We start from the raw sequence: 285,881 nt of genomic DNA, 5'->3' as shown, positions 1-285,881 counted from the left end.
GGTCATTTGTCTCCCTCACCTCCCCAGCACGTTTGTGTCTGGCTAGTACTGTTGACCACTTCTATACAGCCTTTAATTTCTGTTATTTCTTCAAGCCAGGAATTATTTCAGATCTTCTTTTTGATTTCCAAGAGGACAGATATTTCTTGGATTGCCTTTTATTCTGTTGTCTCTCTCTCTCTTTTTTTAAAAAATTCTGTTGCACTCTAGAGAGTGAGAGATCTTACCGTTTCTGCACATTGGACAATTATAGCTTTGTGGGTGGTTAAAATCTATACATAGGGCATCACTGCATTTACATCTATTTTTTATATTCCTCACTTTGTCTTCCAAATTTATCTACCTGGTGTGAGTATACCTGATTCATTTAACTGCTGTTCAGGATTTATTTATTGGATATTACATTATTGATTCTCCCATCGATGGACATTTTGATTAATTTCTTTCTAACTTTTTTTTCCGCCAGTGGCAAGCAATGCTTCACTGAACAGATGTACTTGTATCTCCTTTTTCTACAAATGCAGATTTTCTCAGGATTGGTGCCTAATATCATAATTACTTGATCATAATTACTTGATCAGTATCTTATTTTGCTGGTACCCCCAGATTGCACCCCAGAAATGTAATAATTTATAAGTTCTCAGTGGTGGCTTGAATTTTCCCCACATCCTGGCCAACAATTGATAATTTTTATTTTTTGCCTTTATCATGGTTGTACAACAAGATCTTGTGGTTTTATTACACATCCCTGAAGAAAGATACATATCTTCAGATTGAAAGAAACTTGAGTCCTGAGCAAAATAGATAAAAATAAATCCATACTTAGTGACATTATAGTGAAGACAAAGAGAAAAATCTTTAAAAGTAACCAAAGAAAAAAATACAGTTTACTTACAATGGAAGGACAGTATATTTCTCATTGGCAATTATAGAGGTCAACAGACCACAGGACAGTATTTTCAAAATGCTGTTGAGGGAGGGAAACAAAGAACAAAAAACCTGTCAGATTAGAACTCTAAAGTATTTTCCCAGTGGTTGTGTCTGTGCATCTCAATTGACCTCCCCACCCTCTTCAGAAATAGATAACTGTTCCTTGACTGAAAGGATGGGTAGGTGTCTGAAGCTGGGCAAATTCTGGAACCTCATGCCTCTGGTCACATGATTGGCCCTTTCCTTTGTTCAGTGCCCTTTGGCTCTACCCTAGGATTGTAAATACCACTTAGCAAGGCAAAGTGCTCTGGTTATCCATGTGTTTCCTGTTCCGAAAGCCTGCCCCACCTCAAGGAACTTCGTTCACTTTGCTCAGCCCTAGGCATGCATGAGTCTAGGTCCAGAGTAGGGAACCAACGTATCCTTTTCTCAGCCCAGTATGGCTCCAGGCCTTGTTCTATATCAAAAAACAGACTGGCTAGACTCTGATCACAGCAGTCATCATAGCAGTCAAGTTCCTGGAGTTCTAGATGACTGAAAAGTGGTAAGCTGACCTCTGTCAACTAGCCTCTGAAAATAGCCTCTCCAAAAATTTATTTCCATCTTAGTGTGCTAAACCTTTTAGATTCAAAAAGTTCATCTTCCTCAGTCTGCACAGTAGCCCTGTGAGAGAGTGAAGGTAAGGTAGGCATCATCCTTTCCCTTTCACAAATAAAGAAACCACGACACCGATGGGTTGAATGACTTGACCCTAGTCATACAGCTGATGAGAAACAAAACATGTCTGAGTCAGTTCTTGTTATAAACGCCCTTTCCAGAATCCAGGTTTTTTGTCCATTTTCCTGAAACTTTCTTTGAGCCTCTACTTTCAACGCCAGCAATTGAAAAACTTACTAATTTACTGTATTTGCTCTAATGTGAAGGTATTAAAATTTTGCAAAGTAAAGATGTAGACAGCAAGATAAGAAATATCAAGAAACTGAATATATGTTTAGAAATCAGATAATTTTTTTAAAAAAATCAAGATGTATATTATACTGAGGGGTTAACATATTCAAATGAAATCTTACTTTATATTCATTGCGGATAAAGCCTAAATAGAAATATTCATAGGTATATTGCTCAGGGCAGAGGAAAAATGATTTGAAAAAATCAAAGAATTTTAGTTCAGTAGATTCTTATTTTCTGAAAGCCATAGCTTAAGTAAAATCAGGTACCTTGATCATGAGAGTTACTCTGTGGAACAGTGGCAAGGATCCACGTGTGGGGTCTGACATCATATTATCTCCTTCTAGATACTCTGACTAATGGAGACAGAGGACCCTACAACAGAGGAAGGCTCTGCCCATCTCTTGCTCTGAACTGATAACATGAGTTCATATTTGGTCTTTCCCTGGCATAGGGTCTCTGGCTAGAGCCCCTCAAGTAAAATGCCTTACTCCTCACTAGGGCCAGGGCATGGAAAATAACCACCTATTTGTCAGCATCACAGCTGTAATCCCTGAGTAAATGAGCTGGAGGATGAGGGGAGATGGTAGTATGCCCCGCTATTCTCTGAAAGAGTTGTGTGACCTTGAGCATCTCAGGTTGTCCTCTGGGCCCTCTGCCTGCCGGTTGGCATTTTCATTTCTGAATCTTTACTTACATACTACTCAATAAGCCTCTAAATAATTTTTTGAAAATATTTTCATTATTTACTCAGTCAGCAAATATTGACCTTGTTGGCCAGTGACTCTGGAGATGAGCAGAATTATCCATGAACTTGAAGACAGACCCTTTTGTTTTGATCTCTTAGGTATAAATATACAAGTGCTTACTGCTCCAGGGTCATATGTGAAAGGAGGGCTCCTAAAAATTGTGAGTGGAGAGCAAAAGTCAGGTAGTCCTCTAAAAATTTTTAATGGGGGCTTAGATTTTGAGGCAAAATGAGTTCTCCATTTAGGAAGGGAAAACACACACACATACACACACGCATCCCTGATTTGCGCCCCCATGTAAACAATGTCCTGTTTTAAACCATTTCATTGGCATAATGAATTCCCTGTATGAGAAAGTCACTGTATAAAACTGTTCTAAATCAGTTATATCCCAATGGGGGTTATAAGTGCTCACAAAACAGAGCTGCTTCAAGAAGCAGCTTTAGGAAACTTTGTTGGATGATATATGTACACTAAAGCTTTTCCGTTTTCACAGCAACATGAGTTTCACAAGTCAAGAGAGAGAGGAAATTGGAGTGACATGCCAACCAAACCTCCTTCTGTTTGGGCAAGAAGAACCACTGGGTTCACCCTTGCCAGGGAACCCTGTACGTCCCACCACCTGCATATGATTTGAACACAGGGATGACAGGGAGTCAGGGGTGGAAGGAAGGGAGCCAGCCTCCCCAGGGCACACGAAGCAGCAGAAGGAAAGAGGCCACAAAAAGGAAAGAATCTGTCTCTGTCTCCCTGTCTGTCTATCACACACACATGCACACACACACACCAGTTTGGTGCTAAATGCTCCCAGCTCTTCCTTTGGACTCCAGAGATTCTCTTACTAGGACTTCAAGAGCTCACTGAAGGGAAATGTACACCAGAAGAAAAGGGAAGTTGTCATCTGAGGAGCCGGATTCAAGTATTTGGAGGACTTTTGGAGACTTGAGAAGACACAGGTAGCAGCAAATTAAAACTGTGGGTGAAAGCAAGTTATGGAGGCAAACTCAGCAGTGACACAACCATCATGACCCAAGAGAGCCTGACATGATGGCACCTTGGCAAGGCCACTTAGGGAAGTGAAGAAAATAGGACTGGAGAGACCTGGAGCCAGAACACACCGGGGTGTGGGTCAGCACCCCTCTTGGCCTCACTCTTGGTCACTTGAGGGTGGGGACCTGCACGAAGCAAAGTGGTGCTGATTTGGGCAGAATCTCCATGAACAGCTGAGAACAGCATCTGGAGAAGGCAGCGAAGACACTGTGAAACCCAAAGCAATAAAAATGTGGAAAAATTGTTAGTAGCTCTGCTAGAAATCTAAGCACCAAGATCTTCTGTGAATTTAAACTGTAGGAAAACAGATGAGCGAGGGGAAGAGAGGAAAGGAAGGCAGGAGCTGGAAGGAGAGGAAGCTGTTGGAGGGAGCAGGGTGATCCCCTTCTGCCCCTTGCTGTTCGTACCCTCCCAGCCCTGGCCATGGGGACTGGTGAGCAAATCAGGTAAGAGTTCATGTCTCAGGAAGAAGCTGTGACTTAGAAAAATAATGACATTGAAGTTCTCAATAAATATGCTCTGCAGCTAAAACTTAGTCATGAAAGATCAGAGGAGAAAAATCATAAAGAAGGAAATGAACAGGATCATTTTAAAAATAAAGATTTGGTTGGCAGATTACCATTGTAAAAAAAAAAAAATGAAGTCAGGAAAGTAGATGATACCAAAATCCACATTAACAAGAGGGAAGAAAACAGACACTGTTTACATTCCAAGCCAAATAATGAAGCGTCAGCGAGGCATCAGCTGGAAGAAAAAGGGTTGGAAAATGATTTTCTTTTTCATTGCTTGCAGGCAAAGTTCTGGTTGAAAATAAATGCAAAATCTTGCAGCTGGCAGTAGAGGTCCTTAATGATCTCCATCAGCAGAAAACTAAGATTCTGTGAAAGGGTCTGACTCACAAAGCTTATAAGCCAGAAGAGAAAGAACAGAAGCTGTCAGCTGCAGAAGGGGATGTTCACAGAGAATTCAAGAAACGGAAGATGAATTATAGTGAAGATAGATTATGTAAAAATCTGTTGGATCACCATGTGGTGAAAAAAAAAAAACCCAAGAAACCAGACTTTTTCTTTTTGATGCATCAAGATTTCTTCCTGGAGAGAAGAGAGATGCTGCCTTGTGGAGACAGGAATTGCAGATAGCAAAGTCAAAGATGGATGTACTTCAGAGGCCTCGGAAATTAACCAAATCCAGGAAGATCACTAAGTAACTCCCATCACTGAGACATCCTGGGAGCCAGGCTGGCTCCCTGAGCACACTCCCTGGCAGTACTGGGGCACTCGACCCCACTGTGACCTTCACTTGCTTCTTACTATGGAAGAGGCATGTCTACAAGTGAGTTAGTTGTGAATGGGTGACCACCTGGGTAGAGGCACCTATCAGGTATCAGGAAAACTTTGCTTTTGATCTGTAAACCTGACTTTGATGAAAAACTGCCAGAATGTCTACTGAATCCCACACTCTGAATGGCAGACTACCCAGCCCTCCTTAATGGTGAACACAGTGGGGATTTGTCCACTTCATCGCTAATCAAACAGACTTGCTTGGTGGTCAGCAAGGGGCCATGGGCCATGGTGGGCCCATGGACCACCACCTGGGCCAAGGAGCTATTTTCAGGATCTGATAAAATATCTGCATCTAATATTGGCCCTGGTGTGGCCTCACTGACAAAGAATGGCCCCAAGAGCTCTTAACCTTCTCCAGGGCGGGCTGGCTTAGCTAATGCTTGTGCCAATAACTTCCCATCTTCACCAGGAATATCTGCCATTAACTCAACACATAAATGACTCACATTGCCATCAGCCACCTTCTCAAACATGGACCCACACATTCCCAGTCTTTCTTCCTAGTGAGCTTATATCTCTTTGCTATAGGAAATTTTAGAAACATAGACCCTCTTGCCATAAGAAAGTACCCTTTTTCTTGACCCTCCTTACTTGAGATTATCTTTCTCTCACTACAGAATACATGCAGCCTATGGGTTCTAGAAAGGAGCTTCTCCTGATATTACCATCTGCCCCCCGAGGTTTCCAGCCTCAGGTTATGTTGGGATGCTTCAAAATCCACTGTGAATGTTATTTTGGTAATTAGGCTAACACTGTCTTAGAACTCAGGCTTCCCAGATGGCTCAGTGGTAAAGAGCCCACCTGTCAATGGAGGAGACACAGCAGATGTGGGTTTGATCCCTGGGTCGGGAAAAACCCCCTGGAGGAGGAAATGGCAACCCAGTCCAGTATTCTTGCCTGGAAAATTCCATGGACAGAGGAGCCTGATGGGCTACAGTACACGGGGTCAAAAAGAGTCAGACAGGACTTAGAGACTGAGCGTATCTCAGAACTTAGTTTTATTGTTAAGAGATCTTTTTGAACCAAATGACTCAAATCTGATAGATATTTGATGTGCTATGAAGACCACCCCTTGAGCTGTCACCTTTCATTTCCTCCACTCTCCTCAAACCTGTTTTATGTACTATTAATATAGTTTATACAGTTAATGTATCTTGTGCAACAGAGATGAGTTTGAATTTGATCCATGTTGAATATAAAACTTTTATATCAATTTGCTTAAAACAAAAATAATTATCAGAACTATTGGCTAATCTATGTTGGTTTGCTTGTCCAAATGTTGGATAAACCTTGATCAAAAGTCAAAACACTCAACTTGGTGGTAGGTGAATGTTGCCTTAAAGGAAATAAGTAATCATTGAAATACCCTTCCCCATCAACTGAACCTAAATTTATAATGTCATTGCCAAAGAATACACTCTTCAAGAAATCACTTAGAAAATTACTAACATAAGTATTCTATCAATATTTGAGAATTCCCTGCTGGTCCAGTGGTTAGGACTTGGCACTTTCACTTCCAGGGCATAGGTTCAATCCCTGGTCAGGGAACTCAGATCCTGTAAGCCACATGGCAAGGCCAAAAAGATTTTTTTTCTTTCTGCTTTAGCCATGAAAGTAGAGATTTTTGACTCTTTTACCCTAGTGGGAAACTTTATCTATATAAAATTAGAAATCAACATAGACCCTAAAAGCTGCTTTAGTTGACATGGAAGTGGCCTGGACCCCTGTTGGTTCTCTTCCCTCTTAGCTCATAAGGTGGCATCTCCAAGTACCCCAGGGTTTCACCAAGCTCAGTTTGGCAATTTCCAGTTTGCAATTTAATAGCAATAAGGTCAAGGTCTTGATTCAATGGCCATGGAGGCCATAGCCAACTTCTCCTATTTATAAACATAAAACTCTATGTGGCACAGGATAGATAGTTGATACTCAACAAAAAAAATTTTATCACTATCCTTACCCAGCATTCTTGCAAGTGTGTACCTGTGTTACAAATAAGAACAGTGAGTAGGCAAAATCACTCCAAATTGCAAATAAAACACCCCACTCTTGGGCCAACAGCATCATCTTTGTCTGTTAAAAATACTTCATTTTATTTCAGTAGAGATAGTAAGTACCTGTTAGTGATGTTATTAATGGGGCTGACAGATGTGCTATGGAGTCAGGCAAGAAGCTCTCCTGGAAGAGTAAGTTTTCACATTTCTCTGGTGTCTGAACAGCAAACCAGATGGACACTCAGCAATTTACTATCCCATAGCCCAGCCCCATCTCACTGTGAAGTGTCAGCATTTTTGCAGCTTCCCATAGTGAAAGCTTCCTTGTGATTCTGTATTCTTTGGGAAGATTAAACTCTGCACTTTCTCTCCAACTCTTCCATCTTCCTCCTGAGACCACATGGGTCTCAGATTTAGATCTTAGATTCACATTTAAATGTGACATTATAGACAACAACTTAGTGTCAAGATATTGCCTTGAACTATAAATTAATTAATGAAATCCATCTGGAGAAAGGTTTAAGAAGATTTCAAAGACCTTAGATAAAGTGATATCTTTATAATCCTCTCCACTCTCCTCATATCTCTGACCACTAGCAGCACCAACATGACCCCCATTTGTGAACAGGGCACTTCACCTCCTACTCCAGTAGAAAAGCAAAGCCACGGGCAGGAATTGCCTCAGGCTCCTGTCACTGACCCTGCAAACCCACCAGAACATATGCTCTCCTTTGCTTTTTTCTGATGAGAAGGAACCCCTGCTCCACACCTGATGCCCTCACCTGTGCTCTGGCTTCCTCTCGCCAGCCTTATCAGTTCCTGTTGTTCAGTCGCTGAGTCGTGTCTGACTCTTTGCAACCCCATGGATTGCAGCATGCTAGGCTTCCCTGTCCTTCACTGTCTCCCAGAATTGTCTCCCAATTATCTCCTCCTCCTCCTTCTTACACCCACTCTGCTGCCTCCTTCCCAGCAGTATTCAACATGCCAGGTGTCAACTGGGTTCATGGAACACTCCTGCTATGGCCCCCTCCTCTGCCTCCCTTCCTGGTGGAGCTTAGTTGAGGGAGTTGCATCTCCCTTCCCCAATTTCTGTTCTCACCTCCCATGGACTCTCACAGAGGATGCCCTACAGGGTCACACCCTAGAAGGTTCCTTGCTGCTGAACACAATAGACACCTTTGACTTCTCTCTCTGAACTTTTGGAAAATTGTGCCTATTTTAAGAATAACAGACAAACGTCCATCCAGTCAACAAGCATTTATTGAGTTCTTACTAGTGTTGGGAACTTAGAATGTGGTAGTAAACAAGTGTTGGCAGTCGTGGAGTTTACATTAGGAGGAGATGGGGTCCCAAGCAATAAACAAGTAAATATATGAACAAGATGGTTCGAGAAGGTGATCACCGCTAGAGTGATGCGATAGAGCGTAACTATGGAAACCACACTGACTTCCCAGGGAAGCCTCTCTGACATGGTATTTGAGTTGAAGGCATTAGTGCAAAGATCTTGGCCCAGAACATCACAGGCAGAATGAACAGTAAGAATAGGGCCCTGAGGTTGGCACAAGCCCTAACAGATATGACAACATATCATTTACATGTACAAAAGCAGAAACCAGAAAGAGGCAAGAAAGTAAGGTCTTGCTGGGTAGCGAAAAGGTGTCTGAGTCACAAGCAAAGTGAACAATGAGCTCTGTACCCTTTGGGGTTGGGGCCTGGCTCTGCCTCCCCTCCTTGGGCCTCATGAGTAGAAGGGTTGGAGGAGTGGAGGACTGGGAGGAGGATCTGTTCCCTGTATCCTCTACCCTTCGACCCCAGCTTTAGAAACCAATAGGCACAGTGGCAAAAACAAGTTGGAATAGCCTTCTGGAGTGGACCCCACTGGAGCCTGAAGAGAGATGGAGGCCCTCAACTCTCTCCTTCCATCCCTCCTCTCTGAGCTGGTAGGGTAGCCCACGGAGGGGTGCTCCCACAAGGCCACTGCTGGGTTACACAGCAGAATCCTACATCAAGGTCAGCCCTGGAGGGAGTGTGGTCTTCTGTCATGGTCAGCTTCAGCGGTCAGGGTCCTCCAGGGCCGTGGGATCAACAGAGGACTCAGAGTGCCTCTCCAGAATTTGTGCCTGGGAGCGAAGACAAGCCCAGAGATATTCTCCCAAAGCCAAGGTTCTAAACACACACACACACACACACACACCAATCCACAGGAGCACCAGGTGGTCTGAGGGTCCTCTCGTTTACCTGGGGCACTGCCCCCCACACGTGCATATGTATAAGGAGTATAGGAGGACCAGAGATGGGTGAGGGAGTGAGTTCCTACGGCCCTGATCTAGAGCCCATCCTCAAGATCAAAGTCCTTTTCAAGAGCCTAGGGCTACGGATAGTGGGAGCAAATCAAAAAGAAGAGATGAGAAGTCAACCCCAACCCTGCTCCATGAGAACTGGCTTCAGCGCCCCACACACCATGGAATGGTTTCACACACGGGGAGGGAAGTCTTGGACTGCTCAGCTGCCCTAACTCACCCTTCCCCTGGCTTAATTCTCCTCTCCCGAAGGCCAAGTTCCTCTCCTAGTTTTCCTGATCCCTCTACAGTATATAAAGGGGTCCAGGCAGGGAGAGCGGGGATGGGGGGTGGGGGGCAGGGCTCAGCCCTCCCCCAGGAATCTGGGGCTCCGTGGCCCGAGAACAGCAGCTCTCTGAGCACCCTTTCTGGCCCTGCGAAGGTGCCCTGGGGTCTGACTGCGTCCTGAGGTGGGGAGGGGGGAAACAGCAGCGCTGCCTCCCAAGGGGCCGACTTAGCAGCCTTGTCTCTGAGCATTCGGGAGAGAGGAGGCAGGCAGGGTACTGAGCCCAGATTACTTGCCCAGGGTGACACATTTTACAGAGCAGATAGTGCTGGAGTTGAGACTGTCCAGAGGGGTTGGACTTAGATGGTTGCCTGAGAGTGTTTGCTGTCACCCAGGAGGGGGTCGGGAAGAGACACCCACAGATCCCTGTGTGAGGCTGGAGACAGGGGCCTGGGGCTGGGAGGGAGCGCCTTCCTCGTGACTTTTCTCCAGCTTCTGACCCAGCACATTGGCTGTCTCTGAAAGGCGCGTCTAGACAGCTCCTACCCTCCCTGGGAATCTCCTTGCATCTCCGGACCATTTGGCAGCCCCATGTCTTACTACAAAAGAATCTGAGTCTTGCCTCTGACTGTGAGCTAGCCCAGGGACCAGTTAAGGAGGTCAAACAAAGGAGGAGGTCGAGGATTAACCATCAGCCTAGGCAACAAGATGCCAGGCACGGAGGGTCTTGAGTTTGGAGGACAACACATGGGCTGGCAGTGGGGCCGTCCTGCTCCAGAGATCCTGGAGGCCTGTGTCCACCCTTCAGCGGACAGGACTGTGGAGCCTGGGGGTGCTGCGGGGACCCGCCGCCTGGAGCCTAACGCACACAGGTGTCTCCTCTCACCTCCAGGCAGGCTGCCCGGCGGCGCCCGCCCCGCGGGGACTGTGGGCATCGGCCGTGGCCACATCAGCAGGTGGCGGCCCCTGCATCATATTCAAAGCCGGGGGACCTGTTCCAGGGCACGTGCATCGAGAAGCAGAGAGTCCAGGAGCTGAGGCTGACCGTTCACTTGAAACTCCTCCATCACTTCTTCCGAGGGGCCGGCTTGCTCCTCTTTTTCAATCTGGTTAACAAAAAGAAACAGACAAACCTTCAGCATCGGGGCTCAGTACTAGAACTGTAGATTTATAGACTACCTTTGAGGTGATCACTTCTGGTAAACTCAGCCTTAAAAATCTCTCCTTAATTTCTCACTTTTGGAAGTATTTGGCCAAAATAATATGATAATATTTTTTATTTTATAATAATATTTTATATTTTGGGCCTGAGCCTGGGAAAGATATTCTTTAAAAGCTCTTCTGTCATTATGGACAGTGATGATTGTTTCGCTGTTAATCATTGCAAATATTTTGAAATACAGAAAAACACAAAATACCACCACTCCTAGAAAAAGCTAGTTTTACTGCCTATAGACATGCACACATGAACATACACACAGATACACATAGAGGTGTGTATGCACATTATAAAATTGTGGCCATATTGATGTGTTCCTATTTTGATGCAGAACAGACTTTTCAAGAAGGAGATAACACCCAGTTATTTCCTTATATATATGTGATCATTATAAATATGTGATCCCAAAATATTATTGCTTGAAAGTTTATTCTCCAGCTGAGGGATTAAATTATTTAGACTGCAAAAATCTATGTGACTACCTTCAAAATGAGGTCATGTCAAATAGTTTCAGAGTATCATCAAAGTTCTTAATTTAAAAAATAAATAAGAAAAAAATACCAAGACAAGTGCATCAGAAATATGCATTTTTCCACCAGAGACTAACCTTATGAGGATCACAGCTTTTCCTATAGCTTGGGGACTTTGGAAAATTCAAAATAAAATTCAAAATAAAGTGTTAACAGCATTCTCCCAAACCCCAAATTATATGGCAAGTGCTAGGGCCCTTCAGAAAGGATCCAGGACACCAGGAAAAACAATGAAGAAATACTTAGTTGAAACTTGTCTAGTGAGTTGTAGCCTGAAAGGTTAGAACACTTCTCTTGAAATTTAGGAAGAGAATCTGTTTTCTGGATCTTTTCCATGCCTTCCAGACGTGGGCCAGCCAGTTCACATTAGAATGTCCTATAGATCCCGCTGAATATAAACCCCTGGATGCTGACACTAGTGTGGATGCTCACATAGCCTGGGTACCACCCCTGCAGCTACCGCTGCACATCGACCACTTAGCATCTTAGATACCCTGAGCACCTGGTTATCTCATGGGCACTCCCCTGGCAACGGCAGCCACATTGATGCCACTGGGATGCCCAAACTGCAGCAGCAGCCCCTGAGTTCCTTCTCAACCAAGGGAAGCAACCAGCTTGGGGAGGATCTGCTAGTAGTTAGGATTGAGTGACACAGGGTATCTGTTACATAAAAGTTCTAATAAGAGCCACTTACTAGTAGTAGAAGATGATGAATTGAAGCATTTTACCATGATCACAAATGAGGTAGATAATAGCCACATGTCACAGATGGGAAAAAACAGCTTTAAAAGAATAAGTGACTTGGACAGGCAGGGGTGCTAAGCCTCAAATCTGATGCTGAGGTCTGACCTTTCCACCGGGCCGGACTGACTGCTAGGTGTATTGATAGGTCTGTTCAGTCAAGCCCTGAGTCAGGCCCTGGGGTCGTGAGTATAAGATAGAGTCCCCAGAACTTCCCTGGTGATCCAGTGGCTAAGACTCTGTGTTCCTAATGCAGGGAGCCTGGGTTCAATCCCTGGTCAGAGAACTAGATCCCACATGCCACAGCTAAAGATCCATGTGTCGTGATTAAGACCCGGTGCAGCCAAACAAATAAATAAATATTTAAAACAAAAAGATAGAGGCCCTGCTCCCGCGACTCCTGCACCCTCCAGCAAGGGAGATGAACCCTGGGGTGTCAAATGTACCAGCTGAGCTCACACTGGAGTTGGCCTCAGCTCAGGGAGGAGGCTTTGTCTAAGGGCCACTCCCAGGCTCCTTCCCACTGACAGCAGTGATGACTCTGCAGACATGGGCGTCCTCTGGCTACATGACATGCTCTGCATATCATCCCCGTTGGCCCCATTTGGCCATCGGCCAAACCAAAATAGGAAAATAACCGGCCACTATTAAGCAAGAAGTAAAGCTGTACATGTGCTGATCATCATCTTGTAGCCTAGCTCTGAAGGGTGAAAGTTGTAAAGACCTTCCTCATGGCAAAGCAGAAGAAACAAACGGCTCAGGGCCCTGTAGGACTGGGGAAAGAAGAGGCGTGAGTTTTGGCTTATACATAGACAGCCCTCGCAGGGCTGTTCTTCAGGGTCTTAGCTCTCCTTGAGAAGAGCTGGCCCTAAATGTAGATTAGAATTAAGTCCATCATGTAAACGCAACCCGAGAGCTTCATCTCTCATAAGCATCAAGGTGATGTCAGTACCTGGTGATCCTGGGGAATTGCCCAAGTTAGAGGTAATTGGAACCTCTTTGATTCTGTAAATGCAAAGCATATTCATACCCATTCTCTAGTTTGATGATAGAGGAGGTCAGTCAGTGAGCTATGAGGAAAGATAAGCCACATCCTGAAATAAGAATTTGAGGTAAAAACAGGTATGAACCTACAACTCAACCCAAGTCCAATATCTGGCTGGGCCCAGGCCTTTGGGATCTAATCCCTTTTTAATTATTCAGAAAGACCATTTGGCAAGGACTTAATCTTATTAAAATATTTTTCTAAAAATAAAATGTTCTAGGTGAAATAGCAGTTTAAACCACATACAGAAACTAGGCACAGAGAGCAAAAAGAAAAAAATGAAACTGTCTCTTTTCACAGATAACATGACTATCAATGTAGAAAATTCCAGAGTCTGCCCTCCCTCCCCCCCAAAAAAAAACTAGAATAAGTGAGTTTGGCAAGATCACAGGATACATGATCAGTATATAAAAATCAATTATATGTTTATACATTGGCAATGAAAAATTGAAATTGAAAAAGAACTATTTTAATAGTACCTAAAAGCATGAAATGCCTAAATGTAAAGAAAACAATATGTGTAAGATCTGTATACTGCAAACTACAAAACAAAAAGGAGTTAAATGAATGGGGAGATACACCATGTATGGTTCTCCCCAAGTAGACTTACAAACTTAACACCATCCCATTCAGTTTTACCAGGATGTATTGTGGAAATTCACACACTAACACTAAAATTTCTATGGAAAAGTGGAAGAATGAGAATGGCCAAAAACAATTTCAAAAATGAAAAAGAGTGTTGGAGAGTTTGCACTAGACTGATGTTAACACTTACTATAAGGCTATAGTTAATGAAGCTGGTTAAAGAAAAGATACATAAATTAATGAAACAGAATAGAAAGTCCAGAAATAAATTCACAAATGACCAACTGATTTTTGACAAAATTGCAAAAGTTAAGAGTTAAAAGATTCAGTGGAGAATCTTTTCAACAAATGATGCTGGAACAATTGAATATCTCTATGTAAAAAAACTTGAACCTCAATCCATATCTCACACCATTTACAAAAAATTAACCCTATATGGATAGTAACATAAAAGTTAAATTTTTAAATTTTGAAAAGAAAATATAAGAGAAAATCTTTGTGACCTTTGGTTAGGCAAAGAACTCTTACACACAATACAAAAAGCACACATACAATACAAAAGAAAAACATGATCTATAAAAACAAAAAATTAATAAGTTGGATTTAGCCAAGGTTTAAAACTTTGGTCCTTCACAAAGACACTGTTAAGAAAATGATAAAGTAAACCACAGACAAGGAGGAAATATTTGCAAAACATATATTTAACAAAGAGCTTGTATCCAGATATATATTTTTATATATCTGACATATATAAAATAATTATATTATAATAATGTAATTATAATATATTATATAATAATACACTATAAGACACAATAATAAGAAAATAATTTTCTTTTTAAGTGAGCAAAGGATCGAGCACACACTTCACCAGTAAATGTCTTTGGTGGATGATATATAAGTTCATTTAAAAAAGCATCATTAATCAATAGGAAAAGCAAAATTAAAACTACAGTGAGGTACAACAACTCTCATATTAGAATGCATAAACTTTTAAAGGGCTTCCCTGGTGGCTCAGTCGTAAAGAATCCGCCCACCAATGCGGAGACACAGGTTTGATCCCTAGGTCAGGAAGATCCCCTGGAGAAGGGAATGGCTACCCACTCTAGTTTTCTTGCCTAGGAAATCCCATGGACGGAGGAGCCTGGTGGGCTACAGTCCCTGGGGTCACAAAAAAGTCAGACACGACTTAGGGACTTAACAACAATAAAATGAACCCTTATGTTCACTGCGGCATTATTTATGAAAAGCCAAGATATGGAAACAATGTCCATCAGTGGATAAGTAAACTGTAGAGCATATATATATATACATATGTACATACACGCACACATACATACATGCATATAGTCGGCCAAAAAGCAAAAATTTCATTCTGATTTTTCCGTAACATCTTGCATATATATGTATATGCAATGGGCTATTATTCACCCATAAAAAGGTATGGAATCCTTCCATTTGTAGCAGCATGGGAGGACCTGGAGGGCATTATGCTAAGAAACGTAAGTCAAAGAAAGTGTGTGTGGAGTAGCATCACAGGATCTCGTCTACACATGGTATCTAAAAAAGCAAACAACCAAATGAAAAAGAAGCTCACAGACAGAATAGAGGCAGAGAGCAGGGAGGAGAAGCTAAACTGTGTTGACTTTTTTTTAGTTTAAATAAACTGGAGAACTTAATTTAAATAAACAATTAAATAATGAACACTTAAAACCATTTTAAAATCAAACTACCAGGATTTTAAAAAAAAGGAGTCTGATGGAGAGAGAAGGAAAAGCCAGAGGCGCCTGGTGAAGTTTAAGAACAGTTGCTGTGAGAACTTCAACAACGCAAGCCAGGAGAAAAGCAGACTGTGATGAGTTGGATGAGTCCACTGGTGATTTCAGAAATGGCTCTTGTTTCCATCATCGGACAATAAACGTCATGAGAACAGGTGGTTCAGACGCAGCTCCATCCAGCAGAGCTCAGCAAGCCCTCAGGACAGCCTCACAGCCTGTGTCCCTGGTGTTCCTAACCTACCCTAACCTTCCCAAACCTCTGATTCTTTCCTCCTCAGAGTATGACTTGCCTTCATCTTGGCCCATTAACGGGTCTCTCTCTGCTTTCCAAAGCCAAGGCTTTTCCTGCTCCATCACTGGCCCATCCCTCCACACACACTATGAAGGAGCCTTACTCTAGCCACGATCCCTATATCTTCTCCTCTGTTTCTAGGTTCAGTCTCACTTCTGCGTCCCTTCACATCAACTCTAAATGTACTTTAAGTTATGGTTAAAAAAAAAAAATTCCAGAAAGTAAAATTGGCAAACCTGTGTGTGTGGTGAGAGGCTGGAAGTCAGGGTGGGGCTTGGGTTTCCAGTGGGAGTGACTAGAGAGGCTGTGGCGTTATTTGCTGAGATCGTTGATAAGAGGAAGAGTGAGAATTGCTAAAGACTCAAAAGGCTTTTGTCAAAATTGTATAACCCCTAAAGGTCAGATCTCAAAAATGGCACCATTTCTAAAAGTAAGTCTGTTTCAGGAAAACTTTCTGTGACCTTCTCTTCACGTGGAATTTAGTAGCTCTGCTTTAGAGGGAATTTTTTCCCATTAACCTTCCTCCTACCACTTTGATTTAGGACAGTCAGTGTCAATAGAGTATTGTACGCATACTGCATAGTATGGTGAAGTAGTAGCCCTACTGCATTGCCTTAGGACCTTTGGGAACCCGAGAAGGGAGAATGAGTACCGTAGGGAGGGTTCAGATACGTCTGGGATGTCACTGGACATTATGATGAAGCCTGTCAGGTCCCCTGGTCCCAGGGAAGAGGCAACAACTGAGGAGGCAGTAGCCTATAGAGGTGTCTTCTCTGATACCCACCGAGAATAGCTAACTGGGGGAGTCAAAATACACCACCACTAAAATATTTAAGTAAGTAAAACCAGTGAGGCTAAATCCAGACACATCTGTGTCTCGGAGGAGATTGGCTTTCATTGTCTTCGCCCTCCTTCTGATGTCCTGGTTCAATTCCCAGCCACCCAACAGCCATCACATAACCCACTGGGGATGGTGGGCTTGAAGCCACCACTGTGGATGACTCTCCTCCACTTTCCATATTTCCTAACCACATCCATATATCAAAACCTACCTGTCATAGGACCTTAGTACTCAGGCCCCTTCAGAAGGCATAAATTAACAACCAGATTACCTGGTATACAACTTCCTATTACACTTCTAGGGATTTACCAGTCACTTACCAATCTGTTATTTCTCTTCACAAATTAACCTCACCTCATCTACGCTGGGGATGGGGTGGTTACTTGTTGAAAATGCAGCTCCCCAGACCTCACCAGTGACCCAAGGAATTAGATTCTTTGCGAGCATTTTAACATTCCCCCAGTTGATTCTTCTATCTACTACATCTGAAAACATCGTGAGACATGCACACACTATTATCTGCTGTGTAGTCTCTGAGCATCAGAGCATATACGAGAATCTCAAATACAATTAACACCCACTATTAGCTTATAAAACAGGCTCACTTTCAAATACTAAAAGGATTAAAGAATTGGCTTGCCACGCGTGTGGGCAGAGAGTATATGGGAAATCTCTAACCTTCTGTTCAGTTTTACTATGAACCTAAAACTGATCTGAAAAAGCCATCTATTTAAAAAAAAAAAAAAAAGGTTGACCTGCCCAAGGTGGAGCTGATGAGCATGTGCTGTCCGGCCCACCTATTCTGTCTACAAACATCACCCCCTTTGGTTGTTGTTCAGCCACCAAGTTGTGTCCAACTCTTCAGGACCCCATGGACTGCAACATGCCAGGCTTCCCTGTCCCTCACCATCTCCCAGAGTTTGCCCAAGTTCATGTCCATTGAATTGGTGACACCATCCAACTATCTCATCTGTCGCCCTCTTCTCTATCTCCCTGTTATCCTCTAATTATCCTCCCGCTTATCCTCTGCTTATTCTAACCTAACCTCTTTGAAGCCCCAAACAGGGAACCATTCTCCAGGTTCCCATCGCCCAATGCACATGCTGATTACGAGAGTACTGGAGCATTTAGCCCTACACTCTGGCTAACTATTCTCTCATCTGGTCCCGGTGAGTCACAAACAACCTGGTTGTTCCAGCTGCATCCCCATCCCCAACATAGTATGTGGAACTCTCTACATAGGCAATCAAGCTTGTTGAATGAGTGAATGATCTTGCCATTGAGGTTAACATCAGATGAAGTGTGTTGGGAGGAGGGATGAATGAACTGGCTGACCCTCTCCTTTAGCACACACACAGATACCCCTTAGAGTCCCCATTCCTTCTCTCTCTGAGGCACAGAAATCGAGGGCCTTTATTCAATCTGTCACTGTGGTTCACACTCGAACTTTATAAATTAATCATTTGCAGCCCTATTAGACAAAGGAAGCAACCCACACTGCCATCTGAAGTATTGTACCACCAGCATCTTTGAGCAAACCAGGAGCCACACTAGGAGTTTCCAACGAGGGGATTTGATGCAGGGAACCGATGACACAGTTTTTGCAAGGCTGAATGAAGGAGGACCATTGAGATAACCCACTGGTAGGAAATACAGGAAGCAGCTACTAACCTGAGGGCTGGGGGGAGCAAAAGGGAAGAGATGGTGTTACCAGAACCTAGAAGCTTTGCCGGGGGACCCCCCGCGGCTGGAGCCTGGCCCTCTCTGGGGGCTGCTGCGCGGCTGCGGCTTGGCCTTCTGAGGGGGGCGCTGCTTGGCTGGAGGAGGTCGGACTTCTGGGCGGGGGCGCGGCTGGCGTTCGGGCCTCGGAGGGGACCGTGGCTTGGCTGGCGCTCTGACCACCGCGGGGGGTGCAGCTGGCTGGCGCTTGGGCCTCTGAGGGGACGTGGCGCGGCGGCTGGGTCTGAGAGGGCCAAAAGAAGCTGCAGGCTGGGGCAGTGGCTCTCCTCTGCTGCCTAAGTGATGCTGACCGGAGCTGGAAACGGAGGCAGCCCTGCTCCCCCTCCCACCTTCCAGTCTCCCTCCAGTACCTTCCGACGGCAGAGCCGAGAACGGGGAGCCGACTGCCAGGGGGTTGGGGGAAGCGCAGTTTGCAGAGAGCCCCGGCCCCAGCATCGCAGAGCAGAGCAGGAAGGGGGAACTCGGAGCCAGAGACAGAGGCCAACGCAGCCCAGGTGCCGGCGGCAGCACAGACCACTCACCTGGTCTTCTGGCAGGCGCAGCAGATCCAGTCCTCCTCTTTCTTCTGGTAGAAGCAGCCACTTTTACAGATGCTGTACTTGCGGTCCACGATCTCACGTTTGGAGTTGAGGAAGGTGAACGGCGGGCAGCAATGTATGCTGAAGTGCTCGGAGAACTTCTGGTTCTTGGAGAGTCTGGGGCCCTCCTTAGCCACTTTCTGACTCATCTCACTGGAAAAAACAGTGATAGGGGCAGGGGGAGTGGGGAGACACAAAACAGCACGTTAGGCGAGGGAGGTTTCTACTCAAGGAACCCACTCCAGGCCACTCCCATGGTCCAAGCTCACATTCAGGGCTGTCTTCCATCCTGAATCTAGGTCAATTTCCTGCCCAGCTCTACGGAAAGGAGCTATTGAATAAATTGCACTTTTTAAAAAAAAAATTATTTTTAAAATTTTGAGTATAGTTGCTTTCCAATGTTGTGTTAGTTCCTACCATACAGCAAAGTGAATCAGCTATACATTTACATGTAGCCCCTCTTTTTTTGATTCCCTTCCCAATTAGGTCACCGCAGACCATTGAGCAGAGTTCCTTGTGCTGTACACGTTATCATTAGTTTCCTGTTTTATAGGAATCAATAGTGTATATATGTCATAGTATATATATATATGTCAATCCCAACCTTCCAATACATCACATCCAAAATTTAAAAAAAAATATTTATATGGTTTTTAAAGGTTGCATTCCATTTACAGTCATTACAAAATTTTGGCTGTATCCACCATGTTGTACAATACATCCTTATAGCCTATCTTATACCCAATAGTTCATACCTAGGCAGTGTAAGGGAAGAGTTGGTTAATTTTTATTTGTGTATTTTAAAATCATGTTTTCTGAAAATGGACCTTCTTTTCTCTTATGTGTTAGCCACTCATTTAGGGCAGGAAAAAAATATTGTAAAGCCAAATACATCTATGGCAAAATAATGTTAGATTTAGGAGTGACTGTTTCTCTAAAAACTCAAGAAAGATTTGTTATTAAAAGCATAATTGCCATTCATACAATAAAATACTACACCAGAGAAACAACAGACTATAGACACACATCAACTTGTTTGAATCTCACAAACATAATGTTGAACAAAAGAAGTCAGACACAAAGAAGTATAAGCTGTATGATTCAATTTACGTGAGGTTCAAAAACAGGTAAAACGAGTCAAGTGCATGGTACTAGAAATCAGAACATAGTTTTGTTTGGAGAAGGTGGGGTCTGAGAAGAGGCGGGACGGAGCCTGCTGGGGCAGAAAATGTTCTGGATCTTGATCTGGGAGATGACTACACGGGGGTATATGTGTATAAAAGTTCAGTGAGCTCTGCACTTCACGTATGTGCATTTTACCACTTACCTAAGTTAAAAGGGGAGAAGGCAAAGGCACCCCACTCCAGTACTCTTGCCTGGAAAATTCCATGGATGGAGGAGCCTGGTAGGCTGCAGTCCGTTGAGTCACTAAGAGTCGGACACGACTGAACGACTTCACTTTCACTTTTCACTTTCATGCATTGGAGAAGGAAATGGCAACCCACTCCAGTGCTCTTGCCTGGAGAATCCCAGGGACAGGCGAGCCTGGTGGGCTGCCGTCTATGGGGTCGCACAGAGCTGGACACGACTGAAGCGACTTAGCAGCAGCAGCAGCAAGTTAAAAGGGAGCTTCCCTGCTGACTTGGTCAGTAAAGACTCTGCCTGCAATGCAGGCAACCCGGATCTGATCCCTGGGTCAAGAAGACCCCCTGGAGAAGCAGATGGCAACCCCCTCCAATATTCTTGCCTGGGAACTGCCATGGGCAGAGGAGCCTGGCAGGCTACAGTCCATGGGGTTGCAAGAGTTGGACACGACTTAGTGACTAAATCACCACCTAAGTTAAAAAAGGAAGAGTAAGAGGAAGAAGACAAGAGACTAGAGAGAGAATTTTGATTCTTGGGAAATTTCTGAAAGGGTGGGTAAAATCTTAATTACTACAGCATCCTTTGAGAAATGTGACACATGCAGAAATAGTCCTACCTAACACTCCGAAACCTTGACGTACACAGGGGACTTAAATGACTGTTTATCAACAAGAGCTGACAAATAAACACTGGTACTATGCATGTATACTGGACGCTGAGCATGTGAAACACAGGTAATGTGCATGTATACTGGACGCTGAGCGTGTTCTTGCTCTCAGCAAACTCAAGGTCACGTTGCACACACAGACATGCAATATGTCATTGCAAGACAGAATGATGTCAACCAGCAGAAATAAGTACAAAGATCAAAGAGACCATGAGAAAGTGATGGATTCTTTGAAGACAGAGCAGATAATCTGGGTTGGGTTTTATTGCTGTTGTTTATTTGCCTGCTCCAAGTCTTAGTTGCGATATGTGAGATATTCCGTTAGGGCATGTGGGATCTAGTTCCCCAACCAGGAATTGAACCTGGGCCCCCTGCGTTGGAGGCACAGAATCTTAGCCACTGGACCATCGGAGAAGTCCCGGTCTGGGTTTTAAGTATGAATATGTTAAAAACAACTAAGTTACTCTGAAGGAATATTTTGATTTTTGTTTTTGGTTTCTTTTGTTTTTTATTCAAGTATAGTTGATTTATAGTGTGTAATTTTTTTTTTTGTTTTTTGATGGGGTTTTTTTTTTTTTTTTTCTGCTGTAGTTAGAAATGAGGGCTGAGGAGCAAGTTGAGTGTAGTTATAAAAAGAAAACACATTGTTTTTCACTTCGTAGACCTTGTAGAGTCCAAATTTTGTGTTACACCTGTTATATATGTTGCAAATGTTCCTTCCTGATGTTTCACCATCTTTTATCATGTCAAAAATAATTAATTTTTTAAAAAATGCATGGCTGTATGAGGTCTTAGTTGCAGTGGACAGGATCTTTCAATGCAGCGACTAGGGCTTCTCCCTACTTGCGGCACACAGGCCTAGGTGCCCTGAGACATGTGGGATCTTAGTTCCCCAACCAAGGAACAAACCCTGGTCCCCTGCATTGGCAAGTGGGTCCTTAACTACTGGACCACTAGGGAAGTCCCCAAATTCTTAATTTTTAGGTAATTAAGTTTCCTACTTCCCAGGGAGTTCAGTGGTAAAGAATCTGCCTGCCAATGCAGGAGACCCAGGTTCAGTCCCTGGGTCAGGAAGATCTGCTGGAGAAGGGAATGGCTACCCACTCCAGTATTCCTGCCTGGAGAATTCCATGGACAGAGGAGCCTGGTGGGCTACAGTCCATGGGGTTGCTGAGAGTCGGATACAACTGAGCATGCACACACACTACAGTTTCTTACTTGGGGTTTTATATTTTACTTAGGAAAGTCTTCCTCACTTCAGAAGTTCTTAGTCATAGTCATGAATATCCCATTTTGGAAGAGATTCTTCTCTGAACCTCATTTTCACGTCTCTTTCTCTCTGTAAGTCCTCACTTCTACAGAGAAGTTATCAATAAATACTCTTTCTATTTCCACATCTCCTCCCCATCCATGCTCTTTTGTCTGGCTTCTGTTCCTTTCCGCCCAAAGAGAAGTGCTTCCCATAAAGATCTCTGTGCTGCCAGACCAGCCATCTTCTTGTCTGAGCTCTCTTTCCATGTAAACACTTCCCTGTCTGGTCCCTGACAGTCTCTTAGATTCCCTCCACCATCTCTACCATTTCCATCTCAGTATCTCTCATAGGTTTATCTGCTTTGTCCAAAACTTTCAATGTTAGAATTCTTCAAGGTACAACAAATACTACATGATTAATGGGGTTGCTTCAAGCATCCAATTCAGCGTTTATTATATGTTCCAGTTGTGCCAGGCACAGCCTCTGTAAGGAACACAAAGCTGAGTCATACTGAGTCCTGTCCTCAAGAAATGTGTCCACCAGCTGGGAAGACAGGCAAGGATACACATGGCATGCTCCTGGTCACAAGACCATCTATTGAGCCCAAACATGTACACATCTCTGGATCAGATAAACAGCCTGCTGACGGCGAGCTCACAGTGTACGTGATTAATGTTGCATAGATGTCAGCAAGTGCCATTCAAGGACAGCATGCTCTGAAACAGGGGAATGTGCTGAGCAATGGCACAGGAGAGCAGGGCCATGTGTCGGGCTGGGGAAGCAGGTAGAAGATAAGTGGAAACCTTTCATCTGGCCCTGAGATTTGGACAGTCAGAGATAAGGGTTTGTGGAAGGATGGGAAGGGTTGATTCCTAAGCAAAGATACAGAAAGGTGAATTGCAGTTACCCTGAGAGCCTGCCCTGTCTGCCGGGCAGCATGGGAGAGGTGATGGTGTCAGGACACAGGTGATGAGGTAGCCCAGAGTTACCCGTCACTGTGAAGCCTCTAGCCCTTGTGGGTCATGCCATCAGCTGATCAGGAGTCTAAATACAGGAGAGGGAGAGATCATCTCATTGGTCTGGGTTATCGTAAGTTGAAGCGTGCTCACAACATCCACATGGAAATGGGCACCTGAAACTCAGGAGCTAGAGCTGTCATCTTGAGAGTCCTTGACATCAGGAAAGAGGCACCACCTTGGGAGTGGGTGTGATGGGTGTGAGCTGAGTGAGGACCCAGACCAAGCGAGGCTCCCAGGAGCAGCAGTGGGCCTACCTTCAATCCCCAGGAGGAGGGTCTGGGAAAGAAGGAGCCTCAGGGGCAGCAGGGAGGTGCGAGGAGCCTCTTGGAAGTTTCCAAATTTGCAGGAGGAGGGAATGGGTCATTAGTGTCCGAAAAACTGCTTCATACAAACAAGCATTTTTAGACCAGTGAGAAACTGAAGTTGCTTTTTAGGGTCTGATTCACTGTAATCACAACCCTGATGATCTTCCAAAGCCCTGCTGAACCCTACACATAGGCAAAGTCCAGCTCAGGTTTCTGCTCCCCTGGGAAATGATGAACTGAAACCCTCTTAAGGCTCCCAGCACACAGAGACCATGCTGCTCAGCTTTTCACAGGCAATTCAAACATCACCAGTTCCTGTAGCCTGCTCGGGTCATCTTGCCCCCTGGTGTTAGAGAGAGATTTTGGGTCTCCTGGGACTCTAAATTCCTGCTCTGACTGAATTCTCAATTGCCACCCACCTGACAAGGTGCCTGGACCCACTCTTATGACCATCTAGACCCATGCTCAGAGAGTTCTCAAAATTATTCCCTGACAGCTGTCCTCACTCGCCACCTTACCCACCATGTCCAGCAGGGGGCAGCCTCACCACTTGTTACCCATCGAGTGTGTTCCTGAAGGGAAAAGCAATTCTCTTCCCTGGAACCCTGACATTCTAGAGAAGCAGCTGAAAATTCACCCAGCTTTAACACAGCACTTCCCACCTTCCTTTAGTGAAATGTTTACAGTCGGTGGAAAGTCTCTGGCTACTATTGCCTGTGGAAGCAGAAATACTGCATTTAGTTGGGGTACATGGGTAATTGGTTATATATCCTCCCCTCCAACTCTGCCCCACACCACGCCCCAGCTGAAGAATGCTAAGGTCTATGTGCTGGTCCACAGCAACAACACACACAAGCCATCCTTTCCCACCACACCAGGCTTCCGAGTAAGGTAGTTGTGTTGTTGTCGTTCAGTCACCCAGTCATGTCTGGCTCTTGTGACCCCATAGACTGTGGCACGCCAAGCATCCCTGTCCCTCACCATCGCCCAGAGTCTGCCCAAGTTCACGTTCATTGCATCAGTGATGCCATCCAGCCATCGCATCCTCCGATGCCCTCTGAGTTGTAACTACAGGCAAATAGGGCTTCCCAGGTGGCTCAGTGGTAAAGAATTTGTCTGCCAATGCAGGAGACGTAGTTTCAATCCCTGGGTCTGGAAGATCTGCTGGAGGAGGAAATGGCAACCCACTCTAGTATTCTTGCCTGGACAATCCCATGGACGGAGGAACTTGGAGGGCTGCTGCTAGTCCATGGGGTCACAAAGAGTCAGACATGACTGAGCATGCACGCACAGGCAAATAACTAATGGTAGAGGAAATAACTCACACTTCCTGAGACCCTATTCTGTGGTGGTTGCTTTATATTCTTTATCTCATTTTTCTAATATTACATAATCATCAACAAACTAAAGATGAGATAGGCTAAGGAACATGACTAAGTTCAAAAAGCCAATGAGAGGCAAATGGGGATTTGAACCTAGGTCCCTGTAACTCCAGCTTCCGGTGCTGTCTGACCGAGCTCAACATCTGAGTTCCCTGAGCTCAGCCCTCCTCCCGGGGGAGCAGGTGTCCAGGCGATGGGACCCGCCTGGACTGTGGGGGCCTGGAGGTGGGCCCGAGGATGGGATGAGGGCACAGAGATGCGTGGGCCTGTGTCCCAGGGTGAAAACCACCTGAAGCTGGGGAAACAGCTCCCGGAAGAAAGGAAAGGTAGAGGGTGGAGTTTGGAGACATCACGACCACCTGCCAGAGCCCAGGGTGGAATGTAAACTCAGGCAGGGTTCTGAGGGGAGTATGACCCATGGGTGCTTATTCCGTCCTTCTCCCACCAGCCCTCAGGCAGTTTTAAGACCTATGTTAACTGTTGAGAATTAGAAAGCCTGGATAAAAAGAAAAAAGCCTGAAAAAAAAAAGAAAAAAGCCTGGATAAAGGAAAAGAATGAAAATTCCAAAATTACTATCTCATAGTTAACCACTTATAAAATATTTGAACATTTTTTTGCCTTGAGAATTTTACATGTAAATAAATAGTTAATAAAAGAAACTCACACCATACCTTATATACTTTTCAAATTATATGTTTGAAAAATCAGTCATTTTTTAAGTTTTATAGATACAGACATAATATTACTTGTAGCATTTTCTTACACCTTTTAAAATCTATAATAAATTTATAGTCACAGTCCCCTTTATGGTTTATAACATATATTTGCATATTCTCTCATTTTCTTGATTAATCCTGACAGAACTTATCCCCTTTGTGACTTAAAAAAAAAAAAAAAACTCTTGGTTTTCTTGCTTGTCTTTGCTCTTTTTTCCTAGTCCATTAATTTCTGAGTGCATTTATTATTTTTTTTTCAGTTTTCTTTAGGTTTATGTTCTTGTGCTTTTTCTCTATTCTTGAGTCATACTCTTCTTACATGTGCATTTATGACTATAACATTTACATACAACTTCGGCTGCATACCACAATATTAACATAAGTTTTTCAGTTTCTCTTCATTTTGAATATGAATGAGTTCTTCGATTCATCAATTATTTTTTAAAAATCTGTTGTAAAATTTCCAAGTGTATGAAGCTATTTTTATTACATTGACTTCTGACTTTAAGGCATTCTAGACAGAGTAGTCTGAATGACAGTGACTCTTTGAACTTGGTTGAGTTTCATGTATTCACAGTCAACGTTTTTAAATGTTCCATGTGTGCTTTGAAAAGCTATGCATTTCCAGAAACAATTTGGAATTATCTAGGGAGGATAGGAATGTGAACAAGCTACAGTCTAGCAATTTATTCTGGGCACAGACTACAATCTAGCAATTTATTTTTGGATCATAGCTCAACCTTGCTGATAGAGCCCCTTGGTGGAGCACAAACCTGGAGGAGCCTGAATCATTGATGAGAGTCATCCTAGCCCTGGACCCCTGAGTACTGATCACCTTTTATGGGAGAGACGAACCAACTGCCACCTTGTTTAAACCACCATTTCAGCTACATGTGGTGAAATACAATTCTGACTTAGTACACTCAGTTTTCTCACCTTAAAAAGTGTGTCTTAGTCAATTTGGGTGTTACAACAAAAATAGCATAAACTGAGCAGCTTATGAACAATATAGATTTATTTCTCATAGACTAGAGGCTGGGGAGTCTGAGATGAAGGTGCTGGCAGATTCTGGGTCTGGTGAGAGCCCACTTCCTGGCTCACAGTTGGTGGAATGCGTAAGGGAGTCTCTGGGGTCTCTATAATAAGGGCACTAATTCCATCCGTGAGGTCTCCACCCTCATTACTTCCCTAAGGGCCGACCTCCAAGTACCATCACACTGGGGGGTTAGATTTCAAAATATGAATTTTGGGAGACACAAGCAGTCAGTCCATAATAGAAATAACAAATAATATTTAGCTCAGAGGGCCTTTGATAGTATTAAATAAAATAAATAGGATAAGAACCTAGCACTACCAAATATAAGTAACTTGCTTCATAAATTCCATTTTCCTTTCACTAAGAATTCATTCAAATGACACGTCTAATTCCACTGACTTCTTCAGGCACTCTCTTTATGTATCTCACATGACATTTAATTCAAGCATTAATTAAATGCTTAATAAAGTAAACTCATCTTTATTTACTTTTGTAATTAAAAGCAGATCGTTATAAACACTACATGTGTTTTCACAAACCGTACCACCTAATTGCAGAGAAAATATAAACTGTCTGGCAGGATGAAGAGAAAAAAATGACTGAATTTGAAACTGTAAAATTATAATTTCTTCCAGGCTTTCCAGATATCTCCATATACTCTAAAACTAAAGAGGAAGGGAAAGTGAGGCAGGTATTTGAAGAAGAACAAAAAGTAAGTGAAGGAAAGGAACCAAAGGGAGAACAAGAACCTCCTCTCACTATTTACTGAGTACCTACTATGCCCAGATGCTTTCTGTCACTCCTATTCTTGCTCTTAGCCAAAAGGCCGAGAAACGATCTGTCATTTCTAAATCCCAATATAACCCTCCAGGTATTCTCTACTGTTCCCATGTTAGAGATGAGGAAATTGAGACCTGAAGAAGTTACATAAACTCTCCAAAGTCATATAGTAATGATAACAATAAAAATGATTGAAAACTCATAATGTCCAGTATGACTGCTGACTACCAAATATCTGCACTGCCCTTCTATAACAAACCTTGCTGATATGCCCTGTTAAATATACATAACTCCCTATGTGACTAAACTCTGGCCAAGAAGATGGAGGCAAAAGTCTATGGCTACTTGACCTTTTCCTTCAGTAATAAGGCTTTTATTCAGTAAGGACTCTCCCCTGGTGAGGGCATTCAGCCCAGCCCAGCTCTTCCTGCCCCTTGCAGGATTATTTCAAGCCTTTGAACCTTGAGCCTTAGGGCTCCTTCCCCTACTTCCTTCCCCCTCAACAGTTAACACAGCAAATGCTTCTAACACCTTGGGGCTCAGCCCAAAGTCAAGTCACTTCCCAAGGAGGTTTTCCAGAACCTTCCTTTCCCCCAAGGAGAAGTGATCACTGCTTCCTCTCTTGTGCCCTAGCCCTGTAAGTGAAAAGTGAAGTCGCTCAGTCATGTCCGACTCTTTGCGACCCCATGGACTGTAGCCTACCAGGCTTCTCCATCCATGGGATTTTCCAGGCAAGAGTACTGGAGTGGGGTGCCATTGCCTTCTCCAGGGGATCTTTCCCACCCAGGGATCAAACCTGGGTCTCGCACATTGTAGGCAGACAGTACTCTCTGAGCCACCAGGGAAGTGGGCCCTGAATGTTGTATATATTCTAGGAGAGCATCTGGAACCTGGAAGGGTGCCCTTGTTCGGTGCCTTGTTCAGAGCAGATGCTCCATAGATGCTGAATATTAAGAGCTTGAACACAGGGTAGCTCTCACGGCTTCTGCGGGGGCCCTCAGGCTGTCACTGCCTGTCCCCAGATGCTCTTTCGTGGTCCCCACGTCCCTCGGGGACCTCTGCTCTGATTGAGACAGCAGGTCTGCTCAGGGAAAAGGCAACACACACACAGAAAACGGCAACACAGTAAGGAACCTTTCCCACTGATCTTGAAAATTATAGCACTGGGCTCTTAAGGAAAAAATAAAAGACTTTGTGAACCCACTACACTTTTGCCTTTCTTTCTTTTTTAAAAAATGTTATTGAAGTACAGTTGATTTACAATGTTGTGTTAATTTATGCTGTACAGTGAAGTGACTCAGGTATATATTCTTTATCATATTCTTTTCCATTATGATTTATCATGGGGTATTGAATATAGCTTCCTACACTATACAATAGGGCCTTCTTGTTTATCTGTCCTATATACCATAGTTTGCATCTGCTAATCCCAAACTCCCAACCCTCCTTCCCCTAATCCCCTCTCCCCCTTGGCACCAACAAATCTGTTCTCTATGTCTGTTTCATAGATAAGTTCATTTGTGTCCTATTTTAGATTCCTCATAGAAGTAAGATCACATGGAACTTGTCTTCTCTTTCTGACTGACTTTGCTTAGTTTGATCATCTCTAGGTTCATCCGTGTTGCTGCAAATGGCATTATTTCATTATTTTTTATGGCTGAGTGATATTCCATTGTATATATGTACAAAGTCTTCTTTATCCCTTCATCTGTTGATGGCCATTTAGGTTTTCTCCATGTCCTGGCTATTGTAAATAGTACTGCTCTGAACATGAGGATGCATGTATCTTTTTGAATTTTAGTTTTGTCTGGGTATATGCCTATGTTTGGCTGAGTGCTGAAGAATTGATGCTTTTGAACTGTGGTGTTAGAGAAGATTCTTGAGAGTCCCTTGGACTGCAAGGAGATCCAACCAGTCAATCCTAAAGGAAATCAGTCCTGAATATTCATCGAAAGGCCTGATGCTGAAGCTGAAGCTCCAATACTTTGGCCACCTGATGTGAAGAACTGACTCATTGGAAAAGACCCTGATGCTGGGAAAGATTGAAGGCGGGAGGAGAAGGGGACAACAGAGAATGAAATGGTTGGATGGCATCACCGACTCAGTGGACATTAGTTTGAGTAAACTCCAGGAGTTGGTGATGGACAGGGAGGCCTCGCATGCTGCAGTCCATGGGGTTGCAAAGAGTTTGACATGACTGAGCAACTGAACTGAACTGACTGATGCCTAAGAGTGGAATTGCTGGATCCTACGGTTATTCTATTTTTAGTTTTCTGAGGCACCTCCATGCTGTTTTCCAAAGTGGCTGCACCATATTACATTCCCACTAACAGAGTAAGAGGGTTTCCTTTTCTCTGTACCCTCTTCAGCATTTATTACATGTAGTTTTTAATGATGGCTATTTTTACCAATTGTGAGCATATTATACCTTTTTTTAATCCCTGGTGGGTTACACAGTCCATGGGGCTGCAAAGAGTTGGACAGGACTGAAGTTACTTAGCACGCAGAGATGGCACGAACATATCCGTGTTCCCACCAGTGTCCTGGGTATCTTTAAACACACTTTCATTATTCCCTAAGACACTGCAGGTGAAAATTAGAATCATGAAAAAAAATAAAATGGATTTTCTTCCTTCTGTTCATCCTTCCTAACATCTTTTTGAAAAGGCCGTTGGGGTGTGGGTAATTGTTTAATAAAAGCTGTATGTGGCCTTAGTTGTGGATGGTCCTCTGGAAAGGAAGACCGTGCAAGTTGTAAGTTGCCATGCTATATTTCCATGGGATCACAGGAAGTCAGACATGGAAATGAGTAAAGGTTCTACCGAGTGAAGGGTGGGTGCAGGTTAGTATTTGGAAAACAGTACACTTCTCCAATTCTTGTCAATCAGATCCCTGAGCACCGTGAGCAAGGGCCTGCCCTTGTCTTGTGATTAGAGAACTCGGCGTGGGAAGGACAGGAGGCAAGCCTTTACCCTGACTACCCAGAGCCTGAGCCCTCTGAGAGAACAGTATTCTGGCTTCAGATATCAAAACTCTAAAGGAGGAAAATGGTCAGTCCCAAGACCTCTTAATATGTTACATGGATTAAGGAGAAGAAAGTTTTATATATACTTGGTAAACAATTTTAAGTTAATAAAGCAAGAAGTTTCGGATGTATTAAAAGTAAGCTCAGTTGTACCTATATATATATATATATATATATACACACACGATTTTTTCATCACTCTATATTTGCACAAGTGATACAATACCACAAGAAAGGATAAGGGAAAGGGAATGAGAACTTTTGAACTCATACCGCCTCGATTATTTCCAGCAAGAATTGTCTCTTGCTAATAAGTAGTCAAAGTTCAGCTCCTTATCAGGACTATTCCTTGCCTCCCTCTATTCCTTCTCAAGGTAGATAAGAGTATGGGGAAGCTGAGAGTCCTTGGGGCAATGAGGGAAGGGGTGGCTGGTCCTGGGGGCATCCTCCCCTCCTGGACTCTGTCATAGGTACCTCATGTGGTCTCACCTAGCCCCTTGCCATGAATGACACGTTGCTGCTGGCTACTTGACCCATCAAAGTCACTGGCCATCAGGACCCCAACTCAGCAGCCTCCTATCCCAGTCTAGGCATCCTCTCAACTACTCAAAATTGCTAAAGGTAGGAGTAGGGGCTGAGCAGGAAAGGAAGCCCAGCAATGAACAGGACATGCAGATAGACTGAACATAGGCATGAAGGAGGGACAAACAGGAATTCCCCAAGACATATTAAGCTAGGTGATGAATCATTTTGCTAAGGTTTAGGGATGAGAAGGAATAGTCAAAAATTTAGTCTGAGGCAGGTTAAGTTGAAGAAACTTAGGAAGCCTCCAAGCAGGTATGAAAGAAAGTAATTTGGCCACATGGGTCAGATCTTGAGAGAGAGAGAAAGGATGAGAAATAAATTTAAGAGTATTTGATGCTGGATGAGATTTATAGCCAATGGAACACAGAACACCCTGGGAGAAAGGGAGTATAAGAAAGGGGAGAAAAACTGGAGAACATTTTATTCACAATAGAACAAGAATCTTCAGATACCTAGAAGTAAAGCAGAAATTAAAATGTGTAAATCCTTGTGGGGAAAACTTCAGTATCCATTCTTGATAAATATCCTTAGTGGAAAGGGAACAGGAAGTCCTTAACATTATAAAGGACTAGCTACTAAAATATCCAGAGAAACAGCTTACTGCTGGTGAAATCTTAGAAACATTTTCATACAAATCAGACACCCCAAGGAGGATGCTGTCAGCACTACTATTCAACATGGCCCCTGAAATCCCAACTAGTACAAAATACAAAATAAAAAACTGTGAGACTCCGCAAATGGTTAGAACTTAAATCCGGTGAGATTTCTGGACCCAAGATCATTATGCAGCTGCTGCTGCTCAGCCACTGAGTCGTGTCCAGCTCTTTGTGGCCACTATGGACTGTAGTCCACTGGGCTCCTCTGTCCATGGGATTCTCCAGGCAAGAATCCTGGAGTGGGTTGCCATTTCTTTCTCCAGGGGATCTCCCTGACCCAGGGATCGAACCTGCATCTCCTGCATGGCAGGAGGATTCTTTACCACTGAGCCACCTGGGAATACACCAAAATCAAAATCATTTCTATAGGTCAGGAAGAGCCAATTTGAAAATGTAAAATAAAAGGAGCCATTCACACTGACTACAAAACCATAGGACAGCGACTGGTAGATGTATATCTGATAGAAGAAATGCAAGACTTCCATGAAGGAATTTGCAAAGCTACAATAGAAATAAGTATGCTGAATATCTCCTAATAAACTTATAAACTTAATACAATTACAATAAAAAGCAGATTTTCATGGAATTAATAAGATAATTTTATGGTTCTTATAAAAGCCCAAGATGAGCCAAGACAATTTTGAATGAGAACAGGGTCTTGCCCTACCAAGTATTAGCACTAATCATAAAATATACTAATTAAAGCAATAGAGTAGTGATTTGGGAATAGACCAACAGATCAGTGGTACAGAATACAGCATCTGAAAACAGACTCACATATGTATAGAAGCATGGTCATAACAGAGGAGGCATTTTTTAAACTATTCAAAAGGGAGACAAAATGGAAGTAAACAAAAGATCCCAACAAGAAAAATGATAGCAAACACTTGTCATGAGAGGGTAGCCAGGTCCTATTTAAAAAGGCTTTATGTGTTTAACTCACTTAATCCTCATGACCTCACAATAGCCCCACTTTGCAAATGAGCAAGCCAAGGTACAGAGAAGTCAAATAACCCACTGGAGGACACAGAACTAGAACTTGGGAGCCCCAAGATCCCAACCAAAGTAGACTCGTCTCTATTGCTAGTCTTCGCAGCATACAACTTCTAATACAGCAGATGTGAAGTGGAGGGAAGCAAGTCAAAGATTATGATTTTTATAGAATAAAACATACCATGCAGTTACAAGTTTAACATCCTATGCCACTAGAGAAGAAAATACACAAACACATAAAAGTGTAAAGTTTTAATAATCAGAATATTTAAGAAAAAACAATACATTTTTTTTAAACGGGCAACTAATAGAGAAGACTCTTTAAAGCCAGTAATCATATACAAACATGTTTAACTCTGCAGGACTCTAGGAAAGAGATAGTAACAGCAAGGGAATGTCAATTCACACCCCTTGTGATTGGCCTAAAAATGGGATTGGAGGATGACGCTGTGGAAGGAAGGGGGAGAGGCGGTCAGTCAGAGCATGGGGCACAGAGGCTGGCACCTTCCGTGGTCAAGGCACTGTCCCAGGCTGCCAGAGCCCAGGCTTCCTTCAGGAGAGGAACGCACCTGGGTGCTTTGTCCAGGAGCTGTTTCCGGAATAAAAGCTGCAACTTCAAAAGTTCCACTGCAGGCCTGGGCTTCTTTCACCTAGCCTTACCACAGCCTTCCGAAGACTGCCCAGACTCAAATCCTCTGCTGTGAAAACCATTACCGCTGAGCAGCAAATTCATTCCACATTCACCACCTCCCTTAGAGATCTTGAATGTTTCTTAAACCTTGCTAATTCTCAGGTCAGGGGCTAATGCTTGCCTCTGAGAGCAGCTTTACATACTAAAAGACAGTGCCTTCCGTGTTTGTCCACAGCAGCATAAGCACAATGAGGGAAAAGAACTTGGCTTGTAACTACTAAAGGCTGTCTCTAAGGATGGCTTTATCCATTTGTCCTTGTTTATTCATCTGTCGCCTTAGCAACCAAAATGTTTACTAATTAGTACACTGAATGTTGAACAGTAGATTCTTGTTGGGAAACCAATGCCCCAGTAATGGAAACTTCATCCAGATATTTATTTTGAATCAGAGTGCTTTTCCACAAAGAGCAACATCCTGCCAAAATCCAACCCTGATCTGAGGAGCTGCTGAGGCTTGAAAACATAACAGTAATAGGAGGATGCTGCTGTCCTGAAGTTGGCAGCTCATTTTTGAAGACAAAGCCCTCACTGTTTTACTTTGTTTCTAAGCTACAAAGACAAATTAAAGTGACCCGAGGACCACACTGCCCACAGACCACTATCTCACAGATTCATGCAAAAGCCCTTTCTGATTGAACAAACTGTACCTAATCCCAACTGGGATACCAACCCAAGGTTGGTCTCCTTAGCACAAAGATAATATATTTAGCAGTTTGAGGGAGAATGGCTACATGTATGTGTATGGCTGAGTGGCTCTGCTATGCCACTGAAACTATCTCAGCACTGTTAATGGGCTATGTTCCAATATAAAATAAAAAGGTTTTTAAAAGATTGGATGTTTAGCAAATGTTTTAGGAGTCAAAACCTTCCTTATTATAGTGGAGCTAAATAAACATGTAAGAAATACAGTCATTTTCTGAAAGTAGTTTTAGTAACACAATGTTCATTTTTTTTTAACATCTAAAATTACAGAGTACATTGTTTTAGTTTATCATGGGAATTTACACTAGAACTGAATGTGAATGAATAATCTCATACTTTTCTATAGACAAGGGCAAGCAAATCCAGGAGGAGGAACCAAAAGCATAAGCCTGTCTCCTCATTTATCCATTCCCTTACTCAAAACCACAGAGACTCTTCCCAGTTACAGAGCGAAGTCCTTGCTTCTTAGTTAATGTGGCACATAAGACTCTTCGTCATCTGGCCCCTTTCCAGCTTTCCCCCTTCTCTCCCCTCCCCACACCCACACACTTCTGTAGGTCAGAAACGTCATCCTATGATCAAAAGGTGTGCCTTTGAACAAACTGTTTCCTTTTCCTGGAATGCCTTTTCCCCATGGTGGCTGTGAAGTAAACTCCTATTCACTCTAAACAACCCGCGCGGTTGGTTGGTCGGGGTGGGCTGGTGGGGTCGGCAGGGGACCACCCACCGCTGGCGACCTGGGTCTTCCCCAAGTCGGGTTGCTTGGGAATGCAGCCCAAAGTGGGTGGTAAACTCCATCTAAGGCTAAATAACAGCAACAAGTACCGTAAGGGAAAGCTGAAAAGAACCAAACAACCCAGCTGAGGTCTCAGCCCAGCAAAGGATCCTCTCTCCTCTGGGAGGTAATGTGTACGTGCTTCTGTTGGTGAGCACATCACACTGTGTTACGATAGTGTGGCTGTGTGTCTGGATCTCCGCTTGAACTCTGTGAGGGAAGGGTATGCTCCCTGTCTGAATCCTCAGGATTCTGCCACTGCTTCTTCTGCTCAATGAATGAGTATTAACTGGGATCGAATTACAAGTGACCCCTGGGATGTCCTGTAGGACTCAAGTGGCTTTTGTCAGATTCTCAGCAAGGCTATTTTAAGAATTAAGACCTTAACATAAAATGGTTATTTTATTATTACTTCATTTTTTCAAGGTATAAAAAATTGTCTTTCTTAATCCGGTGTTTGTGATATAACAAATAAGGATAATATGTTTCTCTTTCTCTGTGAAAATGATGGGGTTCTAGATGCACACAAACATAGGTAACACAAATCCTCTCTCTTGTAATTCTTTCCAAAATGATGGAGAAGGAAACCAATCTTCCAGATTTGCGTTGTCTTATTTAAAACCCTAAATGTTGATTTGGCCTATGGTCATAGTGGGGTGGTGGAAGTGCTGAAGAAGAGAACCTAAATTAGCTGACTGACAGACTTATTGCTCCACTGAGACCCTTTAACATGCTTTGGGTTCTGCCTTGGGTTTTCAAAGGGCATTAGTCTCAGGGAGTGCAAGAGACCAGGCCAGAGATAACCCGATTGTCAACCACACCTTTTCCCATATTTTGTGTCCAAGGTCACCATCTGACCAATAGCAGTGAATACTTGTGGACTTTCCTCAGTTTGATGAAATGCCACTTATCTTTATTCCATTTTGCAATTTGTATTTACCATATTTTATTGAATTCATTCACCTCTTCCAAGAGAAGCAAGAGCTGTGGAGCGTAACTCCAAGGTATATAGTTTGAGCGGCTAGGTCAGTGGTAGAAGCCTCTACTGGAGAAGTTTTGGGAGGAGAGGCTGAATCATGAGTTCAGTTCTAGGTGCATTCAAGTTGAAGTGTTTGAGGGGCATCTAGATGGAGATGTCAAGTGGAGAGTTCCGAGAAATCTCAGCAGGAGATGGAGTTGGAAAGTTGCTAGAGCGCAGGTGGTGACTAAAGCCACGGGATGAATAGACTTGCCGAGGCGGCAGGTGGTGGGCTGAGAGGAGAGCGCGGCCGTGTGCCGGGGCACTCCCACACTTGCAGGTCAGGTGGAGGGGCAGAGTGATTGACAAAGGAAGAAGAGAAGAGTTAGAGAGCAAGGCGGGAACCCAGAGCGTGTGGTATCGTGGGAGCCAGAGGAAGGAGTGTTCAAACAGAGGGAGTGGTCAGAGCTGTATGCAGAGTGATTCTGAGATGTGGTGAGACAGAAGACTGTAAAGAGTACATTAGCTTAAGTGATAGGGAGATATTTGGTGAATTTAACAGGAGCTGTCTCCACAGAGTGGTTGAAACAAGTTACATTGATGGCCCAGTCGAGTTCACTGAGCCTCATTGTGTTTTTGTCCAAATGTTCTCAGCAGCCTGGGTGGAGACACGGAGAAGACACATGGGTTCCTCCAGGGTTGGGGTTTGCTGGAGAATTTGCAGAATGATTGAAGTGATAAACCCTAGAATCTATTGATAATAGAAAGAAAGGTAGAAATGAGTGATTGTTGAATGGATGGGTGAATGAATTGATTAAGGAGTAAGTAACTGGCTTCATAAGTGGATGGGGAGATGAAGGAGCAAGTCAATCCAAAGCACCTGGTGAAAGAATAGTTGTAGTGGGGCCCTTAGCAAAGTTGAAAGAAAGGAAGGTTGTGAATCAGATGCTAGATGTTTGCATGATTTGATTCAGAGAGGGTTGTTTCCAGTGTTGCTAAGTTCCAGCATGGCAGTGGGTGGATGCGGCAGAGTGGATAATTCACTGGAGTGGTGAAGAGTTGATTCACACAGACACTAACGTCATCTAAGTGGGCGCAACTGAAATGGACAGGCAGTGGGGGAGTACGGAATCTGGTAACAAAACCATCAGGGAAAGACAAGGAATGACTAGTAAGTCAGATGAAGACTGACATGGGGAATGCAGCACAGCTTCAGGTTATGGAGCAATGAGGAGAGAGTGAAGGGGCAGTGGATGTGGCGGTGGGGAGGTGGGGAGGACGCTGCCTTGCTCTCAAGTCTGGAGCTTCTTGGAGTGTAAAATGGTCCTCACTCGACAGGCTGACAGATGAGGCATTGTTCTCAGAAGACTGGCTGGATTCAGTTAAGACAATGAGATGGACAGAATCTCCCGAGGAGAGTCCAAGGCTGTAGGGGGTGAAGTCTCTTTTTCCACTTCGCTATGCACTGTGGCACGTGGGTTTGTCAGAGGTGAACAAATGGTGGCTTGGGTCACAGTGCCTCTGACTGATACAGGGAAGTGTTTTATCATGTTTCTATTCCCCAAACCCAGAATACTGTAAGACACCTGGAATCATTTTCTAAAGCATGTAACTCTTATTCAAAGTTTGATTGTCCCATTTTTCGCTACATTCCACTTTGACATTCTGAATACTAGTAATCATTATACTGTAATTTAGTTGCTGATCCAAAAGAGTGTAAGAGATTCGTTTGTACCTGTATTTTCATCCGTGCACATCTGGTGAATAGATCTCTGTTATGGGCTTCTCTTGGTATCATTTGCTTCTTTTTTTCCTAAAAAATGAAGCAGTAGAATGTATTCTGGTTAATTTAGGGTTTTGCTGACTGAAGTTGTAGTTAACTCAAGTGTCTTAATCACAGAGCTTCACACACACAGCCCCAGGAAGGATCATGATATTTCATCTAGATACTGTCTGCCAGATAGAGGATGGGCTAGGAGGGGATATAATGACAAAATTACATGCAAACTTTTTAAAGTCCACCTTATCATCAAAGAGGGAAAATGCCATATATCCAGTTAATTCACCATCACTAGGTAAAAAATAGTCATTTCTCTTAATACATCTGGGCTCTACAAACCTGATTTTTGCTTATAAAACTAATAAAATTCCAGAGTCCTGCTCTAAAAATGCTAATCTTCATAATTAAGTAAAGCACCTCAAGAAAAGATTTGAAGGAATGTCCTCCTCCCTTACAGCTCTGGAAAGAGATGTGGTTTTTGCATTGTAAACTCAGTGAAGTATCCTTTGACAAGGTAGCAAATTAAGAACTTCTAGAAAATATCAATGTAGTTTTCTCATGCACTACAGAGATTTATGTGACTATTCATGTCATTTGTCCTTAATACAGCTCAGATCTTGGAAGTGTTCAAAGGGGTCTTATAAAATTGTGAAGATTCTCGACACAAAAATAACCTCCAGGAAAAAATTTGTAATTCTAACTGGTTGTCTTAGTTGATACTTTTTCTAGTGATAATGATGTAATTGGCAACTTCTGTCTAACTGTATAAATCTTTGTAAGATTTTTCTGTCAAATCAGATGAAGATCACTAAAACGTTCCTCTTCTCCCAACTCCTTGACAGAATAATTGAAATCATATGACTCTACAAGCTTTCTTACTTAAAAAATTAATCATGATCTACTAACAAGTATTGAACTTACACTCCCACTGAGAACAACCACAAAAGCTGAACAAAATATGCAAAAAAATTGTTTGCATTGGAGAGCAAATATTGCAGGGCTTTGATCTTTGAGAGAAAGGAAGCAAGAGAAGATTTCCCCTGGTTTTCTGCCTAAAGATAGTTTTGAAACTGTCCTACAGGGGAAAAGAGCCTAAGCTTGGGGAAGAAACGGAGATCAGAGTCAGGGGTTGCTAAGACTGCAGGGGTCCAGAAGGGGTTTGGATGCAAGCAACAGATAGTAGGGACCTGCTAAGAAGATACATATAGCTTTTCTCAGATCCTTGGCCAGTTCCAAAATTGTACAATTACGGGGTGAAACCAATTGCAAGTGGGAAGCCAAGGGAAAATAAATAACAGTTACAAAGAGGTTGAAAACTAAGTAGAAACATCAGGGCTTACACATCACTGGGGCAATTGTGAGACCCTGGTGAACACCCGAGACTTTCAGTTGAAGCCCCAGAAAGATCTCACCCTAGGGCAGGGGGCATGCCTAGGAGAAAGGACAAAGATAAATAAGCCCCAACAAGGCCTAAAACCAAACCTGGACAGGACCAAGGTGATCCTCCAGTAATTTAGCATGATCTAGAACCTCTGCCACCTACTATCACTGCTACTACTGTGTTCAGCACGCAATAAACTTACAGGATTGGAAGATGCAGGAAAATGTTCATCATGGAAACACGTAATCCTTTAAGTCAAAATACTTCCTCAAACTCCAGGGTGACTTTGGTGGCCCAGATAAAGCAGTCATAATAGGTGAATAGGTAATGCTACATTTTCTCCAAAGCTTAGTTCCTCAACATTAAATAGCACCACGTGCAGAACCCCAAACCTGAAAGTAACTACCTAATCCAGGCAACAGTTCTGTTAAAGCCATAATATATTCACTTGACCAAAGGGATTGTAATCAAGTTAATCAGTTGCCCCATACTCAGATTTATGATGACTTCAAAGTTTTTCTCGGGGGGGGGGCGGAGGACAATTTTTATCTGCATATCTAAAGACTCCAGTTTAGTAATACTCCCTAAACAAAGGATGTTTGTTGGGAAATTCTGGGATGGTAACTGCCAAATACTTCCGAAAGAAAGTTTTCCCACTTACAAACAAGAGGAAAGTTCTTTCTCTACGAGGCACCATGTCAACATGCTAAAGGCCAGTGAACCTGGACTTGCTCCTCAGGACAATACTTTATTGAACTCTGTTTTCAGCAGATGATTTTGCTTAGAAAAGAAGGGTCACATTGATGAAATGAATACTCAGAGCAGTAGGCATGTATCCAACACACACAAAGAAACTTGATAAAAACTTCACTACATGCCTATCAAGTTCTTGTACATATCACTGTAATTACCACTTATAATTCAAGGACAGCACTTACACACCTCAGTTGAATACTTGAGAATTGCATATAAAAGCTCTGGATTTTAAGTTTTTTGTATTTTCTTGTAAGATTTTAGGTACTCATTTAAAATCCTGGGTACCACTAGATGAATAAGACCTCGAATTAAAAGTGTGTACAATTCAAGTATGAATGTGGATATGTATGATCTAAAATACAAGTCTATCCCTACAAAACTGCCTAATTATGACCTAATCATGAGAAGACATCAGACCAAATCCAAATTGAGGACATTTAACAAAATAAGAGGCCAGTGCTGTTCAGAACTGTAGAGATCATGAGAGAATAACTGTCTGAGGACCCTTCCAGATTAAGGAGGTTAAAGAGACATGATAACTAAAGGTGATGGCTGATCCTCGATCGACTCCAAGGATGGTTGGTGAAATCTAGATGTCTGTTGATTAGATGAGAGCATTTCCTCAGTGTCATTTTCTGATTTGGATCACATCTGTAATTTAATCTCAAAAGGCTTAGAAAAAAATATATAAGTGCATATACAGAGAGAGAGTGGTAAAGCAAATATGATATGATGTCAACATTCAAGATGGAGGTACATCTGAAATTTTCCTACTGTTGGCAGTTTTTTGGTTTTTTTTTTTTTTTTTGTAAATCTGAAACAATTATTAAAATCCACCCACCGAGGCATTCTCCTGTGTTTCTAAATGAACACAGAATGGCATAGCTGCCTATCTGGTGGCCGTCTGTTCTCTGCCTCCCTGTTTTACTCAAAGAGCATTCAAAATTCTTTCCCCCATTTTCCTCCTAGTATGCTAGCCAAGTTCAGTCGTTTTATTCCCCTGATACACATAATCTTTTCATTCCTTTTTCTATCAACCACAACACTGAAAATGGCTATTTTTAGGAGATCCTGTATGAGACAAAGCTTTAGCATCTTTTCATTGAAAGTTGCTAGTCTACAGGGAGCAAAATTCTAACAAGATGTGGGCTTTGTTGTTCCGCGAGTATTCCCCACACGTAAACCCAGCTGTATGAGGACAGAGGCTGATCCTAAATAAGAAGAGAAACTCGTTTTCAAATTATGACAAGCAGTAAAAGAACCGGGGAGAAAAGAAGCCAATGACTGCTGTTGATCTAGCCCCAGTAACATGGGACTTCACACCCAGGAGAACCTGGGTTAAGATTTGGAGACTCTCCCGAGGCTCAGACAATCGCAGACACTAACCAGAGCCTTCCAGGGAGGCCCACTGCCCGCAGCGGAATCCCCTTGGGGTCCTCTGTGCTCATTTCCTCCCTTCTGTCTCCTCCCGACCTTGACTGCAATCACCTTGTCTCCCTTTGGAGACACTGAAATTGACCCACACAAAAACGTGCGCTTGCCACCAGAAAGTGAAGCGCAACATGAAACGAGATGAAAGCCAGTGGAATCCCCTTACCTTCAGGCGGCAGCTCCTTGAAACAGGTTCCACGTCTGCACCAGGTCCGGGGTGGGGTTGGGGCCGCCTCAATGCATGCAGAATATATAGGGGCAGATTATATATCCGGGTTTTTCATTACACAAGGTGTTTTTGATGGGTTCTCAGCCAAGATCCACTTAAAAACAAAAGCTACACAAAGACTACAAAAAGGCCACACAAAGTTTAAACAAAAGGCTAAAGAAAGACCAAACAAAAGCCAAAGAAAGTTTAAACAAAGAGTGAAACAAAGGCAAAACAAAGGCCTAACAAAGACAAAAACAAAGACCAAAACAAAGGGCAAAAGAAAATCTAAACAAAAGCTAAGCTAAGCCACAGCCGTATCACTCCCGCACACACACACCGTATTACCCGCTATCCCCACACACGCACTAACTCTGGCCTTCCACCTCCCATGTCATCAACACCCCATGCCAGACTCCTCACTACGGCTCACTCCACACCAACTGTACCCCATCAAACCACATACCAGGTCCAACCACACCACACACCCTTCCACTGCGCCACCCCACCTCAGCAAGCACGTCACCCCACCGCGCTAAACACCACACCACACACCACAAGCCAAACCCGCAAACCACGAAAGGAGTTGGAGTCACACTGATACATCTCTATTTTTAGGCTTCTGTTTCCATACTGTATGCAGATTAAATACACGTACACGCTGCCCTCCCTAACACACCTACCCACACAGGCCCAAGATAACATTTACACACACATGCCCTCATACACTAAACTTAACAAGAGCTCCTTGGTCTAGTCACAACTGGGCTTGGATTTGGAAGATTCTGTGACAATTACCCACTGCATTCAAATTTATGCAAACTTTTGGAAAAAATCATCTCTTTGGTACCTGATTTCTGTAACTGATGAATCTCATGCAACTAACATGGTAATATTGACTTCAGTCTGAGACATTTGCATTTTCTTATCATTGTCCTGTAACTCCTGGGTCATACCATTGAGTCCTATAGCTCTGTGCCTCTGTTAAATTTCATGGTTCCTATAAGCCTGTGCTTCTGCAAAAGTTCATTTTATGTACTTAGAACTACACACAAATGATTTGAAAGAGGAAAGATCACTTCTGAAACTAATCCAACCAATAGCAGCCTTGCCTCTTAAATTCCCAGAGCTCCCTGCATAACGCGTGATGGTGAGGTATAAAGGCCAACATTGCCATCAAATCTCCTTTTAGACTCTTGTCTGTTGTATGCAAAAAAGAATCACCCAGGGAACCTTGAAAAGGCAACCTGTTGGACTGCAAGCATCCAATAGAAATCTCCTTGTACACTAACTTCATGACTAGTTAAACATGTGTCTCTGAGTAAGGAGTTATAAATGTATGCTGACTGGCTCCTGCTCTGAGGCCAGGGCTCTGCCAGTGCTGCATTGGGTGTGTTTGAGGGCTAGGTAGAGTGGGGTGGTTAAGAGCATGGGCTCTGAGCCCTGGGATGGTCACAGGACTCTGACTCCAAGTCCAAGCCCAGGGCTTGTTGACAAGCAGTGGAATGGGCAGACATGCTGGCCTTCGCATGGGCAGACCTCAGAATCCAAGTAGCTGGAAGGTTTTCCCATTTGGTCATTCAGTCTCTTCAGCAAAGAGCAGTCTATCTTCCAGCCTGGCAGGGTAGGGAATGTGGGGGAGTTGGAGTATCTTACCACTGATATTCTGTGATCAGGGCGGGCAAGGGGCGCATATGAGTATGTGGGTGTTCCCTTTTCTAAGCCCTGCCCATCACCCTGCTCTCCACAGCTTCTGAGTCTAGAAATTTCTTCATAATAAACTTCCTGGAACCAGGGCAGGTCAGTGCAGTAAACCTGGAAATCTGTTCAGAATGTGCACCTTCCCCACACCTTGCTGCACTTTCTGCTCTGCCTGCTACCCCAAGCCTGGAGACGAGTGGTGTTTCGACACATATTTTTGACATGACTTTTCTGGCATGGCCCCTGCAAGCTCTTAAATGAAACTTCTCCGGACAGCCAAGCCAGTTACTGCCCTCCACTCATTTCTACTTCCCCAAATTGCGTCATAATCACCCACCTTTTGTTTAATGGGTTAAAACCTTTAAAAAAATTCTCTACTGCCCCTGTAAGAGTTTAAAAAAAAATCATTCTTTACCTTCTAAAAAATATTGTACTATAATTTTAGTAAAATGTTTTGGATAAAAGTAGATAAATAAGCTTGTATAGTTAACCTGTCACTTTTAACCAAATATATAGGTAGGTAGGTAGGTAGGTAGATAGATAGATAGATAGATAGATAGAGTTTTTATTGGGATATAGTAGCTCAGTAATAAAGGATCTGCCTGCAATGCAGAAGACCTGGGTTCGATCCCTGGGTTGCGAAGATCCTCTGGAGGAGGGCATGGCTACCCACTCCAGTAGTCTTGCCTGGGAAATCACATGGACAGAAGAGCCTGGCAGGTTACAGTCTGTGCGGTCACAGAGAGTCAGGCATGACTTAGCAACTAAATAACAACAACATAATTTAAATACTGTAATAGTCATGATTTTAAAGTGTAAAATTTAGAGACATTTAATATTTAATATAATCACTCTATACGTGGCCATCACCAGGTGGTCAGTATCAAAATCAGATCGATTATGTTCTTTGCAGCCGAAGATGGAGAAGCTCTATAGAGTCAGCAAAAACAAGACCAGGAGCTGACTGTGGCTCAGATCATGAACTCCTTATTGCAAAATTCAGACTTAAACTGAAGAAAGTAGGGAAAACCACTAGACCATTCAGGTATGACCTAAATCAAGTCCCTTATGATTATACAGTGGAAGTGACAAATAGATTCAAGGCATTAGATCTGATAGACAGTGCCTGAAGAACTATGGACGGAGGTTTGTGACATTGTACAGGAGGCAGTGATCAAGACCATCTCCAAGAAAAAGAAATGCGAAAAGGCAAAATGGTTGTCTGAGGAGGTCTTACAAATAGCGAAAAACAGAACCTAAAGGAAAGGGAAAATATACCCATCTGAATGCAGAGTTCCTAAGAATAGCAAGGAGAGATAAGAAAACCTTCCTCAGTGATCAATGCAAAGAGATAGAGGAAAACAATAGAATGGGAAAGACTAGAGATCTCTTCAAGAAAATTAGAGAAACCAAAGGAACATTTCATGCAAAGATAGGCATAATAGACAGAAATGGTATGGACCTAACAGAAGCAGAAGATATTTAGAAGAAGTGGCAAAATATAAAGGTAATGATATATAGAGGTAACGATAACCCTATATGCAAAACAGAAAAAGAGACACAGAAGTACAGAACAGACTTTTGAACTCTGTGGGAGAAGGTGAGGGTGGGATGTTTCGAAAGAACAGCATATATATTATCTATGGTGAAACAGATCACCAGCCCAGGTGGGATGCATGAGTCAAGTGCTCGGGCCTGGTGCACTGGGAAGACCCAGAGGAATTGGGTGGAGAGGGAGGTGGGAGGGGGGATCGGGATGGGGAATACGTGTAACTATATGGCTGATTCATATCAATGTATGACAAAAACACTAAAAAAAAATTTTTAAATTAAAAAAAAAAAAATACACAGAAGAACTATACAGAAAAGATCTTAATGACCCAAATAAGCATGATGGTGTGATCACTCACCTAGAGCCAGACATCCTGAAGTGCAAAGTCAAGTGGGCTTTAGGAAGCATCACTACAAACAAAGCTAATGGAGGTGATGGAATTCCAGCTGAGCTATTTCAAATCCTAAAAGGTGATGCTGTTAAAGTGCTGTACTCAATATACCAGCAAATTTTGAAAACTCAGCAGTGGCCACAGGGCTGGAAAAGGTCAGTTTTCATACTAGTCCCAAAGAAAGGCAATGCCGAAGAATGTTCAAACTATTGCACAATTGCACTCATCCCACACACTAGCAAAGTGATGCTCAAAATTCTCCAAGCAAGGCTTCAACAGTATGTGAACTGAGAACTTCCAGATGTTCAAGCTGGATTTAGCAAAGGCAGAGGAACCAGACATCAAATTGCCAACATACACTGGATCATAGAAAAAGCAAAAGAGTTCCAGAAAAACATCTACTTCTGCTTTATTGACTATGCCAAAGCCTTTGACTGTGGATCATAACAAACTGTGGAAAATTCTGAAAGAGATAGGAATATCAGACCACCTTACCTGCCTCCTGAGAAATCTGTATGCAGGTCAAGAAGCAACAGTTAAAACTGGACATGAAAGAACAGACTGGATCCAGATTGGGAATGGAGTACATCAAGGCTGTATATTGTTACCCTGCTTATTTAACTTATATGCAGAGTACATCATGCAAAATGCTGGGCTGGATGAAGCACAAGCTGGAATCAAGGTTGCCAGGAGAAATATCAATAACCTCAGATATGCAGATGATACTACCCTTATGGCAGAAAGTGAAGAGGAACTGAAGAGCCTCTTGATGACAGTGAAAGAGGAGAGTGAAAAAGCTGGCTTAAAACTCAACATTCAAAAAATTAAGATCATGGCATCTGGTCCCATCACTTCATGGCAAATAGATGGGGAAACAATACAGTGAGAGACTTTATTTTCTTGGGCTCCAAAATCACTGCAGATGGTGACTGCAACAATGAAATTAAAAGATTCATGCCCCTTGGAAGAAAAGCTATGACCAACCTAGATAGCATATTAAAAAGCAGAGACATTTCTTTGCCAACAAAGGTCCATCTAGTCAAAGCTGTTTTTTCCAGCAATGTATGGATGTGAAAGTTGGACTATAAAGAAAGATGAGCACCGAAGAATTGATGCTTTTGAACTATGGTATTGGAGAGACTCTTGAGAGTCCCTTGGACTGCAAGGAGATCACACCAGTCCATCCTAAAGGAAATCAGTCCTGAATATTCATTGGAAGGACTGATGCTGAAGCTGAAACTTCAGTACTTTGGCCACCTGATGCGAAGAACTGACTCACTGGAAAAGACCCTGATGCTGGGAAAGATTGAATGCAGTGGAGAAGGGGATAACAGAGGGTGAGATGGTTGGATGGCATCACCGACTTGATGGACATGAGTTTGAGCAAGCTTTCGGAGTTGGTGATGGACAGGGAAGCCTGGTGTGCTGCGGTCCATGGGGTTGTAAAGAGTCAGACATGACTGAGAGACTGAACGCAACTGAATAAAATCACAGGGATGTGAAAGCACTGTCACTATCTAATTATGTAACATTTTCATCACTCTAAAAATGAATTCATACTGATTAGCAATGAAACATGATACTATTTTATGTCAGCACATAGAGTCAGACAATAAAGGAGTTAAGAGGATCTAGCAAATACTGTGTTGGCCATCACTGAATGTTAATACAAGGTGAGTGAATCATCTGTAGAAAAATTTACCTTAGGAGAGACACCAATGAGAGGAGGATGTCTCCATTTTCTTCTTAGCAGGTTAAATGTGCATCAAGTCACATCCACAATTAGACAGTTGTGTACCTGACAAAATTATGTCCCAAAGTATGTGTTGTAAAAGATAGACTAGAGACAGACATTCAGACTAATGGTAAGGCTATTTTTCCTATAGAAATATGAAAAAAAAAATGGCCTTTATAAATAACTGTAAAACCATTAAATTACTGCAGGATAAATAATAATGAATTGATCAAATCAGAGAGAGACAAACTGAAATGTCTCTTCGTTTGCCCTTCAATCCTCACTTTCAGAGCATATCTGTCTCCTCCGAGACTTTGACCTGGACCTTACCCATTTTGAACCGTCCCCAACGTTCAGTAGTAATCAGAGGAATACGACGCCCACTGAGCTCCCAGCCATTCACACAAAGCCTCTGTGTGTTTCCAAGTTCCACACCCAATGTGTCTCTCTCTCTCCCCTCTTGGACTCAATCACAACTGTGTTCTGGCTAGCAGTGACCTATATGTACATTATGTCCTCTGCTTAAAGGACTGGATTTTATCCAAGTTGCTGTGTTAAAAGTCACTCTTTAGAAGACACACTTCTTCTGTTCAACTTTCTGGACCCAAACCATGGATAGATTGTATTACCCCTTGTAATCTTACCATTAGAAAAGGAAAGAGTGGACCCAGGGTAGCAATAAGCAAGGATTCTAGCAGAAGGAGAGATTCAGAATAAGAATGTATTGTTGTGATGTGTTAAAGAAAACCCAAGCTAAATAGTAATTAAAGTGTTAAAACCAGCTTTTACTCAGAAACTATTGCAGTAGGAGAAAAGAGGCCACAGAATAAAACCGGGCTCAACTCCAAATACAAAATGGACAAGTGCAGATAAATACCAAAGCAGCAGATTGGAGGAGTTGATGGATGGAAAACTACTATCAGGGATAAGGAGGGGATTTCTAACTAAACTGACTTGACAGGATTCTGGTTAAAATCACAAGCTATAATGGGCCACTGCAGGGTCCCAGATAACATGTCACCCAGCACTTCTATATATAAAACCCATGGTTTCCAAACACTGCAGGAATCCCTTCTATGCACAGCGGGCTCACAGGGAGCCATGGAATGTTTAAAATGTCAAGAAAAACTCAACAATACTGGACCTCTGTCCGACATCCATGGACCAACAGCTTGAGGTAATTCACCATCTCAATAGTCCATTGTACTGTGATTTTCATATTGCTTGGTATTTTGGCTGCACTGCGAGGCTTACAGGATTCTAGTTCCCTGACCAGAGATGGAATCTGCACCTCCTGCAGTTGAAGCGTGGAGTCCTAACCACTGGATGGCCAGGAAATTCGCTGTACTGTGTTTTATTAGATGATATCATACTCTTTATAAGTGTGGATTTTTAGATGTTTGCTTGATAAAAAGCAAGTATTTCAAGAGAACCATGAGGAACAGGATCTGAGAATGGCATTGTCACAATTCAGCTCCTGCATGCAGCCCCATTAATAGGTACTTGTAATTTCTAAGAATAAAAATATTAAAAATATAACTGTTTTTTTGTTCCTTCTCTTAATTTTTTTTGGCTTCACCACAGCTTGTGAGATCTTAGTTCCTTGACTAGGGATCGAACTCAGGCTCTCAGCAGTGAAAGCATGGAGTCCTAATCACCGGACCACCAGGGAATTTCTGTTGTTTTCAGTTTATGTGTATTTTCAAATTGCTGCGTAGTTTTGAGAACATAAATTCTAATGAAATTATTTGGGTCTAACTTCCCCATGAAAAGGACTGTTAGGGATTTCTTTTCGCCTATGTGTGCTGTGAAAAAAATTACAGAAACCTAAAAACTCCTTGAACTGAGATGCTCAAGAATTTCTGATATAAAACATAAAATGACAGGAGTGTGCCTCAAGAAGATTGTCTTTCTTTTCCTAGAAAAATGTGTATTGTCTGTGGAAACTCTGCAGTGATTCTGAAGAGCCCTGGGTTTCCTCCTAGAGCAACAGTATGAAAAACACAAAGAACAGAAGAGCAGCGTATACACGTGTCAGTGCCAACCTCCCCACTCATTCCACGCTCCGTCCCCTGCTTGCTGTCCATACAGCTGTTCTCCACATCTGTGTCTCTATTTCTGCCTTTCAGATAGGTTCATCTGTACCATTTTTCTAGATTCCACATATATGCGTTAATATACAGTATTTGTTTTTCTCTTTCTGACTTAACTTCACTCTGCATTTTCTCTCTTCTAAAATAGTTCACCCCTGAAAAGAATCCAATGTCCTTTTTATCAAAAGTCTGTCTTTAAGAATCCTTATTTCTCTTTGGCTGTGTCGGGTCTTAGATGGGGCATGTGGGATCTTCACTGTGGCATCTTTTGCCACGGTGGGCAGGCTCAGTTGCCCTGCGGCATGTGGGATCCTAGTTCCCATTCCAGGGCTTGAACCCGCGTCCTCTGCATTCAAAGGCAGATTCTTCATCACTGGGCAGCCAGGGAAGTCCCTCAAAAGTCTGTCTTCAGAGGTTCTGGCCAGCTCCCTTACTTCAGGATCGGTTCTCATTGATCTTGGGAATATGTCTGTAATAGGTTGGGTCTGCCTGGCTGTGTGCCAGGGATGCAGGCAGGCCAAGTCAATGGAAACAGCAGGAAGGTCATCACTGCTAGGAGGACGGTGATATAATGTATGGAATAAGAAGTGCCTATTCTTACTGGCTTGGGAATGGGATTCTTCTGGATTGCAGCCTGGCAGAAATGGTGAAAGTGAAATTGGCTCAGTCATGTCTGACTCTCTGCGACCCTGTGAACTATACAGTCGAATTCTCCAGGCCAGAATAGTGGAGTGGGTAGCCTTTCCCTTCTCCAGGGGATCTTCCCAACTCAGGGATCGAACGCAGGTCTCCCACATTGCAGGTGGATTCTTTACCAGCTAAGCCACAAGGGAAGCCCAGAAATGGTGAGATGTTAGCCAAAGCAGCTTCCTCTTTCCACCAGCGTTCACAAGCAGCCTGATCTGGGTGACGTGCCTAACAGGAGCGCTCTCAGCCCCACGGGCCTGGGCAGGCCTAGTTTGTGTCTCTTTTCCCTGTGTTCCTTCTGGTTTATCATTTGTCTGCATTTTTAATTTTGCCATAAAGTATTCTCTTTAATCACCACCTTGGAATAAGCCAGGACAAGTTCAGTAGGCCTCCAGCCTATACGTCTGCTTCTGTCATGACCTCTTCTGCTGGGGTGTGAGACAGGCGTGCAGTGAAAGGGACTCTCACTTAGACATGCTAAAGTCTGAAAGATGACCCCTGATAACCAGCTCTCTTTCCAAACACAGCAGCTTAACTAATGCCTCCCTGTCGAGAACAGCATTCAGGACGCTTGCTAAAATTATAGTGAGCTGGGACACCAGCTGGGGCCAGTCAATTCCTCCTTGTCTCAGATGGTGAGAGAAGTACCCCAAGCTGCTGCCTCTGCTGGGGACTTGAGTACCAGCCAGATGCACGGTGACAAAGAGCAGTCTGATGGTTTTAGCTGCAGTGCTTTTTAAATTTCTTTGTATGATATAAAGCTACAACTGTTTAATTATTTGGCAGTGGTTTTTGCATTTTGCAATAAAGTTTTTGATGACCAAGAGCTCAAATAGATGAAAGCCAAGGTTTAATAGAAAACTGTGTTGAATCTCAGTTTCTCCAGAGAGTTGGTGACAAATGTGTAGCTTGCACAAAAGTTGTACAAGCATTTATATGCCGCTGTGAACTCTGTGATGATGTCAGTGACCCTCTCACACTCCCCACCCCCAAAAGAGAAATCTTTTGTGGATGTGAGAAATATCTTTGTGGATGTGAGAAAGCATCAGCGTCCACTTCAAAAGAATGTTAAGAAGGATATACATCCTAGAATGGCAGGCAGTTTGACAGGCGCAGGTACTGAACGTGCAATTACAGAGCACGCTGTGAAGTGACACTCAGTTTAGATCACATGACAGCCATTTTTTTTTCTTTCAATATTTATTTATTTGACTGTGTCAAGCCTTAGTTGTGCTATGCAGGATCTTTAGTTGTAGCATGTGAGTTCTTGGTGGTGGCATGTGGGATCTAGTTCCCTGACCAGGGATTGAACCCAGGTCCCCTGCATTGGGAACATGGAGTCTTGGCCACTGGACCACCAGGCAAGTCCCAAATGACTGCCCTTCTAAGTGTGCTTATTTTTTATTTGAAATCTGCTGCTAAGCATCAGATTTTAGGAAAGGTTGAGCCTTTGAAAAACTACTTCATAAATCAAACTAAACATCCCTAATCATTTTTGTAAATGAATTTGAACTCCATTAAAATACTCTGAGAATGAAACACCAGAAACTTCAGTGTTTGAAGTTTCAAGAAATCACAATTATCATTAAACCCAAGAAACTTGTTAATTCTCCCCACCCCATCATCCTTCTTTGAGACACTGTTCTCTATTTTCTATCTTATTTGGCTGCACTGAGTCTCAGTTGTGGTTTGTGGGATTAGCTGTTTTGTTTTTTCAGTTGTGGCATACGAATTCTTAGTTGCAGCGTGTGAGATCTAGTTCCGTGACCAGTTATCAACCTGGGCCGCTTGCTTTGGGAGGCTCAGCCACTGAAGCACCAGCGAAGTCCCAAGATACTCTGTGTTCTGGGCTGCCTCCAAGTCCCCAGTGGCTGCAGCCCCATGTCCCTTCCCTACGTGTGGGGGCTTCCTGCCATCACCGCCCTGGTAACTTACTTGGGAGTCCTTGTGCCTGCGTCTGCTCCTGGTGGGACCCAATCTAAGGCTAGACCACAGGACAGTCTTCCTGTGAGTCATGCCCTCTTTTCCTTCATCTAACGGGGCTCTCAATGGACTTGGAGTCTGTGTCTACCTTGTATGAGAAGTCACATTTCCCCAGCCTAGCCCCAGGTCATCCTGAAGTTTGGCATGGTTTAGCCAAGCGTTTGCTATCAAGTCAGATGCCCTGTTCCTCAGAGCAGCTTCTGCTTTAACAAGTCCATTGACATTTGCTGAAACCCGGGACATCTCTGTACAAAGTGTTAACCTGGCCACTCAACTGTTATTTGCTTCAAGAAATACTCTCTTTTTCAAAATAATATAAACAGATTGTACCAATTTGTACAAATACTATAAAATTATATTTGGTGTATACATAAACTACATTGCATAAATATGTAACATTCTCTTTAATTATTAAAGAAAAATAACTTTATGCTTGACCATTCGGAGATTACAAAGAAGTGCATATCTAATTCCAGGGATCAAGTAAAGCAGGTAAGTCCTCCCGTGTGAGGCTGCAGACTTGGTCTTCTGGAACCAGCAGTCGGAAGAACTGAACATGGAAAGGCAGAGCATCCAAGCTTGCAAATAAGGAACTTGTGGCCTCTCTCTGCATCTGCAGTGTCTTTGTTAATCAGAAAGTGTGATTTTGCATTCTGATTACCAGTGTCATCAGCCTTTGTACAGATTTGAGCAGAACAAATCACAATCATAATCACTTTATGACATGGGATTCAAATCCCTTCACAAATTATTAACATTTTGAAAATTATTTAACTGCAGTGGTTGATTTAAAAAGACACACACAAGTCTGAAAACCAAGATCCAACAAATACTTTGGTTGAAAACAAAGTATTTTAGAAAACCTGCTGTGCAGGCTGTATTTTATGGTCAGTATTTTTATTTAAATATTTGATATTGGTTAAATCTATTTTTTTCTTAGTAAATTTTAATGAAATACAATGTTCAACGTAACTTGTTAATTTATCTTTATTATAAAGACTTTTAAATATACACAAAATTGGGGGGCATTCTCTTATTTTTTTACCTAATTGTAGTAACTGTTGACATTTGCCTTTCTTGTTTCATTTATACCTAATCCTCACTCACCCTCTCCCCCACCCACATTCACTTTTTTCTTTTCTTTTCTTTTTTACTGAGGATGGGTTAGAAGTTTCCAAATCAAATCTCAACCATTATTTCACCCACAAATCTGTACAATGTACTGTCTCTCTAACAAATTATGACTTTTTAAAATTGCCCACAATGCTATTATCATGCCTACAATTCAACAGTAATTCCATGGCTAACAAGATGATTCATTTGTGATTGTTGTTGATATCCAGTAATCCAAACTGGCATTGTAGGAAAGAGCTCAGCTGGTACTTCATTATTTTGAAAATATAAATTGTCATAAGATTTTGCTTCTGTTTCAAATTCACCAGCTAATCTTGTCTGCAAATTCAGTGAAGTTGGGGGAAAAAATAGAACTCTCCCTCTATTAAGAATTGTTTAAAGTTACATAATAAGACAGTTTCTTCTATCCCCATTTTAAATAAAGTGTTTAAGTTCTGTTTTGTAAATTCTCAAACAACATTAGGATTCTGTGGAACTTCCCAGGTAGCTCAGTGTTAAAGAATCCACCTGCCAATGCAGGAGACACAGGAGATGCAGGTTTGATCCCTGAGTCAGGAAGATCCCCTGAAGGAGGGGATGGCAACCCACTCCAGTATTCTTGCCTGAAGAATCCCATGGACAGAGGAGCCTGGCGGGCTACAGTCCATGGGGTCGCAAGGAGTCGGACCCGACTGAAGGAATTTAGGACGGCAGACCAAAAATGATGACTTTCGTTCTGCTGAAGTTAAAGTGTAGCCCTACTTTGGGTGGATATTAAATAGCGGGGCTACCTGTCCGTTAAAGCCTTTACTTCCTTGTTGCAGTAAAGGCGTGCTCACCCCGTGAGGGAAATGTTGAGCCCTCTCTACAGTGGGGACTGCTTCCCAGGCAGCTCAGTGGTAAAGAATCTGCCTGCCAATGCAGGAGACACGCGTTTGATCTCTGGGTTGGGAAGATTCCCTGGAGGAGGCCACGGCAACCCACTCCAATATTCTTGCCTGGAGAATTCCATGGACAGAGGAGCCTGGCGGGTACAGTCCATGGGGTCACAAAGAGTCAGACACACGCATTAGGATTCCGCACACAGTTTCTGAAATATGTTCATGTTGTGTTTATTGAGGTAGAACATAAGAGGACCCCAGGGGTATTTGGGGTTTCAGGAATAAAATGATGCATTTGCATGCAGTGTCAATTTTACTCACATGTATCATGGAGTAAAATCTCATATTTTTAAACAGAAGCAAAAGCTTTTGAAGAAATACCATCGTTTATTTGAGCTGCTTTACCAGATCCTGTTAGATTTGAGTTCAGGCTCATCTTTTCCTCCCCTGCTAAGAGAGAGGGATAGCTTTGCAGGAGAAACTTGTAAATACTGAGTCAAGGGATTAAGAAAACGCAGCTAATTCCAACGAGGGATATCTTTATTAGTCAACACATTTCAACACTGCTTTAGGTGAAAAACCTGCCTTTCATTATACAATCCAGATTCCAGCCTGAAAATTCAGAGCAAAATCCTAACTAGCACATTTTAGTCATGCCAGAACCAAAGTCTTTATTATGTTAACAAAAATAATTACAAAATCCAGCAATCCAGAAGTTAGCAGACTAAAATACACCCACCCTCATTTAATAAGCATAAAAAATATTCTATGGATTTTCTTTTCGGTGCAATGAGTCCCAGCTTTCAAATATTTCAGAACTTATCATTTCTGCTTATTGTTCACAATACCTGATTGGTATGAATTTGCAATTATCCACAAGATAAAGGAAAATACAAGGGAGGATAAAATAGTTTACTTTCTAAACAGCGGAGGAAACAGGCTTAGGCCATTACTCATCATATCTCTTAGGAAAAAATTGTTTACCTTCAGTTATATCACTTAATAATACTATTAACTTGACATTTGTCTTTTTTTTTTTTTTTACTTCAAGTCCTCTTTATCACCATTCCCAATTCCAGGGCCCAAATCAAGTCCTTCTCGGTAGTAATTCCTACAGAGCAGATCTCCTGTTTTCATTCCTTTTAGGTTTGTATGTTTATTCCTTAGTGCATCTGAGGTATTAGGAGGGGTCAGTGTGAATATACTCATACATTTCTGGTTTTTTTCAGCAGTGTCTTTAGGATCTATTTGGATGTAGAGGTGTGTGAATTCCTTTTAATTGCTGGATGTCCTCTGTCCTCACATGCAGGTTTTTATCTGATTCTGCCTTCCCCCTTTGGATGGAGATGAAGGTGTTCCCACATGTTCCTCTGCTGGAGTGCCCAGTGCCAGCTTAAGGTATGAGGAATGAAAATGCATTTTGTTAAAAGGGAAGATGTCCTTGAGCTGGTTGTTTCTGAATGGAAAGGAAAGTGCGGGACAGATTAATATGGATACAGAAAATTGTGGAAGGTTTGTAGAGGAAGAACACTGAGTTTTGTGCATGTTCAGGATTGGCTGAGATAAGATTGAATTTCATTAAGAAAATGAATGTTAAAGGTAAAGTGGTTTAGAACTTGAATCTGATTCTCTAAGAGAACAAAGTTTTCCTAAAATACTGAACTGTTTTTGGTAATTGTGAATTTCTTTGTTTAAGTGATCTCTATTTGCCAGTGAGACCTTTTATTATCACTGGGTAAAGCTTTTTTATATTTTGATAAACTTCTCCTCCTAGGGTTCCTGTTACTTCCAGATCTGGGATCCTCGGCCCCTCAGCTAATTGGACGCCCTTTTCCTCTTTTTTTTTTCCCTGCTGGGCACACTGGCCTCATCAGGGCATCCGCTCCGACAAACACACATACACACATTTAGACCAACACATGCACGCTCCCTCCCAAAGGCCTGTGGGTGAGCAGAAGGCAGGCAGAGACAGTAGACGCCTCTTCCAGTGTGGGGGCCTCTGATCTCCAGCCTGGACTTCCTGCTTGCTTGAGTGTGGAGTCCAACCAGAGAACCAGGCAAGGGAAAGAACAAACTTAGGGGTGCAGGCCAGGCTCTGGAAGGACAGGAGGGAAGTTCTAGGGTCAGTTTATAATCATGAAGCTCTCCCCTCTATCCCTTTTTTCCTGGATATAGAACATAAAAAACTCGGCCTTTTGCAGTGGTCATTGGGGGTCCCCATGTGGACAGAGGGGCTGTCATCAAGGAGCCCAAATCCCACTGCAGGGACTGGACTGGAGAGGGTGGCATTACTGTCAATATACTGATTCAACACAAATTCCAGAAAGTAGATGTGGACTAAAGAAGCTGACCCATATTGCTCGCAAGTCATTGCCAGGAGGAAAACTTAAATTTTAAAAGGGAAAAAAAAAAAAAAAAAAGAAAAACCTGTTTAAAACATAGTAAATCCAAGCAGAGCAGAAAGGGCCCGAAGTTCCCAAATCCCTATCTCAACCCACCTGAGAGTCTGACCATCTGGCCTGAGCTTGGGCGGTTGGCCGGAGAGGTTCACTGGGCCGAGGGAGGCAGTGAGCATCCTCGCGGAGCCCAGCACAGGGGAGGCAGAGCTGGCCGCGCCTGGCCCTGCAGGGCTGGGCCACTCGTTGAGTTTGACCTCGGCTCTGACCCATGTACTAGGTCCATCTGAAAGGCTGAGTTAGACACCCCCAACCCTCCCAGGGAGCGAACCTTGCCCCCAGCAGCTGTTTCCAAATGACACCAGGGACCCTCCCACTCTCTGCTTAGGGTCCCCAGAAACAGCAGGGCTGAGGGGAGGTCTGAAAAGCAGTGGTGCATTTTCATGGGCAGGTGGGACTCGAGGTCAGAGAAGAGCACCCACGGAGGCCCTGTGTCTCAGCTGCGTCCCCACAGTGAGCTGAAGACAAAGGAAAAAACCAGAGAGGGTTGAATAATGTACTTTCTAAACAGTGGAGTCGAGAGACTTAGACCTCTATTCATTTTAAGTACTTAAAAAAAAAAACTTTGTTTTATCACTTTAAATTATACCAGTAACTTTACATTTGTCAAAAAACCTTTGACTGTGTGGATCACAATAAACTGTGGAAAATTCTGAAAGAGATGGGAATACCAGACCACCTGAGCTGCCTCTTGAGAAACCTGTATACAGGTCAGGACGCAACAGTTAGAACTAGACATGGAACAACAGACTGGTTCCAATTAGGAAAAGGAGTACATCAAGGCTGTATATTGTCACCCTGCTTATTTAACTTATATGCAGAGTACATCATGAGAAACGCTGGGCTGGAAGAAGCACAAGCTGGAATCAAGATTGCCGGGAGAAATATCAATAGCCTCAGATATGCAGATGACACCACCCTTATGGCAGAAAGTGAAGAACTAAAAAGCCTCTTTGATGGAAGTGAAAGTGGAGAGTGAAAAAGTTGGCTTAAAGCTCAACATTCAGAAAACTAAGATCATGCCATCTGGTCCCATCACTTCATGGGAAATAGATGGGGAAACAGTGTCAGACTTTATTTTTTGCGGCTCCAAAATCACTACAGATGGTGATTGCAGCCATAAAATTAAAAGATGCTTACTCCTTGGAAGGAAAGTTATGACCAACCTAGATAGCATATTAAAAAGCAGAGACATTACTTTGCCAACAAAGGTCTGTCTGGTCAAGGCTATGGTTTTTACCAGTAGTCATGTATGGGTGTGAGAGTTGGACTGTGAAGAAAGCTGAGCACCAAAGAATTGATGCTTTTGAACTGTGGTGTTGGAGAAGACTCTTGAGAGTCCCTTGGACTGCAAGGAGATCCAACCAGTCCATCCAAAAGAAGATCATTCCTGGGTGTTCATTGGAAGGACTGATGCTGAGGCTGAAATTCCAATACTTTGGCCACCTCATGTGAAGAGTTGATTCATTGGAAAAGACCCTGATGCTGGGAGGGATTGGGGGCAAGAGGAGAAGGGGACAACAGAGGATGAGATGGCTGGATGGCATCACCGACTCGATGCACATGAGTTTGGGTACACTCCAGGAGTTGGTGATGGACAGGGTGGCCTCGCGTGCTTCGATGCATGGGGTCGCAAAGAGTCGGACACAACTGAGCGACTGAACTGAACTGTACATTTGCCTTTAAAAGAAAAACAAAAAGCAAGTCTCCAAATTCAAGTTCTCTTTAATGCCACTCCAAACCCTGGGGTCCTTCTCAATTCTAACTGCTACAGGGCAGACCTCCAATCTGCTCCTTACATTTCTAGATCTGTATGCTTGTTCGTTAACACACCTGCGGTATTTCCTCCTAATAAGAGTAGGGATGAATGTATTCATACACATTGAGCTTTGTCAGCAGTGTTTTTAGGATCTATTCAGATGTACAGGTATGTGAATTCCTTTTAACTGCTGGAAGTCCTGTGTCATCACATGCAGGTATCATCTATGATTCTGCCTTTGTCCTATGGGCGGACATGAAGGTTCCCCACCACCACCACCCCAGGTTCCTCTGTTATAAACAACGCTGCAATAACGCTTTCCCCAGTGCCAGCTCGAGCTGGAGAGCTGTGCGGCAGCAGTCGGGAATGGCGGGAAGAAATACTTTATCAAGGACTTTCAGAATTTCTTTCTCATGGTGCTAATTAATTAGCAGGCTTTAAGTGAGATGACTTTAAAGTCTGCACCACGCACTCCTATCACCAGTGGGAACAGACTGCTGCCCACCTCTCCACCTCTGCCCTCACATGCCTCCTGTTTCCTGGTAAGTACCAGAAAAACATAATCACATTTAATTTCCATGAATGTTGCCAAATGTTCGTTCCAAACTTGATCTTTTATTTTTTTTTCATCAGCCTTTAAGACAACTTTACCTTGGATTTTCTTCATTTCCCCTCCCCTGACCTCCTGAGACTCCTTCTCTACCTGGCCCTGTAGCTCACTCCTCTCAGATCTCATCCAGTTGCCTGGCTCCATATTTATGTCAGTGAAGCCAGCCCCTCTCTGACGCCCTGTCCACACTGCGCACCTCTCCGCGAATGTTGGCTGGGCCCAGGTTATCTGCTCACCAACGATTCGTCTCTCCAGGAGGCCTGGGCACACCCCTTCTCCCCAGCATTCCCCGACTTCTTCACCCCCACCTCTCCATCTCAGTTAAGGGCAGGGGAACAGCCAACTACTAGGACGTCTTTCAGTCCCTCCCCCACCAGAATGACTAGTCTGTCACATATATTCATATTTGTTTATACCTTTAAAAAAGAGTCAGCCATTCTCCACACTGAGAGCCACCCCTAACCCAGGCGTGTTCCCCTGCCCCCACCTAAGTCCCCCACACAGTTTCCGGCCAGCTTCCAGCCCCTGACTTGCCTGGGAACCTTGTCTTTGCCCCCACTGTCCCCAGAACTTCCCTCCACACCACGCGTCTGATGGGACCCCTCGGCTCTCTTCTTCCGCCATGAAGGCCTCACGATGTCGCCTCTGTACCTCCCTACCCAGGGGTGTCTCTCTCGGCCCTGTTCTCTCTTTCTAAGGTCCAGCAGCACACTAGTCAACCAGAAAGGCTCCCAAAGTCAGGACCTTCTCAGGGTAGCTCTCCAGGACATCATGCCGCCCTTATCGTCAGCGTAGGACACCCTAAAGACCATCTTCCTTTGTCAGTTTCCAGGCGCCCTAAACACTGCCTCCTCTAGGCAGCCCACCCAGTATTAGCACCCACCCCACCAAGGGGAGAAGATTAAAGCCCGAATCCAGAGTCGGGGGGCCTCTGGGGGCTGGGGGCTGGGGACTGGGGGCTGGCCTTGGGGTTTGGCTGGAGCCTATGGAGACTGGCTTGGGCCCTGTTGATTGGCTGGGGATGTTGTTGCTTTCTGGGACCGTTGGGGATTGGCTAAGGTAGTTGGGAGTTGGCTGGGGCCGTTGGGGATTGGCTGGAGCCGTTGGGGGTTGGGAGGGGGGGGGGTTGGCTGGGGCCCTTGTTGATTGGCTGGAGCCGTTAGTTGGCTGGGGCCCTCATTGATTGGCTGGGGCCATTGGGGGGGGGGTGTTGGCTGGGGCCCTTGTTGATTGGCTGGGGCCGTTTTTGACTTGCTGGGACCGTTGGGGATTGGCTAAGGTCGTTGGCGGGTTGGCTGAGGTCGTTGGGGATTGGCTGGAGCCGTCGGGACTTGCTGGGGCCCTTGGGCATTGGCTGGGGCCGTTGGGGGTTGGCTGGGACTGTTGGGGCCTCAGACAGTTACCAGAGAGATTCTGCCTAAGTCCAGGGTAGGGAGCTGAGGCCAATGGAATCAGGAGTTGGGGCCCAATGCCAAGAACCCTGGCGACACCCTCCCACCAGTGCCAGGACCTGAAGTCGCGGAATCCAACCCAGAGTCTGCCAGCTTGCCAGCCACAGAGGGGCCAAGGCCAGGAGATGAGCTACAGCCAGGGCGCCCCTGAGCATCCGCCCTGCCATCTGCAAGCAGAAGGTCAAGGGTGCCCCCCCAGTGAGGAGCCGGACTGGTGTGTGCAGGAGACCGAGGCCCCCGCACCGTCCCTGGGAGAGTCGGGCCCGCAAGGGGCTCTGCTGGCCCCCAAGTCCAGGGCCGCGCCTGCTGAGAGCCAGGAGACCCCTGCCGCCTCAGCCCTGCGCCCACAGGAGCCGCGAGGGATCCTGGACTGGACCCAGTTCCCCGTCTTACTGTGGCTCTTCCCAGATCTTTTTGAGCACAGGCTCCAGTTTTAGAGGTTCTGGAGGAGTGGGGTAGCGGGCTTCCAGCCTGAAGGCGCCCACAGCTCTTTCTCCACTCACTCACTCCAGAGGAGCTGTCCAGGTGCCTTGGCCGCACTCTTTTCTCCTGAAGGCAGGGCCGAGATCCCCTGCCTCACCCGGTCTCAGGAACCTCCTGTTTATTTTTACTTTATATGAGTTGCCTTTTGCCTCTTCTCATTCCTCCATGAGGTAGACTTCGGGGCCTGTGTTTGCCCATGCCTTCCTGTATCCACACTCTCGGGGAACTCTCTCCTCCTGAGGCTAGGCTTGGACAGGTGATTTATTTTGGCCAATCAGATACCACAAGTGTTGCAAGAGGAAACTTGAGGATAGTTTGTTACTCCTGGAACCTGCCTGGGTGTGTGCAAACCCTGAATGTTCTGACAGATGACTGTGGCCCAGAACCCTCAAAGTGCAGCTGAGAGAGAGGCCACCTGAATCAGCCGGCCCACGGGCCCCCCCGACCCCAGACGTGTGAGTAAATTCATCCCAGGTCGGCTGAGCCTATGAAAAGAACCACCCAACGCTAAATGTGTTGTTGATTTGAGATCGGTTGTTACAGAGCAACAGATGACTTACATGCTATACTCAAATCCCTTTGTTCTCTCCAGTTCCCACCCCCATTTCTTTTCCTGACCTTGTCACTCTAGACAGCAAGGCTGCAGGAACCTCACTACGGTTTCTAAAGAAGTGTTTCCCAAAAACTTTTAGAGACCCCCTTGCCTCAGACTCACTTGGAGAATCTCTTGGAAATAGTCCTGCTCATCTTTGAGAGTGCAGGGTGGGAATCTCCAACTTGGCAAGTCCCTCTGTCCTGGAGAAGGAAATGGCAATGCACTCCAGTGTTCTTGCCTGGAAAATCCCATGGACAGAGGAGCCTGGCAGGCTAAGTCCACAGGTTCTCAAAGAGTCGGACACGACTGAGCGCCCCATCCCACTGGACATATTTTAACAGTTCTATTCCCACACCCGCAGCTGTTGCAGTGTCCTTCCTTCCCCAGTCCCCATGTAACAGGGAGAAACCTTTGGATTCTATACAAGTTAATCGGGAAACAGATGTTGCCTATAAGCTTGGACATTCTGGCCTTTCTCTGGGAACCCTGCCTCCCAGATAACAAGCATTAAGCTAAAATACCTTTGTTTAGCACACAGGAACCGTCTTGGCCACATCCGTCCATGAATGACTGCAGGCGGGAAGAGAGTAACACACCCTCTGTGAAGGCCAACGGGAACCAAGAAAGGTTTGATTCATTCCCTGTGGGTTAAAGGAAGCCGAGTTCCAACTCGGGACACAGGTCCACCATCTCCGTGGGGCGCTGGCTTTCCCACTAAAGTCGCCCTTCCTTGCCCTGACAGCCTGTCTCTCATCTGATCGCCTGTCCTGCGGAGAGCGCTACAAGCTTGTACTTGGAACCAGCTGTTGGCCTTCCAGGCAGGAGCTTCACTACTGGTGACTAGCTGGCCCTGGTTGGGGATTTTCAGGTAAGGCCCTACCAGCTGCAGGAACCGCTTGTCCTGAGGATCTTCCCTTCAAAATTCCTGAAAGCAGCCCCGGCTGCCCCAGCACTTGGTAACTGGAGCAAGGAATCGACATGCAGGAGCTAATGGGCTCGATTCAGTAGGGTAAGTGGCTCCAGTGCTTCCAGTTGGGGACTTCATTTACTCTCTGTTTCGGGCATTTTCCCTGGAGTAGCCAAGTTGGGGGGCCCTGTTGGAGCCCAAGAAGGGTTGTTGGACTTTTACCCAATCTGTAAGCCAGCTCTTTCATTTGTTTGGATGCTAGCATTTGTGTTTTGTTTGTCTTGAATTTCTGACTTTAAATATGGTGAATGCTTCAGCTATTCCTAAACTGTGAGAGGAGGATGATATTTTGTTGAACCATGTGTGGCCAGAGCGTCTGTTAGGATCTTCACAAGGGGTTTAGGCAGGATTACCTTGGGGCCCCGTGTGCCGTGTTTGTCATTGGGATATGCAAAACCCCAAGACCAAACTTGAGGGTTTCTTTAGGATTCTGTCTGTCCTTTGGATTTTTCGTTTCATTTTGTTTGGTACTGTTTCTCCATTTACCTCCAAATCAAGTTTTATCCTGGTAAATTATATCATTTCTTTTGATAATCTCAAATTGTTGTATGTCACAATAGTAATCAAGTTTCTTTTCAATTGCACTGTCCCCCTGGTTGGTTGACACCAAGGCAAAAAGGCATCCTTTTAATGGTTAGAGGTGAACTCTGTGCAAGTGTCTGAGCTGTGACATCAGGGAAAATACAGAAGGGAATGAGAGTGAGGATATGTTGCTCCAAACTTTCACTCCTCCAGCTGTGAGGAATACCCTTCCTCTCAGATGACTGAGTATTAGATGACTGCGTATTAGTGCATCTTGGCAGAATCTCAGTTCCCTGACCAGGGATGTGACCCTGGGTCCTTGGAGTGAGAGCAGAGAGTCCTAACCACTGGACTGCCAGGGAATTCCACCTGTAGATGTTATCTTATTCACGTAGTTTGTTCAGATTACTGAAGGGGAAGCTGGCAAAGAGATCTGGTTACTTATTCTTGACTTCTTAGGCCAGGTGTTGTGAGATTAAGATTTGAAAGGTGTGCTTGGGCTGGAGATGAGTAGAGCATGGGGATTCCCGACTTAAAAGTTCCAGTAGAGCTTTGCTAAAGGGACAGGAAAAGGGACTGTCTGTTGAGGGTGGTTTCCTGTAAACAGCTGTTTACAAGCCTACTGCTCACTGCTTTCACCCAACATAAGCTCTTTGCACCATTGGCTAAGGGTGAGTGCTCAAAAGGACTTGCCTACTGCTCAGTCAATCCTTGCCCACAGGCTGTGTGCTTATGCCCAGAACACCGTGCGACCTCAGTGACTTTGAATGAAGGGATGACGTGAGCCTATGAGGGCCCTGAGATGTCCCAAGCCCCCAAACTCAACTCCTAGGCAAAGTTTCTCAAGGTTAGTCTGATATTAGCTAGACATGTCCACGTTTACCTAAAGCTTTTCTGACAAAGACCTGGACAGACAAGGGCTGTGCCTTCTACCACTAAGAACTGGTCACCATGGAGGTGCAACAAGGCAGTTTCTTAAACCCACAGTTAAAATAGACAAATGCATAAAAATAAGCAAGGGAGATAAAATCATGAAGGTCTGGTTGTGATGGCCACTTGAAACCGCCCATATATGGCCCCAAATTAATTGCCTTAATCCTACCAGTCCCAGGCCTGTTTCCAGATGACAGAATTTGCTACCTGATTCCTTCAGTGGGTTACAAATTCTTTTTTCTTTTGGATATTAAGTATCCCACAAAGCGACTTTGTCTTGCAATGTCTCTTTTTTCTACTGATGACTTGGACTTGAGATTTCTTTGGTGTTTGAACGTATTTAGTAGTATTTAAGGAACAGTTATCCAGACAGATGCCCTTCTTTTTCAGTTCTATTGGACTCTTCTGAGCTCACAGAGGGACCAAAAGAGGAATTTAGGGTTGTAAAATGCGAACTCGAGTAGCATTGTTCCTGTTCCTTGAGAAGAAAGAAGACAAAAGGAGTCATTGTACGCCCACCATAAGCTGTCCACTGTGGTCGGTCCTTTGTCTTTGAACAATTTCAAGTCCTTACACCAATTAACTGGAATAACTAGCTGGACATCCTTACACCCGTGAGGACAAGCACAAGAAATGCAATTCTTTCTTTCTCTGAGAAGACTGCCAGTGTATACTAGTGGGGTTACAAGTAATTTTAATTAAATTGCTTCAAAGTAGTTCTTGATCTTCAACTTGGAACAGCCCCTGGATTCTACCCAGATGTTAGCTGTACTGCTAGGGAAGGGTAGAGGTTGACCAAAAGAAATATGCTACCAAAAAAATGTGAAACTCACTAGTGACTCTTTTCCTGTAGGGGGTCTATTCCACTCAAGAACTTTTGCTTTAGCTTTCTCTTCAGTATCCAGCAAGTTTTTTTCTTTTTTTCATTGAAATAGTTTCCTTCCAATATTAATTTAGATTCAGGTATATAGCACAGTGAATCAGTTATACATAAATTTCTGTTCCTTCACTGATTTTTTTCCCTTATAGGTTATTACAAACTATTGAGTGTAGTTCCCTGTGCTATAGAGGAGGTCCTTATTATCAATTTTATATGTATCTGTGTATCTGTTACACTCAGACTCCTGATTTATTCTTTCCCCTAGGATAACCAAAAGTTTGTGCTTTAATTCTGCAAGTGAGTTTCTCCTTGGTAAACTAGTTCATTACTACCAATGATCAGGTATCACTTTTAAACGATATCTTATGATACTGGTCTTTCTCTTTGACTCATTTCACGGACTATGATCCTCTGAGATCCACCCAGGGCTGCTGCCGGTGGCATTACTCCCCTCTCTTCTGCCTGATCCATGTCCCGTCATGTCTAGGTGCCGTTCTTCTGTTCATGGACATGCATTACTCCCCTCTCTTCTGCCTGAGCAATATCCCGTCATGTCTAGGTGCCGTTCTTCTGTTCATGGACGTGCATTACTTCCCTCTCTTCTGCCTGAGCCATATCCCGTCATGTCTAGGTGCCGTTCTTCTGTTCATGGACATGGTGGGTACCTCCCTCTTTTGTCTTGTGTAAACTGCTGCGCTGAGTGTCGAGTTGCATCTGTCTTTTTGAATTCTGGTTTTCGTCCTGTAGACACCCAGGAGTGGAACGGATAGATCCAGGGTAGCTCTGTTTTTAGAGCTCCATAGTGTGCTCTCCATGGACTGTCAACAGTTTACATTCCCAGAAAGAGCGTAGGAGCATTCTTTTCTCCACATCCTCTATCACTTATTGCTTGTAGGCTTTTGGCTATGCTGGGTCTTCATTGCTGTGCACGGGTTTTTCCTCTAGTTGCAGAGAAACACTCTAGTTGTGGGGCACGGGCTTCTCATTGCTGTGACTTCTCTTGTTGTGGAGCACGGGCTCTAGGGCACGCGGGCTCCTTAGGTGTGTCTCGAGAGCTCTAGAAAACAGGCTCAGTTGTGGTGTGTAGGCTTAGTTGGCTCTGTAGCATATGGAATCTTCATGGACCAGGAATGGAACCCATGTCCCCCTGTACTGGCAGGTGGATTCTCATCCACTGCGCCACCAGGGAAGTTCTATTTGTGGACTGTTTGATGATGGCCCTTCTGACTGGCAAGAGGTGATTCCTGGCTACAGTTTTGATTTGCACGTCCCTGATGTTAATAACGACTGGTGTCGAGTCCCTTTTCATATGCTTCTTCTAACAGTGATAGAAAATGAACTTTTGGTTGCCAGGGGGAAGAATGGGGGTAAGGGATAGAGTTTGGAATGGCAGTGTACAGACTGCTGTATTTGACATGGGTAACCAACAAGGAGCTACTGTGTAGCACAGGGAACTCGGCTGTGTTCTGCAACCTGAATGGGAGTCTGTGGGAGAACGGATACATGTGTATGTATGGCTGAGGCCCTTCACCTTTTACCTGAAACTGTAGCATTGTTAATCAGCTATATCCCAATACAAAATTTAAAAGTGAGAGGGAAATTTCCCTGTTGAAAGTGGCTTCCATTTGAATTTTTTCTTTTTACACTTTTCTAATCACCTACTCCAGGGCAGGTGTCATTTACAGTCCTGGAGGCCCTGTGAATATTACATATCCAGGGTACAGGTTTTTAAAAGTTGCTGCTACCCAAAAGAGCCACAAGGGGGCAGGATTTCTTCCTAGCCTCAGCTGGTTACTCGAGACGAGTCTTGTTAAGTCATGTTGCTAGGCAGAAAGGAAATACCCCAAAACTTGTGTCTCATTACTTTCTATTTCCTTATTTTAAATGGAGTTGTCACTTTATGGTGCTGGTTGCATACCTACACCATCTTGTCCATTTATACATATTATCACTTCCTCTTCAGGTTCCCTCCCCATGTAGGTTGAGTGTTGAATCAAGTTCCTTGTGGTACACAGGTTCTTATCAACTTTGTATGTATTCAGTGTTTTTGTTCAGTTGCTAAATTGTGTCCAACTCTGCACCCCACGGACTGTGGCATGCCAGGCTTGTGTTATCTGTTGATCCTAAACTCCTGATTTACCCTATGGTAACCAAAGTTTGTGTTTCTCCTTGGTGAACTAGTTCATTACTACCACTGTTCAGATCCTACTTATAAACACCTTTTGATGCTGATCTCTCAGTTCATTTACTATGATCCTCTCTAGGGCCATCCAGGGTGTGGCATTATTTCATTCTGAGTAATATTCCACTGTATCCAGGTACCATCTCTTACCCTTCTTCTGTCCATGGACATTGTGGCTGCTGCCCTCCTTTGGCTCATGTAAAGTGTTGCACAGAATGGTGGGACATGTCTCTCTTCCATTCCAGTTTTACCCAGGATGGGGATAAACTGAAAGCTCTGTAATGTTATATGTAGTGGATATTATCAGTTTACATTTCCACCAGTAGCATATTAATTAGCATTCCGTCCACATATCCTAGTGCACGTGTGCATGGGTCTTTTGATATACACCCCTAGGAGGGTGTCGGGCTTCCCTTGTGGCTCAGCTGTTCAAGGATCTGCCTGCAATGCAGGAGCCCTGGGTTGGGAAGATTCCCTGGAGAAGAGAAAGGCTACCCACTCCAGTATTCTGGCCTGGAGAATTCCATGGACTGTACAGCCCATGGAGTTGCAAAGTTAGACACAACTTTCACTTCACGAGGTGTTAGGGATGGGTACTCAATAATGCCATGATGCACCAACTGGCTTCCCAAGTGGCACTAGTGCTGAAGGATCCACCTGCTAGTCCCGGAAATACCAGGGACAGGTTCAATCTCTGTGTCAGAAGATCCCCTGGAGGAAGGCATGGCAATCCACCAGTACTCTTGCCTGCACAACCCGTCAGAGCCTGGAGGGCTGCTACTGTCTGTGGGGTCAGAGCCGGACACAGTGAGCACGCATGAAGCCTGCTGACCAGCCAGTGTAGTTCGTGTATGGAGGTATGGTTACCAAAACCTTTATGGTATTTCCTCTTTATGGTACGTTTGCAAAACACCTTTAATCCTACCCAAGCATTTTGTTAGCTTTTCAAGAATAAAAAGTGTTTTACTGCCTCTTCAGATGCACAGCCCATAGCTGCATGACTTGGTCCTGCAGAAATGTCTGGCTGAGTGTACTGAGCTCAGACAGAATGTCCTTGTATTGATTTATAAGAAATTAATTCTCAAGCCTTTCTCTTTGATGCTGACGTTCCTCCTCCATGTATTAATTCCAACTAGATGTTTGTGTATATTTTAACTGCTGTTTCCCAAGTTCTGTCCAAGTCAATTCTACATGTGTTTTTCCAGTTCAATTTCCTCTCCAACATTCTTTTTCTTCTGCCCTCTGTTACATAGTAAGCTATTTTTTATTTCTAAATTACAAAAGCAATTACAGTATTAACCTTTAGACACTGTTTCAAAAACTATTTACAATAGATTTCTTTATGAAAACATTAAAAGAAACAATCTTCCCAAAGGGATTTTGAAACAAGTATCACACCAGCTTGTGAGGCCCTTGTGCAGAATCTCTCTTGTGGGCTCCAGGGGACTCCATGGCCTGATAAAGGGTCCCAGGTCCCCAGGAGAACTTCTCCCAAACGAGTCTCTCCCTCCTATAGCCGGGCACTGGCATTTTAGACAAACCTTTATGTTTACATCCTCACTTCTGATACAATAAAGAATGGTGTGCTAGATTTATTAATTGCTAAATTACCTCGAGAGGCCGAACAGGGTGATTCTCAGGTTATTCTTAAGTGAAGCCCACTGAACTCAGCACAGGGAGGTGTCCAGAAGGTTCTCCATTAGTAAATGAGCTCAATGTAGGTTTGCAACATATTTTTCATAGACGGAATTTGGTAATACAGCCCTTGCCTTGTGCAAAATGTGGACTGCTCAGGCAGGGTCAGAAACACCATGGCCGTGGTGCCACTCACCACTGCCTGTCTGTGTTAGTTAGGGATCTAATAGGATCACTAGTTATGAAAGTAGAATTTAAAGTATCCCAAGAATATAGGCATATATTTACCAAAGATATACAAACCTCTCTGAGTAAGATAATACTGATAAACTCAATGCTGTAAATCAATTCTGTGCTAAATTATAGTCAATGCAATCCCATTTGGCTATATGATGCAGCTGCACTAGGTTAACATGTGTATGATAATGTAGAAGGCTCAATAGTTAATAACCTAGACAGTAGAAGAGAGGCCTGTCCCACCTGGTGCCACAGTGGAGTAGAAACCCCAGGAGAGAGGAAGGACAGGGTGGCGCTGGCCTTAGCACAGACACAGAAGAGCAGTGGAAAGAGGAGGCCACATCAGACCCTGCAGTTTTAAGCTGTTAAGAAAGGACAGCACTTTCTATAGAAAGTGCTAAAGACTGTGGCTGTGTTTTCAGAGGATTTCTATTGGTGATTGTGAACCTAGAGTGAGGAAATTTCTGTGCACCAGGATCTGTAAAAAAAAAAAATGTTCAGAGAAGCTCTGCTGGTAATGGCCGCAACATGGAAGCAAGCAAGCCACAGAAAATATGATTCCATTTATACGCTGCTCAAAACAAACTGAAGAATTCCTGATTTAATCACTTTACCTTTTTCAGAGGATGGCAGGAGCAGAGCTCATGACTTCAGAAGCCAGCAGCGAGAATAGACTTTCCCAATCTTGGCACCTTGTACTTGGTAACCTGTTTAATTGGCTTCAGAGGTTTTAACTTGACCTTTATTCTCCAAGAATACACAGGTATGTCTATTAGATCAACTACATGCAATGACATATTTTACTATTTAAAACTATCTTAAAATTATACACTAAGGAATGACAGTGGGCCACAGGCCCAGACTCAGGACCGGCTGCCCTGAACCACAGCCCCATGAATACTACCCTCTGCTGAGGACACCTGGGCCCAGAAACATCTCCTGCCCCTGGAGCCACACACTAGGCTGAGCAAGGCTTCATACCAGGCGGGTCCATCCCATAGACTGAAATAAATGAACAAAATTTTTAGAAACGGTTTATTTTCCACCTTGGTGGAAGTCCGTGAAAGAACAGCTTACGACCACTCTGTGGTGGTTCCTACCCATTCAGTGGCCTGAGCGGTGGGAGCTGCAGACCAGTCTTCAGTGGAAGGCTGAGCACTCCAGTCTTCTGTTGAGAAAACACAAGAAGGTCATCAGCCACACCCCCAGATTACTTTTGCAATCCCACCCCACCAATCTGCTTGTATTCCTACAGACACGTTAGGCCGGATGCCCGTGATCTCGATGCATACCCGTGGGGAACTGCTGAATCGGCACGGAAGGCACCTGCACGCCCTCGGACCAGTCTGCCACCTCGGGCTGAGTGGCGGTGAACTCTGGGGCTGGAGCAGTCCATTCTCCCTGAAACTCCTCCTTGGTCACAGCCTTCTCAGCTGCTGCCTGCTCTTCTTTCTCAATCTAGTTGAGGAAAGTATTTTTAGTTTATATGCAATGACAGATTAGTTTCTGTTCTTGGCAGTAAGAAGTATCCAGGTATGTACTTATGTGAGTGACAATAGGCCTTTGTGGACGAAGCTCACCTCTTCAGGATCTCTGTAGAAGTAGAGATCCGGCATGACCTCCCATGGGTGTTCTCGGGAGATGGTGCCACGCATGCGCAGAACTTCCCGGGCGAGCATCCACCACATGAGACCCACTGAGTGCGCTCCCTGCAAGAGCACCAGGTTATTAAAGTGATACTTGGCAAACCCCAAACAATCTCCATCTAACCCCGTTCCCCATGGTACCATGTGAGTAGACATGTCTGTTAGTTTGAAAGTGTGTGTAGGACAGCAGAAACTAACACAACACTTACAATTGTACTCCAATTAAAACAATTCAAAGTTTGTACCAAGACTGTTCTCCATCTCTGGTTCTTAATCTTGTCTGCCACTGGAATCATGGGACAGTCTTAATTAGACTCCACTCTACACAACAAAATGGGGTCAGTGCCTGAATACTGGTAGAAATAAAAGAAAACCTCTGTCCCATTCTTATGTGTAACCAGGTTTGAGATCAGTGACAAATGACCAATTTGAACCATAGGTAACCCACCTTTTTAGGATCTCAGAGCAGGATACATCAACTGAGAAAACAGAAAAGTCAAGTACTGCCTGAAGAGTTAGGAATATTGAAGAGAAAGCTATTTTTTAAATGTTTTCATCTCTCCTTAAATAAGCTCTCATTCCTTAAAATCATAGTTTTGTAGCAAGTATTACTATCCAACCCCACTCATTGGGCCAGAGACCCTCGTGGTGTTAGCGAAACACTTGCCCCTCGTGTAGCACACTACCTACACTTGTGAGTCCACGGGCCAGCAGCCTCAACTCCAAGCTCTAACAATGTGCAGAGGGAGGCCCGTGGCTGGAGCGCTTAGCGGCCAGCTCCAGTGCAGTCACGCACTTGTTACCTTGTTGTTGCATGGGATGGCGATGTCCACGTAGCGCAGAGGAGAGTCTGTGTTACACAGAGCAATGGTGGGCAGGTTAACGTAAGAGGCTTCTGTGAGGGGCTGGTGGTCAGCCCTGGGATCGGTGACCACCAGAAGCCTTGGCTCCCTGAACGCGGCCTGGATCTGGTTAGTGAAGGTTCCCGGAGTGAAGCGGCCAGCGATGGGAGTGGCTCCAGTGGCAGCCGCAAACTTCAGCACAGCTCGCTGGAAGAAGCAACAGAGTTAAGTGTCCCAGAGGTGGTACCACAGGAGCCCTGCAATGATACATGGAGCACCAAGTTTGCTATGTGATCAAGCTGGCTATCTAGCAGGAAAACTCCCCCAAATCCTTCCTCAAAACATCTAGTAGTTAATTGTTCTATGAAAAATCAAAGTGTTAGTCACACAGTTGTGCCTGACTCTTTGCAACTCTATGGACTATAGCCTGCTAGACTCCTCTGTCTGTGGGATTCTCCAGGCAAGAATACTGAGTGGGCTGCCATCCCCTTCTTCCAGGGATCTTCCTAACCCAGGGATCAACCCTGGGGGTCTCCTGCATTGTAGGCAGACTGTTCTCCATCTTCCACTTATTGCCTGGAAACATTAGAACAAAAAGAAAAACACGCTAAGCATGGCCCCACACCCAGGCCCTCTGCTAGGGATGCTCTTCCCTCAGGTTATCTGATGCTCACTACATCCTCACTTCTGCTGCTTCCACAGCAAACCGGCCTGGTTCAAGTACCACTTAGGAGTAACTGGGGCTAGTGACTCCTATATGTCCAAATTCCTCATGAGGCTAAAAAAATGACACAAAATCAAAACACACCATGTAGAATCTGACCACCAGAGCACTTCTGTAACCTAGGTAGTAAATTTTCCTTGATGGAAGCACAGACTGGTCATTGAGCTCATTCTACAGCAGTGATTAAAACCATCACCCATGTGTCTCACCAAAGAATTCCCAGTGACTAAGCCCGCCATAAGGGGAATAAATCCCAGGTAAAACACCTCTTGCAAGGAGGCCTAATCACGACAACTGAGTAAAATGAGAACTGAGAACTCACCCCCTCCGACAACTACAATAAAAATACACATATATTTGTATATGTATAAAGGTACATTTGTACGTCTAACAGAACACCTAGAACACCTGAAAGGGCAAGAAAGAGCTCCACAGAACAAGGTTGGAAAAGGCAAAAAGGAAGTGGGGCGGGACCAGCAGTCCTCTGGGGAGGTAGCTGAAAAAGAGGAATTGTTTCCTGCTACCCTGACATTCCCTCACTAGCAGGGGTATTAACTGGAACAAAAAGGGAGGTTCAGCAGCTCAGTACAAAGATGACTGGTTTGTGGGAGGCGGGACAGAGAGACCCGCAGACGGTCTGTGCCACCGCCCTGCAGTGCAGCCTGAGATGTGTGTTCACTTGAGTCCACGTGAGGGCTGAGTGCTGCGCTCAGAGGAGATACCAGGCAAGACTGGTGCTGGTGGGGGCACACACTGAGGACAGAGCGCAGTCCTGCTGCAGAGGGGCGCGCTCGTGGGAAGGGGCGGGCCTGCGTGAGAAGGGAAGTGCCGCTGGGCATGGCATGAGAAGAGGCGAGGTCGCCAGGGCAGCCCCTGCCTTTACTCACGGGCTCCAGTTGCAACCCTGGCCTCGCTGAACCCAGAGGCAGACACCACCAGGTTGCCAGAAAACAGAGGGGGACTGAAACTATAGCTGAGACCTAGGATCTAAGCCACAGCTTGGGATTAACATATACACACTAACATATGTAAAACTGATAGGCAACGAGAGCTACCACAGCACAGGCAGAGTTCCCCATGCAATACAGTAGGTGGCGTTGCCTATCAGTTTTACATGTTAGTGTGTATATGTTAATCCCACGGAAACAGATCTGAAGATGGTGATACACACACATAACTGGACACGACCTTGTACACCTACAACAAACACAGTGTTGTAAATCAACATTATTCCAAAAAAAAAATAAGTTCAGAAACTTTCCTGGTCAAGGGACTGGATCCCACATGCTACATCTAAGACACCCCATGGGGCAACAAGGGTCAAAGACCCTGGGTATTACAACTGAGAACCAGGGCAATGCAACCAAACAAATGAACACATAAGCATTAAAAAAAAAAACTTAGAAAATAAAAACAAGCTGTAATGTGAAAGGAGATTTGGAGTATTTCTTCTGACACTTCAATAAAATCCTGCCACCATGTGGCCATTTCGAGCCAACAGCAACCTGGAAACCAGGCCCCTGGGCACCTAGTATTTATTCACAGGGCCTGCAGGGCTGTAAATGACACCTCCCATCAGGAAATGTCTGCGGTGAGTAATTGGAGAAAAAGAGAAGCAAGAAGCAAGAGTCTCAGGATGCCAATTTCAACAGTTTAATCTCCCTCACACTGTGTTTAAGAGAAACACATGAAAAGAGGCTCAATATTGCTACTTTGCAGAGACATGCAAATCAGAGCTACACTGAGAAATGGGTTAGCACCTGTCAGGATGGCCACCACCCACATCTACAAACAATAAACGCTGGACAGAGCCTGGATTAAAGCTGTAGGGTTGTAAACTGAGGGTTCCTTAGTAAAGCAGAAACAGAGGTACCCTAAGACCCTGCCACCCCACTCCTGGGTGTCTTACCAGGAAGAAACCAGAATTAAGACACATGCACCCCAGAGTTCACTGCAGCCAAAATGCCCACCCACAGCAGCAAGGCAAAGGAGAAAGAAATGGTATCCAGGGACAGTGGAATATTACTCAGTCAGAAACGGGAATTTAATAAATGCCACTGGCAGCAAGCCTGGATGAACGTAGTGAGGATCACACTAAATGAACGAGTCACGACACAACAGGCCAACATCACCTTGTTAGAGTCACAAGCCTCTTTGCCCGACGCCAAGTGAGACCAATCATCTAACCATTACAGTTTGGAACAGAAAAAGATTTTTTACAGGTTCACACAAGGAGATGGACAGCGCATGCCCTAAGTACACCTAAAGTCACCGAAAGCTTTCAGCAAAAGCAAAAGGTGAGGGAGGGGTGTGGTTAGATGTTGCAAACTTCTTGGTGTCAGATCCTTTGCTTTTGAGGCCTGGTCATGGTCAGGTAACAATGTCCCTGTAAATCTACCAAATGAATGTTACTCTTTGTCTTGACGAGAAAGGGCAAGGTCGCAGTCCTGGCTAAGCGGTGGCAAATCTCAGCTGGCAGCTCCTTCAGGGCCAGCTCTCCACATCCTGCCCAGCTGTCACCCCCGAGGGAACCAGGCACCCAATCCAACTGGCCCTCAGCCTCCTCAGGCCACACAAAGCTGAGTGAGGTCTAGGTCCCACAGACTGCAACCCAGGCAGATGGCCACTGCCATCAGCTCACAGAAACAGGATGAGGGAGGGGTTCACCGCTGCCTCAAGGCCAGGGCCAAAGCTGGTGGAGGGCCTCAGTGAAGGCTCTGGAGCCCTGCAGGACGTAGCCCCCAGTCTGTCCCCCGGGCCCTCGCGCTCACTCGCTGGCCCAAGGCTGGGAGTCAGAGGGGCTCTGAGAAGGCCTGAATCTGCCTCCCACCACACACTACTGACCCCTGGCTGAGTCGCTTCCCTGATGGTCCCCCGCTGACAGCGGCTTGTGGGCGGGGCCCACTGAGGTACCCACCCACGGCCGAGTAAGGCCTGTTGCCTAGTAACCAGGAGGTGGAGTAATGAGGCACAGCAATGGCTGCCTGCGAAGGGCTGAGCTCATCTGTTGTTACAGTGACTTACAGGGAGAACCACAGAGTTGGTAGCATGAGTTTATCAGGGACAACCTCCCTCACAGAATTAAAAGCCAAACTTATGTTTACCATCAGGGAAAGCATAAATTAGGAGTTTGGGATTAACAGATTCACACTATACAACACCTACAACAAACACTGCATTGCAAATCAACTTGACTCCATGATTCAAGACGGCGAAGTAGAAGGACATGTGCTCACCTCCTCCTGCGGGAGCACCAAAATCACAACTAGCTGTTGGGGAACCAGCAACAGGAAGATGCTGGAACCTACCAAAAAGATACCCCACCTCCAAAGACAAAGAAGCCGCAGTGAGACGGTAGATGGTAGGAGGGCACAATCACAATAAAACCAAATCCCACACCAGCTGGGTGGGTGACTCGGACTAGAGAACAATAATACCAAAGAAGTTCTCCCAGTGTGGTAAAGGTTCTGAACCTCACATCAGGCTTCCCAGCCTGGGTATCCAACAAAGGGACTGGCAATCCCCAGGGAATCTGACCTTGCAGACCAGTGGGATCTGATCACAGGATTGGGGGAAACAGAGACTCCAGTCTTGGAGGGCAGAAACAAAACCTTGTGTGCAGCTGAGACTCAGGGGAAAGGTGGGGTGACCCCACAGGACACTGAACCAGGACCACCTGCCCATGCTGCAGGGCCTCCTGTGGGGGTGGGGGCCCGCAGGGGCTCACCACAGGGACGGGGGCACCAGCCTGACAAGGTCCCTCCTTGGCGTAAAGCCTCTTGGAGGTCACCACTAACCTGACCACTGAGCCTGCAGGCCAAAAAACTACCAAGGAGGCAGCACAATCCCTGGGAGCACCCATCAGCAGATAACTGGATTAAAACTTTACTGACCAAGGCCCTGCCACCAGAGCAGACCTAGTCTTTCCCACCACCAGTCCATTCCATCCAGAAGTTTATGTAAGTCACAGCCTCCTCCATCAGAGGGCAGACAGAGAAGCAAGCACAGGCCCACAGCGACTAAAACAAAACATTACAGAAAGTTAGTCAGCATGAAAACGCAGAAAGTTATGTCCCAGGTGAAGAGACAACATAAAACCCCAAAAAAACAAGTAAATGAAGTGGAGACAGGCAACTTTCCAGAAAAAGAATTCAAAATGATAGTGAAGATGACACAGGATCTCGGAAAAAGAATAGAAGCAAAGATTGAATAAGATGCAGGAACTGTTTACCAAAGACCTAAAACAGACAAATAATACACTGGAAGAAATCAGTAGCAGAAGAGGCAAAAGAACGGGGACCTGGAAGACAAAACGGTGGAAATCACTGCCACAGAACAGAATGCAGGAGAAAAAAAGACTGAAAAGAAATGAAGACAGCCTAAGTGACCTATGGGCCAACATTAAACATACCAATGTTCCCATTACAGGGGTCCCAAAAGGGAGAAAGGACCTGAGAAAATATTAGGAGATAATAGCTGAAAACTTCACCAAAATGGGAAAGGAAATAGTCAACCCATCAGGCTACCACCCGATTTCTCAACAGAAACTATAAGCCAGCAGGGAGTGGCATGATATATTTGAAGTGATGAAAGGGAAGAAACTACAACCAAGATTACACTACCCAGCAAGACTCTCATTCAGATTCGAGAGAGAAATCAAAAGCTTTCCAGAGGAGCAAAAAGTTAAAGAGAATTCAGCACCACCAAACCAGCTTTACAACAAATGCTAAAGGAACTTCTCCAGACAGGAAACACAAGAGAAGGAAAAGACCTACAGAAAATAAACCTGAAACAATTAAAACGGTAATAGGATCATACATTATCATTGCATTAATACATGCAAAGGATTAAATGCACCAAAAGACACAGACAGGCTAGGTGGATGAAAACAGGAGCAGGAAAGCACTCCGACTTACCACACCTCTGCTTGACCCTCCCATGTATGGAATTATCTTACATTAAGCTCATCATATTCCCATCACGGCTTATACTTGTAGTTATCTTTTATTTTATGATTGTGAAAACTGATAAACATCTTTCACTACTGTGATTATGTAACTATTACTCAATACCATTGTATCATGATTGGCCAACAGAAAAGTAATAGAATCCTGTACCAGCAAAACTATCATTTAATACAAAAACCTGTAATCACTTCTTAAAATCCAGATGCGCAAATCAGAATTATCTCAGAATTTTTTGAGTACAAATGCCCAGGTATTGCTTTATGTTTGCCAGTGCTCCAGATATGTTTCTAATGTTTAAAAACAACTGTTATGTGAGGATCTCTTACTCTTTTCTAGTTTGTTTCACTTTTTCTATTTCATATTCAGTGCTTCCATTTCATCTAGTTTATGGTTTCCAATTTCCCCATCTCTTTTTAGCTTAATGTTCTTTCTCAAGCATTTATGAAGCATGGTAGTAAAGCTTTTGCATAATATAAATAATATGCATAGTACATATATTTTAGAAGACTTATGAATTTCTGCCTAACTAAAAAGTGTATGACATTTTGATTCCACTTGTTTGACTTAGAAAATAGATATGCAAGAAGCTGTGCTTGCTTCGGCAGCACAAATACTAGATAATGCAAGAAGCAACAAAGGCTTACTGTATGGCACAGGGAGCTAGTCAGTATCTTATAATAACCTACTAGGGAAAACGGTTTGAAAAATGTGTGTATATGAGTAACTGAAACACAAAAATAAAGAATTCTACTTTTTGAAACTTAGTAAGGTTTATCTTTTAGCCAGTTTTCCCAAATGTTCTGTGGACATCTAACAGTCACATGTAAGATACAAAATTTACTATAACTTAATATAAATAGAAATATATTCTAACTAAATTATTAATGACATCATTCAAGATGCTCCAAGTCTTTTTTCTGCACTTGATAAAATATGCTCAGAGAAATGTTAATATGTCTCACTATATGATTATTTTTCTTTTCCCTTTTTTTCCCCGTTTTTCTTTGTCTCTTTGTTGTTAGGTGTCTAATGGTTTCTGATGTCTATCTTCTTTGTGAATAGCACCTCTTTTCACAGATCATCTTTTTCATTTTAAAAATAAAGTTACTGAAAAAATACTTTATTTCAATAAATAAAAAATTAGAAAAAAAAATAGACACAAGGCTTTGGGTGCTCATTCTGGCAACTTTACTGCTAAGTCACTTCAATCGTGTCTGACTCTGTGTGACCCCATGGATGGCAGCCCACCAGGCTCCCCCGTCCCTGGGATTCTCCAGGCAAGAACACTAGAGTGAGTTGCCATTTCCTTTTCCAATGTACGAAAGTGAAAGTGAAGTCGCTCAGTCCTGTCTGACTCTTCTAGTGACTCCATGGACCACAGCCTACTAGGCTCCTCCGTCCATGGGATTTTCCAGGCAAGAGCACTGGAGTGGGGTGCCATTACCACTTTCACTTCCAGGAACAGGAGTTACACCAAGGCTCTGGTTGCCTGAGTAGAAATCCTGTCACCGTGTGGCCATATTGGGCAACAGTAACCCACAAACTAGGGCCTTGAGCACTAAATAGTCACAAAGCCTGCAGAGCTGTAAATGACACCCATCATTAGAAAATGCCTGGGGTAATTAAAGGGGGGAGGTGGAATCAGTCTCAGAATGCCAATTCTGATGGGTAAATCTCCCTCACACTGTATTTAGAAGCAACACACGGAAAGAGGCTTGATATGCTCATTTCTAGAGACGTGCAAATCAAAACTACACTGAGGAATCAGTTCAAAAAACCTTTTAGTCACTCAGTTGTGTTCTTTGGGACCCCATGGACTGTAGCCCTCCAGGTTCCGCTGACCATAGAATTCTCCAGGCAAGAATACTGGAGTAGGGAGCCATACCCTTCTTCAGGAGGTCTTCCCAAACCAGGGATTTAACCTGAGTCTCCTGCACTGCAGGCAGATTCTTTACCATCTGAGCCACCAGGGAAGCCCGAGGAATCAAGATAGCACCAGTAAGAGAACAGCCATCTCCAAAACATCTACCAACAATAAATGCTGGACAGGGTGTGGAGAAAATACTCATTCCTAGTCTACTGGTGGGAATGTAAACGGGAAACGGCCACAACGGGGGTTCTTTAATAATGTAAAAACAGACCTACACACTCTTGGATGTCCATCAGGAAGAAACCAGAATTCAGACACATGGAGCCCAAAGTTTACCACAGTGATGCTACACACACATGCAACCCAAGGTTCACCGCAGTGCTGCTATTTAAACAAGCCAAAAGAGGCAAGCAAACAATATGCCCATCCACACAAGAACCGGTAAAGAAAAAATGGTAGCTCGGGACACGGAATGTCACACAGCCAGAAAAGGAGGATTTAATAAAGGCCACTGGCAGCCAGCAGGGATGAAACTAGTGAGGATCATACTAAGTAAACGGAGTCAGAGACTCAGAAGGCCGTTATATGACTTATAGGTAGAATCACAAAATCAGTACTAATGCCGTATTTACCAGGAAGAAAAAGTATAAGACAAACATATGCTATCACAGGGGGAAGAATGAGTTTAAGTTACACACTAATCACATATTAAATTCATCATCCACAACCTCCTGAATAGCACAGGAGCTCTACTCAACACTCTGAGCCCCCATACGGGAAGAGAACCGCAGAGGCAAGCATACATGGTAATTGGACAAGGTGCTGTACCCCTACACCCAACACCAACGTGTCAATAAAAACACAAGTATCAGGCAATAACAGACAAGCTTTTGAGTGTTTCTTCTGGCATCTTTCACTTTTAACTTTCAACCCAGGAACAGGAGTTGCAGTGAAGCGCTGGGTGCCTGAGCAAACAAACTCGAGCAGAGAAATCCTGCCACCTTGTGGCATTTTCCTGCAACAGCAATTTTCAAACCCCTCAGGAGCCCGCGGGGCTGTAATCAGACACCTGCTATCAGTAAATGTCTGAGGGGAAAACTCACTCAGCTTGCCAATACCAACTGGTAAATTTCCCTCATACCGAGGAACTGGTTCTCACTACTCAAAATGGCCGTCATCAAAATGGGTACAAGCAATGCTGGTCGGGGTGTGGAGAAAAGATCGCATGGTATCAGTGGGAATGTAGTGGTGTCACAGAGCAACTTTCAAAAAATGAAGGGGAAAAAAAGACAATGTTTATTAAGTTATTTTTATTCACTTAATCGGGCAAATATTCTTACTCTTGCTGATGTGACAGAGGTGGTGGTATCCTATCGACAGAAGCCCTCCCTGAAAAACTGGCATTTAATTCTAACTTTTTAAACTCAATATTTCAGTATTTTTTTTTTTTTAAAGAAATGAAACCTTAATGTAATTAAATTTTGGGTGCACTGTCTTCCCTGGTGTGTGTGGCCTTTCTCTCCTTGTGGTGGCTTCGCCTGCTGGAGAGCAGACCCTAGAGGGTGGGGGCTTCAGTTCTTGTGGAGAGTGGGCTTACTGCCCTGGGGCGTGTGGAATCTTCCAGGACCAGGGTTGAAGCCATGTCCCCTGCATTACCAGGCAGATTCTTACCACTGGACCATCAGGGAAGTCCAATGTTTCATTTAAAACCTTCAAAGCTCACTGCTAAAAATGCCAATGAGCCACTTTTTCATTTCTTGAAATTCAGTGGCACAGGAAATACACAATGATACACGAATTTTAAGTGTCAGATGTGACGTGATAAATATGCTGACAATCTTTAATTTGGGGAATTCCTCCAACTCAGCCCAGTTTCAAATGTTTTTTGAATAAATTCTGGGGTTTGTTACAGCTTTTCTATATATCCCAAAACATCTGTAGGCTTTGCAGCAAAACCCACGCATACTGTTCCACAAACCTGGCCAGTATTCCTGGAGGATATGACACTGACATCAGCCGGGTTTTCAATGGCAACGATGGCCCGTGCTGCCAACAGAAGCTTCTCCCAGGTTCTCTTCAGATTTATGATGTAGATGCCTAGGGGAGGACACAGGGATTTCTTAAGAGCTAACCAAGCTTTGTAAGGTAATATTCTAAAAACATGAAGTCATGTGGCAGCGAGTACTATCAAACTCCAGTCATAGAGGCAAGCTCTACTGGTGTTAGCGAAAATCCTGCCGTTGATATAGCACACTTCCGACACTCAGCAGTTCATTGGCCAAGACTGGCCTCCACTCTGAGCTTTAATAATGTGCAAAAGGCATCTTTTCATTTCTGATCCTGTGTTAACCCACTCTCAAGCCTTCCATGCAGAATCCAAGAAGTTCGTTCTTATTTGTGGCCTACCATTATTTTCCTCTTGTCATCTACCATGCCAAATTTATCGTGAACTCCTTTAAACCATGCCACTCACAGGTGTAAATCCTTCAGTGCTTCTATCTCAGCAGAACAACTTAATGCACTCCAGTCTCATCAAAAGCTAATTTACTTTTTCTGATACATGCATTAAAACCAAAATGTTTGTTCTCAACTATAGCTCTACTTTCAGAAATCAGCTTTACAAACCCGTAATGGTAGCTACAAATTATAAGGCACTCTGGGAGATAAATTATTAGAAACCAAGCTATGGTAAAGCGTCCGCCTACAATGTGGGAGAGACCCAGGTTCAATCCCTGGGTTGGGAAGATCTTCTGGAGAAGAAAATAGTAACCCACTCCAGTACTCTTGCCTGGAAAATCCCATGGACAGATAAGCAGGGTAGGCTACAGCTCACGGGGTCGCAAGAGTCGGACAAGACTGAGTCACTTCACTTTAAGCTATTAAACTCTCTCCTTATCTTTACATTGTGCTTATTTAAAGCCCAACCGACAACACATAACCTACCAGTTTCCACTCTTCCACTGGAGTTCAGAATTTTTCCTTCAAAAACAATCGGAGCACTTAATACTTTTAAAGCTTCTTACCCATCTAAAGATCTATTTTCATTAGTTACTTGGTGAGAGCCCTCTAAGGTTCAAATTTCACAAAGCACTTCAACTCAGTACCACCTGTCAGAATAGTAGTGTCAAAACTTGTTCTTATAGCTGGAATGATCAAGCAAATAACACTAAAGCAATGACTGACCATCACTTTTCCTTTTGTAGATGTACTGTTCCATTTGGAAGTCAAGGTTGGTGCCACCTAAGTGGGTTCCTGCTGCAAGGAATTTGAGGACATCCTCCTCCTTCATTTGCAGGACATCAAGGGCTCCGGACATTGTGAAAGCTTCCCTTTAAGTTACGATGGGAATCTGAAAAACAATAGTTAACAAAAGTCTTTTAAACTCCATGGACTTAAATGGGATGGTACATTCTACTCTTGGGAGTCAGGTGACTTAATGTTTAAATCTTAACCACAGACCACACCTCCTACGGTGTCAGGCAGTGGGGTCAGTCTAGGGGGATGAAACAGTACAGTAACAGATATATGCCACACCTTGGAAAATCAAATCCTGCTCAGAGAGTGGCGTGGAGACAGACAAAACACCCAGGTAACTAAATGAAAATAGTGAATTGAGACTTTTTAATACTCAAGGTACAGAGGAGTTAGATGTGAAAGAGCAGCCATGTCTGAAAATATTCAGGTGGTGAGCAACGGTGATTGATGTAAATAGGCGTATTTTCAGGCAGACTGAAGGTGGTACCTTCGGCATTACTTCTGAGATTACTAGTTTTCCTTAAAATGAGAAAAACAAGGCCAGATCAAGGACAATTTCCTCAAACTCCCACCCCCTTTTTCTGTACTTAATGTGACCATGAAGCGTTAAGTATGGCGCTTACAACACGAACATAAATTAGATTTTGATTAAAGCTCGTCACACCTGAATAGGAAACCCTGCCCACAAATCCACAGGGCCTGGCCGAGCATACTAGCTGCAGGTGACTGTTCTTCAACCTCTCAGGAAGGGCGCTCGTAGAGGAAAATGGCTCTTAGAGCGCATGTGCGATGCTCTCCGGAACCAGGTGCAATCAAGAGCCCATCCAATTTCAACAAAGTGTACTTCGCCCCAATCAAGAAACCTCCCATCGAAACCACCCATTAGAGAAATCACCTCAGTCTGTTATGACTTCCTTTGCATTCTTTGTCCAAATTATTTTGAACCAAGAGATCAGAAACGTGTCGTTTGATCTTTCCAGTAAGAAAAACCTCGTCAAGAACGTTAACTCCTGAACACCACGAACAAGGAAGAGACCAACTCAAGTAAATGGAGAAAACTGGAGCACAAGCCTCAGGATTTACAACCGAGCGTCGGGATCTGAGTCAAAACCAGCGCAGAGCGTAGGGTGGTCTCTCTGCACCCTCTGCCACCCGCACCCCGGCCCGGGGCCTCCGCGGCGGGAGAGCAACCTCTGCCCGCTCCCGAGGCCTTGTGGGAACGGCCCGGCCCGGGCCCGGCCACGTGTAGGCCGCCGGTCTGAGCGTGAGCGCGCCTAGTCAAGAGACTAACGGACTCCGTCGGCAGGCTTTCACCCAGGTCCTCCCATACCTCTTTTGGACAGGAAGCTTGTCCTCAAGGCCCTGGGAGCCACCGGCAACCCAAAAGCAACTCACCGAGAACAACGCCGTATGGACCCCTCTCAGGGCAGCGCCGAAAGGACTAGCGGGCGGAAGTGACGTCCTTATATAGTCCGCGTCCAGCCAGTAACAACGAAAGCTCAGCGGAAGCTCGATGAAGGCGTGCATCCTGGGGGCGGGCCTTCCTCCGGAAGACGAGCTACGGCGCTAGCGCGGACGCTAGCGAATGGCGGAAGTTGGAGGGTTGATTGCCGCAGTCGGGTTTCGAAGAGGGGTGCGGTCCGGAAGGGCCAGCAGGGGATTGGCGCTCTCACTCAGCTGTGTGTACTTACGCGCTTGAGCGGGTTCCTTATTTAAACTGCATTTTTCTTTCGTGGAAAAGCACTGAACAAACCTGTTTTGAATGAACAAAAGCTGGAGAAGATACTTTGCGGTTTTTGGAGGACAAATTAGCAGTGTCTAATTCAGATTTTTAAAGAGTTCTGTTAATGGTAAGTTTCCCGCTTAAAAAAAGGAAGACTACATGGATGGAATGCATGAGAATTTTTTTCGTAGAAAAAAATTGCGATAGCAATTATTAGCTAATATATATTCCGACCAATACCATGCAGCCATATAAAAAGAATTAAAATATATTCTATAGTTCAAAAAGGAATTACAGGATGAGGGCGATCATTTTGAAATTTGGAAGCCCTAGGTATTAAACGACTATAAAGAAATAACCAGTAGCCAGATTGTTAATTATACAGTAGGTTTGAAGTTTGGTTGCACTTAGAATCGCTTGGAGAGGTTTTAAACATATGGCCAACGCTAAACTAGAAGAATTTAGATAATTTTATCGTGCACCCAGGGTGGGAACTACGGATATACAAGTAGAGAACTGGGTAGGTTCTTGGCCTCGAGTACTTTTTAAATTTTCTTTGAGGAACACAGGTTTTTAAATTGAAATAAAACAAACACTGCATTTAAATAAAGAGCTGACATACAAGCAAGGGAATAAACTTAATTGTGGCTTTAAGCATCCTTAGAAACTGGTGCAAGTATCTGTAGACAAAAAGGGGGGAAACTTGAAAGGCTGGCTTTTAGGGACAGTTTTCAGTCACTGCAGGACTTTCCTGGAGGGTGTTCTAGGACACTCCCAAACTATTTCAGCAGCTCCCTCCCCAGTGCATCATAGAATCTCCAAAATACTTCCATTCTAACAGCTGGGAAATTGTGCTGTAATTATATTTAGGTTTTGTTTCTCCACAAAATACTTCTTTTCCACAAAACAACTGTCCTTGAGAAGTGCGAAGCATGATGAAAATTTTCAGCAAGGAAGCAAGTTATCTTCAAAGGTGAAAATGTATTATAGTGATAGTAAGCCAGAGTGAGGAGTCCTCAGCCTAGGGGGCACTTGTCAAACTGTGGTGGCTCCCCAGCCAAGTGTCCTCCCTCCCACCTCAGCCTCCTGGTCCTCCGCACAAGTTTCTCCACTATTTTTTATTCGTACACATTTAAAATAAAAATCTCAGCCTTTCTTTTGCAAACTTTGGTTCCTTGGGTCTGTATTCAAAAAATAGTAAAAACTGGGCTTCAATTTCTTTTTCAAATATAAAATTGTGCCAGGGACTATTTTGGGGGAAGGGGGGTGGCTATATTTCACATGGCATTGAATGGCTAGGAGATTCTGTACTGATTTGAAGCTGAGAGAAATATGGGGTGGTTAGCTGGCCCCAGGCATCAAGTTCATCTTGGGCCATCTACCTTTGTAACCAGAATTCCTCCTTTCTCCTCTTCATCTGTTTGGTACCTAGTTGTCCTCCAGTTCTCTCCATGACCCTAACTTACCTGTAGTGGTCTGAGCAGGGTTCCAAAATAATTTTTCCCTCCTTTGTCTCAAAGCCTTCATTCCATCAGTTCAGTGGTAATGGAATGGTCTCTTCCGTCCATCAAAAGCATTCTGTCTTAAAACTTTTCTCTGTCATTTGGCATTTCATCTCTTGTATTATTCATGCATTGAAATCCCAGCATTACTACACACTAACTGTGATTCTGAACGACCTAACCTCTCCCAGGAAATAACAGCTGTTGATATTTCAGCTGATGCCGCCTCTCTGAAACAAGCCTCTGTGCCTAGAAGTCCTGCAAAACCCAAGTGAATAGAGAAGTCTCACCAGATGGTCATGTTTTATGAACCGGAGACATTTTAATGCTCTATACAAAACCAAAGCTACATATCAAGTGTCAACGCAAATGCTTAAAAATTAAATCACATATATTTATACTTAAGAAATCACATTACCTAAAATGGACACAATGATCTCTGAAATGGAGATAGGCCTAGAGATTCCGGATTGCTTCAGTTCATTTGGCTCTCAATCTTCAAGCATTCTCACTAACCACCTGCATCCTCACACAGACCCAACAGTCTTATGCAACTGCCAGCTGGAACCCTTAGGTTCGGCAACAGTCCCACCTGCAGGGTGTTCAGAAGCAAGTTCACTAAGCAGTTCAAGTTCACTGAAGTCCAGGGGGGTGGGTTCTCAGGGTCTGCTGAGCCAAACCTCCTTTCATACAGATGAGGAAACCGAGGTCCAGAAGCAGTCCAGAGTTACAACCAAAGTTGGAATACAAAAATTCATGCTCAGTCCACAGTTTGTTACTCTAGAAACATTAGTCTACATACAGTTTTCTTTACTGTGGGATGGGACCCAAGTTGCACCCTGAAGAACATACAGTAGAAAGGAATGGGCATTTCAAACCGAAAGGAGAGACTGAATTCTGATACGATAACATATCCAGGAGCGTTCATCCACATTCACTAATTCACAAGCCCGATTCTGTGAGACAGGATTATTAAGGGAGGGCGAATTACCAGGACAAATAGGTAGTACATGAGTAGTGTAGATTGAGCCTGACAGAGAAAGACGTGCAATATTCTTCTAGGGGACTTGGGGTGTATATCGTGCAGGCAGTGGGGAGTCAAAGGATTATGAACAATGCGATGGGTTTTATGAAAGGATTTCGGGGACACTCAGGTTAACTTCCAACTTGTTGAGTAAAAGCAGCCATGAGACATGCATGTGTGGGGGGATGAATGGCAGGTGGCTAGATATGCAGAGGCCAGGTCTGCGGAAGGGTAAAATAATTAAAACACAGGGATCAGTCACTCACTAAATGTTCACTGCATGGCCTCTCTGTGTCCTAAGGCACGGAGGAAGCTAGGATACAGCCATGAATGAGACACATAGCCTCTGCCTCTTGGAGCTCACGACTAAATGAGAGAGAGAAAACAGGCACTAGATAGTCATTTCAATGCTACAGAAGAGAAGCTGAGAGTCTCTGGGCACTTAGAGAAGCTGACCTAGCATGGGGGCTATGGAAAGCCTCCCTGTGTGAGTGATGCTTGAAACCAAATTCTAAAGGATGGCAAGGACTTACCTATGTGGGGTGGAAGAGAGGGTTCCAAGTGGAGAAGACAGCAGCTCAAAGATATAAGGAGCAAGGAGGAAGGTGGGAAACAGGTGCAAAGTAAACACATGAAGGCCTCAAAGGCCCAGAGTGATCCAGGTTAAGGCCTGAGAATGGCTTACGGATTCCGAGAGATCAGACTGGCTACAGACAACAGTCTGGGGAAATAAGGTACAACAGAGGACAAGACCACACCCAGCAATTCTTGACTAAACCAAGAAAACAAGCCTTAACACCAGCACCAAACTGTGGGTGGAGAGGGTGGGGCAATCAGCAAGAGGAACACAGGATAAAAACAGTACACAAATGGAGCTGGACGTCCATGTTTTGATAACAGTTCAACAAAGTGTTTTTTCAGAAAACAGTGATCTTAAAAAAAATTTAAAAAGACTTACAAGTATCAAGTAAGCAAACTTAAATCTTATAAAAATTATATATATATATACAAAATAAACTGAAGAAACACCAGTGACAAGAAAAATGCAAAATGGTAACTGTTAGTACAATGCTACAAATGCTCATAGCTCTTTACAAACTGTTGCAAAGCAGTCCTTGTTTTTTGAATCATCCTCCTGTCAAAAGTACACAAATTTTGTTAAAGTTGACTCCATTACCAGCGATATTTTTATTGGTTTGTTACATAGATTAAAGTCACGGTGCACCACTCTGTTATTCACCTGTAAGAGAAAAGAACAAACTGTCCAAAAGAACTGTAAAACCCTCAAAAGCCTCTTAGTAAACCCCACAGAAGGTGAAGGCAGAATTGTCTGACTGCACCAGGAAAAGCAAAGGTCACCCACATCCCACGGAAGGCAGCGCTGTGGATAGAAAGAGTGCTGAAGTGTGCACGGCGTGCTAAGTCGCTTCAGTCGTGTCCCACACTTTGCAACTCCACGGACTGTAGCCCACCAGGCTCCTCGGTCCATGGGACCCTCCAGACAAGAATACAGGAATGGGTTGCCAGGCCCTTCTCCAGGGGATCCTCCTGACCCAGGGATCGAACCTTCTTCTCCTGCGTCTCCTGCATTGGCAGGTGGATTCTTTACCACTGAGCCACCTGGGATGCTCCTAAGGAGTAATACTGCGTGATTGTGATTAAGGCATGAGCTCTAAAAGCACTCTGTCTGGACTAGAAAGCCCAGGATGCCACTTTCCTAACTCTGCATTTGTAACAGGGGGTGGGAATCAAAGTACCTGCCAGAGGGCTGTTGAAAAACTTAATGTATTAATATCTGTCAATTGCAAGGAACAGTAACTGGCACAGAGTGAGCGTTCAGAAGGTGTTAGTACTGCTGTTACTGTGCTCATTTACAACCTTTTCTAGTTAGCTCTCTTCAGAGATAAAACTCCCAGATTGAGAAGAAAATTACTCTTTAATCCGATTTGGTAAACCACCATCATCAGGCCCTCCTCCAAACTGCAGTGTGCATATAAATCTGCTACAATTCTTGGCCCCTCATTCATTCACTGAACATTTACTATTGGCTACAAGCTGGGCAGACAAATGTAAGTAGTGTTGGTCCCCAAAGAAGCCCTCTGGTTCTCCCCTCTTCCTGGGGGAGATAAATCAGGCTGGCAGGACCATAGTGCAGGCAGATCTTCCAGGCTCACTAAAGCCAACTCATTCGTGTTCTATTGAATGAAGTATCACTGTCAGTTTCCCACTGGCGCCTGGCTCAGCCATGACTTCTGCCACAGCCCTCTAAACTCACCAGCCCACTGTTTACAGGCAACTTCTGAACCTCTCTGATGGTTTCATGGCTGAAGTCAATCTTCTCATGAAAATGTTTTCATCAAGTGCGTTAGCTTCAGACTGAATGGAGGACGTGTTCACTTGGAATTTACTTACTATGGTAAAGAAGTCAGCGATGTGCCACTTATTTCCATACTGCTTAAAGACTTCAGTCATCTCCTTGATCATCACAGAGCCAGTGCGGGGATCCCGTAAAGCGACATGATCTATAAAGAAAAAAAAAAAAAAAAAAACACTTCATCCATTTTCCTCCTCTACTTTCAGCAAACTTGTCCTTTGCTCCATAGTTAAAACCTAGAAAATGGCTTTGAACTGATAATACAGAAAAACCGGCATTATGGAAAAGAATCTAAAAAAGAATATATGTGTGTGCTTAGTTGCTCAGTTGTGTCCGATCCTTTATGACCCCATGGACTGTAGCCCGCCAGGCTCCTCTGCCCTTGGGGATTCTCCAGGCAAGAATACTGGAGTGGGTTGCCATGCCCTCCTCCAGGGGTTCTTCCCAACCCAGAGATCGAACCCAGGTCTCCCTCATTGCAGGTGGATTCTTCCCCATATGAGCCACCAAGGAAGCCCAAAAAAGAATGTATAAGAACCACTTTACTGTACGTGTGAAGCTAATACAACACTGTAAATCAAATGTACTTCAATAAAAACTTTAGAAAAAGAAACACTGCATTAAGACACAGAATCCCTATGGACAGAGGAGTCTGATGGGCCAACGTCCATGGGGTCGCGAAGAGTTGGACACAGCTGAGCGACTAAGCACAAACATAAGACTTGTGTGACCAGCTGCACACAACCTCTCAAGAGGAAATCTTTAAATATGCATTTTTTAAATCTAGCTTCAAAGTTTTCAAATATACACAAAAGTAGAAAGCAAAGTTGAATGATCCCCCTCCAAATAATCATCCCTCAGATCCTAGAGTTATCACTTTTTGTCATATTTGCTTTATTTATCCCCTTTCTGGGCTTCCCAGGTGGCGCTGGTGGTAAAGAACGCCTGCCAATGCAAGAGACATAAGAGATGCAGGTTCAGTCCCTGGGTCAGGAAGATCGCCTGGAGGAGGGCATGGCAACCCACTTCATGTTCTTGCCTGGAGAATTCCACGGACAGAGGAACCTGGCGGGCTAATGTCCATGGTCAAAAAAGAGTTGGACACAACTGAGTGACTTAGCACGCACGTACACATCCCCTTTCTACTTTTTTATTGCTGACTTTTGCTCTAGCATTTTAAGCTAAATAACCCTAAATATATCTATATGAAATTTATTTGGGGGTATTCAAGGGTTTGACTACTGAAATTATGCTTATTATTAGATTGAAAAACACAAAATATATCTGTATAGTGTGGAAGGAATGTGAAAATTCCTTCACATAGTAAGGAACTCTCTCATAGTAAACCTGGGTTGAAACACAAAAAAACACAGGACATGTTTGCAACTTCGGGGTATGCAAAGGTTTATTACAACACAAAAGGCATAAGCCAGAAAAGAAAAGTTGATAAACTGGAGTAAAAACATAAAACTCTTGCTCTTTAGCAGCTGAGAATTCTACTATGGAACCACCACTGAATGCTTACAAAACTTGTGCTTTTTGAAAGACATCTTTAAGAAAACGAAAAGCCAGTCACACAGTGGGAGAAAATATTTGTGACTTGTACCAAAAAAAGGACTAGTAATCAGAGTATACATAATTTAATAAGAAAACAAACAACCTAGTGCAATACTGGGCAACAGGAGATGCATGAATGGCCAACCGGCACGTGAACAGATGGTCAAAAAAAGCCCATACAAATAGAAAGAAAAATGTTTTTATTTATTTATTTTTGGTCACGCTGCTGGGCTTGTGGGATCTGAGTCCCCCAACCAGGGATTGAACCTGTGCCCTCAGCTGTGAGAGCAGAGTCCTAACCACTGGACCACCAGGGTGTCCCTCATTCTTAAAGAACCACAGTTACTCCTGGGATGTGTGTCCCTGAAGGGCGCTGCATGGCTTCTCCACCTAGGACACCACAGTGGCGCTTGCTCCTTAGCTCAGCAACCCTTCAAAACTCGGTACCCCTAAAATATGATATCAAGAAAACACAGCACCGTCTAATTTTTGGAACCGTACCTTATCTGAGCTGGTGGTTCACATAGCGGTGTGACTTCACTGTGGCCCCCTGATTTAGACACTACAACACTAGGGTGTATACCCAGAAGTGAAACTGCTGGGCATAAATATACTTTTAATTTCCTTAGTATCACACGTTAATCTCCAAAGAGGCAATGTAACTTGCTTTCATCAATAGTATATGGAAGTACTCATTGCCCTACAACCCCAGACGTATTTGGTACTGCCTCATTCCACTGGGTAAAAATGGGTGACCCAAGGCAACTCCTTGGTGGTCCAGTGGTTAGGACTCTGAGCTTCCACTGCAGGGGGCATGAGTTCGATTCCTGATCAGGGAACTAAGATCCCACATGCCGCACACCAAAATAAAAAAATAAAAAGAAATGGGATCATGAAATTAAAAAAAAAAAAAAGGGTGACCCAGAAGATTCATCTTACTACATAATCCAAGTTTTCCACTTTGAGCACTTGGAAAGTGTGTTAGTCGCTCAGTTGTGTGTGACTCTTTGTGACCCCATGAACTGTAAATGGCCAGGCTCCTTTGTCCATGGAATTCTCCAGGCAAAAATACTGAAGTGGGTAACCATTCCCTTCTCCAGGGGATCTTCCCAACTCAGGGACTGAACCGGGGACTTTCGCATTGCAGGCAGATTCTTTACCATCTGAGCAACCAGGGAAGCCTCTGGGCACTTTAAATATTCCTCCAGTTATAAAACTTAGTTCTTGATTAAAGCAAAAAAGCTTAATGCTGTTCTGGGCTAACAGAAACCAATGGAAATCCCCAAGGCAAACCATTTCTGCAAATGAGGAAGTTGAAACTTCAACCAGGAGCAGAAAGTAAATTGGAACACCAGAGCTGTGCTGTGCCTACGGAGAAGTGTCAAGCCCGAAAGATGTGCCTGGAAAGGAGGGAGATAAAGATTCCCACAGAGGTCCACATGGGTGAGGACGCTCTCTAAAGGCAAGTACGCCAGATTTATGTCCCCAGGAGTAAGAGATTAAGATTCAGCAAATGAGCTAGGAGTTCAGACACAAAGAAACAAACCCCCAAGAGTGACAGGCAACAGAAACCACCATGAGAGAGATTCCCAAAGACTTCAGATACTGGAAGCATGAGAGACGAAATATAAAATAACTGCATGAGATGCTTAAAGAAATGAATGAATCACAAGGAGGAACAAGCAAAGGCATTGCTACGTGATCAGTCAGATTTGGGTGTAAAGTGATGTTACCACCTATAAATCTTCCCTAAACGAGTTTCTAAAGAACATACTTCACGAAGAAAGAATATGGTCTGAGATTCAGGACAGACTAGAGAACAGAGGCAGTGGTAAACACATGGGTAAATACAAACAAACATACACTGTATAAAAATACTATGAAATGTTCTAATTTGTAGAGTTTTAAAAAAGGAATAGGCATTACCTAGCATGATGCTTGTCACCCTAGTACATGCCAACCTATCTGATGAAAATGTGTTGGGTTAATGTCTTCATTTGGAAGAAAATTAGGATAAAAGGAATGTAAGAATACATAAGTAATTTCATATAAATAAAGATACAAAAATAAAAGAATTAGCATTCTAAGGTTGTTCTGTGTATCATCAGGAAGTAAGAATAAGCTTTTTATTAACTTTAGGTTAAGTACATGCATATAACATTTCAAGGGGAACCATGAGAAAAAGAGATGTGAAATTCATACCTTCCAAGTCAGTAGAGAGATAAAATGTAATAACAACAAATCAAACTCATAATCAATCAAAAACAAGAGCAATAAAGCTACCATAATACTGTATATACCAACTACACTTCAATTTTTTAAAAGAAAAGCAATAAAGGAGGGGGAATAAAGCAAATAAATAGCACCAGGTATAATGGTAAAAGTGTAAATGTATCAATAGTGACAATAAAGATAACTCGTCTTAACTCACCAGGAAAAAGTGATATCAGATTGGATTAAAAAACAAAATCTAGCTATATTCTCTTTAAAAGACCACCTAAAACCTAAGGACCTAAACAGGTTAATAGAAAAGGTCTGAAGGAGATATACCAGGCAAATATGGACCAGAATAATATATTCTGGAGTATCTATATTAATATCAGAGAAAAACTATTACCATAGAAAAGTACTATTGGGGATAGAAGGTTCACTAAACAATGATTATACATTTATGTCACCACAAAGTATAACAATTCTAAAATCTTATCCCTCTACTAAAGTTGCCTCAAAACCAATAAAGAAAACAAAAGTAGATAACAGAACTACAGAAGAAATTGACATATCCACCATGATAACATGACATGCTAACACATTATCTCAATTATTGCTAGGTCATTGCTTTCTACTAGGTGTCCTTATCTTAGAAGACACGCTTTCTCAAATATCTGCATAGCTCCGGCTCTCATGGCCTTCAATTCTACGCAATAATCAACTTCTCAGTGGGAACATCTCTACACATCACTTTTTAAAAAACTACAACCTCCACTCCTGCCCCTCAATACTCCCTCTCCCTGTTCCTGCATTATTTTTCTTCATAGCACTTATCACCATCTAACATATTTTATTTCTGGTATTTATTTCGCTGAAGGGTGTGTGGAGCATATTGGAGTGGGTTGCCATTTCCTTCTCCAGGGGATCTTCCCAACCCAGGAATTGAACCTGGGTCTCCTGTGTTGCAGGCAGATTCTTTACGGAGAGCTACAAGGGAAGCCCTATGGGTACATAATAGCTCAGTAAGTTTCCATCCAATGAACACACTCCCAGCATGGGCACCCTCATCAAGAAACACGACGATACCAGCACTTCACAAGTACGCTTTTGCTGCTGTGGTCATCACCACTCCACACACTGTACACCCTGACGGTAAGTAGCACCCTGACTTCCACCTCCCACCATTGATTAATATCACCATAGAACTGGAATCATAAAGCAACCCAGTACCCACTTTCTGTATGTGTTTATTTTCTGTCTCCCTCCCCAGAACATAAGCTCCCTGGAGGCAGAGATTTTTCATTCTTTTGTTCCCTACTGAATCTCTAGTCTTCAACATAAATAGCCAGCACACAGTCACAAAATTCATTCATTCAACAACATTGGAGGTCAAGTTACATTGTCTTGACCCTTAACTGTTCCATAAAAATTCTGTGATTAGTTTCTCAAATTCCATGACAAAACACTTTAGAATTCAATTTACAAACTAATTCGGGGGGGGAAAAACAGTCATTTCCATTGTACTACAATTTTCAACCATGAGCAAGTTATTTCCCACCGCTGATTCAGGTCTTCCTTTATGTCTTTCTAGAATGTTCTCTCATTTTCCCTAATGAAGCCTTGCTCCTCTTTTGTTAGTCATTCCTAGACATCATTCACTGAAGCAAGACAAAGTAATATGGTATCTTTTTTCTTTTCTCTTTTATGTCCTAAGTGATTATTGTTACTGTATTCAAAACTATCGTTTTCTAGAATACTGATCCTTATATTTCTGTTCTTAATACATTAGCTAAGACTACTCATGCCATGTTAAAGAGTAGGAGTGAGAACGGGTTACACCTATTTGGTGTAACCTATCTGGGTTACACCTAAGCAGGTTACACCTGCTTGCCTTACACCTAACTTTAAAATTTTCAGCTTCATAAAAGTATAATTGACCACTGACTATCATCCATACATATTTTAAGCAAATGGTTTAGTAAGTTTTGACATATGTATACTTAAAGCCAACATAATGAATCCAATCCTCCTCCTCCAATGTTCTCATGGCCCTAGCAGTCCTTCCTTACCTCTTCATCCCCATCTGCAAGTAGTGTTGATTTGCGGTCTGATAGATTAGTTTGCACTTTGAGGAATTTTATATGCATAGGACCACACAGTTATCTGCTTTATTCTGTCCGGCTTCTTTCAGTCATCAGGAATACTTTGACCTCATCTATGCTCTAGCATGTGTCAGGAACTCATTGCTTTTATTGCTGAGTAGTACTTCATGTATGATATACCACGATTTGTTTATTCTTTCACCTGTTGGTCATTTGGATTGGTTCCAGTCTGACTATTTCAAATAAATCTGCTATGAACATTCATGTGTAAGTGTCTATTAGGATATATGCTTTCATCTCTCTTGGGTGAATAAAGTTATATCTAACTTTAGTGGGGACATTTTCATTTTACATTTCTCTCCTTATCTTCCTTTGCTTCCATTTCTTCACTAACATTTTATCTTGAATTGTATATACATACATATCTGTATATGTTATATGTTTTATACACACATAAACACACACACACACACACATACATACATAAGCTATTTTAATCCTTTTTCAAGAAAGTCAGTATAAAAACAGCTAAATAAATGCCCTTGACACTTACTTCTATCTTCTCTACATTTTCCTATTTCCCTTCCATGACTGAATCAAGTCCACTCCTTCAGCACACAACACTCTTTTGGATTTTTATTAGTATTAATAATAAAGACAATAATGTAATCAACATAATATATTAGTAGTAAAATTCATCAATTTTTAAACTTATTATGCCAGTTATTACAATAAGCACAACACCTGCATTCATAATTTAATTTATAAACATCCCAATGAAATAAGAAAATTTTATCTTTCTTATTTTGTATAAAGAAACTGACATATGTAGAGGCTAGAAAATATAAAGGTCTCAAAGACAGCAGAGTTGGCTTTGGGTCAAGATCTTTCTCACATGAAAGCCAATGATCTTATTTCATATGTGATACTCTGCTAAGAGGATGGTGTCTTCCTGGAAGACAGATGCAAACCTGTCATCTCTGAAAGTGAAACAGTTTCTGAAGGGAGATGGATGGAATAAAGAAAGTTTCCCCCATGCACATCAATCTATAAGGCACAGATAATTTTTTTAAGAAAGGTTTCTGGGAATGCCATGGTGGTCCAGTGGTTGAGACTGCGCTTCCACTGCCAAGGGCCCAGGTTCAACCCAGGGTCAAGGAACTATGATCTCACAAGCCTCGCAGAGAGGCAAAAAAAAAAAAAAAAAAAAAGAATTTTCAAAAATCAGTAGGAATAACCTAAATCCTCTGGATGAATATGTATCTTCAAGCCTCACTATCTTACCTGCTTGGGTGGGATATATGATGAAATAATCACTGAACGTAGGCAGCCTCTTCTTCTCTGATCCATCATCCAAGTCCATGGGTTCATCATCTGTTTCAACACCACTGTCTCTTCTCTCTGTTTTTTGAGGAATGAAAATAAAAACTACAATAATATACTGTTGACATGAATAACCTTTAATAAAAGTCACAAGAAGCTTGTATCTTCACAAGAGAAATAATTAAAACCGAAGTTACATAAATCAGAAATTAGTCCCGCAAGCCAATTAGAATCACATGAATGACGGGACATCCCCCAGGAAATTGTCCACTTCTCCCCCAGAATTTGAGGCTCTCAGATCCACCTTATGATTTTAATGACTTAGACGTTCCTCAGATTAAATTAACCATCCTAACCCAGGTAAGCTGTCATTCCATCCCTTTCTCCCAGCTCAAAGTCCCTAGTATGCTATATAATGTAAGATACATCAGCTATGGGTCTGATGTATCTTCAGTTATATAATTTAATATAATTATTAAAAAATAATTTTTTAAAACTCACTCTTCTTTCCTCAATCATCAACATGAGAATTTCCTGGAAAGAGAATGACACAAAGACATCTCCACTTACCTCCTCTGCAGGCCTGGATTATAAAAATTTTTGGTTTCTCTTGAAGTGCTGGACAATTTTTATTGTTGAACATTTCAAAAATGTCGTCCAGGCTGACTTTTTCACCGTCTTTCATTTTGATAAAACCTTCTTCTCCATGGGACATAAGAGTAACAAGGCAACAGGCAATGTCATCTTTAATTTCATTTAGTCCATCACGAAATGATGTTATCTTTCCAAGTAAGTCCTGTGAAATAGGATAACATTTTAAAAAAACTGGAAGGAGAAAAAACCAGAAATCCCAGAGATGGCTTCTTTACAAGGTGAATCAATGAGATGACAAATATGAAAATACCTACATCTCTATAGTGTCAATATGACTTATCACTTCACTTTTGGTTGCTTTCAGACTTCGTATGATTTATTCTATTATCAATGGTGGTTCTTGTTTGACAAAATTATGGCACTTCTGATTCTCTACCACAAAATAAAACAAAACTATAGTTCCCCAAAGAATTAATGTATTTAAATGCTACATTATTAACTTATTTTTTTAATTAATTAATTTATTTTAATTGGAGGCTAATTACTTTACAATATTGTAGTGGTTTTTGCCACACATTAACATGAATCAGTCATGGGTTTACATGTGTTTAACTTATTTTAATATAAAAATTATTTTATAAAATTAATACCCTCAGTTAGCTAGAAACGGCAAGGAATGAAGGAGTCTTTCCAATCATATCCACTTGCCAGAATCTATCAAGAGGCATCAGCAGAATCAATTCCCCTAAAAAGATAAGCAAGACAAGAATGGCTGCTCTCACTATGTTGGAACAAAGATCCTGGCCATTTCAATACAGTACAGCAAAAATTAAATGAAGTATAAATATTGGAAAAAAGACTCATTGCTTATAGATAATATGACTTTCTAGAAATATACTCAATTCAGTTCAGTTCAGTTCAGTCGCTCAGATGTTTCCGACTCTCTGCGACCCCATGAATCGCAGCACGCCAGGCCTCCCTGTCCATCACCAACTCCCGGAGTTTACTCAAACTCATGTCCATCAAGCCGGTGATGCCATCCACCCATCTCATCCTCTGTCGTCCCCTTCTCCTCCTGCCCCCAATCCCTTCCAACATCAGGGTCTTTTCCAGACGAGATCGGGCGTGTTCAGGGTGGTATGGCCGTAGACTGGGTCTTTTCCAATGAGTCAACTCTTCGCATGATGTGGCCAAAGTATTGGAGTTTCAACTTTAGCATCAGTCCTTCCAATGAACACCCAGGACTGATCTCCCTTAGGATGGACTGGTTGGATCTCCTTGCAGTCCAAGGGACTCTCAAGAGTCTTCTCTAACACCATAGTTCAAAAGCATCAATTCTTTGGTGTTTAGCTTTCTTCACAGTCCAACTCTCACATTCACACATGACCACTGGAAAAACCACAGCCTTGACTAGACGGACCTTTGTTGGCAAAGTAATGTGTCTGCTTTTTAATATGCTATCTAGTAGTAGATACAATGGTCATCTGAGTTAAATTCACCCATTCCAGTCCATTTTAGTTCGCTGATTCCTAGAATGTCGACGTTCACTCTTGCCATCTCCTGTTTGACCACTTCTAATTTGCCTTGATTCATGGACCTAACATTCCAGGTTCCTATGCAATATTGCTCTTTACAGCATCAGACCTTGCTTCTATCACCAGTCACATCCACAACTAGGTATTGTTTTTGCTTTGGTCCCATTCCTTCATTCTTTTTGGAATTATTTCTCCCCTGATCTATCCTTCGGCAAGGTCAGGGGCAGTGACTGAGCGCACCAGGCTACGACGACACAGGAGCGGCCGAGAGGAGCTACCCCACATTCAAGGTCAGGAGGGGTGGCCGTGAGGAGACACCCCTCATCCAAGGTAAGAGAAACCCAAGTAAGACGGTAGGTGTTATGAGAGGCCATCAGAGGGCAGACACACCGAAACCACAATCACAGAAAACTAGGCAATCTGATCACCGGACCACAGTCGTGTCTAACTCAGTGAAACTAAGCCATGCTGCGTGGGGCCACCCAAGACGGACGGGTCATGGTGGAGAGGTCTGACAGAATGTGGTCCACTGGAGAAGGGAATGGCAAACCACTTCAGTATTCTTGCCTTGAGAACCCCATGAACAGTATGAACAGTATACTCAACTAAAACCTATTAAAAGTAGAGATCTGCAAGTTGACCAGATACAAACTTAATTTACAAAGATCTAGAGTTCCCTAATCTAGACAGCATATTGAAAAGCAGAGACATTACTTTGTCAACAAAGGTCCATTTAGTCAAGGCTATGGTTTTTCCAGTAGTCATATATGGATTGAGACTTGGACTATAAAGAAAGCTAAGCGCTGAAGAATTGATGCTTTTGAACTGTGGTGTTGGAGAAGACTCTTGAGAGTCCCTTGCACTGCAAGGAGATCCAACCAGTCCATCCTAAAGGAGATCAGTCCTGGGTGTTCACTGGAAGGACTGAGGTTGAAGCTGAAACTCCAATACTTTGGCCACCTGATGTGAAGAGCTGAGTCACTGGAAAAGACCCTGATGCTGGGAACGATTGAAGGCAGGAGGAGAAGGGGATGACAGAGGATGAGATGGTTGGATGGCATCCAACTCGATGGTAATGGGTTTGGGTGGACTCCGAGAGTTGGTGATGGATAGGGAGACCTGGCATGCTGCAGTTCATGGGGTCACAAAGAGTCGGACATGACTGGGCAACTGAACTGAACTGAACTGAGAGTTCCCTAATTACCCAGGAATAAAACATTTAAACTGGATAATGGAAAAGGGATCCTTTGAAGGTCATAACAAAAGTAGAACATTACCTAGGGATAAACCTAACAAGAGATGAACATTATCTAAGTGAAGAAAATTATTTAAAGAATCTTCAGTGAAGAGGCAACATAAACTATGACAGCCTGAAGTTTCTGATTGCGATGACTCAATACTATTAATTCGTCAGTTAACTCCAAATAAATTTCTAGTCAATGTCATATCAGTTAAAACCTCAAAGGATTTCTGTGAAACTTAACTAGATGGTTCTCAAGGTCACAGAAAACAGATCCTCAGAAATAGCAAGGTACTCAAGAATAGCAAAGAACATTCAAAAGTAAAAAACAAAGGCAAACAAATAAAAACAAACATAAAAAAACAATGAATAGATCATCTCAGATGTCCAAATGCACTATAAAATCATGGTGAACAAAACACTGATATAGCAGCATAAGTATAAACAAATATATGAATAGATATTTTAGAATGCAGAAATCAATCCAAATACACATACAGGGATTTAATTTATGACAAGAATGGAATTTCACATATGTGGGGAAAGGATGTACCACCACCAAGTGAGAACTGGCTTGGAAATAAAGGTAGACCTCCCAACCTCACTGTTTCAGTGAGCAGAAGGCTAACCTTAACTATAAAGATGTTATAGAAAAATAATTGTAAAAATTTTTAGCTGGGGGGCTTCCCTCTCGGCTCAGTGGTAAAGAATCCGCATGCCAATGCAAGAGAGAAGGGTCTGACACCTGATCCGGGAACCCACAGGCCAAGGAGCAACTACGCCCATCTGCCACGGCTCCTGAGCCTGTGATCCAGAGCCCGGGAGCCCCGACCACTGAAACCCGCATGCCCTACAGCCTGTGCTCTGCGACAGGAGAAGTCACAGCAATGAGAAGTCCAAGCCCTGCAACTAAAAGTAGCCCCGCTCACCAAGTAGAGAAAGCCCGCACGGCAACGAAGACCCAGTGCAGCCAAAAATAAATACTAAATTTTAAACTGGGGTTTAATCAAGACAGAAAAACCAAGAAGCTGACAAAAAGAAAGACTGACGAGTTTACAATGAAAACTTCCATATGACTTGAGACAACAAAAAGTCAAAATGCAAGTAACAAGGCAGGAGAAAAATATCTGCAGTCTATTTTGTATAAAATTCAGGAAAAAGAACTATAGAATAAGAAAAGAAAATCCAGTAAGAAAAAAAGGGCAAAGGATGTAAACAGGTAATTCATAGAAGGGAAAATAATGACCAAAAGATGTTCAACCATGCTAATAGTCAAGAAAATGAAAAAGTAAAATAATTTTACCAGTAAGATTGCTAAATATTTACAAATAAATGTTGACAGGATGTAGAGAAAGAAGTCACTTCTGGACCTTTAGGAGCATAAACCAGAAAAACATTGGCAATTATCTGTCACCTGAATGGAAAAGATGGGTTTAAAAAAATCACATAACACAGAAGAAATTCTGGTACAATCCGTGGAAAACATGAAGGAGTCTGCTTTTAACTTTGAAACAAAATCTAAATTTATCGAGTACTTACTATGGGCCAGCTATTATCCTGAGAACTTTTACATAAAGCAGCTCATTTCATCCTCACCCCAGCCCTACATAATGAATTACTATAACCTCCCCATTTTAAAGATAAGAAAGCCGTCCATTAATTTACGGCAGAATTTCTAGAATTATCGCACTACTGACACTTTGTGTCAGGGAGCTTTGCCTTGGGAGCTGTGTTATGCATTGTCGTATGTTCACTTGGACCCTTGGTTCTACCTTGGCACCCACACTAATGCCAACAGCACCCTCCAGTGATGAAAAACAAAAATGTCTCTGTGCCCTGGCATGAGTGCACGCTGAGTCACGTCCGACTCTTTGTGATCCCCTGGACTGCGGTCCGCCAGGCTCCTCCGTCCATGGGATTCTCCAGGCAAGAATACTGGAGTGGGCTGCCATTTCCTTCTCCAGGGGATCTTTCCAACCCAGGGATTGAACCTGCATCTCTTGTGTCTCCTGCATCGGCAGGCGGGTTCTTTACTGCTGTGCTACCTGGGAAGGCCAAAAATGTCTCCAGACAGTGTCAGAAGTAGCCCTCAGGGGGACAAAGTCACCCCCAGTTGAGGATTAGACTAACAACTGGTAAGAGATAGGACTCCACCTCTGTTGGCATGTGCGGTTCTTCTAGCCCTCCTGCTATGCTGATCCTTCATGTTCACTAGCAATGACTCCTGGGGTCTATGAAGGACTCTCCTCTGTTATTAATCCAAAAGATAGGCAGGGCTAGACCTGGACTCAGCTGGGGTCAGAGAGGTCACAATGAAGCTCCCACCCTCCACCACCGCTCTTCCCCCTCAACTTCTCCATCATCTAGTTAAATCACAATGCAGTTTTGCCCAGGGCTCTCAGTAATCCCTCTCCATAGCCCCTCAATGCAGACTTCCAAAGAATACCAAGGAGAGATAAGAAAGCCTTCCTCAGTGATCAGTACAAAGAAATAGAGGAAAACAACAGAATGGGAAAAACTAGAGATCTCTTCAAGAAAATTAGAGACACCAAGGGAACATTTCATGCAAAGATGGGCTCAATAAAGGACAGAAATGGTATAGACCTAACAGAAGCAGAAGATATTGAGAGGAGGTGGCAAGAATACACAGAAGAACCAAACAAAACAAGTCTTCATGACCCAGATAAGCACGATGGTGTGATCACTCAACTAGAGCCAGACCTCCTGGAATGTGAAGTCAAGTGGGCCTTAGAAAGCATCACTACGAACAAAGCTAGTGGAGGTGATGGAATTCCAGTTGAGCTATTCCAAATCCTAAATATGATGCTGTGAAAGTGCTGCACTCAATATGCCAGAAAATTTGGAAAATACAGGACTGGAAAAGGTCAGTTTTCATTCTAACCCAAAGAAAGGCAATGTCAAAGAATGTTCAAAATACTGCACAATTGCACTCATCTCACATGTTAGCAAAGTAAGCTCAAAATTCTCCAAGCCAGGCTTCAACAGTACATGAACTGAGAACTTCCAGATGTTCAAGCTCGATTTAGAAAAGGCAAAGGAACCAGAGATCAAATTGCCAACATCCTGATCATCAAAAGAGCAAGAGAGTTCCAGAAAAACATCTACTTCTGCTTTATTGACTATGCCAAAGCCTTTGACTGTGTGGATCACAACAAACTGTGGAAAATTCTTAAAGAGATGGGAATACCATTAGATCACCTTACCTGCCTCCTGAGAAATCTGTATGCAGGTGAAGAAACAACAGTTTGAACCACACATGGAACAACAGACTGGTTCCAAATTGGGAAAGGAGTACATCAAGGCTGTATATTGTCACCCTGCTTATTTAACTTATATGCAGAGTACATCATGTGAAATGCCAGGCTGGATGAAGCACAAGCTGGAATCAAGACTGCTGGGAGAAATATCAATAATCTCAGATATGCAGATGACACCACCTTATGGCAGAAAGTGAAGAAGAACTAAAGAGCCTCTTGATGAAAGTGAAAGAGAGTGAAAAAGCTAGCTTAAAACTCAACATTCAAAAAACAGAGATCATGGTATCCAGTCCCATCACTTTATGGCAAACAGATAGGGAAACAATGGAAACAGTGACAGACTTTATTTTCTTGGACTCCAAAATCACTGTGGATGGTGACTGCAACCATGAAATTAAAAGACACTTGTTCCTTGGAAAGAAAGTTATGACCAACCTAGACAGTATATTAAAAAGCAGAGACATTTACTTTGCCAACAAAAGTCCATCTAGTCAAAGCTACTTTTTTTCCAGTAGTCATGTATGGATGTGAGAGTTGGATCATAAAGAAAGCTGAGCATGGAAGAATTGATGCTTTTGAACTGTGGTGTTGGAGAAGACTCTTGTGAGTCCCTTGGGCTGCAAGGAGATCAAACCAGTCAATCCTAAAGGAAATCAATCTTGAATATTCATTGTAAGGACTGATGCTGAGGCTGAAACTCCAATACTTTGGCCACCTTTTGCAAAGAGCCAACTCATTGGAAAAGGCCCTGATGCTGGAGAAGATTGAAGCCGAGAGGACAAGAAAACAACAGAGAATAAGATGGTTCAATGGTATCACCGACTCAATGGACATGAGTTTGAGCAGGCTCCGGGAGTTGGTGATGGACAAGGAAGCCTGGCGTGCTGCAGTCCATTGGGTCACAAAAAGTCGGACACGACTGAGCAACTGAACTGAACTGAACATGACAAAAGCTCCTGTATCCATCAGGGAAGCTCGGTTAATCAGGACATTCAGGTCCATCGCTCAGCAGGCCCTGGTTCTAACCAGGTAATAAAACTCAATTTTTTTTAAAGAAGAAAGGAAAATTATAATATCCAAGCTACAATTTTTCCTTTTTTTTTTTTTTTTCCCATGTCACAGGACATCTGGGATCTTAGTTCTCTGACCAGGGATCGAACCCAAGCCCCCTGTAGTGGAAGCACAGAGTCTTAATCACTGACCACCAGGAAAGGCCCAAGCTACAAATTTTCACTTTTGTTTTTAACTTGGTACCATTTTGTCAGGATCGATGCACAACGTCTGTTCAAACTTGCACTCGTTAAGCCAATCCTTCATCAGTTGGACATCCTGGTGAGCTCCTGGCCTGTTCTTCTTCACACACATGAGGAAGGCCTCCCGCCTGCCACGTAGGTCATAATGGTCCTGTTTGCAAGGAAAGCCAAGAATCAATGTTAAAACCAAACTGAATCCAAATGTGCCTTATATGTGAAACGAGTTTAACACTGGTTTCCTCTTGTCATGACTTCCTTTATAATTCTGTCAAATACCTTTGTCAAACTTGCACCAACAGGTCAATCTCATCTCTAAATTCCTATACATAGCCATAACTACCCGTTTAAGGAAAGTGGCAAATGGTAAATGACATAACTACACGGTGTAAGGAAAATGCAGTTATGGAAACCAGAAGGTGGGACATTCTACAGGACAAATAACCAGGTTTCGGCAACAAACAACAGAAGAGGTTAGAGGGAAAGGTATCATAAACTAAGAGTGTTAAAAGACCTTCAAATGTATTTGCGTTTGAATCAGAGTCGAACTCAAACAATCCAACTGTACAAGACATTGGAACCAGCCAAGGACATCTGTAGGCTAACCGCATCCCTACCGAGACTAAGGAATTTGTTTCTAGGCTTGCTAAATACATACTCAAGTATTGTATGTATGAAAGTGATAAGATATCTGGGTGTGGGAGAGGGTTGCTTTAAAATAACAGGGTCGAGGGAGCAGATGAAACAAGATTGGCTACATTGCTAATTGTTGAAGTAGGGCTCTAGGAAGGCGGCACTGGAGTTTGTGGATTCCTTTTTCTCTTCTACTTTAGCTTATGTTTTAAATGTTCATAATAAAACAAACAGAAAAGAGTCAGAGGCCAGCAATTTATGTAGTTGTGCAAGGCCATACAACCTGCGGTGCCCTGATTTGTAAAATGGAGATACTAACCATACTTACCTAATTTGGTTAATGCATGCAAAGTGGTTTTAACTGGCTAATATTTTGCTTTTTCTATTTATAACAGAAAGCAGAAAGATCTGACCACTTGAGACAACCACACAGATGTTCATTTTCAGCCCAGCAGAAGCAGCACAAAAACCATTCAAATGGTGTCTAAATACTATCTGAGCTGACTAAAGTGTGAGCATGCAGTAAGTTGCTCAGTCGTGTCCAACTCTCTGCAACCCCATGAACTGTAGCCTGTCAGACTCCGCTGTCCATGGGGATTCTCCAGGCAAGAATACTGGAGTGGGTTGCCATTTCGTACTCCAGGGGAATCTTCCCCACTCAAGGATCTAACCCACGTCTCTTGCACCTTCTGCATTGCAGACGGATTCTTTATCACTGAGCCAGCAGGGAAGCCGACTAACGTGTAGTGTTAGAATAAAAGTCCAGATACTTACCAATTCACCATCCACACAGTCATGGCTTCTCTTTGGAATCTTTCGTGGAATCACTGAATGAATTTTCATGAAAAGACAAAACAGAAAAGAGCATTTTTTTCCCCGTTTTTCTCTTTTTAATTATGATCTGTAGTCGTTCCTGTTAACAGAAAGCAACTCCCAAGAAAAACAGTTGCCTCTTTCGTTTTGGGGCCCAGCACGCTTCAATCTCATTTCAGAACAGGTTTCCAGGATCATGAAAACCCTCTCCCAAACTCATGAGAATGGAAACTTAACAGAACTCCTTTAGGCCTCAGTCAGGTTCAGGGGCCAGGGAGAGGCAGGCCGGAGATGAAAAGGATAAAGACCAATGAACATTACTGAACATCAACCTCCAGAAAAGGAGACCAAGACTTTGATAAAGAGACAAATGAAGTTACAGACCCTATTTGGTGTTTTAATTAAAGAAACTTAGCATTCAAGTATTTGGGGGGCATCTATAGTGTGTAGTCATGATACTGTGTAGTTTGCTTGGTTCTGAAAAACCAAAAAATAACCCACTTTACCAACTGCAAGAGATTCACAGCCTAAAGCATGACAACTCAGCAGGGAGAGACAGTGTAAGTGCTGTGAGATGCAGTCAGGGAGAACCGAAGGCTTCTCGGGGCCAGGATTCTACCTCCAGGCCATGTTTTGTGGTGGTTTACCGCGGTCACCCATTACAAATTCAAATGTCAGCAAAGCAACATACTTCAAAACTCAATCAGCTCATAGGCATGGGAGAACAGACACCAGCTATAGTATATTTTGGTGTCTACCTCAACACAGCCAAAATAAGTGCTGCTTTCTCTTTCTCCTCTTTCTCACTCTCTCCTTCTGTCTCTCTACACACGTGTACACAAACTGCCTCGTATATTATACACACATACCTTTATTAAATTTACCAGGGGAAACCCTAACCTCCCCCAGCTTGTTACGTTTCTTGCTCCTAAACCACAACTTCCCAGATTTGTAGCAAATGTTCTAACGGTGGATTCCAACACTGAGTTTTTCATTGCACCATCTAAAAACCTTCTCCATCATAACCACTCGGAGGTAACTGCTAAAAATGCACCTTAGTCTTGCTGAGTCAATCTGGATTTCTCAGCCCGTCCCAAAATGGTAAACCCTGATGGCTGTTTTGGACTGGTCACTTGGATTCCGTGCCTGGGAACGATCTCTCTTCTTCCCGCTGACTCCCGGGCTCCCACCCTCCGCCGCGGGTTCTCTCCCTCCCTCGAGGCCCTCGTCCTTCTTGCTCCTCCTCCCCCAACGCCCCTCACTGATACTCGGTCCCCCGCCGCTCACCTGGGCTCCCGGGCCAAACCCGGCCCTCACCTGGGGCCCTCCCCCCACCAGTCTCCCCCTCCCTAGGTCAGTACCCACCCCACCCCCGCCCCTGCCCCAATCCGGGAATCCCCGGGCGGCGGGGGCCAAGCCCCGCGGCCCCGCGCACCCCCTCCTCCGGGAATCCCCGCGCGCTCACCAGGGCAATCGGTGGGGGCGCTCTGCCAGCGCGGCAGCAGGTCTGCGCGGGGCAGCAGCTCCAGCACCTGGACAAGGACGCGCTTGGCGGCGGCCGGCGGGTAGAGCTTGGCAAGAAGCCCGGCCAGCCCCGACGAGCTGTGGCCCTCCAGCTCCAGCTTCACCTGGCTCGCGCGCGGCTCCACTTTCTTAAGGTGGTCGCGGAAGCTGCGCAGCTCCTGCGAGGATAGCAAGTCCAGGGTCTCCTGCAAGCGGCTCTGCAGCTCCTCTGTGGCCGGCGAGATCTTCGCAGGCGCCGGCTGACCGTCTGACCTCGAGCGCCGGCCGCTTCCCAGGCTCCCCTCCATTGTCCCCCAGCGATGCTGAAGCGCCCGGGCAGAAGAGACCTATCTGAGCCCTGCGCGCCACACACGCCTCCCGCTTCTCCTCTTTGTTTTGAAAAGTGGAGGCATTTCCGCTCGCCCAGCTAAGCCCAGCGAGCGGGACCAGGGCGGCCTGGAAGCTCCCGCCTTCCCCGCTTTGGCCCGGGCCCCGCCCCCGACCCGGAGCCCCGCCCCTCACCCTAGAGGCCCCGCTCCGCCCACAAGAGCTCGTCTGCGGTTTAACCCCTGGAGCCTGGGTTGGGAAAGCCGAGTGGTGCCCGCCCTGCAAGGCTCCTGCAAGGCCTTGGCAGCACGTTAGAATCGCCAGGCCCACTACTCATGCCCAGGCCACAACCTAGCCTGATTACACTAGACCCTCTGGGTGACCGGCCCAGGTACTAGTGGTTTTTAAAAAGCTTCCCAGGTGATCCCAACCTGCAGCCAAATTTGAGAACCACCGATCTTAAAGCGTCTATCAGCTACCTAAGCCAGTCCCCAAGGAGCAGGGGAAAACTTGGAAACTGAAAAGACACCTAGAGATTATGGGATCGAGCCAGCTTTTTTAGAGGACTTGGTGACAAAAGCTAATAATTTGAAGGCAATAAGATGTCGGAAATGCACTGTTCAGCCTGAGGGGTGTGAAAGGAGCACTGCCTTGGGGAGCACTTTGCAGCTTTGCAACCCCCTCTTCCTCCTATTCCTCTGTTCCCTGACTTGATAGGGCTCTCAGGAAGTGATGACTCATTTAAACCATGGTCTGCCTCAAAATTACTTACCCTTTCAAACAGTTGGTCAAAGAATCTCAGGACTTATCTGAATCGTGACTCAATTAAGCCAACTGTAAACAATCATTTCGGAGGCCATCAGAGAAACTGTGAATATGGGCTGAGTATCGGATGATAAGCAAAAAAAACTGTTAACTGCTTTTCTGGTGGAGTAATAACATGGTACTTACAGAAGAAAAATGTCCTTGATTTTTAGAGATGCATATTGAAATGTGGAAGGGTGAAATGGTCTAAGTCTGGGATCTGCTTTTAAAAGCTTCATTGCAGAATAAAGGGAGGTAGTGGGGAGAGGGGAGAGCCGAGCAGTAGTGAGTAAATTCTGGTGATTGTTCCATTTGAGTGATGCTGAGTGACGGGCAGTGTACCATTTACTCTGTTTTGATTGAGCTATTTCATAATATACTCTTGGAAACAGTATAATGCAGCTTGAAAGCTTGGCTTCAGTCCTTTTTGCCTCCTGCCTTACTAGGCCTTATCTCTAGCTGCCAGATGACTGTTTACTCCCACAAAGCCCCCGCCCCAAAATAATTTGCTTTAACTCTGGGGCAGTTAAGAACAAATAAACTTTTTTTCATTAAAAAAAAAAGGAGGTGGGGAGAACTGGGCAGTGTTTCCAAAGTCAGCGGAAGCTCACTGCCCACTTCCTGCCGGAACGTCAATACTTGTGGGAGACAGTGGAAGAGGGAAAAAATTCTTGGAGCCTGGGATATGCAGACCCCAGAGGCCTTCACTCGTGGAGTCAGATTTCATAAAGACAAATTTCAGTTTTACCCCACATTTAGAGAAAATGAGATGATTTCTCCAAATTTTAAGATGATATGCCCCCAAAAGAAAAAATGAGGAGCGGGGAAGGGGACTCTGGTAACTGAAATTCATCAGCTGTGTATAAGATGGAGCAAATTTGTACTGGATGAAGCCTGCACCCCAGGGCCTCATCTCTGCTCCTCCCCTCCCAAGTCTCTGGAAGGGCCCTCACTGGCTCTAGGCTCCCAGAGCCCAAGATGAGGGTCGGTCAAGGGAGACTGAAGAGGCCTCAAAACCTGAACATCTTGCCTCAGAGGCTAAGTAAGTCCTTAGGCAGCAGGCGCCCCATCCGTCATCTGTGTTAAGCTGCCTGCCTTGCATTCCTGCCCCAAGTACACCACTGCCACCCCTAAATGCTCCCCGCTTCCCCCAGCACACAGCCTCATACACACAGGGCACCAATCACTGGTGGCTTAGGTACCGCTAGACTAGGATCCTACTTTTCCTCTCCCACACTCCTCCACATGGTATAACTGTGCATAGGGCATTCTAACCTTAGAATGTAAAGTATAAACTTAAACTCGGAAATCTGGACAGAGAGATACATAGGGGAGAAAGCATTGTGAAGACAGAGACTGGAGTGATGAAAACCAAGAATTGCCAGCAACCACCAGAAACCGTAAGAGCAATACCACGAGTAACATCACTCCGAGGCATGTACACGAGGGAAATGAAAATATATATCCACACACATGATTCATACAGGAATGTTCATAGTAGCGTTATTTGTAAGTGCCAAAAAGTGTTCACAATGCACATATTCATCAACTGATGAATGGATAAATAGAATAGGCACACAATAGATTATTTGGCCATAAAAAAGGAATCAAGCATTGAATACGCCACATAATAGATGAACTTCCAAAATGTTATTCTAAGTGAAAGAAGTCAGACACAAAGGACTATATATGAAAGACTACATGGGAGACTACACTGTATTAGTCCTCTTATAGGAAGTGCAGAGAAAGGCAAATTTATAGACAGAAAGCAGATCAGTGGCTGCCTAGGCTTGGAAGGAGGGTTCATTGTAAATAAGAGTTCTTACTGGAGGTGTGAATGTGTTCTAAAACTGATTTATGCTGATGGGTTCCAGCAGACAATAAAGTTACTTAAAAAATCATAGAATTGTGTATTTGGAATGGATGGATCATATAACATATAAAATAAAGCTATTTTAAACAATTTTAAGCTTGAGGACCTATACAGATCAAGTGTTGGCCACCTTATTTTGTTACTGTAGGATGGACTCATGGCACTTGAGGTTTTCCAGTGATAAAATGTTTCACTTTATTTATCCCAACTTTAACTGCAGAAAAAAATGCCAGATAAACTTGGAAGTTGAAACCGTGCAGGGGCCGAAACCAAAAACTATTATTTGGACACTTAGAGGCTACGAAGCTACTTCCCTTCCCTGCTTCCCTGGCGCCTCTTAGAAATTAACAAGGAATCAGTTAAGTCATGACATCTTTTCTTCTTCATCCTAACATCACCTCAGAGGGAGACTTCAGCCCGGTGAGTGTGACTCCTTGCTTGGCAGATCCAGTCTCGCTGCTAGAACTCCTCAAACACAATGGAGAGCTCACAGCATCTCTGGGTTGCAATCTCTTTCCCAAGAGCAGATCCAAGCAGGCGGCGTGGTGTAGTGGGTGGCTGAGCGGGACCGCCAACAGCACCCTCTCTGGAAATGCCTTTTCACATGGCCTTGGAGGGTATGCAGACCCTTCTGCTGACTCCCCACCGTGCTCTATCAGGGACTCCTCTTCTGGGAGGTTCAGAAGGCTTAAGTAGGATCCACCTATTTGAGTTGGGCCCACCTATTCTCTTCTTGAACTGAGTAACTAAAGGCGATGTGTCTGCCAGGCTCTCCTGCCAGGACTTCATCCGACTCCAGCGTGGTGAGATGAAGCGGCCCTTGGCAGAATCCAAGCAGGACAACAGATCCCATCTTTGCCCGGTCCCTGCTGGGTCAGGACTTCAGGCCCATCTTGGCCATCATCTCTTCGTAGACTGTCCACGCCATGGCTGCCATCAGGGTTCTGCGGAGGGCCCGGGGGACACTGCCTTGGAAGAAGCCACGCAGCCCATAGTCCTAGAAGGGAAAATGGAAGCCCAAACGCTGGAATTAAAGCAGCAATACAATTACACAACTGCTGTGAGAGTGAGGGTATCCCTCTGCGTTACTCCATTTTTAAGTCTTACTTTATAGACTTTTACAAATATCGTTAAAACTATGAATACTGGGTCCAAACGGACGAACTAAAAAAAAAAAATTTGTTTGGCTTTGTTGCTAAGCTCTATCTGTTTTAGGCGTGCTCTATCCAGGGGACTTTATTTCTCAGGTGAAATCTTCTAGAGGCTTACTCTATGTAGTGTGAAACTTGTACGGTACACAGAAGCCAGAAGCCCCAAGCGGCAGCTGAGATCCAGACCAAAGGCTCTCTGCCAAGCCCTGGGCCCCAACTCCAGGCTGAAGGAAAAGGCACTTCTTGGCACTCAGTCTGCCTAGAGGGAGAACCCTTTCTATTTTTTTTTTTTAAATTCACTAGATGTTCTCGGTGGCCCTAAATAAGACTTAAAGACAAAACACCTCAGCATATGGATTGTTCTTTCCTACTGTTATCATCCCTTCCATTTTCACATGGAAGATATCCAGAGGCTCTATTTTCAAACTTCATGGTTTTAGGTATCATGAATAAGAAAGCAAGCAACCTAAGCAGTGTGAGAAATATGATCGGATTCTCAAACATCTGCTTCTATCTAGGGTAAGACAGATAAGTGCTGGCAGATGCTAACATCTTTCCTCTGCTACGAGGAAAAACTGAGAAGTACAGAAACATCTAAAGATCTAAGTGACACATTTACCTTGAAAGAGAATATCTGATAATAGAACATGTTCCCAAAGGGCCAACTCAGTGCCTTTGAAATAGCGTTTTAGTGTATTTGACACCTACCTTACTTTTTATTTTCAATACATCTGTACATTTGTACTAGCATAAACTCCTAGAAACAAAACAAGGTGCCTGTGGTTTCTTTCTGACTACATTTCCTCCTAGGTCCTTGATTCAGAGAAGGAAATGGCAACCCCCTCCAGTATCCTTTCCTGGAGAATCCTGTGGACAGTGGAGCCTGGTGGGCTTCTGTCCATGGGGTCGCACAGACTCGGACACAACTGAAGCGACTTAGCATGCATGCATACATTGGAGAAGGAAATGGCAACCCACTCCAGTATTTTTGTCTGGAGAATCCCAGGGATGGAGGAGCCTGGTGGGCTGACGTCTATGGGGTCGCATAGAGTTGGACACGACTGAAGCGACTTAGCAGCAGCAGCAGGTCCTTGATTAGGTTAATGAGTCCTCCCAGAACTCCTGACTCAGGAGGTCTGGGGTAGAGCCCAACAATATGCATGTTTAACAAATATCACAGGTTGTCCTAATGTTGGGCCCCCTCCCTAAACAAACAAAACCCAAAAAACAAAAAGACCCCCACAACCATAGTTTCTAGCAGTGATTCTCAACCTTGGCAACACACTGGAATCACTAGGGAACTTAAAATACTGATGCCAGGGTTTCATGTCTTCCAGAGACTCTAATACAATGAGCTCAGGTTATGCTCTGGGAATGGGAATTTTTAAAAGCTCCCCAGGTGATTCTACCATGTAAAGGACAGAGCTACTGCCTTAGAGAGAAAGAGAGCTTTAACCACAATACAAACCAATATGTATTCTAAAGCCTTACTATTTTTTTTTCGATTGTGCCAGAAGGCATGGTAGATCTTAGTTCACCGATCAGGGATCGAACCCATGTCCCCTGTAGTAAAAGCACGGAGTCCTAACCACAGGACTACTGGGGAATTCCCTAAAGCCTTACTTTGAAAATGAGCGTAACTGCCTGGCCAATCCACCGAAATTTCACTGGGGAGAGCTGCATGTGAGTTTTGATCACATCTGCAGGTTGAGTTACCAGCGAGGCCATAATCCCAGCAAATATTCCACAGCTGAAATTCACAACGGGAACAAGGACTGCATCCAACTGGTCTGAAAGAGGACAAAGGCGACCTTCGGTTATAAATAAATCTCATATCTATCAGATAAATATCAGTGCCAAGTTGCCACTAATTCTTTCTGGAAGTCAGAAGGGTCTGGATATTCAAACAAAGCTAGGAATTCAAAATCTAAACTAATCAATGTAAACAGAAAAATGGAACTAAAAGTTCACCTTTTTACAACCATCAGCATAATTGATTCAGGCAAGAGTAACTGACTGATGCTAAAATATACGGATGAAATAACAGTACGTTGTACATAGATTCAAAGTATCACCCTGCAGAGATACTTAGAAATTACAAAAGAACAAACAGCTGAGTTTTCACTGGAGACATTCTTTTTATCCACCGATAAAGAGTTAATATCACCCACAGCGGGTTAAAAGGTAACATGAGCTTCCCGACATCACACAATGAAGACACAACCTGTTACATGCTTCTCTTGCTGAAAAGGTAGAGTATGAATGAATCTAGTTGCAAGGAATCATCAGATAAACCCAGGCTGAGGTTATATAATTGGCTTATACACTTGAAAATAAAAAACAAAAATGGCCACAAAATATATTATTGGGAAAAATGGAGAAATAAAGACTATAGACTGGACTACAGATACAAGAACTGTATCTGTGTAAAATTTCCTAAATAAAAGATGGTCATTAAGAATGCTTTTATTCTCAGGAAATACACAGTGATGTATTTAAGGGTAAAGAGTTGCATCATGCCTGCAACTTACTCTTAAATGGTTTGGAGAAAATAATTATACATATAGAAAGAGAATAATTCAGGGCTATGGAGTTATATGTATTATTCTTGTGACTTTTTTGTTAAGTGTAGAATGATTTCTAAATACCAAATTAAAAAAAAAAATTTTAGGATGAATGAAGAAGTTAAAAACATATATCCAAGCTCCCTTATTGCCTTAATTTTCTACTGCAAAGTAAGGCTGTGACCTGCAATGTCACAACTCCTGGTACTTGGGGCGAAGCAGCAAATCTCCTAAAGCACCCCAACTGACATGGTCATGAGGGCAGCATTCTGGCTTTCCCAACTAAATGGCCTTGGTTGCAATTCCGTGCTCAGATTATCCACAGCCACCTGACCGAACGCTGCTTCACTCTGCGGGATGTGTTTCTACCAGTGTGTGACTCTGCCTGGATGGACGTTTACTGGTTGTTGATTTTGCCCAAGTCTTGCAACACAAGCTTACTGGTAGGGTGGACCTGCTAGAATGTGGGAGGTTTGGCAGCCTTCTCTCCATCCAAACAGAGGGCTCTCATCGTTAACTGAGAGCATAGCAGGTAAGTGAAAACAAAATTTTTCTTCTAGCTCTGAACCCACTAGGTTTCCCAAATTTGTCAAACAAGCGCTTCTTAAAAAATAGTTTCCCAGTTCTTACCCCAGAGCTTCTGATTTAAAACTCCTTAGGTAGGACCCAGAAATCTGAAGATCAGGCAAACGTGGGAAGTATTGTTGCAAGGCCTACGCTGAACGAGGTTTATTCCACCCCCACCCCTGACTCAGAAATTACATACTATCAGAACAACAAACAGTCTCCTATCTCTGAGAAAGCGGTGAGGATGTGACCCCTTGAGGGATCTCTCTTCCCACCACACCTTCCCTTACCCGTACCGTGAAGAACAACGCTCTTGGTCTGGCTGTAAAACATCAGGTAGATTCCGGAAAAGGGGGCGTCACGAAGGAGTGTTGCTGTCAGGCCACTGAAGAGGCCCCGGCACCCCTCGCTGTGATAGATGCTCCTCAAGGCGGCGTAGATGCTCTGGTAGCCGTACCGCCCACTCTGCGAAGGAAGCGCAGAGTCCGTGGGGGCACCGTGGCCCTGCGGCTGCGCCCTGCGCCGGGCTGTCCTCCGGCTGCAGGGCCGGGGCCCTGGGGCTCTGGTTCCCACGCGCTTGCCTGACTACCCAGACGGGTTCTCCGACCTCACTGACCTCTGTGCCGCGTTACACACCAGGCGGTGGCAGCAGTGGCCACTTGACCCAAGAGTCCAGTGCCTCTCTGCCCTCTCCAGCCCCCGAGGCTGTCCAACTCACCTCGTACCGTGTCTTGATCACAGTGATGGGTGACATGCAGACCCCTGCAACGGAGCGGGAGCCCACCCCCAGGATGACTGACTCCAGGGCCGTGGGGGGGTGGCCCCGCAGGAAGTACTGCTTCAGAGAGTACAGGGTGCCAAAGTAGATGCCAACACCAGGGACACACCTCACGATGGACTGCAGGAAGAGTCGGAGGGAGGGGAGGGGTCAGAGCACCCCGGGTGGATCTCCCCAAAGAAGACCCAGGATCTGCATGCGAGGAGTTGATTTAAGGTGTGGAGGGACCACCAATGGGAGAGTGGGGACATGAGATGGGAGAGAAGGTGGCCAATAACGAGCATGCCGTCCCATCAGCTTTCACCATGGGCAATGGAATCCCTCCGGGGAACTCTGGGAATCAGTGTGGACGCGCCTCGGGTACCCCGCCACCTGAGGAGGGAAGGGGGCTTCGAAACATCACTGCTTAAGAGCTGCTTTGAGGTTGGGGTGAGCATGAATTCCCTGGCTTGTCCAGCAAAATGACTTCTGAAGGCCAGAAAAAGTCTTCCAGGGAGGGAAAGACAGGTGTGGGGGCATGGGGGAAGGGGCGGGGCGCCCGCTGCCTCTGCTGTGGGACTTGATGCTGCTAAGCAGCCGTGCCTGGGGCACATGGGAGTGATACCCCCCAGGGCCCTCAAGCGGAAGTCAGGGAGAGTGAGGGCAGGGAGACCACATAGGCCTGCCCAGTCCCCAACCCTCGTGCACTCTTAAAAGCGAGGATGCGTGAGGTGGATGAGAAGCGGCTGGTGAGGAAAAGAAGGGGAGCTTACGGGAGACATCCCTTTCCAGAGGCCCAACAGACTCTCCGTGCGAACCACATTCAGGAGCAGGGCCAACATGCCAACACGTCTGGACCTGAAGGCAGACGAGACAGAGACAAGGAAGGGAACATCACTGACTCCCCGCTCAGAGACGTCTCTGTGTGGCCTCTTTCCTACAACACCTCAGGATCTCTGCTAGGCATCTGGGAGTGACTCTGAGCCCCTATGCATTCACAGCGTGGCAGGTCCGTGATTCTTTGTTCATTCAGGCTGCAAGCAATGGGATAACTACTCATTTTCCATACATTTCACACACTTCCCACAGTGCTGAGCCTAATAAGGGGGCTCACAAGGGACACTCAATACTTCCCTTGTTTCCAGAAAACCAGCCCCTGTTTGCCCCAGGCAGCAGAGTCATGACATTACAGACGGGCACAGTAAAATGCAAATGTCACCAAGGCAGATGCCAGGAAGCAGCTGAGCGAAGGACCCCATTTAATTAAGAGAAATGTCAAACGCAAGAGTATACACGAAACGCAGGAAAGCTGGGCCTGGCCTGCGTTTCTCTTTGATCATCCCACAGAATGGAAGCTGCCTGAACACAGTAGAGATGCTCCCGTGTCTGAGAGAAGTCGCTGAAACCAGTTCCTGAGTGAAATGGGAGTGGGGGTGTGGGCAGCAGGCCTTACCCATGGGCTGAGGGTTGGAGGGTCTGCAGGCGGGTTTTCAGGAGATCCAGGGGTTGGAAGAGGAGGGTAGAGCAGGTCCCACTGATGGAGCCACACAAGAAAGCTTTGATCACTGGCTGCAACTGCAGGGCGAGAGAACATGGTGTCATCAGCTCTGTCCCACCATTCACCACACCTGGACCAGTCAGTTCTTCCTAAAGATTTCTTAGCAACTCACCTGGCGGTGCCCTGTATTATTAATAGCTTCTGACTTCAGAGAAGGGCAAAATGTAGTCAGGGACGAACAGTGTTAGAATGTGGCTGAGAACACTGTACACTCCAAGAAGTAGCTCTCACGTCTTACTGATAACAACTTTAGTAATCACTGATAATTTAAAAACTTATGGATAGGGCTTCCCTGTTGGCTCAGTGGTAAAGAATCTGCCTGCCAATGGAGGAGATATGCGTTCAATCCCTGATCTGGGAAGATCCCACATCCCTAGGAGCAACTAGTCCCATGCACCGCAACTGTTGAGTCTGCTCTAGAGCCCAGGAACCAACTACTGAGCCCATGTGCCGAAACTACTGAAGCCCAAGCGCCCTAAAGTCTGGGCTCTGCAACGAGAGAACCCATGGCAATGAGAAGCCTTTGCATTACAACTAGAGATAGCCTCCGCTTGCTGCAACTAGAGAAAAGGCCCAAGTGCAGCAACAAAGAACAGCATAACCAAAAATTAATAAAGTATAAAAAAAATTATAGATAACTTCTCTCCTACTGAGCAACATAGCTATTTCCATCTGTGAATTATGCCAATGACCACACCTCCCTAATTTGTCCTGAACATAAGTTATTGGCCAACTTCTCGTGACGAAAGCAAAATCAATTGAGCAGCGTGTTTTAACCCTGGACTACTGGTTTCAGGTTCCCTGGGTTGTAGGACCGGTAGATTATTTACAGAAGTAAGACAAAGGAAGTGAAACTGTAAGCGAGCTCATGCACTGTGAACTGTATGTGCCACTTCCTGTAAAAGTGATGCATTTCCTTAATTTAAAACTTTCCCTCTGAGCACACCCATTCACCTCACTGGGACCGAAGCAGACCGCAGGGGCACCACAGGCCGGCAGCCACTCCTGGGTTTGCCGGCGGTCCTACATACTGGGAGTCACAGCTCAGTTCAGTCACTCAGTCCTGTCCAGCTCTTTGCGAACCCACGGACTGCAGCGTGCCAGGCTTCCCTGTCCATCACCAATTCTCAGAGCGTGCTCAAACCCATGCCATTGAGTCGGTGATGCCATCCAACCATCTCATCCTCTGTCGTCCCCTTCTCCTCCTGCTCTCAATCTTTCCCAGCATCAGGGGCTTTTCCAATGAGTCAGCTCTTTGCATCAGGTGGCCAAAATATTGGGGCTTCACTTTCACCATCAGTCCCTCCAATGAATATTCAAGACTAATTTCCTTTAGGATGGACTGGTTGGATCTCCTTACAGTCTAAGGGACTCTCAAGAGTCTTCTCCAACACCACAGTTCAAAAGCATCAATTCTTCCCTCAGCTTTCTTTACAGTCCAACTCTCCCATCCATACACGACTACTGGAAAAACTATAGCTTTGACTAGAGGGAAATTTGTTGGCAAAGTAATGTCTCTGCTTTTTAATATGCTGTCTAGGTTGGTCATAGCTTTTCTTCCAAGGAGAAAGCATCACTGTTTCCATTTTTCCCCATCTACTTGCCATGAAGTGATGGAACTGGATGCCATGATCTTCACTTTTTTGAATGCTGAGTTTTAAGCCAGCTTTTTCAGTCTCCTCTTTCACTTTCATCAAAAGGCTCTTTAGGTTTTCTTCACTTTCTGCCATAAGGGTGGTGTCATCTGCATATCTGAGGTTATTGATATTTCTCCCAGCAATCTTGATTCCAGCTTGTGCTTCATCCAGCCTGGCATTTCTCATGATGTACTCTGCATATAAGTTAAATAAGCAGGGTGACAATATACAGTCTTGACGTACTCCTTTCCCAATTTGGAACCAGTCTGTTGTTCCATGTCCAGTTCTAACTGTTGCTTCCTGACCTGTATATACATGCAGGAGGCAGGTAAGGTGATCTAATGGTATTCCCATCTCTTTAAGAATTTTCCACAGTTTGTTGTGATCCACACAGTCAAAGGCTTTGGTGTAGTCAATAAAGCAGAAGTAGATGTTTTTCTGGAACTCCCTTGCTTTTTCCATGAGCCAACGGATGTTGGCAATTTGATCTCTGGGTCCTCTGCCTGTTCTAAATCCAGCTTGAACATCTGGAATTTCACAGTTCTGGGAGAGTCACGCACACTGGCTAATCTACAGGCAGCATTCAGAAGGGCAGGACTGTCTGGCAGACTAACTGCACTTTCCCCAAGCGCACTCCAGGGCCTCACAGCATGCCCTCGAATCCAGACACACTCAAATGATTGTGCAAACACACTTTTAAAAATCCAAGCAGGAGAGAAAAGTCTTCTTTTCAATAGGAGACACTGGGCAAACTCCATCCAAAGATCTTCTCTCTCATTAAATGGCATTTGCACTATTACTTTGTAATACTGTCACCCTAAAATGCTATTAAGATGAAGTTGCTTGTTACACACGGTACATAACTATACCTAGAACCAAAACATTTGTAATCTGTGGTATTTGATTCACAGAGAAAAGAGGTAATTTCACATTCCACCAAACCAGCAATTATCAACTTATAACTGGAATTCCTTAAAAGGTCTAAGTAAGTTCAGATAATAAATACTGGAGCTTACAGCCACATTCAAATAGCTTTCTAAGCAAAGGTCAAACCGTAAGTACAGCCAAGTCAAACCGGCGTTTCATCAGGTGCGTGTCCGCACGCGGCGGCCTGCTCCTCCAGCGAACTGCGCTCCCACGAGTTTTGTTTCTCAGGCTCATCCGAGACTTTGCGGTCTCAGTGAGGGCCTCCTGCCTGCACACTCAGCCTCTTACTTCCGCTGACTCCTTTGCCTGGAACAAGCTTGAAAGCCCCCATCTTTCCAGGCTGAGGCCACATCATCTCCACTCCCTCTTCACCAGTCACCCCTCACGTCCCCAGAGTTTGCCATCCAGCTAAAGCCCCTCCACTGAAGCTGCCTCACCGAGGACCTGAGCAGCCCAGGACCCCTTTCCCATGCCCTTCTCTTACTTGGCCTCTCCGGTGCATTTGGAACACCTGCTGATGGCTGCCCCTCTGGCTTCTCGCTCCTCTTCTGGATGCCCTTCTGGGCCTCCTTTCCCCAGCTCACAGATGTTGCTGTTCCTCTTATCTCCCTGTAGCTGCTGCCTCTCAGGGCACCCTTATCCCCACACCACACCTCGCTCCAAACACGCATGCCGGCAACACCCACATCTCCAGCCCAATTCAGCCCTCACTCCCTGTATCTCCCCTCAGATGGCCTGCAGACATCTCAAACTCAACATCCCCAAATGGAAACTCAGTCCACGGTTCTTCACATGCCTGCCTCTCCTTCAGTCCACACTGAGATGTTTCAGCAGGACCTTCAGGAGACGAGGAAGACTCCTTGGTCTACCTACCATTTCACGACCAACTCCTGCCGCTGACCCCTCTTTCCTCCCACAGCCTGCCCTATGCTGATCCAGGTAACCTCCCTGTGAGTCTCCAGCCTCAGCAGTGCCAAACCCACTGAGCAGCCTGGGGTGAGGCATCCAGATACACCACGTCGAAATCTCATAGCGCTCTTATGAGCTAGGTGTTCAAATCCATGGTGGTTCCCCCAGGACTGATTGCAGAAGCTGGTCTGCATCAGGTGCTCAATAGTCAAGAATGAAGGAATCACGTCATCTAACAGGAAATCTACACGTGGCTCTCCCTTGACCACAATCCCACAGGATAAAGCTTAGTGGGCCCTGCAGGCCCCATCCCTGGGCAGTGGGATCGCCCCAGGCACCCTTCAGCCCTTTGCTCCAGTAAGGCTGTAGGACTGACCTGCAGTTAACACTTCTAAGCAGTTCTCTTTGGAGCTGTTCCCCAAGTGTTCTCACAGGTATTGTATGGAACTACCCCTCCCCTCTGGGCTTCTCAGGTGGCTCAGTGGTAAATAATCTGCCTGCCAACACAGGAGATACAGGAGAGGCTGGTTCGATCCCTGGGTCAGGAAGAACCAATGGAGGAGGAAATGGCAACCCACTCCAGTATTCTTGCCTGGAGAATTCCATGGACTGAGGAGCCTGGCAGGCTACAGTCCATGGGGTAGCGAAGAGTTGGACAGGACTGAGCACACTCACATATACCCCTCCCCTCCCCCACAACACACTGTCCTCCACTACAAGAACTTATCTCAGAGCACAGTGCTTAGACATTTTACTGACTCAATAAATATTTGTTGAATACATCCATAGAGCCCATATCCTTTTTAACTGTAACTTTCCAGGTCTATTAGCATAGAGCAGATGCTAAATATATACCAGCAGTATTGATTAACCTTGAGTTAAAAGACAAAAAAGGCAACAAAATTGTTTTTAGAAAACAGAATTTACACTTTTCTTTTTGAAAGATACTATCAATAGTGAATGGCTCATTCTTTAAGGCACACTTGACTTTTTTCTAAGTAGCTCAAATTTATTCAAAGTAAATGCTGATAACAACCAAACAAGAATACAAAGATACATAAAGGCAATAAACAACACTTGAACAGTTGGCAAACAAGTTCCACAAGCAACTCCCACTTCCCTTGAAAAAACTAAATCCTAAAAAATTAAGTCAGATCTCCAGGCCAGAGCCGGAGGACCCAGAAAGAAATCGGTAAGCACGTGATTAAAGATGTAAGCTTAAAGCCGCTCCCGACCCCGCCTTTGTTTAAGATTATAAACAAACACAAACAAAAAAACACCAATACAAAAGTACCTACAACCCCGCCCAGCGCCTGCCGCAGGTGGACCGTAACCTTCGTCTCAGGAGAAAGCCACTGGCCCTCGCGAACTAAAGGAAGCCGCATCCGCGCCTCCACGCACCTCTAGTAGCGACTTTGCAGACAGTCCTCCTCTGCCCGCCTTCCCAGCCCCGCCTCCACCAATAGCAGGCCCGCGGACGACCACGGCAGCCAATCCAGATGCGGGGGCTTGGCCCCGTGGCGCCCGCAAACCACAGCAGTTTCCCAGCGAGTCCCTCTAACCCAGCCCGTCGGCTCTGAGGGATCCTAATCCACCTTGCTTGACCAAGGATCGCATTTCAGGCTTAGCTTCATTGCCGGGCTTTGCAACAGTCCAAATATCTACCCAGGTGCCCTCTCACCTTTCAATCTAGGAAAACAACCCAAAGCAACTTCCCATAGCGCTCACACCTCATTCCCTGCCGCGGGAGGACATTCCCCTGACGGCCCCCAAGGCCGCAGCAATCCCTCCTACCTCTGTCCAGATACTAACACAGAAATGAGACCTTTGCTTGCCTGTCCAAGAGTTGCTCTAACACTCTTCTCCTTCCTCCCTACCCTCCTTTTAATCCCTTAGTCAAACTCCATCTCTGCGCCAAGTCCCCAACCCGTTTTGCGCGCACCCCCGGTGCAGATAAACGAACCCCCGAGGGCAGCTGACCCTCGGCAACCCTCCGAATTCCCCTCCCCGAGCCTGCGACGCCGGAATCCCTGCCTTCCCTTCCCTGCAGTTTACCATAAGCGTTTCCACCCTGTCTCCGACATCTTGGTGCTGCAGCAGCGCCGGGCGTGACTTTTGAATCATCGGAGGGGAGGCCTGTGAATGCACTGGGCCCCGGGTGCCGTTGGTAGGAGCGCAGGCCGGGCCCTGGCGATCCTGGAGGAAGACGACGCGACGGCGGTAGCCGGGCGACGCTTTCTACGTCAGGGCCTACTCTGCAGTCTACGCCGGCCGGGACCTGCGCGTCCACCGCCAGTGGGTGGCTCCGAGCGCCGCTTTTCACTTGCGCCGCAGACTCTTCGGCTCTGCTCCTCGGTCCATCCTGCCCAGCCACGGGCTTCAGGACTTGAGGAGAAGAGGGTGCACTGGAGATGAAGAAAGCCGGAAGAACTAGCTAGAATGCCGGAATTTAGCTTCCGGGGTTGGATGCGCTTCGCGCGCGGAAGTGGATGTGCTTCTTAGTGCCACCTGGTGGGGACGTCCGGGACTGCAGGTTCGGCGGCTTCCCTGCGCCCGGAGCTTTAAGGGACGTCTGCAGCGAAGGATTCTTTCGGGTGCCACGTCTGTACTAGTTACAGTCCAGACTTAACTCTGCCCAGTGCGGTAGCCTGTAGCCAGCTGGGGCCACTGACCACTCGAGAAGTGGCTCGTGTGACTGAAGGCCAGAATTTTAAACTTGATTTAGTTGTAATTCATTTGTATTAAAAACTGAAGCAATGTGGAATATTTTCCCGTTAAACATGACTTTATTGTTTTGGCATTTCCACATTTCCCTTTAAAAAATGCTGAAAGCTTGATGGCAGAAATGTGCTGTAAGTCATCCACACACCGTATTTCTGACATGGCAGTAAGATAAAATAATTTCATAAACAATTTTTTCATTTTTACCTGTTGAGATGATTTCGGATGTGCTAATTGGGTGAAATAATTATTAAAATTAATTTTACCTCTTTTGCTTTTTTCATATGGCTACTAGAGTACTTAAGATTACACTTGTTATCCTGTGATAAATCATAATGGAAAAGAATATATATGTGTGTGTGTATAACTGAGTCACTTTGGTGTACAGCAGAAATTAACAGAACATTGTAGATCAACTATACTTCAATTTTTAAAAAATTCTTAAATTATACTTGCGGCTTGAACTACTTTTCTATTGGACAGCACTGGTCTAGATGGTTAAGATTATGGTTCTTACCTCTTATCTGGACCCTATCAATAACCTTCATTTTGGTCTCTCAACTTCCCATTATTCCTATCTGGCTGATGGGTGGGAAACTATTACTGCTAGAATCCTGACACTCTTTTTGGAAAAGGCAGGCACACATCTTCAGGAGTCCTGATTATCTGCAGAATAAAGCCCAGACTTTTCATAGTGGCAGCCTTCATTACTTCCCACCATCCATTCTTCACTCAGAAAATCTAGGTCAGAAAAGAAACTGATGATTCAGGGAGCAAGATGCTGTTTTTTTAAGGCTTAAATCCCTGTAGTTCTGAAGCACAAGGAACAGGCAAGAAAGTGTGGGCTTTTTTTTTTTTATCATCAGAGGGGATTAAGCAAAGAGCAAATATAAAAAATACACAGGCAAGCCTGCCAGAAGACTGCTTATACTCTGCCATCTCTTGTTCTAAGCTGCAAGGCTTGTTTTCCTTGAGCAATGCTGAACTAGGCTGAAACTTGTCTTTAAAGGAAGACCTACTTTTCTGTCCTCGTGGGGCAAAAATTCCTACTCATGAGAAATAATCTATTGGTGTGTTTTAGAGGCTATTCTTGGCCACTCTGAGAAGGGGATAGAGGTGGGACCCAGAATGAAGGCCTGCTGCCCACTGCCCCACCCTCAGCAGGTATTGGCTTGGCTCTGGGTTCAGATAAAATGGACTGGTTTTTAAGGGTGGTTGGTGCCTGCCTGGGTTTTCCTCCTGTGTATCTGTTCCTGCTACACTCACAACTCTGAAGCCCAAAGTCCCCCCACCTCCTCAATCCTCCCCCCACGTCTGAGAGGGTGCAGATATATAAGATCATGTAAAAGGAGTATTACCCATCAGCAGATGAGTGAAGGTTTTAGGGCAGCACTTCATGGTAGAATTTAGAGGAGTGAATTAAAAAATGAAAGGAAAAAGCAAGCAGAAAAAAAGAAAAGGAAACATACCTGGTGAAAACATTGTTTGTGACTTCAGTTCAAAACAAGATCATTGATTAACATCGGGCAAGGCTCCCTTGACATGGCTGTAACTGGTGGAACATGATTTTGCTTCTGTGACCTTACTCCCTTCTGCAGTTACACCTTGGGTCCCTCAAACCCAATCTGGACCTTTTCCTGTTTTCTGAGTTGGGTGTTAATGTCACACGATGCTTTGCTTTCCCATCCCACTGACCACAGACATCTCTATGCAGAAAGAAATATACATATGTCCATTTGGATACATGATCTCCCTTTACAAAGTTTATTCATAACAAGCTCTGACAGCCGGAGGAGTTTCCACCAACCAAAGAGGAAGGGCTGGAGTAAACACTGGCAGCTGGAAATGGGTGGGACAGACAGACTGCTCCAAAGGAAGTTCTGGTTTCCTGCCCTCCAGGTCAGGAGATGAGCCTTATGGGGCCTTGCACCTGTGTCACTTCATTTGGAAGAAGATAGCTGGAATGGTGAAAAACACAGAGATAAGTGGCTCTCAGGTTTTGCTTTCAGGAAAAACCAGTTCAAGGAGACCCTTCCTGTCTGCCTGGAGCCAGAGCTGCTTCTGGAAATATCTAAATTCCCTCTATTGTTGCCAAAGCAATGAGCCTGCTTTTGCCTTTTGGAGGCCAGGAGGGGGCCAGGAGGGGAGATACCATGCACATTCTGCGGCCACAGCCCCTCCCCTCCATCCTCATGAGCCCCGTTCTGACCGGTAGTCTCCCAGGGAGGTGAGTGGGCGTGTTATGATGGCCTCTATCCTATAACTTATAGAGGCCCCTCTCCATGTGAGCATCCCGTCCAACCCCAAACACACCCAGGGCAGCTGCTGCCCCCAGCAGTGGGGAAAGCCACCTTCTGTGCCTGGTCACGTGGGTGGGCACCAACAGCAGGAAAAAAGAATTCTCATGGCCTTACCAGAAGCTTCGGCAAAGAGGACGGTCCTGTCGCTGCTTTGGGCTTCGCAAGAGAGAAACACCTTTCTTCCTTCCATGCCAGTGATTTTTGCCTCCAGCCTCACCACTGAGCCGAGGGTGATCGGGCTAGGAGAGGGGCAGTGGGGACGAGTGGCTGGTAGCCTGGTCTCTGAGAAAGGTGGGGGATGACCCTGCAGGGGTTGGAGGCTACCAGAGTCGGGGTCCTGGGCTTCTACTCCAAGGGCCAAGATGTCAGGGCCTTTGTGTTTGTCACCTGCTAGCTGTGTCTTTGTTTCAGATTCCTCATTTGTCAAGTTGGAGATAATGGTACCAACCTCCCAGGATTATAGTAAAGATCGGACAAAACAATGTGTGCGAGTTTAACAACAAATTAATCACGTATCAGGAATTCTCATTTCAGTAGCAGCCCAATAATTATTTGTGGACTGAGTTAAATATATACAGGCACATGGGTTGGCTTTCTTTAAATCAGAGGTGGCCAAAAGTAGTTCATCATTGTCCTGTGTAGTGTGTTTTTATGTTGGAACACATAACCCATGTTCAAGTTCATCACCTTGAACTTGGATGAAAAGGGAACATCTAACAAGTTTAGGTTGGTCCATGAGGAAAACAAAAGTAGAAGCTCCTCTTTGTACGCAGGATTACTACATGAGCTCTTATCTTCCATCGTAACACCTGGAATAAGCTCATGTCAGCTTACTCCTAACTGGAACCCAGGGAAGGAGACAGACCTCTTGAAGGTGATGGTCATGGTCCCGGTAAAGACTGCACTGGCACTGCAGTATGCCGTCATGAACAGTGTGGTGTCTATCATGGTCCCCAGCGCGCCACCATGGATAATCCTGCAGGGCCAGACAAGGGGAGAAAGGGAAGGAAAGAGTCACCGGGATTCCACTCTGCATGGCCAATTTCTGTGAGGCGACGTGCTGAAGGGTTCCCTGCAATCCAGGACCAGATCCTTCTATCAATCCGTTTAGAGCAGAGAGGTGAGCGCAGAGCAGGTGCCGGGGAAGCAAACACTACCGTCTGAAGTGAGTCACACCAGCTTAGAAGGGAACGAACCAAAAGCAGGAGAAGCCCCCACCCCACCAGCCCCAACCACAAATTCGGATGAAGCTTATTCCCTTCTGGGCTGGTGTCAGGGGAACTAGAGTGGTACAGTGAAAACAGCATGGGCTTTACAGGCAGAGAGCCCTAACTCTAAATCTCACATTTCTAGCCATGTGACCTCAATCACAGAACCACTGGGGCCATCTGCGTCTTTTATCTGTAGGAGAGGAATATCTCCTAGGAATTTTTGTGAGTATTAAATTAATACAGCCAAAGCTTCATCTAAAGGGTCTGACATATACTAACGCTAAACAAGAGTAATTCCCCCCCTTCTCATTTCTAACTTCACTGCTTACTGCACTGCCATTTAGGAGGTTAAGGAGGTTCTTAACAGGGAGAGGCCACACCTTGAGTGGATCATTGAGGGACTGGCAGAGCCTCGCTGCCCAGGGAGCCAGTAGAATAAGGCTGCGGTAACCAAGAACCTGGGACTTTCCTGGTGGCTCTCTTGGTAAAGAATCCACCTGCCAATGCAGGAGACCTAGGTTCAATCCCTGGGTCAGGAAGATCGCCTGGAGAAGCAAATGGCAATCCACTCCAGTATTCTTGCCTGGAAAACCCCATGGACAGAGGAGCCTGGCAGACTACTGTCTATGGGGTTGCAAGAGTCGGACACGACTTAGTGACTAACCTACCATCCACCAACCAAGAACCTGCTGAAGGCAACCAGGGACCCACAACTGGGTGCTCACCCACCACCTGCTCTTGGACCAGGATAAAGGCCATTTGAGCTGCTGGCTGGGACAAGCCTGCGTGCCTCACCCAGGCAGCCCCTCCAGGAGGGGCCCAGGCTGGAACAAGCAGACGCACTTCTTCTTGGAGTCATTGTGGAAGACGACATATTCAAAGCCGAGTCTCTCCATCTCTGTGATCCGGAGAAAGAGGCGGGCGTCTTCTACCTTTTGAACTGGAGAGAAGAGTGGATTCAATAAGAAAGACCTCAGGCAGGAGTCTGATCCTCAGGGTGGTGTGGTCTCCAGGGCCGAAAGCACCCAACCAGAGGATGTCCCAGGAAAGCCACCGCCTTCAGCTTCCCATGAGCACGCCACCCCGGGCATGGTCCCATAAACTTCTGGTGGAGAACAGCAGCTTCCAAGGGGAAGATGAGGTCAGCAGTGTGAGGGGCAGTGAGGAGCCAACTGCCTGTGAATTCAGAACACCACTGTTCCCATCAGCTGAACAACAAACACTAATCCGAATGCATCGATTGTGGCAGATCTAGGCGTAAGCAGGCCACAGTCCTTTTTGTAGAACACGTGTATGTGTCTCCTCTTACTGCCACAGGCCTGAACTTTCAATGAGATTTGTTTATACTGTATGACTTCTGAGGGAAATGGGGATAATTTAGAGGCCCTAATTAGAGGTTAAGCCTCCAATATCCAATACTTAAGGACTTCCCTGAAGCTCAAAGGGTAAAGAATCTGCCTGCGATGCAGGAGACCAGGGTTCGATCCGTGGGTCAGGAAGATCCTCTGGAGAAGGGAATGGCAATCCGCTCCAGTATTCTTGCCTGGAGAATTCCTTGGACAGAGAAGCCTGGCAGGCTATACAGATCATGGGGTTGCAAAGAATCGGACACGACTAAGCGACTAACACAGCACATCCAATACTTTATCAAACACCTTCATTTTGCCAAGAATCTCAAACCAGAATTTCTTTTCTTTCTTTTTTTTTTTTTTGGCAGCATGGCTTATGAACTGTTAGTTCCCCGACCAGGGATTGAACCCATGCCTTCGGCAGTGAAAAGGCAGAGTCCCAGTCACTGGGCCACCAGGGAATTCCCCTCAAAGCAGAATTCTGAATGACAGCTTAGGTATACAAAATTATATACTATAAACATAGTATATAATTATAAACTATAAATAAAAGTCTTCCGGCTGGCTCCTCCTGTCTTTCGAACGCATCTCTTCATCTTCTGTTTTCCATCCGATGTCCTTCGCTGACTGGTTCAAGAGCTCAGCCCAACTGACCACTAGAGGGAGCGCGAGTTCCTTCCCCAGCAGATTCTGGCTCCTGGCCCTGGATGTCAGTAAGATCCTGCCCTCTGCAGCATCACTGAGCTGCCAAAACTGGGTGTCCCAGGGTGAAGGCACTGGCCCTTATCCCAGGCACTGCCTCTTCCCAGTTCCTCACTGACACTGCACCCATCTGGTCTACAGGAGATGGTGGGGCTGGCAGGTGGAAGGAGACGCCAGGGGTGCCCGCAGACAGGGGTGGAGAGAGCACTGACCTGGGAGCCCGGAATCCCTGACTCCAGTCCAGTCTCTGCCAAAAACTCGCTTTGTTGCCTCTCTAGACCTCAGTTTTCTCGCTTGTAAAATGAGCAGGTTGAACTAGACGGCCTCCACGTCCCTTTTCTAGCCTGACAGTGTATGAATCTAGGATCACCACGTCCAGACTGCCTCATACCTGACTCTCAGGCTAATGCTGGCCACGCAGGAGGTGTGGGAACTGGGCTGGAACATGGAGCTCCCCGAGGAAAATGCACACACAGCAGAAAAGTTTTGCCCACAGTCCTGCACTCTCCAGAGGCCCCCTCCAACCCAGGTGAAGCTCCTAATACAGGGGTGTGAACGTACCAGGGACAACTTTAGCGATCCTAGCTAGGTCTCCCTCTTTAAGGAACTGCCAAGAGTGACAGTAACCGGGAAGTCGCGTCCACGTTCCATCCACAGTCTTCTCCATGAGTTCATTGTACAGCCTCACCATGATGGGGCTCCAGCCGGAGTTCGGGAGGGAATAATCCTTTGAATCGGAATGGAGGTGACTTCTTGAGACCTGGGAAGTTCAAAAGGTAGCTGACTGTGTCCGCTCCTACAGGTCCGGCACAGCTGAAAGGAAACTTGGGGTGGGGGAGGATTCAGGCCCGGGACCCACGCAGCCAGAAGTGACCTTGGGGAGTCGGGGGGGCAGGGAATCAAACCCAAGACCCAGGAGGCCAGAGGGGACCCTGAGGGGTGGGGGTTCAGACCTGTGACCACAGCAGACTTGCAGGGGCCCAAGTGGGCAGGGAAGATGCTGGTCACATTTTCTGATGATCCTCCAGTGCCCCGAAGGCCCCATTCTGTTCTGCTGATCCCCTCGCTATGAGTAGGCCCCATCCAAGCATGGGAACCTCTTCCCTACCCCAGCCCCCATGAGGGCCATCCCACCTCCACTTTTCTTCCTTTCCTCCTGTCCTTCCGCGTCCTACCTCGTCGTGTGGGGATTCCGCTCATCTGCTTAGGTGTCCAGGGACCCTCACCAGCGCCTAGTAGGTGCTCCTACTTATGAGCAGACACGAACTCCTTGTCCTCCCACTCCATCGTCTTGACTGTTACCCACAATTTTCTTTTAGTTACACCTCTTATTTTGTCCAGAAAATGTTATGTGAAACAGTAATCACTGCTTTCCCTTGAGTCGCCACTAATCATATTCTTTCCTGATTCTGCTCACTTGCTCAATCTGGGGCTCAGCAACCCCACTTAACCATATGGGAAAGGTTCAGCAGGGTCAGGAAGACTGGAGGGGCCTCCAGATATTGTCACTAAGTTCCCAGGCTGAGGGTCCACCCCTCCATACAGGATGAAACGGCCAAGTGGCATGAGCATCTTCTAGACATCAGGAGTCCTGGCTCCGAGTCCTCATCTGTCACAGGAGTCTAAGGTCCCTGGTAGCTCCCTCCCTCTGAGACTCTGACCACACTCACAGCGGCCCGCATCTGGATGCAACGTGGGTACTCACGGTGATGAGTGGGGCTGGCATCCAGGCTGACCAGAGCATCTGGGGCTGGCCAGCCAGGGCCGGGAGAAGGGGTGCTGCCTTTGGATTCCTCGCCAGCCACCTGAGACCTCTCTTCAGCATGACGTCCAACCAAGACGGGCCAACTGAACCTTCTTCCAAAGGCAAGCCTTCCTCCTGGTAGTTGAGCACAGACCTGAGGCTCGGACTCAGCCAATCAGAGCCCGTGTGGGTCCTCTGAGGGCCAGGCCGTCCCACGTCCCTCTCCTGCATCAGGTTAAGCAGTGCGGAGCGGAACTAGAAAGGACGTCAGGCAATTGTGGGTTAGTAAGTTACACATGCATTTGATCTGGGGAGTTGCCAGATGTATTTTTGACTGCGTGCCTGGAACAACTGAGTCAATCAGAATGTTTTGCAGGCCAGGTTCACTGGGATGGAAAAACGATAACCAGGAGCCAGAGTGGATAACCTCAGTCTCTGCGTGTAAGGGCAGATGGCTTTGATACCTCACCTTGGTTCTTAACCGTGTCTTATATCAGAGGCCAGTTCATTCATTCATCTGACAAATGTTAATTAGGCACATACTATGTGCCAGGAACTGTTCCAGACTCTGGGGGCACAGGAGTGAATAAAACAGATGAAGTCGATGACCTCATGGGGTTTATGTCCTAAGTAGGTAGTTAACAAGTAACATTAATTGTTGCACTTTCTACCCCCAGCTGCTGTACTACCTGTTTCTCTGTTTTATCAATTTTAATACTTAATGTTATCTCATAAACAGCCCAAATTAAAAGTTCACCAATCATCCCCAAACTGTCTTTCAGAGCATTCCCCCTCTACCAACCCAGAATCCAATTTAAGATCATTTATTTCAGTTAATTGTTATGTCTTTAGCCTCCTTTAATCTGGAACAGTTTTTCAGCTTTTCCTTGACACATTCTTAACATACCACACACACACATACACCAGATACATGCAGGAATGAGCTCCCATTCTTTCCACCCTGCTTTAGGGGACTCTTGTTACTCCCAGTGAGTGAACGGTAGGTGGCGTTAGAACACAGCTTCATAACCTTGCATAATCATCCCACAGATATCAGAGGTATGCATTATTGCTATTAACATCCGCATTTACATATAAAGACACTGAAGCACAGAACAGTTAAAGTACACTGCCCAAAACTGCACAGCTAGTAAAATGTTATATGCTGTGCATTTTTATTATAGTAATAATAATTAAACTTTTATGTGTACAAAGATGTTTATAGGCTATAGGTGGGACATCGGGTAGGTCTATGGAGCAGGCAAGGCAGAAAGCAGCATCATCACCATCTTCAGCTTTGTCTTACACGTGTCTGCCTTGACATGCAGAGATGCTACCTCAGGCCAGCTTGTATGTGAGAAGCGGGGTCTAGGACAGGAAGTCCAAGGTGACCCTTGCAATGTCCTGAGCAAGGCCAGCATGGGTCAAGATCCGAGGCACTTCCCACGTCACAAGTGTTGCAGGTCAGTATCTCTCATGAACACAGATACAAAAATCCCAAGAGAATCCAATGCTTTATTGTTAAAATGATCACAAACATGAGGTCATTTTTTCTAGGGAAAACGGGTTGATTTAAAATAAGAAAATCTATCAATATAGTTCATGAAATTAACAGAATAATGGAGGAAAGCTACATGATCACCTCAATAGATAAGGAGAAAGCATTCGACAAAATTTAAGCTGGTATTTGATAAAGATACTCCAAAACCTGGGGGGAGGGGGGTGGAATCCCTATAGCTAACACAGTGAAACATTAGACTATTTTCAGAAAATAGTGACAAAGTCTTTGAAAGTTGACAGGGTTGACTTGCAATAGCAGTAATTCACTGAATACCATGAAAGAAGTCTTCTGTCTGTAGCTAGCTTTCTAGGAGTCTCCCTTCAATGTAGCCTCCAACTCCAGCGTGAATCGTTTCTGTTTCAAGAAGGTGGGTGATGGAGGCAGAGGGATGTTCTGCCTTGCACAGACTCACAGAATGTAGTCTATGGTGGAGGAGCGAGTGGAGTGCTGATTTGAGGATGACTTTTCCAAGGCCTCCCTAGAGACCTGTCTCCCTACGTAGACGAAGATGTGGCTGCAACTTTTCCGAAATAGTTCTGATAAGTGTTTCTTAAACTTCTCACCCATGAATGCATAGATAATAGGGTTCACACAGCAGTGGGTGAAGGAAATGGTTTCTGTGACATGTGTGGCGTAGATCAGCCGCTGGTTCATGACACATCCATCCAAGATGTGCATGTCATGCAGGGAAGTGAGGAAGAGGACCATGTTGAAAGGGACCCAGAAGAGTAGGGAGGCAACCACCACGATGAGCACGAGCTTGATGGCCTTGGTCTTGTTGTGGTTCTGGCAGCTCTTCAGCTGGTGCAGGATGTTGATGTAGCAGAACATCAGGATACTGAAGGGGATCAGCAGGCCTAAGATATTCATTTCAAAGTGGATGAAGATCTTCCACTTCAGCGTCTGCTGGTTGTAATACGAGTAACACTGCAGGATACCGTTTTCGGAGGCCACTTGGTAAAATACTAGTAACGGGCTGGTGGCCACGAGGGCAATCAGCCACACCACCAGACTCAGGGCCGTGCCCATGCGGATCGTCCTCACTTTCAAGGCATACACAGCATGGACGACTGCCAGGTACCTGTCCACACTCATGAGGGTTATAAAGAACATGCTGCTGAAGAAGCTGATGTAATAAAAGCCAGAGACCACCTTGCACATGATGGTCCCAAATACCCACTGGTCCAGCTGATAGTGGGTCTGAAAGGGGAAGGAGAAGACAAAAAGCAGGTCAGACAGGGCCAGGTTCAAGAGGTATACGTCCGTGATGCTCCTCAGTTTCTTGCAGGCGACAAGGACTAGGATGACCAGGCTGTTGCCCAGAAGACCAAATACAAACAGGATGCAGTAGAAGACGGCAAGAAGCAGCTTGCTGTCTCTCCCCTCGCCATCGCAGGGACTCGAGTAGATGTCAGGATAGTAGAAGTCAGTTACTGTTGTCAAATTGGGCTCAGGTGTGTAATCCATCAAGGCAGGAGGAGGCCAGCCACAGAGGCACCTAAGAGACATTCCTTTCTTAGCGATATTTTTTATTTAAAAAATACGGACTGAATTGTGCCCCACCCCTCCCCACCAAGTTCATATGTTGAAGCCCTAACAGCCTGTTATGGACTAAATGTGTCCTTCCAAAATTTGTGTGTTGAAACCTTACCCCTATTGTGATGGTATCAGGAGGTGGAGCCTTTGGAAAGTGATCGAATTAGGTGAGGTCAGGAGGGTGGAGGGCTTTCCAGGTGGTGCCAGTGTAAAGAACCTGCTGGCTAATACAGGTAGATGTAAGAGACACAGGTTCTATCCCTGGGTCGGGAAGATCCCCTGGAGAGGGCATGGCAACCTACTCCACTATTCTTGCTTGGAGAATCCCTTGGACAGAGGAGCCTGGAGAGCTACAGACCATAAGGTCGCAAAGAGTCGGACACGACTGAAGCAACTTAGCACACACACCCACATGAGGGTGGAACGAACCCTCATGAATGAGATGAATGACCTCATGAGAAGCACAGGAGAGCTTGCTTCCTCTCTCTGCTCTAGAGTGTGTGAGGATACAGTGAGAATTTGGCAGTTTGCAAGCTGGAGGAGGGTTCTCACTAGAACCTGACTGCTTGGGTACCTTGATCTTGCACTTCCCAGACTCTAGAAGTGTGATAAATAAATTTTGTTGTTTGTCAGCCACCCAGTCTATGGCATTCTGTTTATTGGAGCCCAAACTGTTCAAGACATCCCCAGTGTCACTAAATTTGGAGACAGGCCATTAAGGAGGTAACTTAGGTTAAAGGAGATCATCAGATGGGGCCCTAAGTCCAACTGGACTGGTGTCCTTGTAAGATAACAATCAAGTGTGAAGGCAACCCTAGAGGCTCTCAGTAGAAATCCAATTTGTCAGCATCTTGCTCTTGGACTTCTAGCTCCAGAACTATGAGAAAATAAGCTCCTGTCATTTAAGCCACCTGGCATTTTGTGATGGCAGCTTAAATAGAATAATAATGCAGGGGCTATATGGAACCTCTCTGAGGCTTCCCTGGCGGCTCAGGTGGTAAAGAATCTGCCTGCAATGCAGGTGACCTGGGTTCAATCCCTGGGTCAGGAAGATCCCAGGGAAATGGCAACTCACTCCAGTATTCTTGCCTGGGAAATCCCATGGACAGAGGAGCCTGGCGGTCTATATAGTCCATGGGGTCGCAAAGAGTCGGCCAAGACTTAGTGACTAAACCACCACCACTGCCTCCACCATGGGACCTCTCTGCCTTTTCTACGCAAATGTTCTGTAAACTTAAAACTTCTCTAGAAAGTAAAACCTATTTGCATTTTAAAAAGTTGAAAACTGCCCAGGCTAACTAACACAGAGGGATTCGGTGGGATAAGAAAAGCCAAAATTTGCCAAGAAAACTTAAATACCTATAGTTCTGCTCTCAGAATTAGCAACTGCCAGCATCTTGCCATATTTGCTTTTGATTCTTTTCCTTTCCCCCCCCTTCCTTCCTTCTGCAACAGAGATAAACAAAGTGAAGGGAAGATTCAACATTTAAAACATGATCTTTCTCCTCAAACTGATATTTACATTCAAGGCAATTTTGATCTAGACTTACGATTTTCCCAAGGCATTTGATTATTGGACACTCAGACATCCCTCTCCACCATGCCACATTTCTATAATTTGAAATGTGAAGCAAGTTAGCCATTTTTAAAGATATTAATATCACTTAAGTATTTACACAAAATAGATTTTAAGACAGTTTCTGAAGTATGGAGGTGGGTCTCTTTTTTATGTGGCCAGCATCTTTCAAAACAGGAGTCTCTCCTCCTACATCTTCCTCCCCGCTTGTCTTTTACAGTTACTTTAAAAAAAATTTTCCATTCATGGTCCTTCTGTTCTGCTCTCCTAATATCCTGGGATAAGAGGAAGTCTTCAACTCATTTTCTTCCCTAGATCCTTCCTATCCACTCCACACTCCCCACCATGTTCCTTCATCATTAAAATCTGTGCAAAGTATTAGCGAGCCCTACCATTTATCACAGTGCACCAGGAATTTTACATGCATCACCTCATTTACTTCTCTTGCATCCCTGAGAAGCAGGCACTAACCACTCCTTTCTCTTTCTGGAGTTACAACCATACCGGAATCTCAGTTTTTGTCCGGCACCTGAAGTTACACAAAGGGTGAGGCAACAGAGCCAGGACTCAAAAACCACATCTGTCTTCTCCAAATCCTTGTTCTTTTCTGTACTTCATTGTGGGTTTAAAAAAAAAGAAGAAATAAAAAAGCTACAATCTTTTAGCATCTAGACCATCTGACTTCCAAGTTCTAGATTACTTTGTAGCAGAGTAAACTTGGACTTGCTTTTCAAACTGAAAAGGCGGCTTTTCCATTTGTGAGAAGGAGGCCAAAAAGGCTTTTCAGGGTTTGGTGGGATATGCCTGTGGTCATTTAAGTTAGCATCTAGTCAGGGATGAAATCTGCTTGCCAGCTTTGTTCCTTGAGAACAATACCTACGTGCCTTCCCGTCATAGACGCAATGCACACAGCGTAAGGACAGATTCCTCCCCAGATGCCTGGGGATAGGTGGAATCTTCTGCTATCCACCTTCCCACTCTTGGAGGAGCCTTGACACCCTCCTAGCATCCTGCATAGAAAAATGACATGGCTTGCTTTTCTCCATTAGACCACTATGGACAGGCCCTGAGACATAAGTGGGGTTTGTAAACAGTGGGGATATGAAAAGAAGAGTCACCTCTTGTGACAGATTTCTGAAATCCCGGCCTCTCCCCCAAGGACATAACACTATCCTTGCTTCTTATGTCTTTCTTTCCCAAAGATGTTTATTAGTACCTACCTTAATTAGAGCCTTCCTTCCGAGGTTTTCAGTGTTGCTAGTTCCTTTGTCTCAGAGTCTGCTCTGCTGGGTGTCTGCAGCTGAGTGGAAAACAGCTCCTCTTCGGGTATCTCATCTGTCTGTGGTCGGTGGCAAAATAGGGGTGGGTCTACTGCTGCTCCCTACAATGATTTTTAAAGTTTAAAAAAAAAATTGATCTCATTTAGAGAACATACTAGTGGTTACCAGTGGGGAGAGGGAGGGGCAATGTAGAGGAAGAGAATTAAGAGGTAGAAACTATTAGGTATAAAATAAGCTACAAGGATATATTAATAATAAGGGAACAGGGGTAATATTTTATAATAACTATAACTGGAGTCTAACTTTTAAAAATTGTGAATCACTTTAGTGTACACCCGTGATATGTAGTACTGTACATACTGTACATATGTAATATTGTACATCAACTATATTTCAATTTTTTAATGCTTAAAAATTATATATAGTGACAATGCTAAAACAAAACACTATAACCAAAAAACCCAAAAATTTCAAAAATAGATGTCACCAAAGAACACATACAGACGGAAGATTAGCATATGAAAAAGCATGAGGGAACTGTATATTAAAGGAACAGTGAATTATCACTATACACTTGTTAGAATGGCTAAAATCAAAACACCAAATACTGGAGAGGAAGAAGATTAAGGGACTTCCCTGTGGTCCAGTGCCTAAGACCCCATGGGCCCAGTGCAAGGGCCTGGGTTCAATCCCTGCTCAGGGAACTAGATCCCACATGTGGCAACTAAGAGTTCGCACACCACAACCAAAGATCCTGCACTCTACAGCAAAGATTGAAGATCCTGCATGCTGCAACTGAGAGCTGGTGCAGCCAAATAAATAAATAAAAACAAATATTAAAAAAGATTAACAAGAGAAAAGCATATAAATTAATTATTTACAAAAAGATTAAGAGGTGTTCTCATTTATTGCTGGGGGAAATGCAAACTGGTACAACCACTATGGGAGACAGTTTGGTAATTTCTTGTAAAGCTAGAATAGGCTCACCATATAATCCAGTAATCATGCTCCTGATTTTTACTCAGATGAGTTGAAAACATATCCACACAAAAATCTGAGCACAAATATATATAGCAGCTTTATTTATAATTGCCAAAAATGAGAATCCACCAAGATGTCCTTTGATAGATGAATGGATAAACAGGACTGTGGTAATGTACACAAGGGCATGTTTTCCAGTGATCTTAAAAAAGCAGCTATCAAGCCACAAACAGAAGCCTTAACGTGAGTACTGCTAACTGAAAGGAGCCTGTCTGAAAAGACTACAAGCTGTATGACTCCAACTACAGGAGAACGTTTTGGAAAAGGCAAAATGACACAGACAGCAAATGATCAGTGGTTGCCTTGGGGTGCAGTGGGACAGGGGGCTGATTCTTCCAATCCAAGGGCAGGAGATATTTTTCCATTTCTCTGAACCATCTTTAATTTCCTTCATCAATATTTTATAGTTTTCAGAGTACACGTCTTTCACCTTCTTGGTTAAACTTATTCTTAGGGGTTTCTTTACTGTGATTTTTTAAAAATTTATTTTATTTATTAATGTTTTTGGCTGTGCCACTTGGCATATGGGATCCTAGTTCCCCAACCAGGGATCAAACCTGCACCCCCAGCAGTGGAAGCGTGAAGTCTTAACCACTGGATGACCAGGGAAATCCCTATGCAATCTTAAGTGGGGTTTTTCTTTAAACTTTTTTTTTTCTGATATTTCATTTTTAGTGTGAAAAAATGCGGCAGATTCTTCCTTACAGTGTCGAGAACAGGCGCTTCAGGAACAGAATTGTGAAGTTACGAACTCATGGTTTATTTCTGCTTGTGAGACCAGGTCAGTCGGATAAGTTCAGTCATCAGAAGACAGTCTCCTGCCTCAGTATCAAGAAGCAAGGACATAACCTGGCCTGACAAAACCAGACCAACTTGGTCACCTCACCACGAAGGTCTACAGCCATGGGCACCTTTACTGTGGAGTTCAGTTCAGTTCAGTTCAATCACTCAGTCGTGTCTGACTCTTTGCGACCCCATGAACCACAGCACGCCAGGCCTCCCTATCCCTCACCAACTCCTGGAGTCCACCCAAACCTATGTCCATGGAGTCAATGATGCCATCCAACCATCTCATCCTCTGTCATCCCCTTCTCCTCCTGCCCTCAATCTTTCCCAGCATCGAGTTCAGGCTGTCCTGAAAAGGTAACAGAGAAAGGGGCCCACTCCTCTGGCTTTTGTGGTCCAACGGATACAAGTGACAAAATTTCCCCACCTGCCAGTCATAGGAGCTCATCACCACCACCACCCCCGTGAGGAAGAAAGGTGAAACCAGAGTTGTCTTTCCACCACTGCTCCCCTTTCTGGAGGGATGTGGAAGTTCCTCGTGGAAACACAGGGAGCAAGCTAAGAATTCCCCCACACAGATGACATCTGTTTCACTGTTACACTTCAACTTCTTTCTTTAGATGCCATTTAGAAGGGCTATGTGTTCCTCTATGTCTCGTTTCCTGACCTCCAAGCCCATTCTCCTTTGTCTGCAATTTCATCTCAAAGTAACTGATGGTATCCGAGTTCAAATCTAGGTAATTCCCCTCGCCCACATTATTCATGAGCTGACGTAGTTTGGGGAAAACCTCAGATCTTTTACATGAGTTTTGTCAGTGATAAGCAAAGATCAATGGTTCACAGACAGGGAGACTCGGGGGCTCACACTTACTGCTTACTCACATCACGAGGGCGGAAACCAAGGTACCTGCTTTACCTGAAGCTGTGGAAGGGGCCGTGGACCGCTCCCCGTCTCGGGCACACAGGCCTCAGGGACTGGGTGGAATCCCCCCAAGACCAGCTTCCAGGTAGGGCTAGAATGATGGCACGAGACATGGCGCAGACATCCTTGGGGCTGAGGGACGTTGGGGGTGGGCTGGCCTCCATCCTGCCTGTTTCCTCCACTCCACAAAGCCGGGCCACTTGGTCGAGGCCAAGTTCGGCTGAGCCACCTGACTTGGGCAGAGGCAAGCCCAGTCAGCAGAGGTGTTTCTGCAGCTGATTTACACTCCCAGGCGTCCTTCCTGTGAGCTCCTTGAAATCCTGCCATTTACTGTTCCTTCCACCTGGTGGACTGAAGCTTTCCAATAAACTGAATGGTGGACGAGGCACTATGAAGATGAGGGAGTCGGGTGAAGCACTGGGGAGAGGACCACACAACCTGGACCAAAGGACCGCCTCTCGCTGCAGTCCCTGGGCCATCACAGGGAGCTGGTGTGGGCCCCTGTAGACCTGTGTCTGCCCTTGTCATGTATCCAAGTTTACTGAGGCTGCTGTAAAAAAGAAAGAAAAAAAAATTACCGCAGACTTGGTGGCTTGAAACATAAAATTTATCCTCTCACACTTTTGGAGTTCGGATGATGAGCTCTCTCCAGGGTCCTCAGAGAGAATCCTTCCTTGGCTCGTCTGGCTCCTGGTGGCAGCCCAGCAGTCCTGGGCTTGGGGTTACATCACACCAGTCTCTGCCTCTGTCTTTATATCGCTGTCTCCTCTGAGAGCTATGTGAAATCTCCCTCTGCTTCTATCTTGTAAAGACTCTCGAGACCACATTTAGGTTCCATCTCAATAATTCATGATAATCTCTCTATCATAAGATCCTTGACCTAACCACATCTGCAAAGACCCTTTTTTTCTAAATAAGGTTACATTTACAAATTCCAGTGATTAGGACTTGATATCTGTGGTTGGGGGCTTCCCTGGTAGCTCAGCTGGTAAAGAATCCACCTGCAATGCAGGAGACCCTGTTTCGATCCCTGGGTTGGGAAGATCCCCTGGAGGAGGATCTCCCAGTAGTCTTACCTGGAGAATCCCCATGGACAGAGGAGCCTGGTGGGCTACAGTCCATGGGGTTGCAAAGAGCTGGACATGACTCAGCGACTAAGCACAGCACAGCATCTTTAAATGGCTTTTATCCAAGCTACTATACCCTGGCTCTAAAGACGCAGACTGTGATGGAGTTAAAGAGAAGCCTCCATTCCTCATCTTTGGACACAAGGCAGGGATCCCAGCATCCTAGAAGAAGGCAGCCAGAACCAGACTACACAGCCAAGGTCATGCAGGGCCCAAGAATCAATGCTTTCTCCAGGTCCATCTTCTGCTGCACAGAAACATTCACTAGATCCTGAAAGGAATGCCCTCAGGGACAGACTTCTTTTTTTTTTAAGAAAACCTCTTGACAAAGATATAAAATGCAATTTAGAATGGCTTTGTATTCCTCTGCATCTTGCTTCATGACTTCTAAATCCATTCTCCTTTGTCTGCAATCTCATCTCCTAGAAATATTTGCTGGTGTCTGAGTTCCTATCTGGAGAAGGAAATGGCAACCTACTCCAGTACTCTGCCTAGAGAATTCTGTGGACAGAGGAGCCTGGTGGGCTGTTGTCCATGGGGTTGCACAGAGTCAGACACGACTGAAGTGACTTAGCATGCATGCATGCGTTGGAGAAGGAAATGGCAACCCACTCCAGTGTTCTTGCCTGGAGAATCCCAGGGACAGAGGAGCCTGCCATCTATGGGGTCGCACAGAGTCAGACACAACTGAAGCGACTTAGCAGCAGCAGCAGAGTTCATATCTAGGTAATTCTTTAGGACACGTAAGTGCTGGACTGGCTCTACCAAGGACAGTTCAGTTCAGCTCAGTTGCTCAGTCATGTCTGACCCTTTGTGACCTGATGGACTCCAGAACACCAGGCCTTCCTGTCCATCACCAACTCCCGGAGTTTACTCAAACTCATGTCCATTGAGTCACTGATGCCATCCAACCATCTCATCCTCTGTCGTCCCCCTCTCCATCTTCAACCTTTCCCAGCATCACGGTCTTTTCAAATGAGTCAGCACTTTGCATCAGGTGGCCAAAGTAATGGAGTTTCAGCTTCAACATCTGTCCTTCCAATGAACACTCAGGAGTGATCTCTTTTAGGACTGACTTGTTTGATCTCCTTGCTGTCCAAGGGATTCTCAAGAGTCTTGTCCAACACCACAGTTCAAAAGCATCAATTCTTCTGCACTCAGCTTTCTTTACAGTCCAACTCTCATATCCACACACAACTACTGGAAAAACCATAGCTTTGACTAGCTGGACCTTTGTCCACAAAGTAATGTCTCTGTTTTTTAATATGCTGTCTAGGTTGGTCATAACTTTCCTTCCAAAGAGTAAGCATCTTTTAATTTCATGGCTGCAGTCACCATCTGCAGTGATTTTGGAGCCCCAGAAAATAAAGTCTGCCCCTGTTTCCACTGTTTCCCCATCTATTTGCCATGAAGTGATGGGACCAGATGCCATGATCTTAGTTTTCTGAATGTTGAGTTTTAAGTTTCACTCTCCTCTTTCACTTTCATCAAGAGGCTCTTTAGTTCTTCTTCGCTGTCTGCCGTAAGGGTGGTGTCATCTGCATATCTGAGGTTAGTGATATTTCTCCCGGCAATCTTGATTCCAGCTTGTGTTTCATCTAGCCAAGCTTTTCTCATGATGTACTCTGCATATAAGTGAAATAAGCAGGGTGACAATAGACAGCCTTGACATACTCCTTTTCCTATTTGGAACCAGTCTGTTGTTTCATGTCCAGTTCTAACTGTTGCTTCCTGACCTGCATACAGATGTCTCAAGAGGCAGGTCAGGTGGTCTGGGATTCCCATCTCTTTAAGAATTTTCCACAGTTTATTGTGATCCACACAATCAAAGGCTTTGGTCAATAAAGCAGAAACAGATGTTTTTCTGGAACTCTCTTGCTTTTTTGATGATCCAATAGATGTTGGCAATTTGATCTCTGGTTTCTCTGCCTTTTCTAAAACCAGCTTGAACATCTGGAAGTTCACGGTTCACGTACTGTTGAAGGCTGATTTGAAGAATTTTGAGCATTACTTTGCTAGCATGTGAGATGAGTGCAATTGTGCGGTAGTTTGAGCATTTTTTGACATTGCCTTTCTTTGCGATTGGAATGAAAACTGACCTTTTCCAGTCCCATGGCCACTGCTGAGTTTTCCAAATTTGCTGGCATATTGAATGCAACACTTTCAGAGCATCATCTTTTAGGATTTGAACTAGCTCAACTGGAATTCCATCACCTCCACTAACTTTGTTCGTAGTGATGCTTTCTAAGGCCCACTTGATTTCACACTCCAGGATGTCTGGCTCTAGGTGAGTGATCACACCATTGTGGTTATCTGGGTCATGAAGATCTTTTTTGTACAGTTCTTCTGTGTATTCTTGCTACCTCTTCTTAATATCTTCTGCTTCTGCTAGGTCCATACCATTTTTGTCTTTTATTGTGCCCATCTTTGCATGAAATGTTCCCTTGGTATCTCTAATTTTCTTGAAGAGATCTCTAGTCTTTCCCATTCTGTTGTCTTCCTCTATGTCTTTGCATTGATCACTGAGGAAGGCTTTCTTATCTCTCCTTGCTATTCTTTGGTACTCTGCATTCAAATGGGAATATCTTTCCTTTCCTCCTTTGCTTTTCGCTTCTCTTCTTTTCACAGCTACTGTAAGGCCTCCTCAATCATTTTGCTTTTTTGCATTTCTTTTTCTCAGGGGTGGCCCTGATCACTGCCTCCTGTACAATGTCACGAACCTCCATCCATAGTTCTTCAGGTACTCTATCAGATCTAATCCCTTGAATCTATTTCCCACTTCCACTGTATAATGGTAAGGGATTTGATTTAGGTCATTCCTAAATATAGATTCACATAGATTACCTCCCCACAAAGCTACAATAAACAGACTTTTTTGTTACTGCTAAATATTTATTTCCTGTATAAAAGTGGTCAGCAACATCGCCTGCATACAATCAAAGGTATGACCACAATATCGCTTTGAAGGGTTGAACATGGAGAAAAATGTGTGGCTTATAGTATAATATTTGTATTTTTAGCTGTATTTTCCGGAAACTTATGCTATATTGTATGCAAGAACTGATAAGACCTCTTAGTCTTTTACTTGGTTCTTTATTCCTAGAATTTGTCTTCTACTAGCATTTTTTTTTCAAGGCTGCAAACACTGAGGACTAAGCATATTCCCAGCATTGCTCTAGTCATTAGAAGAGATAAAAAGATGAAATTATATATTATACTCCCTTTAAGGAGTTTAGCAAGCAATGACACTTTCATCACAGAAGTTCTAGGAGATAAATGGCTCTCTAAAGAATGATGAATAATGAAAGGAAGAACTCATATGAAAGCTATGTAGAAACCCAGAAAAATCTTTATGATGAGAAAAGCAGATTAAGGTGGTATATATGGTACAACTGTCAAGACACGGATGCATGGGATCGTATTCTGGAATGGAATAGGCAGAAATTCAAAGTCAGATATTAGACTGTTCCTCTTTATTTTGAAAGTTTTCTGTAATAATGATATGGTATCTTTTCAAAAGCAAGGTTTTAGGAAACAGAAAATGGCTATCACTGATAAATGCAAAGCAGAGAGGTTTCCATTTTGTAAATAACTTACTAACTAAATTATAGATTAAATTACTAATCCACTTGGAATTCTCTCCCAGTGACAAAGAGAATCTACATGACTAAAGGTGGTGTACAAGGGATGTCTGAGTTTATCATTATTAAGTGTATGTTGGGGAGAAAACTATTTTCCTCTAGTTTCTTAGCTCAGTAACTGAGGGTCTGTGAATTAAACTAACAAAAGGTAGATTAAGAGAAAAGACATAATTTTTATTCAGAATATGTTTAGGTGCACAGGTGTTCACAGAAAAGGGGTGAAACTCAAAAAAGCAGTTAGGCTTGGAGGCTTATGTACCATTTCAACGAAGGAAAGGAAGTTTGGGCTTCCAGGGATGATAAACTATGATGAAGTGACAAGGAAATACATGAGTGAACTAAAGGAAAATAAGGGCTACTTTAATAAGTTCTGTTTATGCAAACTAAACTTGGTGTCAGCTTCTCATCTTTGATAATGAGAGTCAGTTGTTCTGGTACAGGGCGGGCACCTTTCTCAGAGGGAAATGTATGCCCTGCTTCTGGCACCCAAGGGAAGGGCAAAGAACTCTTCTCTTGTTGACTGATTCTCAGTTGCCTGTAGCTGAAAATAATCCTTATACCAAAGTGGCATATTTGGGGGTGACATATTTGACTTCACATAGTAATATCATCTCCATTCTGGAGCACCCCTCAGGAGCCAGCCATAGCTTATATGTTTGGCCCTGGTTGGGGTTATGGGAGCACCCCGAGCTCCTTTTTTAAGTGTCAGTGGCCTGAGGTTGAGTCTGCCCCAGAACTGAGTACTCGCCCAGACGCAGTGGGCATTTCCACTGCTGGTGAAACTTGTGCTCACGCTGTGTTTTCTTATGGTGGGTGCCTTTGCATCTCTGCCCCTATGTTTACTGTCCATTCTATTGATTCCAGCTTCTGCAGGAGGAGCCTAGGGACTGAGATGTTTGCCAAAGACTGGCTGCTTTGGCACTCACGGGCATATGGAGAACTCTTAAGGGGAAGCTAGGAGGACTTCTTCCCTTGCCCCAGGAAAAGTACTCCCGAGTTAAGGGTGAAGGTAGACTGTTAAGATGCTTCTCTCTTTCTCTCCTGATACCATTCATCCCTGTTCCCTGCACAGAAGAAGAATTTACAAAATAATGCATTATTCCTCTTATTTTTTTCCCTGGCATTAAAGTTTGGCTTAGCATATCCATTTTGGAACCAGGCTGGGGACACCTCTATTTTAGTTTCTTGATGAGCAAAGACACGGTAACATCCAAATGATCTCCACCAACCTCTGTCTTCTTTTTAGCTACTCTCAGGTCCCCAGAGGCCACAGCTCCTAAAAGAGGCCCCAAACCTGCCACACCAGCATTTCACTTATACTAAATCTGATTCTCAGATCAACCCTATGGGTATTTTGGACAACTTTCCCAAGATCCACATGGCTCCTATGAGGCAGGACTGGTCCCAGTCCCGGTTACACCATCCAGGTGGACACCAGTGCCTCTTCTCTTACCTCCATCATTCTTCAGAAACAGAGTGAGCTACCCAAAACCATTAGGGCAGTCAGAATCAACTTCCTTCACCTCTGGGCTGCCAGAAACCCTCGTTTCTCACTGTAGATCTTGTCCATGTCCACCCTTGTATTGTTTGGACTCCACACACATCTTGCCTTTTTTGGGGGGTCTCTACTCACTACATCCAAGGCAGTGCCTGGAAAGAAGAGGCAGTTCTCAGAAAAGGCCAGATGAATTAAGACCCAACAGCTTAGAACCAAGAAGACATAAATGCCACCTTCTCTTCTGATCAGTTTTTGTCAGGGTCACATCCCAGGGAATTTGTGGCACCTAGAGGCTTTCACACAGACCCGAGTGAATCCCAACCCTGCTGCTTCTTTGCTGGGTGACCTTGAATGTTTTATTTCACCTCTGTAGCCTTCATCTTTCTCATCTGCACATGTGGAGTGATGATCCCTTTCTTAAAGGGTTAAAAAGATAAGCAATTTCCTCTGAAGACATCTAGCACCAAGAATGTGTTAATAAAGACACTCTATATTCTAACCACCAAAGTGATCCTTATCATTTTACATTTGTGGTTTTCAATTTGCTGGGTACAAAAGTATTTTTTTTAACTTATTGTTTTGAAATAATATCCAGAAAAGAAAGGTTGCAAGAATATAGAAAAAACTGCTATATTCTTCTCCAAGATTCACCAACTGTTAACATTTTGAAACACTTGTGCTAGCTCTCTCTCTCTCTCTCTCTCTATATATATATATATATACACACACATATATATGTGATATATAGATATTTTTTCTAAATCAGCTGAAAATTTTGGCATCACATTCCTTCATGCATAAACCCTTCAGTGTGAATTTATAAAAAACAAGGACATTCTCTTACGTCACCTTGGCACCATTATCAAGATCAAGAAATTTAACAGTAACACAGTATTACTCTCTAAGAAGTCTATTTTGCAATCTCACCAATTGTCAGATGATGTCAGGTGGCGATGATGTCAGGTGATGACCTTTATAATACTCATCATCCCCTGGTTCAGGATCCAATCCACGGCGGTGCATGGATTGTACTGTCAAGTCCTTTTACTCATCTTTGATCAGAAACTGTGCCTCTTCTTCTGGTTTTTAAGACACTGACATTTTTCAGAAGATTACAGACCAGTTATTTTTCAGAATGTCCCTCAGTTTGAATTTGTCTGATAATTCTCTGTGATTAGGTCCAGGTTAAATATTTTCGGCAGAAACACTACAGAAATGATGAGTCCTTCTCGGGGAACACATGATGTCCATTAGTCCCAGCATTGGAGATATTAATATTGTCCATTTCATTCAACTGTCTGCCAGTAGGAAGGTTGCTATTTTTCCCTTTGTTATTAATAAGCCATTTATGAGAGATATTTTGAGACCATGTAGATATCCCATTTCCCATCAAACTCTCAGGGCTACTGTTCTGGAAGCTTTTGTGGACAAACTTCTCTCAAAGATGAAACATTGAAGAAGGTCTGTACTGCCTTGGTTCAAGAGGCATGAATACTCATTTTCACCAGTTTCCTGTGAGGGAGCCTTGCGGTTAATGACTCGGGGAAGGGTGGGTGAGCTGGAGCCTTGTGGTCCAGGAGTTCTCCATCCTGCACCAGCACCACAAGAGGGTGGGACGGGAGAGGAGCCTCCCGCTGCAAAGGGGAGGCGAGCAGGAGACAACCCGAGACTACAGGGCAGAGTGGGCCTCAGCTTCACAGAGGCAGAGGTTCTCTTCCTCTGCCCCCACAAGCGTGCTCTCCACCCATTCCTTCTGAGTATGTGAGACTCGTCTAGTCTGGGGGTCTCAGCAGAGAGGCGCACATCACCGAAGCGTCCCGGGAGGGTTGCTGTGACAGCCTTGCTTCATTCCTCTGACTGGTGAACGCCGGAGCTAAGCTCTTGTGTGAACAAGGAGAAAATCAAATTTGCAGTTTTCCAAACAGTATGGGAGAACCTGGGAGTCAAAAATTGTTAGAAATGGAGGGTGTCAAGAGTTTATCTTAGCATTCATAGCCTTTCAGGGAACTAGCATCATTACTCCAAGAGTTCCAGACCAGAGCAGCGGTATAGATTTGCTGTAAATGGGAGCTGGATCTCCAGTTCTGGTTTGACTCTGACCCTATTGTGCAGTTGTCTAAATACACCTTGTTCTTTGAGGCCATTTTCTTTCATTTTGTGAAAAAAAAAAAGTTATTAGAGCAACCTCCCCCCTCAAATATAGGCCAACCCCACTAATGAAGACTGAGGTGAAAACTCTACAAAAACAATAGCACATGGAATGAAGCAACATACAGTTTGTACATCTTGACCAAGTTGGATTTATCCCAGGAAAGAGAGGTTCCTTTTTCACGAGGAAAAATGAGAAGTGTGATTCACCACATTAACAGATTAATGGGGGAAAAAAATCTTCTGAGCACATGGTCATCTCAAAAGATGCAGGAAAACGGACAAGATTCAGCATGTATATGGAGCAAATGAAACTCTCCAACTCTGCTGGTGGGAGTGGAAATGGTTGCAACCACTTGGAAAATAATGTGGCATTTTCCTACTAAAGTGAAGCATGCACATTTTCAATGGTTTACCAATACTACTCTGAGGTATATATCAAACACAAAAGTATATATTTCACTAAAGACATGTATTAGTGTATTCACAGCAGAACGATTCATAATAGACTTACAGGAAACTACCCAAATGCCCATCAAACATAGGATAAATAGATTCCAGTATATTCACACAACAGCATACATTTCAGTGCTGAGAATAAATGATCTACAATTGTACAAAATAGTATAGGTGAATATACTAACATAACATTGCACAGAAGCAGCCAGACACAAGGCTTCCCTGGTGGTCCGGTGGTTAAGAATTCACCTCGCAGTGGACATTGGTTTGACCCCTGGTCCAGGAGGATCCCATATGCCATGGAGCAACTAAGCCCGCAAGCCTCAACTCCTGAGCCCACGTGCAGCACCTACTGAAGCCCACGTCCTCAGGAGCCTGTGCTCATAATAGGAGAAGCCACTGCAATGAGAAGCCTGCACACTGCAACCAGAGAGTCGCCCCCGCGGGCTGCAACTAGAGAAAGCCACGTGCAGCAATGAAGACCCAGTGCAGTCAATAATAAATATATAATTATTAAAAAAAAAAAAAACAAAAGAAGCCAGTCACAAAGGCAGTACTATGACTCTCCTTATATAAGAGACTAAAAATCAGGTAAAACCAGTCTATGGTGTCAGAAGATTGGGTACCATTGTGGGTTGAGTAATAAGATGGAAAGGGGCATCTCAGGATCTGGTGATATGCTGTCTTTGGATCTAGGTGGTGGTCACACGGATGGGTTCAATATAGAACTGCATACATTTCTGTTATAGGCATTTCCCACATGTGGACTACAGTTCATTTATAACGTGAAAAAAAACCAACAGCAACTCTTCATTAAAAAATTCTTCAATATGGGGCTTCTTTAACCTGAAACTACAAAATCAAATCAAATATCCTTATCAATGAAGAAATGTCAAAACAGATCCCTCTAAAATTAGGAATAAGAAAACTATGCCTTCTCCACCGCCACTTCTACTTGGTATTGGAGATATTCACGTGTACAATAAGTCAAGGAAAAGAAATAAATGGCATAAGGACTGGGACAGAAGACAAGGTATCATAATTTACAGGAGATGGGAAGGGAAAACCCAAATGCATTCTTTTGGAAATCCAAAAGAGTCTACAGGTAAAATATTAAAGTTAGCAGTAAAATTACATAAGAGTGCAGAATGAAAAGTTGATAACACAATTCCATTGCATTTCTGTCTCTGCAACAAACATATAAAATGTAGTTTTAAAAGTGATTTTTTATTGTAACATCAATAAATATGAAGTGTTAATATATAAACCTCACAAAAATGAGGAAGAATCTTTATAGAAATATTATAAAACTTTGTTAAAAGACATAAAAGAATTCCTAAACAGTTGTAAAGAAATATCCTACTTATGCTTTAGAAGACTATATATTAAAAGATATCAGTTCTCCCCCAAACTGACTTAAGGGTTCCATATAACTATAAAAAAATTCTCACAATATTTTTTGTGATTAACAAACTAGTTCTAAAATTTAATTAGAAATACAAATGCCTATAAACAGCCAAGATACTGCTAAAGAAGAAGAATATGGGGTCTCATCATGTCAGATATGAGTAATTATTATAAAGCTTTGGTAATTAGATCACATAGCTTTACACTCAAAATAATAGGTGGATGAAAGAACCAAAGACGGAACCCAGAAGCAAACCTATTCATAGACAGAATTTTTTTTAAGAACAAGTTGGCACTACAGCTTAGTGAGAAAAGGAATACTTTTTCAACAAATCTTGAGTCAAAATTGATTATCTATATGAAAAAAATACTTAGCCTCCTACCTCAAACCTTACAAAAGAAAACATTTCCAGGCTGTTTAAAGATGTACAGACTTTCCTGGTGGTTCAGTGGTTTAGACTTCACATTTCCACTGCAAGGGGCCTGGGTTCTATCCCTGGTCAGGGAACTAAGATTGTGCATGCTGGAGGCACAGCCAAAAAAAAGTAAAAAAAAAGTATAAAACCTTTGATATTCTGTTTCTCGATTTGGATGGTGACAATATTGGTATTCACTTTATTATTTTTTAATTGCATATCTGTATTTTCATGTTATAATATTTAATATATCTTATGATAAATTTTTTTAAAGTCAATCTACAACAAACAGGGGAAAAATGAGGGAGTTGGATAGGATAATACTTATGGATTTCTTCATGCTCTCATTCATTCATACAAGAAACATTTTGGCCATATTATGCGAGGTCCTAGGGATTCCAAGAACAGGAAATAAGCTGGTCCAGACAGTCAGTGTGCAGTTCCAGGGCCCGCTGAGACCTCACGACACTCTGGCACCAGCCAGTTCCCAGCTTCACTGAGTCATTACAAGACCCCACTTTGTGTAAAACACAGCCCATTCACACTGTCTACCAAAAACAAAGCAATCCCCCCAAAGCAATCCATTCCCACCAAGAATTTACAAACATTACTGTACCTCTTCCTCCAAGGCTCTGCCACTCTCCTCCTCTTTTCTCCTCCTAATTTCTGTCCGCATCTTTGTCTTTGTTCTCAGGATCAACACAAATGCCTCCTTTGGCACAGCGGTTTGTTTCCTTTGCTCCCCCATCACTCAAGGGATGGGAGCTGACCGAGAGGATGTATGTGCCTACTTTAGCTCAGCTAAAGTGCAGAGAGTGTAGCAACGCTGTCAGAAAAGCACTTCTCTGGGAGGCTTGGAGCCTGGGTTTGCATCCCAGGTGAGCCATCATGCTGTCCTGGAACTCTGGGAGAGTCACTATCCTTTAGTCCAGCGCTTCCACACTTTAACCTGCACACAGATCACCTGTGAAAGTGAAAAGTCGCTCAGTCATGTCCAACTCTTTGCGATCCAATGGACTATACAGTGGGTAGCCTTTCCCATCTTCAGGGGTTCTTCCCAACCCAGGGATCAAACCCAGGTCTCCCGCATTTCAGGCAGATTCTTTCCCAGCTGAGCCACAAGGGAAGCCCTCACAGATCACCTGGGAATCATCTTAAATGGCAGGTCATGACTCAGCAGGTCTGAGTCCAAGATTCTGCATGTCAAACTGGCTCCCAAGCAGTGCCAATGGGGTCAGTTTGCAGATCACATTTTGACAAGGGGTTAGGATCTTCATCTATAAAATGGGCACAAAGTCTCCATGCAGATGTTGTGATTTAATGAGATAATAAGCATGAATGTGTTTGGGAAATTTTGTAGCCCTTATGAATATGATGAGCTGGGATATTCTAAGGCTTGTCCAATAAACTTATGGTAGGACCTCCCCCCATACTTCCATCGCTTGACACCCTGAAAAACTACCCATACTCTGCCAATTTGGCAGCTGAGCCCTTCAGAAGTGTCAACTGTACCAAGAAGACACACCAGCCCTCAATAAAGAGGTCCCTGGAGAAGAAGGGACCAACATCCGCTGAATCACTGAAAAAGCAAGAGAGCTCCAGAAAAACATCTATTTCTGGTTTATTGACTATGCCAAGGTCTTTGATTGTGTGGATCACAATAAACTGTGGAAAATTCTTAAAGAGATGGGAATACCAGACCACCTGACCTGCCTCTTGAGAAACCTGTATGCAGGTCAGGAAGCAACAGTTAGAACTGGACATGGAACAACAGACTGGTTCCAAATAGGAAAAGGAGTACATCAAAGCTGTATATAGCCACCCTGCTTATTTAACTTATATGCAGAGTACATCATGAGAAACGCTGGGCTGGATGAAGCACAAGCTGGAATCAAGATTGCCAGGAGAAACATCACTAACCTCAGATATGCAGACGACACCACCCTTACAGCAGAAAGTGAAGAAGAACTAAAGAGCCTCTAGATGAAAGTGAAAGATGAGAGTGAAAAAGTTGGCTTAAAGCTCAACATTCAGAAAACTAAGATCATGGTATCCGGTCCCATCACTTCATGGCAAATAGATGGGGAAAAAATAGAAACAGTGAGAGACTTCATTTTCTGGGGCTCCAAAATCACTGCAGATGATGATCACAGCCACGAAATTAAAAGACGCTTACTCCTTGGAAGGAAAGTTATGACCAACCTAGACAGCATATTAAAAAGCAGAGACATTACTTTGCCAATAAAGGTCCATCTAGTTGAGGCTATGGGTTCTCCAGTAATCATGTATGGACATGAGAGTTGGACTATAAAGAAAGCTGAGTGCAGAAGAATTGATGCTTTTGAACTGTGGTGTTGGAGAAGACTCTAGAGAGTCCCTTGAACCGCAAGGAGATCCAACCAGTCCATCCTAAAGGAGATCAGTCCTGGGTGTTCATTGGAAGGTCTGATGTTGAGGCTGAAACTCCAATACTTTGGCCACCTGATGCGAAGAGCTGACTCATTTGAAAAGACCCTGATGTAGGGAAAGAATGAGGGCAGGAGAAGAGGACAACAGAGGATGAGATGGTTGGATGGCATCTCCGACTCAATGGACATGAGTTTGGGTAGGCTCTGGGAGTTGGTGTTGGACAGGGAGGCCTGGCGTGCTGCGGTTCAGGGGGTTGCAGAGTCACACACGACTGAGCGACTGAACTGAGCTGAACTGAACTGGAGAAGAAGGAGAGAGCAAATCAAGGATGTGATGCGGCAGCTGACAGATTTGCACAAGTGCCCAGCCACTTCCAGAGTTAATGGGGTGGGCAAAGAGTCTGCAGAAACAGGAAGCCCTGCAAGAGAGCAAGGAAACACACACACACACACACACGCACACACACACATTATCCAAACCCAGAGAGGGACTCTTGGGTTAGTATCACATTTTCTCTAAAGGTCAGAAGCTCGTTAACCCTTGGCAGATCTACAGAGAGCTGAGAACACAGCCCAGTAAAGATTAGGACAGGTGCATGGAGGGGCAGATGGTGAGATGGGGCAGGTGAGCTCAGGACCACTTTGGTGCTGGAACTCAGGACCAGAGATGCTCCACAGCCCCATGAACCTTCTCACCTGCCGGGCCCTGGGTTCCACTTCCCACACTGGCCTGCTTCTCTCAGATGCTGCTCATTCTTGAGCGGGCAGCAGAGTGAGTCACCGGATGGAAGGTGTTTAACTGGCTTGCCAAAGTCACAGTGGAGTTACTGGCAGAGCTGACTCCCAAGTCTCCAGCTCCAGGCTGTCCATCAGAAACGCAAGGGCAGGTTATCTGGGTGGCTCCGCTTAGGGATTATCAGAAATTGTTAGCACCTGAAGTGAGGAAGAATGTAAAAAGGACTAGTATTTGTTCAGCACCTACAGTGGATCAGGTACAGGCTATATGCTAACTAATTTATCCTCAAAGCTCATGAAGATGATATTTCTGTTAATCAAATAACATCTATAAAGGTTCTAATATGGTATATCATGAAGAAGAAAGTTTCCGCAAAATGTTTGGTTATTTGTCCTGCTGCCCCAAGTTACAAAGAATGCAACCCAAGAAGGTATAAGCAACTTAACCAAAAGTCACCTCTCTAAGTGGAGATTTGAGCTCAGGACCACCAGGCTCTATGTTCTGCATACTTTCCATTATGCTGTGCTGGAAAGGAAACAGGCTGGGCTCTGGTGTAAAACAAATAACTCCTGTTTGCAAGGGGATTTGGGCAAGGCATTTCTCACCTGGATCTGTGATGGCCTTAGGAATCTTCCCATCTTTAGGTAAGAAGAGTGTACTGGGTTGTAGAGCATCCTGCCCCCAAATTCACACTCTTCCCAGAGTCCTAGAATGTGATCTTATCTAGAAATCAGATCATTGCAGATGATATTCATCACAATGAGGTCATACTTGAGTAGGGTGGGCCTTTAATCCAATACGACTGATGTCCTTAGAAGAAGTGAACAGACACAGGGAGGATTCCAAAGGGTGACAGAGGCAAAGATTAGAGCGATGTGTCTACAAGCCAAGGAACACCAAGACTTGCCACCAACCACTGGAAAGTAAGACATGGAATGACTTCTCCCCAAAAGGTTTCAGAGAGAACGTGGCCCTGCCTACATCTCAATTTTGGACTTTGGTCCCTAGAACTGTGAGAAAACACATTTCTATCATTTGAGTCACTGAATTTTTGGTAACCTGTCATGCAATCCTGGGAAATTAATACAAAAAGCACTTAAGAAATTTACAGAGTGACTAGTCTCAAAGCACTGCCATCATCACCTTGAGTCAAAAGAAAAAAAAGAACAAAACTACCTTTAAACTACGAGACTTGAGGGAGGACGGGACATTTTGGTCGACGCTGAATTTCCATCACATGCATAAATGTCTCTCGAGCATACACACACGTACCCTCCCTCCCCTTCTTTCCGCACAGGCTATTTAGAGCGCCCACAATCCACTCAGTGGGACTGCCCTAGCCTTTCTGGATGAGGTTAGGGGGGCCATTTTATCAGCAGCCATTTCCTGCACTACTGTGACATACTAGGGTTCAGGTGGGGTGATTCGTCCTAGGTGTTTTCAATCTCAGCTGGATTTAGAAGAATCATCCTTTGTCTATGTTGGCATTAACTCCTTAACCACATTCATCTTCCATAAATAAATAACAGTTACGGAATAAATAAGTGTCATGATTCTCATTATAAATCTATTTCTCAATCTTAGCTGTTTATAAAATTGTGCTGTTGTTCAGTTGCTAAGATGGGTCCAACTCTTTGTGACTCTATGGACTGTAGCCCGCCAGGCTCCTCTGTCCATGGGATCTCCCAGGCAAGAATATTGGAGTGAAAAAAAGAAAAGAATATTAGAGTGGGTTGCCATTTCCTCCTCCAGGGGATCTTTCTGACCCAGGGGTTGAATCCGCATCTCCTGTGGTTCCTGCATTGGCAAGTGGATTCTTTACCACTAAGTCATCAGGGAAGCCCTTATAGACTGATAGGGGAATTTTAAAAACATCAGCGTCAGGATCCCACTCCAGACCAATGAAATCTGAATCTGAGTCTGTTGCAAATTCCACCATGTGATTCTCACGTGCAGCTAAAGTGGACAACCACTGATCTGGATCTTCGCTGTTGTAAATGTAGTCCATGCACCAAAGCAGTGACACCACCTGGGAGCTAGTTAGAAATGCATATTCCTGCCCCACTCCAGATCCATCTCTGCATTCTGACAAGGTCCCAGGGGATCTGTATGCACACTATATTCGAAAGCCCTGAGCAAGACTGAGCCTTCCTTCACCTTGGATGAGAGAAGGAGAATTCCTTTGGCATCCAACACCAAGCCATCAACAAGCACAGGAGGTTCAGCTTTCCTCAGAGATGATGTTCAAGCTATTTCCTAACAACGCTGGCCATTGAGGGCTGGGATAGCAGCAGTGTTGAACTCTGGCTGAATGTCAATTGCAGTCTTACTGTTAATATTCTGGTTCTTAGAGTTTCCTGTCTTGGCTACTGTGATTACATCTCAACCTCCAGGGCCTCTCTGGCAGGGGAGAGGTGGGGAAGTCTGCAGCAGGCACGACTGGGGTGGCTTCTTAGCTCCCAACTGTTCTGTTGCTTTTGGAAATAGTGTCAGCATGCAGGGGCAGAGTTCTCACTGGCTGGTGGCAGGGGTGAATTAACTACATTTCTCTTCCAGATTCTAAACAAATTCTAGAAATACAGACAGAATTTTTTAATAATGCCATTTTAGCATATTTGGGCAAAGCTAGAATGGAGGACACGGGTTTACTGAATGGATGAACCCAGGAGGACAGTAGCTGAAAATGACATTTTCTCTCCAACCGCTGTCCCTGCCAACTGTACTGCTGAAAGCTGACTCATCCCTCCTTACATAGATGACTGCTCAGACCCCACATCTTTCTGAGTCACACTTGGGTGTTAATACCTTTTTTAAAAGGTATTTTTTAAAAGTCCAGCCCAATAAAATATCAAAGCATTGGTCTCTTACCCACCCAACAGTCCCTGGTCCTCCAGCTGGGCCTCCTTCAAAGGAAACTGGCCTCGGGGAGGTGGGAGAGGGCGGCTTCTCCTCCTTGTCCTTCCCTTCTTCTCCCTCCCTCCTCGCTCTGGTCCCCCCGCTCCGCCAGGGCCGGGCTGGGCTGGGCAGGCAGGCAGGGTGGGGAGCAGAAAAGGCATATCATGGCTGCTCTGGGAGCAGCCTGGCACTGAGGTCCTCTGTGTGGCAGTGCCCGAGGCTGCCTCTTTCCTGTGGAGCATCTCTGTGGGTTTTTCAAGGAACTCCCGTCACTGATCTAGGTGATACACTCTAAGCCTGGCTGCTACCCCCGCATTTCCCATGGACTTCCCTGCTGGTTGTCTTCTCATGTAGGATGCTCCCAGGACAGTGAAACTCTGGGTTCCCGTGGTCGGGGTTCATCTCTGGCCCTGAGAAGCTCAGGCCCCCCTTCTGGGAAGGGCCGGTCTTTCCCAGGTGGCCCACCTCTGGCTCTGCTGCAGACTTCACCTCAAGGACTTCACAAGGCAGCTACCACCAGGTACAAGAAGATTACCAGTCCTGGCATCTCCAGATTCCGAAGACACAGCCTGGTTCTCCAAGTGATTCTCTTAAGCGTTTCCTTCACAGGCTTCAAAGGTCACAGGAGCAGAAGGGGGTGGGCCCTGGAGAGAGGAGGGATATACTTCAGGTTCCCTGACCTCTCTTTGTAAACACATCCTCTCCGTCCACTGCAGGGGCCGTGGACAGCCAGCCCTGCGTGCCTTCAGCAGACCTCTGAGGTTCCTGCATGACCAGCTCTTCCTCCCTCTGACTCGGCCTCAGGGCCACAAGTCCTAGGATTTAACAACCTAGGGGAAATGCTCAATCAGTGAAGGATGGGGTCAGCGACAAGATCCCTGGCTCCCAGTTGTGGATGGAGCAATCGTGAGGTTAGTTCTGCGCAGTCTCTCAGACCAGGGCAGGGGCTCAGACAAGGTAAGAGAGGCTCCAGGGTGCAAGATTTAAGGCGGCACCTACCAGGGTTGTGTGAGAGTGGGTCCCTCCTTCATCTGGCACCCCAAGGGCCTCATCCTACTCCTGGCCCCATCTCGGAGGGTCCCTAGCGGGATGGGGCCCTGGGTGTTCACAGCAGATCCTACTCAGTAACATCTGGGTCAAGTTCCTCCCTTCAGACCTGAGGTAGGAGATACACAGGCCCCCGGCTGAGCAACTACAGCTGGTCTCCTGCTGATGCTTCAAGACGGGAGGCCAGCAGGAGCACTGGGCCCAGATGGGGTGCATTCTTGTGGGGTTTCCTGGCCCGACACACATCCAGAGAAGGCCCTCAGTCTAGGCGGAAGGACAAAAGGAGGGAGAAGAGGTCAGCTGGAACCCATCTTGGCTGAGAGATGCGTGCCCCTACCAGGACCAGATATGAAGATGACTGGTCAGAAAAAAAGGAAAAAAAAGCAGAAAATTACCTTGATTTAGGCAACCTAAGCCGGCCCCGTTGCACATAACTCACTCTGAGTTCAGCTGCGTGTTCTTTTACATGTATTCTGCTTCTTTTCATAAACAGCTTTATCTTTTCACAATCTTGGTCTCTTTGCTGAATTCTTCCTTCAAAGAAGACAAGAACGAAGGTCCTTCCTTTTAGTTTTTCACCACCGTTATCAGAACCACCTCCCAATAAACTACTTGTACCCTCGTCTCAGGTTTGCTTCTTGGGAATCCAAGACCCTTTCCTGTTTCTACGTATCAACTGTCAGCCTCATCTCCGTCCGCCACTGAGGTGGTGTGAGGCATGTTCACAGGACTGGCTGTTTAGCCACAGGACTGGGTGCCTTTAGGCTTCAGTCTCCCTGACCATAAACCTTCTCCTCCCTGGCAGGAGCCCCCTCTTTCCCTCTGGTTCTGAGCCTGTCGGGCTGCCAGCAGCACCAACAAACCCAACAGATGGGACAGTCCTGGCAACACTGGAACCCTGCTTCCAGCTGGGAACAGAATGACGTCATAGGTGGTCTTCCTTCAGGCTTTTTAGGGCTTTCCTTGTAGCTCAGCTGGTGAAGACTCTGCCTGCAACGCGGGAGACCTGGGTTCGATCCCTGGGTTGGGAAGATCCCCTGGAGAAGGGAAAGGCTACCCACTCCAGTATTCTGGCCTGGAGAATTTCATGGACTGTATAGTCCATGGCGTTGCAAAGTGTCGGACATGACTGAGCGACTTTCACTTCAGGTTTTTTTTTTTTTCAGGTTTTTAAATTGATGAATTTCGGTTGTGCGGGGTCTTTGTTGTTGCATGGGCTTTTCTCTACAGGGGCAATCGGGGGCTACTATCTAGCTGCAGTATGCGGGTTTCTCATTGCAGTGGCCTCTCTTGTTTCAGAGCACAGGCGCTAGGGGGTGCGCGAATTTCAGTATTTGTGGCACACGGGCTCAGAAGTTGCAGCTCCCAGACTCTGGAGCGCAGGGTCAGTAACTGTAACACAGGGCTTAGCGGCTCTGTGGCAAGCGGGATCTTCCTGGACCAGGGGTCCATCCTGTGCCTCCTGGCAGGTGGATTCTTTACCACTGAGCCACCAGGGAAGCCCTTCCTTCAGCTTTAAGAAAGAAAAGCCCACAAACCCCCCTCCCCCGATATTAACCTTAACAATTGGAAACACTCCAAATGCCCAATAGTAGAAGGTTAAATTACAGTATATCTGTACAGTGGAATATACATGGACATTCAAAATGATGTGAAAGGCGCTTAGTCGTGTACGACTCTGTGACTCCAAGGACTGTAGCCCACCAGGCTCCTCTGTCCATGGGATTCTCCAGGCAAGAATACTGGAGTGGGTTGCCATTTCCTTCTCCAGGGGCTCTTGACCCGTGGATCCAACCCGGATCTCCTGCATTACAGGCAGATTCTTTATGTCCGAGCCACCGGGGAAGCCCTTCAGAATGATATTGTACCTCTATTCTTACTGATGCTGATGAATTTTCATAACATATTAAGTGATACAAAGATTTAAAAAAAAGAAAGAAGCCTACAATGGACAGGTGGGTTGAGAGCGGAAGGAGAGTTTTCACTGAGATTTCAGGGCTCTGCCTTCAGTTCCCTCCTTCCTGGCATTTCTGCTCCCACTTTGCAGTTGCTCTGGCAGCCTCAAGTTCTGACCTGCCCAGGATACGACAGACAGAAGTAGGCACATGCCCCCATGTCCTCACGTTGACTCACGAAACAGGGCCATGGTCTGGAGACTGGGGGAGCAGAGGAGAAAGTGTGGGAAGAACTTACACCTGAGGAAGGATGTGGGCTTGGGGTCTAGAAGGTGACACCCTGTTAGGGAAACGAAATAGTCTTGTTTAGGCTTCACAGATGAAGCAGAGCAGGCCTCTGACCCTGCTTCTAACCTGCCTGGACACTGCCCTGACTGTGAGTGACTGCCTGCTGTGAGTGGAAGCCTTGCAAGCAACATAGGTAGAGGCTGAATCTTGAGACTGTTGAGCCCCGGGAGGTGTCCTGGCCAACCAAGTCCCAGGCTTAACAACATTCCAAGTTTTACAAGACAAAGCAAACAGCATTAACAGGAAACCAGAGCTGCTATTTGCTCACAGATTGATGACATCAGTTTGCGTCCTGGGATTAAAAGTGGGAACCCCGAGGTGCAGTCTTTGAAGTCTCACCCACGGAGCGGACGCGATGCTTGGGTCCTTTTCCCAACTGGGACTCCAGACGTGCTGGGTCATGAGGACTTCCCAGTGCTGTTTGAGTCTGGATGCTGGTCAAAACCCAATTTGGTGATGTATCTTCTCAGTTCAGTTCAGTTCAGTCGCTCAGTCATGACTCTGCGACCCAATGGAGTGCAGCATGCCAGGCTTCCCTGTTCATTACCAACTCCCAGAGCCCGCTCAAACTCATGTCCATCAAGTCAGTGATGCCATCCGCCCATCTCACCCTCTGTCGTCCCCTTATCCTCCTGCCTTCAATCTCGCCCAGCTTCAGGGTCTTTTCCAATGAATCAGCTCTTCACACCTGGTGGCCAAAGTATTCGAGTTTCGGCTTCAGCATCAGTCTTTTCAGTGAATATTCAGGACTGGTTTCCTTTAGGATTGACTGGTTTGATCTCCTTGCATATGTATCCTCTGTTGTTTCTATTTATCTTTTCTTTTAATGTTAGTATATTGAAAGCAAGCTAGATAATCCTCTAACAAACATTTGTATCATTTATTTGTATAGAACGAGTGGCTTATTTTGTTAACAAATCCTTTGAACCTGAGACGAAAGGGAAAACTTTCAGCAAAACACATGTGCAATTATGATTTTGTAGAACAGGAGGAATCCAGGGAAGGGATCATTTTAGAGTTCGGTGTGATGTTAGTGCTACACCAAGAAAACCAATTTCATCTTAGTGTCTGCTTTCTTGGGTCACTACTGGCCTCAACTGTTGCAAGTTGGGTTCCCCAGAAGGAGCTCTGAGAGGAAGATGAGGGTGATTATGTTGATTAAGGGGTGCCCTTGGGGTCAACATCTGTGGGAGGGAGAGAAGGAAGGCAAGAATTGAGGAGATGGAGAGGTGAAGCTGTGAAAGCCTCAGCTCACCCCCCCACCTCACCTCCCCCAGGCGCTCTGCCACTGGAATGACCCTTCTGAGACGCCTCAGCTTGGGTTGAGAAAGTCAGGCCTTTATAACCTGGTATAGACCAGTTATTGGATGCAGGCTGGACCTTTAGCTGAACAATTTCTGAGACTGCCGACAGCAGGGGGCCACCTGCCCACAGCACTCCCAGAAGTTGGCGGAATAAGACCTTCAGTCTGAAGGGAGACCAGGGCACATCCCAACCGAGTCCTTTGGACCTGTGTCCATCTCCTCCACCAGACAAGCTCCTTTTGGAACACAGCAGAGGGGACAGCTCAGGGACCACCTTCTCCTCTCACAACAACCTAACAAAAATTACACCTTGGGCCACACTTATTAATGGGTGGACAAGTTGCTTCCTCCAACTTCAAGGAGCCTGCATTCTAAGAAAATCAGCTCTGGTGCTGGCATGCAGGTCGGGGTCCTTGTCAAACAGAGAAAGTCACTATTACTGTGCCCTTTTGAAGTACTGGCTCCACTTCAGGCTGAGCTGGCTTGTGGGCTGGTTTTCTCAGGATGAGAAATTGAAGGAGGGGTCAGGGGAGAAAGAGGAGGAGGATGGCTGAGGCCCAGAGGGGTGAAGGGCAGGGAGGTGGATGGGGGCAAAGAGACCAGGAAGGCACCAGCAAAAACAAGACCAGCATCGGAAAGAGGACCAAGGTCTGGGGAGTAGGAAGGAGGCTGATTCAGGGCCCCTCCTGCCATCTCTCTCTTACACTTCCCTGACCGAACCTCAGCACTCCTAAGCCCACCTGTCTGTTCCACACAGTAGCTCCTGGTTGAAGTACGCATTGTCTCCTGCCTGGGGCTTCTCACGTGGCTCAGTGGTAAGAATCTGCCTGCCAGTGCAGGAGACATAGGTTTGAACCCTGGGTTGGGAAGGTCCCCTTGAGGAGGAAATGGCACCTCACTCCAGTATGTCTTATCGGGAGGATCTCATGGACAGTGGAGCCTGGTGGGCTACAGTCCATGGGGTTGCAAAGAGTCAGACACGGCTGAGCACCCATATGAGTACCTGCTTAGTTGCACTTAGCTCCTGATGATAAGACTCAAGCAGACTTTCCTCATTACCAGGCTATTCTACTCAATGTCCCCCATACACTCAGCCTCCAGCCTCCAAAACAACCATTTCACCCCATACCCTGTCCTCACTCTCAGCCAGTTGCCTTGCTTCTTGGCTTCCCCTGTGGCTCAGCGGTAAAGAATGTGCCTACCATGCAGGAGACACAGGAGATGCCAGTTGGGATCTGATCCCTGGGTTGGGAAGATCCCCTGGAGGAGGACATGGCAACCCACTCCAGTATTCTTGCCTAGAGAATCCCATGGACAGAGGAACCTGGCGGGCTACAGTCCATGAAGTATCAAAGAGTCAGACATGACTATGCAACTGAGCATGCCCTATACACCCTAATTTCACTGAAAAACTAGAATCAATCAAAACGGCTATTTTGGCAGCAGGGCCTGGGCAGCCAGAACGCAGGCCTCAACTCTGGGCTCCAGGCACCATGTGAGGCGGCTTGGGGGCTGAGGGGAGCTGGCGCCCCCCAGGGGAGGTGTGACCCCACACCCCTACCCTCTGGGCCATCTGCAGGATGCCGGCCTCTGCCCCACAGCAGTCACCAGAGAGAGATGAGTAACAACCAACAGCAGTGGTCAGCAGTGTCCGTGATCCTCTTTGCCTCATCACCACCCTCGTCCTCTGTAGCTCCAGCAGTGCCAGTGAGGTCTCTCGTTACAGCTCCCCATGGGGCCGGATCCGCCAGCCGGTCAACCTCAAGAAGTGGAGCATCACTGACGGCTACATTTCCATTCTCGCCCATAAGACCGCCCGCCAGGTGCCACCAGTGTGATTGTCACCAGCTCCAGCCACCTGATTTGCTAGGTACCAAACAGGGCCCTGAGGTCAAGCAGGCTGAATGCACAATCCGCATGAACGACACACCCACCACGGGCTACTCAGAGCACCTTGTGGGTAACAAGACCACCTTCCGCGTAGTGGCCCATTCCAGTGTATTCCGTGTGCGGCCGAGACTCTAGGAGTTCATCAACCAGACCTCCGAAACCCTGTTCATCTTCTGGGGTCTCCCAAACAAGATGCAGACGCCCCAGGACAGCCTGGTGTGCGTCATCCAGCGGGCAGGCCTGGTGTTCCCCAACATGGAAGCTTACACCATCTCTCTTGGCTGCATGACCCAGTCTGACGACCTCTTCCGGAGTGAGACAGGCAAGGACAGGGAAGAGTCCTACTCATGGTTGAGCACAGCCTGGTTCACCGTGGTGACTGCGGTGGAGTAGCGTGACCCTCCGCACATCTGTGGCATGGTGCCCCCAACGACCGCAGCGGCCCCTCCTACAGCGCATGCCCTACCACCGCTACGAGCCTAAGGCACTGGACGAGTGTGCCACCTACATTCAGAATGAGAGGGGCAACCACCCCCACTTCATCAGGAAGAAGAGGGTCTTCTCTTGCTGGGCCCAGCTGTACGGAATCACCTTCTCCTAACCCTGCTGGACCTGGGCCACCCTGCATGTGGGGCTCTCACGAGGGACAGAGGAGACATGGGAGTCCACGCAGGCCATCTCCTGGCCCATCACAGCTTCAGGAGTGTCTTCCGGCCCATCAGACCTTGAAGAGGGTATATCCTCCAGCCATTCAGGGCCTGGGGGAATCTCTTGGCCAAACAGGGATTTGGGTTTCTATATGGTTATTGGGTGTCAAGGGTATTTCCTGTCCAGTCAGGGTCTGAGCACAGTCAATCAGAGTGATCTGAGGCTAAGGTCATGTCCTTTCCCGTGAGGCCTTGGTTCAGAGCCCCAGGGTGGACCCCAAATCACTTCCTATTGGCTGGGACAGTGGGGTCCCAGGAAGCTGAGAACTTTGTGTTGCCTCCTCACTTTCCAGAGCCAGAGAGAGGTTGTGTGGGTGTAAGAGGCCAGGCTGGGGCATTTGTGGGGCTGGGGGATCTCCAGGGGCGAGACACTGGTGAGACTGGTGACTGGTGTCTTGGTCCTCTCCCTGGGATTCGCCTCTGGACAAATGACATCTGCATCTCTCGTGCTCAAGTGAAAAACAGAATCTATTTTCTCTGCAAATGACCCTACTTCGTTCCTTTTAGGGGTAGACTAACATTCTATTGGGGGGGGTGGTGATGGGAGGGAGGCCCCAGGGGGAGGGGATGTATGTATACATATGGCTGATTCACTTCACTGTGCAGTAGAAACTAACATACATTGTAAAGCAATTATAGTCCATAAAAATAAAACAAAAAGAATCATAATCCATTAACTCCTCTCTTTGCCTCACCCTGTACATGCAATCCCCTAGCACGTCTTCTTGTTTCAACCTTCAAAGTATATCTGAACCCACAGCATCTCGCACTAGAACTACAGTACTAGCTTCGCCACTCTCTCCGGTCACTCATCCCTTGACAATCCCCACTCTGGCGACACTGTCCTTTTTCCGGTCCGTCCTGCACAAGCTGTTTTCCTGGGAGGACAGTAAGGCAGAGGTGAAGGGACACACACTGGAGCAGCTGCCTGATTCAAAACTGCACCCATGGGCTTTCCTGGTGGCTCAGCGGTAAACTATCTGCCAATGTTGGAGAGAAGGGTTCGAGCCCCGATCTGGGAAGATCCTACATGCCGTGGAGCAGCTAAGCCCGAGCGCTACAACTACCGAGTGTATGCTCTGGAGCCCGGGAACCACAACTACTGAGGCCGTGCTGCAGCTGCTGAAGGCCGCCAGGCCTAGAGTCCATGCTCCGCAACAAGAGAAGCAACCACAGTAAGGAGCCCACACACCGAAACTACAGAGTAGCTGCCACTCACCACGACCGGAGAAAAGCCTGTGTAGCAACGAAGGCCCAGCCCAGCCGAAAATAAATACATACATAAATAAATAGTTTTTAAAAAACCGATCTATGATTAGCCACATGCCCTGAGGGAAAATTATTCCACCTCCTCTTTCCTCACATTTCTTACTTGTAAAGGAGGAATAACAAATATGGATTTGCCTTATAGAACTCTTCTGAGGGTTAAAGGGAGTCCTCCTCTCCCCTAACAGCTCAAAACTGCAATCACTTACTAAGCACCTGTGAAAGGCCAGGCTTCCTGCTCAGTCCAGTACACATTCCTGTTTTTTAAATTGGATACACAACATACCTGGAGATAAGTGACAGAGGGCCAGGGGCACTCTAAGTCACAAGATAAATGTTTTAAAAAAAAATCTTGAATACAGTTGACAATGGGGAAAGACCATTCCATGAAAAGAGACCATTTATGTAATGGTGTGGGAGGAATAACAGCAAGGACTTAATGAATACTTATTGTATCAGGCATTGTTCTAGGAGATTTACAAATACCAACTTACTCAATATTTTAGCAGCTCTATGAAGCAAGTCCAGTATTGTGCCCATTTTATAAGTGAAGAATAAAAAGAAGACGTTGAGTAACATGCTGAGGTCACCTGGCTAATCCAGACAGGATTTGGAATCTGGCAGCGTGGCTCCAGCGTGGGTCCCTCTAACTTCTACCTTCCACAGTCTCACTGTGAAACAGTTGCCAAGGGACAGGCCCTGAAAGGACACAGATTTCACCAGAGATGAGTGACTGGAAAGAGACAAGCGGAAAAGAAGAGACAGGAATGAAGAATGGTAGCTTTGGGTGCTCTCAACCTGCGCTTGAATCCCAGCTCAGCCACAGCCCAACTGTGGAACTTGGACCCAGTACACAGGTTTCTTACCTGTAAAATGAGTTCACAGCTCTATCTTAGGCAGTTGGGTACATAAATAGCACCTACTGCTTATTAACCATCCTTCTCCTTTAGGATCTTCTTCCTGTTATTATAGGCTTCCCTTGTAGCTCAGTTGGTAAAGAATTCGCCTGGAACACGGGAGACCTGGGTTCGATCCCTGGGTTGGGAATATCCCCTGGAGAAGGAAAAGGCTACCCACTTCAGTATTCTGGCCTGGAGAATTCCTTGGGGTCACAAAGAGTTGGACACGACTGAGTGACTTTCACTTCACACTTCCTGTTACTATAAAAGAGTTGAGCTCTTCTAGATCCTAATTTGGAGAAGGCAATAGCAACCCACTTCAGTACTCTTGCCTGGAAAATCCCAGGGAAGGAGGAACCTGGTGGGCTGCAGTCCATGGGGTTTTGAAGAGTTGGACACGACTGAGTGACTTCACTTTCACTTTTCACTTTCATGCATTGGAGAAGGAAATGGCAACCCACTCCAGTGTTCTTGCCTGGAGAATCCCAGGGACGGGGGAGCCTGGTGGGCTGCCGTCTATGGGGTCGCACAGAGTCGGACACGACTGAAGCAACTTAGCAGCAGCAGCAGCAGCAGATCCTAATTTACCATGATGCTATGATAAAAGGGTCAATCCACCAAGAAGACATAGCATCTGTAAACGTGTATGTGTCAGTCAACAGAGCTGAAAAACATATAAAGCAAAACCTGATAGAAAGAAAGGAGAAAAAGACACACCAACAGCGATGACTGTGGGGCCTCCCCGTGGCTCAGCGGCAAGGAATCCACCTGCCAATGCAGGACACAGGTTCGCTCTCTGGCTCAGAAGATCCCACACACTTTGGAGCTACTAAGCCCATGTGCCTTAATCATTGAGCCTGTGCTCTGGAGCCTGGGGACCACAATTACTGAGCCCACGAGCCACAGCTCAAGAAGCCCATGTGCCCCAGAGCCTGTGCTAAGCAGCACGAGGAGCCACTGCAACGAGAAGCCAGCGCAGATGAGGCCCCGCGGTCGGCAACTGCATTGAAAAGCCTGTGCAGCAATAAAGACCCAGCCCAGCCAAAAATCAATAAATAAATCTTTTAAAAAAACAACAACGATAATGGTGGACTTTAAAAACCCTCCCTCAACAATAGATAAAGCAACTAGACAGAAAATCAGGATCTATGAGAGCTCAGCTCCACCATCAACTAACAGAATCTCATTGGCATTTATAGAACACCCAACAATAGCAGGATACACATTCTTTTTAAAATTTCAGAGATCAAATACTAACAGAGACTATATCCTGGTGAACAAAATAAACCTCAACAAATTCAAGAGAATTTAAATCATATACAGTGTACTCTCTGACCATAATGGAATTTAACTAGAAATCGGTAAAAGAAAAATTTCCAAATACTTGGAAAGGAAACAACACACTTCTGATTAACCCATGGATCAGAGAAAGTCTCAAGAAAAATCAAATATACACAAATACACACATAGTGAATTGAGTTATTCTTAGTACCATTTAAGCTAACTTATGGCTTGCAGAGAACATCGCTGTTAAATCTAATGTACTGACCACTCCACGTCAGTACACCACATACATGGTCACATAAGTATCCCATTTAACTCTCACCAAAACTCTAAGAAAGAGAGTTTCTATTATTATTCCCATCTTGTTAATGCGGCAACAGAAGCTTACATCAGCTAAGTAGCTTGTCTGAGGTCTCAGAGCTAATAAATGACAAAATCAGCTAAATTGAGGCACCAGAACAATGTCAGGTTTCAGGGAATATCAGGTTTCAGGGAATATCCGGAAACCTGCCACAGATGACAACCCTACCTAACCAACCCCTTTATAACTAAGTCATATCTACACACCCTTACCAAAACACTGCCCACCATCTGGAGTGAAATAGGCTTTCTCCCCAGCCCCTGATAACTGCCAGGAGGGGGGGAATTCAAAGGGGTCAAAGGGAGAGAAGGACCACAAAGCCCTTCGCATGAGCAGGAGAGATGCAGACATCTCTGAGGTCATAAATGCTAATACCTCTCTTGGTATGAGTCAGAGGGTTCATTGAGAACATCAAGATAGTTTTATTTCCAGATAAACATCAGAACAGAAATAAAAATAGTTATTTGACCTATGAAATACAGAAAAGTTCATATGCTTTTTTTCTAGGGCGGGGTGGGAAGAGTGGATGCAAGAGATTTTAAAACTGTACTTAATTTTTATTTTTAGCCCTCTGTGTGTGTGTATGCGTGTGTGTGCACGCACACACCAAGTCATGTCTGACTCTTTGAGACCCCATGGACTGTAACCTGCCAGGCTCTTCTGTCCATGGAATTTTCCAAGCCAGGATACTGGAGTGGGTTGCCATTTTCTACTCCAGGCGATCTTCCTGACTCAGGGACTGAACCCGCATTTCTTGTGTCTCCTGCATTGCAGGAAGATTCTTTCCCACTGCACCACCTGGGAAGCCCCTTTAGCTCTGTAATAATGCCAAAACTGTAAAGGATATTCAAATTTTATAACAAAATATAGCTGTCCATATAGCTGTTCCTTGTCCCCAAACCCCATACTAGTCCCACACTCCAGAAAAAGATCACAAAAAATACTTTCAGTTCCTTTCCCCCTCTGGTATTTACCTTCAAAATTTCTAAATAGTAGACTTATCCTGGGGCTTCCTGTGTGGCTCAGATAGTAAAGAATCTGCCTGCAATGTGGGAGACCCAAGTTTGATCCCAGGGTCAGGATGATCCCGTGGAGAAGGGACCAGCAACCCACTCCAGTATTCTTGCCTGGAAAATCCCATGGACAGAGGAACCTGGTGGGCTACAGTCCATGGGGTCACAAAGGCTTATCCTACCATTTCTCAATTTATAACTTTTATTTTCTGTTGATCTGCTGTTGAGAAGGTTGAGGATTTGGTCCTCTTCCCCTCCTGACTCCTTTAACCTCACATAACATTTCAGAAAGACGGCTCCTAGGTCCTCATAGTTGACAATACACTGTATGTAGACTTTTAAGTCCAAGGGTGTTTTTTTTTTTCATCCCATTGAAAATTTCCTCTTAACTGCCACTTAATGCCTCAATGTATGATGATAATACCTCATCATACAGAAGTCTCTAATTTTTTTTCAACTGCTTCCTTGTTTTGGAATTTGAGTTGATTTCAACTTTTTTCTACTGTAAATAATATAAAAAAAACACTTGAACATGCATTTTAAAAACAACATTTAAATATCTCCAAAGTATTCTTAGACGAGGAATTAATGAATCAACATGTACATTGTCAACTATGAGGGGGAAATGGCCACAGAAAACACACTGGATGGTGTAAGAGCAAGTACAGAATAAAACTAAAGAGTTAATTCTCCTTGTCGCAAATAAGGAAAGAGACTTTTCTCCCCTCTCCCTTTTGTTTCAGAATTTCTCTGTCCTACTCAAATGTGCATACATCTTTATAATGACCTCATAACTGAGGATCATTTCCTGAGGACCTGGGAGCCATCTTTCTAAAGAGCAAAGTGTATCCCAGTTTCTATGGAAGGATGAGAGCCTAACTGGTGGCCCCTTGTTCCAATCTACAGTGAGAAGCTTGTTTCTCCTCTGATTAAGGCCAACACGGGGTCTCCCCAAGTACTCTGGTAAGTGTGGAGCCAACTACGTGTGACGAAAGGTGCTGCTGCTGAGTCCTTTTGCTGCTGCTGCTAAATCGCTTCAGTCGTGTCCGACTCTGTGACCCCATATATGGCAGCCCCCTAGGCTCCTCTGTCCCTGGGATTCTCCAGGCAAGAACATTGGAGTGGGTTGCCATTCCCTCTTACTCGGGACCTAGTTATTGCTCACCTTGAGAATGTGTATATAAGGGGCTGTATCCGCTTGGCTAAATAAGGGAGTGCGATTACGTTCCACCTTTGCCATCTCTTAGCAGATTGCTTGTGATGCAATCACATTCTGAACTGGTGGCTCAGACGGTAAAGCGTCTGCCTACAATACGGGAGACCCGGGTTCGATCCCTGGGTTGGGAAAATCTCCTGGAGAAGGAAATGGCAACCCACTCCAGCACTCTTGCCTGGAAAATTCCATGGACAGAGAAGCCTGGTAGGCTACAGTCCATGGGGTCGCAAAGAGTTGGACACGACTGAGCGACGTCAATGTCAATATGTCAATTATATATAGTATAAATGCACATTCTGGTTTAAAATAGTATATATATTCAATAATAAAAGTGTTTTCTTCCTCTGCTGCTTTTGTGGGGAGGTTTTTCTGGGCTGGGAGAAGATTTCGCTTTTTTAAACTAAATTCTTTCTGTAACCAAGCAGGACTTTGTGGGGCCTTTCCAGACAGACCCCTCCCCTCAAGTCCTCTGCTATAGTTACCCTCTGAAAGTACCTAGATAACAGTATCTGCTGCAAATTTCCTGAGTTGCCTTACAGATGCTTAAACCTCCACCAAATGGAAAAAGTTAACTGCTTGATGACCATGAGTATGTAGCCCCCAGACTTTCTGGAGCCTGAGGATTGATAATGCTAGCCCCTGTGACACTGCCCTGTTACCTCACCATCAGCCAATTAGAAAATTGTGCAAGAGCTGAATACATGCACTTCAATTCCCTTCCCTCATCTGGCCTGTAAAAATGCCCTCCCTAAAACCCATCATGGAGTTCAGTTTTTTTTTGAGCATTAGGTTACCCAGACTCCTTGTCTGGCACCTTAAAATAAACTTTGCAGTTTCCTTCACCACAACTCAGAGTCAGTAGCTTGGCTTTTTACTGCACATGGGCAAGCAGACCCAAGTTTGGTTCCATAAGATCTCAACAATGGCACTCTGCCATAATGATATTAACATTTACCATCCCTGGATGGAGTGGAATCCCACCTGCTAATAAGGTGTAAGCTCATCACTACATTAGTTTTTCATACCACAGAGTGAAAGTTTGTGTGTGCGCCTAGCCTTGGAAACCTCAGGCCTAGCACCACGTCCTGTAGCTCTTCAGACTCTATTTCAGAGGATGACCTTTTTCACCTTTTCAATCACTTGCGCATGGCTCCTAAGCATTCTACAGATGCCACTGGTCATCTTAGCCACGTCTTGTGCTGTCCTCTCCCCACTGAGAATAGCTCACATCCCATCTTTAAATTGAGGTTATTTTCACCAGATCCTGTCCTTGAACTTCTTTCAACCACAGACTATGACAATTTTCCAAGATGTACCATCCTCTGTTCCTGACAAGACCCTGTGAGTAAAGAGTCTATTGAGAATCTGCTAGTAAGAAGACACTCTAACGTGACGTAATTCACAGAAATGATAAGCCATCACCTTTACCGTGTCCTCATTCCATGGTGAGAATCGAGTTGCAGGTCCTGCCCAGCTCAAGAGGAGGGGATCATACAAGGGTGTGAATGGCAGTTGAGGGGATCATTGGACCATCCTCGAGTCTACCCATCACAGTCTTCTGAGAGTTTGATTAGACACAGGCTCATACCTCCTCATCCTGTGATCCATGCCTCCTAACCTTCCTTAATTTTTTCTACCCTTTTGTCTTGCAGTGCAAGTCTGGTAGTATCTTCAGAGCTTTCTTAAAGTTCACAAATTCTTCTTCTCCTGTGTTTACCCTTAACTCATCTGTTGCATTTTGCATTTTTAGTCATTTTGTATTTCTTATTTCCAGAATATCTACTGTTTTCTATATCACACAAAGTAATTTCCACAGTCTTGTTATTTCATCATATTCCACTATTTTTATTTCTTAAAATACATTAATATATTAATTTGAGTCTTTATTTACAATTTCTGTATCCAAAGTCCTCGTGGGTTTGGTCTCAAGGTTTGATGTTTTTGGTTAATTCTGATCATTGCTGGCTCAGTTCCCCATATGTTTTGATTTTCCATTTGATTGGATTTTTGATTGTGAACTCATATTACTTGGAATTTTACCTAAAATTCTGCCTTTTCCGCCCTGCTCTGCCTATTTGGATCTATTTTCACCACATCAGGTATGTAGCCCTCTGTATCTCTTCCTGTGACGCTGCCTCAGCTTGACTAGGGTTCTCCCAGAAAGATCCCTAATCTGCTGTACCCAACTCTCTGCTTCCAGCTCTGGAAGCCTCTCCTTCCCTTGCTCCTTTTAAGCCTAAAAGTGGTAGCAGTTCATCTTGCCGTTTTGCTGTGGGGGCGAGGTTGCTGCCTCAGTCCCTGTGGGGCTGCTATTTGCCCCTATCTTTGTAAATAGCCCCACCCTTTTAAAAAAAAATTAGCTGCAGCAGATCTTCATTGGGGCACACGGGACCTTTAGTTGTGGCACAGGGGATCTAGTGCCCTGACCAGGGATCCCAAGCCAGGCCCCTTGTGTTGAGAGCGTGAAGTCTTAGCCACTGGACCACTGGAGAAGTCCCTAAATAGCCCTTTATAAATCAACTACCTGATTCAATAGAGTCCGTACTTGACCCAGCTTATGCGCCTTCCCAGACTGCTCAGCCCTGCTGGCTTTCCGAACACTGACTGCTTCCCAGTTGGAGTGTCCCATGGTGTCAGCATCCCCAGGGGTTAGGTGACGGCTGTAGGGCAGCCTCTGTCACGTCCACTGCACCCGCAAACGTGCCCGCTCGGCCTCTAGGTCTGACCTGCCCGTACCCACGGAGCCTCAGGCTGTCCCAGTGGCTGCCCAGAGAGCCCAGGTTACAGAACCCAGAAATGCATGGAAGTGAACGCCCCAGGGGCGAAACGTGGACCAGAGAGGTTTAAGAGAAAGAGAGGATTAAGCCGCTTGCCCTTTGCCCCTGCAGGTGACTGTTCTAAGAGGCGGTGGCTCCCCGTGTCTCTGGGAGAGGTCCCACACGCCCTGGTGACCGATGCACTTCCTCGTGAAGCTGTGGCCAGCTCAGGAATAAACCACTGTGTACTGTTCTTCCTCTCCCAGCCCCACTTCCCTTTTCCCTTCCCTTTGTTTCCTTGACTCACACATCCCAATATGGCAATCACTACACAGGCTTTTTGCGTCAGCCTCTGCTTTCTAGGGACGGAGCGAAGACAGGCACTGAGGGGCTGTCCTTTGAGGACTCTGGCTCTGTGGGGGCCTCAGACGGACTCCCTCCTTCCCAGCCCAGCCTTTGTCTCCCTGTCTCCTCACTGCAGAGGTACAGCTCATGAAGACCAGGCTCCCGACCTCAGGGACCCCAGGGTGCCCAGGCTGATGCAGGCTCCAGTTTTCCTCACTTTTCTGAATTTGCATCCCAGGCTCTGAGATCTTTCTGGGCTTTGCTGCCACATCAGTCATTTATTTTAAAAGGTGTTTTAAAATAGTCACCCAGTTTCTTAGGTAGTCTGAACCAGAAGGGTGGCCCTAGACTTTCTCATTGACTATATTACCTAGAAACCCTCTTTCTATTTTGCATTTTTTTCTCTACCTTTTTCTTTCTTTTCCTCACCCCACTGTCTTTCATCCCTTCCAGGATATGACGTAGGCATAGTCTCTGGAAGGCAGAGACTCCAGACTGAACCTTTGGGATTCAAAGTTCTGCACCCCTATCCTACCCTTAGCCTCAGCTCAGGGCTCCATGAATCTGCTAGAACAGGCCAAAAGCAGGCAAGCACACTCCGTGGATCTCCTGGGGAGGCCCTACGGAGGATGTGGACTCGCCGTTTCATCATCCATCTGAGTGGAAAGCGGGCACACACGCGTGGGCTCAGCCCTCCAGCCACCCCTGCTTCTCACACACAGAGGCAGGGCTGAAAGAATGACTCAAAAGCATTTCGAAAATAGCTGCCCATGGCCCCTGACGGTCAACTTACGTATAACTCTGACTCTCCGAGCAGTGAGCGCCCTTTGGTCACAGCGAGGTCCCAGATGACATCATCCGTGAGATGTCGCATCGGCCCGTGCACCCCAGACATGTTGTTCAGAATCGGTCACCCGGCAAATGAAGGGTCAGTGGAAAAGCAGCTGCCAATAACGACACAGAAGAATGGGCAGTTTCACGAACCCTGTGTGTGCCAGCTGCCTGCCTTTCTGAAGGTCTGCCTGACTGTTCCCCCCACCAGGTGTTACCTGAGCAGGAACGCTTCTGAGCGCTGGTCACCCACAGTGTGGTGTCTCCAAAGACCACCCTGGCGATGGGGGGCCCAGGTGCACAGCTGAACTCGAGGAACTCTTGAAGGGAACCAGGCAGCTTTTCCATGGCGGCCTCCAGGGAAAAATCCATTCAGTGACAGGACTGAGACCTGGCCCCCTTGTCCAGCTGCCTCACCCCTTGCCCTGAATGTCAGTGACCTCTGGATGTTCCCCAGGGCCCCGGAGAGTGGCCTGGTGGGCCTCACGACCTCATCCTTCTCCTCCCCACCGGGCCTTTTAACTTCTCTGTCCCTCCTCCCTCATCCAATCTCCGCTTCCCCCCCAACCCCGCCCCGCCCATGTCTTCAGCAGATTCCTTGTTCAGTCTTGTGCTTTACTGTTTTCCTTGTGTTTGGTAAACTTTGGAGTCAATGTTACTGTCATTTCTGTGTGTTTTGGTGTGAGGCAGAAGCCTAGGTAAGCAGGCCTTGAGGTGTGCATCCATCAGGGTAAAAGAGGCGCATGGCTTCAGCTCTGCCTGCAAAAGGCTTCTGAGTGTGGGGGGCAGGAGGGGTGCTCAGGGAATACATGACTTGTTCTCCTGAATGCTCCCTCAGAGCATCCTTTTCAGTCTTTCTCACAGAAGTCCTTTCAAGCCGAGCATTCTCTCCAGATGCCGGGCTTTCTCTCCTTCTCACTCCCGCCCGGCACACTTGCTTTCTGCCAGCCTGTCTGTCTGTGTGTCTGTCTCTGCACCTGTCTCCACTCTCCTCCCCGGCTCCTTCTCCCTGAGAAGAGGGGGAGGTGAGTGGGGACTCAGAACAGGGTGCAGCCCCCGGGGCTCGGCCTGGAGAGGAGGGATGGAGACATCTGCTGGGTGACTGCTGAGTCCACCTGGCCCTGCCCGGTTTCTCGGCCTTTCCAGGCAGAACTGCTTCGCTCACACTCTTCCATCTGGGGGGAAGGAGCCCGAGGGTGAGTTCCAGTCCCCACCCTGGCCCTGCACCCGGCGCCGGCGCCCACCAGCCATCTGCCCCCTTTCACCATTTCCCCTTCGCCCTGTGGGGGTCCCCAAGACAAGCACACTTACTCGAAGATTTTTAGGGCTTGGACATTGTTTCCCGAGAAGCCTGGGATCTCCCAAAGAACAGGGCTGAGCTGGGCTTGACCGGGTGACCACAGCCCCTCTGAGGGAGGCCCTGGAGCGGGGGGCAGCCCTCGGTGAGGAGGAAGGCCCTGGAGCGGGGGGCAGCCCCCGGTGAGGAGGAAGGCCCAGCGTGGGAGCTCTCCAGGTCCAGCTTGCGCCCCTCAGGCACTCACCCCCTGGCGGCTGTGGGCGGCGGCCGCCCTTCCAAGCTGCCCTTGTGACTGGCTCCCTCTGGCGGCTGCCGCAGGAAGTGCTGACGGGGTCAAAGTGCAGCTGTCCACGTAGGTCAGGACCCGAGGTTCCTGTAAACTCCCAACAAGACAAATGTTATTCTCTGTTCTGCAACCTTTTACCTCTACAGGAATGGCAAAGTGTTATGTCTTTAAGGTCAGAACCTTGAGAATGGGCTCTCCGGTGTATTTCAGGCTATAGGCAGCATTCTTAACTGGAAACAAAAGCAAGAGAGTACAAAGGCTAGGCGGAACAGATCTGATATGGAGTCAGGTTTGTTCTTCCCTGTTACAAGGGGACCGTGCTGGCGCCAGGATACAGCAGTAGATAAGCACGTCCCTGCCCTCACGGTGCCTCTGTCCAACGAGGAGACAGACATCAGACACGCTCCACATTCAGGAGGGTGCTGGGAGGGTGGGGCCGGTCCTCTGAAGACGAAATCAAGGACTGAACTGATGGGTTGGGGGATCTAGTACAGCTGAGAGGGCTGGGGAGACCGCTTTGTGGAACCCACTTGCCCTCTAAAGAGATAGCCAAGGAAGGAGAGGAGGGGAGCAAGGAGCGGGGAGAGAGGAGGGACGGAGGAATGGGAGGAAAGGGCGAAGACCAGAGAAAGCTTAGAGTCTGAGGACCTGAAGTGAGTTCATAGCTGCTGAAGCGTGGTGTAGCAGGAGTTTAAACCAAGGGATCCTGGCCAAAGGAAGAAGTGTGGTTCACATAGAAAATGGGCTGCTCTTCTGTTCCCCTGTCACCAGGCTGTAGAAACTTTTCCGTGTGCCCATTTGGCAGAGAGACAAAGCCTTGAGGTCACCTCTCCCTCACTCCCACTCCACCACTGGCCGACTCCAAAATCTCGCAGAGTGGGACAAGCGGGCTGCTTTGTGGGACAGCTCCGAGGGGTGTCTGGCTTGTAGTATATGTCGTAAATGACCAAAAGCTTTAGATCAGTGCCTTCCAATAGTGTCCAACAGCAATAGCCACCTACATCATTTCCTAGTAGTGATTTTTAAAAGTAAGGAGAAACACGTAAAATTACTGCTATTAAAATATTTTATTAAACCCCATACCTCTAAGATATTATCATTTGAACGTGCAATTAACACAAAAATTATGAATGAGATAGGGAACATTCTTTTTTTTTTTCATGCTAAGTGTTCAAAAGCCTGGTAAATATTTTATACTTACATGCCAGTGCAATTAGGACTAGCCATATCTCCAGTGGTCCATAGCCACTTGTGGCCCATGACCACTGTGCTGGACAGTGCAGCTCCAGACACTGCAATTTTGAAACCATGACTCCCAGGAGAGACTGACCCGCCAGCACAGGTTTCTGCCACCTTTCAGAGAAGCTTTGGAAGAATCTTCAGGCCATACTAAGGTCAGGTTAAGTTGTGAGCTTGGCCTGGAGTGCAGCCTTGACCTCCACCTCTGGCAATGCACCTATCAAACATGCATCCCCAAGACTGCGAGTCTGCCCTCATTCATCATACCAACATTTTTTTCTCCCCAAAGAACTGAATATAACTGGTCTTTTTTAAAGTCTCCAAGTGTATTATTACCTGAAGATGCTGAAAGAGGACATAAGAGCCAGTGTGATGTGGTAGAAAGAACACTGCAGGGCATCAGAGAAGAGAGAATCCAGTTTCTGCTCATCTTTTACCAGACCTGTGGCCCAAAGAGAGTCACGAGTCAGTACAGGGCGCTAAGCAAGAGCTGCGAGTCCAAAGTCAGACTGCAGCTCTGGGTCCTGAACTGCGCCCTTTTCTGGGCCTTTGTATCCTCTTCTGTAAAATGGGACCAGAACCTGCTCTTTGCTTACAGGCAAGGTAACCACCACAAAGCACGAAGCACAGGGCTTGGCTCGGGGTACACATTAATAACTAGGATGATGATGATGATGTTATTATCTTTGCACCTCTGTTTCCTTGGTTGTGAAGTGGAGATAAGTATGCCTCATGAACCTGCTTTCTAGGGTTCTGTGAGGCCTACAAGAAAGAGTGTGAAAGCACTTTATGAAATTAGGAAGCCCTTTATCGAGTCCAAAAATGACTCCTCAGTTTCACAGCCTAGCTGGTGGTCTGACTTTAAGCAGCACTTACAAATTCATAATTGGGAAGTGGAGTCTGTGCTGTACCCGCAGCTCCATGACTGGACAAGGCAAGGCCTTCATGCCCAGCTTCAGCCCTCTTTTCCTGGGTAAAGTCTGACTTCAGCTCTGTTTTATCATCTATATGATGGGCTGAGTACACACAGCTCTCAGGTCACCGGGCTGAGGGTCAAATGAGCCCCTGACTATAATGTGCCTGGCAGAGGGTCTGCCTGACTCAGAGCCCGGGAGGAGACCTTGCTTCCCACACACACCTCAGCCAGGCCTGGGCCAGCAGTTCATAGATGACCACAAGGTGGAGCCCCAAGGCTTTCATTTAGGAAATGATTCCCCAACCTCCCCAAGAGGCATTAATGGTAAACAATCCACTTGCCAATGCAAGAGACCCAGGTTCGACCCCTGGGTTGGGAAGATCCCTTAGAGCAGGAGATAGCAACTCACTCCAGTATCCTTGCCGGGAAAATTTCAAGGAGCATAGGAGCCTGGTGGGCTACAGTTCATGGGGCAGCAAAGAGTTGGACATGACTGAGCCACCAAGCACTCAATTCACCAGCCTGCTCCTCCCTGCCCATCAACAACCCCTCCACTTTCCATTTCCCCCTCACCTGCTGCTCTCTCAAGGCCAGGAGGAAAGCCCTTTAGGAAGGAGTGATGGTTCTCCACTCCGAGTCTGCCCAGAAGTGTCACTTTGGGTTTGGTAATCTGCAGAGAAATAGTCAAGACACTGCATGTATGTAAATTTCTGACCTGGGGTGGACTTCCTGTCCACTACCCCTCAACCCACCAGCTGAGTGCTTGGAGTTACTCTGACCTCCGTGGATTTCAGGTTCCTGCCCTGAAAGGGAATTCCTGTGGGAGAGCTTTGTACACTGTGGGCTGAGCTGCGCATGCCGTCATGACCATTGTTCTCACTGTCCCCATCCTGTGGGCTCCACCATGTTGGATTCCCTAATGCAAGAGGGAAATTCCCTCATTGGCTGCCTGACTGTTAAGTTCTCACCTGAACATCAATGCTGCTCAGACAGGGTCACTCCACAATAACAAAAAGACTGGCCCCACCCTCCCACATATACCTCTGGACCAATGTTGGTGATTGTTGCCCCGTTACCAGGGACAATTCTAGCCCATTTCTATACCCCCACGTCCCAGGTAAAATTTATCAGATCCCAAATCATGGAATTCCCCTGCTTCTTGGCAGCAGCCAATCTAGAATTGACTCTGCCTCCTGGGTCCCTGCACAGACTCAACCAGCCCAGGCCCAGATCCTGTTAAGTCCCTCCCAACCCACTGTCACTCAAGAATCCTTATCAAGGGAGCAGCTGGGATGGAACAGGATCACAGGCAGTGAAGAGAGGATTGCCAATTTTAAGGGGATAGGCATTAGTGTTCAAAGTCCCAGAGACCCCAAGAGAAGGTGGCACATTGAGCGGCCCCCCAGTATGTGAGGCCCATCACCCACCCTCTTGACTCTACACAGCTTGGTCCTTCTGGCCTGTGCTCCCAGGTGAAAGCTTCCACCAGAACCTCTTAGAAAGAGAATGTTCCTTCCTCCATGAGCCCCCTGAATGCAGATTTTTTATTACCCTGTTTGGGACCTTCTTGCCTTGAATAGTAAGTCTTCATTTCCTGAGGGCCCACAATGTTCCAAGCATCATATGACGTGCTTTACATATGTCATTGCTAATCCTCACACTGTCTTTGACTTATGGGTAATTAGCCTAATTTTTCACAATAAGGAAACTCCGGCTCAGAGAAATAAGTTTACCAAGGCCAGAGAGCTTGAGTGGCAGGGTCAGGATCTGAACTAGGACAATGTGACTCCCAGTCATTGTGGGTCCGCAAGCTCTTTACCAAACTGTAACTTAAAGGCTTGCCAGTTTCACCTGTATATACCACTCCCTCCCAAGAACGCAGCTACTGCAGATTTCTTTGGTTATCAAAGCCATGCTCTTTGAGTAAACCTGAGGGGCACCCCACAGCCAGAGGGTGTCTGATGGGCTGGGCTGTGTGTGCTGACTGGCTGTCCAGCGTGACGCTCTGGGCCTCGGGGAGTGCTGGGGAGAGGTGGAGAGACCAGGAGGGGGAAGGCAGCACCAGGAGGACAGAGGCAAGACAGACCGCTCCCCTGTCCTTCGGATAATGGCTGATTGCTCAGTGTTCGCAGAGCAGTCTCTTTTTGCAACCGTGAAATGTGGAAGCCAAACCCAGATCAAGACCATGGAGGGATCGGGTAGAGACCCTGCCCTTTTCGTGTCACAAACAAATAACCAGCCGTGTGCACAGGGTTTGGCACGCAGGATGTGCTTAATAAATAATGAGGGACTCGCTGGTGGCCCAGTGGTTGAGTTTGCCTGCCAAAGCAGAGGCCACAGGTTTGATCCCTGGTCCAGGAAGATCCCATGTGCCGCGGAACAGCTAAGCCTGTGCACCACAACTACTGAAGCCTCTGAGTCCTAGAGCCTGTGCTCCAAAACTAGAGAAAAGCCTGAGTCCAGCAACAAAAACCCAACACTGCCAAAAAAAAAAAAACTTAATAAATAAATACCTAATGAATCAGTGAGCAAACAAGTGAGTCAGGCTGGTGATGTGTGGCACAGGTACAAAAATTACAATGCAGAATAGCGGTGGTTAGCAAACACTATTTAAGAGTTAGCCTGCAAATGAAAACTCATATTGGAATAAAGGGACACTTGTGCTTCAGCTTGCAAATGAGCCTGTAGAACTTCTGCCCGATTCTGTTGAGGTTTAGAAATATTCCAACCCAAAGGAGACTCCTGGAGAATGACAGACCCATTTTCTTCTTGCTTAAAAATTTTTCCCCAATATTTATTTCCTGCTTTATTGAATATAACTGACATACAATATTAAATAAGTTTAAGTGTTAATGTGTAAGTTACTCTTATTATGTGATGATTTGATACATGCATAGATTGTAAAATATTTACCACAATAAGGTTAGTTAAAGCTTCGTTTACCCTGTTCCTGAGCCCAAGTTTATACTGCTCCCCACATGAAAGTGAAAAAACAGTGAAAGTGTTAGTCACTCATGTTCGACTCTTTGTGACCCCATAGACTGTAGCCTCTGTCCACGGGATTCTCCAGGCAGGAATACTGGAGTGGGCTGCCATTCCCTTCTCCAGGGGATCTTCCCGACCCAGGGATCGAACCCAAGTCTCTGGCATTGCAGTCAGATTCTTTACCATCTGAGTCACCCATCTGAGCGGGGAAGCCCGCTCCCCACATGAAAGGCCAATACATTGAGAGACGAGGAGTGGAGACAAGGAATAACGGCTTTATTTGGCAAGTCAGCGGACCAAGAAGATGGGTGACCAGTGTCCCAAAGAACCTTCCTACCTGAGTGAGAACTCAAGAGTCCTTTTATACTAAAAGCAGATGGAGTGTGGCTGGTTACTGCAGACTTCGTGATGCTGGCCAGACGCTGGAAGGGATGTGATAATCCTTTGTCCTTGCAGCTGTCCAGGTAGGTCTTGTCACAATGAACCTCCAAGACAACCGTTATTCTCTGTTCTGCATCTTTTTATCTCTATATGGATGCAAAAGTGTTACACCTTTAAAGGTCAAGCCTGAGAGGCAGAGCCTTGAGAAAGGGCTACTATGTATATTTCTGGCTGTAGGCATCATTCTTTTGCAAGGTGCAGAACCAGCAGAACTCAGCATAGCAAACAGCACAAAGATGAGAGCTAGAGGACTAGGTCCCATGTGGTCCCAGGTGTGTTCTCTGTTACAGCTCCTCTCTGTCAATGCCCATTCCACAATCCTGTAGGAAAAGGGGTGAGGGCCATTCTGGCTACTTCCTACCAAACAGGTGGGAAGATAGGGTCATTGTGTAATGGAAATGGTCAACTTGGGGCTGGAAGTACTCCCGAGTCCCAGGCTGGGCATGAACAGTTTGAATCATGGGGACGTGGATACCCTTTTTTATGGCCCGGTCACAACACTTAGACAAGCACTTGAACATACACATAAACTTGGAATAAGGCTGCCCATGGTGCTCTGCCTATGAACTTCATATCTTCAAAGAAAAGAGGATTATTTTCCCCCTTTGGCCACACTTGAAATAGCTTTATTAAAGCATTTCCTTTCCAAAAAGTGGCTGTCACCAGTGTAGTGAAACCAAAGAGAAGAGCAAGAGTCATCATCAGTTATTTGGTAAGAGGCTTAACTCAAAACAGCAACTTAATATTGCCTAGCGTCTCACAAGGCCAAGTCTGCTTTTCTTCATCCCGTCCAGTCTCTGGAGGAGTGAGTTCTACTCAGGTGTGGTGAATCCATGGTCTTATCCTGGCTAATTTACCAGAGGAGTGAGTGTTCTGCAGCACCTTTTATGGTCCTGTCCACTTAGCAGCTAGTTGATGCCCAGGTCCTTGTTCTCTCCAGGTTTTGAGGAGGACTTGATCCCCAGGCTGGAAAGGGTGCCGTGCCATCTTAGTTGGGTAGGTGGATGAATTGAAAGCAAACTCAAGAATAAAAGTTCATATAGTTCAACTATGTTAAGTTGGCGACTGCTAGGTCCTTTAAGACATCTACAGATTCTCCTACCCAGGCAGACAGCTGGAACAGCCTACCACACAATACTCCTGAGGGCTTACTTCTGGGAGCCACTCTAATCCATTGCAGGGCAACTGGCAGGGCCTTACTCCAGGTTAGTCTCCTGACTTATTTCAGCAGTGGTCTCTTTCAATATGTGATTCATTTTCTCAGTTTTTCCTGTTGATTGTAGTCTTCAGGATGAAGATAGTTTCCAACAATATGCAATGCTTTAGATACCTGGTGGGTTATACTGGAGACAGAAGCAGGCCCGTTGTCACTTTGAAGGGTGAAGGCAATCCAACTTGGAGAGAGAGTTCCTTAAGGAGGGTTTTAACTACTTCATAGGTTTTCTCCCTCTGGGTGGAATATGCTTCCCTGCACTCTGAAAAGGTGTCCATAAGGAATTCCCTAGTGGTACAGTGGTTAGGAATCCATGCTTCTGCTGTTGGGGACCTGGGTTCAATCCCTAGTCAGGGAACTAATATCCCACCTGCTGTGTGGTGCGGCCAAAAATCAGAAAAGAAAAGGTGTCCACAAAGACTAACAAGTATCTGAAGTTTCCAGCAGTTTGAGGCATCTGAGTGAAGCCCATCTGCCAGTCCTCAGTGGGACCAGCTCCTCTATATTGGGTTCCCACCTGGGGGTGTCCAGCAGCAGTCTTTGGATTATTTTTGGCACACATTGCAGCCTGGCCAAAGGCAGGGAGAGGTGGTCTGAGACTGAGGCCAGGGAGAGCCTGAGAGAGGAAACTGGGCAACAGACTTCCTCAAACAGCAGCTGGTCACCCAGCCTGCGGTGCTGCAGACCCACCCACAGCTGGTTCTGGGCGAGGAGAAGGTGAGGTGGGAGCTGGTGGGGTAACCCCACCCTCAGGAGACCACATGGGACCCAGGGGCGCGCTGGGCGCAGGCTGTGAGCACAGCGGTGGCAGCCGGGGAAGGCCGTGAGAGGGGGCGGGCGGGGCGTCACTGACCATTCAATGAACATGTGTGCTGAAGGCCCGCTGGTGCCAGAACCTGTTTAGACCCTGGGGTACAGACAGACCAGAAGGAGGCTTGGCCTTAAGCATGACTTAGGCAAGTAAGGAAGTAGTGGAAAGGCAGTGCAGCCGAGGTGATTGAGATTAAGTCAGAGAACCAGCTGGCCAGGGCGGGGAGCAGGAGCAGGCCTGGATGTCAGGGCCTGGCCAGGAACCACTTCCCGCTGGAGCAGCCTGGGCCATTGCCCTTCAGATACAGAACCTGGGCTAGACTGCAGGGCAAAGGGAACCACTACGTGCTTGAGGAAGGTGAGGGGAACCATAATTATTAAGCATCGACCAGGAGCCAGGCGCTCAGTCGGTGCTTTCTGTATCAATGCCTCTCAGGTTCACTGTGTTTATCAAACTCCTAAAAATTTCATTAAAATGCAGTCTCTGTGTTTCATATCTTATAATAACCTATAATGGAAAAAAAATCTGAAAAAGATATATATGTATAAATGGATGTACGCATAACTGAATCAGTTTGCTGTGTACCTGAAACACTGTAAGTCAAATACACTTTGATAGAAAAAAAAAAAATTTAAATAAAACAATGTAAGCATACCTTAGAAATATTGTGAGTTTGGTCCCAAACCACTACAATAAAGTAGATTCACAACAAAGTCAGTCACATGAAAAAAAAAAACCTAAAAATACAGATACCTAGAGATGACTTTTCTTTATAGCAAATAAAAGCTTAGAAGGCATCAAAAAAAAAAAAAAAAAATGCAGAGTCTGATTCAAGAGGCCTGGGGTGGCGGCAGCCTGAGGTGCTGCATCTCTGAGAAGCTCCCAGCTGGGATCACACTTTGAGAAGAAAAACTGTAGCTCACTTCATCTGCACTCCAGTGCTATCCAGTGAGTATCACGGGCTCCCTTTTATTAGCAGGAAAACCGAGGCTCAGTTTCCAGGCCTGCCTAAAGGCACATCATTAAAGAGAGCTACCCTGTTTCCTGCCCGCTGCCACCCACCCACTCCACGCGAGAGGTAACGCAGTCCCCAAGTTAACACACACCCTCCCATCTCAGCTGGCCTCCAGCCTGGAGCTTCTGAGCCTGCAGCAGCATCTAAAGATAGTCTGCCTCACAGGAAACCAGATACTATTGGCTAACTTTGCAAATAAGGATGCCCTCAGAGGAAAGGGAGATACTCTCTGACAGACTGTGACTGGGACAGGAAGGCTGACTGGCGCATCTCCACCTCTCGGGGTTCCCGCCCCAGATCCAGTCCAGGTAGGAGCAGAGGGCTCGTTTAGCACCTGTGGGCGCGCTGGGTGAGGCACAGTGGTCAGAGGTCAGAGTGGGTTAACGACGCTGGTTTGTTTTACTTGCCAACAAGGGAAACCATTTTCCAGAGGATCTTACAGTCTAAATGTACTAGGGGGCTTGGTAGGGGAAGACAGTGACTGATTAGATCACTTATGATGATTCCACCATCATATGGTGGAATATGATTAGAAGTGTTAATAATTCTGTTTCAGGGGCATGGAGAAATGTTCATTAAAAAAAAAGCATCATTTAAAATTGCATCTGCAAGCTATTATATATAGGGTGGGTAAAAAACAAGGTTCTACACTATAGCCAAGGGAATTATATTCAATATCCTATAATAAACCATAATGAAAAAGAATATATACATATATGAATCACTGTTCTATAGCAGAAATTAACACCTTATGAATAAACTACAATAAAAGAAAAAAAATAAAAGGTAAGATTGCATCTGGATGATATTGAGGAATTACTGTTAACTTTCTAAGGTAAGAAACAGCAGCAAAGTTATTATTATTATCATCATCTTTTTTTCCTGGTCATACTGCAAGCGTTGCGAGATCTTAGTTCCCTAAGCAGGGATTCAACACCGCCAGGGCAATAAAATCGTGGAGTCCCAGCAACTAGGACCACCGGGTAACTCCCATTATTATTATTATTGTTAACTATCCACATCTGTTTTATGCTCCTTCTCCATGTATTCCTAGAAAGATTTTTTTTTTTTAATAGGAGCAATAAGAATCCACTGTAGAGTCTGAAGCATACACATACAATTTGTGTTTCTAGGAATAAAATAAGTAAAATAGACAGCAAGCCCTTTTATGATCTTTCCTTCTGGCACTACCCTATTCTTGACTTTCTGTTCAAAAGTGACACGTCTTTTCCTTGTCTAGGTCTTTATTTTTTTCCCTATAATTAAAAACTTTTATTTTTTCTTTCTTGAGTTTTTTCTTTCCTTTTTCTTCCATGCTTTTTTGCACCATCTGCAATTTTTATAATGAGCATCTACTGCATTTATAATGAAAACTATTTTAGTAATAAACTGCTGATAGACTTTGATATTCAACACTGACGTATGCTTTTATAATCACTGTGAGGACATTCGGGCTCAGAAGGTTGGTGTCATTGGAAAACATCATCTTCAGAAAGAAAGTATGAGTGGACACACATATGGGTGAATTGCAACTCTTGGTAGGGAAGAAAACCTATACAACATCTCTTTAAGTATGTTCCTATGCCCTTTTGTCTTTTCCCTAAACCTATGTTCATTGAAAACATAACACACTCAAAGGACGGTGTGCAGGTCAACAACTTATAAACTGATCTCCCTTCTAACCACCATCGAGGCAGCAGCAGAGAACCTGACCAGCCCCCGGCAGCCTCCACCAGGTCTCTCCCGATCACCACCCCTGCCCTCCCAGAAATCACCCCAGTCCTCACCTTTATGGTCACTGATTCTCTCCTTGTCCTTATAGCTTTACAAGGATTTTAAGGCTTTACATGGATTACCCTTGCCCATTTCTCACCTTCACATTTGTGAATTCATATGGTAGATCTATTTTTCTGGTTTGCGTTTTAAAAATGCATTCATACTGGGACTTCCCTGGTGGCCCAGTGTTTAAGACTCCACGTTCCCAGTGCAGGGTGCATGGAATCAATCCATGGTCAGGGAACTCAGAGCCCACACGTTGCATAGCAACGCCAAAAAAAAACAAAAGCATCCATACTGTAGGGGATGTAGATGTATACACAAAAATGTTTATGACAGCACTGTTCACCATGGTCTCAAACTGAAAGCCACCCAAGGGTGCACCAGCATAAAACAGACAATAACCGTGGGACACTCATATGGTGCAATCCTATTCAGCAATGACAATGAACAGACCACAGTCACAGCAATAACATGAATGAAATACGACCAGAAACACTTAGATGAATTTACAGGTAAATGAGAAATTGGCCCATATTCACAGGGCACTTATCAAATACACCCCATCACTTTTCTTATACTCTTGTTATGAAACAATAATAAAAAATTCACAGAGACTGTATCTCAGACATTTTTACCTCTACAGAAACAAGCACAGTGCCTATTGTTGGGGAAACAGAATGAAAAGCAACATATCTGACCCAGAAAAACCTCTCCATGAAGACAGTAGAGAAAGAACTCTGTCATTATTGAATAAGAATTAAACATCATATGCATCACAGGCAAACCGCTACGAGGTAGCAAAGACATACAAAAAAACCTCACTTCAGACACAACCCCTTAGACACATGTTCTCAAGACACTCAGCAACTAGTGCTCAAGTCAGGGAACGTGACAGCCACACACAGTTCGTCCCAAGTCCAGCATGGTCATCGGTACTGGCTGACTTCATCCAGAGGAAAAACAAGCTGCTCATCTCTTTATGATCAGAGGTAGTTGTCTAACTTGAAGCCAGGTTCCTGCCCAAGTCAGGCTCCTGTCCTCCCCCTGGCACTGGGAGTCTGGGCACCAACATGCGCATTTCAAAGAGATGGCTCCCACCTGGGAAGCTGCAGAGGAAATGATCACATTTCCAAGAGGGGAGAACGTACTCAACAACTCTACATCTTCTAAAGTAAATGCTCTAAGAAAAAGGAGACAAGGGGACTCTTGTCCCTTATTTTCAACAGGCAGAATTAAGCCTCTTATTTTTAATTTTTACTCGTCCTTATGCCACTGTATGGTAAAGATACTTAATAGATATTGACTTAATCCACAATTAATTAATAAGCAAGTCTATGTCTTCTTCAGTTATTAAAAAAGGAAAAGTCATAAAGCATTTCTTTTCTAGATGTCACAGTTTACTTTGGCAGAGATAGATACCATGAAGGACGCTGCAGGGGAAAGCAGAGGGAGGCGTGTGAAGCCCAGAACAAAGGCCGGTTCTGTGCAGGGGTCTCCCCCATGTATAGTCGTTTCCTGTTACTGGTCTCGGCTTGGGGTGTGCATTTGGTTTGTATAGAACACTGGTGGGTGGTCATGCCAAGTCGTTCTAGGTTGATGACTTGCTGCAAGAATAGAGTCACTCCATTTACTGCATGGAGCATGCTGTGTAAGTTGTAAAATGTGGCCACTGCCCCTCAGCATGGAATTCAAGGCCCCTCCGTCTGCCTGTTTTTGCCTTTTCAGACTTAGCTCTCTCTGAATCCTAAGGAGAGGTCTCTTATAAAAATAATTATCACTGTAAACTGGAAAACCAGCAGGTTCTGAAAACGCAAGGGCTCAAAGAGCCAGGGGTGTGGACTTGGGGTCAGACTGAGAACCTTCCTACGTAGCCCGTGGTGAACTCCAGATTTGTCAGAACCCAAAATTAACTGATTCAGCTCTCTGTCTCCAAGCAGAACCTCATCTGAATGCTGGGTGCCTGTGAGCCCAGAAGCTTCGCAGGTTGCGGGGCAGTCACTCTGTGGACACGAGGCCACACTTCCCCTGGCCCAGGACTCACGCTGCTCTTTTAAAGACTGCTTGTTTCCTTCTGTTCGGTCCTTGGAAAACTGGTTATCCAGAGCTGACCAGGCTCTCAGATATGGTCCAGTCCAGGGCTTTCATTACCCACATCAAGAAACTGAGGCACAGCTGGGAGGGAGCTGCCAGCTGATCTCGGGGCGTGTGGACCCCTATGAAGTACACCGCTCTGAAGAGCAACTCTGCGTATCTGAAGGCAGGAAAGAAGCAGATCCTTTAGCTTTCAGCCTTTTCTTCTCCAGAGAAAAGGATCTAACTTTTCTCACCATGATTACTGAGAGTTAGATTCTGAGGGTCTGGCAGTGAGGACCAACCACTTGGTCATGGCTAGAGAGGCAAATAATATCTCCTCCTCCTCCATTCCCCACCTGCTGTTTCACTGAGGTCAGCCTCTGGGTCCTGAGTCTAAACCCAGGAACAGTGCTCCGGGTCACATCATGAATCTTATCCTTTAAAGGGGGGAGGGTCACCTCTACTATTTTCCAACTCTTGTTCTAGAGATGTGGCCTGCAGTAACCTGCAGAATTTCCCTCCAAGAGGAAAAACCCGGTGCAGGGCAGGGAGCATGGCTTTGTGAAGAGACGCATCTGGCTTAAAATCCTGGCTCTGCCGCTCCCTTGGATAAGTTACTAAAGTCTCTCTGCTTGCTGGTGGTTATTTTGCAGTCATTTCCCACGAGGTGTTGTGGCAAGAATTAAATAGGGTCTTATGTCTGTAGCATGACACTGAGCAGGTCCCCAGGAATGGCAGCCTTCTCTCCTAAACCGGGGCTTTCAGAGGATAATCTCAGGTTCTGGAATGTCAAGAGACAGTGGCACCCACGTAGGGAAAGTTGGGATCCAGGATCAAGCAATTCCTGAGTTTTGTTTGGTCCAAAGGAAAAATATTAAGCCTAACAATTGGCATTAGACTGAACCTCAAACCCGTCTGTACTCAAGGGCCTAAAAGGCCATAAAAAGAGAGCAAGGAAGGTAAATACACAAGGCACAGTGGATCTAGAAAATGGTAAGCAGGACGTGAAGCCAAAAGAGAGGGGGAAGCAACACAAAAAAGACGTTGGGGAGAAGAAACGGGATGGAGGCCACCTAATGAGAAGGAAGTATAGAAAAGGGAAGCTGATTGGAAAAAGTGGGTAATGATGACCAAAAAAAAAAAAAAAAAAAGGTTAAAAAATAAGTGAGCGGGCCAAAGAAAAGGAAGTGACCAGAGGAAGTAGGACAGGATTAGCAGTAGAGCTAGCTGGGTGTTTTTTAAAGCAGGTTCTACAAAATTCATTTTTACTTGACCAAGACAGCCATGTGTACTCAAAGTTCAGCTTCCAGGTTCAGCCCAGACTCTCCCAACTCAGCATCATTTAGTAAAACGTTGACTTAATAGAAGAGAGGGTGAGGAGGCCCAAGTATAGTTGGGGGGATGTGTGCGGAGCAGCCTAGATTAGTGCGGTGGGACCTGTGTTAATGCTTCATCCCAGCACCCATCCTTCCCCTTGCAACCCCATCTACATGGACCTCACTTACTAGATGCTGCAAGGGCTTATTGCATTGGATTCTTGCACTTGATTTCTGGTACCTCAGGGGCCAGAAGGCCAGTGTCCAGCCTGAGTGAAAGCCAATTAGATCCCTGACAGCCCTCTGACTCCTGGGCATTGACCCTACTCTCATGCTGCCAAGAGTCCTAATTTCAGGTTCCTGGCCCAGGGCTGGAATATCTCAGAGGACCTAGAAATAAAAAGTCCACCCTGCTTGGGCTCACCTTTCCTGAAAAGGTGCCTGGATAAAACTATCAAGTTCTAGACACTTTGTGTTATTTAACCCTTACTGCAATTCTGAAAGGAAAGTTCCATATTTAATTCACTGCCCTGCTGAAGGGCTCCAGGGATATTTGTGATGAGAGGACAGGGAAAGTGCAGCAAGAGCTCGGAAAAGTTCAGGATGTCTGGAACAAACAGGTGGCAGGTGGCAAGGAGGTGCCTGGTCCCTCCTCTCTCCTTGCTGGGCACCTGGCTCAAGGCCGCCATGTGTGTGCCCGTCCCCTTCTCGCCTGTCTCCTTGCTCTTTGGTGATCCAGAGACAGCTGCCTGGAGATTTGTAGGAGGTCCCTGTGTATGAGACATGGTGCCAAGAGAACATCAAACCCAGCACGTGTGTATTTGGCAAAAATCAAGTCAACCTAAAAGCACCAAGTTCCTGGGCTTTAGGACTGAATACAGGCCCCAAAGAGATATGAAATGATTTTTATTGTCCTTTGACTCCTCTCTAAGTCAACACTGCCAGCTCCTGATACTGGGGGGAGGAGGAGGAGGAGGAGGGGAGCTAGCCCCAGCATCCCCAACAAGGACTTGACTGTTTGCTATCCTACAAGCTGCAAGTCCAGGAAGATGGGCTCCAGCTGCAAGCCACCTGCACCACGTGGCTTCTCCCTGCCTCCCCACATTTCAGTTGAGTCATCTGACATTTCTGTCACTTAAAAATGGTTGAACATCAGCCACTTTATATGGTTCGACTTAACTTTTGTTGATTAAGATCATGGCTAGAGGATCCTCTCTGAGAAGAGGGCATTGTAGCCAAGAGCAGAGAGAGCACACACTTTCCTGGGGCTGAGGACTCCATCCCAGCCTGAGATGGCCCAGGTCAGAAGGCCTTGGGCCACTTGGCCGGCAGGCTAGGTGAGACAGAGAAGTGGACCAGCATGCCACGCTGAGGCTGGGAAGAGAGAAGCAAAGGGTGGGTCCTCGCTGTGGCAGAGACACCATCTTGGTATAACCAGCATGAAAAGGGTGTAGCGGGGTGTGGAAACTCCCTTGGTTAGAGAAGTGTGAGCTTTGGTTTGAGCTGTGCTGGGCGACAGGCAAGTGACAAGCTGGAGGTGTGTGCTGAGGTTTCTGAGAGCCTGTCTTGTGGTATCACAAGGAACAGGAAGGGTCCCAGAGGTCTATGGCGAAAGGACTCCCCTTGCAGACTCTGGAGTGAGTCCTGGCTGGGAGAAGGGAGGATGGGCAAGTGTCACGTCCCAACCTGAGCAGAAATATCTTGCCTTTCCATTTCTGTCCAGAAAGAAACAGAAAAAGAACAGTGGGGGAGGGTAGGCCACAGTGAAGTGCAGGACTGGTAATTATTAATTAGCCCCTGGAACCCGAGGCTACAGGCTAACTGAGCCCGTCCTCCATCTGGGATCCGTTGGCCCCTTCATGACGGCAGAGGCCTGGATGATGCTGGCATACCCTCTGCACTTGTAGGATGACTGATCATCCCTGTTGGCTTAGAATTTAGGGGTTTCCGAAATGTGAGACTTTCAGCGCTAGAACCAGAAGAGTCCTGGGCAAATCAAGGCAAGGTAATCACCCTAGAGTATCTGACTGTAGGATTATTCCTTTAGGAAGGAATAATAATCCTTAAGGATTATTCATTAAGGAAGAAAAAGACTTGGTTCCTAGAGGAAGAGGAAAAGAAATGACTCGCAAAAACAAAGACAGGTCTCTGGGTGCAGGTCTGCCCAGGGCTCTGCGGCATCTGAGACCTCTCTCTTCAGTCTTCAAGCAGGAGAATCAAGGGTCCAGAGGGTAGAGAGGTGGAAGAAAGGAAGGGGGTGGAGAACAGCACTGGGGAAGTTTGAAATGGAAGTGTGAATTATGGTACTAGCTCAGCTGGTAAAGAATCCGTCTGCAATGCAGGAGACCCCAGTTCGATTCCTGGGTTGGAAAGATCCCCTGGAGAAGGAATAGGTTACCCACTCCAGTATTCCTGGGCTTCCCTGGCGGCTCACTCGGTAAAGAATCTGCCTGCAATGCGAGAGACCTGGGTTCGATCCCTAGGTTGGTAAGAACCCCTGGAGGAGGGCATGGCAACCTACTCCAGTATTCTTGCCTGGAGAATCCCCATGGACGGAGGATAGATGGCACACTACAGTCTATGGGGTCGCAAAGAGTAGGACACGACTGAACAACTAATACACATACCACCCCATCCCTCTCCCCCTGCTCGCTCATGATCCTCTCTCACCCATCCACACCCTGGTTAAGCTTGCTGGCTTTCAGATAGACTTTTGAAAATCAAAGAAAAAATATCTGTCTCAAGCTTCAAAAGGCTGACGTTCAAATGCTAACTGAGCCATTTACTGTGTAGTTTCTGGCAAGTCACTGAGCATCTCAGAGACTGGTTTCCTCTCTGTCAGAGGGGTCTGTTGCAGCCTCCATCACAGACATTAAATAAGACTGCACATATGACACTGGGAAATGTACTGGTCAGACACCCTACCAAAAGTTTGTTTCTTCCAGTCTGCCTCTCCTTAGCGGAATTCCAACTTTGTTTCTCTGAGAACTCATGAGAACCCTTGTCTTCCTTTCTCATCCAGGTGCTCACCATGCACACGACCCTCCCTGAATCAACTTCAGAAAACTTTGAGTATTATGACCTTGCAGAAGCCTGTGATATAGGGGACATCGTGGCCTTGGGAGCTGTCTTCGCGGCCATACTCTACTCCCTCGTCTTTGCCTTTGGCCTGGTGGGAAATTTGCTGGTGGTGTTTGCCCTCATCAACAGCCAGAAGTCCAAAAGTATTACTGACATTTACCTCCTGAACCTGGCTTTGTCCGATCTGCTCTTTGTAGCCACCTTGCCCTTCTGGACTCACTATGTGATAAATGAGCAAGGCCTTCACCACGCCACGTGCAAACTCACCACCGCCTTCTTCTTCATTGGGTTTTTTGGAGGCATATTCTTCATCACCGTCATCAGCATCGACAGGTTCCTGGCCATTGTCCTGGCTGCCAACTCCATGAACAACAGGAGCGTGCAGCAAGGGGTCACCATCAGCCTCGGCGTCTGGGGAGCCGCCATCTTGGTGGCCACACCCCAGTTCATGTTCACCAAGGAGAAAGGAAACGAGTGCTTTGGCGACTACCCTGAGATCCTGCGGGAGATCTGGCCTGTGATCCTCAATGTGGAAATAAATCTTCTTGGCTTCCTGCTCCCCCTGATCATTATGAGTTACTGCTACTTCAGAATCATGCGGACACTGTTTTCCTGCAAGAACCACAAGAAAGCTAAGGCCATTAGGCTGATCTTTCTGGTGGTGGTCGTGTTTTTCCTCTTCTGGACACCCTATAATGCCATGATTTTCTTACAGACGCTCAATCTCTATGACTTCTTTCCCAAGTGTGACGTGAAGAGGGATCTGAAGTTGGCGATCAACGTGACGGAGACAATTGCATTTAGCCACTGTTGCCTCAATCCCCTTATCTATGCATTTGCTGGAGAGAAGTTCAGACGATACCTTTACCGTCTCTACAGGAAATGCCTGGCTGTCCTCTGTTGCCATCCTGTCCACATCAGTTTCTCTTCGTCTCTGTCTGAATCACAAAGGAGCAGGCGGGAAAGTGTTCTGAGCAGCAATTTTACTCATTACACCAGTGATGGAGATACGTCCCTCGTTCTCTGAAGGGATCCCAAAGCTGTGTCCCTCCAGTGAGGCTGGAGTTTCTGAGTTGACACTGAATAATGAGGACAGATTTTAAAACTTCTTACATGCAAGAAATAATGGATTCAACGCTCCCAAAACAATCCTAAAGTATTTTTGAGACGTGTGCTAAAAATTTGAATGATGAAGAGTAGACATGGCGCTTATTGCCAATGTCAGGACTTCCCTGTTTATAAAGGACATAAATTCAACTCAAACTAACTCAGTCTGAAAAGAGGCAGTAACATTCACCTTGTATCATGGGCAATGGGTGGTGAGCCCTCAGTGAGAGAAAACTAGAGACTGAATCTAGCTAGCATTTCCTCTGACTCTCAATTCTCTGACTGGTAAGGGAGATCCCATAAGTGGTAAGAGAGATCACATAACACATCTTTGTCATCCGAGAGGGAGTGAGACCCATCCTTCTCCGATGCCAAGGTCGAAATCTCCAGGGAAGGGCTCTGATTTGCCAAGTTTGTATCAGATCTTCATCCCCGGGCCACGTGGTGGTATCCACAGGGAAGAGGTAGACAAGATGGCAGCTTCCATTCCAATATTGTGGTTGGAGATGCAGGAAGATGCATTTCCAAAGAGCTGAAGGTGTGGGTGCTTCTTTGATCAGACTGAACAAGAATTGCCCACCAACTTTACTTGGTGTCTGGCCCAGCCTCCCTCCTGATCATACTGGCCAGCACACACTGCCAGACTCTTCTTCATTAAATCCTCTCTTGTCACGTCCCCAAACCTACAAAGGTTCCCCTAGCATAGACTGTATCAAGTCCAAACTCACATGCCTGGCCTCCAAGATGTTCCATCATACAGTCCCAATAACAGATTTCCCAGTGCCTTCTTTTCTCAAAGGACTCCAGCTCCCTCCTCAGGCAGGTCTCTTCCATCTGGTTGCATGCATCACCACCTGATCCAGAACCCAGGGGAATAAACAGAAAAAAACACTGGTTCAAACTGAGAAGGCATGGTTTCTGATCTCAACTCTATCACTTATCCACTGGATAACTGGGGGCCAACTGAACTTAGTTTCCTCATCTGTAGAATGGAAATAACAGTTCCTTTTGCGTAGGAAGCATGCAGCATGAGGAGCCAGACTCCAGCTCTCAGAGATTCCAACCCTCTTGCCAGGCTCCCAGACTTCAGCTTTACCCCCACCTGGCACCCTGCTTAAGTGGTGCTGTTGACAGAGCTTGGAAGGGCCTCACAGGCTCTGCTGTGTGATGCAGCTCTTGACACGGAGGAGGCTGGCTCCCACGATGGTGCTCAATGGACACTCCTAGATATACAGATTGATAGGTTTTCCTGACTCAGTCCTCCCAGGCTGGCTGGACCATTTCCTCCCAATCAACTGGTGACAACCCTACCTAGAGAGAACCTCATCATTCATGCCACTGCCAACCTGAACAGCCCGAGTCCCAGGAACAGCTTTCCCTTTCTCAGTTAACGTTTGAGACGGTCTAAAACTTTAAAGCTTGAAAAGCAATTGTAATCATGCTAAAGAAAATATCACCTATAATCTAATCGTGCAGTATCTTCATGTGTCCACTGGACCTTGTTCACAGCCTCACATGTTTCAAGTTGCAATCATAGTGTACAGACATTTTTATAATCTGCTTTTTTTTTTCTCTCTTAACATTAGGCCACAGATAATGCTCTGTTTCTGCATAGTTTTGTAATGATTATTTTAGAAGACTGCCAGGTTGCGTCCTCACTGAAGGCATCTGACTTGTTGCTCTATTTCTCACTCCTTGGAAGTCAATGTATTTGTTTACCCAATGACAGAATGAATTACATTCCATTAAGATCATGTACTGCAACTTATCATTACCCTGTTAATAAACACTTCATGTGTTTCTAATATTTAGCACATACATATTTTACAGCACTTTTCTGTGTAATTTCCTTTCTCCCCTTCAATTACTTCCTTTGGATGAATTCCTTGCCATGGGGCTAACTGGGCCAAAGGGCATGGGTACTTTTTAGCTTTTGACACATAAATATGAAACTAATAAACTGCAAAACCTTTATTGAGCATGTATTATATGTAACATGTGAGCTCAAATCCAGAGCTGTTCCAAAGATGAGTGTGATAAGGCCTGTGCCCTCAATGCTTCAGAGGCGCTTGACATTTAAATGCAGAACTCAGAAGTTAAAAAAAAAAAAAAAAAAGCATACTCTTACATTATTTGGTAACACAAAAATAAGGACACCTGACCTGAGTCATTAAGGATCTTAAGACCCTAACCTTAGAACATCTTACCTGAGTCTTAAGATCTTGATATTTTAAGAGAAAAGTCTGAGAACAGTGAAAGGCATTGGGAACAGAGTATGTGGTGGGAAGCTGCTGGAGCTCTGGCTCAGACAACCAATGGACGAGGGTGTTCTCAGGGTGTTCACAATTTCCTCCCTTATCACCTGATCCTCGTCCCAACTGTTGAATCATGAAATTTTTCATTAAAATTTTACCTTATTAGTGGACTCTTAAGAGGAAAAAATTCTTTTGACTTGAGAAACAAAGAAGAGAGACAGACAAACACTTTCATTTCTAGAAGACAATTAGATTTGTGTCATAAGAAACATTCATTCATTTTGCTAAGACAGAATAGGGAGAAAATAAGGAAGGTCACTGAAAAACCCTAAATAGCTGTGATGCTGGTGTCTTAGGAAAGGAAGGCACGTTGGAAAAGGACAGTTGACCCTAACAGCACAGCTGAATTAGATCCACCATGGCTTCTGGGCTGTGGGCTTCCCCAAAGCAGAAGGAAACTCCAAACACAGATAGACGTCTATGACTGAGTCCCAGCAGACTGACTCTGTGACCCTGGGCGAGGTATTTGAGATCTCTAAGGTACAGTTTCCTCATCTGGCAAGTAAGAATAAAAACAGTGCCCACTTCCTAGAATGATGATGAGGATTTAGTAAGATTACCTTCCCAAAGCTCACAGCACAGGCTTGGAAAGCAAGGTCAGACAAATGGTGGCAACGACTTTATTTTATTATGATTATTATTATTAGATAGAAACTTTCCCAGTGAGGAAACTCATACTATGTTGCCCACGCCATCTTGCTTTTTCCCAGAATCACAGAACGGTGGGTGGTCAGAAATAGCTGAATACAAACCCACACTTTGCCAGTTAGAGAAAGGATGTCCAGAGAGGGCCAGACACTGGCCCAAGACCAAAGAGTGAGTTAATCAAAGAGGTAGAGCCCTTAACTCTCAGTTTACTGATTTCCTCCTCCTCTTAATAAAAATATAGACCAATCCTATGGTGACTGCAGTTAACAATACTGTGTGGTATGTGTGAAAGTTGCAAAAATAGTTGATTTTAATATTTAAGAAATGTTTTCATCTTTATTTATCTATATTATGTCTTAGACCAGGCTGTGCATGGCATACAGAATCTTAGTTCCCTGACCAGGGATCAAACCCATGCTCCCTGCATTGGGAGCCCAGAGTCTTAACCAATGGACAGTCAGGGAAGTTCCTAAGAGAGAAGATTTTAAAAGTTCTCACCACACACACAAAAATAGTAACTATGTGAAGTGATAGATGTGTTAATAACCTTATTTCATAATCACTTTACAATATATACATATACAAGTATACATAGAAAACCATAAAGATTTCATCAAAAAATTGTGAGAGTTAATAAACAAATTCAGTAAAATTGCAGGACACAAAATCAAAACACAGAAATCTGTTGTAATTCTTTCCACTAATGATAAACTATCTGGAAGAGAAATTAAAAAAATAACTCCATTAATAAATACATCAAAAAGAATATAATACCTAGGAATAAATTTACAATAGCCCAGATGTGAAGGGGGTGACAGGATGAGATGGTTGGATGGCATAACTGACTCATGCACATGAGTTTGAGCAAACTCTGTGAGACAGTGAAGGAAAGGAAAGCCTGGAGTGCTATTGCCTATGGGGCCAGAAAGAGTCAGACATGACCTAGGGGCTGAAAAACAGCATGCTCGTTAAATGACTATCTGAGGAAGAAGCTGGCTTCCCAGGAACTTTGCTACCAAGACAGATAGAGAGTACATGCTTTTGATTACTGAGAAGAGCTATCATCTCTTATAATCCACTGCATCTGGTGGGCTTTCCATAATCTCTCTCTCTGCGACACTGCCCCTGAGCGCCCAGGGGGAGAATTCTCTTCTGGTCTCAGAAGGCCAACAACCACACCTGGGAACCTGGCAACCCAACGCTGAAAGGTCCACCTTGGGTACCACCTCACCCCTAGATAGTCCCATTAGTGCCCTCAAAATCGGGGCAGTCTGTCCCAACTCAGAAGCAAAAAGCAAATTTTCTTTTCTACTTGCATCTTTATTCTCCAAGCCCATGAGAACCACTTCAGTTTCAACATGACCTGTAGTACTGTTTGCTTAACTTGCTGAGTTGGCAACCACATTCTGAGCTACCCAAGAGTAGTATCATCCAAGATCAAGTGAGAGGAGGAGGTCTTCGCAAATGTGGAAATACCCTCTCTCTTCAAGAGGCCCTCCATCCTGAGGAGGGTCGAGATGCTTTCTTGAGGATGCATGGTGCCATGTGTGTTTCTGCTATATGACACGAGCTGTTGGGCAAGAGCCAAAGTTCCTCCCAGAGGCACATCCTAGACGTCTCTAGAAACCACAAAACACACTCAGCAGAAAAATGACTCTTTTACCCCATATTTTCTCATTTATTTAGGCAGATCAAAAAAAATTTTAATTCACATTTCTTTGACTAATGAGAAAGATTGTTCAGTTTTCAATGTGCTTGCTTTATTCTCTTTGTCATTTTCTGATTATCAAAGATATGGACAATCAAAATACAAAGAATGAAGAAGTGTATAAAAATTTTACATTACACAACATTCCACCTCTTATAGATAAAACATTGTTTAACACTGAGGTGGGTTCTACCATGTCCTTCTCTGCAGATACGATTTTTTAAATAAAAGCTTTGAGACTGTAACATACATGCAGTTTTAGATATTTTTCCACTTAACTTTATAGCATAAACATTTTCCCATGTATTAAACTCAATCATGATTTTAATGATTGCACAGAAGTCCATATAGACTTTATCTAGGCAAGCCTGTACTGATGGACATGAATGTATAAAGGAAAAAACATGGCTTCTTCCTCCTTCTGTGTAGGAAAAATCCAGCTCTTTCCTACTGTGTGTCTCATCTAGCACTTACACAGAACACTTCATTTCTGACACTTCTGATCACCAAATATATGTGGTGTTTTCTCCACATCTTTGTGACACCAACTGGGTATCTTACAATTTGCTGAATAACTTAATTCTGACACTATTTACCTAGCGATCCCGGGTTAAGGGCTCAGTCCCACAAGACCCCTCCACTCTCCTTCAGATGCCGATCACAAGTGGTAGGTCTCCAGGTTACCCACAACTTCTGTCTCAGTTGACTGTGAATCAGAGGTTCCCACGATCCCTCCTCAGGTTGGATTAATTTGCTAGAGTAGCTCACAGAACTCAGAAAATACTTCCTTACATTTACCAGTTTATTAAAGAATGTGATGAAGAATACAGAGGAACAGTGGAGAAGGCAATGTCACCCCACTCCAGTGCTCTTGCCTGGAAAATCCCATGGACGGAGGAGCCTGGTAGGCTGCAGTCCATGGGGTCGCTAAGAGTCGGACACGACTGAGCAACTTCACTTTCCCTTTTCACTTTCATGCATTGGAGAAGGAAATGGCAACCCACTCCAGTGTTCTTGCCTGGAGAATCCCAGGGACGGGGGAGCCTGGTGGGCTGCCGTCCATGGGGTCGCACAGGGTCCGACATGACTGACGCGACTCAGCAGCAGCAGCAGCACAGAGGGGCAGTCTGAGGAAGACATACACAGGGCAGGGGCCCGCGACGGCCCCTAGCGCAGGAGTCTCTGTTCCTGTGGAGGTGGGCTGCGTCACCCTCCTGGTACATGGATGTGTTCGCCAACCAGGAGCTCCCTGAACCCCATGCTCCTGGGAGTTTGTGGAAGCTTCTTCACTTTGCATGATCAATTATTAACTCCATTTCTTTTCCAGTCCCCCTCCTCTCTCTGAAGGACAGGAGGTAGAGCTGAAAGTTTCAACCATCAAATCAAGCAAATTCTAAGGCTGGTCATTGATGACCACCCAGGAGCCACCCGGCAGCCCACTCAGAATGTCTCACTAAATAAAAAGATGCTCCTAGTGTTCTTATCACTTAGGAAATTATAAAGGGTTCAGGAGCTCTGTGCTCAAACCTATATAGTATACTAAAAAACAGAGACATTACTTTGCGGACAAAGGTCCATCTAGTCAAAGCTATGTTTTTTCCAGTAGTTATGTATGGATGTGAGAGTTGGACTATAAAGAAAGCTGAGCACTGGAGAATTGATGCTTTTGAACTGTGGTGTTGGAGAAAACTCTTGAGAGTCCCTTGGACAGCAAGGAGATCCAACCAGTCCATCCTAAAGGAGATCAGTCTTGAATATTCATTGGAAGGGCTAATACTGAAGCTGAACCTCCAATATTTTGGCCATTTGATGTGAAGAACTGACTCACTGGAAGAGACCGTGGTTCTGGGAAAGACTGAAGGCAGGAGGAGAAGGAGACAACAGAGGATGAGATAGTTGATGGCATCACCGACTCGATCGACATGAGTTTGAGCAAGCTCCAGGAGTTGGTGATGGACAGGGAGGCCTGGCATGCTGCAGTCCATGGGGTTGCAAAGAGTCAGATACGACTGAGTGATGGAACTGAACGGAATCAAACTCCCAAGGCAATAGAAATAAAAGTATAAGTAAACAAATGGAACCTAATCAAATGTATAAGCTTTTGCACAGTAAAGGAAGCCACAAAAGAAAGACAGCTTATAGGATGGGATAAAGTATTGGCAAATGATGTGACCAACAAGGGCTTAATTAATTTCTGAAATATACAAACAGCTTACACAATTTAACAACAAAACAAACAACCCAAATGAAAAATGGGTAGAAGACCTCAACAGACCTAACTGCTCAACATTGCCAATTATTAGAGAAATGCAAATGAGAAATGTAAATCAAAAATATGAGGTGTCATCTCACACTGGTCAGAATGGCCATCATTAAAATCTCTTTAAATAACAAATGCTGGAGAGGGTGTGGAGAAAAGGGAACCCTTTTACACTGTTAGTAGGAATGGAAGTTAGTAGAGCCACTATGGAAAACAGTTGTGGAGGTTCTCCAGGAAACTAAAAGTAGAGTTGCCATATGATCCAGCATGGAGTAGGTAATGGCAACCCACTCCAGTATTCTTGCCAGGAAAATTCCACAGACAGAGGAGCCTGGCAGGTTACAGTCCACTGGGTTGCAAAGAGGAGAAGCCCCAGTGACTAAGCACACACACATATGATCCAGCAATCCCATTCCTGGGCATATATCCAGACAAAACTCTATTCCAAAAAGATACATGCACCCCTCCCTATGTTCATTACAGCACTATTCACAGTAGTCAAGACATGGAGACAACCTAAATGTCCATCAACAGAGGAATAGATAAAGATGATGTGGTATATATACATACAATGGAATACTACTCAGCCATTAAAAAGAATGAAATCATGCCACTTGCAGCAACATGGATGCAACTAGAAATTAGCATACTAAGTAAAGTAAATCAGAAACAGAAAGACAACAGTCAGGGGAACGAGGTCGTGAGGAAGCAGCACGCGGTTTACAGCCACCATTTCTTCCGCCTTCAGTCTGGATCTTTTGCAGAGCTTCCAACAGTGCTCTGTAGGGACAGAGCATCCGCAGGTTTACAACCTCTGTGGTTCATCAGAGCCACTGCGAGGAGGGTCCAGGGAAGAATATACCATTTTCAGTGGAAAACAAGTGGCGGTTACTAGCTATGATGACTTTGTTCTTTGGGTCTGGATTTGCTGCACTTTTCTTTATAGTAAGACACCAACTGCTTAAAAACTAATCCATGAGACAGATAGGAAGAGGAGCATATTAAGACGTTCAATCTCTTAAAAGGATCAAACCCTTGAACTCAGCATCCTGGATATGTTTGTAAATAAACTTAGGGCATAAATCCTTAACGCCTCTTCTCTGAAATATGGAACATGATATTTGAACACGTGCTTACATTTTATTTGGGTAAGGTTGCATTATTAGTTTCTTAATTAAATATGTATGTGATTTTAAAAAAAGACAGACAAATACCATATTATATCACTTATATATGGAATCTAAAATATGACACAAACGAACCTGTCTATGAAACAGAAACAGAATTACGGAAACAGAGAACAGACTTGTGTTTGCCAAGGGGGTGAAGATTGCAGGAGGGATGGAATGGGAGATTGGGTTAGCAGATAACAAGCTATTATACATGGAATGGGTAAACAACAAGGTCTTACTGCATAGCACAGAGAACTATATTCAGTATTCTATGATAAACCATAATGGAAAATAATATTTAAAAAAAGAATGTGTACATAGGTACAACTGAATTACTTTACTGTATAGCAGATTAACACAGCATTGTAAATCAACTATTCTTTAAATAAAACTACATAAAAGTAACCAATAACATCACAAAAGAAGTTATTTTAAGGAAGCAGAGATGACTTAGCATTTGAGTTAAGGTGAGGCCATCTGAGACATGCAAAGTCTACAGGAAGGGGTCATAGGAAGTTATTGCCGAATGGGTATAGAGTTTCAGTGTTGCAAGAGTTCTGGGGAGGGATGGTGGTGATGGTGTACAACCCATATGAGTGTATTTAATATTTCTGAATTGTACATTTAAAATTTAAGATAGTAAATTTTATGTATATTTTGCCACAATTTTAAAATTAGGGGGAAAAATCCCAACAAAATATAGGAAGAGAAGGAGGTAATGACACTGTAAGAAGGGAAGGGTGTCTTGGAGGGAGAAGAAATAGAGATGAAATGGGTACCCCTGAAGTCCTTCTGTAATTTGAATGCTTAAAATGTTGACTTCTATATGAAATATAAACAATCTGCAAGAGGCAACAAAAAAAGAATTAATTCAAGATTTAGCAGAGTTGGGTGCAGGAAGGTTGATTTTCAATGCATCCACCATCATTTTGGATACACTTGGATGCAGCCATCTCAATATAATGTAGAGCTTGGTACTTGCAAAATGAAAGAAAGAAAAAAAACCAAACAAACATAAGCAACCTTATTTAAATCTCTATGTGGATACCTATGGCTGTTTCTTGTTGATGTTGGACAAAAAAATAACAAAATTCTGTAAAGCAATTATACTTCAACTAAAAAAATAATTAAATTGGAAAAGAAAAAAAAATCTCCAATGAACTCTTTCTGGGTTGCATCTCACAAATTAGTTATATCTTCTATGGCAGTGAATTGATTAGAAATCCACACCACAGTGACTTGCAGACACTCTGTATCTTGGAATCTGGCTAGCCGAGGTGGTGCTCCAGTCAGTCAGGGAACTCCATCAGTACAACCCTCAGGACTCCTTGGCCCATCCAGGCAGCCCTGTTTGGGGGCAAGAGGATGCCCAGCTGCCAAGGTAAGAAGCCTAATAACAAAAGGCTAACTTAACACTCCCATCGTTTAAAGTGGCTATTTCAAAGCCACTGAGAAACAGAAAAGAGTTTCCACATGTTCCCACTATCACATCTTCCCACCAACCTGTAGATGTGCCCGTGTACGCTTCCTTTCCTCCAGGTAATATGGAAGAATCATCCCTGCCCTTATCTAAAGCCAAACTCTTCACTTGTGCAAGAGATCCCTTCCCTCCTGCTTCCCCAAGGAGTGTCTTCCTGCCTTTGTCTTCTTTCTCCTGCACAGTGAATCTCTCCTCTCTGCTGGATAATACCAGGAGGCCAGATACCTCTCACTTTTAGAACCCTCCTCTTGATTCCATATCTCCTCCAGCTTTTGTCTCAAATCTCTTCTCCACTCAGAGATACTTAAGAGTTGCTTCCTGTTCCCTGGACCCTATTCTCTCACCTGTCTTCTTCCCACCCCTTCAGACACACTCTTGTCAGAATCACCAATGCTCTGCATGTGGCTCAATCCTATGGTCCACAGTCAGACCCCACCTTATCAACCCACCAGAGCATTTGACAATGTGGATTGCTTCCTCCTCCATTTGGCGCTGGAAATACCACTCTCTCTCTCCCAGTTCTCTGACCACCTCATTGCCTTTTCTTTCACAGTCTCCTTCACTGGTTCTTTCCACTTCCCTGGCCTCAAAACATCAAAGTCCCCAAGGTTAGGTCCCCAGATCTCTTCTGTTCTCTATCTACATTCACTCCCCTGGAGATCTCAGTTCGTCACAAAGCTTCAGACACCATCTCTCCACACTGACAACACCCAAACATTTTTCTCCAGCTCAGACTGCTCCCAAGGCCAGATGTTCAATTCCTTAACGGCTTCCCTTGGACAACAGTATCTTCCAGCATCAGTGGAAAGCCATGCACTCTTCAGTGTCTCAGTAAAGGACAACTCCCTTCTTCTAGTTGCTCTGGTCAGAAAGCTCAGAGTCATCCTGGATGTCCCTCTTTCCAACACACCAGCAAGTCCCAGACAGACAGCACCTTCTGCAAAACCGATGCTGCAGATTTCTCCCCATCACTTCCCCCACTGTCCTCCTTCCAACATATTACCTTCCTTCTCCCAGACAACTCCACACTCCTCTCTGCTTCTACTCCATGGTCCATTCCTTACACCACATCCCGGGGAGTCCTCTTAATATCCAATCAGATTATGTCCCTTCTCTTCTCGAAACTACCCAGTGGCTCCCACCTCCCCCCCGCCCCACCTCCCTTATCATGAGCCCAAACTATCTACTGGGAGGTTATTAAAAGACGTCGAATATAGTGCCTTGGGCTACACGGTAGGTTCTTGTTGTTAATCTATTTTATACATAGTAGAGTGCATAGCCAGATGCTATTTAAACCTGCAAATCAAGAACATGACTCTTAGCTACAATATATTTATCAAGGTCATTAATGTAAATTGCTCAGAGAGAGCAGAAATGACACTGCATTAATCCATCATTACTCAAAATTAACAGACAGATGCTCACAGGCTGGGGGATATCATAGGCAGCTGATGCCAATGTCAATTTCTTTGGAATTTTTAACCACATTCGACTTGGCTACTTCCTAAAGGCATCCAGGTATATTACCCAAAGAGGTACGAACCAGTAAGATGGTACCAGATCCTTAGAGGAGGAAAGATTTTTTAAATGCTTGGTCTGGAGATGGTACAACAGCAGCAATGAAGAACTCGGATTGTGTCTGAAATCTCTTGTGCCTTTACCAGCAAAAGAGGAGAACCAAAAATGCTATGTACAGACTCCAAATATGACATCAGAGCAAATTTAGGAGACATAAGGAGCCCAGGTCATCAAGCTTGGTCTTTTGGGAAAGTTATATTTGTTGCCCTGGTCAATTGGTCACTCCAGGCTAACAGAACACTCGCCACACAGACTCCCCCTCCTTCCAAGTATTACAGATGTCCAGTCACAGGGCCTGGCATCTCCGACTTCACAGTCTCCAATGATGCCAGAAGGATGCCAAGGCCATCTTGCTCCTCTCTTGTCTGTGAAGATCCACCCTCCTCCCCAATGAACCTGGACTTGGAGGTTAGGCACTTTCTATTCTGAGAGTACTGGTTTTTGGATGTTACTTAACTGCTTTGGGCCTTAGTTTACTCATCAAAAAAATGGGGTGGTGATACCTATATTCAGAGGAGAAAAGAGACCGCGGTAAAAGCAGCTGTGATGGTGTCTAGCACAAGGCAGGGCCTCAACCCCCGCTCACATCCCTTGTCCTCTGCTGCCCCAAAGTTTATTTATTCACTTATTTAGTGTTTGGCTGTGCTGGGTCTTCGCTGCTGTGCAGCCCTTCTCTCACTGCGGCCAGCAGGGGCAACTCTCTAGTTGAGGTGCTAGGGCTTCTCACCGCGGTGGCTTCTCTTGCGGAGCATGGGCTCTAGGGTGCTCAGACCTCAGTAATATGGCTCCTGGGCTCTAGAGCACAGGTTCAATAGTTGTGGCACATGGGTTTAGTTGCTCCGTGGCATGTGGGATCTTCCTAGATCAGGGATTGAACCCGGGTCTCCTGCACTGGCAGTTGGATTCTTTACCACTGAGCCACCAGGGAAGCCCTGCCCCAAAGTTTAAAGTCCCCTTCTCCCAAATCCCACTGGCCTTAACATCATTGTCTAAAATCTTGCTCATGTGCCCCTCAGTTCTCTTCCCTCTTCATGAAAGTGGAAAGGGGTGAAGATGCATTATCTTGAGACCTCACATGCACAGGTATTCCAAGTAACCCATGGTGATTCCCAAAGTGCCAGAGCCGCATATGCAGGTGTAGACCCACCATGGGACCGACATGGGACCTGAAGTTTTACATGCATCTTCATGAATCCAGTTTTGTTTATCAGAATATGAAGGGTGGAGAGGGTGAGGATGCAAGAGATGTTATTCTGCTCTGTAGTTAACATGAGCGAATCCTTGGAAATACATGACTTCTGTGTTCAGTGACATATGCTGCATGATGTCAGCAGCTGCTATTCAGAATGTGAAAAATATTAATAAAGTAGGAAAGGTTTATGGGCTTTTCTTGTGACTCAGATGGTAAAGAATCCACCTGCAATGCAGGAGATGGAGTCGATCTCTGGGTTAGGAAGATTCCCTGGAAGAGGGCCTGGCAACCCACTCCAGTATTCTTGCCTGGAGAATCCCTAAGGACAGAGGAGCCTGGTGGACTGCAGTCCATGGGGTCGCAGAGAGTCGGACATGACTGAGTGACAAAGCATAGCACAGCACGTAGGAAAGGTTTACTGTGGTAAATGAATGGCGCAAGAAAAATAGTGATTAACCGGTTAAAAAATGGGCAAAGGACCTGAACAGACATTGTTCCAAAGAAGACATACAAATGGCCAAGTACATGAAAAGGTTCTCAACATAAGTAATAATCAGGGAAACGCAAATCAAAATCACAATGGGGTATCACTGGACATATGTTTAAATGGTTGTCAATAGACAAGAGATTAAATGCTAGCAAGGATATGGAGAAAAGGGAAACTTTTTGTACTGTTGGTGGTAAAAGAAAATGGTATTAAGGTTCCTCAAAAAATTAAAAATAGTGGAGAAGGAAATGGCAACCCACTCCAGTATTCTTGCCTGGAAAAGTCCATGGACAGAGGAGCCTGGCGGGCTGCAGTCCATGGGGTTACATGACTGAGCATGTGTGCACGAGGGTGGAGGGAGATGGGTTGGTAGCAATAAAGTGGTAGAACTAAAAAAGAAAAAATTAAAAATAGAACCACCATATGATCCAGCAACTCCACTTCTGGATATATATGCAAAAGAAATCAGTATCTTGAAGAAATATGTGCACCTCCATGTTCACTGAAGCCTTATCTACAATAGCCAAGACAGGGAAACAACCAGGAGACCTTAGGTGGATGAATGTATAAAGAAGATGTGGTATGTGTATTCAATGGAATATTCTTCCACCTTAAAAAAGAAGGAAATCCAACATCTGCAACAATACCGATGAACCTTGAGGGTATTATGCCAAGTGAAATAAGTCAGACCAGAGAAAGACAAATACTGTATGATCTCAGCTATATGTGGATTCTTACAAAGCTGAACTCATGGAAACAGAGAGTAGACTGGTGGTTGCCACGGCCTGATGGGTGGGGGAAATGGGGAGGTGCTGGTCAGAGTGCGCAGGCTTCCGGTTATGAGTAAGTTCTAAGGATCTAATGTACATCCTGGTGATTAGCGTGAACAATACTATATTGTGTACTTGAAAGCTACCAAGAGAATAGACCTTAAACATTCTCACCACACACGCAGAAAGGTAATTATGTGAGGTGATGGATGGGTTAACTAACCTTACTGTGGTAATCATTTTGCAAATATATATGGGTATTGAATTATCATGCTGTATGCCATAAACTTGCACAATGTTATATGTAGATTATATCTCAATAAAGCTAGGGGATAAAAGAAAAACAGTGACCAAGTTCCCACTGACAAACTATTGACATGTGGCTGACCAGGAGGCAACATGAAGTTGTGTGTGTGTGTGTGGCTAAGTTGCTTCAGTTGTGGAAGTAGCTATAGTTAGTTTGACATTGTGTACTATACTTAAACATATCTAAAGAAGTATATACACTTCTATAATTATGGCTCACTTTTTTGAGGATGGATCACTTGCATGAATTAAATTTATTCCTTAAATAAAAAACCACAATTTGCTACCTTTTTCTTCCCTAGTAACAGGAGGGTGAAGAAGGACGGCATGACCTATCAGGGAGCTGCCTCTGTGCAGAGGTTCCCCGAGATGTGAAAGGTGTGGAGGAAAAGCAGGCGTCAGGCCCCCGGGCTTCCACAGAATCTGCCAAACCCTCTGAGGAGCAAGACCATTTTCCCAGATCCTGAAGCAAGCAAGGCTGGTCTGCGTGAAGCCTCAGAGTTCATTCCTGACAACTCCCGGAAGACATGGATGCCCAAAAGTGGTTGATGATGTCTGGCTAACATGGGGAACGCCATCAGAGAGCACAGCCTTGTCCCTGACACCTGGGAGATGCCCCTGTGACTCCAGAAAGCCATAGGGAGATGGCATCCTCCCCCAGGGGCACCTGGGACACCAGACAACTGAGGATTGGTGTCATTAGTTCTCGTATGTTCCCTAGGGTCTCTGGGCCACGCTAGCCCAGTGATCATGAGTTCATCTCTGAACATGACTCGGAATCGGCTGACCCATGAGTGAAATGGTAACAGAGCAATGCGGTGGTTTAGCGGGTGGGTTCAAGTCTCAGTTCTGCCACATACTAGCTGCAAAACTTGAAGCCATTCACAGTACCTTTCTGTGCCTTGGTTTTCTCGGGTGTAAAATAAACATAACACTAGTACTTACTGTTAGGGTTTCTGCTATTAATAGCTAAGGGGGTCACAGAAGCAGAGGCCAAGATGGGAAGGAACTGGATATGAGAGCTATGTGTTAGAGGAAATGGCTGTAAGGGAGGTGGGGGGCCCAGGAGGGCTGAGAGAGCCTTCAGACCACCATGCAGTGCGTGCCCTCGGTTGGAGAGAGGGAAAAACGATTTTGGCACAGGCACTGGGGTGTCGTGGAGCCAAAGTCATTGTCAGAGGAGCCCCACCTCTGCCGAAGGTGGACCTGCCCAATGTCCACGCCACACTCATCACCTGAGCAGGGAGCTGCCTTGGAGCACAGCGGTCAATTACACCCCCACAGGTGGAGGTTTCAGGGCACCTTCTCATGCCACAATCACTGTCATGAGTTTAAGAATTTGCTTGATTCTGGTGGAATCAATAGACCTGGGTTGAGCCTCCACAAATGCCCCCAGCTTCCCACCCTCTGGGACCACTTTCCTTCTCCCCACTCTGCTACATCTACTTGATCGGCCCTCCTGGTTTTATTCTTTTTCCCCTCTTCTTCCTTTCCCTTTTCTCTTTCCAGTTCTGCCCTCCAGTCATAAGCCCAGCCATGAGAGCTGCAGAGGTAAGGGGGAGAGGCGTGGCAGGAAGGGCTTGGAGGGTCCTAATGTGAGGAGGAAAGCCTTGGACCAGCTGCTCCATGCCCCCTCCTCCCCAGGCTGGACCTCTGGTGCAATGCGGTCCATGTGGGAGGCTGCCCCCCAAATCGTGGCCATACACTGCCCACAGGACTTGTGCCTGGCTTGCTTCACAGGGAGACTTTGCCAGTCAGCATCCTGCCTACACCTGCCAGCCAAGAAGCAGGCGGAGCTGGGCGCCCTCACTCCCCTCCCGGCGTGATAGAGATCTATTTTAGTTCCCACTGCCTGTTAGTCATCAGTGCGGTGGAGGGACATTAATCTCCACTGTCAGGGGGAAGCTGAGGAAGCTAATACTTCTCCTTTGGGGTCTGAGTTGCAAAACCCTTCCTCAATCCCCATCATTATAAATCCCGTATTTATTTTCACAGCTATGAGCAAAATCCAAATAGCATCTTTCTAAAATAAAACTGGACAAAAGATGCCATGACTTCTCCTGAAAGGAGTCCAAGGCCCTGGGAGGAGAGGCTAAGAGAGGCTACTCCAGCAGGGGCCCCTCCCCGCTTGAGGGGACAAGAGAGGTGCCACAAGCCTCTCACTCCGCAGGATGGGCTGACTTCCTCCCTCTGCTTCTCATTTCAGGAACCAGCCGAGGTGCAGCAGTCTGGGAAACATTCACACCCCAAAGAGTGGCATCCTCCCATCAAGGGAACTGCCAGCAGCATAGTACAAATCGACTGAAAGAGAGGAACTACCATTGCGTGTGTGTCTGCTGCACCAAGGCGCTGAGCTAGGGGTTGGTGGCAAGGCTGTCTGCAGCCCTCCACACCCCTGGCCTGACTGGCACTCACCACCAGACAGCCCTTAAAGTACGAGAGATCACAGTGTCCTTCCGAGTCAGAGTCACACCACTGTGCTGGCTGCTACCTGCAAAAGGCCTTACAGGGTTTGAGGCACAACTTCAGGTTGACCAAGTCAAGTGCATGATCTTTCCCAAGCTCGCTTCCCTCCTTCCCTGAGAGGATCTGTGACTGGTTCCCGCCCTGGGGAGTCTTCCTAGCTGAGCTAATGTGAAATCCACTACAGGTGCCTCTTCCGCTACCCATGGAGAAAGGTGAGAGAGTCTGGCCAAGAGGTGCGCAGGCCCTCAGGTTTTCATAAGGAGGAGGACGTTCAGACACATACCCACAATGGGATGGCTGGCCCCCCAGAATTTGCTGGCTGATCCGCCTGCCACCCAGAACTTACCTAGATGGAATTTCACCCTGTTCTTTATAAAGGAGCTTCCATTTCGTGGACTGAGGTTGGTTCCCCTGCAGACATCACCCCTAGAACGGCCCAGTCATAAGGGTAACCCCATGATTAAACTCTTGTTTGCTTTGCTGAGGGTATTAAAGGTTCACATGCACACGGACCAGTCCCTCCTCAAAACTAAACCACTGGCCAGCTGCCTTTTGCCATAACTCTTTTCCGAAGGCCATGTCTGAAAGGCCATACCATGTAATAGTGACAAGGGGGAGCTCCAGAGGGTTATAGCCCAGTGCAAATATCATCTCTTTCACCCACCAGCCGTAAGATCTGGGGCTAGCTCTCAACACTTTTAGACTCAACTTATTCCTCTATAAAGTGAGTGTGACAATAATATTTCACCTCATAATTAACTGAGTGACATGAATGAATTAAATTAAAGAAATTAATATGCATTCAGAGCTGTAAAGTTCTTAGATCTGGACCTGGCACATAACTGGTGCTCCATGAATATTCATTGTGGTGGAGGTGGCGGTGATCATTATTGGCTGCGTCCCACGAGCAGAAGGGCTTCCCAGGTAGCGCTAGTCATAAAGAACCCACCTGCCAATGAAGGAGACATAAGAGACTCAAGTCTGATCCCTGGGTCAGGAAGATTCCCTGGAGAAGGAAATGGCAACCCACTCAAGTATTCGTGCCTGGAGAACCCCACAGACAGAGAAGCCTGGCGGGCCACAGTCCACAGGGTTGCAAAGAGACACGACTGAACAACTTAGCACGCACACACGCGGAGAAAATGGCCAGGCTGGGAACACAGAACCATGTTACTGCTCAGCCACCCTCTTTCCAGGAGGTTGCTTTCAATTTGGGAACTTTCATCCTTTAAAGTGAAAAGAGGGTACTTTCTCTCTTGAATTATTAGCAAGTAACTGGATGTTTTAAAGTTATGACAGCCTTCTCTTTCAACCTGCTGGTTAGTGTTGTTTGGGCTTTACCCAGGTTGAAAACACCCAGCTGTCCCTGTCTCAGGCAAGAATTGTGGTTCTATCTACAGAAATAGGAAGAAAATGTCAGAGGAACTCTGGGGAAATTCACTTCAAATTTTTTCATCTTCAGATGTTGATAAAGCCAGAATATTTGACTAGATTAAGAACTAAAACTAAGAAAGTTTCTTTCACTTGTTTCCCCCAACTTCTTATTTTGAAAAATTTAAAAGCTAAGAAGTTAAAATAATAAACAATAAACATCATATAACCTCTATCAGGATTCACCCATTTTAACCACCTGCCACGTGCATTTGATCTCTGTAGAGACAAAGAGAGGTTGAGAGAGGTGCCTTTGGGATGCCTAAGTGGGATTGCCAAATGTCCATTTTTCTGTCATCGGGCCAGTGTTTTTTCTATCAATATGTGTGCTCTTTATATTTTAAAACTATACTAAGACTATGAACCATGAATTGGCGAATACTTTTGTCCCATTTTCTGTTTTCAATTTTGTTTATCATGAATGTTGACATCCAAACTCCTAATTTTCAGTTAGGTAAACTGAAAATTTTTAACTATTCCCTTCTAGAACATCACCCGTTCTAGGGGTGATGTCTGCAGGGGAACCAGTAGCTATTAACTACTTCCTTTGTGAATTCTTTTATGTCAGAAAGTCAGAAAGGACTTTGATACACTTTAGGCTATGGGGAACACATCCTATTCCATACCTCTGGCCCCTAAGATTGGTCATGAGCAAACATCTGTTCCAAGATGGCCCAGTAAGAGTCAACTTCAGGACACTGTGGTCACTGTTGGAAGCAGGTGTTCCCTCTCTTTCAGAGCTTCAGTTGGCGGGTTGGAAATGTGGGTATGTTCATCGCTGTCTTCTTACCATTCGGAAGAATCTGCTGGACAATAAAGCCAACACAAAGAAAAGCAGAACCCACTGATGATGAAACACAAACACTCCTGATGACATAACTCAGGAATCCAGATCTGATCACACCCAAACTTCTGGCCTTTTCATTACATAAGGCAGTAAATTCCCTTTCATATTTACTCAATTTGATTTGAGTTTTCATCACTTGCAACTTTAAGAATTGGGCAGTGGGGACAACCCTGGTTGTCCAGTGGTTAGCAGAGAGTGTGGATTCAATCTCTAGTCAGAGAACAAAGACCCCACATACCATGAGGCATAGCCAAAAATGAAAAAAAAAAAAAAAATTGGGCAATGAAGAAAATGAGATGTAATCTCACCCTGAAAGGAGGACTTTCCCACCACCTCTGCCTCAGAGGCCTATGTCCAGGGTGCATACACACACCCTGTAGGTGTGTAGGCAGGTCTATGCCTGCTTTGGACACTGTCATTGTCTAGCTCAGCGTGACTCCCCAATGGTCTCCAGATGACAGTTATTTGGAGGGGACAGCATGACAGAGAATGACAGGACAGAAGCATCTGGAGGGCAAAGAGCCCATTTCTCCTACCCACACTTTGGACTTGTCTCAGCTCTGACTCCATGTGGTGGTTCCTGCATCCAGACATGTCTGCCATCAGACATTTGTTTTTCCTATGACCTGGGCAGATTTCTTAATCTCTCTCTGTCCTTTCAGCATTCTCAAAAGAAAATGCACAACGAAGCCAACAATACGTACTTCTGAGAGAATGCTATCAACATTAAATAAGAAAATTATGTTATGTGAAAGCATACTCTGGCTTTCATCTTAGAGCTCTCCAGAGAGAACCAAATAGGAGATACACATACATATCCTATTAGTTATATATATATATAAAACTATGTATATATACACACACATATGAGATTTAAGACATTGGTTCATGTGATTATAGGAACTGGCAAGTCTGAAATCTGCAGTTCAGTCTGGAGACAAAATTCCGTCTTCTTCAGTAGAAGTCAGTGTTCTTGTTAAAGGCCTTCAAATGACTGGATAAGACCCACTCACATTATGGAGAGTCATCTGTTTTACTCAAAACCCATTCATTTAAATATTAATGACAACTTAAAAGGGGCTTCCCTGGTGGTTCAGCAGTAAAGAATCCACCTGCCAGTGCAAGAGACACAGATTCAATCCCTGAGTTGGGAAGATCCCCGGAAAAGGGCCCAGGAACCCACTCCAGTATTCTTGTCTGGGAAATCCCATGGACAGAGGAGCCTGGAGGGCTACAGTCCCTCCAGGAGTCGCAAAGAATCAGACAGGACTGAGTGACTAAACAAGGATATCATCTTTAAAAAATACCTTTATAGCAAGATTTAAACTGGTGTTTGACCAAACAACTGGGTACCAGAGCCTGGCCAAGTTGACATATAAAATTAACTATTACAGGACTCAATGCAATGTAGACATTCTAATACAGGTTGGTTGATTTGAAGTGAATTCAGTTTCTCCCAACAAACTCAGAAGCAGTCTCAGGGTATGCTTTGAAGGGTACCTTAACCATTATTTGGTAATTAACAACAGAGCACTTTACAGGTGATAGAGCCCTTTCTTATACAGGACTCCTTTGCAGGAGACTGGGTGCCGGGGTGTAGCAGGAGGGATTGCTGGCCTCACTCTACAGAGGAAAACCATGAAGTTTAGTGAGAGGAGGCTGGGAGCCATTATGGGAGGTCCTGCCCGTGACAAGGTCATAAAGAAAATATCGGGCAGGCAAGGCCGTCCAGGACCCCATCCATGACGAGGTCATGAGGAAAAAACCTGACAGGCAAGGCCATCTAGGATAAGGGACCCTCCAGACTGGCCTCGGCCTCTACCCCACCCTGTATCCTCCCCCCTTTTCTGCTGTTGTTCTTGTTTGCCCTGCTGCGGACTCTTGTGTTGCCTGCTGAGAGTTCTCCTGCTCCTCTTTCACTGAATAAAGAACAACTTAAAACCCTAACTAATAAATCTCCTGGACGCTGGTACCCTATGAAGGGGCCAGGGATGAAGGAAATGCTTCAATTCAAACCCTTTTGCTGGCATTCTGGCTTGTGTGATAAATGTGTGCTCTCCTTGCACAAAATGCTCATGATTGTTCTAAACATCCTAAGCACAGTACACTAACAAAAGAAACTGTTAAGCATAGGTCCCTCTGTGGGGTGAGAAAAGCTCCACAAATATTATAGCCACATATGCGCCTAATAGAAAATAGTTTAGATAGAGATTAGCTGGTGACTTCTTGCAGGTAATTAACTTTTGGACTAAGTCTGTTTTGTGCCATATCTGCTGTTTTTGCAGTCCTTTGCATTTCTGTTCTGTAAAAATGTAATCCTATCTAGTTCCCATGGAGATGACACCTAATAGAAAGAAAATAGATTAACCACAAAAAAGACAGGGTCGGCTACTGAAGTTGCTTAAAGTTGCACCAGGTGCAAGCCATAAATTGTCAACAAGCCTGAAAACCAAAAGATATTATACATAGAGATTAACCATAAAAAAGGCCCTAATAGGCACAGAGCCCTTTGGGGGGTGAGGAAGCCCTATTAGAAAATACAAAAAATATTGTTTTAAAAGTAGTTATTAGATCAATGTTTGATTGACGTTAATGTGCTGAGGTTGTGCAGTGGAAACTATTGTTAATATAGTTGGAGATCTAGAAAAATAAGAGTTTAGCCCTAGTGTAAAAACAATAAGATAATTGTTAATTTTAACCAGGAGTGCTAAACAGGGGCTGCCTCACCAGAGCCACAGAGTCGCTGTGTGTTAAACTTTTTAGATAAATTTAGCTGAGCATTTCTGCAAAACATCTTTTGTGTTAACAGGATTGTATTTCTATTATGTTGCAACCTGCTCTATCATGAGACTGCCACTTTTCTGTTTTCTGCCAAGCTCAAGGCCAGAAGATAATATACAAAAAATCTATGGGAAAAGACTCTCATAAAGAAAAATATACAGAGAACACCTGGTTTCGTGAAGGACAAGCTGATATAATGTTAAACGAAGTCTGTGTGCTTATCTGCCCCTTAGAAATGTACCAACTTAGGGTATAAAGGCAATGGTGAAAAATAAAGTAACTGCCAGACTCTGCCACATATCCTGGTCTGGTCTCTCTCTCTCTCTCATTCGCTGATGCCGTTCATCCTGAGGGTTTCCCTGGATCCTGCTGGGGCTGGACCCCGGCAAGAGGCAAACCCATTAACAGCTCATATAGTCTCCTGTGACAGGTGCATGGATAGGAAGGCAAACGGGAGGACAGAGTCCCCTGTGTTCTTGCTTTGGTTCCAGTAAAGAAGTTTGGATGTTCGGTGTCCATCCAACTCCCTTTATTACTGTGTCTTGGACTATTTTAATAATTACCTCTCATCTACAAGTTAGTTACTTAATTTTAGTTTTCCTGTTAGATAAGGAGTACCCTTTGTCTTTTACCCTAGGGGCCTTGACATGGCTCAGGTGGTCCCCAAAGCCCAGGAATTTAGACTTCTTCCTACCCAAAGTTTCCTTATCTGACCTACTAGCCACCAAAGCAGGAGTCACAGACCAAAATGCTGACAAAGGCCAGGTAAGTGACTTATGGGAGTGAGGAAGCTGGTAGGGCATTGGGGGTCTTCAGCAAACTGGAGCAAGCATATCCCATCATAAGACAATAGCTACAATGCATCTCCAAGACACAGTGACTTTGGGTAGCTTAGGAGTTTTAATATCTGGAAATAGGGATTTTAAATGAAATAGCCTTATTTAAATTGGCAGTCAATTCAAACTGTTTTTTGAAAACTTACAAGGGGGCTTTCTGGGGGCACAGTGGATAACAATCCACCTGCCAGTGCAGGAGACACAGGTTCCACCCTGGTCCGGGAAGATCCCACATGCTGTGGAACAACTAAGCCTGGGAGCCACAACTACTAAGCCTGTGCTCCAGGGCCCGGGGGCCACAACTACTAAAGCCCCATGCCCTAGAGCCTGTGTTCTGCAAAAAGAAAAGCCACCGCAATGAGAATCCTGGGCACCACAACTAGAGGGTAGCCCCCACTCGCTGCAACTAGAGAAAAATAATGAAGACCCAGCACAGCCAAAATATATATTATATATATAACTAAATAAATAAATATTAAAAAAAAAAAAACACTGTGAGAACCAGATAAAATTCATCTTCAGATAATCATTCCTGCCTGGTAGTTAAAAGAGAAAATAAAGTGTGCTTTTGCATGACTAGCTTGGCACATATATCATCTATCCACTCATAAATGAAGGAGGCAAGAATTACTATATTTGCCCATTTCTTAGTGCAAGGTTAGAGGAGGATCTTGCCTGGAAGACACAGAAGCAAAGAAAATGGGGACGTGGTTTCCCAACATTTCTACCAGGCTCTCCACAGAAGACACTGCTTAAGTGGTGTCTACTCCCTTGCAATGTCTAACAAGAACAGCCTTAAATAAAGGTCGTCTCTCTAATTGATCAGTCACTACTGATGCCTTCTCTCCTAGATTGTGGAACCCCCCCCCAGGAAGGTACATCGGTAACCATCACTTGAGCTGGAGTCCTTTCAGCTAAGAGTCTCTGCATCTAGAACAAGGATGATTCACCGGCTCAGCTGCACTCACCCACCAGGGGAGGAGCGAGCCCTGCCCTGGAGAGTTCCCAGCATGGGGTGTGTTCTCACTTCTCAGCTGAAGACACCACTTGTTGCCGGAGTCTCTCGGACTGTGTGCACAGCCCCGGGCAGGAAGTAGAACCACTCCCTCCCTCCGCCCCTTCACAGGGAAATGTAAACACCACTCAGCAGTTTCACTGAGTTCTCTCTCAGTACCTCCTAGGTTAACAGTTTTCCCAATTTTTTTTTTTTTTTTTTTGGCTCATTTTTCTCCAGCACAAGTGGTGTGGTCCTCACATGCCCATCACTTACTTGCCTGACGTGAGTCATATTTCCTGCCAGGAGAGAGAAGGAAACTCTGAGTATGCAGGTGTCCAGCTGCTGCCCCTCAGAGCCCCCTCATCTCAGAGCATCTCCAAATCCTAGACCAGAGTGCTCTGCCTCCTCAATCTGAGATTCCCCTGGATGGGGAGGAATACCCATGTAGATTACAAAATCATTTCCAAGGATCCCATGCAGTTTGACTGAGGACTGGAGGCAGGGCTAGTGAAAAACCCTGCCTTCACTGAGCTCATCATCTACTAGGGGAAACAAACATGAAAAATAAACTTATATCTGGAAGGCTCTTAGCCTCTCTCCCGTTGGTGTGGATGAGTGAACCCGGAGTGGGGAAGGGGTTTCTGCCAGGCAACACTAAGGGATATTAACAGAAGGGATTTGGTAAACCAAAGTGGCTGCAGGAGACACAGCATAAGATCTCTTAGCGTAAAGTCAAAAAATTATACTAGCCAGGAAGATTATCAAGCATGTTTGAATCTTTATCAGGCGTCATATCAGAAGATCAAACCAAGTAGTGAAAGACGTCCACCTTTTAAAGAAATAAGGTAGAACTGCAGAAAAGGAAAACCAGGACTTCCCTGGCAGTCCAGCAGTTAAGACTGCACTTCCAGTGCAGTGGTGCAGGTTTGATCCCTGGCTCAGGAACTAGGATTCTGCAAGTTGCATGGTTTGGCCAAAAACAAACAAACAAAAAAAACAGAAAAGAAAGAAAAGGAAAGCCTTCCTCCCTTTCCTCAACATGGAAAGCCTCTCCCTGCATCCACTTTCCAATGGTCTAGAGAGGGAGAGGGGAGAACGGAGACTAGTCAAAGACTAAATAATTTCCAAAGATGGAAAAGGAGTCTGAAGGCTTGCAATTTCTAGGAAGAGTCATGACCCAGGTAAGGAGGGAATATGGGTACACTGGAGACTCTAGAGTGACCTTTCTAAGGTTGAAATAAGTCCTACCCTCCAATCCCATGCCCCATGGTGTTGGCAGAGACCAAATGGGAGCCTGGACTTTTACTCCCACCAGGAGGTAGCAAGGCCCGCCTCCCCCTCCCCACTGGGGTGATGTCCATGGAGGCCTACCAGACAGTCAGGACTTTTAGCACTATCTAGTGATAACGAGGCCACTCGCCCTCTGTTGAGTCAGTGGTGGTCACATGGGGCGCAGTAACGAGGTCCTCCTACCTCTTCCCTCCTTCTGGACAAGGAGGTATCAGCAGAAGCTGGGTGGGAGCCAAAAACTTCACATACACTCATCAGTAACAGGGAGTTTCCTTCCTCAGGTGTCAAAAAGTGGGGAACCTGGACAACTTCCTTCACTAGCAGTAAGGAGGCAACACCACTCCTTCTCCTGCTTGAGTGACATCAAAGCAAGTCAGCCAAAATAGAAGGTGTTAATAAGATCCAGAGGCTTACAGTATCTGAAATGTCCAGGTTTCAATTAAAAATCATTCATCAGGGGTCTTCCCTGGTGGTCCAGCAGCTAAGACTCCACACTCCAAATGCAGGGGACCCAGGTTGGACCCATGGTCAGGAAACTAGATCCTACATGCCACAACTAAGACCCAGTGTAACCAAATAAATTTTAAAAAAATCATTTACCATATCAAGAACCAGGAAAATCTCAAACTGAACAAAAAAATTATCAGTGGATGCCAACATCAAGATGTCAAAGATGTCAGACATCTTTGTCTGACGATGATTTAAAGCAACCATCATAAAAATGCTGGAACAAACAATTTCAAGCAAGCTTGAAACAAATGAAAAACACAGAAGACCTCAGCAAGGAAATATGAAGTTCAGCAAATACACTACAATTGTAAAGAAGAAACAAATGGAAATTTTAGAACTGAAGAATACAATAGCCAAAACCAAAACTCAGCAGATGAGCTAAACTTAAGAATGGAAGGGACAATAGAAAGAATCAGTGAATGTGAAGGGTAAACAACAGAGAAAAAAATTAACTGAAAAAAAAAAAAAAGAGCCCGAGGGACATTCAAGACTATAAGAGATCTAACATTCCAGTCTTCTTCCTCAGAAGGAAAGGAAAAAGAGAGCAAGTCTGAAAAGTACTTGAATGGCTGAAAGCTTCCCAAGTTTGGCAAAAGATACAAACCTACAGATTCAAGAAGCCAAGTAAACTCCAAATGGGAGAACCAAAGAAATTTACATCAACACATAATAGCCAAACTTCTGAAAACTACAAGCAAAGAAAAAAAAATCTCAAAAGCAGCAAAAAGAGAAATGACAACTTACAGACGAGAAAAACAATTCAAATGACAGTGGATTTCTGATTTTCTCCACCCGATACCAAAGGCCAGAAGGAAAGTGCTGAAAGAAAAGAACTCAACCCAGAATCCTACACTGAATGACAATACCCTTCAGAAATGAATAGTAAATCAAGACATTGTCAACTGAAGATAACCTAAGACCATGTTGCTTGCACACCCAACCTAAAGAATGACTAAAAGAAGTTCTCTAAATGGAAAAGAAGCAACAAAAGAAAAAACTCTGGAACATCAAAATGGAAGAAAAAACATAGCAAGCAAAAATAGGGGTAAATATAATACATTTTTCTTATCCTTTTTGAGTTTTTTAAATTAGGTGTGATAACTGAAACAAAAATTATAACACTGTCTCATGTGGTTCTAAATGGATGTAGAAAAAATGTTTAAAGCAATTATATTATAAATGTGGGGAGGACAAAAGGATGTAAAAGGAGACAAAGTTTCTATATTTCACTCAAACTGGTGAATGTCAAATGAAAAATTAGATATACAAGGCAACACCCAAAGAAACCACCAAAAAGGCTTTGCCAAAAGATAAAACATTATAAATAAATCAAAATTGATTTATAAAAAGTGTTAAGTAACCAATTTCCACAGGAAGACAGTAAACAGAAACCAAAAAAAAAAAAAAAAGAGAGAGAGAGAGAGAGAGAAAGAGAAAGAAAACAAAAGATACAATAGCAGACCTAAGTCCTGACATATCAATAATTACATTAAATGAAAATCAACTAAAAATACAAATTAAAAGATGATTGGCAGAGGGGATTTTAAAACATGACTAAATTATATTTCATTTGCAAGAAATTCACTTCAAATATAACCTAAGTCTTACATCTTATGCAAAAATTAGCTCAAAACAGATCACAAATTTAAACGTAAAGCATGAAACCATAAGATTTTTAGGAAAAAAGCCTAGGATAGTATCTTTAGGATCTAGGGTTAAGCAAAGAGTTCTCAGATTTGATACCAAATGTACAATCCATAGAATGAAAAATCAACCCTACACACTGAACATCATCATATATAAAATTTCTGCTCTGTAAAAGACTCTGTGAGGTGGGGATTTGTTGTATGACTCAGGGAACTCAAACCAGGGCTCTGTGACAACCTAGATGGGTGGGATGGGGTGGGAGGTGGGACGGAGGTTCAAGAGGAAAGGATATATGTATGCCTACAGATAATTCATGTTGATGTATGGCAGAAATCAACACAATACTGTAAAGCAAATATCCTTCCATTTATATATATATAAAGTCTCTGTGAAGATAAGAAGACAAGCTACACAGAGGGAGAAAATATTTGCACAAAGCATATTCAACAAAGGACTAACATTAATAATATAATTTTTTAAGCTCTAAAATACTTAACAGCAAAAAAGGAAACAATTCAATTAGAAAATGGGCAGAATATATGAAAAGACATTTCACTAAAGACACATAGAAAGCAAACAAGCACATGAAAAAAATGTTCTACATTGTTAGCCAGTAGGAAAATGTGAATTAAAACCACAATGAGGTACTATTCTACATCTACCAGAATGGTTAAAATAAGAAACATCCCCAAATGCTTGCAAGGATATGGGTAAATTAGATCATCCATACATTTCTGGTGGTACAGACATTCTGGAAAGCAGTCTGCAATTTCTTTAAAAACTAAATATGCCACTACCATATGGCCCAGCAATTGTACTCCTGGGAATTTATCCCAGAGAAATGAAAATTTATGTTACAAAATATCTGTATACAAATGTTCACAGCAGCTGTATTTGTGATCGCTCCCAAACTGGAAACAATCCAGGTGTCTTTCAACAGATGAATGATTAAACCAATGGTGGCACTCCAATACCATGGGCTACTACTCAGTAGTAGAAAGAAAAGAAGCATTGATACAGGCAACAACCTGGAAGAGTCCCCAGGGAATTACGCCTAGTGAAAGACAAAACAATACCAAAAATCTATGATTCCATCATATAATACTATTCTGGAAATAACAAAATTATAGAAATGAGAGGGGGATAAATCAGGAGTCTGGGATTAAATATACACACTACTATATACAAAATACACAACCTACTATTTTGTTGTACAACCTACAACAAAAATCTACTGTATAGCAGAAGAAACTATACTCAGTGTCTTATAATAAGCTATAATGGAAGAGAATGCAAAAAAGAATATATGTTTATATATAGCCATGAACAACTGAGTCGCTTTGCTATATACCTGAAACCAACACAACATTGTAAATCAACTATATTTCAATAAAAAAAATTTTTTTTAATTACAGAAATGGATAACAGGTTAGTGGTTGCTGTGGTTAAGGAGAAGATGTGGCCCTTAAAGACAACATCAGCGATCCTTGTGGTGATGAAAACGCTTTACATCCTGTCTCTGTCAACGTCACTCTCCTAGTTTGAACCATGGTTTGTAATACGTTGCCATTTGTGGAAACCAGGTAGAGGGTACACTGGATCTCTCTGTATTATTTCTTACAACTGCACATGAATCTACTATTAACTCCAAATAAAAACTTCAATTAAAAGAAACTGGCAGAAAAATAAGTTGTGAAGCCTTAATTTAAAAAACAACTCTTGGGAATTCCCTGGTGGTTCAGTGGTTAGGACTCTGTGCTTTCACTGCTGGGGGCCTGGGTTCAATTCCCGGTCAAGGAACTAAGATCCTGTAAGCTGCACGATGAAGCCAAAAATAAACTTTAAAAAATTAAAAGCGCCTCTTGATACCACTTCCCTTTCTGTAACACAATTCCATTTCTCTGTTCTCCTTTACAGAAAAACTCTTTTTAAAAAACAGTTTTTTTCTCTACTTAATTCCTCTCTTTCCATTTTCTCTGAAATGTACTCCAATCAAACTTCTGCCCACATGATTTCACCAAAATAGCCATTGCCGAGGTTACTGACAACACTGTTAACCCCATGGTCAAGCCTCAGTTCTCATCTTAACCTACAGTTCACATTTGACCCAACTGAACTTTCTGCTCCCAGACTCACTCTTTTGGCTTGCTTCCAGAACTGCTCATTTTCTTGGTTTTTCTCTTATCTCACTGGATGTTCTTTCTGTGTTTCCTTTTCTGTCTCCACAATTTCCTAGTGTTTTGGCATCCCAAACCTCTGTCCTGATCTTTCTATGATCTGTCTATATTTAGGTGCTTATTCAGCTTCATGGGTGTAAACATTCTCCATCTGCTGATGACTCTGAAATTTATATTCCCAGCCTGGATATCTCTCCCAAACTGCAGATTTGTATGTCCTATTGTTTCCCCAACATCTCCCTCTGCTTGTGTATTAATAAATTTCTCGAAGTATTGTGAATAAAACTAACTTCCTGACTTCCACTCAAAACCTGCTCCTTCTCAGTATTCCCCTCTTTGGCTTATAGCATCTTGATCCTTCTCCTCACCCAGTCCCCAAGTCCAGACCATCCTAGACTCCTCTCTTTCTCCTCTAAGTGAAACAGGAGTCCTTGCAGGAGAAGAGGTAGGACATGATGTTATAGATTTAGATCTTAACGTGGAACCAGATAAGGATAACTTTATTTAGATGCATTTCATGTATCATATAATTCATTGTTTTATAGCATACTCACTGAGTTGTGCAACCATTAACACCAGCAACTTTAGAACATTTTCATCACCTCAAAAAGAAACCCATTCCCCTTTAGACATCACTCTCCAATCTTCTCATCAACCTCCACCCTAGGTCTAAATAATCACTAATCTGTATAGTTTCTGTCTCTGTATAGTTGCCTGTTGTCATTGTTCCGTCGCTAAGCTGTGTGTGATTCTTCCCAACCCCATGGACCGCAGCACTGCCAGGATCCTCTGTCTGCCACTGTCTCCTGGAGTTTGCTCAAATTCATGTCCATTGAATTGGTGATGCCATCTAACCATCTCATCGTTTGTCACTCCACCCCCTTCTTTTGCCTTCAATCTTTCCCTGCATCAGGGTCTTTTCCAATGAGTAGGCTCTTTGCATCAGGTGGCCAAAGTATTTGCCTATGCTGGAAATTTCATATAAATGAAATCTTATCTGTGTTCTTTTTTGGCTATCTTCTTTCACTTAATATTATGTTTTCAAGATTGATCCACGTTGCAACATGCAGGATCAGTTGTTGGTTCAGTCTCTTAGTCGTGTCTGACTCTGCAACCCCACGGACTGTAGCACGCCAGGCTTCCCTGTCCTTCACCATCTCCCAGAGCTTGCTCAAATTCATGTCCATTGAGTCAGTGATGCCATCCAATCATCTTGTCCTCTGTTGTCACCTTCTCCTCCTACCTTCAATCTTCCTGAGCATCAGGGTCTTTTCTAAGGAGTCAACTCCTCACATCAGGTGGCCAAAGTATTGGAGCTTCAGCTTCAGCATCAGTCCTTCCAATGAATATTCAGGACTGATTTCCTTTAGGATGGACTAGTTGGATCTCCTTGCAGTGCAAGGGACTCTCAAGAGTCTTTTTCAACACCACAGTTTGAAAGCACCAATTTTTTGGCACTCAGCTTTCTTTATGGTCCAACTCTCACATCCATACATGACTACTGGAAAAACCATAGCTTTGACTATACGGACCTGTGTTGGCAAAGTAATCTCTGCTTAATACACTGTCTAGGTTGGTCATAGGTTTTCTTCCAAGAATGAAGAAGTATCAGTACTTTGCTCCTTTTTATGGCCGGATAATTTTCCACTCTATGGACTGATTACATCTTGTTTATCTATTCAATTTTGCTTATCTCTTCATCACTTAATGGACGTTGGGGCTGTTTCTACTTTCTGACTATTATGAATAATGCTGCTATGAACATTCATCTACAAATTTCTATTTTGACATATAGTTTCCTTTCTCTTGGGTACCCCTGGGTATATACCTAGGAATGGAATTGCTGGGTCAAATGGTAACTCTATGTTTCACTTTTTATGCAACTGCCAGACTGTTTTCCAAAATGGCTACACCATTTTACATACTCAGTGGCAATGTGGAACCCAATGAGGGTTCTCACTTCACATTCTTGTTAACACTTATTATCTTATTTTGATTCTAGTCATCACAGTGTGGGTGAAGTTGTTATCTCACTGTGGTTTTCATTTGCATTTCCCTGATGACTAATGATGTTGATCATCTTTTGATGTGCCTAATGGCCATTTACATATCTCCTTTGGAGAAATATCTTTTCAGATACTTTGTCTACTTTTATTAGGCTATCCTTTTTTTTTTTTTTTGGCTGCACCGCACAGCATGTGGAGTCTTTGTTCCCAGACGAGGGATGGAACCCGCACCCCCAGCAGTGAGAGTGCAGTCTTAACCACTGGATTGCCATGAAAGTCCCCAGGTTGTCTTTTTATTACTGGTTCTAAGCATTCTTTACACATCCTAGATTTGCAAATTTTCTCCCATTCTGTGGGTTGTTTTTGCTCCTTTGATAGTGTCTTTTGATGCACAAGAATTCTTTAATTTTCATGAAGTCCAACTGATCCTTTTCTTTTGATGCTTGTGTTTTTGGTGTCATAGCAAAGAATCCATTGTCAAATCTAAGGTAGTGGAAATATACACCTATGTTTTAAAAGTTTGTAATTATGGCTTTTAGGTTTAGGTCTTTGAGCCATTTTTATTTAATTTTTTAAAATATGTATTTATTTGGATGTGTGGGGTCTTAGTTGCAGCACATGGGATCTTTCATTGTGGCGCACAGCCGAGACACTCTAGTTGCAGTGTGCAGGCTTAGCTGCTCCGCTCCAGGGCATGTGGGGTCTTAATTACCCAACCAGGGATCAAACATGCATCCCTTGCATTGCAAGGCAGATTCTTAACCACTGGATCGCCAGGGAAGTCCCCATTTTTATTTAATTTTTACACGTGATGTGAGGTAGGCGATCCAGCTACATCTTTTACATGTTGCTATCCGGTTGTCTTAATATCATTTGTTGAAAAGACTATTCTTTCCCCACTGAATGGCCTCAGCATCTTATAAAAAATCAATTAACTATAGAAACATGGATCTACTTATGAACTCTTGATTCTACTCCATTGATCTATATGTCTATTTCTATGCCAGTAGTACATAGTCTTGATTATTGTTCCCTTACAGGTTTTGAAACTGGAGAGTATGAGTCTTCCAACTTTTTCTTCTTTTCCAAGGTTGTTTTGGCTATTCTGGGTTTCTTGTGTTTCCAAATTAATTTTAGATCAGTTTGTTAATTTGTACAAAGAAGCCAGATGGGATGCAGTCTAATAGGGACTGCATTAAGTCCACAGGTCAATTTGGGGAGTACTGCTACCTTAACAATATTCAGTCTTCTCATCTACGAACAGAGGATGTTTTTCCATTTTTGAAGATCTTCTTTAATTCCTTTCAACTACCAAACTACTATTCTGGTAGTTTTCAGAATATAAGTTTTGCACTTGCTTTATTAAATCTATTCCTAAGCATTTATTCATGTTGATACTATTATAAATGAAATTATTTTCTTAATTTCATTTTTGGATTGTTCATTGCAAGTACATAGAAAGGCAAGTTCATTTTTATATATTGATTTCATATCCTGTAACCTCATTGAAATCATTAGTTCTAATAGTTTTTTAAGATTTCTTAGAAGTTTCTATATCCAAGATCATTGTATTCAGAAGTAGAGACAGTTTTTCTTTTCCAATCTCAATGCCTTATCTTTCACTTCTTGCCTGATTTATGTTTGAACAAACTTCTCTGACTGCCTTACGGGAAACAAGTCAGATGAGGGTCAAGAGCGGGGAAGAGTCAGATATGAAAGGATTGTGCCTTGGACTATCGGGAGCAAAAAAAGCCACAAAGTACTTCAGGGTGTTTCTCTTCAGTCTTTCTCACCTTAATTTTTTCTTCTTTGTTTTACTGACCATCATGGTGATTTTTTTGCCTCAACCAAACACAAAGACAGTATGCCAACTTTTAAAAAATCTTGTGATTAAAAAAAAAAAAAAAATCCACACGAAGGAAGCAGGCACCAGACAGGAGACTAAAAAAACCCCAATCCTACACGTCCCATTTCTGTAAGAGCAGACCGTACAAGACTGTTTGGACAGAAGGATTATTTTTATGAGGAGAAAAAAGGGAAGTATCCATCACCAGGTCTTAGAAATGCTGCAACCCTCAGCAACCAGCTAAAGATAACCTAGGCAAGGAACTTTGTGCCAGACCTGGAGGCCGTCAGTGCTCTGAGTATACAGGATAATTTAGGCTTCTCCAGTGAGTGACTATCCCAAGCTACCAGACTCTTCACCTTGGGGAAATTTGCTTTACCAGCCTTCCCCAGGAACTTACTTCTCCCTGAAGGTAGCAATACAGGAAGACTTCCCAGAAGTCCCCCTTACCCAATCCCTCCAGGCCAAATAGGATCTCTCTCTCCTGGTGAGCAGGACCTTGGTGTTGTGTCCGAATACGGGCTGAGCCCTGGGTGACACAGGGAAGTACCTAGGGCACTCACCTGATGTGGGGAGTGAGTCACAAAGTCATTTCAGTTTTCAGTCATGTCTGCCTCGTTGCAACACCATGGACTGTAGCCCGCCAGGCTCCTGGGCCCATGGGATTTTTCAGGCAAGAATACTGGAGTGGGTTGCTGTGCCCTCCTCCAAGGAATCGTCCCAACCCAGGGACTGAACCCACGTCTGTGTCTTCTGTATTGGAGGCAAATTCTTTACCTACTGAGCCACGTACGAAGTCCCTTGAAATTGTGCATCCAAGGCCCTTCCCTTACCCCTCCCGAGTGCCAGCTCTGGTTCTCCTCAGCTCTGCCACTGACAGGCCATGTCCACAAGGACAATCCCCTTGCCTCTCTGGGCCTTAGTTTACTCCTGAGAAGCTGAAGTGCTGGATTTAGAATAGTGTTTCCCCATAATGACCCATGAACCCACCGATCCTTAACTTTCTGATTCCCACAGCCTTTTCCAAAGTCCTCATTTCTTAAAATCTATAAACCATTTTTTTAATTGCCTTATGAGATCTTTGGGTTTCTCTGGTTGCCCAGACTGTAAAAAATTCCACCTGCAATGCAGGAGACCTCGGTTCAATCCCTGGGTCAGGAAGATCCCCTGGAGGAGGCAAGGCAACCCACTCCAGTATTCTTACCTGGAGAATCCCATGGACAGAGGAGCCTGGCGGGCTACGGTCCATGGGGTCACAAAGAGTCAGACACGACTGAGCGACTCAGCACAGCACATGAGAACTTCACGCATGACTAGAACACAAGCGCTATGGTCTCCGTATGGCCCAATTCTCTTAAAGAAACTGTGTCAGCTTACATCCAGCCCTGTAGAGACCTCCCCAGGAACTACTGTAACCAGACCCCAGACCCAAGATGAGCCAGCTGTAGTCGATGGAGACAAGCCAATTATTCCTCTCAAAACCTGGGCATCATAGACACTCTATAGGTAATAAAGGTATGCAGCCCAGTGGTCAAGTCAGACAAACAGGCTGGTGGCCATGGGGCCCACATGCAGGGCCCACGTGTGAGAAGCAGCTGAAAAGAAGGAGGCAGCGGGGAGAAGCAGCAGGACAAGTAAGTCCTATGGCTCATGAGAAATGAGAAATGCCTCAGCGCTTGAGAAATGGGGAATGCTCTCATTCTTTACTTTCCCGTACTGCTGCCAACATGAAGCATGAACTATCCCTGTATCCTTGAGTGTGCCCTTACACAAACCACTGTCAAAGGAACTGTGGCTCTAGCTGAGCAAAGGGCAGGTGATTCTTCAACAAATATAATTAACTGCTATGCTCAGGAGAAGACTGAGAAAGATTCTGCCTCATACTGTAAAGAAAAAGTTTTCAGAAGGATTTTTAGAAATGATGTTTAAAAGAGAACATGAAGGACTTCCCTGGAGGCTCAGTAGTAAAGAATCTGCTTGCCAATGCAGGAGATGTGTGTTCAATCGCTGGTCCAAGAAGATCCCACCGGCCATGGAGCAACTGAGCACCCTGATCCCATGGCCACAACTACCGAGCCTGTGCGCTAGAGCCCCGGAGACTCAACTGCTGAGCCCATGTGCCATAGCTACCGAAGCCTGCGCACCCTAGAGTCTGTGCTCCACAACAAGAGAAGCCATTGCAATGAGAAGCCCGTGCCCTGCAACCAGAGAGCAGCCCCTGCTCTCAGCAACTAGAGAAAAGCCCACACAGCAGCAAACACCCAGCAGAGCAAAAATAAGTACGTAATTTTTTTTTTAAAAGAGAGAACTTAAAAAAAAAAGGCAATTCCTTCCCTCCATCCCGAATAAGTTCGTCTTCTCTTCCCTTCCCTTCCCTCTCCTGTCCTCCCCATCCCTTTCCTCCATCTCTCCTGGGAGTGGGAGTGACCGCAAAAGTGGCAGCAAAGGAGTGTGGGGGCCAAGGATGTGACCCCCACGGCAGAGAAATCGCTTGCAGAGAGAGAGCTCGAGCACATAAATAACGACACCGAAAACAATGAAAGGTTTTCTTGTTCACAGAGAAGGAAGTTACATATAAGGAAAGGGGAAAGGCTAAAAATAACCTTGAGAAACTGATGGAATGGAGGTACCAGCCCAAACTCACGGACCTTTAAAATATAAACAGATTTAGAAATAGTTACGGTAGTAGTCAGGGTACTCATATACATACATACACACACATTTACATGTATATATGTTCCACCTCTGTACACGAGAAGGCCTACAATGTATGACAGCCCAGAAACAATAAGCAATGAAATGTACAGAGTTTAGTTTTCAGATATCACTCTCCTCTCTAGAACTCCTTAAAGAAACAGCTAGTTCTGAGACTGAGGCAGGAAAATTACAGGATGAGCCAGAAAGTAAAGAAATGCTCAAAAAATTACAGGCACATAGCTAAAGCTCAAAGGGGCTAATTTTGGCTTTTTTTTTTTTTTAAACATTTTTTTGAAGCACAATTGATTTACAAGGATTCAGTGGTACAGAAATGTGATTCAGTTATATTTTTTCAGATTTTTTTCCATTATAGATTATTACAAGATATTGAATATAGTTCCCTGTGCTATACAATAGGTTTTTGGTGTTTCTCTATTTTATATATAGTCGTGTGTATCTGTTAATCCCAAATTCCCAAGTTATCCCTTCCCCACAACAGGAGTCAACTTTGGTGAGGCTCTCCTGCTAGCCAAATCTAGAAGGATTTTATATAAAAATAAATAATGATAATAATGGATTAAATTCACTGAATAAAACAGGAATCCAGGGCCTACACTGATATAAACAAATGAAGGAAAAAAAGATACTTCCTCCTTATTAGTAGAATGCCAACTAATAAACACAGCAGAAGTGACGGTAACAGAAAATAGCCATTTGGTAAGCACTATAATTGTGGTTAATTTAGGCAAGAATCATCAATGTTCACTAATTCAAATGGGCTTCCTTGGTGGCTCAGATGGTAAAGAATCTGCCTGCAATGTGGGAGACCCAGGTTTGATCCCTGGGTCAGGAAGATCCTCTGGAGACGGACAAGGTAACCCACTTCAGTATTCTTACCTGGAGAATTTCATGGACAGAGAAGCCTGGTAGGCTACAGTCTGTGGGGTCTCAAAGAGTCGGACACGACTGAGCAACTAACACACACACACCAAATCAAATGAATGGGGTTTAATGAAATGCAGGATATCGTCATAGTTTGAGAGCATCTTTCTACAAAATAATTATTAATTATGAAGAGGAAAATAATGACTTAACATGGAGAAACCTGAGCACACCAAACTGACCGAGAGATCGAGATTAATATTACCAGTAGTATGACCGGCCAACGTCCTGAGCCTTCTGATGCCGTGCAGCGAGGACAGGACAGCATCATCTCTGTATATTTCTCCCAAGAACACATGTCTGAGTCCCATCCTGAGGAAACATTGATGAAACCAGGCTGAGCTCTAGCCTACAGAATGAAAAGCTTGTACTCCTTCAAACTATAAAGTTGTGAACACAGGGAAAGACTAAGCATCTGATCCAGGTTGAAGGAGACTAAAGAGACAATTATTAAATGCAAAGTGTGATCCCGGGCCAAACAGAAAAGAGATTTTGTTGGGACAATTGGTGAAATTTGACTGAAACATTTGGGTCAGATATCAGTGTCACACCAATGCTGACTTCTGATTTCCTGGTCTGGAGGGCTGTATGCTGGCTATGCAGAGGACTGTCCTTGGTTTGGAAAGACACACAAAGAAGATCTGGGGAGTTTGGAACAACTGCTTCAAATACATATTTATATATTTTTTATATTTTAAATAATATATAAACAAATTTTATTTATCATGAGTATCCCCAGAGATTCTGCAATTTTATCTCTCAGTCCTATTATAGATTTTTTTTCAATTTAGCTAATATTTGTAATTTCCTAGAATTCTTTTCTGCAACTTTTCCTATAACCACCTGTTCTTGTTTTACCAACAAAATATGCTCTCAATCCTTCCATCAGTGCTGGACCTTGTTAATTGAGCATTTCATGGGTACCTCAACATCAGCCTGCTCAAAATCAAGTCTCCATCTCTGTTCTCAAAAGCCGGTGGACCCTGCCAACAATAGGACACTGAAAGCAATGGCTTTTCTGAGTAGTATGAGGAGCCACTGAAGGGTTCTGAGCAGAGACGTCACGTGATAAACTTTGCCTTTCAAAAGGATCACCCTGGATCCACTGGGAATACACTGTAGGGAGGCCATGGGAGAAACAGCCTAGGTAGAAGCAGGGTGAAAAGCTATCCTGGTTTACCCCAGGGCTGGGGAATTTCCTGAGACAGGACTTTCAATGCAAAAACTGAAAGCCAAAAACTGGGAAAGTACCAAGAAAGCCAGATATTCTAGTTAGGAGGCTATTCCAGCAAGCCCAGGTGTGAAATAAACATAGCAAGAGCCAGGAGGAGGTGATTATCAGACGTCATATTCTGGATAGGTAATGGGTATATAATACAGAATGTATGAGATCTATCATGTGAGGAAAAGAGGATTCTTGTGTCCTTGGAATACTAGAGGATCTGAATTATCATTTACTGGGAGAGGAGGGAGACTACAGGAGGAGCCCATTTGGAGGGGGGATGGGAATCAGGAGCTCAATTTTGGACTTACTAAGCATGAGGTGTCTATGTGACATCCAAAAGGAGATGTTAGATGGGCATTTAAATACACACATCTAGCAATCAGAGGAGAGAAGTCAGGGGTGTAAATATTGTATATTGTCTACAAAAGGCCTCTAAAAAAACAGAAGTTCATGAAGAGTGTAGATTAAACAGAGAAGTTCAGGGACTGAGTCCTGAAGACAAGATTTGTTTCGATAGAATGATGGGGGCAAAACTGTGATAGAGAGAGGATGGGAGATAAAGAAATGGGGGCAACAAGTGTAGACAAGATTTTCAAGGTTACCTACACAGCGAGGGGAAGGAGCTGGGCTTAGCTAAGAGTAGGGACAGTTACTCCACATACAATAGGAAGGAAGACAGAATGTGTAGGCAATGGTTCAGGTAACTGGGTAGTTTGGGTGGTGGGAATTTATGAGAATTCTCATCTAAATCTTCTAATTCTCGGGTAAGTCAAGGTAATCACCTGTGATTACCCCCACAGGTAATCACCTGTGGGGGAAGCCAACTCAAGGTCCAAAAAGAGAGGTAGAGACCAAAAAATCATCATCCAGGGGAAGGAGGGCAGGAGTGGGAGAGAGAAAAGAAGGATGATCTCTGACCACCATTCACTTGGGGTTTCAGTAGGCACATGGCCTGAGAGGGGACCAGTCAGCACTTTCAGTTCCCTGAATTATATCTGGATTTTTTCCCCTTGTTTGTTCATCTTGACCCTTCTTAATTTTGCTGTTGATTTTGCAGACACATCTGCAAAATGTTGTCTGTTCAAACTTGAAATGAGGGGCTGAGTTAATTAACAGAGGTGCCTGAAGACACCCCTCTTCCAATGGAAAGCATCCTCCAGAACTAACTTGACTAAATGAAAAAAGGTCCACAACCAGGCACTTCTCATGGTCACGTTTCAGAACCATGAATGAAGAGGCTTTGGTATGAAAAAATAAACGGTAACAGCAGCCAAAGTTGTTCCTGCAAAGGAAACAGAATCAGAAAGTCATCAGCAACCCCAAGGGCTAGAAGACAAATACTGAACTTTCATAGTTCTAGAATTCCTGACCCAGTCCAATTACCAGTGCAGTGTGAGGGTAGAATAGACACACCCTTCATTATCCTGAGAATGTACTCCAACAAAGGAATACGCAGAGAAGGTTCTAGGACAGAGGTTTACTGATTTTTGTTTCCTTTTGGCTGCCCCTCTCGGCTTACGGGATCTCAATTCTCTGGCCAGCCAAGGCAGGAAAAGTCTACAATCCTAAGCATTAGGCCATCAGGGAACTCGCATAAGGCTTACTTTTAATTACTCCTAATTGTACACCTTTCCTTAGGTTTGAGCGTCTGTGAGTTTATCACTCTTAAAATTCTTTTTGTATAAACAACTACTTACTGTTTACCTCTCAAATCGTCAAACTTCTAAACACTGCAACTTCTCCCCTTTCTTTTCCCACATGCCTTCATGTGTTGGAAAAATATGTATGCTTACTTTCATATTCTTTTTTTTTTTACACCAAACCTCTTCCTTTTTCAAACTATCAAAAGCATTTAGACTTAACTATTTACAACCAGTTTCACTGTTCATCACTGTTCCGTACATAAATGCCTCTTTATTGTAGATGCTTGCCTCATTTTATTTTTCACTGGGCTGATTTATATGGCATAATTTCCAAAGTTGCACATTTTCTTCATCCTAGCTCTATAACAATGCTCAGCTGACTTCTATTATTAAATTAAAAGAGGGTGTATCTATCCTGGCTGTTTAGTAGAAGTCATACAAACGCACACCCCAGGAACTTAAATGTCACTGGCCACATAGAATTCCAAGAGCTACACTCCATCAGAGCACTAATCTTCACTATAACCATAAATATCCTAACACAGAATACTAAACGCTGAAGCCTAAACCCCAGTTATATTTGCAACTCCAATCCTAGACTAAACGAAACGAAGCACCACAACTCACCCAAATCCCAACGCCCTCATCTAACCTAAATCTTAACCGAAGCCTTAATCCCAACGCTGAACCTTTAAAACAGGAGATCTGCATACTCATGTAGTGGCTTATCAAAATAGTGAGTAGACTTATCATTTTTACTGTTACAAATATTTTCAAATTTTCCTCGTTATGGTTTCTTAAATACACCCATCATTTAAAAGTGCACATTTAATTTCCAAACACATGGGTTTTTTTTAAAGTATCCTTGATATTAATTTCTCATTTTGATATTGATTTCTCTTTCAAATATTTTCTTCTATGCAATCACCTTCTGTGTTTTTTTTCAGTATTTTAACACTATTGAGGCTTTCAATGGCTTTGTCAAAGATCTCTCTTGGTAAAAGTCACACTGGACTTGAAAATATGTGAGTTATGTTCAAATATCTTTTAATATTGATTTCTAACATAATTCCACAGTGACAGGAGAACAGATTCTGTATAAATTTAATACCTTTAGACCATGAAATTTTGGCATCTTGTTTTACATCCCTGGATATGGTCTACTGTCTCTTGCTTTATAGTCTATGGGAACTTGAAAAAGATTTGTATCCTGCTGCTGTGTGAAAATTGTATAAATCTTAATTATGCTGAATTGGTTCATTGTGCTTTTCAGGTCTACTATATCCTTCTACTTTTCTATTCATTCTATTAATTTTTGAGAGTTTGATATTGAAACTCCAACTAAAACTATCTACTTAAAGAATTGTAATATAGAGTAGAACTGTATATAACTTTGTTCTGTATTTTCTAAGTCTCCTGTAAGTGTGTTATTGCACTTACATAATTTAAAGAATAAAAAAAAGAAAAAAATAGTAAGTAAAGAAGGACCCTCCTTCCACTCTCCCTGCTGCCCACCCTGGTCAGCCCTCGCCTCCCACTGTCCCCTCATCTCTTTCAGGTCTTTACTCAGATGTCACTCTCCATAAGGCATTTAGGACCAACTGTACAGTTAGAACAGTACCCCAAGACAGCACCCTCACTTCTGACAGCAACTGCAAGTTCCGGGTCACCCCCAAACCACCTCAATAATTTGCTAGAAGGACTCACAGAACTCAGAGGAAGCAGATATAATCATGGTTAGGGTTTATTACGGTGCTTCCATGGTAGCTCAGCTGGGAAAGAATCTGCCTGTGATGCAGGAGAACCTGCTTCAATCTCTGGGTCGGGAAGATCCACTGGAGAAGGGATAGGCTACCCACTCCAGTATTCTTGGGCTTCCCTGGTGGCTCAGCTGGTAGAGAATCCACCTGCAATGTGGGAGACCTGGGTTCGATCCCTGGGTTGGGAAGCTCCCCCCAGAGAAGGGTTTATCACAGGAAAGGGATACAGATGAAATCAGCCAAGGGGAACGCACAGGACAGAGCCCACGAGGGGTCCAAAGAGATGCTCCTTGTTCTCTCTGTGGAGCCGTGGACGATGTGTGACCTCCTCCCAGCCACAGAACGTGGCAACACGCAGAGCACCGGTGCCGAGTATTCACAGGGTCTGGGTCACATGCTGGCCGTGTCACTGACCTGCAATCCCCAGCCCCTCCCAGAGAGCAGCTAACACCTTTAGTCTCCAGCTCCTCTGGAGGCAGAACTGTCATAGCACGACCCAAAATCCCCAACACAAGTCACACTGTTAAGACAGCCCGCAAAGACACCAACCAGGACTCCAGGTAAAGGCCAGAGTCGCCTTTGGTGAGGTTAATTCTTTTTTTATTTTTTAATTTATTTAATTGGAGGCTAATTATCTTACAATATTGTAGTGGGTTTTGCCATACATTGACATGAATCAGCCATGAGTATACATGTGTTCCCCATCCTGAACCCCCCTCCCACCTCCCTCCTGGTGAGGTTAATTCTTTACCACATACTTCTCTCACTGTGATCTTCTCCAATTTAAACACGCAACTTCTGCCCCAAGAATCCACATTACCACTCATCACCATCAGACATAAAATTTATTTTACCTGATTATTTTATTGTCTCTCCTCTCCATTAAGAATGCAAGGTGGCGATTTGGTCTGCTTCATTCACTGCTGCGTCACCTGCTTCCAGAACTGCGCCCTCCAATACAGGAACCACTGGCCACACATGGCAAGTGAGTACCTGACTAGCCACTAGTCCAGATGAAGGGTAAACTACACACTGACCTTTAAAGCCATTGCATTTAAAAAAGTATGGAAAGAATTTCATCAGTATTTTATTATGTTGGTTCTAAGTTGAAATATATTTGGGACATATTGGATTACATAAAATATACTATTAAAATGTATTTCACCTGTTTCTATTTTGTAAACTTATTTAATGTAGCTAGAAAACTTATCAAATTATATATGTAGCTGCAATCTGAGTCTCACTTTGGGTGTGTACATATACAGAGAGAGACAGAAGAGAGAGAGAGGAGGAAGAATACATTTTATCATTTGCTATATATATTTGTATAGATATAGAAGACATATCAGCAAATTTTTTTTTGTAAAGTATCAAGTAGTACATATTCCAGGCTTTGTGGCTATATGGCCTCTGTTCAGCTCTACCACAGTAGCAAAAATGTAGCCACAGATAATATTTAAACAAATACATGTGGCTGTGTTTCAATAAAACTGTTTTTATAGAAATAAGCAGCTGCATAATTTGGCCTGTGGGCCATAGTTTGCACACCCCTGATTTAGGACATTGTTTAGCCCATAGTAAATATTCAAAAGATACTTGTTGAGTGGATAGATACAAAGAATGCTAAAGTGACAGGATGTTGAGCCCAAGAGCATGGTTAATGTCAGAGGTTACTGGTGGCCAGGAAATCTGGGGCATATTGCACATGAATTGTAAGCTACTGGAGGGATTTAAGCAGGGCAGTGAAAAAATCTGATACGGCTTTTATTAGTCTCTGTGATAGATGGCATCCAGTCCTGCCCCTTCAGCCCTTTCAGAACTCATTCACCCAACTGTCAAGGATGTTGGTGGCTGAAAGCCCTCAGGTGAGTCCTCCTTTAAGGGCTGCTCAGGGCTGAAGAAAACCACCTTGCCCAAGGTGCCTCCCTCTTCCTGGTGCCAACCACATCCAATGACTCACCCATGTAGGGGCGTAAAGGCCCCTCTTGCCTCACGTGCAGACAACTCGGAAAAGCCACCCCAGCTCTGGCGCACCTTATGGGACTGGCAGCTGTGATCCCTGCAGCGGCTGCAGCCTTTGAGGCAACTGCCCTGCAATTCAACTGTCAGCGCCACTCCTCACAGGAGCTCATCTCCTCCCATCCCTCTCCTAACGGCGCTGCTCCCATGAGCACTGCCCCAAAACTGCCTGCATGCAAGTCTGCCTCTCACAGCCTGAGTCCCAGGGAACCTGACCTGCAACAGCTGATCTCAGGAGCCGTCTGAGGAAGCAGACTGTGGACATGGGATCCCGGGGGTTAATTATCTTTCAGCAGGCTGGCAGTGAGAATCCCATTGCCGGTTGGAAATTACAGATGCATAGCCCCTGGCAAGCTGCAGCAATGCAGATGCAAAGCTGTCCCTGGGGAACCAGGGATGGCCTGTGGGATATCGTCACAGTGCAGAGTGGCGCTTGCCTGACAGAATACGGTTGTCATCATCATGGATCATTTTGTATCTTGCCGTGGGCTGATAAACCTCCTTGATCCTTAAAAAGTACTGCCACTGGTGGTGAACTGGGATGATATGTGGAAGGAGAGAGATACATTGCACCTGACTGGTACAATGTATCAGGACTTTAGCAAGAATATATCAGTCACTATGGGCATCCCTGGTGGCTCAGCGGGTAAAGAATCCACCTGTAATGCAGGAGACCAGGGTTTGATCCCTGGATGAGGAAGATCCCCTGGAGAAGGGAATGGCAACCCACTCCAGCATTCTTGTCTGGAGAATTCGAGTGACAGTGAAAATGAATGCTGCTGTGGGAGTCATTGGAGAATGCAATGGCAACCCACTCCAGTGCTCTTGCCTGGAAAATCCCATGGACGGAGGAGCCTGGTGGGCTGCAGTCCATGAGGTTGCTAAGAGTCGGACACGACTGAGCGACTTCACTTTCAATTTGCATTTTCATGCGCTGGAGAAGGAAATGGCAACCCACTCCAGTGTTCTTGCCTGGAGAATCCCAGGGACGGGGGAGCCTGGTGGACTGCCCTCTATGGGGTCGCACAGAGTCGGACACGACTGAAGCGACTTAGCAGCAGCAGCGGCAGCAGCAGTGGGAGTCATTAAAGCATCAGAGAAAGACAATTCCAAGGGTGAACACCAGAGGGCAGCACATAGAAATCTCACATTCTGTATCTAGAGGGCAGAAAGGCTGGAGGGCCCGTCACAGGGAAAACAGAAAGCAGGCCTTAGAATCAATCCAGGCCAGGGATGGAGCTGGCTTGACCCGGGATGCCAGTGGCACAATTGGGAAGTGGTCAATCTTGGCTGTATTTTGAAAATAAAGCAAACATAATTTGCTATGGGGTTTGCATTCATTTCCTATTGCTTGTATAACAAATCAACACAAATTTACTGACTTGACACAGATTTGTTCCCTTACAGGTCTGAAGGTCGGAAGTCTGGAAAGAGTCTCTGGGGGCTGAAGTCCAGATGCTGTGAGGGCCTCTTCCTTCTGGAGGTACTGTGTGTGAGTCTGCTCCCTGGCCTCTTCCGACTCTGAGAGGCTGCCTGGGTTCTCTGGCTTGTGGCCCCTTCCTCCACCTTCAAAGCATATCACTCCAACTTCTCCCAACCTCACACTGGGAATTTCCTGGTAGCTCAGTGGTTAGGACTCCACTGCAATTTCACTGCCGAGGGCTCAGGTTCCATCCCTGGGGATCTAAGATCCCACAGGCTGTATGGTGCAGCAAAAAAGAAAAAAAAAAAAAAAAAAAGACAGAGACAGAGAAAAGAAGAATGTGCTAGGAGGAAAAAATTTCCCTCCACCAACCTACCAAGTTAGGTTCAGTGGTTGGAGGCCTGTGAGTTAACTAACAACAGACAAATTAATAGAAAAGAAGACAAAGTTTATTTACCAAGGAGGCTTCAGATGAATTGACTCCCTGGACATCCAAAGATAAAGGTTTATCAGTGTACTTAACAAGGAGAAAGGGCTTCTGTGGAAGAATAAATGGAAGGGAGGACAGTTTCAGATAAAGTTTGTTTAAGCAATTACTCATCCCTGTGATAGCGGTTAGTCTCCTTTCTGGCCGTAAACCTGCCAGAGAGGACTTATAGCAACAGTGTTTTCTAGGAGGTCCTGCTTGAATCTACAAAAGAACTTGAGATAAAGTTTATCCCTGTGGCGGCTGCTTGTTCAGATGTTTTTAGCTTAAGCTAAAACTATAGATAAAATAAATGAATATAATATATAAATACAAATAAAATAACATAAACTAAAATAAAAGATTACTTTAAAATAATCTTCATTGTGATTGAGGTACATTTTGAATCTCTACAGGTGCAAAACTATTCTTCATGTAATAGAATTTTTCAAATGGCATTTTCTATCTCACACATTTTGGGCAAAGCACAGAGGTGAGAAAAACGAGTGCCCCAGAGTCAGGAGTGAAGTGTAAGATGTGCAGAAAAATGGCAACCAAACTGGTTCCTGACCTTTAGCCCATCACCTGCTACCAGGCGGGCGCCTGGGACCAGGAGTGAAACTGGAAAGATGGTTTCTTAAAGGAAAGGGTTTTTCTTCCTCCTGCCTCAAGTCTGACAGAGAGGCTTCAAGGAAGCATGACCTGAGTTCCCTGGAGCTGACTGGGGTGCACGTGTGAGGAGGCCGCTAAGGTCCACTGCGAGCCCCACCACTGGCAGGGCAGATGGGGTCATGTCACAAAGGGTCACCCTGGTCAGGGAACGGTGCGGTGCGCACTCAGGTGGCGTCTCCGATGCTGAGCCACCCACAAGGGGAAGAGGCCGCATCTGGGCACCTCACAGCCCCCAGAGGGCACCACCAAACCTTTTCTGCCCCTTTGTCTCTCCTCCCTCTCCTCCCCTCACCCTAAATGAGGCTGGGCTGACATCATGAATGGGTGAAGGGTAAAGAGGACTGAAAGCAAGGGGAAGGAATAGTGCAGAAGCCAGTCACACCTCCCTTTCCACTGAGTTTCCAAGCTGAGCCAGGGCAGCCTGCCGGGACCCTCCACCTCACTCCCCTGCCTGCCCAGCAAGTGTTCTGACCCTTCCAGACTAAGTTCAGAAGCAAGGCAGGAAAAGAGACAAAGGTGGAAGCTGGATTGTCTTTTATGACCCAGCCTCAGAAGTCATAGTGTACCCTTCCACTAGGGGATGACACAGAGACTGCTTCTTCTCAACTGGAGGAAAGTCACATTCACGGTATAATGAGTTTACACATGGGACGGGAGACAGAGGACCAATCGTCTTTGGAAAATATGTTCAATCTCTCCCATGAATAAACACATCGCAGAGCAGAGGACCCAGTATATGAACTCAAGTTCCACTCAGTACCTATTGTTCAAAGAGGAAGGAATATATGCCACACAGTCTAGAAAGTTTATCCTGCCACTTGGAGAACATGAAGCTTTGCTGATAGAGATGATCAGTTATCAGGATAATTCACTTATCTGTGTAATCTGATTCTCTGACTAAAATGCAAGCTCTGTGAGATCATCTACATAGATGCTTCAGTGTTGGCCCAGAACCCAGCACATAGAAGTTGTGGGGGGAAAAAAAAAATTCTTGCAGAATAAATAAATGATATGATGAAATGCAGGACTTGGACTTGTGGAATGAACTGTCACTTGATGAGGTGCTGCCACCTTCTGGTCACTGGGGGTATTGCAAGCCACTTACAATGTTCCATTTCCCCACATGCCTTTGGAAGAACGCACCCATATCTCAGTTTACAGGGTGCTTTGGTGACGTCTGATTGGTTTGGGTTTTAAAAGCAGCCCTGACTCCTATATTGAGTCCCATCTGATCGTGAGGACTGGGGGAGTTATTTACTAGAATCCTCTCTCCCTGGTCTAGACAACCTAACCAGCCCTTAGCCCTCCAGAGCCTGGCGCGGCTTCCTCCCCCGTTGGAGGCTGCTCTGATCAAAGCCCTCCAGGGCCCCCTTGTGAAACCCAGCAGCCCCTTCCCTTCCTTCTCTCGCTGCAGCACTGGACACTGTCAGCCTCTTCCCTCGACATCTCCCGTGACTAACTCCTGTCTGGACTTGCCCCTGCCTCCCTGACTGCTGCTTCTCCTCTGCTACTGCTCTGCAGTCCGTCTTCCCCGGGGCTGCCCTGAGCCTGCTTCTCCTCACAGAACCCTGGGAGATCGCCTGCCTTGCAGCCTCAATTTTCACCTGCACACAAATGGGCCATCGGGTCTGTCGCCAGCCCAGCCTTCTCTCCCAGCTCCAGGCCAGATCATCCGGCCCCTGAAGATAGGCTCTGCCTGGAGACCCTGCACCGCATGCTCATCTTGTCCAAAGTCAACTGTGGCCTCCCCGCTCCGCCCACCACCCTGTCCTTCCCTCCTCACTCCCACTGCCCAGCTTGGCATCCCCACTCACTCACGTCCCCAGGCCAGACGTCTGGGGACCACACCTGAGCGCTCCCCTTCCTCACGGCTGAGCTCACTGAGGAGCCGTCAGTCTGTTCCCTCAGACCACGCAGGCACTTGGGCATCCTTCAGGTCTTTTAGGTCTTGTCTATTCTACACCCTCAGCGTCCCTCAGACCAGCCCCTCCCCACTGCCACCACCAAGAACTTCGCCATTCAGAACCTGGGTTGCTGTGACAGGCCTTCGTCACCAGCCTCCTGAGAGGCTGCTCTGGCTAAAACCCGTTCCTTAGGGCCCAAACTTGCTGGCACCTACAACTTGGCCCCACCTGCCACCCAAGACCAGCCTCCACCCTCTGCCCACTCTCTTCCTCTTCCTAAAATACTCTTCTCTCATCTGCCTATGTCTAAAGCATCCCAACCCCATTGTACAGACAGGGAAACTGAGGCACAGAGCACTAACAGAACTCGTCCAAGGTTATAGAGCTGGGAAGTGGTAGAGCTGGGCTTCCAAAGGAGGTGTGAAACCAGCTCCTTTCGCTCCAAAGCATCAGGCTCTGCTGAAAGTCCCCACGTGTAAAAGGGAGGAACGAAAGACTATGCGCTCTTCCTGCTCTGATTTTTCCCTCACCAGGATTTCTTGATTCAGAGATGCTGGGAGGCTCTCTGGCGGTGACCTGGGGGCACTGAACTCAGATGCCTAGGATCCCCTAGCCAGCCGCTTGGTAGAGAATGTTTGGGCCAAGCTCTGGGCTGACAGGGCGATGCTACAAGTAAACAGATACGGTCTCCAGCCCTCTCTCCCTCATCTGCTCCACTTTCCATTCTCTATTAGTTTTCTGTGGCCATGTAGCAAAATATAACAAACTGTGGCTTAAACAATACCCATTTGTCAGCCTACAGTTCTGTAGGTCAGAAGTCTGCCACAGTAGGGCTGGCCTCTCTGCTCAGGGAACCCTAAGGCTGAAACTAGTCTCCATCTGGCAACTAAATCAAACTTCTGTTTCAGGCTCATGTGGGTTGGTGACAGAATCAAAATTAAAAACTTCTGCTGTGTGACAGACAATGTCAAGAGGGTCAGAAGACAAGCCACAGTCTGGGAGAAAACATTTGCAAAAGGCATAACAGATATAGACTGTTTGCATGAAAACATGCAAAGAACTCTTAAAACTCAACAGTAAGAAAACAAACAACCCCATTTTAAAAGCTAGTCAAAGACCTTGACAGCCATCTCATCAAAGAAGATACACAGATGGCAAATAAGCATATGAAATGGTGATCCACATCATATATCTTCAGGAAAATGCAAATTAAAACAACAAGATATTGCTGCATGCCTCCTAAAATGGCCAAAATCCAGAACACTGACAACACCAAATGTTGGCGAGGATGCAGAGCAACATCTCATTCATTGCTGGTGGGAAGGCAAAGCTGGTACAGCCACTTTGGAAGACAGTTTGGCTGCATCTTAAAAAACTAAACATACTCTTACCATTCCATTCACCAAGTACACTCCTTGGTAGTTACCCAGAGGAGCTAAAAACTTATATCTATACAAAAACCTACACATAGATGTTTATTGCAACTGTATTCATAACTGCGAAAACTTCAAAGCAACCAAGACATCCTTCAGTACACGAATCAATAAAACTGTGGTACCTCCAGACAATGAATTATTATTCAACTCTGAAAACAAATGAGTTATCAAGCCCTGAAAAGTCACGGAAGAACCTTAAGTGCATTTTACTACGTGAAAGAAGACAACTCAAAAAGGTTATGTACTATATGAGTCTAACTATATGCCATTTTTAAAAAGGCAAAACTATGGAAACAGTAAGATGATCAATGGTTGCCAGTAGTTAGAGAGGAGGGAGGGATGAATAGGAAGAGCAAGCATAGAGGACTTTTAGGACAGTGAGATAGCACTGTATGATTCCATAATGATGGATGCACGTCATTATATATTTATCCAAGCCCACAGAATGTACAATACCGAGAATGAACCCTAACATAAATTTGAACTTTGAGTGACAATGATGTGTCAATGCAGGTTCATCGACTGTAACAAATGTACCATCTGGAGGGGGATCTTGATAGCGGAGGAGGCTGTGCATTTATCTAGAGGCAGAGGTTATATCAGAACTCTACTTTCTGCTCAATTTCAATCCAAACCTAAAAAAAAGTTTCAAAAAAAAAAGTCTATTTAAAAGAAAAAAATACACACTGGATTTTGAATACTCTATTCAAAATAAAGAATGAAAAGTATCTCATTAACAATTTTATTGATATATGTACATATAATATTTTAGAAATTTGAGTGAAATAAAATATATTTTTAAAATTAATGTCACTTTTTGCCTTTCACAAAGTGGCTCCCAGAAAATTTAAAGTGTCCTGTGGGGCTTGCACTGTTTTTCTGCTGGATGTATACGTATATATAACTGTTCTTGTGTTCAGTCGTGTCTGACTCTGTGGCCCCATGGACTGTAGCCCTCCAGGCTCCTCTGTCCATGGGATTTCCCAGGCAAGAACACTGGAGTTGCCGTTTCCTCCTCCAGGGGACCTTCCCAACCCGGGGATGAACCAGTGTGTCTGGCATCTCCTACATCGGCAGGAGGATTCTCTACCCCTAGCGCCACCTGGGAAACCCTTCCACTGGACAGTATACTGGTCTAAATCTTCAAAACAGCCCTGCGACACAGGTGATTATCTCACCGGTGGGAGAAGTTAATGCAGCAGATGTTGTCAGCGCCCCTGGATCCCTCACGTCTCCCTGGGGTCACCAGCAGCTTCAGTGGGCAGTCCCCGTACAGGATCACAGGGTCCTAAGCTCAATCACTTGGATCTCTCTGCCTTCAGGGGAGACAGGAAATCTGGGGGAGCCAGTGCTTCCGGGGCCAATCCTCATCCAGGGGGGTGAGGAAGGGTGGATAAATTCCCCAGCCCCCTTACCCCGCCCGGGTAAGACGTGTTCTACACCAGCTCCCAGAAGTCTCCAGTGGGATCCAGCCCCAGCTGTCCACAGAAATCTGCTTTCCTTCTCCTCACTTCTTTACCCCTCATCCCCTTCCTCCCCTCCCAGTGAAACCACTTGTACCCAAATGCTCTTCTTGGACTCTGCTCTTGGAAGATCCCAAACTAACACAGTAGAATACAGAAAGCAGGAAAACTCTCAGAGGTCATATAAATAGGAAGAGACAGGCTGGTGACTTGATCCCAGCAGTCTGACACCAGGGCCCACATGACCCTCACGACACGGCCGCCAGACTCCTATGGCAGGAGGTGGACACTCTCCCCTCAAATCTGCCCACCTTTGAGCTGCCCCCCGAAAGGAGCAGAAAGGCCCTTCTGCAGGTTCAGAGGGTCTTGTCAAGAGGCTGAGCTGAACTGTCCTGCAGCCCTGGAACACACACCCCCTGGCCTGCCCAGAGCTGGCCCTTGACACCCGTGTCTGCTTCTCAGCTGGAGGGAGGCCAGGACTGCCAGCCAGGGCTCTGAGGGACACTTGCCTTTAGACCAGAGCATACACTGGGATCTGGGACCAGGGAAAGTTGCCGGTGGTGGGGATCCAGGGGAGAACGTAGTGAGCTCACTCATTGAGTTTACATGTGCTGGGCACTGTACCAGATGTGGTGTAACAAACGTATGTTCCTCACAGCAACCTTTTGAGGTATACACTATTACTATGTGCATTTTATAGATGAGGAAACTGACGAACAGACAGGATGAGTAACTTGCCAACATCACACAGCTAGCAAGTGTCACAGACAGGATTCAAACTCAGGTAGGCAGCCTGGCTCTGAACCATTCCTGCGTCCTGCCTCTCCTGAAACATCGGGTGAGTCTACTGCCAGCTGCTCACTCTGAGCTCTGTCAGAGTACTCGTTTTCCTGGGAGACAGGCACGGGCTTCTGACTAATCCCCAACTTCAGCAGACCCCCACTGCAGAGGGATGAACTGACAGAGGAATGTGCCCTCAAGACTGCGGAGAACTCCAGAAGCGGGGTGGGGGGTGGGTGGGTGCAGGCTGTAATTGCTGAAACACAACACCTTCCCTCTCCATTCCCTCCCAGCCCTTCTGCCTTCGGACAGGTCAATTAACCAGCACAGCTATTCGACCTCAGGCTAGCGATTTACTCCCAGCCTCCTTCCCAAAATGATTTGAGGGGGCTTTAAAAAGATAACTGCCCAGCATCTCCACCACCAGAAATACTCTGATAAACACTGCCTGACCACTGCCTTAATGACCTTATCACTGACACCTTGATGATGTGATTTTGTTAGATCATTACACGGAGGGTGACCTGCTCAGCCTGTTTTTCTTCGAACTTTCCCAGTTTTAAAACTGAAAGCCCCTTGTTCTGGGAAACCCCTCAGAGACAGACAACTGGGACAATTGTTTACCCCCAGGACACAGGATGCCCCACAGAGTCTACCTGCTAAAAGACTAAACATTTAGCTCAGAGCATCTTTGGAGCCAAGGCAAAGGAGGAAACACCATCCTCGATGAGATTTTCAGTGTCTATGACAGTGCTATCAGAGACCTTTCCACAACGACAGAAACACTTTGTACTATGCTCCACGGAGCACTTAAAATGTGGCTAAAGGGATGCAGGAATACAATTTTTCATTTTGTTTCATTTTAACCTTATTTAAATAGTCTCATGTGGTTAGTGGCAGTTGTATTGGACAGTACAGTTGTATGAGATAAAAACAAACCAGGCCTGAGAAATTTCTACCGTGAGTTTATCATAGTTGCAGGGAGTGCAAAAGTGGATTCCACCAGGGACGTTCCTTTTCTTACGTACGTAATAACCTGTACATAGGCCCCTGTGTAACACAGGCCATGTGCTAAGCACTCTCACAAAACCGTCTCACATGTGAATTCACTCAAGTCTCAAAAGCACTCCAGGGGGCAGGCACTAAGGCACCTCCTCCCTCGGCCCAAGAGGGTGGGCATCTTCCTGCCCTTCCCGGGGAGAGACAGGATCCAAGAAACAGGCGCTGGGGCAGGGAAGGGCAAAAAAGCCGGAGTCAGAGAGGAGGCGAGGGAGGAGGGCTCGCCGATGCCCCTCTTCTCACCCCAGGCCAAGGCCGCCTGCCTGACACTGACTCAATGGAAACAGTGAGCAGTGCCTGGCATCACCTCCTGGCACCAGAGGGCACCCAGGATGTCGGAAGGAAGACCCTGTTCTGCCAGGTAGCAGAACACAACTTCCACGTGGAACCCGGGCAAAATGCCTCCATCGTTTGTGCTCTGCGTGGTCCCCCGATGCCCCTCACCACACTGCCCTTCCTGGCCTAAATGCCAGGACCTCTGGAGCCTACTAAGCCCCTTGGGCTCTGGGCAGCCAAGGAGGGGCAGTCATGACCCCCCCACACAAACGTACACACACGCTCCTTCTGTGACTGGCAGCGGATGACTCCGGGTCAGAAATAACCCCAGAGTCAGCTCCCCGCGTGCTGCCCCTCCCCTCCCCTCCGTTCCCAGAAAGCCTGGGCCCTGAGTCAGAGGCGAGAGCCTGACAGTAAACAACGACCCAGATACTCTGCTGTGAACACCACAGACCCAGGCTGTGGAATCCTCTGACAAACCATGGACCCGTGAAGAACTGGGGCCTGGAGTCACCGATGTCTTTCCCCCAAATCCAGCTGTGTGCACTCAGGGCTGTTTATACCTGTGCGGAGGGACGTGGGGAGGGATGGAAGAGACGGGGGAAATGTCTAGCGCAGGAGTGGGGAGAAGAAGGGCCTTACTCTCAGGGGTCTCGGGCTGGGAACTGAGGAGCAAGGGCCTAGGCCTGCCCTCGGGGGGCCTCCAGTCTCCTGGCAAGGGGGACATAGCACACGTCAAGCATGGTCAGAGGCTGGGGTAGGGACGTGGGAGCTCACAGGATGGGGGCCGAGGTGACCAGGTGTCAGATGCTCCTCCTTATTCATTCCCTCAGAATAGTCTGGGATGTCTGCACCCCACACCACAGCTGAGTCACTGACCCCAATCCTCAGAGGAGACCTGGGTGAATGAAGCTCTCCCCCGCTCACTCCTCTTCCCCTCCCTAGCAGAAAGGACATGTAACTCATGCCCGAGATGGAGAATCACTTCCACTGCCCTAAAAATAACCGAACCACTTCATACTCTGACCTTAGCCTCCCCCCACCGCCCCCACCTTGGCCCACCCCCTAACCAGACAGATAAAGGCAGCTGCTGAGGCTGGCAGGGGACACAGACCCCAAGCCAGGGCGGCGAGAAGGCGTCCGACGGAGCCAGCAGAGCCAGGGCAGCCCCAACAAGAGCAACGGGACAGAGCCGGAGGCCACACCTGCCGAAGACCCCGAACCCCGTCAGCCAAGTAGTACCCGCAGGTGGGTAACCCGCTCCTTTCTCTCCACAGCAACGGGGCTGGTTTTCCAGGCCGGGACCCCCTCTGGCCCCTCTCAGGGCAGCGTGTTAGGGGAAGCTCTGAGTGAGGGGTGGGAGCTGGGGTCACACATCTGCAGCAGGTGAGTGGAGGGGCCTGATATAAAGATTCCACAAGGACGTTGCCAGAGTTATCGTGACCCCCACGGTAGCGCTCAGAGTGGCTGCCATAGGCCTGAGGCCTACAGAGCGCCAGGTTCCAGCCAGTCTGGTGTAATCCAGAAAGGCTTGCTGGAGGAAGTGGTCTGGAGTTGTGATTTTTAAAATCAGGTATGGAGCTCCTCAGGCTTCAGGGTTTCCTCCCAAGGAGCCCCAGCTAGGCCCAGTGTCTGGACAGAAGAGGCAGGGGAGGACATGGGGGCGGGAGTGGGGTGAGCGGGCCTGACTCTAGGCTGCCAGGACAAGCCCCGTGCCCAGCTGCTGTGGGTAGAAATCTTGGCATAGCTGGCCCAGAAATGTCTCCCCAAGGCTGGCCTGAGCCCAGCACCCCACATGGCCTAGGGCCCGGGTGTGATGTGGGCCATCAACTTGCCCAGTAGTAAAGCCCTTAAGGAAGATCTGGGGGGTGAAGTTGAGGTGACCAGGTCTGAGTCTGCCCAAGTATAGAGATGTGTGAAGGGGTCTGGGCCAAGAAAGAGCAGACTTGGAGGCAAAAGTGGGGGTCACCCGGAGAGGCTGGCCCAGTCCTGGGAGGCCAAGTTCAGGGATACCCCTAGGGTTCAGGCCTTACCCTAAGTCTGGTACCAGTTCTGAATTCTGCCTTCACCCCGCCCAGCTCCCATCCTTGAGAACGAGATGGGAAGGCCTTGCTACCGCCTGGTGGAGCCGCCTGGGTCAGCTCCTTCCCCTCCTGGGGCCAGTTTCCCCTTCTGAACAAGGAGGGGATTGGGCTCAGTGACCTCGGAGGGTCCTCAGGTCTGCCCCCTCTGGACTCTGATTCTGATCATACGTGACCGTAGCAGGGATTCTGGAGATTCCTAAGGGTGGTGGTGGAGCTGGGGTGGAGCTGGTGGCCTGTACACGCCATCTGCTCAGGCCACACTGGTGACAAGATAGGGAGGATGTGGGGACCGTCAAGGTTTGCCTTTGGCGGGCGGGGGGGGCAATTCTTCATGAGCACTCAGAGGCTAAAGGCAGCACCCAGAGCATGTGATGAGCCTTGGGCTGTCGACTTTAGAGGTCACACTCCTTGGATGTCTTCAGAGGACAGGCCGGGGTGTGGGTGGGGCAAGCAGGACTTGGTTTCCCCCTTCTGAGATAGTCGAGAGAAGGAAGTCCTTCCCCCACCCCCAGGTCCCTATGCCCAGAAGATGGTTCTAGCACTGGTCATCCTGCAGGCCAGAGAAGGAGCTGAGGGGGGTCAGGCTCCCAGGGTCCCACTGGCTGAGCCTGACCTCTATCCACCCCCCTGCCCAGGGCTGCTGTGTGGAGGCCAGGACCTCAGCTATATTTAGCACTGAGTGTGGAGCAGAGCTGTGGGTCAGGGGCAGTGAGGGGGGGACGTGCTTCTCATTCTTTCCCTACTGGCCTCTGGGGACTGTTAGTACACCTGTCACAAGACAGATAAGACACCGAGGACAGAGACCAGAGGAGGGCTTGAGCGGTGGGCCAGGGGCATGGGGAGCAGTGCCTCGATGGAAGCTGATGGGCAGGAAGAGGGAGGAAGGAGTGCACAGGAGGTCCGTGCTGCACACAGCTGGGGACGGAGGTCCGTGAGCAAGGGGTGAGGCTCTCGCTGCAGGAAGGCCCTCAGTCTCACTGCCTCCCCTCCTGGGGTGTCTGCTGGGAAACAGAGGGCCACGACAGCCACTGAGAAAGCGTCACACTTCCTACCTGAAGTGTTTAAAACCCCCCTCCAGCACTGCTTGAGCCTCATTCGCCGAGATCTAACTCTGGACCTGTTTTCTTCACCTTTAATCAAGAGTGGTTGGGCCAGAAGATCCTAGAGGTCCCCCTAGCTCAGAAAACCCCTAGCTAGGATTTAGAATTGGGTTCTGCTTAACCACGAGACAACTGGTGAACACTCGCTCAGCCTTACTGCTTCTGCTGCAAGAGCTGCCGGCCCCTGCTTTGCCTCCCTGGCCTGAGAAAGGAGAGCCGAGAGCGAAGAGGCTGGACAGCCCCCCCCAGTGAAAGGGACAAGTGCGCCCTCTGGTGTTAAGAAAGGAAACATGACTGATAACTATTGCTCTCCATGATAACTATGGCTCCTCTGTCCATGGGGATTCTCCAGGCAAGAATACTAGAGTGGGCTGCCAAGCCCTTCTCCAGGGGATCTTCCCGACCCAGGGATCAAAGCTAGGTCTCCCACACTGCAGGCAGATTCTTTACTGTCTGAGCCACCAGGAAAGTCCAGTCACCAGTTTAGGGACCTGCTTCTCCCTGGCCGGGATCCCTTAAATCAGAATATCCCTAGGCCACTCACCTGGGAATCTACCAGGGAAACACTGATTTTGGCAAAAGCAGGCAAGGATGGGACAGGACAGGAACAGTTTTCCCACTGCGGGGTTGGGCACCCCTTAACTGGAAGACAGAGTTTCAAAGCCTGCAGGGCTCTGCTGGCTCCCTGACAACCCAGGTGATTCTGGGGGAGCAGGGACCCACCTGATGGATGGCTCCATATGCCTTAAATTCAAGATTTGTCACACAGAAACCACGCAGGTGGCAGGGTGAGACCCCGGTGAGGTCTGGAAAGCAGGAGGGGTGATCTCTAAGAACATGCCACCTAGGGCTACTCTGACATTTCTCCCAGCAACCAGCCCCCATCCCACCTAAATTCCCCAACCCCATCCTCACCTCTGCCCCCTCTCTTCAGAAGGATGGCCGATGCCCAGACGCAGGTGGCCCCCACCCCAACCATCCCGATGGCAGCTACAGAGGACCTGCCCCTCCCTCCACCACCTTCCCTGGAGGATCTGCCACCGCCGCCACCCAAGGAGTCCTTCTCCAAGTTCCACCAGCAGCGGCAAGCCAGCGAGCTCCGCCGCCTCTACAAGCACATCCACCCCGAGCTCCGCAAGAATCTGGCCGAGGCCGTGGCCGAAGACTTGGCAGAGGTCCTGGGTTCCGAGGAGCCCACCGAGGGTGACGTCCAGTGCATGCGCTGGATCTTTGACAACTGGCGGCTAGATGCCATTGGGGACCGTGAGAAGCCACCTGCCAAGGAGTCCGTGCCCAGTGGGAACGTCCAGGCCACCTCCCGCAAGTTTGAGGAGGGCTCCTTTGCTAACAGCATAAACCAGGAGCCGGCTGGACCTCAGCCATCCGGAGGGGACGTGCGTGCGGCCCGCCAGCTGTTTGAGACGAAGCCGCTGGATGAACTGACGGTTCGTGCTGAAGCACCAGAGGCTACAGTGAGGGAGCCTGCAGCCAGCGGAGACGTCCAGGGTACCAGGATGCTCTTTGAGACGCGGCCACTGGACCGCCTTGGCTCCCGCCCCTCCACCCAGGAGCAGAGCCCCTTGGAGCTGCGCTCAGAGATCCAGGAGCTGAAGGGCGATGTGAAGAAGACAGTGAAACTGTTCCAAACAGAGCCGCTGTGTGCCATCCAGGACTCAGAGGGCGCCATCCATGAGGTCAAGGCCGCCTACCGGGAGGAGATCCAAAGCAACGCAGTGAGGTCTGGCCGTTGGCTCTTCGAGACCAAGCCTCTGGACGCCATCAACCGGGACCCCAGCCAGGTGCGGGTGATCCGGGGGATCTCCCTGGAGGAGACGGCCCGGCCCGATGTCAGTGCAACTCGCTGGATCTTTGAGACACAGCCCCTGGATGCCATCCGGGAGATTGTAGTGGATGAGAAGGACTTCCAGCCATCCCCGGACCTTATCCCTCCTGGCCCGGACGTTCAGCAGCAGCGGCGTCTGTTTGAGACCCGAGCATTAGACACTCTCAAGGGAGACGAGGAGGCCGGAGCAGAGGCCCCACCCAAAGAGGCAGTGGTCCCCGGTGATGTCCGCTCCACCCTGTGGCTATTTGAGACGAAGCCCCTGGACACCCTCCGAGACAACGTCCAAGTGGGTCACCTGCAGCGGGTGGGTCCCCAGGAGGGCGAGAGGTTCACAAATGAGTGTCTATCCAATGATGACCCCAGAGGTCAGGGTGCCCCCGAGAGGGATGGAGTGAAGGGAGATGTGAAGACCTTCAAGAACCTTTTTGAGACCCTTCCCCTGGACAGTATCGGGCAGGGGGAAGCTTTGGCCCCTGGGAGCATACACAGAGCAGAAGGAACCGAGTCTGCTGGGCAGTCCCAGGACACAGGGTCCCCAGTGTACGCCATGCAGGATGGCAAAGGTCACCTCCACGCCCTGACCTCCGTCAGCAGAGAACAGGTAGTTGGAGGTGACGTGCAGGGTTACAAGTGGATGTTTGAGACACAGCCCCTAGACCAACTAGGCCGAAGCCCCAGTACCGTCGATGTGGTGCAGGGCATCACCCGGCAGGAAGTGGTGGCCGGAGACGTGGGCACTGCTCGGTGGCTCTTTGAGACACAGCCCCTGGAGGTAATCCACCAACGGGAGCAGCAGGAACGACAGGAAGAAGAAGGAAAGCCTCAGGGAGGCCCTCAGCCCGAAGCACCCCACAAAGGTGACGTGCAGACCATCCGCTGGTTGTTCGAGACATGCCCAATGAGTGAACTGGCCGAGAGGCAGGGGTCAGAGGTCACAGACCCCACAAGCAAGGCACAGTCATGCACCTGGATGTTCGCACCCCAATCCCCGGACTGGCCAGAAGGCTCCAAGGAGCAGCACCTTGAGGTCAGCCAGGTCCATGCTGGGGAAAGACAGACGGAGAGACACGTCTTTGAGACTGAGCCTCTGCAGGCCTCAGGCCACCCCTGCGGAAGGGGGCCTGTGCGGTACTGCAGCAGAGTGGACATCCCTTCAGGGCAGGTGTCTCGTCAGAAGGAGGTTTTCCAGGCTCTGGAGGCAGGCAAGAGAGAAGACCAGGGACCCAAGGCAATCCCTGAGCCCGTCCCAGCCGGCTCAGTGCACAAGTTCACCTGGCTCTTTGAGAACTGCCCCATGGGCTCCCTGGCTGCTGAGAGCATCCGAGGGGGCACCCTCCATGAAGAGCAGGCCGTGGGTCCCTCGGGCAATGGGGTGCGGGAGAGGCAAGAGACTGCAGCTGAGGGGACCCTGCGGACGCTGCACGCCACGCCTGGCATCCTGCACCATGGAGGCATCCTCATGGAGGCCCGAGGGCCAGGGGAGCTCTGCCTCGCCAGGTATGTGCTCCCAGGCCCAGGGCAAGGCGGCCCCCACATTCGAAAGGAGGAGCTGGTGTCTGGGGAGCTTCCCAGGATTGTCCGCCAAGTGCTGCGCCGGGCAGACGTGGACCAGCAGGGGCTGCTGGTGCAGGAGGACCCCGCGGGCCAGCTTCACCTCAAGCAGCTGAAGCTGCCAGCAGCAGGCAGCAGTGGGAGCATTGAGGACATGGACCCTGAGTTCCAGCAGTTGTTGGCTTGTGGCCTCGGGACCTCGGCGGGGAGGACGGGGCTGGTGATGCAGGAGACAGAGCAGGGCCTGGTGGCACTGACCGCCTACTCCCTGCAACCCTGGCTAGCCAGTAGGGCCCCCGAAAGGAGCAGTGTGCAGCTGCTGGCCAGCTGCATAAACAAAGGAGACCTGAGTGGCCTGCATAGTCTGCGGTGGGAGCCGCCGGCTGACTCAAGTCCAGTGCCGACCAGCGAGGGGGCCCAGAAGCTGCCTGCAGCTGTCATCCACATTCCCCCACTGGACCCTAACGTGGGGATGGGGCATCTGAGAGGGCCAGGGGCCACCCCCTGCGCCCCACAGGTCACTGGAAAGGCAGTATCTCTGGCTGGGGAAGAAAAGCAGGAAAGCAGGTGCACTGGGCAGAGAGGGACGGCAGCTTTAGGAAAGTCAGAGGGAGCCATGACTACGCCCCCAGGACCTAGGTTCCCAGACCTCCAGATCACCATGCAGAGTCGGAGGACGGCAACAGCGGAAGCCCAAAGCCTGCAGCAGCAAGCTCAGAGCAAGCACAAGCCAGGTCCCAACCCTGGGGCCGCCTCTATGCCCACCCAGAATGGGCTTCCGCAAACACCGGCCACAGGGACTGCCCAGAGCAACAGCAGGCCTCTGGCGGGAGGCAACCCCAGGATCCCAGCAGCCCCCGGAAAGGTCAGTGGGGAACAGAAAGCACTGCCTGGAGGGCTGCCTGGGGGGTGGGTGACTATTCAGGATGGCATCTACACTGCTCGCCCCGTCAGGACCTTTGACCTACCCAGGGGTGTCCGGCCATCTGAGCAAGGACCCCTTCCACTCCTGGAAGGACCGGGTCAGAGTCTCGGGCCCGGGCAAGAGGAGCCAGGGGGCCACACACAGAAGCCCTGGGGGCCTCCAGAGAAGGTGACGGCAGGACTCGGCCCAGGGGGCCTCCAAGTTGCAGAGACCACCCTGGAGGTTGCCCCTTTAGCCCACCACACTCAGGCCTCCGGGCCTCGGGCGGCAGGTGCCAATCTGCACTCCCGTAATGCCTCTGTTCCTCCTCCTCCTCCTCTCCCAGCTGCTGTGACGGGACCGGACTTCCCAGCCCAACCCAGGCATGATGAGAATTCCATCCGGCAGGCCTCCAAGCCCACGCAGGACCCCCTTCACTCCCACAGCAGCCCTGCTGGCCAGAAAAGCCCTGGGGAGTCACAGACAAAGACCCTGAAACCGGAGCCTCCCACACACCTGAAAAAGAAGCCCCAGTTGCCCCCCAAACCTGCACACCTAAGCCAGCTCCCCCTTCCTCGCTGGCTGTCCAAGTCCTCAGCCCTGGCTCACAGCGCTGCTGAGGAGGCGGGGCCAGGAAAATACAAACAAGGCGAGACTGCTACAGCCAACCACGACCCTCGGCCAAACAAGGTCTCCACCGCCACAGGCCAGGGCCGAGTACCTCTGCCCCAGGGCCCCGCTGGACAGAGCCAGCCCAGCCCCCAGCATGGCCCCAGCACCGTGGTCCCCGGGCCCACCAAGAGCCAGGCTACGGGCAGCAACCACCACAGCCCTGACCCCCTCGGGCTCTCAGCTCTCAGCAGCCACCCCATCTCACTGCAGCAGGGCCCTAGCCTTCCAGGAGAGAAGTGCACAGATGCTTCCCAGCAAGGAGCCCCTGAGAGCTCTGAGATTCTGCAGGGAGGCCAGCAAGAGCTCCAGGGCCTCCTGAGCCAGGTGCAAGCTCTGGAGAAGGAGGCCGAAAGCACTGTGGACGTGCGGGCACTGCGGAGGCTCTTTGAAGCTGTGCCCCAGCTGCCAGGAGCCCCTCCTGCACCCGCTACCCCCCGCAAGCCTGAGGCCTCGGTGGAGCAGGCCTTTGGGGAGCTGACGAGGGTTAGCACGGAAGTGGCCCGGCTGAAGGAACAGACCCTGGCCAGGCTGTTGGACATCGAGGAGGCCGTGCACAAGGCGCTCAGTTCCATGTCTAGCCTCCAGCCTGGGAGTAACACCAGAGGCCATTCTCAGGGACCCCCAAGGGAACACAGTGCCCATGAGGTCAGTGTCACAGACAGCGGGAGAGTCAGGCCCAACTGCTCAGGCCAGGAGGTCCAAAGTCAAACTCTAGTCAAGAGCCAAACTGAGGTTACGAGCCATCCTGAGGTCCAGAGTCAAACCAAGGTCAGAAATCACTCAGAGGCCAGAAGCCAAGCAGCCCTGGCCACCCCTCCCACCAGGAGGCTGGAGACCTTGAGAGAAGACTCGCGCCTCCCCCAAGGGTTACCTCTCAGCAGAGAGTCACTCTCCTCCCCAACCGTCATCTCCATGGAGTCGGCCACGAGGAAGTTTCCGGAGGCGGCCAGCCCCAGGGGCAACCCCGAGATCTCTGTGAAGAGGGTACATTTCACCCAGGATGAATGCCAGACTCAGCCCCACCAGAAAAATATCTGGCATGAGGCTGGAGAGAAAGAGGCCCCCCAGCTCTCTGGACCACCCCTGCCTGGCCCTGCTGCGGCCAGCGCCCGGCCCACCAGGCAGAAGACTGCTCTGGAGCTGCAGACAGCGCCGGGTGCCTCCCAGCACTACGGAGCCACAGGAACAGTGGCTGAGAGGGTGGACTGGAGCGGGACCACAGCACTCACATCCCCCACCACGGTCACTGAGCCCGCCGAGCCACCCAGGGGCCCAGGCCCCCACCTCGGGTGCCACACTTCCCCCTTGATGAGACAGTTTCTGCACAGCCCGGCTGGGCTCAGCATGGGCCTGGCAGAGGCTGAGATGCTGCATGTGCCCTGTGGCCACCCCACACCAGCTGCGCAGTGAGCCCCTCCGTCTGCCACCAAGTCTTCCACCCATTCCCAGGGACCCGGGACAGAGGTGGGTGCTCACCTCCTGCACGCACGAGGAAAGAACCAAAAAGAAAGGGCATGTTCTGAGATTCACGGAAAGTTTCCCCTTCATCAGTACCATCCATGGGCCAGGTTCTCGCAAAAGGCAGCAGGGGATGGTAGGGAAGAAGCCCTCCGGAGTAGCCCAAGCCCAGCAACAGAACGGGGGCTTGTGGCTGCTTGTGGAGGATATAATGTGTACAAAAGCACACACTTCTCACACAGGCCTGGCCTGCACACCAACACGAGTGAGTCTGCATGCCACTGCCTGTGATAGAGCCCCCTGAACGACCTTCCACTTTTTCAGCCTTTATTTCTTTTAATACGAGACAAATGTTCTCAGTCTTCTGCTCTTTAAATCCTACAAAGGACAGGGCCAGCCGGATTGGTCTCTGTTACATGTTGACTAGGGCCCCAGAAGGGCCCTGTCATCAGCGTCTCCCTCATTCAGCGGGTCATCCTGGCAGCACAGAGTTCACACAGACAAAGTCTACGATCACCAATGTCCCTAGAAGCCAAAGATTCTCCCCACCCCCACGGCCTCTCACTTTGTACCCCAAAGAGGAAGCATACAGTCTAATAAACCAAAGTTCTATTCCCTCCTCTCTGCGTCTGTCTGTACACAGAGTCTGGGTTCTCACTCTAGGGGAAAAGCGGCCGCATCTCTAGCTGCCCTGTGTTCCTGCAAACAGCAGTGTTGGAAGGCTCTGAATAGCCAGCCCCTTCTTCTGCCATCTCGGCTGGGAACCAGAGAGGCCATCCCCCTCTCTCCTTACTCCCCACGCCCCTACACATACACACACTGCTGGCCCCACACCTCTGGCTTCCCCACCTAGAGGTTCTTGGACATCACCCTGGAGTGGAATCTGCTGAGAGTGGAAGAACGGCCCAGTCAGGCCCAGGAAGAAGGGAGGGCCACAAGCCAGGAGAATTCCAATGGCCAAGACAGCTAGGCCGCTTCCTCCAGGTCAGACCAGGTACAATGTGCAGAGCTTCCTGGGAAGGGGAGGGCACAGATCCCAGCCTGGAAAGCCAGGATGATTTGGTAAAGGACCTTTTCCAGACTTTCAAAAAGCACTGAGCACTTGCTGCATGCCAGACCGGTTCTGGGCAGCATGGACCCAGAGGTAAGGTCTAATGGGATCATTAGACTCTATCACACTCAAGGAACTTACTCTCTAGAATGAGAAGGCTATGAATGAATAGTAACTATCAGATGAGGAATAAGGGTGATACACCTGACTAGGCCACTCTCCCACTCTGGGGTAGGAATTAGAAAACATGTCATGTGACAGTGACAGGTAGAGAATGTGGCCAAGGCAGATCTCCCCAAGGGGGGAAGAAGAGTTTTCAATTGAGATCTTAGTAACAAAAAGCCAATTACCGGGCAATGGGCAGGGGTGGGGAGTGCCAGTTAAGCAGATGAGCACACACAACCCAGAGGTGGGAGTGAGTATAATTTCTGCATTTCCTAAATACCCTTCAGTATGTTGTTGTTCAGTTGTGTCCAACTCTTTGTGACCCCATGGATTGCAGCACGCCAGGTTTTCCTGCCCTTCACTATCTCCCAGAGTTTGTTCAAATTTATGTCCACTGAGTCAGTGATGCTTTCTAACCATCTCATCCTCTGTCGCCCCCTTCTCCTCCTGCCTTCACTTTTTCCCAGGATCAGGGTCTTTTCCAGTGAGTCAGCTCTTTGCATCAGGTGGCCAAAATATTGGAGTTTCAGCTTCAGCATCAGTCCTTCCAATGAATATTCAGGGTAGATTTCCTCTAGAATTGACTGGTTTGATCTCCTTGCTATCCAAGGGACTCCCAAGAGTCTTCTCCACACCACAGTTCAAAAGCATCAATTTTTCGGCACTCAGCCTTCTTTATGGTCCAACTCTCACATCTGTACATGACTACTAGAAAAACCTTAGCTTTGACTATACAGATCTTGATAGGCAAAGTGATATTCCTGCTTTTTAATACACTGTCCAGGTTTGTCATAGCTTTTCTTTCAAGAGGGAAGTGGTTTTTAATTTTGTGCCTGCAGTCACAGTCTATAGCGATTTTGGAGCCCAAGAAAATAAAATCTGTCACTGCTTCCACTTTTCCCTCTTCTATTTACCATGAAGCTATGGGACCAGATCGGAGAAGGCAATGGCAACCCACTCCAGTACTCTTGCCTGGAAAATCCCATGGACGGAGGAGCCTGGTGGGCTGCAGTCCATGGGGTTGTGAAGAGTCGGACACGACTTAGTGATTTCACTTTCACTTTTCACTCTCATGTATTGGAGAAGGAAATGGCAACCCACTCCAGTGTTCTCGCCTGGAGAATCCCAGGGACGGCGAAGCCTGGTGGGCTGCCGTCTATGGGGTCACACAGAGTTGGACACGACTGAGGCGACTTAGCAGCAGCAGTAGCAGCATGGGACCAGATACCACGATCTTAGTTTTTTGAATATTGAGTTTACCCTTCTGAATAGAAAGAGGCTTTATCAACAATTGTCCACCCCTACACACACACACACACACACACACACACACACACACACACCCACCCACCCTACCACCAACAAGGTTAGATAGGAACTTGTCCACAGTTTGCTTTTATTGAACAGGTGGGCTCCCATCTTACCACCAGCCCAGGGCTCAGTTCTCCACACCCCTCCCAGATTCATCACTGCCTGCTCCACTGACAGGTGTTCCCCTGAGGCAGCAGAGCTCTGAGCTGGAAGCAGCCTGCCCCCTGGAAGACTGGTGTATGTGAGCAATTAAGATAACAAATCTACCTACCTGGGCTGGCCACACATCTTACTGTTACCCCCTCACCATGTGTTCCCCTCCACTGCCCTCTGTTGGTCTCACTTGATTACAGGGCCCAGCAGCTAAAGGCATGCCTGTTCTCGGTATTCTCATTCCTTAAGTGGGGACGATTATAGTGCCTACTATTGTGAAGATTAAGTGAATTAATATGCAAAAAGTGCTTGGAGATAGGCCCAGCGTCTGGAACTCAAGAAAGTTCACTAAACAGACATTTCTCCCAAGAAGACATACAGATGGCTAACAAACACATGAAAAGATGCTCAACATCACTCATTATCACAGAAATGCAAATCAAAACCTCAGTGAGGTACCATTACACGCCAGTCAGAATGGCTGCTATCCAAAAGTCTACAAGCAATAAATGCTGGAGAGGGTGTGGAGAAAAGGGAACCCTCTTACACTGCTGGTGGGAATGCAAACTAGTACAGCCACTATGGAGAACAATGTGGAGATTCCTTAAAAAACTGGAAATAGAACTGCCATATGACCCAGCAATCCCACTCCTGGGCATACACACTGAGGAAACCAGATCTGAAAGAGACACGTGCACCCCAATGTTCATCGCAGCACTGTTTATAATAGCCAGGACATGGAAGCAACCTAGATGCCCATCAGCAGACGAATGGCTAAGAAAGCTGTGGAACATATACACAACAGAATATTACTCAGCCATTAAAAAGAACTCATTAAAAAAAAAAAAAGAATTCATTTGAATCAGTTCTAATGAGGTGGATGAAACTGGAGCCCATTATACAGAGTGAAGTAAGCCAGAAAGAAAAACACCAATACAGTATAGTAACCCATATATATGGAATTTAGAAAGATGGTAACGATAACCCTATATGAAAGACAGAAAAAGAGACACAGATGTATAGAACAGACTTTTGGACTCTATGGGAGAAGGCGAGGGTGGGATGATCTGAGAGAACAGCATCAAAACATGTATATTATCAAGTGTGAAACAGATCGCCAGTCCAGGTTGGATGCATGAGACAAGTGCTCAGGGGCTGGTGCACCGGGATGACCCAGAGGGATGGGATGGGGAGGGAGGTGGGAGTGGGGTTCAGGATGGGGAACACATGTAAATCCATGGCTGATTCATGTCAATGTATGACAAAAACCACGACAATATTGTAAAGTAATTAGCCTCCAACTAATAAAAATAATTGGGGAAAAAAAATAAAAAGAATAGCTTCTTGGTAAAAAAAAAAAAAAGAAAGAAAAGAAAGTTCACTTTTCATATTATAATTAGTTTTAATCTATCTCTTTTTCTCACCTCCAGGTGGAGTCCCTGTCTTGTTCATCTCAGTATCCTTACTGCTTATCACAAGTGCCTAGAAGGCACTGCACAAATGTCGAATAAATGCACCCATGTGTGAAATGAAATGATTGAGTGAATTCACTGATTCATCCAACTAACATTTATTGAGCACCTACTTCATGCCAAATTCCTTCCAGGGAATACAGATGAACATGGCAGAATTTATCCCTGACCTCATGGTACTTAGAGAGGGAAGACATATTACAAACAGAGAAGGTAATTTTAGAAGGGAGCAAAGGAAATAAAACAAGTAGCCCACAAGAAGGTCCGCAGTTACTTTAGCTTGGGTGGTTGGGGACGGCATCTCTGAGGAAGTGACCTGAATGACAAGAGGAGCCAGTCCTAACAGCTAAAGGGGGCGGCCTACGGGGGAGACCGGAGAGGTTGGTGGGTGGGTGGTGAGCACACCGGTGGCAGCGCGCACCAAGAAAAGCAGCAGCTACTCGTTGAGGCCTCGCCCAGGGGCCTGCACACCTCCCGTCCCACCTGCCGCGGAGCCCAAAGCACCGCCTCCCTTCCTGCCCTAGAGACCCCGCCCCGTGCCTGGAGGGGGCGTGTTCCCATCTGCTGTCTCCAAGGTGACGATGACATCACCCGGGCCGCTGGGTTCGGAACGTTTTGGGCGGCTGTAGCCTTTGCTGGGAAACACCCGGCAGGCAGGCGCGCAGCCAGGGGCAGGCTCCGCGCGGCAGACGCCGGACGCCAGTAAGCGCCGTCCTGGCCGGCCCCAGCTCAGAGCCTCCCTCCCAGATTCCAGAAGGATGCGGGTTCCGGTCCTCACCCACGTTGCGGCCCCTCCCGGGACCTTCCTGCCGGCCGGGCGCCTCCTCCCTTCTCATTACTCTGTTACTGCCTCTGTTCCGAGTTTACCCAACAGTCCTCATCTTCACCGCTATCATCCTGTCTCAGGCCACTACCCATCCCCCCTTTACTGGACCACTGCCATAGCCTCCCAAGTGGTCTTCCCTTTGCCCTGTCTTTACAGACTGTCATCCACCTGGCACCTAAATTATCAAGAATTTACCAGACCAAGTCACTCCTGTATAATACCCTATGCAAGCTTTCAGCTCGCTCAGTCTGAAATCTAACTCTTCTCAGCGGCCTCTAAGACCAGAATGACTTGCCTCTCAAGCTTCCTCTCCAACTTCTTTGCCCCACTCTCCTCCTCACCCACATCTCCCTAGTTACACTGGCCTTCCTGGTTTTCACAGAACACACCAAGCTAATTCCTGCCTCAGGACTTTTGCACCTGCTGTATCCTCTGCCCAGAAGTCTCTTCTCCCAGATCTTTAGTGGTTGGGCTCTTTCTCACTCACATTCCAGTTCAAATGTCTCTCCAAAAAGACCTTTCTTGATCTATACCTCCCTTGCCTCCCCCACTTATCCCTCCCCCTCTCCCCATCTATAGAGGCCTTCCTCCAAGTTAACATGCTGAGTTATTTTTGTTTTCCTGAGGACCTATTACAATATAAAATTATCTTTGTTCACATATTTGCTTGTTTAATGTCAGTGTTCTGGATAATATTCCTGCATAGCAAACCACCCCAAGTTTAGTGGTCTAAAAAACCATTTTATGATGCTCATGAAGTCTGTGGGTCAGCAATTTGGATAGAACACATTGGACATGGCTTGTCTCTCTGCTATGATGTGTGGGGCCTCAACATTAGCCTCCGTCTAAGGCTGGGGGTAATTTGACAGTTAGGGTCTGAAAACTCTCTCACTCAAATGCCTGGCAATGGAGGCTGAATATTGGCTGGGACCTCAGCTGGGATGTCAGACAAACCACATATGCATGGCCTCTCCATGTGGCCTGGGCCTCCTCAAAGTATGCCATTCTCAGAGCGGCTGGATTTCCTGCAATTTATTTCAAGTTTCCGAAGGCATGTGTCCCAACTAACAAGGTAGAAGTTGCATCACCTTTTATGATCTGGCCACAGAAGTCACACAAAGTCACTTGGGCTGCATTCTGTTGGTTACAAATGAGTCACAAATCTGCTAGACTGAATAGAAGGGCTATTAGACAGTACCTTTTGATGAGGAAGAGGTAACAGTCTATGTGATCATCTTTGGAAAGTGCCATCTCCACAGCCAAGTCTTCCTCCACTGGAATATCATCTCCACGCTAACCATTTCTTCTTTGCTTCTTTTTGTATCTCCAGCATCTAGAATGGTACAAAAGCACATAGTAGGAGCTCAATCCATGGTTTCTGGTGAATAAATGAAGGCTTGTCTTTCACTGAGTCATTCAAGCCCAGTTCTTCTCCCTTAAAGTATAGTTCCTGTCTCGGCCCTTGATTTTGGCCTGGCCTGCTCTGGAGGAAGCCCAGTGTTTGCATTGGAAGGTGGGAGTCAAGCATAGTTTTTGGTTTGTTTTTTGTTTTCTGGCAGGGAGTGGAGGGTGGGGGAGAAAGGGCAGTTATTGGGGACTGAGAAACATGTAGCCAAATGAGATTCTGGAACAGTGATCTACTGTAGGGGTGTTGAAAACCCAGTCTGTTTTTTCTCATTCTGAACTCTGGAAATGCCCAGGTGAGGACTGTGGTTTTGTCTTCTGGCCCACGGGGAGCAGGAAAACAGCCCAATGGGAATGGAGCTTTGGAGAAGTGCCTTGGGCAGGAGAGAGGGGGATGGAATAGCCAGTAGGAACCACTGCAGAGATCTGGGCAAGAGGTGGCCCTGAAGCCCCCTAAACATCTATTAAGGTAGGCAAACTCTCCCTGCTTTGTGACTGGTGAAGGACCTTTCATTTGATCTTTCCAAAGTCCTGGAACCAGTACAGTTTCTCCTCTTGCTTTTTCCTTTCGAGGAGGGATGACCCAGAGAAGTCAGCCCAGACTTCTCCAAGTCCCAGGCCCCTCACATCAATCTGTGGCTTCCATCTCAACTGTGGCTCAGGAGAAGTTTGGATGTCATTAAGGCAACAGCCAGCCCACCTCCAGTCCTACCCCCGGTCAACCCTCCAGTCAGGCCCAGCAGTGGCTCCTCACCACCTCCACCATAAAATCCACTCCTCAGGTCATTCAAGGCCCTTCTTGTGCATCTGCCACCTGTGTTTATAGCCTCTTTCATTCCCCCAAGAGAATCAGAACTCCCATGTCCTTTAATGTTCTATCCAGACTTTGTCATGCTGTCCGGCCTTTGTCCAGGGGCAGCTTACCCACTGGGCACAGCAGGCATGGATGGAGCCTCAGGCCCACAATACTTGAGGGGTCCATGAACATATTCTAACTTCTTTCAAAATCAGAAGGAAAAAAACAACTTTGAAGCAAAAGAAAACAGTTTAATATATAACATAGTATCTTCATCTTTAACCACCACAGTTGTAAAATATATTCTTAAAAAAAATTTCTTTTTTTTTGGAAGAAGCTGCCCCCTCATTTCGCCTTCCTGCCATTTCTGGATAGCTTTGTATTGAAGACTCAGCTCTGAGGCAACCCCTTCAAGGAAACAAAAGCCATGGAGGTTGTCCTTCTCTGACCTCTCAACCTTGTGCAGTTTTGTAGCTTGGAAAACACCATTGTAAACTTTCGATTTGTTGCGTTTCCCGTGCCCCGCCCCCACTGGTACCTGCCCGTCAGTGACACACAAGTTTTTCCCCCAAGAAGTTACCCGCTCCGCACCTGTGGCAGAGCTGCCAAGTAAGACGCTGACCTAACTTCGGAAGAAAACTGGCAGAGGCTCAGCTTGGGGCCCCGGGTCCCAAACTTGTAGTGACAGGCGCCGGGATCCACATCCCGTGGGAGGCGCGCGCGACCATCTGACGGGGCGGGGGAGGCGTGGGGAGGGAGAGAGGCAGGGGGCGGGGCCTCAGGTCTCGCCGGCGGCAGCTCGGCGGCCAGCCCCACCCACCCCCGGCCGGAAGGAGGAAGAGGCCTCTGCGCGGCTCCCTCCCTGCTTCCCCAGGAGCTCCGGCGTCCCTCCCCGGACGCGCCCCCCCCTCCTCCCCCGTTAGTTTTCTAACGAAAAAGTGCTGCTGAGAATTCCCAGAAGGTCCCGGATGTGAAGTCACCGGCGTGAGGTCACCGAGCCTGGTTCCAGGAATCTGAATATTGTGGGGGAGGAAGGAAAGCGCCGAAAACAGAGGAGCCAGGGGAGTGAGTGGAGCCGTGGGTGTTGTCGGCGGGGCCGCCTGGCTCCGCTGAGTCCCGCGCTTGTCTCCAGCTGGGTCTTCTGACCCCAGGAGATGTTCCAAGGAAAGAGATGCTTCACTTCTCCCATAGTAAAGAAATGCCAACTGAAACCAGTATACTGAGCCAAAAAAAATCCACTATTGGTGGGGGGAGGGGTGGAAGGATGGGAGAGAAGTGGAGAACAACCTGGCAATAGGATCAGAATTTTCAATGAAAATGTCCTTCGACCTAACAGTTAGCTCTGTCACCTATTGACTTACCTTGGAAATCGTACAGTATCACTTCTTCCAGTTTGCTCATGACAGGTCATTAAAACTGGCCCATATTAGAGGCAAGAGGTATTACATTCCTTCTTGTAATAAGTGTGAAAGAATTTGCAGTCATGTTTTTAAACCATCAGATGTTACTATTGTGGCCCTTAGTATACTTGTGTTTTCCAGTAAGTAAATCATCTCACGTCATATCTATCAACTCCACGTGCGAGGGCAGAGATTCACTGGATTCATTAAGATCCCGCCCCCTCCGCTCCTGAATGAACCTAGGGCCCTGGTTCACTGCAGATCTCCGTAGATGGTACAGAAATGAATTTCCTCTTGCAGGAGCTGGCCCTGGACATTGTGCTCCAGTTCCATCGGATGGCATCCCTGTTGGCCCTACAGAAATCACCATGAACACGTGAGAATTGTGTGAGGGGGATATGAGTGGGGCATGGCAGGGTCTGCTACACAGGCAAGCAACTTTGTTCCCATACATTTCATAAATGTGAGGTCAGTGATCATTTCCACAGAAATCTCATTATCTTTATAATCATCATCATGGTCTTGTAGGAGCATCTGTACCACTAGAAGTGAGTTGGTCAGTTCAGCTCAGTTCATAGTAAAGAGAATGCCGTTGACTCTAGTTCAACTTGATTAAAAGATTTTCCACACCTTTTACACGTGATTGTTTTCATGTGTTATATTTCCATTTTATTGTTACTATTATATGATAGTATATCACCAAATCATAAAAATGAATCAGTAGTTTAAAGGAGGTTCACTAAAGCATAAAAATAGTATTGAAAATAGCAACAAAAATACTGCAGTATAAATTATGACCACATATACCAGGGTAAATGAGTGTGTAGGATGGGATAATTTTATACAAACAGAAAAAAAGAAAAAGTGTGACTCAGATATGGTAACGAATACCTGAAAATGGAATTTTGTTAGTTGGTAATCATCTCCTTTAGTCCCAGAGGCATCATCTCTTGTGAAACTTTGTCAAACAGTGGCAAGGAGGCCCACTGAGACTTTTTGCATACTCTTCACATCAGATCCTGTAAGCCAGATAGAAAACCAATCAAGTCTTTCCGTAATATGGGTAAATGTCCAGTGTAGTCAGGATACATTTTGTCACTAAAGACAGAGAAAAGATCAAACCCAGAGAGGCATCATTAAAGTTGTCTACCTTACAGTGAAAATGAACACAATTCAAGCCATGACTTGTAAACTGAGTCGTAGGCTACTGAGTAAAAGCAGAGCAAGCTCCTGGCAAAATTACTTGATCAAACAACATTTTTGGATGTCACATAAAATCAATGGCACATAGTGTGAAAGAGCAATGGCTGTCCGGAGTGAGTGCTAGCAGACAATGGGCTTTATTGTTGAATGCAAACCACTTGTGGCAAGCTTTGTTCATTGTTGATCCAGAAATTTATTCCATCCCTTCTTTCCTAATAACAGATTCCTGATTTTGATCCATGCACCAAGGTCTCCAGTCTCAGGCAATTAATTACAAGTGGTCTAAATCAACCATGACCAGCCCATTTTCCACTCTCCCAATCTCCCTTGCTGTTACATGAGATCCGGTTCTAGTCAATGAAATATGATGACAAGTCTACTGAGGGTATTTCTATAAAAAGTTTTGGTTTTGTTTTTTCAGAAAATGGATATACATGCTGGTATCCCCCACCTCCCCCTTTCTTCCTAACTTAACCATGGTCATGATGCTTGGGCAGCCGTCTTGCAAATATGAAGCAACCAGCTTAAGGTAAAAGCTGAGAGAATTCTAGAGACACCAGTACTGACATTATGTCAGTGGCTACCACCTTCCAACCTTCCCATTACAGTACACAAGTAAATGGTAGTGGATTATTGATCATTGAAAGCATTCCTATTGGGTGCACTACTAATGTGTCAGGCTGGCCACATATCTTCCAAAAACACAGGAGGGAAATGTACCTGCTGACTTTTTGTTCTATTTCTCACTGAATTCCTTTGCAAGATTAAATGACTAAGCTTCTGGCTTCCAGTTGGGTTCAGCCACAGTGAGGCCCAGCAGAGAAAGGAGAGGGAAGAGAAAGAGATCAAGGCATTTAGTCCTTTGGTTTCCTGCCTGTGTCTCTCTGTGGGTTGGATGTATCCTCTAGTGGAGGGCCACTGGTCTTCCCACGGCAACCAGCCTACCCAGTTCTCTCCCTTATAGTAACCCCTGGAGCCCACCTTCAGGCCTATTGATAGTAACAGCTCTGCTGCTGCTCATCCAGGTTACTGCACCATCCCTTGGGGTGCTCCTACACCCACATGCTTGTAAATAGTCCCTTTGTAAATAAGCTTCCCTAAAATGATACTGTTTTGAGTGTGCCATTATCTCTTGGTACGCTAACTGATGAGATTTAAAAGAAAACACACACACAACTTGCATCTGAACACCAACCACACACGACTATATTCACAAAGACCAGCTGTCAGGCAACAATCTGGCTCCTGATCTCGATATGTGCAGAAACAAATAGCAAGAAGAGTCAATGCCCTCCATTCATGCCTCTCCAACTATGCCTTTTCAGAAGACTGCGGAGACATGGACAGAAAGTAAAAGACACTGTTGAACTAAGTATGCTGGCTGTTGAGGGTAAGATATTCACATGAGGTTTTGAAATAAGAGATGAGATACAGCATCCCTTTGTGGCGCCGCTAGCTCTTTGCTGTAGGTGGCTGGTTCACTCAAGAAGCATCTCAGTGGCACATTCAGATTTTGATTATCCTGAACCTTTGGTTTCAGGGCGAGACTTATCACCATTTTTCATGTTGAGAATATTAAGAATTTTGTTTTGTTTTTTGTTTGTTTCTGGGTATATCAAGAATTAGAAGACAGAACTATGATGACAAGCCTCAGCCCTTTGAGAATATGACTCTTTCTCTACATTTAAAGGTTTTCTTCTCTTGGCAGAGAAATAAATCAATATAAAGACAAGCAGTGGAAAAATTAAAAACAGACTATAAACCTTCAAATCATCAGACCAAAATACAAACACATGTGTGCTCACACACGCACACACACACACACACACATCAAAGAAAACAAAAAAATACACATGTAAAACATAGAAAACAGGAAGCATTAAAATAGGAAACACAGCAGAAGATAAGATGACATAAGTAAGCATGATACATGTTATATCAAGAAATGTAAATAAGGATAAACCCATCCTTAAAAAAAAAAAGATTCTCTCATCAGATCATAAAACAGTGTTCTGTAGTATGTGATATAGGAGATACATCTTTACCAAAATAACTCAGAAAAGCTAAAATATAAACCAAGGTATACAAGAAAATACTGAGCTGAGACTACAGCATGACCATCATGCATATGTGCTCAGTTGCTCAGTCATGTCTTGACTCTTTGCAATCTCATGGACTGCAGCCTGCCTGACTCCTCTGTCCATGGGACTTCCCAGGCAAGAATACTGGAGTGGGTTGCCATTTCTTCCTCCAGAGGAACGCTTACCATCAGTCAAGGTCAGATTCAAAACAAAATTGCTAATTTAGAGAAAAGGAAGTTAAACATGAGAGACATTAAGAATCTAGTTTTTGGAAATCTCTAGGCATCAAATAGCATAGCTTCAAAATCAAGAATAGGATATGAGTTGAGAATAACAATATACATACAGCAAATGCAAACAAGTCTGGATAAGACACAAGTACATTTTAACCGACTTCATCAGCTCATGACCTAGTAAGAAACAAAAGATAAAGAGAAATGTGGGGAGTCTGTATAGTAACTAGTAATTAAATATGATAGAACATGAGGTACAAAAATCTCAAATAAAATACTAGCAAATATAAATTAACAATACCTTCAAAGAATCATCCATTGTATCCAAGTAAGTTCATTCTAGCAGTGCAGGTGGTTCAATATTAGGGAGTCTGTAATAAAATTGACCACATTAACAGACCAAAGAATGGGCTTGCCTGGTGGCTCATTGGTAAAGAATCCACCCGTCAATGCAGGAGACACAGGTTCAGACTCTAATCTGGAAAGATCTCACGTGCTGCAGAGCAACAGAGTCCATGCACCACAATGACGAGCTTGTGCACTAGAGCCCAGGGAGCCACAGCTACTGAAGCCTGAGTGCCCTAGAGCTCGTGCTCAGCTAAAGGAGAAGCCACCACAATGAGAAGCCCACATACCGCAACTAGAGAGTAGCCCCCACTTGCTGCAACTAGAGAAAAGCCTGTGTAGCAACAAAGACCCAGCATAGCCAAAAATAAATAAAATGATAACAATAATAAAAGCAACTAGCTATTAAGTGTTAACCACTATTATGAAAAAAACATACATCAGAGGAAAACTGCATAACATCTCAATACATGCCAAAAAAGGCATTTGAAAAATGTCCCACATCAATTCCTGCTTAAAACAAACAAAACCTTGGGAATTCCCTGGTGGTTCAGTGGTTAGGACTCCACAATTTCACTGCTACGCCTGGGTTCAATTCCTCAGGGAGGTAAGATCCCACAAGTCACACGATGTGGCCAAACAAAAAAATAAAACCATAACCAAAAAGCTAAATTACATATAGATGATATGACTGAAAAATGTACTACTATTACAGACAAGGGAATTCAGGATGATAGCAGTTTACAAAGGTTAATATATAAAACTCAGTAGCCTTTCTTTACATACATAAAAAAAATACAATTTACCAGAAAATATAGTAGAAATTGTAGTTACAATGGCAATCAAGAAGATAAAATATTCAGAACAATATTTAAAAGACATATAAGGGCCTTTTATGACTATTTTGCAGGGAACATTCTATACTGAGCTTTTGAATAGCAAAACCCAATGTTATAAAAATGTCAGTGTTCAATTAATGTATCAATTCAACGTGATTCTAACTAAAATATAGGACTTTTTTTTAGGGGTGAGCATGACCAGAAATGATATGAAACTCAAATGAGGAATTAAATAAGGAGCCTGGAAAGCCCTGAAAAAGAAATGTAATACGATGGGGCTACATCTATCACATGATAAAACATACTATGAAATTGTAATTTGTAAAGCAATTTGGTACCCAAAGATGAAATAGACAACCCAGTGGACCAGAGTAGAGAACCAGAAACTGATTCCGGAACATATGAGAATTCAATTTCTGTTTAAGGTGACATTTATGTTAAAAGAAAAAGGTAGTAGGAAAATTTATCAATTGGGGAAAAAAAAAATGGAAACCCTATACAATTCCTTAAACCAAATTCCAAAAAGATAAAAGATTTATAAGTTAAAAATAAGATCATAAAACTCTAGAGAAAAAAATAGGTGAATTTATCTGTAATATTATGATAGGGAATGCAGTACACAAACACCAGGGTGCCTAAAGTAAATATTTAAGAAATGCGACGACATAAAAATGTAAAACTTCCGTATGATAAAATATACTGTCAACCCAGGTAAAAAGCAAACCAGGATTAAGTGCCACATGTGTGACAGAAGGGTTTCTTTCCCTAATCCTCAAAGACATAAAACAACAATACAAGAATATAAACCCGTGATTTAGAGGGAAACACAAATGGCTTATAAGAACCTCAATTTCACTCATAATTAGAGCAGTGCAATTAAAACAGTAAGATCTCTTCTTGGTTTTTCTCATCAGATTGGCAGAGATCAATAAGTTTGATAACACTCAGTGCCAGGAAGGGTGTTGGGAAACAGGCATGCTCAAATACTATTGGTTGAGAGTAAAATTGGTGCAACTTTGGGGAGGGCGATTTGGCAGCATCTGTCAAAACCCTTTGACCCAGAACTCAACTGCTCAGATTTTCAATCCACAGATCTAAATTAAAAAGTCTTCCTGTTTAAATAAGCAAGAATGTTGGAGAAATGTGCTTGAAGACAGTCCCCTTTCCTGGGTTTCACTTTCTACAACCTTAGCTCAGTGGGTCTCAATCTTTGATGTGCCTCAGAATCAGTGGAGGGCTAATTAGAACATAGGTTGCTGGGTCCCCACTGCCCAAGTTTCTGATGCAGTGGGTCTGGGGGGGACCCAAGAATCTGCATTCTTAACAAGTTCTCAGATGGTGCTGCTGGCTGCTGGCCTGGGAGTCACACCTTTAGCCTGTTACTCCTGAAGGTAATGTTATCTATCTCTGAGCTTTCATTCTGCCTGGTTCTTAACTTCACATAAATAAATGGCATCATAGTTATTCTTCTTTGTACTTGCTTTCTTTTACTTGACATACTGTTTTTAAGATTCATCCCTATCATTATATGAGGCCATTGTTTGATTCATTGCTGTGTACTATTCCATTGTATGAGAAATTGTAATTGTTTTCACTCACCTACTGGACATTTGTGTTGTTTCCAATTTCAAGCTGTTATGGATAAAGCTGCTGTAACACTCTTGTGTCTTTCAGTGGACAGAAGTGCTTTTTTTCTCTTGGGAATATATGGAGCAGTAGGATTACAAGATCATATAGTTTAGTCTTAGTAGGTATTGCCAAATAATTACTTTCCAAACTGATTGTATCAATTCACTGTCACGCCAACGAGGTATGGCAAATCTGGTGAAATCTCAATCTTCCCACATTTGATACTTCAAAAAAAAATTTTTTTTGAGCCACTAACACTTTCATAATATTATTAAAACTTAACAAAGCTGTTGATAGCTTATGGTGAATGATGTCAGATTCGTGGTCTCCAAAGAAGATTTAGCTTCAGGATCAGGGACAAGGCTTGATCGCTCAGAGCGTCTGTGTGGCAGAAGTTTTATTACAGTGAAAAAGGACACAGAAAGCTTCTAACATAGCCATCAGAAGGGGGACAGGGAATGCCCCCAAACATTATCCTTTTAATCTTCATCTTTTCGATGGAAATGAATTTTTTATTTTAAAAAATGTTTATTTAAGATGAGGTTGTTTTTTATTTACCTAAAATTGGGTGGTCTGTGGATGCTGACTGTTTGAGAAACTTGTGGGACTCCCCTAAGTATTCAGAAATTCCCTGAGGATGTGTGGGTGTGTTTCTGCCTATGCATGTGCCATAGTCACAAATGGATGCTGCTCCAGACCCCACCCTCCTTGCCTTGGAACAGACCCTTCATTTCCCTACCAACAGGAAGAACTTACTTGTGATCCCAGAGGAAGATGTTTCTCATCATCAGCAAACATCTGGGGAACATCTGGTGAGCCCATCCCAGGACAGGGAGATGCTTTTCTAAAGAAAACACATCACTTATTTGATTCTTTTTATTCTCCTATATTTTCCCTTATTTTTTCCTTCTCTTCCTGCCTCCCAAATCCTATCAACCATTGGGCTCCCTGCTCTAAGCCCTAACTCCAGCCCTTGCCAACTCCCTGCCCTAGTCTCTGTTCTGTCTGGTTTCCCTCATACACAGCCCAGCGGATGCAACTGAGACAGCCAGAGACCCTCATTAACTCTAGGGCTCAACCCTGCCCAGTTCTCTGATCAGCAGGCAGCATCTTCTAGAAACTAACTCAAAGAATGTTGAAGGTGATGGCGTTCTCAGGTCTAATGCCCCCACTTTACAAACTGGAAGACTGGAGATAGAGACAGATAAGACACACACAGAAAAGAACTCCTGGAAGAAATGATTCCTTGGGACCAGCAAGGTCTACAACCTAGCAGACTTAGGAGACAGTGCAGCTAAATATTTGAGGGGGGTGGGAGTGGGTGGGTAGCCACCTTGCCTAGTAGCCCTAAGAGCTGAGTCACCTCCAGCAAAGGACGCTCAGCTCTGTAGCTTATCAACTCCTTCCAGGGCTGTCTCAGCCACACCCAGAGCTTCAACTTACCAGGTGTCTTCCATCCCCACTTCCAGCCTTGACCTCTCCTTGAGCCCCAGCTCTTGATAGACATTTACCCCATAGACAATTTATTTAATACCTTTTTTGTTCTTAAGGAGCACAAGCAGAAAGGCTAGTCAGGTATGGTCCCTGCCCTCCCAGTGCTCACAGACAACTCACATGGAAATGCATAAAGAAGCCATATATCTAAGTGGGTGCAAACCAGGCTGGAGATTAGCATCTTTGAAAGTTTAAATTAGGATGAGCTGGGCACACCCCAAGAACTGACTACTGGCAATCAGGGCTGGAGTGCAGTTCCCAAGGGCGTGGGTCGGGAGTGCAGAGGTAAGGGCAGAACAAATTTAAGAGGGTATAGAATAGAACACCGCGTGTGTAAATTAAAACTACCCTGCGGTTGTACCGATGTTACAAATAGACCAACACACATTAAAGACATGATAATGGAGACGCAGGGAAGGGAGTGGGGGATGGGAGTTTGAAGAGAAAGAGGTGAGGCTGCAAAGGTGGGGCAAAGGCCTGCTTATTTCAGCTTTGTAGGCCCCGCGGAGTTAAGACCTCATCCAGAAGGCACTGGGAAGTCACTGGAGGGTGGGCTCCAGCCATCCAGATTCCCCCAAACTCCATTCTTTCTTGGCAAGGTAAAGGGCGGGCAGACCCCTCCTGACCCCCTCTACATTCACATCTGTGGCTACAGAGGCCCTACCATCACCTCTACCTCAGATGCCAAGCAGGCAGGACAGGTCGCCCCCACCCCCCACCTGCAGTTAGGTAGAAAGGAATCCTAAGGGCCGGGCTAGTCCCAGACAGCATTCATCCAGGACAGTCAGAGAAGAACCCAGAATGCAGCGGGAGCGGGCTGGGAGGGGAGGGCCAGGCTCCCACAGAAGGCTCCCTGGAGGAGGCAGTGCGAGCTGAGAGACCTTAAAGGAGATGGGATTCTGGTAAGCAGCGAGGGCCGGAAGGCGTTCCAGGCGAGAACACCACCAGCAGCAAAGGTGCGAGGGGAGAGGCGCTCAGGGCACGCGTGGTGGGGAGGGTCCGACCACAGCGGTTGGCCTTCTGGCCCAGAACGCGCTTCCCCGGGCATGCACACACTTTCCCCGGCGCACTAATACTGCGAGAGTTGGCCCCGAGTCAGGAAAGGCCTTGGCGGGAGCAGAGCAGGCAGTGGGCCATTTTAAGTGGCCCAGGGTCTGGCTCAGAAGAAACCAGAGTGTTTTTTTTTTTTTTTTTTTTCAAGAAAGGGATCTGGTAGCGGTGGGGATAGTGTAGGCTGGTTCCAGAAACCCCTAATTCAGGACTTCTGCAGAGTCTCCGGCTCCTGAGCAGAGGTGAAGGTCAGGACCAAGGATGACCTTCTCCCACACCCCATTATCTCTACTCATCCACCTCACCCACCTCTGGTTCTTCTCCAGATTATACTTTCCAGGGGGATCTGCGGGGAGCGGGGGGTAGGGGAGGTGGTAGGACGGAGGGTGAGGAAGGAACTTTTGACGGGATTACAGTAAACTGGCTCGGGCGAGGTTGGGGTCTGGGCGTGTAGGGGGCCTGGGCTCTGGCACCGCCCGGCGGCCTGACAAGCTACACGCCGATCTGGGCCTCAGTCTACCGATCTGTAAACGGGGGCCGCAGGGAAAGGTACGGACCTTCCCGATCCTGCTCCGCTGGCGGGAGCGTCGGTGACTCTCGGAACCTTTGCGGGAGAGGGCCCGGAGGAGGGCAGCGGAGGGGGCTGGGGGTCGAAAGCGGCCGCGGCGCCGTGGCGGGGTCAGAGTCCGCAGGGAGGCCGGCGACCGCTGCGCCTGCTCCGGCTGGAGCGGGGAGGGGCGGGGCCTCCGGGCGGGGCGGGGCCTCCGGGGCGGGGCGGGGCGGGGCGGCGGGCGGGAGGCCCGGCGTGCGTCAGCGCCGTGAGTCCCGGAGTTTTCCACTGACGAGGAGGGCGGAGCGGCGGGCGGGGCCGGGCTCAGCCAGTCTCCCGCCGCCGCCGCCGCTGCCGGACGCGCAGAGCGAGGGGCAGCTGGGCCGAGTGCTGTCCGCCGAGCGAGCTAGCGAGAGAGCGAGCGAGCGCGGGGTCGCGGCGCAGGGGGCGTTCCCGACCAGGACGTGGGTCGCGGCGTTGCCCTTGCCCAGCGTCCGTACCTCAGGTCAGCACCGGGGGCTTCGGGCCGGTGGGACTGGACTTTGGGGAGGGGGCGTCCCGCATGGAGGGCGCTGCTCCACAGCCCCTGACGTTTCTTCCTCGCTACTTTGAGAGGGCATCGGGGCGGGGAGAGCCCGGTCTCGGACGGCCCGCCGCGGCCGGAGTCCGGAGCCCGGGAGACGACAGTCGCAGGTTTTCTGCTGCCCTCCCCCCGCCCCATCGCCGGGACCCCAGGAGGTCCCGGCGCCCCGACCGCCGGGCGGGTGGCGGCCGAGCCGGGGTTGCGCGCGGGTGGCGGGGTGGCGGCGGGCGCGCGTCTGCGGGTGAGTTCCCTTTTGACCCAGTTGCCTGAGAACTTTTCAGAAGTTCCTCGCGTGGCCGGAGCAGGTGACATTTGTCGCCTTCCTCCTCGGGCTCCCCCCGGGGGCGGGTGCCAGGGCCGCGGCGAGTGCCCGGCGCCGGTCAGGGAGTTGGAGGGATGACCGAGGAGTGAGGCTCCGTGAGTCACGGACCCCGGCGGGGAGGAGGGGGGAGGGGGAGGGATTGTGTCGCACGCTCACCTGTTTGTCAGTCACCGTCACACGCAGAGGCCACCGCTGTGAGTCACGGGCGCAGCTAGCCGCGGGCACCCTCGGGCACACGTAGGCTTCTCCCACGCAAGTCTCCCTCCCCAGCACTACTTCCTCCCCGTCCTCAGTTTCCCCTCCCCGGGGGCCCTTCCACTGGCAGGACACTGTTGAGATGCCCACACCACGGCAGCCGTCACACACTTAGTCACTCCGGCTCCCCAGCGCAGTCACACACACAGCCCACACTCCTGACACAAGAGGGGTCCTTCCCTGGCTCCACTGTTCCACCCGACTCCTCCACTCAGATGTCTCACAGCCCTCTCGAGCAGAACTCATCACTTACCCCCAAATCCTCAACATCACTGCCTTTTTTGGTCCCCACCTCCAGAAGTCACCAGGTTCCCTTCCCCTTTCTCCTAAGCCTCTGGCATGTCATCTCTCACCCACCTCTGGCAGCTCCGTCCAACCCGTCACACCCCCTCCTGTCCCACCCCCTCCTGTCCCGTGCTGAGCCATCTTTTTAAAATGCAAATCTGGTATTGTCACTCCCTACTTCAGCCCTTCCTGTGCCCTTAGGCTAAAGCCTGCCTGTCAGCCCTGGCTCCCAAAGTCCCCTCCCAGGGAGCCCCTTCCCCACCCCCCCATCTCTCTCTCTGCCTCTTGCTCCTCAAGTCCCTCAGTGTTCCTGTGTCCCCCCAGCCTCTCTCTCTAGAACTTTTACCCCATCCCACCCTTTTCTTCGAGAGACCTGTCTTCACTCCCAGCTGTACCCCTTCCCGCCCTCCATTCCAGCACTCAACAGGGTTCATAACTCATTATTCTATTCCCTATAAACTCAAAGCTTCCGGGGGGGGCAGTATTGTCTGTGTCTTGCTCCCTGTATTCCCAGCGCGTGACACAGTGCTTGGCATGTCATAGGCACCCAATAAATATTTGTTGCAAGAAATGAATGAATGAATGGCAGTGAAGGGGGCCTTGCTTAGGGGGAGGAAGCAGTCTCTGTCAGGTGCAATTTCCCTTCTGCAGGAGCAGTTGCTTCATGTAGCCAGCAAACATTTGGCGCCTCCCCAGTGCCAAGCCCTGGAGGCCAAGGCTGAGGAACTGTCTCTTCCCCCTGGGGGAGGGTTTGGTAGGGGTGGGGATGTGCCAGGGCCTTCTGCTTGCCCCCTCTGAGCTGCTGTGGCTGTTCTTCTAGCTGATACCCATGGGGTCTGAGGTGCTTAAAGGTGTCCTCCCTTTCTCCCAGGAAGTAGTTCCTGGGGGCCTGGGGTCATGTGACTCCAGGTATTGGGGAGAGCTGGGTCTGGCCTGGCCAAGGGCTGGGGCTCTGAGGTTAAAAGACACATTCTTCAGATTCCTGACAGAGTGGAGGCAGCTGAAGGTGCCCCTTTTCCAATACCAGCTCTGACCTGGGACTGGGGCATTGGGACTGCTGAGGTTGAAGAGGAGTTGGTGTGACCTTTCAGAGGCCTGGGGATTCCCGTGCTTTACACAGCCTTTGTTTGGTTGGTATCCAGGGTGAGGTGGCCTTCCCTGGGTTCACACAGTGTGGCCTGAGTGTGTAGATAATTGCGGCGAGGAGTGGGGAGGCACCCCCCCCCCCCCCTCGTCCTGGACTGTCAGCTCTTCTGAGTGGTGACAGGCAGGGAGGGCCTGATTCTCAGGGCCCAGGCAGATCCCGGAAGAAGCCTGGTTCTCTTTGATTCAGGGCCTGTCTCCGGGGCTCCTCGGGGGTGTGGTATTTCTGTCTGGGCCCGCTCCTGGGAATTGCTTTTCCTTCCTCCAGGACCCTCGGAGGGGGCTGTGCTCACCCTGGGAACAGTGCCACGGTCGGTAGGGATCTTGATTCCTGGGTAGCTGTGGAGGGCCCCTCCCCCACCCTCTGACTCACTGTCTGACACTTTTCTTGGACTCTTCCACTATCTTTCATTCCTTTTCTGACTTGGCCTCTCCTTGTCTCTGGCTGAGTCTTTTGGTCTCATCTGCCTCTGCCTCTTTCAGCCTCTGGATTCCCAAGTGGGGCAGCCGAGCACAACATCCAGGGGCTCCTCCTCGCCACCCCGGGTCAGGGAGGACATGATTCCCCATTTCCAGGTCTGCAGATTTCACTTGGCGCTCCTCGCTAGGAGGTGCACCACGGCCATGGCTCCCCTGTGTCCCCGTCTGCCACCCTGGAGTTTACAACCCTCTCCCCTTAAACTCCCATTCTGTAGACATCCCTGAGACAGAGCCAGGGTGTCTGGCTTGAACGGGCTTCCCTAACACTCCTTCCACTTGTTTACTATTGGGGAACCTCCTGAGATGCCTGTGTTGGCACTTGCTGGCAGCCGGAGCTTCCTTTTCCTGCCCTCGGAGCTACCCCCTCCTGGGTGCTATTCTTGCTCAAACCCTCAGGCACAGGCTGGGGTATGGGCAGGTTGTGCCCCGAACTGTGACCCGAGCAGGAGGAGGGCACACTGGCCAGTGGCCCCCAGAAACCTCATGTGCCTAAATCGTTCCTCTGTGGATACCTGACCTGCAGCGCCAGCCTGCCTACCTCCGGTGGTCCTCAGGAGCCTCCTCTGTGCCAGACTCTACTCCAGGCACAGGCACAGTGCCGACCAGCAGAGAGGCCTTCAGCCCGGCACGAGGGAGATGAGCAGTGAGGTGGTCACAGGAAGGAGCCATAAGGGCTGTGATGGGGGGATCCCGTGGCTCATGGAGGCCCAGAGAGGCATGTAGTGGGGAGGAGGAATGGTGTCAGGGAGGCCCTCTGGGAGATGACTTCTTAAGGGGAGTGAGGCTGGGTTCCAACTTGTGCGAAGGCCAGGAGTGAGAAGGTCATGCCTGTTGGGGCAACTGTAAGTTCAGCTGTAGTATAAAGTGAGGAGGGTGGGAAGAGTCTTGCATGATGAGTCTGGGGGCCAGGCATGCTTAGCCTCTTCGAACTGTGGACTTGATCCTAAGGGACGCCCCTTAGGGAATGATTCTCTGCGTGGAGATGGTGGGCAGACTTGGTTTAATAAGATCATTCTAGCTCCAGGGTAAAGAGTGACTGCGAGGAGAGAGCGGGAGACGTGGACAGTGTCAGTGAGACAGAGACGTAAGGGTAACAGACTTTCAGAATGGAAGGTGACGTGTGTAAAATGCACAAAGCAGACGAATCTTAAGTGTTCAGTGAGATGTTTTAGACACCCATGGAACCGCCACCCAGACAACACAGAACATTTCCAGACACTACTACCCCCACCCGCCCCTGGGAAAATTCCCTCATGGCTGTCTCCAGTACATGCCCTTTTCCACCCCCTGGGTAATCACGATTCCGACTTGTATCATCACTGATTGGGTTTGCCTTTTCTTCAACTTCATTCACATGTAATCTTGTGTCTGGCTTCTGTCACTCACCGTGCTATCAGTGAGAACCATCTGTGTCATGTGTATCCAGGAGCTCGTTCTTTTTCTTTTTTTTTTTTCCCCCTCGGTGTAGAATGACACATTCAGCAAGCATTTACCACTGTTCTAAGAACCTGACATGGATTGATTCACGTAAACCTCCCAACCCTATTCGGTTGTAAGACAAATTGAAAACCCAGAGAAGTTAAGGAACTTGCCCAACATCACCCAGCCAACTGATAGCCACGCCAGGGTTCAGATGTGAGCAGTGTGGTTCTGGAGCCAAGGTTCTCTTCACACTGCTGCGCAGCCTCTGTGATACCTGCCATGTCGGTGCCTGGCCTTGTGTGGATCGAATGAGCTAATGTGTACTTCCAGGACTGGGTGACTGGATGTGGATGGAGGGTGGCAGGAAGGAATTGAGGATGACTGCAGGTTTCTGGCTTGAGTAACTGGGTGGGTGGCAGTGCTGTTACTAAGATAGGGAACACAGGAAGAGGAACAGATGGCATGGGGAGGTGGGGAACAGAGACAAGGGGTTCGATATGGGGCCTGCAGAATTTTATGTTTCTAAGGGATGGCCAGGCAGAGACCAAGTGAGCATTTGGTTTGAGGGAATCTTCGGCTTAGGTGTGTGACTAGGAAGGCATTCAGCACCCTATAGGCAGCATCTGGAATTGGGGAAGAGATGGGATCTCACAGTGGGATTGTGGTAAGGACAAGATCCTTGGGCGTGGTTTGTCGTGTGTGTTTCTGTGTTTCTGTGTCTGGGTGCCTCTGTGCGTGCATGAGCGTGTGTGTGTGTGTGTGTGCATGCGTGCATGCATCTACCTCTGGGCCATGAGTTCCCCCATCTCCTGGGAGAGTCTTCAGGTCAGCTGAGAGCTGGGTTGTTTTTGTTTGTGGTTTGACCCTGGGAGAGGTGGGGGGTGCCAAGCCTGAGAAACTATCTGCTGAGAAGCCCCCGGAAACACCTGTGCGTCCTCTTCCCCTGGGCTCAGCATTGTTGGAGGGTTGGCAAGTCGCAGAGCTTCTCTTGCTGCTCTGGTGCCTGTGGGGAGAGGCTGTCCCTGGGATGAATTTTACCCAGTAAGTTGGTTGACAGCACACCGCCTAAGTCTGGGACCCAGGGACTTCGTGGGAGGCTAGGCCAAGGGGTGTTTCGAAAGGACACCTGAGCAGGGGAGATTGCCAGCCCCTGGTTGGCTTTTCCTGCTCACGCTCATTTCCTGTGATGGCAGTGGGGGAGGGGCTCCCCAGCTCTGGGGCCTCAGCACCGTTTCCCCTTCCTCCTGCTGACCTCCTGGGGCCCGGCCCTGAGTGCTCAGGACGCACGGAGAGAGGGGCTAGCTGGGCTCCGAGTCCTTTGGGCATTCTCCGAACAGTGGAAGAGGCTGTTAGGAGGAGGAAACCCAAGTCCCCTTCCCTCAGGTGAGGCCAGTCAGGCTGTGAGAACCTTGGTTGCTCTGCTGAGGAGGGCTGGGACCCTTAAAGGGGAGACACAGCAAGCGGTGTGTCCCGGGCGCTCTAGGTCACCCGACCGCAGACAGGAGGAGCGTGGAACCTCAGCGTGGCCGGTCAGTGGCACTCCAAGAGGGTTTTTGTTTTTTAAGGGGAGAGCATACTTTCCCTTGAAAGTTAATTCAAACAGGGTTAGAAATTGGAGCGGAAAGGCAAGATGAAGGTAAATTTTGAAGATCAAACAGGAGATATTAAAGAGCCATGAAGCCCAGGTGGCTCTGGTCCCACAGTCAGGCCTGGAGGCAGGGGACTTCTCCTGTGGGCGGGGGTTTCTAAGGGAAAGTCTGAGCAGCTCCATCATGGGAAAGTTGTGTGTTGGAAATCAGGGGTGGTGTCCAAGCCAGCCCGTTCCCTGGAGTGCCCTGGTCGGCCTGGCCCTGAGCGAGGGCCTGTCACCAGTGTGTGCAGGGCGGCGTGTCTGTGGGTGTGCTGGGAGGGAGGAGGAGGAAGCAGCCACTGTATGAGAGCCGTGCAGGCTGTCGGCATGCACCCGGCCGCACACACACAAAGGCGCACAGATGCAGCCGTGTGAATCACCCAGCCAGTGAGTCAGCCCCCGGGATTCCTGCAGGGGAATGAGCAAGGCCAGGCTGAGGTCTGTCGGCCCATCTGTTGGTCTGGTGTGTGCATGTGTGTAGGTGGGTTACAGTAGGTAATGAAGGGGGAAACTTTGGGGCAGAGGTGGTGCAAGTCTGCAAGCGCCAGGGTGAGGGTGTGAACCTCAGGCTCCATCCAGTGCAAAGCCACCTCCTGGAGTCCTGGCCCCGTCAGGTAGAGCTCCTTAGGGAGGGCCTGAGCATCCTTGGCTGGGGGGGTGGTGGGAGAGGCGATGACCAGGGCTGGGTGCCCACCTCCTGCCCTCAGGCGTGCCACCTAGAGCTCTCCCATTCTCATTCCAGGCAGGCTGTGTGCGGGCCCCAGAGCACCCTCGCCACCATGACCGGGCTGCTGAAGCGGAAGTTTGACCAGCTGGATGAGGACTCGTCCTCCCTCTGCTCGTCCTCCTCCTTGTCCTCCTCGGGCCAGCGCTCTCCCTCCTGCTCCCCCAGCTCCTCGGGCTCCCCGGCCTGGGACTCGGATGAGGAGAGCCCCTGGGATCAGCTGCCCTTGCCTGACCGTGACTTCTGTGGGCCCCGAAGTTTCACTCGTGAGTCTCTGCCCTGGGAACCCCATCGCACCCCTTTTCCTTCCTCCAGATGAAACTGGGGGGCCCTGATGAAGTCCCCCCGCCCCCCACCGGCTTCAGCTTCCCGGCTTTGCTCCCCAGCTCACCCACTTCCTGTCCTGCAGAGGTCACTCGGGAATGCCGGCTCCAGCTGCACTCACCTTTGACCTTGGGACTCTCCAGCTTGGAGTCATCCTGTTCAGGGCAGGGCTCCTCGGTGGCCCCGGGGCCTTCCCGCCCAGCTCTGCCCCTCAGTTCCAGTTTCGTTTCTCCCAACTGGCTCCCTGTCCTCTACCAGCTGCCCTGCCCAAGTCCCACACCCCATCATGCTTCTGTGCTGCGGGGCCTGTCAGGCCGGTCCTTCACCCAGCAAAATGCTGTTTGGCTTTGCTTGAATGCAGTGAAAAGGTTTTATTCCCCCAGTTAGTTTTTTAAGTTTACATGATTCTGATTTCAAACTGACAAAGAGGCCCTAAAGTGTTTCTCCACCTTATTTTTCATTATTGCACCCTCTCAATGCCAAGGAGCACATGGAGACATTTTTTTCTCTGATCATCCCCACCATGATGGCTTAATACCACAGATATGTCTATTTATGGACTATATGCAGAGCTGTACATTATACATGAAAAAGTATAACTTTTAGCAGATACAATCTAATAGTACATTAACTGACTAAACTACTATGGGTTTACTGTAGAAGTACAAGGATGGTTTAATACTGTAAAATCTAATCATATAAATTTACCAGATGACTATGTCAGAGGAGGAAAAATATGAGAGCTGCTGTTTGATAACATGTAATATTCCTTCTGGCAAAAGGATAAGAAGACAGCAGAGGATGAGATGGTTAGATAGCATCACTGACTCAGTGGACATGAATTTGAGCAAACTCCAGGAGACAGTGAAGGACAGGGAAGCTTGGCGTATTGCAGTCCATGGAATTGCAAAGAACTGGACACGGCTTAGTGACTGAACAGCAACTACAACAACAATATTCCTTCTAGATAAGACCCTTAGTATGATAAGAATAAGTAAATATCATACCCTAAATGATAAAAAAATACATGTTTCAAAACCTGGTATTAGGATTGATGAGGAAACACTGGAAACAGTCCCACTAAGTCAGGAACAAGCTGGGGGCACTGTCTGTCACCACTGTTTGTTAACATCATTCAGGAAGTGCTAGCCAATTCAGTTAGCAAAGAAAATGAGAATTAAATACACTTGATTAGAACAGGCAAAATTGCCATGATTTGCAGGTAGTCGACTACATGACAAATTCAAGAATAGGTATATAGAAAACCTGTTAGGAGGGAATTCTCTCAGGTAACTGGGTACAAAATTCATATTGATATTAATATATTAAGTCTAAACATACAGCATCACCAAGGTTTGATTATTTTATGGTAACTTCTTATGGTCCAAACTAATAAAATCAGTAGTATACAAGTATATGTGTTGAATATGCCAATACATAGGTTAGTAATTGACCTACTTAATAACTTATAAAGGGTAGTAGACCTTCCTAAGCTTGTTGCAAAATGCAGAAGTGATAAGGGAAAAGCTCAATATACTTTTGATTTCATAAACCTTAGAAATTATTTTGTAAAACCCCACAAGCAAAAATAAAGAACTAAAGTATTTGTACAGATAGGTTAGACTGGTGACATCTAATATATATACAAAGCTCTTAGAAATCAATACTTTTAAGAACTATAGAGGGACTTACGTGGTGGTCCAGGTAAAAATAGCTTCCACTGCAGGGGCACACCTTCAGTTCCTGGTCTGAAACTAAGATCCTGCATGCCTTGCAGCACAGCAACCCCCACACCCCCCAAAAAAAGAACTTTAGAAAACAATGAAGGGGACCTGTAAATGGCTTCTAAAGGTGGGAAAGATGTTTAATCTTAACACACGCTCTCGTTTGGACCAGTAAATAACAATGAGCCAGTGTCGACACAGGGTGATGTTGGACTTTTACCAGCGCCAGTGTCAGCCAGGCTGGCTCCTAAACTCAGATCCGTTTCTCTTCTGGGTGGGGTGGGAGGGTTGTGAGCAGAGATGGTTCAGCATCACTTCCCAGGGGTCAGGCCCTGCTTCACGGAGAACTAACGCCTGCTCCTCCCCTGCCTGTCTTCCAGCCCTGTCCATTCTGAAGCGGGCTCCCCGGAAGCGCCGAGGCCGAGTGGCCTTCGATGGCATCACCGTCTTCTACTTCCCGCGGTGCCAGGGCTTCACCAGCGTGCCCAGCCGTGGCGGCTGCACCCTGGGTATGGCCTCCCGCCACAGTGCCTGCCGCCGCTTCTCCCTGGCCGAGTTTACCCAGGAGCAAGCCCGAGCACGGCAAGAGAAGCTGCGCCTACGCTTGAAGGAGGAGAAGCTGGAGGCGCTGAGATGGAAGGTAGGGAGACCCTCTCCATGGCCCTCGCCCTCGGGCTGCTCTCAGGTCCTAGCCTCGGGGGGGATAAGGGTCATGGGGCTTGCCACCTTGCTGCTTGTGTATTTGGGAGGTCCATGGGGCTGACTGATTTGATGAGAGCCTACTGCTGAATTTTCTGTAGGCAGATGGGCATAGAAGGGCTCCTATTGCAGGGCCAGGGGGCATGGTACCTAAGTCTGCCTGACCTTACTGGGGAGGGGGAGTAGATGGGACATAGGGGTGTCAGTGTATCTTTCTGTCTCAGGGAAGGGGTTTGTCCATGAAGTGGGGAATGATGCAAATAGGAAACCGCTTTCTGAATGCCCTGAGGGCGTGTTCTTGACTGTCCCATTCACTATGGCATCCACAATGCCCAGCCCAGGGTAAACACTCGGGGGCATTTATTAAGTGACTGATGCTGTGGGGGTTAAGACCGTGATCCATGTCAGCCTCTCACATCCCTCCTCATTTCGCTGGACACAGCTTTCGGAGACTGGGGTGCCCAAGACGGAGGCCGGCCTGCCGCTTACCGTGGAGGCCATCGATGATGCCTCTGTGGAGGAGGACTTGGCAGTGGCCATGGCAGGCGGCCGGTTGGAGGAAATGACCTTCCTCCAGCCCTTCCCAGCCCGGAAGCGACGGGCTCTGCTGCGGGCCTCAGGTGTGCGGAGGATCGATCGCGAGGAGAAGCGAGAGCTGCAGGCCCTGCGCCAGTCCCGGGAGGACTGCGGCTGTCACTGTGACAGGGTCTGTGATCCTGAGACCTGCAGCTGCAGCCTGGCAGGCATCAAGTGCCAGGTACTGGGGCTCGGCGGGGCTGGGAAGGCAAGCCTGGGTCAGGGACTTCTCCGGGCTCCACCGGATCCTCACTGGCACCTCTGTTTTCTTTATAGATGGATCACACAGCATTCCCCTGTGGTTGCTGCAGGGAGGGTTGTGAGAATCCGAAGGGCCGTGTGGAATTTAATCAGGCTCGAGTTCAGACCCATTTCATTCACACGCTCACCCGCCTGCAGCTGGAGCAGGGGGCCGAGAGCCTTGGGGAGCTGGAGGCCCCCGCCCAGGGTGGCACTCCCAGCCCCGGCGAGCAGGTCCTGGCCTCTACGTTCCCCCTAGCCAAGCCCCCCGTGAGCAGCGAACTGGGAGACAACAGCTGCAGCAGTGACATGACTGATTCGTCCACAGCCTCAGGCACTAGCGAGGCCCCGGATGGCCCTGCCCACCTGACCCTGCCCAGCCCTGGCTTCCAGCCTGGCATGGATGATGATGGCCTGGCTCGTATCCTGAGCTTCAGTGACTCTGAACTAGGTGGACAGGAGGAAGAGGAGGAGGATGGGGGTGTGGGCAGCCTGGACAATCTCAGCTGCTTCCACCCAGCTGACATCTTTGGTACTGGTGACCTCACTGGCCTGGCCAGCTGGACCCACAGCTATTCCAGTTCCAGCCTCACGTCAGGCATCCTGGATGAAAACGCCAACCTGGATGCCAGCTGCTTCCTCAATAGTGGCCTTGAAGGCTTGGGCGAGGGCAGCCTCCCTGGCCCCTTGGTGCCAGCCAGCACGGACGCTGGCCAGAGCAGCTCAGCGGATCTCAGCTTGTCCTCCTGCGACTCCTTCGAGCTGCTCCAGGCCCTGCCAGACTACAGTCTGGGGCCCCACTACACCTCCCGGAAGGTGTCTGACAGCCTGGACCACCTCGAGGCGCCCCACTTCACCTTGCCTGCCTTCTCTCCCCCTGCGGACACCAGCGCTTGCTTCCTGGAGTCCATCATGGGCTTGACTGAGCCCGCTGCCGAGGCCCTGGCTCCCTTTGTGGATGGCCAGTTGTTTGAGGACACCACCCCGGCGTCTCTGGTGGAGCCTGTGCCTGTGTGAGGGTCAGAGTGCCTTTTCCCGGCCCCAAGAACCCTGTTGCTGCTTTGTTGTAATTTGGGGGCTCCCCAAAGTCTGTCTGTATGTAATGGTCCCCTGTTGGCTGGCTCCCATGTGGGCACTCCTACTAATTTTCATGCAACACTCTGGATTGATTTATTTATTTTTGTAACTTTCTATGCTGAAGGGGGGTGGGGGGCACTTCCCCTTTCAGTTGCCCGGTCCCCCTACGCCCACACCTTCTCTTCCACATCCATGGCGCATGCCAGGAGTGGGAAGAAATGTGGCTTCCCTGGAGCTTTGCAGACTCCTTTTCCACGTTGTATGATGTTCCTAAGCCCGAAGACAGCCACACGAGGCTGAAATCAGCCACCTCTTAGGGTTTCTTCTGCCACCCTGAGACTCATGGGTGACTGGATCCTCTGGACTGTGAAGACTGTAATTTATTTCTCATAATTTATTTGGAGACTAGGTGGCTGGCGAGCAGTGCTGGGGTCGGGGGTGGGGCACAGGCCCCTCCCCGCCTCACCCCCCAAGTCCCTCTGCCTGATAGTCCTGCAGCCCTGCCCTTGCTGGGGCTCTGGTGTAGACCAGGTGTGGGTTTGAGCCCTCTGTCTAACGTGGCAGCGGCCCTGCTCTGGATGGCTGAGCAAGTAGGGGCAGGGGCCGGGGCTGGGCTGGGCTGACCAACCGTGACCAAAACCCTTTTCTGCTCCACACATCCCCCTCTCCTTCCTGTCCTCTGCCCCATCTCTCCCCCTCTTCCCCGCCAAAGGCCGCAGCTTTTATTCCAAGGCCGTAAATGTAGGAGGGGGAAGCAGGAGGCCCAGAGAGGGTAAGGGGCTGCCTCAGGGCCCACAGTAGGCCCTGGACCACTCAGGGCTTTCTGGGCACTGCACTCCAGCCTGGTTCACCTGCCTGCACCTGAAGGCCAGTTGGCCAGGGGCGAGGGGGGCTCGTTATGGCTTTCAGGCCCTTTGTTTGCTGATGTTGGATTTTTGCATCATAATTTCTGTATTGTCCCCGAGTATTAGAACTATAATTTATTCATTTTTCTCTGTGTCTGTGCCAAGAAGCCCAGGCTCTGGGCCTGCCCTCCTGCCTAGGAGGCCCTGCCAGCCTGCGAGCTTGTGGGAACACCTTGTACCTAAGCTTATAGGTACCAATAAAGAGGCTCTATTTTTAACAGCGTGGTCTGCCTTTGTGGAGCTGGGAGCACAGGTACACCTCAGGAGGTGGTGAGGTGGGAGAGGGAAGGGGAGACAGACGCTGCAGGGCAGTATGGACACTGAGGCTGCATCAGGGATAGACATGGGGGACACACGGGACCTCTTTGCAGGCCAGCCAGTCAACTCAGGGACGGGAAGCCAGCCAGAAGAGGCTGGCCAGGCAGATGAAGCCATCTGACAGGCCCCCTGGCTGGTGGTGGGGAGCAGCAGCTGAGCAGTCTTTTGGGACCGGGCTGTCTGCTTGGGACAGACACTCACCCACACCAGGCTGTGGCCAGGCCCTGAGGGTGAAGTCATCCCTTCTAGGTGAGGGCGGGCAGTGGCATGTGGCTGGCGCAGGCCTTGTGTGGGACTGAGTGGCAGAGGTCCCCAGGGACTTGAGCACCGGAAGCTGCGAAACATCCATCTACACCAACCAGACCTGTCTGACCTGTCCCTGGAAGCCCGGGCCAAAGGCCAGATGAGCAGGCTGCACCCTGCCCCAAGGAGTCCCAGTCTGGGGGCTGGAGGAGCAAGACTGACCTCAGCTCTAGGAATAATGACTTATACAAGTGCTGGACAGAGGAGCCTGGCGTGCTGCAGTCCATGGGGCCACAAAGAGGTGGACACGACTTAGCAACTCAACAACATGTAAGTGCTAGGTAGGAGGGGGCACCAAAGAGACCTGACTTGGGTTTCCTTTTCCTTGCTCTCATCCTCTGCCTCTGGCCTGTGCTGGGCTCCCCTTATTTCCTCTCTGTGGCTTACAGGTTAAGAGTATGGACCCAGAGTGCCAGGGTTTGAAACCCTGCTGTTACACTAACTAGTGAGGTGACTTATGCAAATTACTTCCTGTCTGTGTGCCTGGATGTCCCCCATACTGTCTAAATAATGTTACCCACCTCACAAGCTTGTTCAGTTCATACATAAACCGGCGCTCACAGGAGCGCCTGCAACAGGCAGGTCTCTGGTGTGTATCTGTGACTTCCCATTCTGCCTCCCATAGTCTGCCTTCCCATAGTCTGCCTCTATTTCTGTAGGTTTTATCCTCTTCTGCCAGTTCTGTGACCCTTTAGGTATGTGTCTCTTGCCTCTGGATGTGTGGACATGGTCACGCAGTCATATCGTCAGTGGAGTGGCTGTTAGGGAACTCATGGTTTGGAGTCTGGCCTACAGTGGGGCTGCCTGTCCCCAGAACCAGCTTAGGCAGGGACACCCAGGTCTCAGGCATCTCAGGGTGGAGTACCCTAGTTCATTAAGTTGCCTTGTGTACCCTGGAAGCCCAACACACTTGTGATTGCTCCAGTGTGCATGATCCAAAACTTAGGTCTCTCCAAGGGTGATGAGGCTGTGCTCGGACCAGCTGGGGGTCTGGGTGGCAGCTCCCCACAGCTCCAATACTCTGGTTGGAAGCCCCTGTAGGTTCCTATCCCACAGCCACAGCCCACAGTTGGACTAAGCTGCCCATTCCTGAGCTAGGGCCACAGCGGTACCTCTCAACATAATCCACCCCTAGAAACTAGCTTGTAAAACAAATAATAAAGGCAGCTGGCTTCCCATAGGAATGATGGTGGTAACCTGGGGAAGACGTTCCAGATCATTGACTCATACCAAAAGGCCATGCACGTGATCATCAGTATGTTATAAAAACAAGACTCGC

At 46.1% G+C, this 285,881-nt stretch overlaps 9 protein-coding genes, 1 long non-coding RNA gene, 4 other non-coding genes and 2 pseudogenes across 42 annotated transcripts; 6 read left to right on the top strand and 10 right to left on the bottom strand.

Annotated features, from left to right (window-relative positions):
• Window positions 1–10,642: 10,642 nt before the first annotated feature.
• Window positions 10,643–19,074, bottom strand: MOBP (myelin associated oligodendrocyte basic protein). 2 transcript variants are annotated; one of them, XM_065935247.1, is made up of 2 exons: window positions 18,869–19,074; window positions 10,643–10,682 (listed from the first exon to the last, which is right to left on the bottom strand). In XM_065935247.1, the coding sequence occupies exons 1-2, from the start codon at window positions 19,072–19,074 to the stop codon at window positions 10,643–10,645; spliced, it is 246 nt and encodes an 81-aa protein (XP_065791319.1). The 2 variants fall into 2 exon arrangements, with proteins under 2 accessions (XP_065791319.1, XP_065791318.1); XM_065935246.1 differs by lacking the exon at window positions 10,643–10,682 and adding an exon at window positions 18,315–18,570.
• A 2,224-nt stretch (window positions 19,075–21,298) lies between these two features.
• On the bottom strand, window positions 21,299–21,371 carry TRNAG-UCC (transfer RNA glycine (anticodon UCC)). Its single transcript has one exon. It is a non-coding gene; the product is annotated as a tRNA-Gly (tRNA).
• Window positions 21,372–55,504: 34,133 nt separating this feature from the next.
• LOC136167739 (uncharacterized) lies at window positions 55,505–66,621 on the bottom strand. Its single transcript, XR_010663107.1, has 3 exons — window positions 66,514–66,621; window positions 61,401–61,520; window positions 55,505–55,620 (listed from the first exon to the last, which is right to left on the bottom strand). It is a non-coding gene; the product is annotated as an uncharacterized lncRNA (long non-coding RNA).
• A 2,635-nt stretch (window positions 66,622–69,256) lies between these two features.
• Window positions 69,257–82,955, bottom strand: RPSA (ribosomal protein SA). Its single transcript, XM_065933075.1, has 7 exons — window positions 82,935–82,955; window positions 81,468–81,633; window positions 80,263–80,381; window positions 70,685–70,930; window positions 69,816–69,944; window positions 69,528–69,693; window positions 69,257–69,403 (listed from the first exon to the last, which is right to left on the bottom strand). Exons 2-7 carry the CDS (start codon window positions 81,598–81,600, stop codon window positions 69,309–69,311), a joined length of 888 nt encoding a protein of 295 aa, XP_065789147.1. The 5' UTR covers window positions 81,601–81,633; window positions 82,935–82,955; the 3' UTR covers window positions 69,257–69,308.
• LOC136168082 (small nucleolar RNA SNORA62/SNORA6 family) lies at window positions 70,476–70,625 on the bottom strand. The gene has a single exon (XR_010663236.1). It is a non-coding gene; the product is annotated as a small nucleolar RNA SNORA62/SNORA6 family (small nucleolar RNA).
• On the bottom strand, window positions 80,452–80,602 carry LOC136168081 (small nucleolar RNA SNORA62/SNORA6 family). The gene has a single exon (XR_010663235.1). It is a non-coding gene; the product is annotated as a small nucleolar RNA SNORA62/SNORA6 family (small nucleolar RNA).
• A 2,111-nt stretch (window positions 82,956–85,066) lies between the features above and the next one.
• Window positions 85,067–106,679, bottom strand: LOC136167738 (caspase-14-like). Its single transcript, XM_065935245.1, has 7 exons — window positions 106,164–106,679; window positions 104,660–104,712; window positions 103,257–103,406; window positions 95,926–96,151; window positions 95,317–95,433; window positions 88,201–88,310; window positions 85,067–87,028 (listed from the first exon to the last, which is right to left on the bottom strand). The coding sequence occupies exons 1-7, from the start codon at window positions 106,507–106,509 to the stop codon at window positions 86,927–86,929; spliced, it is 1,104 nt and encodes a 367-aa protein (XP_065791317.1). The 5' UTR covers window positions 106,510–106,679; the 3' UTR covers window positions 85,067–86,926.
• A 2,543-nt stretch (window positions 106,680–109,222) lies between these two features.
• Window positions 109,223–121,732, bottom strand: SLC25A38 (solute carrier family 25 member 38). 3 transcript variants are annotated; one of them, XM_065933069.1, is made up of 7 exons: window positions 121,331–121,729; window positions 115,698–115,819; window positions 115,018–115,102; window positions 114,206–114,385; window positions 113,778–113,952; window positions 111,980–112,146; window positions 109,223–110,202 (listed from the first exon to the last, which is right to left on the bottom strand). In XM_065933069.1, exons 1-7 carry the CDS (start codon window positions 121,397–121,399, stop codon window positions 110,080–110,082), a joined length of 921 nt encoding a protein of 306 aa, XP_065789141.1. In that variant the 5' UTR covers window positions 121,400–121,729; the 3' UTR covers window positions 109,223–110,079. The 3 variants fall into 3 exon arrangements, with proteins under 3 accessions (XP_065789141.1, XP_065789142.1, XP_065789143.1); XM_065933070.1 differs by having other exon boundaries at window positions 113,784–113,952; window positions 121,331–121,726; XM_065933071.1 differs by lacking the exon at window positions 111,980–112,146 and having other exon boundaries at window positions 113,784–113,952; window positions 121,331–121,732.
• Window positions 121,733–121,860: 128 nt separating this feature from the next.
• LOC136166590 (acyl-coenzyme A thioesterase THEM4-like) lies at window positions 121,861–129,532 on the bottom strand. 2 transcript variants are annotated; one of them, XM_065933073.1, is made up of 6 exons: window positions 129,264–129,532; window positions 128,120–128,318; window positions 126,351–126,447; window positions 125,162–125,272; window positions 124,411–124,535; window positions 121,861–123,954 (listed from the first exon to the last, which is right to left on the bottom strand). In XM_065933073.1, the coding sequence occupies exons 1-6, from the start codon at window positions 129,381–129,383 to the stop codon at window positions 123,932–123,934; spliced, it is 675 nt and encodes a 224-aa protein (XP_065789145.1). In that variant the 5' UTR covers window positions 129,384–129,532; the 3' UTR covers window positions 121,861–123,931. The 2 variants fall into 2 exon arrangements, with proteins under 2 accessions (XP_065789145.1, XP_065789144.1); XM_065933072.1 differs by having other exon boundaries at window positions 121,862–123,954; window positions 126,303–126,447.
• A 1,329-nt stretch (window positions 129,533–130,861) lies between these two features.
• Window positions 130,862–271,727, bottom strand: CCR8 (C-C motif chemokine receptor 8). 22 transcript variants are annotated; one of them, XM_065933056.1, is made up of 19 exons: window positions 271,600–271,727; window positions 269,255–269,342; window positions 265,987–266,056; window positions 263,060–263,187; window positions 259,767–259,901; window positions 176,213–176,309; window positions 175,060–175,165; window positions 173,443–173,571; window positions 173,213–173,321; window positions 172,120–172,255; window positions 171,864–172,014; window positions 163,787–163,895; window positions 155,739–156,320; window positions 155,229–155,383; window positions 151,805–151,970; window positions 149,317–149,664; window positions 135,196–135,356; window positions 133,950–134,582; window positions 130,862–132,361 (listed from the first exon to the last, which is right to left on the bottom strand). In XM_065933056.1, the coding sequence occupies exon 19, from the start codon at window positions 132,328–132,330 to the stop codon at window positions 131,272–131,274; it is 1,059 nt and encodes a 352-aa protein (XP_065789128.1). In that variant the 5' UTR covers window positions 132,331–132,361; window positions 133,950–134,582; window positions 135,196–135,356; window positions 149,317–149,664; window positions 151,805–151,970; window positions 155,229–155,383; window positions 155,739–156,320; window positions 163,787–163,895; window positions 171,864–172,014; window positions 172,120–172,255; window positions 173,213–173,321; window positions 173,443–173,571; window positions 175,060–175,165; window positions 176,213–176,309; window positions 259,767–259,901; window positions 263,060–263,187; window positions 265,987–266,056; window positions 269,255–269,342; window positions 271,600–271,727; the 3' UTR covers window positions 130,862–131,271. The 22 variants fall into 22 exon arrangements, with proteins under 22 accessions (XP_065789128.1, XP_065789126.1, XP_065789122.1 ...); XM_065933054.1 differs by lacking the exon at window positions 271,600–271,727 and adding an exon at window positions 271,352–271,443; XM_065933050.1 differs by lacking the exons at window positions 263,060–263,187; window positions 265,987–266,056; window positions 269,255–269,342; window positions 271,600–271,727 and adding exons at window positions 132,515–132,619; window positions 261,360–261,481 and having other exon boundaries at window positions 133,950–134,010; window positions 134,447–134,582.
• Window positions 160,951–163,036, top strand: LOC136167455 (alpha-N-acetylgalactosaminide alpha-2,6-sialyltransferase 6 pseudogene; annotated as a pseudogene).
• Window positions 182,341–193,256, top strand: CX3CR1 (C-X3-C motif chemokine receptor 1). Its single transcript, XM_065935244.1, has 2 exons — window positions 182,341–182,412; window positions 190,295–193,256. The coding sequence occupies exon 2, from the start codon at window positions 190,304–190,306 to the stop codon at window positions 191,378–191,380; it is 1,077 nt and encodes a 358-aa protein (XP_065791316.1). The 5' UTR covers window positions 182,341–182,412; window positions 190,295–190,303; the 3' UTR covers window positions 191,381–193,256.
• Window positions 194,196–199,428, top strand: LOC136167453 (cytochrome c oxidase subunit 7C, mitochondrial pseudogene; annotated as a pseudogene).
• On the top strand, window positions 219,909–219,981 carry TRNAE-UUC (transfer RNA glutamic acid (anticodon UUC)). Its single transcript has one exon. It is a non-coding gene; the product is annotated as a tRNA-Glu (tRNA).
• On the top strand, window positions 245,095–254,209 carry XIRP1 (xin actin binding repeat containing 1). 4 transcript variants are annotated; one of them, XM_065933043.1, is made up of 3 exons: window positions 245,095–245,223; window positions 248,094–251,421; window positions 251,807–251,943. In XM_065933043.1, exons 2-3 carry the CDS (start codon window positions 248,098–248,100, stop codon window positions 251,813–251,815), a joined length of 3,333 nt encoding a protein of 1,110 aa, XP_065789115.1. In that variant the 5' UTR covers window positions 245,095–245,223; window positions 248,094–248,097; the 3' UTR covers window positions 251,816–251,943. The 4 variants fall into 4 exon arrangements, with proteins under 4 accessions (XP_065789115.1, XP_065789113.1, XP_065789114.1 ...); XM_065933041.1 differs by having other exon boundaries at window positions 248,094–254,209; XM_065933042.1 differs by having other exon boundaries at window positions 245,106–245,223; window positions 248,097–254,209.
• A 206-nt stretch (window positions 271,728–271,933) lies between the features above and the next one.
• Window positions 271,934–284,199, top strand: CSRNP1 (cysteine and serine rich nuclear protein 1). Its single transcript, XM_065933040.1, has 5 exons — window positions 271,934–272,097; window positions 278,455–278,702; window positions 280,865–281,124; window positions 281,626–281,940; window positions 282,036–284,199. The coding sequence occupies exons 2-5, from the start codon at window positions 278,492–278,494 to the stop codon at window positions 283,014–283,016; spliced, it is 1,767 nt and encodes a 588-aa protein (XP_065789112.1). The 5' UTR covers window positions 271,934–272,097; window positions 278,455–278,491; the 3' UTR covers window positions 283,017–284,199.
• The last annotated feature ends 1,682 nt before the right edge of the window (window positions 284,200–285,881 follow it).

Source organism: Muntiacus reevesi, chromosome 4 (assembly GCF_963930625.1).
Source record: "Muntiacus reevesi chromosome 4, mMunRee1.1, whole genome shotgun sequence".
NCBI classification, from domain to species: domain Eukaryota; kingdom Metazoa; phylum Chordata; class Mammalia; order Artiodactyla; family Cervidae; genus Muntiacus; species Muntiacus reevesi.
The sequence above is the reverse complement of the archived record's forward strand: the minus strand, read 5'-3'. Positions and strand labels throughout refer to the sequence as shown.

Excerpts from the sequence above, each read along its gene's own strand:
- MOBP (XM_065935246.1), bottom strand. The coding sequence starts at position 19,074 with ATGAGTCAGAAAGTGGCTAAGGAGGGCCCCAGACTCTCCAAGAACCAG. Across the intron at positions 18,571-18,868 it reads TGCGCCTGCCAGAAGACCAG|ACCCAGCCGCCGCGCCACGT; the intron begins GTGAGTGGTCTG and ends TGGCCCTCTCAG.
- RPSA (XM_065933075.1), bottom strand. The coding sequence starts at position 81,600 with ATGTCCGGAGCCCTTGATGTCCTGCAAATGAAGGAGGAGGATGTCCTC. Across the intron at positions 80,382-81,467 it reads CTACAAAAGGAAAAGTGATG|GCATCTACATCATAAATCTG; the intron begins GTCAGTCATTGC and ends GTCCTCCCCTAG. Across the intron at positions 69,404-69,527 it reads GATTCAGCAGTTCCCCACGG|AAGACTGGAGTGCTCAGCCT; the intron begins GTATGCATCGAG and ends TTTTCTCAACAG.
- LOC136167738 (XM_065935245.1), bottom strand. The coding sequence starts at position 106,509 with ATGGAGGGGAGCCTGGGAAGCGGCCGGCGCTCGAGGTCAGACGGTCAG. Across the intron at positions 96,152-103,256 it reads GCATCGATCCTGACAAAATG|GACTTACTTGGAAAGATAAC; the intron begins GTACCAAGTTAA and ends CCTATTTCACAG. Across the intron at positions 95,434-95,925 it reads AATCCAGGCCTGCAGAGGAG|AGAGAAGAGACAGTGGTGTT; the intron begins GTAAGTGGAGAT and ends CTCAAAAAACAG.
- SLC25A38 (XM_065933069.1), bottom strand. The coding sequence starts at position 121,399 with ATGATTCAAAAGTCACGCCCGGCGCTGCTGCAGCACCAAGATGTCGGA. Across the intron at positions 114,386-115,017 it reads TCTGGAAAGGGATGTCTCCC|TCCATCGTGAGGTGTGTCCC; the intron begins GTAAGCTCCCCT and ends CTCTTCCTGCAG. Across the intron at positions 110,203-111,979 it reads CAGTTACGCTCATTTTCAAA|GACTATGGGCTGCGTGGCTT; the intron begins GTAAGGCTTTAG and ends TTTCCCTTCTAG.
- LOC136166590 (XM_065933072.1), bottom strand. The coding sequence starts at position 129,383 with ATGCTGAAGAGAGGTCTCAGGTGGCTGGCGAGGAATCCAAAGGCAGCA. Across the intron at positions 128,319-129,263 it reads TGCCAGCCCCACTCATCACC|GTCTCAAGAAGTCACCTCCA; the intron begins GTGAGTACCCAC and ends TGAACTTCCCAG. Across the intron at positions 125,273-126,302 it reads CTCCTGGAGGGGCTGCCTGG|GATTATCCATGGTGGCGCGC; the intron begins GTGAGGCACGCA and ends CTGGCCCTGCAG.
- CCR8 (XM_065933056.1), bottom strand. The coding sequence starts at position 132,330 with ATGGATTACACACCTGAGCCCAATTTGACAACAGTAACTGACTTCTAC.
- CX3CR1 (XM_065935244.1), top strand. The coding sequence starts at position 190,304 with ATGCACACGACCCTCCCTGAATCAACTTCAGAAAACTTTGAGTATTAT.
- XIRP1 (XM_065933041.1), top strand. The coding sequence starts at position 248,098 with ATGGCCGATGCCCAGACGCAGGTGGCCCCCACCCCAACCATCCCGATG.
- CSRNP1 (XM_065933040.1), top strand. The coding sequence starts at position 278,492 with ATGACCGGGCTGCTGAAGCGGAAGTTTGACCAGCTGGATGAGGACTCG. Across the intron at positions 278,703-280,864 it reads TGGGCCCCGAAGTTTCACTC|CCCTGTCCATTCTGAAGCGG; the intron begins GTGAGTCTCTGC and ends CCTGTCTTCCAG. Across the intron at positions 281,125-281,625 it reads TGGAGGCGCTGAGATGGAAG|CTTTCGGAGACTGGGGTGCC; the intron begins GTAGGGAGACCC and ends CGCTGGACACAG.